The 237,660-nt window shown below is 35.5% G+C and overlaps 21 protein-coding genes, 2 long non-coding RNA genes, 1 other non-coding gene and 3 pseudogenes across 49 annotated transcripts; 9 read left to right on the top strand and 18 right to left on the bottom strand.

Moving 5' to 3' along the window:
* The first annotated feature begins 1,760 nt into the window (after positions 1-1,760).
* Positions 1,761-3,046, top strand: LOC122308825 (protein CASPARIAN STRIP INTEGRITY FACTOR 1-like). Its single transcript, XM_043122075.1, has 3 exons — positions 1,761-1,964; positions 2,361-2,419; positions 2,691-3,046. The coding sequence occupies exons 1-3, from the start codon at positions 1,883-1,885 to the stop codon at positions 2,820-2,822; spliced, it is 273 nt and encodes a 90-aa protein (XP_042978009.1). The 5' UTR covers positions 1,761-1,882; the 3' UTR covers positions 2,823-3,046.
* A 13,351-nt stretch (positions 3,047-16,397) lies between these two features.
* On the bottom strand, positions 16,398-17,705 carry LOC122309675 (embryogenic cell protein 40-like). The gene is made up of 2 exons (XM_043123240.1): positions 17,435-17,705; positions 16,398-16,933 (listed from the first exon to the last, which is right to left on the bottom strand). Exons 1-2 carry the CDS (start codon positions 17,678-17,680, stop codon positions 16,697-16,699), a joined length of 483 nt encoding a protein of 160 aa, XP_042979174.1. The 5' UTR covers positions 17,681-17,705; the 3' UTR covers positions 16,398-16,696.
* Positions 17,706-18,401: 696 nt separating this feature from the next.
* Positions 18,402-24,606, bottom strand: LOC122309674. Its single transcript, XM_043123239.1, has 5 exons — positions 24,453-24,606; positions 23,185-23,598; positions 20,258-20,304; positions 19,147-20,147; positions 18,402-18,862 (listed from the first exon to the last, which is right to left on the bottom strand). Exons 2-4 carry the CDS (start codon positions 23,495-23,497, stop codon positions 19,170-19,172), a joined length of 1,338 nt encoding a protein of 445 aa, XP_042979173.1. The 5' UTR covers positions 23,498-23,598; positions 24,453-24,606; the 3' UTR covers positions 18,402-18,862; positions 19,147-19,169.
* Positions 24,607-26,400: 1,794 nt separating this feature from the next.
* On the bottom strand, positions 26,401-33,314 carry LOC122311172 (26S proteasome regulatory subunit S10B homolog B-like). 2 transcript variants are annotated; one of them, XM_043125608.1, is made up of 10 exons: positions 33,078-33,313; positions 32,034-32,153; positions 30,368-30,504; positions 30,064-30,225; positions 29,894-29,980; positions 29,662-29,748; positions 29,384-29,521; positions 29,019-29,210; positions 28,841-28,939; positions 26,401-26,797 (listed from the first exon to the last, which is right to left on the bottom strand). In XM_043125608.1, exons 1-10 carry the CDS (start codon positions 33,178-33,180, stop codon positions 26,723-26,725), a joined length of 1,200 nt encoding a protein of 399 aa, XP_042981542.1. In that variant the 5' UTR covers positions 33,181-33,313; the 3' UTR covers positions 26,401-26,722. The 2 variants fall into 2 exon arrangements, with proteins under 2 accessions (XP_042981542.1, XP_042981543.1); XM_043125609.1 differs by lacking the exon at positions 29,662-29,748 and having other exon boundaries at positions 33,078-33,314.
* A 10,461-nt stretch (positions 33,315-43,775) lies between these two features.
* Positions 43,776-47,017, top strand: LOC122309712 (probable receptor-like protein kinase At4g39110). The gene has a single exon (XM_043123298.1). The coding sequence runs from the start codon at positions 44,053-44,055 to the stop codon at positions 46,669-46,671; it is 2,619 nt and encodes an 872-aa protein (XP_042979232.1). The 5' UTR covers positions 43,776-44,052; the 3' UTR covers positions 46,672-47,017.
* Positions 47,018-48,019: 1,002 nt separating this feature from the next.
* LOC122309714 lies at positions 48,020-48,802 on the top strand. Of its 2 annotated transcripts, none has more exons than XM_043123305.1 (2): positions 48,020-48,391; positions 48,483-48,802. In XM_043123305.1, the coding sequence occupies exons 1-2, from the start codon at positions 48,210-48,212 to the stop codon at positions 48,682-48,684; spliced, it is 384 nt and encodes a 127-aa protein (XP_042979239.1). In that variant the 5' UTR covers positions 48,020-48,209; the 3' UTR covers positions 48,685-48,802. The 2 variants fall into 2 exon arrangements, with proteins under 2 accessions (XP_042979239.1, XP_042979237.1); XM_043123303.1 differs by having other exon boundaries at positions 48,063-48,391; positions 48,480-48,802.
* A 165-nt stretch (positions 48,803-48,967) lies between these two features.
* On the bottom strand, positions 48,968-55,354 carry LOC122309713 (SUMO-activating enzyme subunit 2-like). Of its 4 annotated transcripts, XM_043123300.1 has the most exons (12): positions 55,011-55,354; positions 54,862-54,928; positions 54,662-54,751; positions 53,876-53,959; positions 53,572-53,790; positions 53,035-53,136; positions 52,013-52,474; positions 51,667-51,896; positions 50,906-50,999; positions 50,604-50,786; positions 50,307-50,404; positions 48,968-49,643 (listed from the first exon to the last, which is right to left on the bottom strand). In XM_043123300.1, exons 2-12 carry the CDS (start codon positions 54,892-54,894, stop codon positions 49,298-49,300), a joined length of 1,941 nt encoding a protein of 646 aa, XP_042979234.1. In that variant the 5' UTR covers positions 54,895-54,928; positions 55,011-55,354; the 3' UTR covers positions 48,968-49,297. The 4 variants fall into 4 exon arrangements, with proteins under 4 accessions (XP_042979234.1, XP_042979233.1, XP_042979236.1 ...); XM_043123299.1 differs by having other exon boundaries at positions 54,862-55,354; XM_043123302.1 differs by lacking the exons at positions 54,862-54,928; positions 55,011-55,354 and adding an exon at positions 54,048-54,100.
* Positions 55,355-58,026: 2,672 nt separating this feature from the next.
* On the top strand, positions 58,027-65,509 carry LOC122310839 (protein CHROMATIN REMODELING 35-like). Of its 6 annotated transcripts, none has more exons than XM_043125029.1 (7): positions 58,027-58,380; positions 58,509-58,582; positions 59,247-59,758; positions 60,975-61,169; positions 62,217-62,375; positions 63,170-64,926; positions 65,015-65,509. In XM_043125029.1, the coding sequence occupies exons 2-7, from the start codon at positions 58,534-58,536 to the stop codon at positions 65,016-65,018; spliced, it is 2,676 nt and encodes an 891-aa protein (XP_042980963.1). In that variant the 5' UTR covers positions 58,027-58,380; positions 58,509-58,533; the 3' UTR covers positions 65,019-65,509. The 6 variants fall into 6 exon arrangements, with proteins under 6 accessions (XP_042980963.1, XP_042980965.1, XP_042980959.1 ...); XM_043125031.1 differs by having other exon boundaries at positions 58,027-58,352; XM_043125025.1 differs by having other exon boundaries at positions 58,028-58,400; positions 59,217-59,758.
* A 1,676-nt stretch (positions 65,510-67,185) lies between these two features.
* On the bottom strand, positions 67,186-74,909 carry LOC122310840 (BEL1-like homeodomain protein 6). 4 transcript variants are annotated; one of them, XM_043125032.1, is made up of 6 exons: positions 74,083-74,909; positions 73,699-73,741; positions 72,243-73,184; positions 68,898-69,277; positions 68,751-68,811; positions 67,186-68,183 (listed from the first exon to the last, which is right to left on the bottom strand). In XM_043125032.1, exons 1-6 carry the CDS (start codon positions 74,229-74,231, stop codon positions 67,500-67,502), a joined length of 2,259 nt encoding a protein of 752 aa, XP_042980966.1. In that variant the 5' UTR covers positions 74,232-74,909; the 3' UTR covers positions 67,186-67,499. The 4 variants fall into 4 exon arrangements, with proteins under 4 accessions (XP_042980966.1, XP_042980968.1, XP_042980969.1 ...); XM_043125034.1 differs by having other exon boundaries at positions 72,243-73,219; positions 74,083-74,908; XM_043125035.1 differs by lacking the exon at positions 73,699-73,741 and having other exon boundaries at positions 74,083-74,908.
* An 11,244-nt stretch (positions 74,910-86,153) lies between these two features.
* Positions 86,154-94,819, top strand: LOC122311577 (beta-galactosidase 3-like). Of its 5 annotated transcripts, XM_043126171.1 has the most exons (21): positions 86,296-86,310; positions 88,259-88,366; positions 88,564-88,819; positions 88,937-89,032; positions 89,149-89,261; positions 89,348-89,414; positions 89,602-89,694; positions 90,112-90,255; positions 90,578-90,666; positions 90,751-90,856; positions 91,020-91,107; positions 91,281-91,399; positions 91,746-91,910; positions 92,305-92,483; positions 92,588-92,697; positions 92,852-92,961; positions 93,248-93,358; positions 93,441-93,554; positions 93,637-93,839; positions 93,935-94,271; positions 94,404-94,819. In XM_043126171.1, exons 3-21 carry the CDS (start codon positions 88,652-88,654, stop codon positions 94,542-94,544), a joined length of 2,553 nt encoding a protein of 850 aa, XP_042982105.1. In that variant the 5' UTR covers positions 86,296-86,310; positions 88,259-88,366; positions 88,564-88,651; the 3' UTR covers positions 94,545-94,819. The 5 variants fall into 5 exon arrangements, with proteins under 5 accessions (XP_042982107.1, XP_042982103.1, XP_042982105.1 ...); XM_043126173.1 differs by having other exon boundaries at positions 86,154-86,310; positions 88,259-88,819; positions 92,600-92,697; XM_043126169.1 differs by having other exon boundaries at positions 86,157-86,310; positions 88,259-88,819.
* A 2,116-nt stretch (positions 94,820-96,935) lies between these two features.
* On the top strand, positions 96,936-101,409 carry LOC122311579 (chromatin remodeling protein SHL-like). 4 transcript variants are annotated; one of them, XM_043126178.1, is made up of 5 exons: positions 96,936-97,148; positions 97,301-97,646; positions 99,107-99,175; positions 100,593-100,701; positions 100,939-101,409. In XM_043126178.1, the coding sequence occupies exons 1-4, from the start codon at positions 97,076-97,078 to the stop codon at positions 100,657-100,659; spliced, it is 555 nt and encodes a 184-aa protein (XP_042982112.1). In that variant the 5' UTR covers positions 96,936-97,075; the 3' UTR covers positions 100,660-100,701; positions 100,939-101,409. The 4 variants fall into 4 exon arrangements, with proteins under 4 accessions (XP_042982112.1, XP_042982110.1, XP_042982108.1 ...); XM_043126176.1 differs by having other exon boundaries at positions 100,593-100,642; XM_043126174.1 differs by having other exon boundaries at positions 96,937-97,148; positions 100,510-100,701.
* Positions 101,410-101,601: 192 nt separating this feature from the next.
* On the bottom strand, positions 101,602-101,674 carry TRNAE-CUC. The gene has a single exon. It is a non-coding gene; the product is annotated as a tRNA-Glu (tRNA).
* Positions 101,675-102,102: 428 nt separating this feature from the next.
* Positions 102,103-108,044, bottom strand: LOC122311580 (WD repeat-containing protein 13-like). 2 transcript variants are annotated; one of them, XM_043126180.1, is made up of 12 exons: positions 107,590-108,044; positions 107,088-107,194; positions 106,746-106,815; positions 105,951-106,098; positions 105,713-105,850; positions 104,954-105,093; positions 104,509-104,556; positions 104,028-104,138; positions 103,756-103,937; positions 103,397-103,416; positions 102,596-102,672; positions 102,103-102,508 (listed from the first exon to the last, which is right to left on the bottom strand). In XM_043126180.1, exons 1-12 carry the CDS (start codon positions 107,755-107,757, stop codon positions 102,398-102,400), a joined length of 1,320 nt encoding a protein of 439 aa, XP_042982114.1. In that variant the 5' UTR covers positions 107,758-108,044; the 3' UTR covers positions 102,103-102,397. The 2 variants fall into 2 exon arrangements, with proteins under 2 accessions (XP_042982114.1, XP_042982113.1); XM_043126179.1 differs by having other exon boundaries at positions 103,295-103,416; positions 107,590-108,042.
* Positions 108,045-109,556: 1,512 nt separating this feature from the next.
* On the bottom strand, positions 109,557-113,244 carry LOC122310526 (purple acid phosphatase-like). The gene is made up of 8 exons (XM_043124477.1): positions 112,853-113,244; positions 112,387-112,587; positions 112,075-112,186; positions 111,348-111,577; positions 110,959-111,097; positions 110,440-110,660; positions 110,003-110,124; positions 109,557-109,906 (listed from the first exon to the last, which is right to left on the bottom strand). The coding sequence occupies exons 1-8, from the start codon at positions 113,033-113,035 to the stop codon at positions 109,708-109,710; spliced, it is 1,407 nt and encodes a 468-aa protein (XP_042980411.1). The 5' UTR covers positions 113,036-113,244; the 3' UTR covers positions 109,557-109,707.
* Positions 113,245-114,153: 909 nt separating this feature from the next.
* Positions 114,154-115,386, bottom strand: LOC122310051 (zinc finger BED domain-containing protein RICESLEEPER 1-like). Its single transcript, XM_043123940.1, has 3 exons — positions 114,757-115,386; positions 114,328-114,652; positions 114,154-114,254 (listed from the first exon to the last, which is right to left on the bottom strand). Exons 1-3 carry the CDS (start codon positions 115,384-115,386, stop codon positions 114,154-114,156), a joined length of 1,056 nt encoding a protein of 351 aa, XP_042979874.1.
* Positions 115,387-125,198: 9,812 nt separating this feature from the next.
* Positions 125,199-127,398, top strand: LOC122310052 (annotated as a pseudogene).
* Positions 127,399-127,698: 300 nt separating this feature from the next.
* LOC122310527 (purple acid phosphatase-like) lies at positions 127,699-131,257 on the bottom strand. Its single transcript, XM_043124478.1, has 8 exons — positions 130,902-131,257; positions 130,440-130,640; positions 130,168-130,279; positions 129,557-129,786; positions 129,192-129,330; positions 128,624-128,844; positions 128,141-128,262; positions 127,699-128,043 (listed from the first exon to the last, which is right to left on the bottom strand). The coding sequence occupies exons 1-8, from the start codon at positions 131,085-131,087 to the stop codon at positions 127,845-127,847; spliced, it is 1,410 nt and encodes a 469-aa protein (XP_042980412.1). The 5' UTR covers positions 131,088-131,257; the 3' UTR covers positions 127,699-127,844.
* Positions 131,258-145,235: 13,978 nt separating this feature from the next.
* On the bottom strand, positions 145,236-146,951 carry LOC122311491. The gene is made up of 2 exons (XR_006242801.1): positions 145,837-146,951; positions 145,236-145,656 (listed from the first exon to the last, which is right to left on the bottom strand). It is a non-coding gene; the product is annotated as an uncharacterized LOC122311491 (long non-coding RNA).
* Positions 146,952-148,802: 1,851 nt separating this feature from the next.
* LOC122309723 (cysteine protease RD19A-like) lies at positions 148,803-151,426 on the top strand. Its single transcript, XM_043123319.1, has 4 exons — positions 148,803-149,498; positions 149,769-149,888; positions 150,569-150,815; positions 150,943-151,426. The coding sequence occupies exons 1-4, from the start codon at positions 148,965-148,967 to the stop codon at positions 151,239-151,241; spliced, it is 1,200 nt and encodes a 399-aa protein (XP_042979253.1). The 5' UTR covers positions 148,803-148,964; the 3' UTR covers positions 151,242-151,426.
* Positions 151,427-151,603: 177 nt separating this feature from the next.
* Positions 151,604-163,241, bottom strand: LOC122309722 (V-type proton ATPase subunit a3-like). 2 transcript variants are annotated; one of them, XM_043123317.1, is made up of 18 exons: positions 162,821-163,240; positions 161,688-161,732; positions 160,642-160,761; positions 160,451-160,558; positions 159,688-159,798; positions 159,409-159,582; positions 158,528-158,665; positions 157,408-157,515; positions 157,196-157,303; positions 156,910-157,058; positions 156,094-156,247; positions 155,000-155,160; positions 154,701-154,907; positions 154,123-154,306; positions 153,931-154,014; positions 153,625-153,821; positions 152,373-152,432; positions 151,604-152,058 (listed from the first exon to the last, which is right to left on the bottom strand). In XM_043123317.1, exons 1-18 carry the CDS (start codon positions 162,965-162,967, stop codon positions 151,854-151,856), a joined length of 2,460 nt encoding a protein of 819 aa, XP_042979251.1. In that variant the 5' UTR covers positions 162,968-163,240; the 3' UTR covers positions 151,604-151,853. The 2 variants fall into 2 exon arrangements, with proteins under 2 accessions (XP_042979251.1, XP_042979252.1); XM_043123318.1 differs by lacking the exons at positions 151,604-152,058; positions 152,373-152,432 and adding an exon at positions 152,492-153,459 and having other exon boundaries at positions 162,821-163,241.
* An 814-nt stretch (positions 163,242-164,055) lies between these two features.
* LOC122311725 lies at positions 164,056-165,273 on the bottom strand. The gene is made up of 2 exons (XR_006242851.1): positions 165,140-165,273; positions 164,056-165,006 (listed from the first exon to the last, which is right to left on the bottom strand). It is a non-coding gene; the product is annotated as an uncharacterized LOC122311725 (long non-coding RNA).
* Positions 165,274-170,351: 5,078 nt separating this feature from the next.
* LOC122311173 (protein SHI RELATED SEQUENCE 1-like) lies at positions 170,352-172,216 on the bottom strand. Its single transcript, XM_043125611.1, has 2 exons — positions 171,364-172,216; positions 170,352-171,012 (listed from the first exon to the last, which is right to left on the bottom strand). Exons 1-2 carry the CDS (start codon positions 171,623-171,625, stop codon positions 170,666-170,668), a joined length of 609 nt encoding a protein of 202 aa, XP_042981545.1. The 5' UTR covers positions 171,626-172,216; the 3' UTR covers positions 170,352-170,665.
* Positions 172,217-178,923: 6,707 nt separating this feature from the next.
* On the bottom strand, positions 178,924-179,818 carry LOC122309319 (annotated as a pseudogene).
* Positions 179,819-181,336: 1,518 nt separating this feature from the next.
* LOC122308919 (coatomer subunit alpha-1) lies at positions 181,337-188,876 on the bottom strand. Its single transcript, XM_043122199.1, has 5 exons — positions 188,668-188,876; positions 188,094-188,378; positions 185,459-185,953; positions 182,025-185,078; positions 181,337-181,572 (listed from the first exon to the last, which is right to left on the bottom strand). Exons 2-4 carry the CDS (start codon positions 188,299-188,301, stop codon positions 182,125-182,127), a joined length of 3,657 nt encoding a protein of 1,218 aa, XP_042978133.1. The 5' UTR covers positions 188,302-188,378; positions 188,668-188,876; the 3' UTR covers positions 181,337-181,572; positions 182,025-182,124.
* Positions 188,877-190,899: 2,023 nt separating this feature from the next.
* LOC122310053 lies at positions 190,900-191,483 on the bottom strand (annotated as a pseudogene).
* Positions 191,484-206,132: 14,649 nt separating this feature from the next.
* Positions 206,133-208,960, top strand: LOC122310924 (B-box zinc finger protein 20-like). 3 transcript variants are annotated; one of them, XM_043125190.1, is made up of 4 exons: positions 206,133-206,592; positions 206,795-207,229; positions 207,345-207,563; positions 208,745-208,960. In XM_043125190.1, exons 1-4 carry the CDS (start codon positions 206,407-206,409, stop codon positions 208,769-208,771), a joined length of 867 nt encoding a protein of 288 aa, XP_042981124.1. In that variant the 5' UTR covers positions 206,133-206,406; the 3' UTR covers positions 208,772-208,960. The 3 variants fall into 3 exon arrangements, with proteins under 3 accessions (XP_042981124.1, XP_042981125.1, XP_042981123.1); XM_043125191.1 differs by lacking the exon at positions 208,745-208,960 and having other exon boundaries at positions 206,795-207,224; positions 207,345-207,485; XM_043125189.1 differs by lacking the exon at positions 208,745-208,960 and having other exon boundaries at positions 206,134-206,592; positions 207,345-207,790.
* A 35-nt stretch (positions 208,961-208,995) lies between these two features.
* LOC122310923 (kinesin-like protein KIN-7D, mitochondrial) lies at positions 208,996-220,740 on the bottom strand. Of its 2 annotated transcripts, none has more exons than XM_043125187.1 (25): positions 220,099-220,740; positions 219,880-219,977; positions 219,637-219,726; positions 219,059-219,111; positions 217,946-218,011; positions 217,579-217,632; positions 217,067-217,126; positions 216,896-216,974; positions 216,674-216,741; positions 215,699-215,755; positions 215,507-215,611; positions 215,049-215,153; positions 214,665-214,772; positions 214,432-214,563; positions 214,139-214,321; positions 213,381-213,596; positions 212,791-212,931; positions 212,218-212,337; positions 212,040-212,090; positions 211,798-211,845; positions 211,463-211,609; positions 210,267-211,007; positions 209,746-209,875; positions 209,541-209,654; positions 208,996-209,301 (listed from the first exon to the last, which is right to left on the bottom strand). In XM_043125187.1, the coding sequence occupies exons 1-24, from the start codon at positions 220,437-220,439 to the stop codon at positions 209,569-209,571; spliced, it is 3,279 nt and encodes a 1,092-aa protein (XP_042981121.1). In that variant the 5' UTR covers positions 220,440-220,740; the 3' UTR covers positions 208,996-209,301; positions 209,541-209,568. The 2 variants fall into 2 exon arrangements, with proteins under 2 accessions (XP_042981121.1, XP_042981122.1); XM_043125188.1 differs by having other exon boundaries at positions 219,637-219,775; positions 220,099-220,150.
* Between the last annotated feature and the right edge of the window lie 16,920 nt (positions 220,741-237,660).

Raw genomic sequence — 237,660 nt, forward strand, 5'->3', positions numbered from 1 at the left:
TGCGTATCATGTATCAGGAGTATTAATAACTAAAACTGGCCGGGACTATCAACATTCAATTTATAATGTCGAACAACTGATGTTTGATTTTGTAGCACCCCCCATATGGGCCTCGAATCCATAGGCATGACCAATTCATATTAACCCATTATTATTATTGTTATTGTTATTGTTATTATTATTATTATTATATTGTTGTTATCATCTTTTTCTGTCATTCTCTTACTTTTAGGTTTAGAGATTTTGACCAAATAGTTAATTTTTTTTTTTTTTAACGAAAAAGGATGACAAAAAGAATACGGATGAGGGATGGACAATATTGTCCGTTATCTTCATGAAAAGGATGCCAAAGCAAGAAGTTTCGCTTTACTGCATCCAGAGGCTATGTAACAAAATCAAGAAAGTTAGCATTAGTGCTTGGAGATGCTTGTTAATTAAAGTTATCAAAATTAGGTTAATGGTTAATGGCATGATCAGCTCATGAAGTATATATTTAGGCACGTTCCAATGTCATGATCTTTCAATTAGTGGGAGATCATCAACTGATGAAAAGTGGGATCGAACAAATTACTACGTACATGATCCTTTGCCTGATCTGCAGGCATGCTTGAAATTAAAGACAAAATATCACAATGATGGATCGATCTTACACTCGGATTTCCATCATAATTGAGTACATACTATTATATATATATATATATATAAGTATGAGGATTTAGTTGATTAATTAAGCTGGGGACCTGCCCGCCCTAGCATGAACGCACCACTTGGTTAGAAAAGTAAGCAAAGACATGATTATTATAATAAACCTCCACGTACAGTGCTTCTCTTTATTCTCTCCACCACAGTCATGTATGTCCTTTTAATCAGTGGAATTTGGTGCGTTGTCTTTGTCGTTACCGATAATTTAGAGCACTGGTCATCTGTAAAAGCTATAATATTATGCCAACCTAGCTAGCTAATATATATGTTTTTTTAAAAAGATAGGATGGAAAATTAATCCACTAATCACGAGCAATATGCATGCTTTCCAAGTTTGCACCCACCCCTTTCCAACAGCTCATTCTTAAGCAACTGAAACCTGAAAATACAATTCTAGGCTCTAGCTCCATAATACATGATATTTTGCATAATTTTGAGGAAAATAAATAAGATTCTATGAACGTTTTAGCTTTTTAGGCTCGACTAATATTAAGTCAAACAAACCGATGGAGTTAGCTAACATGTTAATAACATGCATGCTCCTCTGATTGAGCCGAAAGCCTATACATGATGAGGCAACCCCAGTACCCCAAGTACATTAATTCTATATATATGCACGACTCAGATACTTTTCAATTGAGGTGCATGGAAAATCATAATTTTCTCCTGGTCTTAATTAGCATGATATCGATTTAGTTCCAGCTTTCATCTGGATGCCATACATTGCATTAATGCTAGCTAGCTGGGCGCTTTTCATAGAATTCGAAGAAGTTGAAATTATTAATTATTAGCATATATGCAATTAGTTTTGTTTTATATATATAATTGAGGGGGCATTCTGGTAGTTTTCACTAGCTAGGCGTCATCTCATGAGGATTATCATCTTAAATTAACATATCAACTCAGTGATTCCACTAACTAATTCTTAGACTTAGTGCCCCAACAACAGAAAGTGGTCTCCTTCCTCTTTTTGTTTGATTGTTAAATTTAAAAGGGAATGAAACTACCATTAATCTTTTTTAATCAACGACTATCAATTTCCAGCTTCTCTCTATGCATGGCTCCCACTCTGAGTAATATATTTCATGTTCCATATAATGTATCGAGGAAGCATCATTAATTGGACCTTCTCTTGCATGAGAAAAAGAGCTTAATTACAGAACACAAATCGCGTCCTAAAATGGGTCTGATCATTCTTCTCAAGAAATTCAGTCTCCTCTTCCTCATTTTGGCATCAGTACTCTTATCAACTTGTCTCGCAGGTGGGTCTTTAATTTGAGTTTCAGCGCCCTAATTTGTTGCTAATCGTACTCACTCTCAGAGCTTTTATTAAGTGCTAATTATATTTATGTATACTGCTGGATAAGATAAAAATTATCCGTTTCTGACACCCCAACATGTCAGGGTTTTATTAAGTTGCTCATGGCCAGAAAGTTTCCATTGGCTTGATCTATATATATCTTCTTTTCCTGACGCTAAAATTAGTAGTGCAAGGCATGTGAACAAAATTATAAGCTGTTTTTCCCCTTTCTACGAGCATTACTTCCATCTGAAGCACGCATATACTCTATAGTAAGCATATAAATTGTTTAAAATATGCAACATAAGAGTAGAAGTTTACACCATTAATTCTATATTTGAATTGCCTTAATTTGCAGTCCGACAGTTCATGCCCGTCAGTGAGTTGGCTAAAGAAGCGGATGCACTACTTAATGAGGTTTGTGAAATGAGTATCGCTATTTTCTTACTTCCTTTCATTCTTTGTGTTGGGTGGGGTTGTTGTCTCTTTCTGTAGCCATTTCATATGATGCGTGCACGATCAAAAGCACCAGATGATGAATTACTGTAATAATAATCAAATTTGAGAAGCACTAAATTACTTTAACATTCTAGGTACATTAATCTTGTATAATTACAGTGATGAATATCGTTTAACATGCACAAGAACCTCAGATTTGCTGATTCAATGTCTGGTTTTTACTGGCTAGGGAATACCGCATGAAGATCTGGACATAATTTCTGTCCACGAAAGGCTTCTTGGGGCCAACACCAAGGACTATGGAAAATACGATCGAGCACCAGCTCTTGTTAAGCCTCCTTTCAAACTCATACCCAACTGATGTTTTAGTCATTAAGATTGGCAGTCATGTGCAGGAGTGACAATAGTATCTAAATAAATGAAGTACTAGATCATGATCCAGTGTATTATATGGCATATAAAAACCATATATACTAAGTTTTGAACCCTCATATATAATGGGTTATATATATATATATAGCTTGTTTAGATAAAGTACTGCGTTAAGTTTCCAATCTATATGCAATATATAACGAGGTTGAGTCGGGTTGACATTATATATCCGAGCGCGTCTGCTCATGCATTTGTGCATTTGCTTGTATTGCGCGCGCGCGTGTAATTTCTCAATTCAAGGTCAGCTTGAATCGCTTGATCAATTGCAGATGTGAAGATCATAAACAAATTTTTATTTTATTTGATCTGATCAACATTGTTTTGGCCGTAGTAATTAACTAGCTACTAGCCTACTACAAGAAATTAGCCCTTTTGCAGCATTTAAAATCGTTGCAAATATATTCAAAAAATGCTGTAATTGATCAATTGCAGCGTTATTACTCTCTTTGCATGTTCGACTATATAAAAGTGATATTTTTGATCAATAGCAACGTTATTGAAAAAATGCTGCAAAAGACTTCATTTGCAGCGTTTTTAAACCGCTGCAAACTCACTAATTTCACGCTGCAAAAGGCCACCCCATGTGACTGTCATGGCGCTGCATTTGATCAATTGCAGCGAAATTTATCCTTGCTATATCATTAAATTTTGCTGCAATAGCCTCCCAACAACAGCAGCGCTACATTTGGTTCATTGCTTTTTCCATTTTTTGCAACACTTAAAATCGCTGCAATTGATTTATAAGCGCTGCAATTTGTGTACGTCAAAAGCAACATACCATTCTAGCGCTGCTTTTGATACTTTTTGCAATGACTAAATTCGCTGCAAAAAATCAAAAAGCGCTGCAAATGCGTAAAAGCAACGCTTGCTTCCTTTGTTGCATTTTGCATACTTTTCAAGGACTAAAATCGCTGAAACTGATGATTTGCAACGAATTTTGGCCTATTTGCATCGACTAAAAATCGCTACAAATACTTAATTACAAAATTAAAAAAAAAAATTACTATTGAAACATACAGTTTCAATAATTTTTTTCACTTGTATTAGAAGCAAAGTTAGTAGATCAGCTAGGATTTGATTCCCTTTACTTAATAATACAAAGGGTACATAGAAAATAACAACAAAGTACATTCAGTATACAACAAGTAGAAATATGTTCAGTACATAGCCAAGCAGAAACTTCAAGTCGATCCTAAGTGCACTTCATCACTTTCAACTAAAAGTAATTGCTCCCATATTCAAAGGCATACCTGTATATGAGTTTTCTGGAAAGACACAATACCAACTGATTAGTAGAACAAAAAACCTGGAAAGTGGAGCATGAAGTCATACAAACAGGAGAAAGCCTTATTATAGGTAAAGAATGCATGAAAACCTACTTTTCATAGTAGTTGTAACACATCAGCATCAATCTAATTTACTAATCTCAAAGTAGAACTTCATTCAAGTAAAGTACAACTTTAGAATCAAACCTCTTTTTATTAAAATTCTGGAAAAATGTGTATTGTTAACACTAGAAGCTCATCAATAATTGTCCAAATCAAAACTCCTATACAAATTTATAAACAATTTGTTAATTTACATTATATGGCCACAGTTACATTATACATACACAAACACATGCATAGGCAATTTATAAAAAAGTAGTGACTGCTGTCCAAGAAGGGCCTAATCAGTTAGAGTATATATATATATATATATGTACTCCTATCTCTCGTGTGCATTAGCTATTGCTTATAACACCAACATATACAATGTTCTAAACCAACTCTCTAAAGAGATGTATATATTACAAATTCAAATGTGTATATATACACTTTTTTTATATAAGTTGTATATATACACACACACACACAAACACACACACACCCAATGACATATATATATATATATATAGCTCCAAATTATAGGAAAAAAATTACAAACTCCAAAGAAATAACAGTATAGGTTGAATTTGTAAAGTCTGGCAGAAATATTATTATTTTTTACAGTTTTATCATTTCCAACCATGATATTAATGTGACAGATTTTAGGTGAACTTGCTATTTAAATGGAAGACATGATGAATATATATCATGTATGAATAACCTATGTCCAAAAATTGAAAGGTGTTAGAGGCAGTCTTTATCAGAGGAGCAAAATGGGGAGCAGTGGATGAAGAGACCTCACATATTAACTACACCCATCAATTGCAGAGTAGGTGCCACATACCTGCATGTTGCAAAAAATGAAATATATGAGAAATAAAGAGATAAAGCAATAAAATCAAAGCAATAAACACAAACTCCCAATTTGGAATAAAACTACTAGTAAGACTGTTTAGCTGTCATACCCTATAACACAAATGATATGAACAATATATTACAAATACACTAAGCTCATATATTAAAAAATACACTAATCTGATTTTCATTTCCTCTGCAACAGATCATATAAAGTACCAGAACACAATCATTTCAAGCAAACCCGATTTGTTACCTACTCCACATGGCATTCCTGCAAAAGAAATTACTTCCATTCCAATTAATTAATGCAGCATTTAATTAATGCTCTCAATGCATTTATCCAGCAAAACAAAATTTTCAAAAGTATCGCCATGTTAGCTAAAGCATCAACTAGAGAATAATTAAAAAGTAAGACCGTGAGCCATCAAAACTGAAAAATTTATCAAGATGCAGGGTGTCCCAGTTTGGCTATCAGATCGACATACAGAGGCATATAGCATATACGTATGTTATATTAAGTTTTCCAACACAGAAAACATTGTTGGTTTTCATGCCTTTGTATATGTGTGGTGATTTGATTAATACTATTGTCTTTGAAGTAAATAAAAAACTGGAAAGAAAATGATAGTGAACCAACTTCTCATAGAGATCCTATAAAATTAAGAGATAGCTCTTTTTTACTTAAATTGATAGTTCTTAACTATCAAGAAACAAAGAAAGGAGGACAGGAAGAAAAATAAAAACACAAGTATACTCTTTTAGGTAAGTTATTAAGATCCTTCTAGTCTCCAAAAAGTCAACAATCTATCAAAGATATGATGTAAATAGTCATGGACTCAATAAATAGAATGCAGTATGACAATGAATATTCTCGACATCACTTGGCCAAACAAGCAAACACATGTGATTCCTCTTAAAATAATAGGTGGAAGACTTGAACAGAGCAACAGCACCAACTAGAATTGAAGATACTAAAACAACCTTAAAAGAACTTAGTGAATTGAGATATAACCTCCCTAAAGCAAAAATTGTTTTCCATTTACAGAACACGACAGACAATTAGAGCACCAATGTCACGCCCAACAACTGCAATTTTTGGCTTTCTAGTTTTCAGGCACTTGTATAATTTCTCTAACCCAAAACCAATGTTGGATCCATTTTCTCTTGTTTGTGAACCGCAGTGGTTCTTTTTGATGTCATCTATTATACTAATCCGAAGGAATGGAGGAGAACTCTCGGCTGGAAGAAAAATCAAATTTTTAGAGCAACCCTAGGTTTCCATTTCGTGTAGAATCAAAATCCCCAAAAATGGAAATCAAAATTTGAAAGCTTACTATGTTTATCCCTCTCCTTGAGGAGATTTAGGCTAGGGTTCCACGCTTTGTACTGAAGAGACGAGCTGGAGAGGAGGCCAAGGGAGAAACGCATTAAGGAAATCGAAAACAAGTGATGATTGACATACCTTTTCTTCTCAGAGCCTCGTTTGGTGGTAGATGAGCAAGGTTTGTTTGAGGTTGCAACCCTAGATCTTCTCCTAGTCCGGTCCCAACAGCTGATGAACCCTGCATTGAACCACAAGATAAAAAATAAGACAAGCTAGAGAGAGGAGCAGAGTGCGAGAGAGAGAAGAGCAGAGCACGAGAGAGAGAGAGGAGCAGAGCGAGAGAGAGAGAGAGAGAGAGAGAGAGAGAGAGAGAGAGAGAGAGAGAGATTACGCCATTCTCGTATCTGCGGTTTAGCAACTGCCGTATATGATGTCCTGTTGCTGAACATTTCTTTTCGGCAAGACCAACTCGGCGCAAATGGTAACTTTTGACAGCGCTTCAATTAGTCCCCGATAAGCATCTAGTTGCCAAGCGAATTCTTCTAACTCTTGCCACAGTTTCTATTTCTCCAGAATCAAAAGCGCGGCAAATGGCCATATATGTTGTAGTGGGAGCCCCTAGCGACGGCGATACAGAGAGAGAGAGAGAGAGAGAGAGAGAGAGAGAGAGAGAGAGAGAGAGAGAGAGTGAGGCCAGATTTGGGGAAAAGGAAATTTTCGGCATGGGGTTTGGGGGAGAAGGAGGGGGCAGACATCGAGGTGAGGTGGCAGTTACGTGGCGGGGTCGCTGGCGATGGGCTGTGCGCGGCGGCATGGGTCGATGGAGGATCGCTGGGGGAACGAGAGCGGGGAGAGAGTGAGGGGGGGTCTGCTGGAGGGAAAACAAAACATAAATTGGGGGGAAAAAATTGAAACTTGGCGCCCATATCAATTTCGACTATATTTAGGCGCTGCAAACATAATTTTACACATACAGCGACTTAAATCGTTGTAAATATTAGATATTTTGCTGTAAACAAGTAAATCATGCATTGTTTCATCTTTTAAGACCAAAAAAAGCGGCGATTTAAAAAATGCTGTAATAGATAATCTTTTGCAGCGATTTGTTTTGCAACAATATAAAAATCGCTGCAATAGGCCTATTTTCTTGTAGTGTAGAAATTTAAAAAAAAAATGAGGCAAGAAAGCCAATAAAAAAACTGATGAAAGAAGCAGACCAGAGAAAGTAGTACTAACAAAAGTTTTACGGTATGAAGGATAATAAAAAATATCACTAAAAGATTTGAAAGGGAGAAGACGACCGAAATTTATAGCTTAATTTTCATGTAAGTGTGTATATATATATAAGCTCTAATATATTTTCATCAAAACCTACGTACATACATAGTAAAATATTCAATCGAGTGTTCTGGGTACGTTAAAAAAAAAAAAAAAAAAAAAAGGTTGACATGTAATATCTATTAAACATGTATCAAAATTACATGTCTAATAGATACATAACGAGGTTGAGTCGGGTTGACATGATATATCCTAGTAATATCTATTAGTTGTATCAAAATTACATGCCTAATATATATATAACGAGGTTTGAGTCGGGTTGACATGATATATCCTAGTAATATCTATTAGTTGTATCAAAATTACATGCCTAATAGATATATAACGAGGTTGAGTCGGGTTGACATGATATATCCTAGTAATATTTATTAGTTCATGTGATGTACTAGAACTGCAATATTTTTTTTTTATACGAAATGATAATTTCATTAATCAACGGAAAAACAATTACAGACAATTATCAAACCATAAGACTTGAGAAATACAATTTGGAATACAATTCCACCATAAACTAATACTATCCACCATAAAAGCATTCCTAGCCAACTCGTGAGTTACCATGTTACCTTCTCTGTATACATGTGAAAAGTTACAAATACCAAAACAAGATGATAAGGTTTTTACTTCCTAATACAACATGTCAAGCATAGAGTTACTCATAATATCATCTTGTAAAACTTCAACAATGAGCAAACTATCACTTTCCGCCACAAGCTTTGAAATTCCAATTGTAGCACACAATTGCATACCTCGAAAAATGGCTAACAGTTCAATAGCTTCTATATCATCAACTGCCCACTCAGATTTACTAGCAGCCATAATAACTGTACCGGATGCATCCCTTAGGACAGCACCAATACCGGTCTTTCCCAACTCAACAAAAACTACACCATCTACATTTAATTTCAGCCACTCTACAGGAGGATGTTGCCATCTATAATGGTTCCTAAGCTGAATCCGAGTTTTCTGTTTCACCTTCTCAAAATTGTGCAGTGTAGTCAATGCATTTTCAGCCACCTGCTTGGGACATAGCAACACTTTCTCATGCACATACTTATTCCTACAAAACCAGAAGCTCCACATCAACATAAAGAAAATGGCCAATTGAACATATACTTTTCTGAAACAAAATTGCAAGGCCACCTCCATAACTAACATATTATTAGCAATGGAAACAACAGGCAAATACATTGCCCACAAATTATGAATAGCATTACAACTCATCATTGCATGTGCAAGAGTTTCAAATTCTCAAAGACATATACTGTAAATGCCATCAGATAGAACATGTTTCTCGAGTAATTGTTGACCAGTGGGTAATCCATCTTTACATGCACGCCAAGCAAAAATTTTGACCTTGTTAAGTATTTCATCTTCCATAAATACTTCCAAAGGATGTGCTGGGTCTGAACTATTGATGCCTCTATAAACTGGGTACCAATCTAAGCAAGTATGTACCTATAACAGCTATGAACACTGAACTGGCGATTTCTCTCATGAGGCCAAATCATTCTATCTTCCATTTCAGTTGGGCACAAAAAAATCTTAAAAATGGTAGCCACTATAGTTGGATTGAAGAGAGATCTAAGTTTGTTAATATCCCACATCTTCTCATGAGCAACAAAGAGGGAATCTACTGTGTTAGGCCCTGAATCAGCCATGATCTGAGGCCCTTCTATCAGTAGAGAAAGGTGACTAGGTATCCATTGATCTTTCCAAATATTAACAGACCTGCCATCACCATCTGCCACTTACACCCAGCTACTAACCATTTCTGAGCCTCCCAAATTCCCCTCCATGTATAAGAAGGGTTACAACCCAGTTCAGGTTGCATAAAACATTAGAATTAAACATTTGTCTTCACACATAAGAGTTTCCGCCAACTTCTCAGGCCTCGCAACCACCATCTCATTTGCTTGTTCGGTCAATGAGAGGCGTTGGTAGAGATCATTAAGGGAATCCTCCATGATCACAAGAGGAAAGAAATAGAACTGCACCAAGGCAATAAGATCGCCTCTACATAGGAAACCCTAGAGAGGAATTTTGCAACTTTGGTAGTAATTTCTAGAACTGCAATATTTAAGTTGACAGTTAAAATACTAAATTATGCTCATAATTGTATAGCTACTAAATTATGCTCATAATTGTATAGCTAAAGCTAGCATTTATCTTTCTAAAAATAGACTTCCTCATGTTTTGATTTTGAACATAGTTGATCAATGTGATAAGTTATGAAAATTATGAACAAAGGTTTGGGGAGTGAGATCATATGAGAATTTTGTAAATAGTAGCAAGATAGTTTGTGAATAGTAGTAAGATAGTTTGATAAGTTGGGTATTTTTTGGGTTTTGAAAAATGAGATAAAAAAAGTTGAATAAAAAATATTATAAAGTTAAAATAATGTAATAATATAGTTTTATAATATTATTTTTGTTTGGAGATTGGAAAAAGTTGAATTTTTTTTTATTTTTTATTTGAAAGTTTGAAAAAGTTATAATGATTAGTTTGAAAAAGTTATAATGATTAGTTTGAAAATTTTATATTTGAATTATATTTGGAAATAAGATGGAATGAGATGAAATGAGATCTCATCTGAGGCTCCAAACCTATCCTAAGTTTTGATTAGTTTCAAAATACTTTTGGTTAAAATATTATTATCCGAATAGAAAAATAATATTTGTCGTCTTGAAATGCACAAGTGTCACGTAATCTTTTAAAAAAATGAATAAATACGGAACTTACTTGAAAATTTTTTAATTTTTTAATAACAAATCTCACTCTTTTCAAAAGAATTGCACAACACTTACTCACTTTATAACTTTATTTAGCATTATTCATAATAATAACCCATAAATATAAAGGAGAAATGGATGGATCTCTGCCGAACCTATGGATCGGTCACTCAGTAAAGCTGTTTATGCCGATCACCAGTCTATAAGGCTAGCTTAAAGCTTAAAGCTTAAAATAATATCTTGATTTTATTTTAACTCTAACTCATTATTAATCTAATTTTACCTCTAATACTTGGATTTAAGAATTATACTACCACATGAGCACAAATTGTAAGCCTTTCATCATTCAGACGTACATGTTTCAAGATATCCATGGCAGTACTGCTTTTCATTAGCTTGAATCGTCCTCAAAAAACGCATAAATAAACATACATCATGTACACCTTCAACTTACAAAGTAACTACAGGGTAATTACTGAATTTCTAGAAAGCCAACAAAATTAAAGTGGGAGGAGGTGTCAATGGATAGCTTTACTGTACAAAATCATCTTTCCTTAATTTACGTAATCTCCATGGTCAACTTTATAGGCTTGTACAATTAGCTAGAATGGACAGCTTTGATGTACTCATCTTTCCTTAATTTACGTAATCTCCATGGTCAACTTTGTAGGCTTCTACAGTTAGCTAGACTACAGAAATCACTAGGCAATTAAAGTTTATATATAATACAGAGATCACTAAAAGGCGATGTTCAGCCATTCAAACTTATTCTGACATGGTATCAAAGCTGCTTGAATTTTTTTCCTCTCGGTTTTGGTTGTCGCTCGTGTCATTTTTTTTTTATCCTCCCGGTTTCATGTGTCAGCGTCTTCTAGGTGACCCAACATGATCTCATTGCTATTTCGTGTGAAACCTTTCTTGTTTTTCGGTCTCATTTTACTGGGTTGGAGTTATCAGCGCCGTCTATTCTAGATTTAATTTAGGTCTCGGTAGGAGTTCTCTTCTAAGTGCCTGCCGGCAATTTCTGAGTCTGTCGGTGACTTTTCTGGGTGGTGGTGTGGCTGTCGGCACCCTCTGTGAACTTCAACAATGGTTGTGCTATCGTCAGTTCTCTCTATTTCTCTCGGAGTTCCTAGTTGCAGTCGGGTCTCTCTCTCTCGGTACCGTCAAAGCTTGGCTCTCCAGTAGCTTGGCCATTTTATTTTAGGCACTTTTGGCACTTCTATGTGGGTATCTCTCTATTTATCTTTAATTTGTCTTGTGTCAGAATTTATTTCTTTGTGATGGATTCTGCCCCTTTGTGTGTCAAGTTTACAGGCACAAACTACTCTACTTGGGCTTTTCAATTTGAACTTTTCTTCAAGGGAAAAGATCTTTGGGGTCGATGGCACAGATGTCGATCCAAAATCCACAACTGACAAATCCAAAGATCTCGGGCCTTCTTCTTCATGGGTTGTACTAGATGCTCAGATTATGTCTTGGTTTCTTGGTTTGGTGGATGCACATATTATTACAAACTTGCGGGCTCATCGTTCCGCTCAATCCATGTGGAATTACTTGAAGAAGGTTTATCATCAAGTTAATGATGCTCGTCGCTTTTAGTTAGAACATGCAATTGCCATGTTTCAACATGGCAGTTTTTTCATCCAAGACTACTACTCGGCCTTTCTGACTATTTGGCATGACTATACTGATTTGGTAACAACGGATGTTCATATTGCCGCTCTTTCGACTATTCAAACTCTTCATGAGACTAGCAAGCATGATCAATTACTTATGAAACTACGCCCGGAATATGAATCTATTCGCTCCTCTCTATTAAACATATCTCGTATTCCTTCTCTTGGTATTTGTTTTGGTGAGTTATTTCGCGAAAAATAACGTCTTAGTACTCAAGCTATTCTAGAGCAATCTCATAGCAGTTCTGGGACCGCGACTGTGGCTTATGTTGCCTAAGGACGAGGATCACCTATGACTTCTAAAAATTTACAATGTTTCTGCTGCAAGGAATATGGGCATATTAATGCTAATTGTCCTAAGAAATTTAGTTTTTATTGCAAGAAAAAGAGTCACATTATCAAAGAATGTAGTATCTGCCCCCAAAATCGTCAAGCCCAAGCATTTCAAACTTCTGTTACTGTTCCTTCAGCAACGACTTCTATAGCATATGGCCTTCCTCATGTGCTTCCTTTGATCTTGCACCTCCTGCAACAAATTACTGCGCACCAGAAATGGTGCAACAGATGCTCGTTTTGGCATTATCTGCAATGGGGTTTCAAGGTAAAAATTCTACTAAACTTTGGTACATAGACTCGGGAGCTTCTAATCACATGACGAATGCTCCCACTGCTCTATGTCATGTTCGACCCTATGCTAATCGATCTACCAGTCAGACTGCGAATGGAAATTCTTTGCCAATAGCTGCTGTCGGAGATGCCTTTTCTAAATTCACTGATGTGTTTCTTGCTCCTCAACTTTTCATGAATCTTATTTCTGTTGGTCAATTACTTGATAACAATTGTGCTGTTAATACAAAAGCTTAATAACTTTTGTATTAAGCTTAATACAAAAGCTTGGTATCGTTTGATTAAAATTTCCATTTTATAAAGGAATTAGCATATTTTCTTTTTTATGTCTTGGGCAAGGAATAATTGCAGGAAAAAGAAAAGTGATAATGAAATCGACGAAGCAAAGCAAAATTCATGACTGTAAACCGAAGGGCTATGAAAGGGCCAACTCCCTTAAAAAAAAATATCAGGGAGAAATATCAATCATTTACATTGAATGAGAAGGAAAACTCTCAAGTATAACTGAAACCATAGATTCCTCTGCTGCTTGATCAGCAATTCTTACAGGGCCTGCAGAATAACAAGTAAAATATGACAAACCATCAGACATGGACCAAATATGACAACTTACTACCAATAAACTAACCACCATTACTCTTGAACATGCATGGGCGTTTCAGAAAGTAGCGAGAGAAATTTAAATTGCCGTTATCTAGAATGCTAGAAGTACCAAACTAAGCAGTATTAAGGAAATTAAAATAGCGAGTACGTCCTGTATAAGGAAATGAAAATTATTCGATATTTTTTTTTTTTTTTTTTTTTTACCTTCCTCAGTTTTTGCAGGCACCAAGTGAAAGTTTAGATGTAGTTTAGATAGTGAGATGAGATAAAATAATTTTATATCAAAATTATAAAATATTATTTTTTAATATTATTATTATTTTAAGATTTGAAAATATTGAATTATTTATTATATTTTATATAAAAATTTAAAAATTTTATAATAATGAGATGAAATGAAACACTTTCACCATCAAAGACTAAACATTTTCTTCCTTATTCCGCAACTTGCCCCCGTCAATACTCATAGTACACACGATGTGAGTGATTAAATTTAGCCCAATCAATGCATAATAATCCACATTTACCTAATGTATAAGAGGCTGTTTGGAATTGAGTTTGAAAGTTTAAAAAATACTTTTAGTTGTTTAAAAACTCTTTTTTTAAAAAAATGATATATTTGATAAATTTATAAAAAATGTTTTAATCACTTAAAAATGTTGAAAATCTATTTTTTTTTTTTTTTTAAAAGTATCAAATTGAAGCTTTTATCGAAAAACTCCTGCAGATAATTGTATATTTTTAAAAAATTAATATAACTAATTTTAAAAATACTTTGAAGACATAATTACTAAACAATAAATAATTTTTTAATAATAAAACTTATTATTTAAGTTATAAGTTATAAACTCTAAAATTATAAGTTATATTTCTCGTTACAATCTCAAATATGCACTAAGCAAATAGATTTAAGCTTTTCTTCCTTTTAAATTATTTTTTAAAGAAAAAAATATATATTCACAATTTTATTTAACACTGTTCGCAACTCACCTACTCTATGATGCCAATTCTGTGCATATGATAATAGATCAGCAACAAATTAAATATGAAGGAAAAATTTTCTTTCATTTATCTACTCTTCCATTTTATTGCCCACCATCTGAAGCGAAACTTTACTATTCATCATTCTCTTCTCGAGTAATACTACATACAGTTGTGAAATTACAAACGTCACACAATCGCTTTAAAAAAAAGTGGAGTCCACGATTAAAAAGTTAATTTTTTTTTCATGTGAATCCCATATTAATTCATTTTTTTCAAAACGACTGCACGCCGCTTGCACAACCACGACTGTAAATATCATTTCTCTTCTCATATACTACACATCATATTTTTTATTTTTTTTAAGTTTATTCTTTTTAAATTGATTGAATTATTTTACTCATTATCCATATACCAAATATTTGGTAAATAAAAAAATAAAAGTGTGATATGTGGTGTATAGAGTTATGTTTAGAATTTTTCTTTGAAACGAAATAATGCTATATTCCATACTCTTATCCTATTCTCTTCTCATTATATAAGATGTAACATATTTATTATCATTAAATGATAAAAAGTTATTTAATAAATAATCATCTAATGATGATAAATGTATCACATCTATATAATAAAATAAAAGTGAGATAGTAGTATGGTGTATAGAATTTTTTTTAGAAGAATAATTTTTTATTTTTTATTTTTTTTATTTAAATCTTCAACATGATGAAACTTTCCCAAGTTGCCAACTTTTTCGCCAAAATGTAGCGGATTCAATTGCTACTTGTATAATTGAAGTAAACTTTGAAGTTTTATCTCGCAGTTTTATTTTTACTTTTCAATGCAATAACAACAGTCGAAAAATCACTATCCTTTTGCTTTCCTCAAATTTTGTCAGTAACCAAACAGAGCAAATACCGACCAAAAGTCAAAACCCCCTATGTCCCACTCTGAGAGTGAGAGCTTACTTAGATCCTCCTTGTCGACAGTCTCGAAATTCTTACGGAAGTACTTCCGAATGACTTCTCCAGCGGCGTCGGCGACCTTGTTCGCGACCTCGGAAAAGCGATCGAGCTCGGAACCTTGAAAGTCTAGTAGTTGAACGGCGCAGGCGACGCCATTGGAGAGGCTGGAGTTGGAGGCCATTGCGGCGAGTGCGAGAGAGAGAGAGAGAGAGAGAGAGAGAGAGAGAGAGAGAGAGGAAGATTGGGGGGTTTGGTGAATGAGAGAGGTGGTGGGAATGGGAATGGAACTGGGGAGTGGTAATGGAAGTGTTGGGAAAGAAGAGAGGAATAAAGGGGTTTGGGAGACAAGGCGGGACTGTAGGATCATCACCACAGAGACCGGGAGAGGCAAAACAAGCCTTTTATATGCACAGAGGGGGAATACGGTAAAGATTATTAAAACAAGCCCAACAAATCCGTTTAGGACAGAAAGATTTGATTCTAATTGCCTCAACAAATCAGAATATGTTTAGGGTGACATTACTTTCGTCTATTACTCTATGAAGGCGGCATTCCTTGCCAATGTCAATACAATAGTCATCTTCGTTACTTGGGTCTTTCCGTTTACATCGTGGACTACCGATCGACATCAGCACAAACCCTGCAGCCACAACGCAATCAGGAACACTGGCAACAGCGTGGAAAAGTTCTATGCCGATTTAGGTGCATTTCTCTGTCATACCCAACTCTCACATAAAGGCTATTGTCACCTTTCCACACGTTCGCCCTCTCAGATTGGATGCACTTCCCCTTTGCTTACTTGCACCCGTGTATCTCATAAAAGATTTACGATACCTTTTCCAAAAGGTCATGACCATGCATCCCACCCAGAAACAGAGGTAGCAGAGGGTGGAATAGTTACCTCATTAGAACCAGATACTACCTTCTTTCATGTCAGGTATCTAACTTTCAGGGATATTGGTGTAGTTTTTGGGGACTCAAAATTGATATTAATGTTCAATTTCAATATTCTCACGTATAGGCAGGTAACAGGTTGATAAATGGATAGTGGCCAAGTAATTATCATTATTTCCTATTTTTACAGAGTCGACTGAGTATTTGAGGTGCACAAAAGCAGAACATTTAAAACAGAAATTTTAACAAAATCTATTACATGTCGATGCACGCAGTTTATATGTCCCCGTATTAATTAGTGACACAAATCCACGGCTCAAACTCTTTTGCACAAAAGAAATCTAAAACACGATGCACACCACGACAAGAAACAAAGTTATAGACAGAATCTAGATGGTCATTTACATATATATATATATATATATATATCAAGAGTTTCTAACTAGTGCCATGATGGCCGGGCAATTTTTCCTTTATTTTCTCCATCATGCTTTTCTTCTCATGCTCCTGGTGTTCATGAGTACCAGGACTGCTGGATATAGTGGTGGTGGCTGTGCTAGTAACACTAGTGGTGTGTGAGTGCTCATCCTTGTGCTTTCCACCAGTCAACTTCTCCTTTATTTTCTCCTTTATTCCCTTCTTCCTCCTAACACGTTGTCCTTGATCATCATCGGACTGCAATATTGCACCAAACAGGCATGGATGTTGAAAAAATATCATGATTATTTAATAATTTATATATATTTCATTGCGACTTCTGAAAATGCAAAAAGTACAGAGATTCTCGTTTTAACAGCCAAAAGCTGAACTTCCATTACCTGCTATTAGTATCATTTCAATGTTTCATCTCAGGCTGATTTCAACAAAAGAGTTTTCTTTTAAATACTGAATTCGCATATACATACATTAATAAATGGAAATTTTTGTGATAAGGTAGCATTGCTATCTAAATTTTTTAATTATTTTTAAAAAATTAAGAGATCGAGTGTAATTTTAATATACTGATTGCATTTACTAATGCTTGATATAAGTCTACGATATTACAAGCTCTTCGAAAAAAAAAAAAATCTAACAAAGAAATAAATAAATTTTTCTGAATGGATATATTTTTTTAAAAAAAAAAATTGTACGTCCTAAATTTTGTAGGAGTCATTTTTTATTTAGAAAATAGCTCACCGAGCAGGAGCTGCTGGATCGAAAAATGGCCTCCTCATGCTGCTGCCCCTGCTGGCCATGCTCTCCTGCACCAGTCCCAGCGGTAGATTCAGCTTCAGTTGCAGGGTGCGTTTTGGCCTCGACAGTCGTGACAGCCACACCTTTAAGTTGCATGGGTTGCCCACGTTCATCGGTTAACTCGACCGGGTTTCCGTGTTCATCAGTGAGCTGAATCGGGTTGTCACACTCATCTCGTATTTCAGCCATTTTTTAAATAGTACGGAACCAAGGCTTTGAGCTGCTGCTTTTTAAATGCATGGTATATGAAAGACGGTGGAGAAGATCAAGTTTGTATTTTTTTTTTTTGCATGTAACAGGGATTTGACCAGTGTCATTAATGGTTGCAAAAGAGACGAAGAAACACTGCCACGCTAGCCACGAGAGAGGCACGTGTGACGTGTTCCTCTCTGGTGCGACAAATGTTTACGGCTCTGTCTTTTGCGAGGAGAAATATCTAGTAACGTTTGCATGACTGGATTATGCAACTCGGATAAGATCATTCACAAGAAAGCATAAGCTTCAAGAGGTTTTTACCATGAATGGACGCGTGTTATTTTTTGGAAACTTTTCGATGCAATCAGAGCGACAGAGTACTTTTTAACTTTTATTTCCAATTTTCACATGTGAGCTGACCTGATAGAGAAGTTATTGACACTGTCACTGCATTGAAATAAGGCATAGAGAAGATATTTATACGTTTCCTTTTAGATTGAAAGAATGCTTTCAAAACGGATGCCATTATAGGAGAGCTCGTCTAAAGGTGGTAAGAAAGAAAAGGAAAATGATAACCACATAACTGCTCACCTGTTTAAAACTTTCTTCAACTACTCTTACCTAAACTCAGAGCTCTACGTTTTATCATTAAACACAAGAATAAATTTATTATAAGGCTTCTATACCACAGATCATCCTAAGTTAGCCAGTAGGGTTTGATAAATCATCAAGAAGTCTGATATAAGTAGTGTAGTACATCGACAGGGAAACGTATCATATAAGTCTACTGCCTAGAAAATACCACACCATCTTCCATTAATGCACACGGGTAAGTGGGCATGATATTGTTTTTGGCAGATCCATAAAGAAGCTCATCTGGATCAATTCATTTATGTATCCATGCAAGAAACAAATTGATCTGTACAAAATAAGAATGAGGCCACCAGTCCAATGGTGCAGTTTCATTCTACTAATATTTTTCTTTTTATATTGAATTGTTCCTTCTATAGATTTCCTTTGCTCTTCTTTACAGCCTAACTCCACAAGCTAATGCTGTTGAAATTTCAGAGTGCATGCAGAAGCAGATGTTTCACAACAAAATCTTGATATGTCGGGCATCTTGCATTCTTCATAATTCCTTCTCCAACTGAGAATGTAGAGATCTAAAACTGGAATCTGCATGCATAAAAAATACTGAGCCCACCAAAAACCGCAAATTTTCAATTATGAGATTGTATATGTATATTTATGCATATATGTCTGTTTTCACGTACACCCGAGGTCAGGCATTTGAAGGGTTTGTACTTGATAATTCCAATTCCACGCAGAAACCCTAACTTTTTTCGAGACACACATTGGCATAAAGTACAAAAGATACAGGACCTACTAGTTATCCCCAAGCAAGACACGAGACAATTTTCAATGATGTGTATTGAGCAACATGAGATGGAGAGGCTCACCTACTAACGGCTTAAGATTTTGCTCACTCTTTGCTTGATTTCGCCCAGAAGAAACCCTTCTTTCTGGTAGAGTGATTCTCTGACATGGATTTAGAACCCTTTGAGCCAAAGGAAAAGTGCCGCCTTGAGAAAGGCTTCCCCAGGGTGCTTTTCATGCTGGAACTGAGAGCCATCACAGGTCCCTTCCCCTGGCGTCCACTATTTTTCAAGCGATCAAGCACAAAAGAATCACCATCAAGATCACTATCAACAACCCGATTCCTCAATCTCTTATTTCTAGCCCTCAAATCCATTTCAGCTTTCAGTGCTTTTTCAGACAGCTTCAGGGTCTGCTTCTCCCCAAAAGTACAGACGGGGCAAGATGGGTCATACTTGTTAATTTCAGGAGTAAAATTCTCCAAACATTCAGCATGATAAACATGCCCACAAGTTAGCACAGCAACTACAGAAAGCTCAATATTGGCAATGATCTTTTGGCTGCTCCATGAGGACTTCTCAGTCAAAAGCTTTAAGCAAACACCACATGTTTGCAGATCAACAGAGGGAGAAGTTGAAAGTCGGCTGTTGGATCTGGTTAACTTTTCGCGATTAAAGCCAAAGGACTCACTATCGAAAGACCACCTTTCTCTACGAGAAGTGGCCATGAGTCCATTGAAGGCATGCATAGACCAACCGTCTGAAGAGCCCCCACGGGAGCCCCTAGCTGATTCATTGCTCCACGAAGGGAGCACTCGCCTTTCTTCAGAAACTGAGTGGTTGTCGGGCCTTTCTTCAGAAACTGAGTAGCTGTCTGGTGACTTGAATCCAGGGATTTGGCTATCAGATACTTGCCTTGAAAGCTGGTGTCCTGGAGACCGTCGAGGCCACCTTGATGGGGTTGAACTGTTAGGAGGCAGCTGACCTTGGGACGACAAAGGGGACTCCAACAAGGACGAAGTAGAAGGCATTGAAAGCGATGGTATCATAGGAGATGGAAATGAAACAGTTGGAGATTCCTTCACCTGCATTATGATCCAGAAATGATGGGGGACAAGTCATATTAAGTGTACAAGGAGAATGAAAGGGAATCATAAAGCAGGCAAGAGGGGGCACTTCACTAGATAAGCTATACCTGCTCCAAACTAGCATCCATAGAAACATTCCTTGAAAAAGATTGATCTGATGACAGACACAAATAAAAAAAATCAGATACATCACATCATAATTATTGAAGGCCAATATCTGAAACCCAAAACCACTGTGTGTGTGTAGAGAGAGAGAGAGAGAGAGAGAGAGAGAAGGTGAGGAGGTATTGGAGAAGCAATCATTTTGCCAGGTAGCAGATATTATTATCCTAATTGCTTACTGCACAGTTTTAACAAACTGTTTTAATGAGGTACTAGGAAACAGCCTACATGGAAATCCAAAAGGAACTTCGATCTCTTATAACTCCGCAATGACCAACTGCTGACCAAAAGAAAAATGAAATCCAATACTTCCCTATAGAGCTAAAGAATTCAATACCATCTCTACATTTGATATGCTGTTAAATGTCTCTATAAAACGTGACATAGGATAAATTTGAAGAAAAAAGTAACCAAAAACCAACTATGTCATTCATCCCTGGTTATATTAAAGCCTAGAGCCAAAAACCTGTCTTCTCTGAGTTCATCTAAGAAAAATCGAGGGGGGAAATGAAAACACCAACCAATTAAAAAAGGTGATTCCAAATTTTTGTGCTCTCTGATTTTGAAGAACTACAGAGTAAAATATTTTAACAAATCTGTGGTTTTAGAGCCTTATTAACATGTGAGTCTACGACACAACAGAGATACAATTATACAACCCCTAGGGGTTGGCTCAAGTGGTAAAGGCCTTGGTCTTGATGGTATGCTCTCTCCAAGTAAGGTTCGAATCTTCTTGGGTGCAAACAATTCCTAGGTGCCATCAAACGGGGATTTTCCCCTTGAATTACCCAAGGTGAACTTGCAGAAAACTCCTTACCGAAGGCCTGTGCACCCCCTGGGATTAGTCAGGACGCTGTTGCCGAACACCCGGTGCCAATCAGATAAAATAAAATAAAAATAAAAATAAACCACAATTATGCAGTCCTTACTTGAAACTCCCTGCTAAAAATACAACCCATATAGACCATATGCTAAGGGTAAAAGACAGCAAAAGCTTATACTGAAGTTATACAGCAAAACCACCAAAATACAGCAAGGTAGATACATCAGTATCATCCATCGGATGGCAAGACCTTTTTCTGGGTGGGTTTGGAGAGAGGAGAATAAAACAAATCCCATTTAACTATTTGCTGAAAAATTCAAACAAATTGCCTTATCATCTCTCCTTGGTGCAAAATAAATCACTCAGCTGCCACTAGTCTTGACCATATCATCTAACATATTTATAAGCAAAGATTACTACATCATGGCATGGACGTAAATCTGGCAATAAAATATCCAAAGGCGCAACTCAAAGATTGAATATCACTCCAAATAAAGCAATTGCCTTCAAAACCGATCAAACCATCCTCTATGCATATCCCACAAAATATCAGTGCTACTGAGTCAAGTAACTTTTAGGGCTCTTTTTAGAGCATTAATACCCTGCAACATGAGGTAAATAAAAGTAATTATAGCCGGCATCATGAAGAAGAAACCTCGTCTCATGTAGTTCCAAATTTTCACAGGAGTACATTAGTTGGCTTTGATCTTCATCCTTTGTTTCCATATAATACGGGAGGGATTAACCCCTTAAATGTCATTTTTTCAGAGTATAACCACCCTATTCCTAGTCCTAACACACTCATTTATCTCTTTAGCTCTTTCACTGCAAACTATTTAGTCATTCCTCTTCCTCACAGCACTACAATTTGTAATGCAACAAGCACATTTGCCAAAATTGTCTAACTCTGCTCTCTTACATCATGATAGAATGAGCCTAGGCCAGTTTAATACTTGCAACTATTTTGGGAGGAACCTCTTTTTTTTTTGGTGTGTTGGGGGGGGGGGGGGGGGGGAGGAATGTGTAATATTCATTTTGCAAATGTTTCTACCATCGTAAGCGAGCCATGAAGCACTTAACCATTACTTTCCTGCTGTCCCAAGCTTTATTCATCACATATGGAACTATGTCTCTGGCAAGGTCATCCACAACCAAAGAAAAGGACATATTTAGTCAGGATAGCTCAAAAGGGGAGACAAAGGAAAAATAAAGAAAGAGAGAGAACTTTTATAAAACCTTCTCAACTTGTTGGCTCCAATCTTTCGAGACAGAAGGAAAAATGGGGGAGTTTTACACTCCTACTACAGCCTAAAAGCCTTCCGGCATCCAGTTTTCTGCCACAAAGCTACAATGCCCTAACCCCAAGGGGTTAGCCCAAGTGGTGAAGGCCTTGATCTTAGGGAATCACTCTCTTCAAGGTCTAAGGTTCAACCACCTCATGGGTGCAAACAATCCTTTGGGGCCACACCCCCTGGTAAAAAACCAGCGATTTTACCAATTCCATGTAGAAAAACTTCCAATGGTGCGGTGCATGGAATCGGGGTTTACTCTACAATGGTGGGTCCAAAGGGCCCTACCTTGGAGACCTTCCCGGACATCAAAAGGAGGGAAAAAAGGCCCGGGAGAAAGAAGAGGGGGGGGGGGGGTGTTTACAATGACCTCATAACATAAAAATTGAATGAAAGGTTGTTCTCTTTACTTCCACTGCAGTAACCCATAAATATGTTACTCCAAAAACAACAGTGTAATAAAATGCATAAGGAAATAAATTTTCATAAGGAACTGATAAGAAACCAATTGAATCTTTTAAAAAGCATATCTAACCAAACATTAAAAGACATTAAAATTTCTACTTGACCAAGGGATTTATTTAAATTATTTAATCATAAGCATTACTCTAAGCATTGCACAATGTAGGGAAAAAAACAATTGGTTTTCTTCCTCACATCTATAGCAAAGAACAGACAATTTTATTCACAGATATCTGAGAATTTCAATAGCACATCATAGGAAATACATTACAGCTAAGAGTAGCTAGTTTGAAGGTACCTGACGCAGGAGTTCTCACATGACCACCAGTTCCTTCAGAAGTCAAGGACTTCTGCCATGCATGTCTTCGAAAATTTTCCAATGGACTTCCATCCTCAGCATATGACGGCTCATATTTAATTTCCGATTGATCATTTCGGCTTAACCCATCTGAGGACCAACCCATAGAAGTCTCTTCACCAGCTACTCGCCCTCGGTTATCCCATCGAAAGCTCCATGACGGTGAATACCGAATGTTTCGATGCAAAATTTCACCACTTGATCCATTTGGTATAGTCTTATCTCTAGCAGCAACACAACAAGCAGACCCCATATTCAAAGACACCACAACTTTTAAGTTCAAGCAGCAATCCCGAGACTATCACTCACATACTCCAAAGTGAAAACTCAGCTAATGATTCGGATAGCATTAGTCTACAAGGAAATCCAAATCAAAATAAATAAATAACCCATGAACACAACGATTAATAATGCAATAAGAAGTATGTGAAATGAACAATTACAAAAGGGATAATCTTCCTCGATGATCTCTTTTATCCAGAGAAAAAACAAAAATACTGAAACTTGACAATTAAATTCAATTGCTATACAAAAGGGATAATCGCCCTCTACGATTCAGTTTGAGTGGGTCTTCTATGGTTTCAGAGCATCCCCCATTTCAACTTGAATCCAAAGCAAACAAAATAGCTTTCCTAAGTCAATAAAAACATCGACTTTTCAAAAGAAACTACTGTTCAATACTTATTGATTTGAGAAATTAGACGAGTTTTCTATTTTAAAAACACTCGCCGTCCACACCAACCACCGTGCACAACCAGTGAGAGAAAGAATAATCAGAAGCACCACAGAAACTAAAAGAAAAACAACGGAAACGGCAAAGATAAGCAACAGTATCTCTACAGGGATAGAAAGGGGCCCCGAAATCGAATCAACCTGCTACTAGTAAGGGAGCTTAGAGTGAGTCCAAATCAGAAACCCTAAATATAGAAATAGAATGAAAGAAAATAAAATCCAAAGTCTGCACAGGTCAGAGAGATCCAAAATTACTGCTTAAAAAACGGAATTCACAGTCGAAACGGGAAAGGTATTGAAAAAAAACATAGAAAGCAAATTTAAAATTAAAAATAAAAAGGAGAGACTGCTTTTTTTTTTTACCTAATATTCTGGAATTCGCTAATCGATATAAAAACTATATCTATCGTCATAGGAGAGAAGAAAGCTCAGTATAAGGACACGCAAAACCCGAACCTGAATTAATCGAAACGTACCTCTATTCTCAGAGCCCTAGTGCCACAGCTTAGAGAGACAAAGTTTTAGAGAGAGAGACAGGCGGACCGCTCTTCGTTCGTTGCTGTAGAAGAAAGGAAAGGTCAGGGGGAACAAAGGGGAGGAGTGAAGTCGTTTTAGACGGCTGTTTATAACGACGTTAGAATGTGGTGCGGGCCGCGATCTGTCGGGAGCCGTTAGTTTTGACGGCATTTTCTAACACAAACGGCAAATGTAAGGGAATGTATGCACGCACTTTCTTTTTTTTTTTTTAATTTCCGGAAAATATCTACTCCGGGAAAGAAAAACAAGAGTTGACTCGGAAAATTTCTCAATTTAGCTTGACTTTATTACAAAAATATATATATTTTTGAATAAAAATGATTAATAATTTTTATAAAATTGTATTTTATATTTTTAATCCTTTTTTTATATTTTCAAAAAATATCTGCACCAAGAAAAAGAGGAAAAAATCAATTTAATTTGAAAATTATAATTTTAGTTCGAATAAGATGGACGTGATGAAAATCTTGAAGGTTCTTGCAAATTTGTTTTACATGAATAAATTTATATTATTTATTATTATAATTGCAATTTTTTTTATTTATTTTCTTAATCCATGTTATGAAGTATACAGACAATGCTCGTCTTATGCTAATTGAAAATTACTTAATTGATGCGAGATGAGATAAAATAAAAATTAAAAATTAAAAAATATATATTATTAAAATATAATTTTTTAATCTTATAATTAAATAATTAAATGAAATGATTTGTGAAAGAAAACTTGTAAGCAACTGTATGTATGTATGATGTATGTATTGGTGACTTCTGCGGGAAGCAAAGTGCTCAGTACGCACTACATGCTTTTCACCTTACAGGAGAGTGTATGGAAGAAAAATAAAAAAAATTCAGAGAAAGATGCTCAAAAGCTGTTGCCGTCACTTAATTCCTTTCCTTTGATATTCTGCCAAAATTAAGATTCTGTTCACTCGCATTCTTATTTTTGGTTATTTTATTCCTAAAAGTATCTTCTTTTTGCTTTTGTGAATAATAAGCAGTGTATGTGTATGTGGCATTGGCTGCTTTGCTCAACTTGTTATGGGAGCCTTATCACTGATCCTCCTCTTATTCCTATTCACCCCTTTTCTCAACTTGTTATGGACTTATCCTCCACATATATATTCTAAATATTTAAAAGAAAAAATAAAAAAAATAAAACAATGAGCCATGTCACGCTTTTCTCTCGTTCTTCCTTTTCTTGGAGGGGAGGCTCAAACTTTTTTCTTTGAAATTAAATAATAATTAAGGAACTTTCAAGTTTCAAGTTCATACGCCTCTGATTTGCATGTGGAACAAACGTGAATCAAGCAATTTCTTGTCTATTGCTAATTTAATGCACAAATTGCTGATAACTTATGACGCTAATCATCTTAATTTTTTTAACTTGTGTAGTTAAAGAGGGCAATTTCTTTGGTTAGGTGTTGAGAGTTGGGAGGGTGGGAAGACAGACTGAGCTGAGTCCGTAAATGGAATGATGAAGTGCTTAAACAATGTGGGTGATGATGTATTTGAACTTAAAAAGATTGGAGTCAAAAAGGATGGCTGGTTTGTCGGATAAAAAGCCTTTCTATTCCCATTTTCCAACACCAGTCTGGGTGTCTGTCTTGTCAACAAGCTCTGTTCATGGAGACACATGGGCCTCGGGACTGGGTTGGAGCTCAAAGACGTACGAGTGGCGAAGACTTTTTTGTCCGTTTTCAGAGGTGGCAACTCCAGTTTTGATTTTGGGCTGTCACTGTCTGAGAAATGGCGTGTCAATCAAGCCGACGTTTAGTCGAATAAACATCCAAATCAGTAGAGATTAGGTGCATCAATGCCCTACCTACTAGTGCCAAACACCCAAGGAACATCCACCCTCGAATCTTTACACCATTGAAGCACGTACTCTATCATCGTTTAAAACTATTTTTTGATCTGAGAAAAATTATAATTCAGATGCTTCCCGTTAGATGGGAAACAATCATGCAATACCAAGAAAAATAAAAGGAAGAGTGGAGTTGATGTATCATCAAGGGAATGTCCGGAACCATAGATAATAGTCCTAAAATAATTGAAGGGAAAAGCAGATTCCAATCCTCGTAAGGAAAGCAAACATTTCTCAATCCCTTGGCGTGCTTTGCCCAAGCGAATTTCGAAGAAAGATGTAAAATTTCAACCAAACAAAGCACACGATTGCCATAAAAAGGGGGGGCCGAGAAGCTGAATATCATCAGTCCTTCCCAAAATCAGCACTGTAGTGAGCGCTTGATTCGAGTTTCTTTGCTTCGTTCAGCTTCCGGACAGCCTGAAACAACAATACCGTATAAGCTAAAAAAAAAAAACATCTCTGTTTTCATATATATATATATAGGTACAGAAAAACATCTTTCCAAAGCTTGAACCTTCGGGACCAATTATTCAAAACAGTGTGGAAAGAAGCAGACAAGATTGAGACATGTTTTGATTAACACCAATCCATAGGGATCACACAAGTGCACCGTGCAAATGCCCAGATGTCCCACCCAAAACAAAACAAACGGAGAGAAAGCAGCACTTCAGTTTGACTGTATTTGCCAGCACGGAAGCCAAATAAAATATAACTTCACCAAACTTCCAAATAAAATACAAAAAATAATACTAATTTTTTCAAATTTTAAAATAAAAGTTATATTCAAAACAATTTTTTAATTTTATAATACTCTAGTTTCTGGAATGAGGTCAGATTAGTTCTTCCAGATGTAATCCGTGGCACTGGTTGGCTAGTGAAGTAAGACATCTTTCCTTCTGGTTTTGATAATTGGTCTCAACTGGATTTGCTGGCAGATAATGTGGAGCAGTTTTCTCAACCTCAGTTACTGGTTAAAGAGGAAGGGGGGACTGATGGGTGGAATAGACATAAGATGGAAGAACTACTAGGGGAGAGTTTAATAAACCAAATAGTGACAAAGAAATTATGGATCAGAGAAGGGAATGACTGACTGTCCGACTGTCCAATATGGAAAGCTTCTAGCACAGGAATTTTCACAACTAGATCTGCATCGTCTTACACCCGAACATATGGAGAGAGTCACTTGGGCAAAGTGGGTTTGGCACAAAACCACTATCAAAAATTTCTATTTTTGTGGAAGAGGGGGTAGTCTGCCTTTTGACATTAAAATTCAAAAGTCGAATATTTCATTATCCTCCAAGTGTTACTGTTGTGAAAAAACAGATATAGACTCATTAGATCAAGTGTTTTGTTTTAAGTTCGTTTGCTTCTGAGATATGGGACTATTTTGCAAGTTTACTGGGCATCAAAATAGAAGGAAGGAGCTGGCAACAGATGACAGAAACCTGGTTTTGGAAGGCTGATGTTGTCTCCCAACTAGGTATTATTTTGGGTTTGCTACCATCTATTATCAGCTGGTGTCTTTGGCTTCGTAGGTCTACAGCTTGCATGGAAGATAAAAAAGAGTCGACAACCACAATATGTTTTAAGATTAAACTTCTGCTTTCTGAACAGATCAGGAAATTATCTCCTTGCAAGAAAGTTTGTAATTTTGATCTTGCCATTATGCATCAAGTCGACATTAACTTCTTAGGTATCAAAATACCAAAAGTTTTGGTTTTGCAATGGACCCCTCCAGCCTCTGGTTTTGTCAAGCTGAATGTTAATGGGTGTAGTTTGGGCAACCTAGGTGTTTGTGGTGGGGAGGAGTAATCTGAAGTTCAAGAGGGGATCAAGGGGATTTGATCGTAGCTTTTTCTGCCTGCTATGGATGGGGAACGAACACAATGGCTGAGGCACGTGCTCTACTAGATGGTCTTAAAGTTTGCATTAGGTGAATCCTAGGTGGAGTTGAGGTTGAGACATGCACAGATTCTTGTAAATTGGGGGAATGGATATAGCCTTAACCGGGATGTAAGAGAGTATTGTGAGAGAATATTATGCCTAAACACATTTTCAGAGAAGTAAACCAAGTTGCAGATATATTGGCTAAACAGGGTGCAAAAGGGCCTACAAGAGAGATCTCATCAGGCACAAGAGACATAGGAACTCTTAGAATAGAGAGAGCTGGATTGTCTGTGCTACGGCGTAAATGATGAGGTTGAATATAAACAGTCCACATACACTTTTTTTTTTTTTTAATTTTCTCTAGTTTTCTTTAATTTGGGCAGTTTTTGCAGGCTTGTGTTGGCTTATTATCATGGTATTCCTTCGCCATAAGTGAGGGTATATCAATAAACTCGGGGCATTGTCCTCTTTCTTAAAAAAAATGCATCAAAAAATAAAATATGAAAATCACTGAAGGATTCTTTGTTAAGAAAATAACTTAGCTAATATGATTTTATAAAAGCAACACCTTACCTTCATGAAATCTTCATGGATGACATAATCGCGTTCTGCCCGGATAGCAGACATCCCAGCCTCAGTGCAAACATTACGAAGATCAGCACCATTGAACCCCTGAAGCAAAAGCAGGAAATCAAACATTAGGGGGCAAAGGATCTGAAAAAAACTGTACCGGACAATATCACAAGCTTACCTCAGCAAGCTTTACAACTGCTTCATAGTCAATGTCACCATGTTTGGCAATTCCAGCAGCATGGATTTTGAGGATTTCCATTCTGGACTGTTCGTTAGGTAAAGGAATTTCAATTTTCCGGTCCAGTCGTCCGGGACGAAGAAGTGCAGGGTCCAGCACATCTGGTCTGTTTGTGGCCATGATCATTTTAACCTAGGCAATCCAGACCACACACAGTCACCTTTCCATAACAAACATAGCAATGCATTCAAAAACTTGTAGATTGTAGCAATGTAAAGTTGTGTCAACAAGTGTATATCGGTTATACACAAGAAAATCGACAATTGCAGAGAGTTCAACTGAAACAAAAGGTGTTCTGCAATCACCTTCCCAAGCTGGTCGAAACCATCTAGCTGATTAAGCAACTCCATGAGTGTCCTCTGAATTTCACGATCAGCACTTGTTCCCTCGCTGAAACGACGTCCACCAATGGCATCTATCTCATCCATAAATATGATGCATGGCTTTACCACAGAAATCAACAGTAAGAAGTAACTCTATTTGACATTTAAAGAAAACTAGATCATTTGCAAAAAATATTACATTTGATGTTCATTTTTTCTTAAAAAAAATGGCAACTGTTTCATGCAATATGAACACTTACTTGGTGATCACGTGCATAACCAAACATTTCCCGTATCAATCTTGCACTCTCACCTATGTATTTATCAATTATTGCACTTGATACTATCTATATCCGCAACAAAAGGTTAACATCAAGATTCAATGTAACGAACAAATTAAACAATTCTTTTTGTATTTTGGTAAGTAACATTAAATGGGAACACGATATCAATAAATCCAGACTAGGATATGCATCAGAAGCAAACACAAACCTTCAAGAAATTGGCATCAATGTTGCTTGCAATTGCTCTGGCTAATAATGTCTTTCCCGTACCAGGAGGTCCGTAGAGAAGAACACCCTGAAACATTTGATATTACTTCCCCATTGATTCTTTCTTACCAAGACCGCTAATTAACACAAGATTGGTTTAAATGCAATTACCTTGGGAGGTTTGATTCCCACCCTAATAAAGAGCTCAGGATTCATTAGAGGCAGTTCTATGGATTCCCTAAGTTCTCGAATCTGATCTGACAGCCCTCCCACTGCTGAGTAGCTAACATTGCCTGGGTCTTCATGAAGCATATTATATACAACGGGATCAACCTGTAGAACAACATTATATCATAATAGAAAAGACAAACATCTCAACAATTTGAAGATTCGATGACCTTAATCTGATCAATTAAATAATGATCAGCACAGCCATCTACTAAAATATCCAATTGAACACAATCTGGATACTTACTTCACGAGGAAGTGCTCGCATGATTGTCAAAGTAGTCATATCAAGCACCACTCGAGTTCCTGAAGTTAGTTTTTCCTTGTCGACCTTGCTACGACAGCCAACAACATACCTTGGTCCACTGCTTGCTTTTACTATCACTGAAACAGCAGAGATGATATTTCATTAGTTCCACAAAGGTCAAAAACCAACCAGCAGAACAAGGAAATGCATGAAACAGAGTACACAAACTCGCAATAACTGCACAAGCAGCTTATTAATAACATCAATAGTGACAACAAAAAGGCTGAAGAATGGAGAGGATTTTCTGGAATTTCTCTTGGGAAATGGCGTCGGGTGGAATAAGGAGATGAAAGAATAGAAAGGACTTTCCGGAATTTCTTGTGGGATGGTAATGGGGAGGAAAGAAAGTTTCACTTGGTGAGTTGGAATAAGGTTTTCTTCTGGTTTCTAGTGGAGGATTGGGAGTACAGAATTTAAAGCTTTCCAACAAAGCTCTACTTGGGAAATGGCTTTGGAGGTATATTAATGAGAGGAATGCATGATGGAGACATATTGTGGACATTAAATATGGGAGGATGTGGGGGAGTTCACGTACAAATGAAGTAAGACAGGTATATGGGGTGGGTTTGTGGAAGTCCATTCGGTTGGGATGGGGGGATTTTGTCAAAAACATTAAATTCAAAGTGGGGGATGGGACAGAGATTTATTTTTGGCATGATACTTGGTGTGGGGATTCAGCTCTTAAGTATGTTCATCCTAATCTTTGTAGGGTTGCTACAGAGAAAGGGGCTGCAGCGGCTGATTCTAATCATTTTCTAAAAATATGTTCCATTGGATTGTGGAATTCACCAAAGATGTGCAGGATTGGAAAGTAAGTGAAATATCTGATTTCTTTAGAAGATTATATGATATGAAGTTTGATCAGAACAAGGAGGATAGTCGATGTGGGTGCATGCAGTAAATTCCAGATTTTAAGTGAGTTCTCTTTACAAGGTGTTAACCAGTCATGGCGTTAAAGACCATCCCTAGAAATCTATTTGGAGAGCTAAGGTGCCTAGTAGGGTTGGCATTTTTCTGTTGGCTGGTGTCTGTAGGGAAAGTATTAACCACAGATAATTTGAGGAAGAGAGGTGTTATATGTGTAAGAAGGATGGTAAATCTGTTAACCATCCTTTTTTTCATTGTGAGGTGGCGACGATGTTTGTGGAATGAGATTTTTGCTAGGGTGGGCATTGCTTGGGGGATGCCTATGCATATGGTGGACTTCTTTGCTTGCTAGCAAGGTCTTGGGAGGAGAAGAAGCAGTGCAGCAGTGTGGAGGATGATCCCCTTGTGCTTGATTTGGTCCTTACCATTGAAGAGGAACGGGAGGTGCTTTGAAGATAGTGAACGTTCTATGGGGGAACTTAGGGAGTTTTTCTTTAGTACTTTTAAGTTTTTGGGGGAAGAATCTCATAGGGAATGGGAATAATTGTATTTTTTTTTTCTTTAATTGTGTTCTGTTTTAGCTTGTATTTAGGTGTACTAATTTGTATACATCCTGTGTACTTGAGCTATACATATTTACTTGGAATAAAATTCTCTTATTAAATTATCACAAAAAAGAAATGCTAAAGCATAAAACTTCAGATCAACTATTGAAAATGAGAAATAAAGTTTCTATTACAGCGTTCATTGTCAAGAGGCCTGAGAACTTCGCCTATGATCTGGCCAACACTTTGAAGGGACTTGAGATCGTCTTCAGTTTTACCGAATTCCTTTTTTGCAGCCCTCAAGTTCTCTCTCACTGCATAAAGCCAAATCTCAAAATTGTTACTTACACCAAGCGTAAGAACAAAATTACAGGACAACGCCAATGCTTCAGAAAATGTAAGCCATAGATACAAGACGATCAAATCTGGTACAGATCTGTCTCGAATACCAGGAAAAAAAATTATAGAAGACTTCAAAAGTGTGTGACACTCCAAGAATTCATTTTTATTTTTATAGGCAGTGCAATTTCTATTCATCAAAGCATATCAAATTTGCTGTAAACTTTTGGGTTAAGGCTGTGCCCAACACCTCATATCAGTTTCGTTCCAACAAGTTCAGATCTTTTGACTAAATTAACCCCAGCATGCACTTACCAAGGTGGCAATCAATGTTAAACAAACCACCATCCTTGCATAGACGAGCAAATAATTTCACACTTAATAGCCTATAAAACTAGCAAATATACAATACATAAAGTATGCGCTAACAATACTCGCATCGAAGCTCCCCATTCAAAACTGTGTCCCTTGTAGAACTCCACTAAATTGATTCCAGTTCAATCACCACAGTTCAAAAAAGGGGGAAAAAAGTTATCCCTATCTCAAATACTAAGTTAAAGCAACACACAGCCTAATTGGCAAAGCCATTCAAAATGTCTAGCGTGGCTCCAAGCAAAACTTGACATTTTTTTGGCTCCTCCATGACATACTAAGGCCAAAGCGAATTTCATAACTTAAAAGTAATATCTTATGCAAAAAATATAAAACACTCGCGCAACAAACAAACAAATAAAGTAAATCGAACTAAAAAACTAAAATAACAAATCAACCGGAAATGAAACATAATGAAACCCTAGAAATGGATCGGAATTTGGGAAAGTTTTCTTTCAAAAGAAAACAGACAAAAGCAATAAAAAAATCTTTTTATGGTTTTGATGCAAGGGATTGGTGAAGCGGACCTAAGCGGACTCTGGATTCGAGCTCCTTATGGGAGAGGAGTTTTTTACGGTGATCGGCGAGCGCTGTACGACGTCGCACGGTTTCCTCTGACTCGCTAGACATCTTGACTGTTCACTGGCAATCTGAATGTCAGCGATTCACAGTTTTCGTTGGAGCTCAGAAGGAATGAAACTGGAAGGAATTGGGTTTCGCCTTGCCGATAAAGAAAAGGAGAGTCTGTGGGAAAACTTCGCAAGTTAAATGAGGAAAAAAAAAAAAAAACTGGATAATTATGTTCTTTGTACCGTTTTACCCTCCAAACAAATATCTGGATTAGGGTGTAACCGATATCATCCGATTCGGTTTTAGATCAAATTTAAGATTGAATTGGTACGTAATGAGTCTGATGACTTTATAATTTTAAAATTTGATTACATATTAATTATTCTTTTAAATCGGTACGTCTGGTTTTATCGATTCCGATCAAATTTAGTCTGATTTTTTAATTTTAATAAAAGATAAATTTGTAAACAAAAAATACAATATATTTATGATATTTATATTAATATAATATACTTTATATATATTATATTAACATATATAAATATTAGTAATACTAATAAGTTATTAATACTTAATACTAACATATAAATTACCATTATGGAATATCACTTATATGATTACTGATTATATTACTATAGTATTAATATAACTACTAATGCTATTAAATTACTAATACTTAATACTAACATATTATGATAGTTAACTATACTAACATCATCCTCACTATATATTATATTATTATAGTGATATCACTTACTATAGTATAGCATTAATATAACTACTAAAACTATAATATATAGACTTAAAGTGGATTAGCATATCACTACTCCTATTATGTATTTATCAATGACTTAAAAGAATATGTTGAAAATTTATTATACCATAAAATGTAATTAATATACAAATTACAAATATTCATATTTAAGGTTAAGATCTTATGTTATAAATTATAATATAAAATTATTTCATATATGATATATAATTATAAATATTATATATCAAAATTTCATATATAATTATATATAAAAATTGTATATACATAAAATATTTTATATGATTTTAAAATTATATAAAATTCATTTTTATATATTAATTTTTTCATAACCGGTCCGATCTGATCCTGAAAAGTGAAAAATCGAAATGGGATATATTCCAGCCGACTTACACAACATAAGAATCAATTCCAGATTCGGACCGATTATATTCACCGGTTTGTCGGTCTAAAATTGCACCCCTAATCTGGATCTAAAATTGCACTCCTAATCTAGATCTATAATTTTCTAGCATTATTAATTATAGAATAAAGATTTTTATAAATTTTAAATATATAATTTTTGTGTATTGGTTTTATTAAAAAAAAAAAAGACTTCTATCATAAAAAAAATATTTAAAAAAACTAAATTTTTAATAATACTTACTTTTTTATAATTTCGTACACTTTAAATTTAAAATTACTCAAAAAAAAAATTAGATGCAGTTCCGTGTATTAAAGCATTCGCAATGGTTTAACGACTATAATTATTGTCAAGTTTAAAATTTGATTAAAAGATTAAATTTTGATTAAAGTCAAAACTATTAAAGATATTAATCAATGTTGGACTATTTATCATAAAATTAAAATAATAATATAATATTATATATTTTAATAAAAAAAAAAATTTGGGTTATTGCATAATCATAGCTGCTAGTGTCTTACCAATAACAAAATAAAGAAATTCTTCTGTCTTATCCCCTCCCTCCACCAGTTCCTTTTGATGTGAAGAATAATATTTCTACAGTCTAAATAAATAGATAAATAAAAATAAAATATTATAAATGTGAAGTGAAAATACTGTTGGTTACGTGGAGATAATTTGGTTATATTTTGATCTCACATATGATATTTGATAATTTTTTTTTTTTTTTTTTTTTTAACGAGGGTTGATAATTGTTTTTCATCATTTTACCAAGAGTACTTACGTGGAGAATTGATGAAAACTCATAAACTGATTTCAAAGAACGACTAAAAACTAAACACATCTTTACGTGTATATTAGAGTGATTTATTTATTCTTTATTTATTTATTTTTTATTTTAATCAAATGGAACTGATTCGAGTTTCTTAAAACTAGGGAGGTGATGATAAAAAATTGCAAGCCCAAAAAACTTTAAACAAAACTATTAAAAAAATATAGATATATTTTATTTATAAATGAATCTAGAAAGACATTACGTAATAAGAACACTCTCACCGGATTATCTATATGTAAAAAAATTATATTTTTTAGCTATTAAGGATGAAAATGGGCTCACTATGGATTATACAAACTCAAATAATTTGATTTTGACTTATAATATTTGTAAACCAAAATCTAAATTTGATGGTTACTATTGAATGAGCAAATATATATTTTATTTTTTTAATAACACTCTCTCCCTTCTCTTCATCTACATGCACAAACATCTAAATAATTTAATTAGAATATGATTATTAATTAATATATAATAGGTGGAATAGTAAAATATAATAAAATAAAATAAATTAATAATTAAAAAAATTAAATATTCTTGTAATTATTAATTACTCATCACTATATAATGAATAAATGGATAATTCAATGTGTAAATTTGATGTGAATAATTAAAGTCAAATTCATCTCATATTATTTTATTGTTAAATAATGAAAAAAGTTTTTCTGATGTAAAAATTTATATGAATAGAATAATCAAAATCCTAAGTCATCTTACATTCATCAAAAGTGTCATTTACATATACATAATCCATCAACAATGCTCTAAGTCATATTAATTTAGGTCTGTTCATCCGAGCCGACTTTTACACGACCTAGCCCGAAACCTAGATAACCGGGTTCCTGTCGCGGTTTTCATCTTGGGTCAAATATGGGCCGGTTCCAGCATTCTAATAACCAGTTTTATCCGGTCTGGACCCAGGTATGAAACTCAAGTTCCGTATTAACACCCGGTACGGCCCCAGGTTGGTATAAATTGAACAAGGCCAAGACGTAACCCTAAAACGATTGCCTAGCCGCTTCATCTCTCTCACATCCATGAACCATCTCTCTCTCTCTCTCTCTCTCTCTCTCTCTCTCTCTCTCTCTCTCTCTCTCTCTCTCTCTCACACACACACACAGAGACAATCGAAACCCTAGTCACCGTTGTCTCTCTTTTGTGACCACAATGTCTCGTCATCGACCTTTCAGCTAAGTTTGTGTATACTTTTTCTTTTTCCAGCTCTGCAAGAGGGTGTTAGAAAAGTTGATGTATATCATCTTCATCCTCATGCCGTCGACTTCATCCTTGGATATGTTTTATTTTCTATTTATTTTTTTCTCTATTTGTTGATTTTGAATTTGTTTTAATTAGTGTATTGCGGTAAAATATTTGAGGAGTATTTTAGTCTTGTGGATCTGGGGACTACTTCTTTTTGTTTATGGGTTAGATTTGTCGTCTTCATTCATGGGTAAGTTTTCTTCTCTCTGTTTCTTTTATTCTCTATTTTTTTAAATATTTATTCTCTACATGTTGATTTTGTTTGTTCTTTGTTTGTTTGAAATATCTTGTATTATCGAGGAGTAAGTGGTGCTTTATGGTAAGATATTGTCAAGAGTAATGCTATATACCTTACTCCATCTTATTTTTATCATATTAAGTAAGATACGGCTCATTTATCACAATTGGATAAAAAGAAACATGCAATAAATGATCATTCAGTACTGATAAATGTGCCACATCATATTTAATGTGATGAAACTGAAATGATAGTATGATGTATATAATTTTCCTTTTTTCAAACATGGTTTGTGTTTGTTTTTTTTCTTTTAAAAAAAAAGTATTTGAGGGTTTAGGTTGGTAGCATTTTTCTTTTCAAAAGTTTTGGATTTGGCATCTTTATTCTATTATACAGTGTTGATAAATTATTATTTTAAAGATAGAAATAGATATTGTAAGTGGTTAATTATGTTTGCCTCTTGGAGATTGCTAGTACCATGAGAGAAGATTATATTGTAACACATTTGATTTGGGTTGTCCTTTGAATTGACCGCTTCAGCTTCCAAGAAGCTCAATATTGAGAACGTAGAGAATCCCAATTATTTAAACTTGATCTTTTTTCCAACAGATGCGTTGAACCAGGTCATATTCAATTTAATTTGGAATGGGATTATGGGAGTACTAATCATATTAATGTTATATGAGTTTCTGGTTTTTGTGTTATTTTAGCTATTGCAGTGGTTATGTTCTTACTCTTTGTTATCTTTGCAGTACGTGCTCTTGCTTTTGCTCTTACTCTTGCTTTTATTTAGATCGAAAGGAGGGTATATTTTTTTACCTTTCTTTTTATTCAAATATTCTCTCATACTTGGATTTGCTCATATAAGTTTGAAAATTAATAGAGATCATTCTGGCCTCTCTCCATTGCTTGCTACTCCATTGCTTCCTTAGCAATGGAATAGGGAAATGTGGGACATGTTTGGTTTGACTAGTTGGATTAGAATTCATGTTTCAGATTTATATCAACTTTAAGTATTTTTCTTTGCCTTTTTGTAGATTAACATCTGCAATAGCAATCATTAACAGCAAACCTATTGAAGATGATAACTTTTTTTATGTCTAGTTGATGGGTCCATTATGATAACATGTAGATTAAACATTATTAATAAAAAAGATTAAACTGTTATAAACTATCTTGAATTGTATGACCACATTTATCTAGTCATCAAATGCATAGTGCATAGTGCTAGCATAGTACTAGCATAGTGAGTTGGTCGACATATGCATAGTGCATAGTGCTAGTATAGTACTAGCATAGTGAGTTGGCCGACATATGCATAGTGCATAGTGCTAGCATAGTACTAGTATAGTGAGTTGGCATAGTCCCCTTTGTAGGCCTATATATATCGTTGAATTTTTTAAGAAATTCATAAGTTTCATAACCTTTCTGAGCTCTATCTCTTTCTCTCTCCTTTTAAAAGTTTTATAATACGTTATGGCTCTCTCTTTTCTATGATTTCATAACACGTTATCAGCACGAAAGTTCTGACGATTTTAAAGCTAGTAGTCCTCTACTTCAAGTAAGTTTTTCAATATATTTTTATATTCCTGATTTATATATGTAAAAAATGTCAAATCTTACAAAATTGGAATTCGTTGCTCTTGACATTTCTGGAAAAAATTATTTATCTTGGATCATTGATGCTGAGATCCATCTGAATGCAATGAACCTGAGAGATACAATTAAAGAAGGAAATCAAAGGTCCCTGCAGGACTGTGCTAAGGCAATGATTTTCCTTCGGCACCATCTTCATGAAGAATTAAAAACTGAGTATTTAACGGTGAAAGATCCACTTATTTTGTGGAATGATTTAAGGGAGAGATATGAACACCAGAAAACTGTAATCCTCCCAAAAGCTCGTCATGATTGGATGCACCTGAGGTTGCAAGACTTCAAGAGTGTTAGTGAGTATAACTCTGCACTCTTTAAAATTAGCTCGCTATTGAAATTATGTGGTGAAAAAGTCACTGATGATGACTTATTAGAGAAGACATATACTACTTTTCATGCCTCGAATGTGCTCCTGCAGCAGCAGTATCGAGAGTGAAAGTTCAAAAAATATTCTAAACTTATATCTTGTCTTCTATTAGCTGAGCAAAATAATGAGTTTTTGTTAAGAAATCACCAGTCACATCTTACTGGTTCTATATCATTCCCTGAAGTGAATGGTACTAGATTTACATCATTCTCAGAAGCGAATTGTGCATCTTTTCAAAGAAAACGAGGGCGTGGACGTGGTAGGAAAAACTATGGAAGTGGAGGTCCTAGAAGTGACCACACTAAAAGGAATAATAATAGATATACACCGTACCACCAGAAGTGGTTCAACTCAGAGAAGGGCAAACGTCCTCAAAATAAATTTTTAAAGAAATATGAAGATGGATGCCATAGATGTGGTATGACTAGACATTGGGCTCGTATCTGTCGTACAGATAAGCACTTGGTTGACTTATACCAATCTTCTATAGAAGAAAAAATAAAGAAATTTGAAACAAATTTTGCTGAACCATCATATTCTTTAGATTCTATAGATGGAGAAGATATTACAAGCCTTGATGTTTTTGATTTCTTTGAGGTATGAAACTCAAGTTCCATATTAACACCCGGTACCGCCTCAGGTTGGTATAAATTGAACAAGGCCAAGACGTAACCCTAAAACGATTGCCTAGCCGCTTCATCTCTCTCACATCCATGAACCATCTCTCTCTCTCTCTCTCTCTCTCTCTCTCTCTCTCTCTCTCTCTCACACACACACACACACACACAGAGAAAGCCGAAACCCTAGTCACCGTTGTCTCTCTTTTGTGACCACGATGTCTCGTCATCGACCTTTCAGCTAAGTTTGTGTATACTTTTTCTTTTTCCAGCTCTGCAAGAGGGTGTTAGAAAAGTTGATGTATATTCATCTTCATCCTCATGCCGTCGACTTCATCCTTGGATATGTTTTATTTTTTATTTATTTTTTTCTCTATTTGTTGATTTTGGATTTGTTTTAATTAGTGTATTGCGGTAAAATATTTGAGGAGTATTTTAGTATTGTGGATATGGGGACTACTTCTTTTTGTTTGTGGGTTAGATTTGTCGTCTTCATTGATGGGTAAGTTTTCTTCTCTCTGATTCTTTTATTCTCTATTTTTTTAAATATTTATTCTCTACATGTTGATTTTGTTTGTTCTTTGTTTGTTTGAAATATCTTGTATTATCGAGGAGTAAGTGGTGCTTTATGGTAAGATATTGTCAAGAGTAATGCTATATACCCTACTCGCATCTTATTTTTATCATATTAAATAAGATGTGGCTCATTTATCACAATTGGATAAAAAGAAACATGCAATAAATAATCATTCAGTACTGATAAATGTGTCACATCATATTTAATGGGATGAAAGTAGAATGGTAGTATGATGTATATAATTTTACTTTTTTTAAACATGGCTTGTGTGTGTTTTTTTTCTTTTAAAAAAAAAGTATTTGAGGGTTTAGGTTGGTAGCATTTTTCTTTTCAAAAGTTTTGGATTTGACATCTTTATTCTATTATACAGTGTTGATAAATTATTATTTTAATGATAGAAATAGATATTGTAAGTGGTTAATTATGTTTGCCTCTTGGACATTGCTAGTACCATGAGAGAAGATTATATTGTAACACATTTGATTTGGGTTGTCCTTTGAATTGACCGCTTCAGCTTCCAAGAAGCTCACCATTGAGAACGTAGAGAATCCCAATTATTTAAACTTGATCTTTTTTCCAACAGATGCGTTGAACCAGGTCATATTCAATTTAATTTGGAATGGGATTATGGGAGTACTAATCATATTAATGTTATATGAGTTTCTGGTTTTTGTGTTATTTTAGCTATTGCAGTGGTGATGTTCTTACTCTGTTATCTTTGCAGTACGTGCTCTTGCTTTTGCTCTTACTCTTGCTTTTATTTAGATCGAAATGAGGGTATATTTTTTTACCTTTCTTTTTATTCAAATATTCTCTCATACTTGGATTTGCTCATATAAGTTTGAAAAATAATAGTGATGATTCTGGCCTCTCTCCATTGCTTGCTACTCCATTGCTTCCTTAGCAATGGAATAGGGAAATGTGGGACATGTCTGGTTTGACTAGTTGGATTAGAACTCATGTTTCCGATTTATATCAACTTTTTAAGTATTTTTCTTTGCCTTTTTGTAGATTATCATCTACACCAGCAATGATTAACAGCAACCTTATTGAAGATTATAACTTTTTTTTTATGTCTAGTTGATGGGTTCATTTTGATAACATGTAGATTAAACATTATTAATAAAAAAAGATTAAACATGTTATTACTCTTGTATAATGTTCATTACGTTATTTTGGGTCTGTTGTAAACCATGTTACTTTATGATCAAAAGACAAACCCAAATAGAAATAGGGTTACTGTGGTGGCTCTGTTCTCTATAGTGGCTCATCTACAAGAGTGTTTGTCAAGGTTCAAGTTCAAATTTGAAGCAATTTTTTAAGGTATTTTTTCTTTTATTACTTTGTTGATTTGGATATGTTTTATTGAGACGGATATTGAGGGGTCCAAGAAGCTATTGGATAGACTTGGTCGTAGTAAGATTTTGGGTGTTTTCTCCAGACCTTTGCATGTATAGATATTTGATCTATGTCCTTTGGTTGAATTGCAGGCTTGATGACACTCCATGGGATCGAGGTAAAGTAAAGCTAAGAACTGTACTGAATGACTCATCAGCTAGTCAACGCCCTTATATAGCCCTTTTCTTTAGATTCCAATTAGGCTTTTAATACTTAATGTATTAGTGGCAATGTTTCTGCCATTAATGCAGAGAGAAGAACCCTCTTGACTTCAATAAGCTGGAAAACTATATGCATCAATTCAAGGGGAGTAGCACCAGTAGATATAATTGGACCAATAATGGCTGAGGAGGAATGCATTGATTGCATAAAACAGACATATTATGTATTGGTGGCTCTATATAATCTATTTTTTATATGTAATTTCATATATTATAATTTGTGTTTTGTAATGTAATATGGTTCCAGATCAAATGGATCTTGAGAATCCATCCAATGTGGTGGATAATTTTGAGAAGGAGATGTCTGTTGAGAAGAAGAGGCCTAATTAATTAGTGATAAAACTGTTGTTTGTTGTAATAGAGATAATCTATCATGTTGTTAAGGATTTTCTTCATCATCACTGTCTAAGACCTGTGACATTGATTCAGCCAATTTTTTCAAATCTGTTTTGCTGGTAATTTATGCTAATTGAGCCTGAAATCTACATCTATGGACTATTGAGTTTTGCATAATGTTTTGCATGGATTTACATAATAAATATTGAATTTCTTTTTTTTATTGATGCATTTACTTAAAAAGGTAATTAGTTTTATATATAAAAGAATATGCTTTGCAACATTTTTTCTTCAAAAATTTGTAATAGAATATAGGATTTTAGATTAAAAAAAATTGCTTATTCAAACAAATTTAATTATATAGGTTTTTGTTTTATATATATATATATAAATAATAAAATTAAAAAAAAAACCCAATTATAACCTGAAATTCAGATTTCTAGGTTTCAATAAACCCAGATTCATCTGGGTTCTAGATCAAATCTATACCTGGACCGAAACCCGGCACAAGTTTGAAACTCAGGTTCCGAGTCGGACATATCCGAATATCTTGTCCGAAACCTAGATGAACAATCCTACATAGTATAAATTATATTTTAGTGTAAAATAAATTCAATGCACTATAGTAAACCACCTTACCATTAATCGGCTTATAAAAGATTTATTAGTAGACATAACACTTCTCTTAACAAAATAGGAAAAGAGGACTAACTTGTAGTCTTGCACCATTAAAGCTAAGAGTTTGATAGCTTGATGACACATAACTTGATTATCCAAATATAAAATCTTGGTTCACAACCTCTCATCCATTGTAAAAATTTTAAAAAGAAAAAAAAATTGCACCATTATGACACGAAATCATTCTAATAATTTTTTTTAAAAGAAAATGATTTTTACTGATGTAAAAATGCAGAGACAGAAAATTCTGTCAGCATGATATAAATTGTTCGATCAAAACAGTAAATATAATCTGCATTGGGCCATCCCCAAGCCGAATTTGCTCACTTTCAAATACTATAGCAAGTTTTGCTAGCCGATGAGCAGCACAATTAGCTTCACAATGAACAAAAACAACTTGCCTGCCTGGTCTTTCCAATAACATAACTCTAGCATCATGAATTAATATCCCATAGTCGGTTCTTGGATCTTCATCACCGCTAGCAGCCTTAACAGTAATCGGTGAATCACCTTCAAACACTACCCTTGCAAACCTCAAGTCTGCACAAACTTCCATTACCCTTCTCAGAGCCATACCTTCTGCAATCACAACCTTGACACAAGATTTCATATGTGCACAAGCACATGCCATAATTTCCCCTTGTTCATCCCTGATAATAATGTCAGGGCCTACTTTATTCTATTTTGTATAAACTGAGGCATCCCAGTTAGCTTTTAGCCATCTGTAACTTAGTTTCTTCCAGCTTACCTTATTCTGCTAAAATTAGAATTTAGTCAAGCATTAGATTAACTCAATAATGCTAGGGTCAAAGTATAAATACAGGGAAGAATACAGAGCCAAGGCAGGAAAACAGTACAGTGAAAAAGTTGCAGATCATATAGCGGCAAACCACGATCATGTTGTAGGCAGCCGTGGGTTCGAGGATGGACAAAGTTGGAGGATTCAACATTGTATGGAACCCGAGCTGGGTTGGATTGTGGTAGCAGAGTTGTTTTATGATCCTCAACAAGAGTTTCTTTCTTCCATCCTCGTAACTTTCTAACTCGATCTCATTTGATTCCCTCATTTCTTTGTCCTGTATAGAACACGTTGAGTTCTTAGCTATCAGTCCTCAAGACCATACTCAGAGGAATTAACCCCTTTGGCTGCAACTTTCAAACTGAGAGAGAGAGAGAGAGAGAGAGAGAGAGAGGGGGGGGGGGGGGGGGGGGGGGGGGGGGGGGGGGGGGGGGGGGGGGGGGGGGGGGGGGGGGACGGGACGTACAGGAATGGTGTTTGACCATTTCAAATCATTAGAAGCGTTTATGACCGTTAATTTGTTGGAACCGCCAAGAAAAGGAGCCAAACCCAACAGAAAATGTCCACAGTAAAAATCTATCTCCACAAACATTGCCTTATTATTAGGAAATGCAAACTCCATTCAGGCTGTCAATGCCTTCTCTCCAGCTATTCCCAGGAAAACAGCAACAAACCAATAAAGATTTACCCATTATAGACAAACAAGAGAGGCTCATTTTTTCCGAGACCATTCGTTAGTCTCTCTCCTCCATTCTACCCACCTCCTCGCCCAGGAGGGATGGAGATAGGAAAGAAACCAAGAAAGTTTCCCTTAGCCAATCTCTTTCTATCCTCCTTGCCATCACCTTCTTCATCATCGATGGCTGTCCTCCTGGTCCTTATCTACGCCTTCTTTTCCTCCTCCACCACAGCCTTTTCGGCCTTCGCTCCTTTCGTTCCCCACGACAACTTCCTCATTGACTCTGGCGCCGATAAATTAGCCACTCTTCCTGACGGAAGAGTTTTCAAAACAGAAGAGCAATCCAAGCAATTCTTACTAGCCAAGGATGACATCAAGGTTTCAGTAGAAAAGGCCGATGTTCCTTCGCCTATTTACTTGTCTGCGAGGATCTTTGTCCAGGAAGCCACGTACTCCTTCCCCTTGACCCGGCCCGGCTGGCATTGGGTTCGCCTCCATTTCTACCCCCTTAACAATGACCAATTCGACCTCATGAAGGCCACTTTCTCTGTCAATACCGATAAGTATGTGCTTCTACATAGCTTCAACATGAATAACAGCTCAAAATACGTCCTCAAGGAGTATCTTTTTAACGTGACCGAACCACTATTCTCGATCAAGTTCGTGCCCATGAAGAATTCCGCTGCTTTCATAAATGCCATTGAGGTGGTTTCGGCTCCCGACGACTTGATCACCGACGTTGCCAACGAGCTTTCGCCTGTAGGAGATTTTTCGGGGCTTTCTACATACGCTTACCAAACCGCGTATCGGCTTAATATGGGAGGACCCCCCATCACCTCCGGAAACGATACGCTCGGAAGGACTTGGCTGCCCGACGAGTCGTACCTCAAGTCCACAAACTTGGCGAAAAGCGTCTCCGTTGCGACCACCATAGTCAAGTACCCCGAGGGAATAACGCCCCAGATCGCCCCACAAGCGGTGTATGCTTCTGCTGTTGAAATGGCCGATGCGCAGGTAAGCCAGCCTAATTTCAATGTGACATGGAATTTTGAGGCAGACTCGGCTTTTGGATACCTCATTAGGCTTCATTTCTGTGATATTGTGAGCAAAGCACTCAATAACCTCTACTTCAACGTCTACATTAATGGAAAAATGGCGATATCTGATTTGGATTTGTCTCACACCCTGAATGGTTTGGCGATGGCTTACTACAAGGATATTGTGGTTAACGCTTCCTTGATGTCTAATGGACTAAGTGTCCAGATTGGTCCATCTAAATTGGGTTCCGGTGACTCGAACGCCATCTTGAACGGTCTAGAGGTCCTGAAACTAAGCAATTCGGTGAATAGTCTTGACGGAGAATTCGGGGTCAATGGAGACAGGGTAGCTAACGGGAGCACCCGCCATACCGTGGCTGCAGTAGGGTTTGCGATGATGTTTGGAGCCTTTATTGGTCTTGGTGCAATGGTGATCAAGTGGCACAAGCGGCCTCAAGACTGGCAGAAGAGGAACAGCTTCTCTTCGTGGTTGCTTCCTCTTCATGCCGGTGACACGAGCTTCATGACAAGCAAGAACTCTTTGGGATCTCAGAAGAGCAACTTTTACTCCTCAACTTTGGGATTGGGCCGCTACTTCTCATTCGCGGAGTTGCAGGAGGCAACCAAGAATTTTGATTCCAATGCAGTGATTGGCGTTGGTGGCTTTGGAAATGTGTATCTCGGGGAGATCGATGATGGGACTCAAGTCGCAGTCAAGCGAGGGAACCCGCAATCTGAACAAGGCATTACAGAGTTCCAGACCGAGATTCAGATGTTGTCGAAGCTACGGCACAGGCATTTGGTGTCCCTGATTGGATACTGCGATGAAAACTCAGAGATGATATTAGTTTACGAGTACATGTCCAATGGTCCTTTCAGGGACCATTTGTATGGCAAGGACTTGCCCCCATTGTCATGGAAGCAGAGGCTGGAAATCTGCATAGGCGCGGCTCGAGGGCTTCACTACCTTCACACTGGCACTGCACAGGGTATCATCCATCGTGACGTTAAGACCACCAACATTTTGCTTGATGAAAACTTCACTGCCAAGGTTGCTGATTTCGGGCTCTCAAAGGATGCTCCCATGGGGCAAGGCCATGTAAGTACTGCAGTGAAGGGAAGCTTCGGGTACTTGGACCCTGAGTATTTCAGGAGGCAGCAATTGACAGATAAGTCGGACGTGTACTCGTTTGGGGTGGTTCTGCTTGAGGCACTCTGTGCAAGGCCTGCCATTAACCCGGCGCTCCCTCGGGAACAAGTTAACTTGGCTGACTGGGGAATGCAATGGAAGAGGAAGGGCTTGCTTGATAAAATCATTGACCCTCTACTTGTTGGCTCCATAAATCCTGAATCAATGAAAAAGTTTGCTGAGGCTTCTGAGAAGTGCTTGGCCGAACATGGGGTCGACCGGCCAACAATGGGAGATGTGCTGTGGAATTTGGAGTATGCTCTTCAGCTTCAAGAGGCTTTCTCACAAGGAAAGGAAGAGGATGAAACCAAATCCTCTGCCACTGTTCCTGCCTCTCCTGCTGTTGTGGATACCCCACCTACTCCCACCTCTGACAGCCGTCCTGTCTCTAATCCAGAACAGAATAACAGTACTCCAGCTCAAGTTCAGGCCATTGATGAGCATTCAGGAACAGCAATGTTTGCCCAGTTTGCTAATCTCAATGGCAGGTAATTGACTGACACATGGAATGGGGGTCTATATCAGTACGAGTTTAAGCATCAGCTGGAAGTTCACAATATATCATTGGGAATGATGGTGGTGATGGTTTTACTGCTTTATCATGAGTGAAACATATTAGCAATTCCAAGCTTTGTGCGCTTCCTTTTCTCATATAATGGTGTGCAATGCTCTATCAAAATGATAGTTCATCTGCACTAGCTCTCCTCTCTGGACTGGATTATTAGGTTCCCATGGTCATGGCCATATTCTGTATTGTCTGTATCGTATGATTATTATACTGGTATATGAAAGGATGTATGCCCTGCACTACTAGTAATACTATACAATATTACTATTATATTAGAGCATCATGTTTTGTACTTGTACTCAGGGTAGACTATGCAACTTAAGAGTGATTTTTTCAGCAAGTTAAGGATAATGATTTTATATGCGTGCGAATCGGTCTTATTTATGTGCCCAAGAACATGGGTAAAGCACTTAATTCTTCAATAATCATTACTTCTTTACCCTGTTTAGAAGGAGGGGAAAAAAAACACTTAAATTATATACGAGTATCTAAAGAGAAACACCCTCCACACTTAAAAGACCGTTCCACTCTTTCCCCCACCCCGGAAATTTGCATCTGCCTATGACCGAACCGCCTTAATATATATTCATAAACACTTGCATTCTGCTCAACCTATAGCGTTCATATATAGTTGTGAAAACAGAAATCATGACTGGGAATCACAACTAGAAATATATATATATATATATATATATATATATATTTCTATATATGGAGATACCGTCATATTCCAGTGTACAAGCAGTCAGATGGTCCAAACTCCAAACCTCTGGACTTCTGCATGCAAACAAGTAGAAAATTTCTTTAGACCGAAAAATCTATGTAGTATTTATTTGACTATAATGACTTTTAATGACCAAAAAATATGTATTCTCAGCACGATCAGTGATCAAACAAGTGCAGGTTGTCCATATGAAACAGCAGCAAAAATAACCAAGTTTGGGCCGAACTAACACATGGGTTTGGTCTGGCACATCAAAAGGATAAATCAGGCTGGTAGAAGGCAAAATTTCTCACCCAAATTGGAGCATTTAAACATAGGAGGGACCATAGGGATTGGAATAAAGGAACGCGATGGTCAGCATATGTGCTAGATTGTGTGCGGCATGTGTATCCAAGTGGGTGCACGCAAGTGATTGCACTTTATTTACCCAAAGTAAACGGTCTAAATTATCTTTAATTCTCCACCGCGATTGAATGTGAAAGGTTGCGAGACATTAATTGGGATGTAGGGCGATTAGGAGCATAGAGCAGAGATGCCTCAGAAAAAAGGTAGGTCTGTTGAACGAACCAGAGGGAGTGTAGATAAGGATGTGGTCACGTCTCTGTCTGAGAACCAAAAACCAAAAGCTGTGGGTGCAGTTTTTAGAGGCTCCAAACAAACAAGCCCATGTTTATCGGTACCCCAAATGAAAATTCCTACCCATTACGTGTGAGGTCTTACTCTTATCCCCAATAATACATGTCTCAAACGATACATCCACCAACTTTCTCTCGTGTGAATATTGTGTATATAAAGCCTTCGCAATCAACACCTTCTTCCTCATCTCTCTTTTCTTCTCTCTTTAAAGCCAACATGGAGAGCGATATTGTCAACATGAGGACCTTTGACATGGATGCACTTAAGACAAATCTTCCACAGAAGTAAGCCGGCTTCGTTGTTGTTTTCTTTTCCAACTGAAGCTGATTTGGTTCATATGGCTCAAAATAATAGATGTTTTTCGTTTTTCAGCAGGAGAGGACTGTCAAGGTATTACTCGGGAAAATCGAGAACATTTACTTGCATGGCTGATGTTCGTTGCCTTGAGGATTTGAAGAAACCAGAACATCCAGAAGCTAAGAAGAGGAAGAAATATTCGGAGAGGAAGGACATTCATCTTTCGCCATGTAGAAGAGTTTCCAGTAGCACTCAATGTGCCACTCCTTGCGTTAATTGAGAGTTTTTTCTCCACATTGTCTATATAAGTTCAAATTTCAACAATACACGCAAAATATTTCATTTTCTGTAGTTGTATTTCAAACCCTCTTTAATGCAATGAACTATGCCTTTGCAAATGACGCAAGAAGCAATGCCCAAGTTTGCATTTTCATATCATGGATGAGCATCTTCTCCACTAGCTGGACGAGAATTGAATGCTACTTTTAGTGCCTCTTGATGCCACAAAAGGTTTCTACCTTGCATCTTATGATTTAAAAAGAAATATTACATGCACTCAAAGATTGCTGTCCCAAAAATAAAGTCTCAAATTGCTCCTGAGAAAGTTGTAACATTATGGTCATTAAGTCAATCACCGAGTTCGTTTGGGTCAATCTCCATCAATGCTACAGTCCAACTAACCTTTAGTTAATTTAGCTAGGAAAATACACGTTGCTACCATATAAACCATACAAGGGAATGGAGAGACCAACTAATTGTGTCTAACTCAAGCAAAAGACTAAATATTGAGACCTAAAACAACCATTATGATCACCAAAAGAATCACCATATCTCCCTAATCGTACAAAATTAGGATGTAAGATGCACCCCTGAGAATTAAGCCCAAGCAAGGACTATTGCAACCTTTTCTTCTTGTTAATGCCTGGATCAGCGTCAAGCATGAGAAGGTCATCATCGTCATCAACCACTTCTAATTTCTTGTGATTTCTACTTCCATCAGTAACACTTGAAAAATCTTGAGCAGCAGCATCAGGAACCTCAGACAGTTTCCTTTTCTTCCCCGAAGGAACACTACCCATCTCATCATTCTTTTCAGAATCATCTGGCACAGTTTGTGCTGCATTTGATGTGCTCCCACCATTGCCAATAGACTTGTTATCATCATTCTCCACCGAAGAAGATTGAGTCCATCCAGAGAGAAGCATTCCATCGGGTTCCTTTTCTTCATCAAATTCCTCTCTGCCAGAATATATATGCATACAGAATTTTTTTGATAAGTAAATATGTATACAGAAAGAATTTAGTAAGTAGATCACTCATATGGACCACAAACTTGATAACGCCCCCCCCCCCCCCCCCCAAAACAAAAAAAAAGTACCAATTACGCCAATTTACTATCATAGTTTACAAGTTGAAGTTTGATTACACAACCCACCCACACATCTTACATGTTAAAGGCAAAGTTCCAAGCAATGCCTGGTAAAAAGTGACTTCTAGAACAAAGTAAAATCATTCTGTTTGTCACTTCAAAACTGAGACTAATTTAAGCCACAAATCTATTTTCATAACATAACTTACTCACAAAAATACCATTTCACAGAATTTATTCAAAAAGGTTCTGGTGCAGAGTCCCTGTATCCACAAACTAAATTCAAATTCTATATGCACATATTTAGTATCTATCTATAAAAAAAAATAAATCAGAACAGCTATGCATATAAAAGTAAACTAAATCATCAGAAAGTATAAATATTTGACAAATAACATCTGAAAACAAATGCCAAAAGTTGAAATGTCAATTGAAGCCATCCCCATAGTTGGGAAAATTGTGAATCCGAACAAGGACTTCACACATTCGATAGGAAGCTTATACTCGAACATATACATGAGGTAAAGAAAAACCTGTGCTTGATATTAATATTGCAAGTAAGTTCCTGTTTTAGATCCTCAACTGTGATGGTAATCCCACTAGTAATTGGAGAAGGGAGCTCACACAGCACCTGAATGTGAATTTTTTTTTTTTATCAGTAAACAAGAGTTTTATTGGTGATATAGAGTAGGGATAGCCCAGCACCTGAATTTAAATTAGAGAGAGAGAGAGAGAGAGAGAGAGAGAGAGAGAGAGAGAGAGAGAGAGAGAGAACAAAGACGTTCAGAACGAACGACAAGTGAATATTAATCAGAAAGAAAGAAATATACCTTCTCGAGATTGGCTGCATAATTTGCTACCATGTCTTCATCAAGATCGTCACCAACTTCATAAAGAAGTGCCGGCCCATGCATAATAAGTGGAAAGTACATCCCAAGCTTGGCCTTAACGATCTTTTCAACAAAGTCTCGCAATTTTGCACGGTGAGTATTGATCTCGAGCGTTAGTGGTGTCTATTTTCAAGTCATATCGAATATGAGCACATCGCAATTGAGAATAACATGGCAATTAAAAATAAATAACAAAGTTAAATGTGGGAGTGGAGGGGAAGAGGAATACAGATCTAACATACCTCTGAACAAACATAGCAAGATTTGTTAGGTTCAAATGGTTCCACTGGCATCAGCAGCATCTTCCTTGTTGGATGCTCTAGACAATATGTCATCCTATATAACATCCCAGTCAGATCAGAGGCAAGCAGCCACGAGAATAAATTGAGGGGAAAAATGCTACTCAGCTCATACTATAAATTGGTCTCCAGAAACAGTACCTCATCAGCATTTAACATGGTAAACAGGCAATCAAAATTTCCATATTGATCGGTGCCCTTCATAAGTTCTTAATCTAAAAATTATTAACAGTAGTATTTACATTATCCTGGGATTGAAACTATTTTACACACTTGAACGAAACAAAATATGCCAATGGGCTTTGCAAGTAGAACCTTCCCCTTAAACCCTAAACTCAAGCCAACCAAAGACAAATCACTTGAATGGATGACCATGAATTTACTTGCATCATTATGTATACAGCATCTTCTTTTCCATTTTTTACAAGCTGGGGATCAGCAAAAGTAACATTTTCTTTAATGAAACATATGCGTGTGGGTATGTGACCGTGAATTCAGATCCTAAAGGCTCATTAACAAATAAGGCAAGGCAGCCACAAATAACTGCAACTCAATGAACATGAATCCACACGAAACAAAAACTGCAAGACCATTGCTTTCACCATCACAGCAATAGGGAGAATACATTCATACAAAAATCTAAAGGAAAAAACATATTTCAATAGAACCACAAACAAATAGAGAAGAACAAAAACTGTGCACACCTATAGTTGTTTGTATCATTTTGCAGCACCTTGATTGCCTCTATTACAATCAACCCAGCAATAATAGCATTTGTTGTTGCAACAGCATGGACAATATTACCAGCAATACCTTTAGCTTCAAAAAGGCTATGCAAAGGGATTCCAAAAGAAGAAGCCCTTATATTTGCAGCAGTGGTAACAAATTCCACGGCTAACTGATCATCTTTGTCAAAAGTCAGGTTCCCAATCTCCTGCTTGCCCACAGAGAAGAATAAGAAATAAAAATACAAAGAATGTAATTCGCATGAGAAAGATTAAAAATGATTTAAGAGCTTCATACGAATACAGCCAATTGTTCAAGCCAAACCTTCTCCCTCTTCACAAAAAATAGTTTGAAAGCCTCCAAAAAGATTCTAGAATTTTCCATGAGGCTCCATATATCTTGTGGGTTCTTCATTCCCAGAGATGCCATAGCAGATACTGATGACGGGTCATCCATTGCACAGTTTTTATCAGAAATATTTCCATTCTGTTGAGCCAGTCCATTGAGCATAACATCCCTACTATATACAGGTCTTGGCCTATTACGGTTTTTCCATGTCTCTTCATTGGATAAAGCTACTTCAATGTTATAACCAAACACATGGTCATATATTCTCCTTCCATATTGTTCAATATCTTCATCTTTCCTACGTTCAAATGCATCTTCTGCCTGTTCTGATGAGCTAGCAGCATCAGTAGAATGCACATTTAAATCATTCTCCTGATTCTTGTCTCCAAATAACTTTGCAAAAAGAAGGTCCTTTGCCCAAACAATACAGTGAACAAACTGCAAAAATTAAAGGAAGATGTCATAGACCTGGACTTATCTGGAGAATGATCAGGATGATGAGCCATTTAACCCTTCTGACATCATTTACCAAACAAAAAATTTAATTACTCTAAGCTTGTAGAAATGGTTCAAGATTATGCATTTTTTGAGTTAATTGTTCAATTAGAATGGAAACTGCATTTGCAGACAAAAATCTATTTAAAGTCCAAAGAAACTGTGGTCAAAATAAATTAGAAGTTGCCAGTTAAAGCTTTCATGTCTCTTGTTCTTGGTTCCTCAGATGCCTCTCAAATGCAGCTTTGCCTCCCACCCCCTATGTCATATGTTCATTATTATAGGAATTCTCATTTAAGAATTCACAAATCAAAAAATATTTCAGCAGTAAGTACTACTTCTATAAGAACTCAACTATGCATTAATGCACTGTCTAGCAAAAAAGTATTAGTTCTAGTTCACGGCTAACTACTGCCAACTAAAGGCTCCTATTTTCTAATACAAACATAAAGAAACAGTTACTGAAAAACCAGACAATGACAACCAATAAAAATGTGAAATACCTTTGATGGAGTACTGGTAATGGTACAGACAGGATATGTTTTTGGGGCGGGTTTTGGCTGACACTCATAGCATTCTGTTCTTCCCTTCACATGTACAGTTACCTGCTTCCACAAATTAATAAAAAGAAGAAAAATTAACCATAGTCAGTGAAGGAACAGCAATCTAGTATGCTACAAGTTGACTGCACAGAATAATTACCACACAATTGTTCGATCAAAAAAATTACCATACAGTTGTCATAAGCAAACCATCCATTTGAACACTACAGATGCTATAAATGTGGCCAGAATGTAATTTTCCTTGATCGAAACATCTCTGGCAACATAAATTAGAGTTGTGATTTGCATGGATTGTGTGAGCTAAGAAATGCACTTTTTGAATTTTTTGTGTGCACGTATAAATATAGGGCCAATACAATGATGGAAGAAGGAAAGATATCAGACAAAAAAACATAATTGAATAAATTCCATATCATAGAGCTGTTTTAGTATAACATTAGATAACATAATTCAGACATCTATAAGATAGTAGATCACCTGTCCAAGGAAGCCAGTTGTTCCACTTTCAACCAAAGGGACTTCAGCTGCCAAGGATAGTCGATTCACATGTCGCCTCGCATCTAAGTTGTCAAGTCCATTCAGAACAACATTAAATTGCTTGAAGAAGTCCACGTTAAAGTCAGGATCCTTGACATTTCCATGGTATGGTGTAATTTTTATGTGAGGCCTAAATTTTAAGACAGCTTCCCGAGCAACCTGGTGGAATATTCTATGAGAAGAATGTACAAATGAAGTGCCAGCATGATAAAAAATTACTGCAGGATTTTGAAGATGTACTTACTTTGGCCTTGGATTGCCCGACATGTGATTGCCGGAATAGAAATTGTCTGTTGAGGTTGCTCACTTCTATGGTGTCCATGTCAATCTGCAAATTAGCATTAACAAATGCACAAGAAAAATGACGCAGGAGACAAAGAAGACAGAATAACAGTAAGTGATGAAGGATTTCCCACCATGTCAAGCTTGACAATCCTGTGCTGAACTGGGGAGTCAGGGCTCAAACTAACTAGTTGAATACCATATATGAACAACAACACATAAATGAGTCGGTTCAACTGCTAATGAAGTTAATAATCACGAGCCTTAGGCTCATTTGTCTGTAACTACCACACGCGAACTACTAATAAATAAAATTTTGTATACACAGAACCAAGTGGGAAATCCAAGCTTACAAAATTCATGATCATATACAGCATAGCATGCATGGGGAAAAGATTAAAGAGACCATGAGAACTTTTCTTCCCTCCTTGCCATTGATTTCAATAGGAAAATAAGAACAAACTAGAAAATCAAATTTCCCAAACCTCAAGTTACAATTTTCAATAACCACCGTCAGAGAAACCCCAAGCAACCACTAAACCCTCCGAAGAAGATCACATCAACTTCAATCAACTGGAAAATGAGACGTGGAACACACGAATTACACCGTATAAACCCTAGAACCCCCTCAAATAACAAAACCCTAGTACAAGCAACAGAAAGCAAAGTACAAAGAAACCCATCCATAAGAGTCCATAAAAATGTAAGAAATAAGAAGATAAAAATAGCAAAAGTCAAATATACTCACAATATGAATATCTTGGAAACCAGAGAGAGCAAGAGTCTTAAGCAGCTCGCAGCCGATACCGCCTGCCCCGACCATAAGCACTCTCGAGCCCTACAAAGCCCCAAAAAAACCCACAAAACTTACTTCAATCAGAGTTCGGAGAGAAATTTAAAATCAAACCACATAGGGTTTTGCCCCCCCGGGGGTATTTTCTGGTGTACCTTTATGGCAGATAACTGCTGCTGGGAAGCCATGGTAGGAGGAGAAGACAGAGACGAAGAATAGTGACTGCGAAATTGGAATACGAAACGTTGATATTATGTAGCATAAGAAAGAGAAGGAGAGAGAGAAGGGTTGTGGGGAACCGAACGCGGGACGTGAATGGAAGATGGTGATGGTCGGCAGAATCTAAGAGGTCATCACCGTAGCCTTCGTGGAAAGAGGGCAGCAGCAAAGCCGAGGCGCCAAATAAAAAGGGAAAAAAGATAAATAGTAGGGGTGAGCAAAAAGTGATTCAAGTTTACAAGACGCTCTTCCTATCTCTCAGTCTCTCTCTCTCTCTCTCACTCTCTCTCTCTCTCTGTCTCAAACGGAGGCGTGGATTTCACTGTCGATGGTCTGAGTTGAGGTGGTGTTTGGGAGTTGGCATTTTTATTTTCCCGAGTCTCCACTCCGTAGTCTGTACTCTTACCTCCTGTCTCGCTCGCTCGGATGGATAATCGTTCGGACCTTGGAGGCAGCCTTCGTGTTTTTTAAGATTGTTTTTTTTTTTTTTTAATTTAAATTCTCGCGAAATAAATTAATTAGATAAAAGTTTAAATTTACTTTTCAAAGATGAGAAAATTGGGAGTTGATGATGTGTGCGTTACTTTTTACTTGTGTTATTGTTGAAATGACCGATGAGATGAAAATCCATACATTTTTAAAAGCATTTATTTTATCAATAAATTATCCATTGTTACAGGTGAAACATTTATCACATGTTCTCTCTTTTTTCGACACGTATAATAGACGGCTTCGTTATCTTCTCTTTTTTCCATAAGAGATAAAATCAATTATCTACTCTTTGTACTAATAATTTATTTTAATTATTAAAGTAAGTTCTGATTTGAATTTAGATAAAAGACAAGATAATTTTAAATAAAAAATTAAAATTAAATAAAATTTTATTAAAATATTATTTTTTAATATTATTATTTTAAAATTTTAAAAAATTAAATTTATCGATAATGTATTTCAATAAAAGCTACGGATTCTTATTTTATTTTATTTTATTATTAAGAAAGTATTTTTAATTAATTTTATAAATTTTTTGCTCAATAATAATTATCGAAAACCACTATCGGTGGCCTAATAGATCCTTTTTTTTTTAGCAATGCTACGTACAATCTTCAAATGGGAATTGCAATGCAGGTATAGATAATTTTATTTTTAAAATTTTTTAAAATTATTAAAACATCTCTCTTAAAATGATATTTTTTCTCTTTTAATAAAAGGTCTGCACATATAAATCCTAAGTGAGGGACTGTAAATAAAATTTCTCTTCTTTTTTAAATATAATTGGTTATGGAATCCCACTACTTTTTTTTTTTGTTTTGCACACACACCTTACTTTACTTTTATTATTGAAAATATGGAAGCATTTGCACCTAAACATATAACCCACATGTTGACTAAGATTTCCTAATCCATATTAGAATATGATTGCTCATCAATAAGTGCCATCCTAAACTATCTTCTATATTAAATAATATTTTATTCACTTACCTAATTGGTTAGTTTAATGCACAAATAATTGAAAAATATTACCTATCTTTTTTTCACTTTTGTTGCATATTCAAACAAATACTCATGCTTTTTATTATATTCCACAACTAATTACCTTTAAAACTTCCTGTATTGGCAAGTTGTGGGCTAAAAGGAGAGAATTGCTTTTACAAGTCTTGATGTAGATATTTGTCTTAGACTTTAAGAACCTTGCTGGTTTTAGTTGTCAAATTGAGCTTGTTTTCTACATGTCAAATTATTGCTAGAACAAGGCCTAAGAATACATAAAATAGTTATTTGGATAATGAGACGAGACGAGACGAGATGAAATAATTTTAAAAAATAATTAAAAGTTAAATACAATATTATTTTTTAATATTATTATTGTTTTGAGATTTAAAAAAATTGAATTGTTTATTATATTTTGTATAAGAATTTGATAAAGTTATAATGATGAGATGAGATGAAATATTTTCACTATCTAAATAGACTCAAAATAAATAAATTAATCTAAAACATGATAAATTGAAATTCAAAGAAACGAAAACGTTAAATGAGCAATATTTAAGATATCTGTTCGTTGATTTTGAGTTATTATATTATCAAATTGGTATATAAGATACATCATTCACATCACTTAAATGATAATATTTAATTTATATGATTTAAAATTTAAAATTTATCTTTTTAATTAAAATATATTAAATACTTATAAAGTTCAACGAATTATGATATCAATGTATTGTCTTGGCACGTCTAACCATACAATTGGTAGATCTCTAGCAGGAGCAAATACTTGGTATCCATAAAGGACACATGGCTTGTCTGGAAGTCATCCCATAGTTTCTCCTGACCTCTCGTGTTTTAATTTTTATATTTTCGTAATAGTTACAAAATGTTTTTTAAATATTTAAATACGTTTAAAAAATATTAGAAATACACTAGGGGCGCCCTACATTGTCCTTTGGCACTTCGCAGTTCGCATACTGTCCATACGTTTATTCCGTTATCTTTGGTCAAATTAAGACTTATGTTTCAGATATTCTCGTATGTCTTGATTCGTTGAACACTTGTTATCGGATTGTTTCGTTAGTTTTTTTATTGTCGAAAAAATTTATTTTATTATTATTTTAATCATTTTTATGCTATAATATTAGATAATAAATTTATAAATAAAATATAATAAATAATTATTAATCATTTAATCATATATTATAAAATAATAAATAACATTACTTAATATATTTATATATTTATGGATGAAGTAAAAAGAAGGGAAGATAATTTATTGTGGTAGGTGTAAATTGCAAGGAAAATAATTACTGAAAGGTGGAATAAAAAAAGAGAGAATAAATAAATAAATACCGAAAGGTCAAAAAATAAAAATTTATAGGTTGCCAAAGAAGTCAGTCAGAAGGGTAGCTTTGTCCGGGGACCGGAGTACACTGCTCCGAACAGCCAAACACGACGGAAGAGTCGTGGGCCCCAATAAGCGAGCACCTAATTCCTCGCGTTTACGGTTTAAGCAGTACTCGCCATTCGATGGCGCCAACGACTTTTCCTTCTCCACTTGGTCAATCTCCATTTGCTCAGCACAAAACCCCCAATCAACCAATCAAATTCCGTCACTAACTGACTCTAAAATCATAAAACGTCCGAGCGAGATACACAAAATTTTATCCCTTTCTCGTCTCTTCGTTGCCTTCTACAGTGAGTTTGCAGCCTCTCCCTGTTCGAGAGGAGGAGAAGAAGAAGAAGAAAACGCTCTTCCTGAAAGTTGAAACCTCGCCAGGACACCAACAAAGGAGTGAGTAGTTATAGGATTTCCATCCGGAGCCGTTTACCGTTTACCCTCCCACTCTCTCTGTCTCTGTCTCTATCTCTCTCTCCCTCCCTCCGACTGTGTTGCGAGGAAGAAAGAGACCCTTCTCGGACTGAAGCATATGTGAGTCAAATAATCGCTCCAAATTCAGGTTTCGATTACAAAATTCAGGTTATTTTTCTGTTTCGAATTGTGGGCTTTCTTATTTTATTTTCCTTTTGTTAAAAGAATTGTTTCTGGTTAACAAAAATAAGCAATGCACTATTTTGCTCTCCTCAGCGTTTTCTCGAACTCGGGGGTCTTCATGGAGCCAATGGTTGAAGTGTTTCCGAATAATCACACCACTATGACTGGTACTGTCTCTGCATGTCCTTATTTAATCACTTGTATTTTACATAATTTGGACCCGGTATCACCATTTCTTGTAACTTTTCTGTTATACTTGGAAATAAGGGGAAACCCATTTTTGGATTAAAATGAAAATGAGGTTAATTTTGCGAACTACAGAACATATATTATTTTTCTCCTAAAAAATATCCAATAACAGACGTTTTGTGCCAAAATGATTCGAAACAGTGCTTTCCCATTTCATTGAAACCTATTTTTATTCGACTGTGTGCAAACAATCTCTAGGGCCATAGACTGGTGGATTTTTTTTTTTTTTGAATTATCCTACGTGCACTTGTGAGAAATTTCTTGTTGAGGGAAATTTCTTGCCAAGGTCCTCTACACCTCTGGATTAGTCGGGACGTTCCAGACACCCGGTGCCAATAAAAAAAATTGTAACCTTCCACATTATTTCCTGTTTTCCATAAAATTTATCAGACTAACTAATTTATCATTATTTGGATATCGTGCTTGTTTAGAAAAGATGGGCCGATAGTCTTTTTCACATCACACTCTCTCTGTTTGTAGTTTTCTTAATAATAAGCTTTGTTATTGTATGTTATCATTCATTTTGCTTTGTTATGCTTGTGCATGTGATAGCTCATGCATCGCAACGTGTTTCAAGATCAGGGTTTAGCCAAACGGGATATAAAAGACTGAAGTTTTCGGGTAGTGTAAATGAGTGTGGAAACATGGCCATCTCTGCAAGCATGCCTAATGATATTGAACAGAAGAAACCAAAGACTTCCCCAGAAGTTATTGATTACTGCGAGCCTTTTGCTATCCCTAACTTGCTGGAAAGCTTAGACTCGGGTAAATATGGAAGTGTTACAAAAGATATAGAAGCCCTCATTGCTCGAAAGATGCAGATGCTGCACCCTTACTATGCAAAGTATCCCACACTTTCAAATACATTCTTGGAAGCAAAAGAGAAACCTAGTAATGGGGCTACTCACTTGTCAGATAATAATGTCATTGATTTGGAGGATGACAATATGGCAAATTATGTTAAAGCTGTAGCACCGCCTGTTGTAGTTATTGACTCAGACGAGGAAGATGATGTACATCAGAAGACTTTTGTTCCTGTTCAGGAGATTGTCTTGCCAAGACCAGCTGGACAATTTCTCATGAAGGACTTTTTGGTAAGCCAGACCTGCATTTGTAATCCTGGAGTTGCATGTTTTAGGATGCAGACATGAATGAAATAATCAAAACATGCTTGACACGCAAAGACACTAAACAAACTACAAGAACTGATTTAAATTTGGACAAATCACCGTTTGATAACAATAAGTAAACCTTTTTCCTATCCAATTTTTGAAATATTTTTATATTCTTTTACTAGAATTTCTTTAATTGGTTCTTATTGAAGTTTGATATATATACGTACTTTTAAATTAAAAAAAGTTGATTGGAGTGAGCCTATTTCCACCAAGTCTTAGGCTTACCGTATTCCATGTATTTTCTAGAAAGCTAAAACAAAATATAAATAATTATAGGCCCATATGTGTAGGTAAGTCAACGGTTTTGCAAGTTATGCCCTGTTCACCACGTTTCTTTGTCTTGTGGTGTAAAAGTTGGATGTATTTAAATTTGATTTGCAACATACCTTGAATAAACGAGTTTTGTAATGTATTGTAGCAATTTTTGTTTTAATTTAAATACTCATAACCGTAAGCTGATGGAGTTCATTCAAAATAATGTGGGTGATATACTGTAAAGTATGTCCAAAACCACTTTATCCCCTTTATTAGTGGTATCAATTGATTATATTCTGTTATTTTTTATGTTTATTTTTACCATGCATGCTTACTCTGAAAAACGAGTAAGTAATATGCCTCTCGTGAGTAACATTTTTGGTGTTTAGAAGTTTGTTGTTTTAGTGAAGTGTGTACATACAGTACGCACTGCAATTATGTTTCTACGCTTTGTTTTCCATTGAGGTTACAAGTTGCTCATCTGGAATCTTCAAAAGTATCATCTTTGATAGCGTGGCATTCATTATGGTTTGTTTTGACTTGGGTTAGTGCACATATCTGCGCAAGCCTGATCACCAGGACCAGTAGCAGCACCTTTGAAACTTAGAGCCAGATTCAATTAAACTGCAGTTGTCTTTCAGCCTGATTGTAGCTTTTACACAGGCTATTTCCCATGAAGAAAAATTACATGTGATTTAGTGTTGTAATGTGAATTTGATGTATTACTGATTTTGTTTTTTTTTTTTTTCCTAGTTTTTTTCTTGGTGGGTCCTTTCCCTTGAAAAGTTTTTCCTATGAAATGACACAATGTTTGCACTTTCTGGATATTGTTATTTATTGTTTCGATAACATTTTAATCCTTCCCCACAATTATTTGTAGGATTTCCGTGTTCCTCTTGGTCATGCCAGAAAGGGTGGAGCTCAGCAAGAAGAAGCAATTGCTGAACTTGAAATCAAGAAAGATAAGGGTGTTTATGTTGGTGTAGAAGATGAAGACAATCATCAGACTGATTCTGAAGATGATGGTCTGGAAGATATGTGGAAGGAGATGACGATGGCACTAGAATGTTCAAAGGTATTAAAAGTTTAGCCATCATCAATAAAATACATGGTTGTTTCATTATTAGTTTATTCATTCAAATTTATTTTTCTCTGAAATGAGATAGACCTGTCTTTTTTCTCCCACCCTTTTCTTTTGATTTTGTCATAATTCTTCACTTCAGTGCCTTGATTAATATTGTTGCTAATATTTTTGAAATTAAGTTATTTTTTATAATGTTAATTATTTTTAGGATTGTTAAGTCATACATACCTGTGGATAAGAAAGGTTTTACAAACCAAATAGCAAATCACATGCAAATCCATTTAGGCACCACTAACAATCATCAATACTATTGATGCTTGTTTTTTTTTTTTACTTATCAAAGACAAGCATCAATACTAAATTTAAGGGAAAGTGGTAGATTAGAGATCAAGGACAAGATTTTTCACGTTGAATTTAGTTAAAAGGTTGTGGCGACTTCCATCTTTGTAGACTAAAGAAGATGATTTCTCCCAACATATCTTGCAAAATATCTTTCTGCGAAGAAGTCATTGCCAGGTGGTTCTGCTGGATGGAATCTCCTTAGTGTAGCTGAACTGTATGTTTATTTCTGCTATTTTAAATATAATTCCAAAATATTTCCTATGCTGAAACCTTTCTTCCTGTACTTGTTCTTAGTTATCTTTGCATTTCATAGGCTCTTTTCTTGTTTTTCATGTTGTATGTTTATCTTCTGGTTCTTAAAACTAGAAATTTTCTGGGGCACCCGATGCCAATAAAAAAAACTATAATTTTTATGTATTTTTAGAACAAGCTTAGTAAAAATGTTCTGCTTATTGTTATGCTTCAAGAATCAAAATTGCTGTGTAAGCTTTGTTAATATGAATAATAACTCAATCCTAAAAATCTAGCTTTTGATTTGTGGTGTATGTTTTGCGTTACAAAAAGACTAGAAATTGGTTGCACGGTCATCCAACCTTGTTAGAAACTAGGCATCCTTTTTTATAAATGTGGAATTGGTATGAACCACTTCATATTATTTACCATAATATTGAACTAATTTGTTACTGCTTTCACTAGGATGTTGCTTTAGATCCTTCATCGGATGAACAATTGAAGGAAGGAGGGGAATACTGTGATCATTCTTTTGTCTTAAAGGATGATCTTGGCTATGTTTGCCGCATTTGTGGTGTTATAGACAGAGAAATTGAGACTATATTTGAGTTCCAGTACAATAAGGTGAGGACTTTCAGTGCATTTATTCAATTTTTGTATAACTATACTCCTTTAATTTGCTAATTTGTTCAACAGAAATAAATCACAATCGGGTGTATTAACTGGTGGTCCTTTTTTATATTTAAATAATTGTGTGATAATTTGTGACGCCTCAATGGAAAGCCCAAACTGCATATCCTATTTTCCAAAAAGACTAGTCATTGATACAATTGGAGCCTCACTGGAACATTATAAAGAGCAAGAACTTTTCTATCTCAAGTGATGTGGGATCCCATGCACCACCCACCTTATCCTATTATCATATGGGGTATCACAATCTTCCTCCCTTGAATTCCCGACAGCCTCATCGGGCCCATATGTCGTAGGTGGCACAGCTCAAGTCCCACATTTCTGGTTGGGATAGGCTCTAATACCATTTGTAATGCCTCAATGGAAAGCTCAGACCACATGTCTTATGGCTATACTCCAAAAGGACTAGTCAATGACACAATTGGAGCCCCACTGGAACATTATAAAGAGCAAGAACTTCTCCTTACCAAGTAATGTGGGATTTCATGCACCACCAACCTTTCCTCTTATCATATGGGGTATCACATAATTATTGTTCTGTTTTGACGTAAGTTGATTAGTTCATTGATGTTAAATAACAAGTTTAAGTTCTGTTAACTTGTGCATATTTGTTCTGAAATTAGAGCCTTAAATGGATTTGCTTGAACCCATATCGAGGTTATGTTACCTAATTGTCTTCTTTTGGGAATTCAATATACTTTTGGTAAGTATTTTTCTTTTCATTTCAGGTCAAAAGGAGTACCCGAACTTACATGCCCGATTCTCAGAATGCCAAAGACAAAGACTCAACTGAGATATTCAGAGTTAAACTTTCTGAAGATGATCAGATGGTAACTGAAATATTTGCGCATCCAAGGCATACGAAGCAAATGAAACCTCATCAAGTAGAGGGTTTCAATTTTCTTGTCAGCAACTTGGTGGGTGATAGTCCTCAAGGCTGCATCTTGGCCCATGCTCCCGGATCTGGGAAGACATTTATGATAATCAGTTTTATGCAAAGTTTCCTGGGAAAGTATCCACATGCTAGACCACTGGTTGTTCTCCCTAAAGGAATCTTGGCTACGTGGAAAAAGGAGTTCCAGACATGGCAAGTAGAGGATATTCCACTGTATGATTTTTACACTGTCAAGGCTGATAATCGGTCTCAGCAACTTGAGGTGCTGAAACAGTGGGTAGAGCATAAGAGTATCCTTTTCTTGGGTTATAAACAATTCTCGGCAATTGTTTGTGACAATGTAACGAGCAAGATCTCTGCCTCATGTCAAGAGATACTTCTTAAGGCTCCTTCAATTCTTGTTCTGGACGAAGGGCACACTCCACGAAACGAGAACACTGACGTGTTACAGTCCCTTGCAAAGGTGCAGACACCCAGAAAAGTTGTACTTTCAGGAACCCTCTACCAAAATCATGTCAAAGAGGTGTTCAATATTTTGAATCTTGTCCAACCAAAGTTTTTGCGGTTGGAAACCTCTCGAGCTGTTGTCAAGCGCATCATGAGTAGAGTAGATATACCAGGTATCAGAAGACCGTTCAAAGCAGGTGCTGATGCAGCTTTCTATGACTTGGTTGAACACACTTTACAGAAGGACAAAGATTTTAGGCGGAAAGTGGCCGTCATACGAGATTTGCGCGAGATGACCAGCACAGTCCTTCACTATTATAAAGGGGACTTCTTGGACGAGCTTCCAGGTCTTGTTGATTTCACTGTGGTACTGAATTTAAGCTCCAGACAGAAGCATGAAGTTTCAAATAATGTAAAAAAGTTGGCGATGAAGTTCAAGATAAGTTCTGTTGGGAGTGCCATCTATCTTCACCCAAAGCTGAATTCTTTCTCTGATAATCATGCTACTGCTGATCATCTGGTGGATGAGATGTTAGAGAAAATAGATGTAAAAGATGGAGTGAAGGCAAAATTCTTTCTCGATATGCTTAGCTTATGTGAGTCAGCTGGAGAGAAGCTGCTGGTTTTCAGTCAGTACCTTCTACCCTTGAAATTTCTAGAGAGATTAGCAGTGAAGATGAAGGGATGGAGTCCTGGAAGAGAAATCTTTATGATTTCAGGCGAATCAAGCTCTGACCAACGTGAATGGTCCATGGAGCGCTTCAACAATTCTTCTGATGCCAAAGTCTTCTTTGGCTCCATCAAGGCATGTGGGGAGGGTATATCTTTGGTTGGGGCATCCCGCATAATAATTCTGGACGTTCATCTGAATCCATCGGTGACCCGCCAAGCAATAGGTCGTGCATTTCGACCAGGTCAAAAGAAGAGAGTTTATGCATATCGATTGGTAGCTGCTGACTCACCCGAAGAGGAAGATCACAGCACTTGCTTCAAGAAGGAATTAATTTCGAAGATGTGGTTTGAATGGAATGAGTATTGTGGTTATCGTGATTTTGAAATGGAGACAGTTGACGTGAAAGAGTGTGATGATATCTTCTTGGAAAGTTCACTGTTAGGAGAAGATGTAAGGGTTCTGTACAGAAGGTTAGTTTGCACTTTCAACCTTTTCCACTGTCATGAGCCATGTACGAATATTAAATTGTTTCTAAGTTTTGTTCTGTACATATTTCAGGTAGATCCTAGTATCGTGCTAGGTCTGAACTGGAGTAGGCTGAATTATACCTTACTTCTATCTGGCTGAGTCAGAATCTTCATCTGTTCATACTTCAGTATTTTGGTAGATGCTTGGTTGAAAGCAACACCAATTTTGAAATCCATTTGGGAGCCTGGAATTAAGATGGAGAAGATGCTTAATGGTGTGTGACAATTTCCTGTTGCTTGGCTGGTTTTTAACTTACCATTAAGACCATTCTACTGATAAATACACTAATTCCTGTACATGAACAATGGGGCATTCTTTTTCTTTTTTCCAATTGTTTGAAGCATGTTACTTGTTTTTATTTAGAGCCTCCATAACAAGGAAAATTTTTTCAACCTGCAGCTGTACCATACCTAATCTGTTATCATTTTCACTGAGAAGAGAGTACCCTGAATCAATGGGTACAAGAAATAGTATTGTATATATTTATCCAATGATATTAATAAGATGAATTGATGCGTGTCTCTATCCTAAGTTTTAGTAGGAAGATTAACTTGTGTATTTTTTCCCATACCAGTCGTCTTCCCTTTTGCCCTTTTATACCGGGGGGAAATATCTGCCCGAATATTGGTTTAGGTTCCGAGAGATATATAAGAGATTTATATCTTTTTTCCCCCTTTTAATGGTCTTCATGTATTCAACTTTTCATAAAAATTGTTGTGAAGGTAGCCTTTTTTTTTTTTTTACTTACAAATAAAAGAAGAAAAAAACCCTCCTAGTCCTTTACTACTACCCGAAATTTCCTGGTTGAGCTTCCTGGACACATTGATTTAACTGTAGTACTTAATCTCGGGTGCAAAATAAAATAAAAATAAATTTAGAGGTGGTTTGGATAGTGAGATGAGATAAGATAGTTTTAGATGAAAGTTAAAAGTTGAATAAAATCTCATTAGAATATTATTTTTTAATATTGTTATTATTTTGAGATTTGAAAAAATTGAACTGCTTATTATATTTTATGTAGAAATTTTAAAAAATTGTAATAATAAGATGAGATTAATTGAGAGTATTTTTCAATCCAAACGGTCTCTTAATATTGAAAAGCAAAGAAAGTTGTATAGTTCAAGAGAAGTTTTGTGGGGAGTCTTGTATTTATGCATCCACAATTTTCATTTTATGGAGAAATATCCAGCAACTGGAGACAAGCTCTTTTGTTGATGATAAGAAGATAGACGAAAGAGAGATGCGAATTGGATGGCGAGAAGCTGCTGGTTTTTAGCCAATAGATGCTGCCCCTGAAACTCCTGGAGATATTATCAATGGGAGTACTTAAAAAAATGTTGGAGCCCTGAAAAATAGAAAAAAGAAAAAGAAAACTCTTACGTCAAATGGTGAATTAAATCCTGAGCACAGAGAGTGGTCCATGGAACGCTATTAAGAGTTCTGCCGATGCTAAAGTCTTGTTTGGATAACATTTAAGCATGTGGGGGAAGGAATCTCTATATGATGGGAGCATCTTCCATTCTAATTCACCTCATCCCATCAGCAACGCCCAGCAAATGGCCCTTCATTCCAACCAGGTCAAAAGAGAGAGTGTATACTTACAGATCGGTTGCTGCTGATTCACCCGAAGGGGAAGAACACCTTTCATGCTTCAGAAAGAGTTGACATCGAAGGTTTAATTTGAGTGAGATGCAAAACTGTGGGGATGGCGACTTTGAAACGAAGACTGTTAATGTGAATAATTGTCATTGCAAAAAGTTAAGAAGCTTTAGTCAAATGTTAAATGGCTCTGGTTTTATGAAGAAACTTATTTCCCCATATTGCATATGTCAATAGTCCTGACAAGTCCAAAGTTTTGTGGCCATGTACAAGAGCATTTTTCAGCTTAAAAGTTTTAAGCATCAACCTCATCCTTCGGGCCGATCGGGAGAGAGAGCAAAGGTTTGCAGGATGAAAGCACATCCAACTATTGACGAAATTACGACTTTGAAATGATCACGTAGCACAAATGTATACTGTTAAGTTCCATTTATACCAACACATGAGAAGCCAAAGCCACACATAAAAACTTTTAAAACCTCACATCCAGCCTCTTTCTTTCCTCCTTTGCTGCTTGCTGTTGCCGTTAAGAGACTCAGCAACGACTATTGCCAACCCCAGCAGAATCAAAAACATCTTCATAGGTCATTATCCGCAACAAATTAACAATCACCCAAAATCTGCTAATCTTTTATTTCGGATTATAACATCTTTCTTCTTCAAACTGAAAAAAGGCACAGATTGTACAATTTTCCTTCCACGTGTCAAACAAATAATATGTATCTTTACAATATGCTAATCTTCTGCCAATTTGTTGATATATTACAACCGTGTTATATGCTTTCCATACTCTCAGACTGCAATGTTTCCATTTACCAGCTCTCGGAAGAACAGTCTATAGCCAGGCAATTACTGTTCCTCTTGCAAGCATTAATAGTTCAAAAACCACCACTGTATGGATCCAAAATCAACATTCTCACACTACGAAATCATGTAATAGATGGGAAGAACTGAACCTGCGTTGCTGGTTACCAGGATTCATGCACTCAAAATCAGCCGTCTCAGTCCCTACGGATGATGGTGGAGCATTATAAATTTGGTCCCCGCCCATAGTAATGAAATTGTGATGGGCCACACCAGATATGGGTAGGCTACCATCCTCGCAGTGCTGCAACCCCAATGTGAGAGACACTCCACTTCCACCTCCGAACCTCTCCAACTCTGACATGTGATATGCAGCAGCAGCAGCTGCCATGAACCTTTCACTGGCTGCATCAGGGAAGAGATTACAGCCATCCATACTAGGCCTTTGTTCCTCCCTTCGCTTCACCAACCCATATTCGTTTTCAGCTTCTTCACGGGTCCTGTTTTGATAATTGACTAATCTGGGAGATCCTGCCATTTGTACATCAGGAACACCATCTGGTTTGGAGTCCACGAGTTGACTAGTGCTGCATCTCTCGGTGGCTGTTGAACTCATACTTTGTTGGAAATCTTCCCCTCTATCCTCAAAGGTCCCATCATTCCCTTTTGTTGCCTTGACCACATTGTCAGACGAAGAATTAGAGTCCATCTCAGCATCTCCAATCTCTTCTTTGTACATCTCCTCAACCATGGGCTTCCAGAGACGCACTCGTGCATTTATAAACCAATTTGAGACCTGACAGTTCCGAATTTTTTTTATTAAAACTAAGGACCAGACCAAAGAGAAAAGAAGCCAAGGAGCACATGGCATTGCTCCAGTTACTTATAATCCCCAGTGCTATTGAAACAACTCTAATGGATTATTTAAAACTTTATCAGCACCAACAGTATTTAAAACAAAAAACAAAACAAAATACCACAAAACTTTTCCATATTATGCAGTATTCAGGGCAATATCCCTGGTAAAAGAATTGCTTTCATCTTGACCACAAAAACCTAATGCATTGGTTACCAATAAAAGCAGAAGAGTGAAAACAAATGTACTTTTCCACCCTAACAAAGCTCTATCCTGAATGAGTCTTTTCTGCGGTATTCCTATTGTCCTTGACTACCCTACTACTGACTTCTCAACTTTTTCTGCTGTAATCCTTAACCGACTGAAATTATTTCCTGTCAACAGGCCACAATTTTCAAGCGATACACAAACCCAGACTTTAAAAGTACTCCTGATTTTCATTAAGAAAACAAATCACCTCATATTCCAGCCACAAACAGAAAGATCACAAAATTAGATGGGTTTTACCTGACTTCTAGTCAAGCCTGTCTGTCTCGCTAGCATGATCTTATCAGAATCCTTTGGATATCTGGCAAATGAGAAATTATTTTAAAAGATATATTGCAAGAAAAGTTGGAACTCATTGGGTAAAAAGAGTAATTTCAGAGGGATTACGGATGAAGGAAATGCTCAAACAGCCAAGCACGAAGAATCGAAACAGAGCTTTCAGGGAGCCCACGTTGTGGCCTCCATGCATGTTGCTGCATCATACCGAGCTGCTGAAGAGTCCTCTGTTGCCTGAGCTGCTGATCCACATATCGGAGGCGAGTTATTCCAACTCCTTTACTGCTCCCTGAAGAATCTTGCTCCCCAAGGCTTTTTCGAGCTACTTGAATCTGGCCAGTGATTGCATCACGCAAGCACCGAAAGTGGCGGGAAATAGTCTGGAGGGCAAGCGCTGTATATGGTTTAGCTGCCCCACATCCTGCAATCACATCAAATGATGACACCACAATCTGCATCTGATGGTAATATTGTTTGTACCTTCTATCAACCTGTGCAATAAAGTTATCAAAATTAAACTTTGTGGGGGAAAATATGTTCTCCTCCTTCAAATATTACAGATATAAGGAATTCTAACCTACACGTTACTTGTATATACTGCAAAAGCACTTGACACAGGAATTATACCAGTCTGAGAAAATTGTTAAATTTTAACTCTGTTTATAACCAAATTTATGGAGTTTTCTGAATGTTGTGTTCTTCAATTATTAACAACAGAAAATTAAATACTGAAGAAAGAATAGGAAGTGTTATAGAGGAATGAATTACAATTTCAAGATTTTAAAATCCCAAATTGTCTAATATTTATTTATTTTTGATCGATATACAAAAAATTTATTGATCATGAAATAAACAAAAGCCCGAGTATTCGGGACCCATACAAGATCATTGCCTATGCATGCAAATTGTCTAATATTTATTCACAAGATCTTTCGATCAAATTGATGATCATTTAATGCAGGATTGGATGATGTGGCTCAATGGGAGTACACTCCTACTCCTACTTCGAAATTATATATGTCATAGATAATTAATAGACTGCAAAATACAAAGAGCAGCCAAATAATATTTACTGCATAGTATTTATTGGGAGTGGACTGAAGGACTCTGCAGTGCATAACTTTCATGTATCCAGTGCAACATCTTTCAGGAGGTGCCTTTATTTTATGAAGTGTATGTGGAAGGCTAAAGTAAATTGGGACAGTTTAAAAATGAGACGGTTGGCTAATGCCACCGAAAATGATCCTCCCAAAAAGTGGGAGTACACAATTAAGTGTGGTCTACGAAATAGAAACAGAAACAAAAAACTAAGCTCTTTTACTCAATTAGCTTAGAATGAGAAATAATCACTTTTCTGAGCAGATAAATAATCACTTGCTTCCGTCAGAAACAACTAAAAGAAACAATCCCATCAACTTATAAAAGATCAGGAAACCTGAAACATTTGATAGGTAAATTAGGAATATGGTATCTTATCAATCAGCACACCCCACAGCAAAATTGAAGAATGGAAGTTAATAAATTGGCAGTTGGCACCATTTGCTCAGCAACAAAATGCATTAAATGCATAGTAACTCGTACTATGTTCCTACAAAAGTTTCAAGCGGCACTAACTAATTTTCCATGTTAACATATCCTTCACATCATAGTCAACTAAGATAAGTGCAAACCTGTCAATATACTAAATTAGTGTGAGCCACAGATGAAAATGGTTCTTAATTTTTACTAGTCTTTTGTTGATCTCATTAGACACCTCAGTATGTAGAATTCATGCTTCCAGTGGGTAATAAAAATATGAAATAGCAGGAAATAAGATTGAAGATAAAATGAAAGGCTCCATGCAGTCCTGGAAAATGCTGCACTAGGAATTATAGTGGACGATTTACAAGCCTGCAGTTGGGGATGCAGAAAGTTGACAGTAGTGGCTAACTTGTAACTTAAACACCTTATTAACACAGCATTAAACAATGTCCAATGTGGCACACTGCGCATAACTCTCAAGTAACTACAGAAATTATGCATTTCAATAGTTTCAATTCTAGGAAGAAATTGAAGTAATAACAACAGCATTAATAACATAAAAGATGAGCAAGTTATAGCAAGTTATAGCAAGATGAGCAACTATAGGTTGATTGACATTGTCACCTAACCCAATTTACATATTTGTAAATCTTAAACGAAATTCAAACAGCAATAACATAAAAGAAGAGTTAGGGGCTGTTTGGGAAGTTAGATGAGATGAGATTAGATGAGATGTTTCTCAAAACTTATCATAATTTCCTTTCCAAACATCACTCAAAACACAAAACATTTTTCAATTCCAAATTTTCAACTTTTTCATCTAATCATTTACCTAATAATGATAACTTTTACAATTCTCTAAACAAAACACAAAAAATAATACAACTTTTTCAAATTTCAAAACGAAAAATAATATTCAAACAATTTTTTAATTTTATAATATTTTTATTCAACTTTTTCTCTCATTTTCCAAAATCCAATAAAGCATCTTAACTCAAATTATTTCACTGCTATTTACAAACCATTTCACTACTATCCACAAATTTATCATCTCATCTCATTACCCAAACATGCCCTTAAGTTAGTTGACATTGCCAATGTTATAGTTAATAACATATGTGCTGTACAATGGTAAGTTGTCACAACATAAAAGTTGGACATTTACATATCAACAAAAGTTTGGTAACTTCTACTTGCTGAAAACTTCATCCTCCAATTATCCATGGAAGGTTACTGAACTCTACATCCTCCTGGACAATTTCATTTCCAACCTGCCTAGAAAGTCCTTCAGAATCAAACAGTTCGGAATACCAACAAAAATTAGGTTAGATAGCAAGTTGGAAAATGGTTATCCATGCAACACCAACACATCCCCCATACTCATTTCAGCTAAATACACCTCGTGACAAAAATGGTAGAAAATAAACAAGAATACCAACCATCTTCTAGCCAAATCATCATGTAATACTGAAAATGAGATCATCCGCTTAGCTAAGTCTCAAATATAAATTTCTTTTCCTGGATTTACAATATCCATAGTTCTTTGGATATCCTCAATTCGGAAAACAAGCGTCACCAAACAATTTTTTTTTTTTTATGAATAACGTCACCAAACATACCAAAATTTTCAACATTGAACATACTTCATGGTACCATCTATCTTCATTAATTTTTACATATATGCACAGTAGCTACCTTCCACTTATACAGTCCATGCCCAGTGAAGAAAATTTTGATCTGAAGTTTTTCACATTCACGCATGCATATGCGATCTTAAATCATAAATTTTTAGGAGGTACACAGTGATCCAATAGAGTAAATTCACAATGAGCTTTTGCATCACAAAAAATAATCCACTTCAGGGCCAAATGACCACATAAGAAACAAATTGCATAATTATCTAAGAAAGAGAGAACAAAAAATTATCGGTATTACCTCATCCAACATGGACAATAGCTTTGTCAATTTGTTTTGTAGATCTTGTTTTTCGGCATGAGAAAGCTCATGTGGAGAATTACCGGCTGACTCTTGAGGGTATGGAGGCACTCCACCCGTGGGTGGCATTGTAGTTTCATTCTTTGTTCCTCCATCAGTCTCCATCGGATGCTCCTGGGTGCCATCGTTTTTTGCAACATCAGGCTGCTTTAGAGCTTTTCGTACATTAACCACTTCATCTAGCAGTTGTTGTGCTGCCTTAAGATATTTGGAATTGGGAATGGTTCTCACAATGTTTGACATTCCAAACGGAGATAAATCCCCTTTATTTAAATCTTGATTGCCTCCAGTAAAACTAGGCGGCAAGTAATCAGCATTTCTCAGCAGTTCATCTCTAGAAGAGCCATTCCTATCCCCTCGATCACCTGTAACTGATGAATTAGGACTCAATAATGAAGCAAATCCTGAATTAGGATTTTGATATGGCATAGATGGCATGTGGAACTCTGATGGAATTTGTGTGCTGAGGCTGAGGGACAATCCCTGGCCCTGCAAGTTTTGTCCACTGTGAAGAATACTGGCAGAGCTACCCATTGGGTGCGTAACTAGCATCTCATTTCTACCTTCCCTCCATGCATTGAAATCATGCTCCACAAGCCGTGATCCACCGAGATTTGACAAGATTTCCTGCTGCTGTGGGGAAGAATTTGAAGCACCCAACGATGGGTCCATGCAGTTGTTTTGCTGCTGAGAATTCTCAGCTAAAGAATTTGAGTATGGACCAGAGTTCATATACATCATCATATTACCAGAAAGAACCGGAGCTTCTGCAAACGAACTAGGCAAATGTTCCCTTACGTAGAGTATTGGTGCAGTATCTCTTTGATTACTTGAACTAGTGTAAAAAGTTGCCATATTTCTCAAATCTCGAAATTTCCCCACCTGGGTATTCGATTTAGATTAGAGTCACCCCAGAACTGAAAATTGCCAATCAAAACAGCTTGGTGTCATTAAAAAATTCTCTTCTTTATATATATAAAGAACAATGGATCTGGCAAGTTTGATTTAAATAATTAGTAATCAAATTTTAGTCTTACAGCAAACAGACATAAGCTTGCCTACTTAAAAAAATACCAGTATTACAGATGTCTCATGCATATAGTTTTCCTCATATTAAATCTCATACAATCTACATATAAAAGGATGAATTCACCAGAAAAATATACCACGAGCAGATATAGAATACGATTGTCACAAACCGAAGTTATAATGGGTAGAATAACGAGATCATAGTCACAGCACTCGACAGCAAATAAAGCAATAAATTTAAGGGTCGGACGTCAAAGGACCAATTATCAAAAGAGAAATCTCCATTTGCATGCGGTTATATTACGATATATATAGGGGATTTTTCATTGAAATATAATTATTACACGAGCATCAACGTGAGCAGTACCATCTGCGTAGAAAGTGATGCTCCAAAAATCTCATCTCTCCACCTAGAAAGCAAATTTAAGCATTACAACTTCCAGAAACGAGAACTATGACCCAAAGAATAAGGGAGACGTAAATTAAGAGAAACAATTACAGAAACCAGCAAACAAAAATTAAAAGAACTGGAAAAAGGGAAGAAGAAGCAAGCAAATACGAAACACCCAGTATATGTTGAAAAACCAAAACCGGATGAACTTCATTTTCTTATCATCACTGTCGTCATCCAAGCCAACGCTAGCGAGTGCGAGGGACAGATTACAAATAATTTATAGCTCAGCAGCTAAGACGAAGGGGGGAGGGGGAAGAAAGAAAAATGTCAGAGAAATGAGTTTAAAAAAAAAATTACCTGGAAACCCGTAGCAGTTGTGGGTGTTGTGGGGAACAGCAAAGCTTGGAAACACCAACCGATCTGCAGGAAAACGATCCTCTCCAAACTAAATACTTTCCGATCCCGAGACCCCCCCACATATTACAACACAAAGCCTCACTTTTCATTGAAAATTTTGCACAAACATACGCATCATTACCAAACCCCGTTTGTAAAATAGAAAAAAGATGACCCAGAGAAGAAAAAACTACTGTTTTTGCAGGAAAATAAAAGGGCGATAATTCAAAGAGCTATGAATTCTCACTTTCGCTCTTTTTTATAATCATATAATCTCCTTCTATGATTCCCATCAATCCTCACGTGAGAATCATACACAAACACTTCTCTCTCTTTAAAAGCTTCTGTGAGAAACTCGAAAGAATGATAACTTTCTCTTTCTATCTCTATCTCCTTTTGTAGTTCTTCTTTCTGGGCTTTTTTTCCCCGATTCTTATGGGTTTTGCTTGAGCCCGGGTTCGGGGAGTTTGGTGTGGTACTTGACTTGATATTTGCTGCCGCTGCTGCTTCTTTTTCGTGAGCTTGTTCTTGCGGGTGATAGAAGAGTTTGGTTAAGGAGTTCAATCTCTAACTACCAGTTGGTAGACGTAAACCCTTTCTTAAACCCAAACACCATCTCTCTCTCTCTCAACCTCGGGCTGTCTCTCTCATCTTTGAGCATGGAAGGTCTGGCCTTGCTGTAATATCCACCATACACAGCATATTCTAATCTCTTCCGTTGTTTCTCTCTCTTCTTTCAAGCTTCCACACGATTTTAATGTTTTATTTATTTTTCTGTTAGTTTGTGTGATGTATATGATTATTTCTATATTCGTTTGGAACTTCAAAATGAAAGAGGTGCCCATGTCACTCGCTGTATGCGTCTTTTTTTATTCTAACTAAAATTGTGATTTGCAATGGGGGTCCTCTCATTTGATGTTATTCTTTTTGTTTCCCTATAGTTCTGGTATTGTAAACAAGTACACGATTAGATTTTAAGCCAATTTAAATATTTTAAAATATTTTAAAATCTTAGTTAAATATTACATGAATAATAATAAAATAATCTAAAAATATTTGAAAATAATTATATTCTTAAATATATTCAACAGCATCTTTTGAAAGGGAATAGGCTATATCATTCATGCACTCGATCTATAGACAATTAACGAGCATTGAGGTCATGAATCAATGATGACCATCGCTCAAGTACATTTCTTGTAATTGTATTTAACGTTCCAAATACAATAGATGAAAGGATTCGAGTCAAGAAAAAATAATATTTATGATGAGTTATTTATGATACAGATAATTAGCATTTACTTATTTTAATAAAAAAATAATTATTTTCATAGTAAATGATCAGTCACATGAGTATTTTTCTTGTAGTAGATTATAAAAATTGTGTTTTTAAAATAAATAATTATATATATAACTGTGAAGTACGTAAATATCGTAGAATCGTTTTGAAAAAGAGTTAGGTCTATTATTAAAAATTAATTTTTTTCATGTGAATTATATGTTTTATTCTTTTTTTTCAAAGTGGTTATACAATTTATGGTTATAAATATATTTACTCTTTGGAAAAATCTTCTTGTCATCCTCACACTTCACACACCACACTTATTTTAATTTTTTTTTTCATTTTTTCTATAATAAATATGTAGTGTGTGGATGATAAATAGAATAATTTAATTAGTTTAATAAGAATAAAATAAAATAAAAAATAAAAAAAATAAAAAATAATATTTTAATATATAAAGTGTGTGGTGTGGGATGATATGTAGCATTCCTCTTACTCTTTTACAATTCCACTAAAGTATTGAGTATATAATTTTTGTAAAATTGGCAAAAAAATAGAAAGCTCTAAAAGTACAAAAGCTTGTGTTGGTGAAATTCTTAGCAATATGCTCACTCTTTTTGATACGTTACTATCACATGCTAGAAATAGAAAAGGGAATATCAGGTCGAGAATTTATCATCACAGCGATGAGGATATTCTATCAAAAACAAACTGCTGTAAATGCCTATCCCACTAATGCACTGGGCACTACTCATCTTTACATATTCTTCCCTCTTTCTCTCTTTTGGCATCTTATAGATTTTGCCCAATGAAAGAGGCATGTTGGGTAGGGAATGAAAGGCAGCTAAAGAGTATCAGTACTCTTTATATGTGCTGCATAATTTTAAAGTTTCTTTTGGGCTTTTGAAATAACATCTTTTTTCTTTGTTATTCAAGATATTTGAAACAACATTCCTTATTTTTTTTAGAGTTCTATTACGTATAAGCAAAGTTGCATATTAATTTACGTATCAATACTGATTCATTTATATTTAAAATTTAAATTAACACTGTTTTTAATAAAATTTACTTTTGACCAATTACAATAAATTAATACATAATTAATACACATTTATACTTACAATTATATTTTTTTCTATTTTTTAAGGATGTTCTTTTACATGCGATCTAAAGTACAATTCTTTGACAAAAATAAAAAAAATGTATCGCCAAAATTAAAAGAAAGGAACGAAAGACAGATTGAAGAATGACGCAAGCTGCAAGAAATAAAAAATAAAGCTTACCTGTCTGCATTTTTTTAAGGCTGCGTGTGCGAATATTTATTTGTTTTTTTATTTTTATTTTATGATAAATGTATTTTCTTTTGATTTTTTTAAGTAGAAGATTAGGAAGAACATTATGTGTTGGACAAGTACACCTACTCGAGAGGTGGGTATGTTAGTTAGAGAAATATTTAGTTATAAATTAATTATATAAAAATAATTTTATAAATTTATTTTATTGCAATTTGTTAAATTAAAAAATTATTTTTATTATAAAATATATTTAACATATTATAAGAACTCATGTCAGTTTATTATATAATTTTTTTTTTTCTAAGCAAGTAAGCATTCATAAATAAACTTAAAGATTACAATATACAAATTTTGATGGGACGAGAGTTTTTATAGTCTTTCTAAAATTAACAAATACAACACAAGAAAGATAACAAAAAAATGGATTTGAAGTCAAAAGTTGGCTCCCACCAATTTATTACGAGTGGAAGCCGCTTTGAAGCAGTTTTAATATAATATGATAAACAAATTATAGGATTATAGCTATAAGTTGCACTGGAGATTTGTATGCTGAATTTTGTTAGATTGGATTGGCTAAAAAAGGCTTTTATAACTACATTAACTTAATATTTAATTAGAAAAAGTAGGAATATAGGATAAGAGTAATCAGAAATTATGTCAAATTGTCGTCAAAGACCGCTACTGAGAGTGAAAGAGCAGTTCGGATTTAGAAGATCTAATGCCGTTGGTTCCAATGGTGCTGTGTGTGATAGCATCAGGCTCTCTAAGGCGCAGCAGCACGTGAATGTCAAGCTGCGGCATGAGCCGCACCGCATTTTTAAATATTTTATTATTCATTTGGTAAATCAATATATTTTTATAAAGAATAATATTATATATAATTATAGAATGTATAAACGTCATGTAATTATTTTGAAAAAGAATAAAATTTATGATTAAAAAATTAATTTTTTTATATAAATTTCGTATTAATTTATTTTTTTAAAAAAATTATATAGTATTTATATAATTACAATTATAAATATTATTTATCTTTTATATATAATATTTGTGTTAGGTTATGATTTTAGCTTTCACTTCTAAAAATAATATATAATAAATGTAACATAAAAGAGTTAATTGAGAAAAAGTTAAAGAAAAGTTCTGTAGTGCATTTAATGGACAAACACATATTTAAATTTTCTAAACCATTGTGGAACATCACATCTCTACAAGTACTGGTCCTAAAATCAACGCGTCGATTTGCGTACATCGTCTAAAATCGCACAACAGTCTTCATCTGTGGACCCCATTAAAGCGTTGTGAAGCATTATGGATCATGGATGTAATGATTTGTGTGTCTTTTTGTTTTTACCAAAGGCATCCAAAAGTTCTTACGGTCTTCCGTCCTACCTAGTTTTTTTCACTTGTTTTTAAAAGAAATGTTTAATTTTCCTTAAGATTATAAACCATAGTTAGCAATATAAATTTACATTTCCAATTCCATATATTTTTATTTTTTATTTTTTATTTTTTATCGAGTTGTCTTAGAAATGTAAATTATTTTTCAGTCAAAACTAAAAATAAATAAGAGAGACAAAATGGCCATTCAATTCAAGTAATTCGCTGCGTTTTATACATCTTCGAGCCATTTTGATAATAAACACAAAACTCGAATGCCGAAACAAAAAGTCAGAAAAGCTGCATAGGACCAGGAAGAACAGAACCCTGAACTTGTAGGGAGGAGGGGGGGCTGACGTGTAGAGGGCCTAATCAATACGGGGGAAAGTGAGGTAGGGGGCAGACATGACCACCTTGGGATTCGCGAAATGCATATCCCTAATCTAATCTAATCTAATGTCATATATACAGCCAAGGGATCCGATTGGCCAAAGCGCAAGCTCTCTGAAAAAGCCCGAGAAATAGAAATTGCTCGCCCGCTGTTTTGCCTCCCCCTACCTACGTTCAGTCCGACGTAGGATTCCGAAGTTGGGGTTCGCTTTTCTGACATCATAAAATCCTCGCTCCGATCCAACCATGTCAAGTAATTGTCACTGTACTTCGCTTAAAACCATCATTATTAGAAATTCAACTTGGACCGGACCAGGCAGATACTTTTGTTCTTGGAGTTCCAACCTTTAATAATTGTATAATAAGGGAAAGGAAGTGGTCTCTTTCCATTAAGGTACAGCTAAAAATCCCTAACGTTATTACCCTTCATTATCTCCCTAACAATTTTAAGTTTGTTTAGCGATCAAACAACCAAAAACTCTTCTATCATTTTCTTAATCAAACGAATCAAAATGAATCCTCTGTGCACCTAATCAAGTCTACACATCAATCATGTGAGAAGCGAGAGTATCATTTCATTATTTATTTTTTTGAAATCTTCCGTTTCTTGATATTTAGTTGAGTCTTGTACGCTAAAAAGTCTTGATTAAAAATCAAATGGGGCCAAAAAAAAGCAACCCTCCGCCTGCACCAACACCTGCATGAAACCAAACTACAATCTACCAACAGTCCAAAAAGTTGATATCATATGAATTTAGACATTTATTCAAATTATTTTTCAATAATATATATATATTTTTTCTAATAATAATTAAAAAATAAGCCAACTTTAATATAAGATATTCGGGGATAGTCGGTAATCAATATAGTAATATATTTATAGTTGATTAGGCATAAACTTTGGTTGGTTCTTTGACAAGTAGGGCAACAAGGTGGGCCAGCGTTGAAACCTACTCGACACGTGGGCGGTCATGATTACATGATTAGTGATTTGTCTTCGGTAAATCAACTTCTAGGTATGAGAAGTGGGTCCCCATTTTAACTTTAGAATCAAACTAATGAACAATTTAGAACTATTCCCAATGGAGTGCGAGCGAGCGCTCGCGCGCGTGGGGATCCGTTCCCGAGTGTGGCTTTATGACGTCATTTATGACATGGATGGGATCCACTAAAAATAATTGATATCTCGTGGGTCCCATGCCGGAAGCAAAGTCTAGGAGGCTTTTTTGTCTTTCCTCTGTCACTTTGGTCTGGTTTTACGATGAGAACGCACACACTGGTACGGTGTCTTTTAACCTAACCTAACCTGACTTTTTCTTTTTCTTTTTCTTTTTATCTTTCTTACGCACCCCCATTTTTTTCACCTCTGCTGGACGTAGGCTATGCTTTTCATTCATTAAAGCCGGAAAGATCCAATGGCACTTGCCCTCGCGTCCCACCGGCTCTCAAATTCCAGTTGCTTTTGATCAGGGAAATAAATGAGGACGCCGTGGCAAATAAGTCGCACAGTATATATCAATGGTGTTATAAATTTTATTACACAAGTTTTACAGATTGATTTTTGTAAAATTGATAAACATATTTAAAATGTTCTATCAATGATGCCACTTTAAGGCTTATGCACCATGTTTTTTTAATATCTTCAGTAGAATTATCATTTATTTTAAAAATTTAAAAGGATAAAAAATATATAAATATTTATATTATATTCTTAATTCATTTTTCTGTATCTGCCAAAAGTACCAGCAGCTTCCAATAGACAATTCCCACATTTGAAGGCATCAAGGTTTAGAAACATGAACAAATAACGTTAATTTAGATAACTGTATTATGACATACACGTTTATTTTGTAGGTTTGGTGGTATTCAAACCTAAGATAACTGCGAACTTGTTAGCTAGTGATCTGCATGGCAACCTTGGCACGGTAGCAGTTCAAGGACACGGCGAAACCTAGTTTTGAAACTAGATCGCTAAAACAAAATTGAAACTCTTCTTCAGTATAAATCCACGGTGACTACAAACAAGATGGGGTTACAAGAATAATGCCCGTGAGCTCAAAAACAGGAGGAATGGGTCATCACGCAAAGATCTAAACCATTGATAGATAAAAAATTTTTCTACGCTGCTAAACAATGGTACCCAGAAAATGGCGGGTTTTTCTACTCTTTTCTGGTTCGTGCAGATCAATGCTGAAACCAACAGATTTACGACTAGCTAGTAACCGAGTTCGGTCCCTTTTCTGAATGTTTCATAAATAATATTTTGTTGCCAGCAACGTACTATTAATGCTGTTTTGGTTTTGTTAACCCGCAATTGAGAAATGTAGATCACCCAGGTGCGTTTTCTGAATATTTTGGATCGAAGTCAATAGGTTTTAATGCGGGGGAGCCTGATTACATGCATTGGTATGTATGGGACCACCCCAACGTTATATGCCTGGCCCTAAGAGGCAAAGGTACCATGCAACTTGCACTTAAGTCATGCCCCATAACGAATGCCTGGTCAAGAACACACTGATTATAAAGAGCACGAATGCAAAATTGGTGATCGATTCTTGGAATTTAGGGTAGAAGTTTAATATTTATACGTTAAAAGAACAACAGCACAAAATGGGGAATAATTCATGTTTGTGCAAAACACGTTTCCGTTTCAAATGGCGCAGTCGAGAGCTAGAGTGAAAAAAAAAAAGGGTTATTTTGGCCAAGAAAATTGACATAAATGCCTGAAATATTCATTAATATAATGCAATATATCATGAATATATATCATGTACGCGCACGCATGGATGATACTTGTCTAATATTATATCCGCTACAAGAAAAACGGGCAATTGTGAGCAATTAATAGTAACGAAAAGACTATTAATTAATCGCAATTATCCATTTTTCTTGTAGTACCCGTTGACTGCAGCGCTAAAATATTATTAGCTTAAAAGAAATAAATGCATGTTCAAAATGGCAAGGACATTTTGGCAGTGTTAGGGAAGTACTCTTGATTCTCTAAACCCATGTAAGGGGCCAAATTTAAATTATTGAGAGGATGGAGGTAGCTAACTGGGATGGAGAGATCGATCGATGCGTATGGGGGATGAACCGACCGGAGGACAACTTGAGGCCCCATATATAAGAAAGTCACTCATGCTCGATGCGGCAATATCATGATTATAATCATTTTCATGACCCAAGTGGTTAATCCCAAACTCCAATATTGGGGTTGGGGGACCAATGCACAGGAAAGCCATGGCATTATAAGGATAAGAAGCTGTTGGGGGGGGGGGGGTTCCTTGCATGTCATTTCTTCTCCGATAAGTGCATCTTTGATCTTGTTCATCGTTACGTACGCGGTAGCTAGCTAGCCCTCTATGTTTAATGTCAATGTCACTTGTGGTTTCCTCCTCCTCTTCTGCACTCTCTCGAGTGTATATAAACATTCTCATATTATATATAATCGTCATCTTCAGAGATGGATTTTTCAATACCGATGAATTTGTTCTTTTTCTTGGAAAGTTCATCAACATTCTCGACTTGGGAATTATTAGGCTCCAATCAAGCTAGAAGTTGCTCTTCTTTGGGAAGCCCTTTTCATATATATAGTGCACTAATTAATTCAACAAGCAAAAATGAGTTGTATTATTGGTCAAGTAGAGCGACAACCAAATAAGAAAAGGCCTAAAAAAACACTTACAAAAAGACGTGTTCGAATACTTTTTGTGGGTTAGCTAGAAGAAAGACGTCTCATGGTTTCAGCCTACGTTTTCCAAGTTGGCCCAAAAAACTACGAACTGAACAACTAGCAGGACATTTAAGAAGCCTAACAAAAGAAACGGCCCGATCCTACGGCCCAAATATACAGCTCAATTTACAAACTATATGCAGTAAAGTAACGGTAGATATAACCGTGGATTGCACACGTTGCATAATCTATTTTAAAAAGAGTAATTTACTAATTAAAAATAAAAAATATTATAATTATAAAGAAATTATATAAAAATAATCTCATAAATTGATGTAGTTTAATGTAATTTTTCGTATTATAAAATTATTTTTATTATAAAATAAATCTAATATATAGATAAAACCACATCAATTTGTAAGATTATTTTTATGTAATTTATTTATAAATTTAATAATAATTATTAAAAATTAATTTTTTTCATATGTATTTCTTATTTATTTACTTTTTTTTTTAAAAAAATTATATCATACTTGCGTATTTTACAACTTCAAATATAATTTCTGGAGTATATCTTTCCGGGAAAAAAATTAATTATTATTTCATATTATTATCGATCACAGTGTCATGTGTTAAAAATGAATTGGTATTTCTCGCGCTCACGTAATGAGATGATGTTCAACGACGGAAAACGGAGGGTTTTCGTTTCGAAATATTTGCCGAGTTCGCATTTCGCACTTCGCAGTCTCAGTTGGCCAAACAAGGAGATGGAAAGAGGAAGTAAACGTAAGAGGGAGGCGAAAACAGAGCTGAAACCGAACACTCCCCTTCCACACTGCTTGTCACCAATCTGCCATACTCTTTCACTAATTCTCAGGTACTCGCTCATATCTCTCGCTTCGTTTGGTTGCCATTTGCCAAGAATTGAAAGAATAGGAAAACGGACAGTTCAAACCGAGAGAATTCGGGCTATTTTCAGCATAGTAGCATCAACCAAAGACTCCTTGATCTTAGCAGAACGCTCGGTCGCTAGATTGTTGTAACCTTAAACAACTGGTGCAACCAAACAGTGTCGGACATATCGGGCGGTTTTTCATGGTTATGCGGAAGGGTAAGAAAGAATTCTCTCCTTAAAATTTGAAATGTCGCTAGGCATTAGCATGTGGAATGAAATATATGGCTGGAAAGAAAGATGTTATTTAGAAAAATAGATATGGACATTGGCATCTGATTGATTGCTTCTCATTTAAATAGATATTATCAAACACTAAAAAATAAAGATATTATCAAAACATCGATATTGTATCAGACAACAGAGAGGCTTTGATATCAGCTAGAATAATAAGTTTGACACCACCTACGGTGATCATACTGGTAGCTTGTAGTTTAGCTACAACAATTTGTTGCCGGAACATTGCCAAACAAGTGAGAAGTGCCTTGGTGGCTTATTGTTGAGATTTATCTGCCATAGGCTTCAGCTTGTGGTTTACTATTTGCATACTGGTAATTTGTTGGTTGGATTTAAAATTTTAATCAAGCACTGGTTAATATATGCCAAACATTTTTTTAAATGTTTGCAGGGTTAACTGAGCACTGTGGTTTTGGTTTTGTTCAATTGTAAGTCAATTGCATTGCCCCCACCCAAATTAAGTTTAAGTTTTACCTCCTTTTTATTAGTTAGACTGGTTGTGTTACTAGACATATTTAAAACTCAATAATTAGTGATTAATCGGTGCCTTTCTTCCCCTACTGAAAAGCAAGTCATGACAAGCTTATATTCAGACTACAGGTTTTACAATGGCCTATTGTGTTGTGATGCGGAAATTTGAAAAATATTTTCATTTTGCCTACATTTTTTTTTTTTTGTTAATTTTTAGCCCCTTTTTTGGTAGTTAAAAGATACTCATTATTTGCATTGTTTGAAGCCTTGCACCTGTAGCACGTATTATGATTCATTTGCAGTGCTGTTACAGAAGATGCAGCCCGTACTATTGAGCTGAAGAACGGCTCATCAGCTGGAAGTCAGAAAAATGCTATCAAGCATGCCACGTAGAGCTACCCTTCAACAGAGAAGATCAAAGGCAGATCAAGGTTGATGTGCCTCCCTTTAGTTATGGGTTTTAAACCTATCGTGCTCTTGTTACATAATCTGATTAACTCAAATCAATGCAAAACCTTCTCATCATTGCTCAAGTTTTTCTTCTATATTTTGATATCTTAAATCAGTGGTGCGTTCTGATGAAATTGCCAATCAAAGAATGACAAGGATGGTAGTGCCTCTTGGGCAGAAAAGCCTTCTTCAAACATGGATGAAACAGGTTTTCGATCCCTTATTTACTGATGGATTACATCCTTGGTGTCATTTTTTTTTCCAAAATATTTGAGAAGGTAATTATGGCATTTTATTTTCAGTTATCATTTTAGTCTTTTTATTATTTGATTTTTCACTAAATTTTGATATCTATCATCGATTCTCTCGAACAAAGTCCAGAGGAACCCAAGAAAAGCAATTGCACTTTCGAATGCTCTGTCCGTTTAAGGGGTTAGTGCAGAAAAACAGAGGTATTCAGACCTTCTCCCATATCTTGTCTAGTTTTTTTCCCTCGTTCAAATTTTTTTTCCATGATTTACTATTTTTATTGTATTGTGAAGGGTGCTAGGACTGTCATATTGGAAGGTCTTCTTGATGCTGATATGGCAGAAGATATTCATAGATGAGCCAAAGAGATTGGCCCTGTTTTTTCTGTAACTTATCCTCTTCCAAAAAAGAGCTTGATGTATGGGGTTTCTAATAAGTAAAGATACCATGAATTTAATAAAGGAAAATTCTATACACCATAACTATCATCTCACTTGTATCACATCAAGTAAGATATGACACATTTATTATAATTGAATGATCATTTATTGCATGCTTCTTTATCATCAACTAGTGATAAATATGTCACATCATATATAGTAGGATACAAGTAAGATATAGTGTGTTGTATAGTATTACTCTTTTATAAAAAGAGAACCAAGGGTGTAACCCAAGAATGCCAAAGGTATGGAAAGGAGGACACCTAGTTAAGGTGGGCACACTGAGTGTGGGAAATTTTTCCCAGACTATTTTTTTTTTTAGGGGGGTTGGGGGGTTGTTTATTAATTCAGTTAGATATTCAGTTCTTCGTCAGAATGCTCTTTTTATGACCGAGTTGCGGGAACATAATCGGCCCACTTCAAATTCCTTTTAATTTACTGTGTACGCATTTACACCTCATGTATGTGCTGTGCAAATTGAGAAATGATAGTTGGAGTGTGTAAATATCGTGCAATCAGTTTGAAAAAAGTGAATAAATACGAGACTCATATGACATTTATTTTAATAGTTGATTTGACTAGTTTTTAAAATTACTGCACGGCACTTGCACACTTCATGACTATATGTAGTATTATTCATGCAAATTTCATTCCAATTTAAATGAAATGTGACTGCTTTCAATGAGAGCAAACTCGAATTGCACTTTTCACCGAAAGCATATTGACTGATATGCGTGCACCAATTGCATTTGTTTTTGTCATTTTATTTTATTTTCTGACTTGGTTCTTGTCCGCTGGTTCTGTTGATTACCCATTTTCACTTTTTCCAAATTCTATTCAGTTGCTGTATTTAATCTTTTCTGATAGTTTTAAGTTTATACGTGTTTGAGTGACTTCATAGGTCTTATTTGCAAGGCCAAACAAATTTCTTTTCCAGCTGAAGTTTCCAAAGAAAAAAAGGACCCATGTAAAATTGGACATTGAATTAGTTCTGTTTAGGATGTTGAATTGGCCAAAACATGTTACATTTCTCCAGGTCTTGATCAAGATGGATGTAAAATGGATGCTTCAGCTGTCCTTTATACCGGTGTTAAGTCAGCACTTGCACAGGAAAGAGATAAAGGGGCGAATTGTCTGGGCACGCCAGCTGGGTGGGGGAGGTTAGTATATGCAAGATAGCTTGCTATAGTTTCGAAGTTGTTCGGATAATCCAAATGCAAGATAGCTGTGTTATGATGACAAACAGCTTGCAAGTTAAAAGGAATAGAGAAACCAAGGGAGGGATCCTAGGTCAGGAAAAACAATCATTCAGAGCGTGTTGGTTGAAATCAAAAGCTACATGCCACCTCCATCATTTCCCGTCGGATCAAGTAATAACTCCTCTCTTCTCTTTCCCTTGACCTGATGTTGACCGTTTTCTTTTCTATCTTGGTATCCCATGCAATTGATCACGTTAGAATATGGAAAATATTAAATAATAAGAAAATCACAAGTTGGGGTTCTACTGTAGTGCCAATCTATCCCAATTCCTTGCATTAAAAGTTTTCTCCATTGAATAATGCGTGTGATAATTTATTATAATATACGCTCAACTATTCAAGCAGAGATTAGCAACTTCAGAACCATTTCTAGTCCAATGGCATGTTTAAGTGTGCCACGACTATATATTTTTAGTAATATCAATTTGTTTAATATTTTTTAGTGTAGAATTACTACATCTACAAAGAAATTTTACAAAAATAAATTTACAATATAATTTTTCATTTCTTTTATTAACTGATTTATGTATAGAATTCCATTCGCCCGGTTGAACAATAAATGAAGAAGTATTTTTTTTTTTTTATTGGAATTGGATTTGGATCCATTAAGGCTGAAATGGCTCGAACCCACTTCCGGGTTTGATACGATGGTGCTCTGACCAATTGAACTACAATCTCAAATGAGTTCTATTAAATTTAGTTTATAATAAAAATATTTTTATTATTTAAGATATCGTATTAAGAAACATTAATTTATAAATTTAATTTTATAAAATTCTTTTATAGCTGGACTATTTTTCATTTTAGAAATCCGGCGACGGGAGACAATCCATGCGGTTTGATTTCTTTTCCATTTTACTTTCGTTTTCCTTCATTTTTTGTTGCCCTGTACCGTTTTGGCTGTTCTCGATGATTTTGAAGACCCTACCCCATCCTTTTGCTCTGTAGTAACGCTGACCCTAAGCCATCACTTTTTCTATAATTGATCTCTTCGTTTAAGATTCGTTACACATACGTGAAGTAATTTATTTCTCATGAATGGGACGAATTACTATATAAAGAAGAGTTGTAAAACTTGTAATTCTTTAGTTTTATATTTAGCTGACATATTTTAATAAACATGTGATTTATAACTTACGTTTCAAATTGAGTTAAAACGATAAAAATTTCTTCATTTTTTTTATACATTATGAGTCTTGGGACGAATTTATGATCTCTATTTTGGAGAAGTAGATCTTGTGCCATCAGGTCAAAAAGCCGTTGGCAATAATCTCTTCAATGAGTTCAAAAGATAGTGATAATTCATTCTAAAGATAGTGTAATTTCCTAAAATAAATTAGGTATAAAGAAACCCTTGCATGTGGGCATGGCTTCCCATATGGCATGATAGAGAGAGGGTCAAATAAAAAAGGTTGGTGTTCTCGTAAAAAGACACTTTTTTTTCGAAAAAGCAGCCAATTGGGGCAACCTATGTGCCATGATTTTCCATTAGCCACAGAATCAATCATTTTGACTTCGTTTGTATAGAGCTGACCGATACTTCTCACTATCAAACATAGTAATTTCGAGATTGATACCACGAGAAAATATTTAAATCTCTCGTCTGTTTCCGGTAACGGTAAGTTCAAAAAAATTAAATAATAAGGAACCATTTTCTTCTCCGGCTCTTTTTCAGAAAAATGGTGGCAGGCTCTAAAATTGATACAGTTCTAATCCAAATAGAATTGAAATAAAAATCAAATTATTTTTACTCTGATGTTCTAAATAGAATTAATATCTAGTTTGTCTAAATTTATTTTAGCGTTTATTTTTATATTATTTTTAGTTCCTTCTCCAGTTTTAATACATTGATCGGTAGACAAATAGAAACATAAATTGAATTTTATAATATTTATGAAGTATTAATTTTTTGAATAACTACTGTTCATGAACCAAAAGATATGTTCTTTATTTGCGCAAAGTAGCTTTATCAACACTACTTTTTTGGATATGATATTTGCTTATGCGCTATCTATACTCTTCCAGTTTACTCTGTGATGTCTTGATGTATCCGTTGCAGTTGTGTCACGCGCATTACCTTCATCGACATTGTCACTGTCACTATGCTGATGTAGTGAAACAGATCAGCGATAGTGTGGTTGTGAATGGTTTCGACACAAATAGACTGGTTTGTTGCAGAGTGGTGACCAGATTATAATCTCTTCTTCCCACATTGCATACCGACAAGAATCTCTTCTTCCCACGTTGCATATCGCTCTCTCTCTCTCTCTCTTCACACACACACAGAGCACTCATTCCGGATGCCACATTTCTTACGTAAGACAGCAAAATGATTCGGAGGATTGGACTCTTTGTTTGTTGCAGAGAGGTGACCGAATAGCAACCCCTTCTTCCCACATTTCATTCTGCTCATTACTTGGTGCGTGTGTGTGTGTGAGCGTCTGGAGAGAAAATGGAAGCTTGCTCAGCTCCCAAGTGGTTTTTGTTCCGTATAGTTCTGTTTCTGAGTCTTCAGCTGGCACAGAGCAGTGTCACCTATGATAGAAAGTCACTGGTCATTAATGGGCAGAGGAGAATTCTTTTTTCCGGTTCTATACACTACCCCAGAAGCTCCCCTCAGGTTAAGTTATTCAACAATACTTTCTCCATTCCATCCCACATTTATCGAAGAAAATGAGGATGATATGTGAAGTTTTGGTTGCACTTCTCAATTACGAAAAATATGCATATAATGCAGATGTGGGGAAGTCTAATACAGAAAGCCAAAGATGGTGGTTTGGATGCTATAGATACCTATGTGTTCTGGAATGTTCACGAACCTTCTCCTGGCATGGTACTTCGATTTACTCATTTTCTTTACTTGTACTCTCTTGTGTTATTTTTCATACACTTTCTCGTCAATATTGACTGATCAGTTGTGATTTTTTGTTTCCTATTTTTGGGGTTTAGTATAATTTTGAGGGGAGATATGATTTGGTTCGGTTCATCAAGATGATCCAGAAAGCTGGGCTATATGTGCATCTTCGCATTGGGCCTTATGTTTGTGCAGAGTGGAATTTTGGGTAATCAGAATCTCGCTTTTCGGGTGATTAGTGGTTTCTGCTCTTCAAATTCAGTTCTTTTTACTGTTTTTTTTTTTTTTTCTCAGGGGGTTTCCTGTTTGGTTGAAGTATGTTCCAGGCATTAGTTTTAGAACAGATAACAAGCCTTTCATGGTCTCTCTCTCTCTCTCTCTCTCTCTCTCTCTCTCTCTCTCTCTGTGAATTTAGAATAAAAAACAGGTGATTGATGAAACTGCACAGGTGAAAGTCTGTTCCAAATATGTTGGCGTCTATAACTAGTCAACCATCATCTAAATTCTAAGCTTTGTTACGGAGTACCTTACATTTCTCAGTATTGCAGTTGGCATCCCAAAAATTTACCCAGAAAATTGTTAAAATGATGAAGGATGAAAATCTGTTCGAGTCTCAAGGTGGTCCCATCATCCTCTCTCAGGTATAGTTTTGGGAAAATTGACTCCTATACCCCGCAGTTTGCACTATATTATCTGTAAAAATCTAGTTACAAGCGCAACTGCACACTAATATGTATGCTAATTTAATGTGATTGGTTAAAAAGTAAATTTTATTAAAAACAGTACTAATTTAAATTTTGAATATAAACGAATCAGTATTAGTACACAAATTAGTAAGCGATTGTACGTAGCAAAACTTATATTATCTATAAGTCTTTTCTCTTTTGACATACAAATATTTGTGGTCTCTTACGCTTTAGCAACTTTTTTTGGTTGTGTTACAAAGCAAAATAAAATATTCAGCGCTAAAAGGAAGTAACGAACTGCAAATATTGTGCAACTTCATTATGTCCACTTTATTGATTATTTATACATCATTGCATATTTTCTGTGTGCAGATTGAGAATGAATATGAACGTGTAAGCAAAGCATTCGGAGCTGCCGGTCATGAATATGTGACTTGGGCTGCAAAGATGGCTGTTGGAATGGATACTGGGGTCCCGTGGGTAATGTGCAAGGAAGCTGATGCCCCGGATCCAGTGGTACTGACAATTATACTTCTTAAACATGATTCATAAATGAGCTCTATGTGTCTTCTTATAAGCTAAAATGGTCTCTATTGTCTCTTACAATCTATCAAAGTACTTTTCTGTAAGGATTCAAGAATCCCATTAATTGTTCCGCTTTTACTATTGGTATATTCTAACTAGTTTGGGCACCTGCAAAGAAGATTTGTTCTTACCTGTAACTCAGTTAGTGAGAGATGATGAAAATATATGGCATACCGCAAAAAACTGATGCAAATGTATTTTTTGCTCTAGAAGTAAAAGATTGAAAATCTGTCTCTCTAATTCTTGATAACAGATAAACACGTGCAATGGTTTCTATTGTGACTACTTTTCTCCAAACAAACCTTACAAACCCACAATATGGACTGAGACCTGGAGTGGCTGGTAAGCTTCACATCCACCATCACTTTAAAAGCAATGGTCGAAGATATATTAATTAATGTCCTTTCCTTCTGTCTCCTTTTGAAGGTTTACAAAATTTGGTGGCCCAATTCACCATCGACCAGTCCAAGATTTGGCATTTGCTGTTGCTCGGTTCATTCAGAAGGGGGGCTCCTTTGTAAATTATTACATGGTGGGTCACTAGTAATACTCACTCTGCATTCGGCACCTTTTGAAAGTAGTACGCAGCAAAATTTATGCTTGCTAGGACCTGATTCATTCCATTTATGCATTACTTCTAATAAATAATGACAATATGGAAAAGATTTACCTAATATTCTTATTGTTTTCTGCAGTACCATGGAGGAACAAACTTTGGAAGAACTGCTGGAGGCCCTTTCATTACTACCAGCTATGACTATGATGCTCCGATTGATGAATATGGTGAGAAGTTTGAGCTCTTATCCTTAATATCACTAGAAACCCAATTTATAAACAGTCAGAATTTTTCCTAGTGTTAGACATAATTTATTAAGTAATTAATCATTATTAGTAAAAAAATAATTAGTCAGTTTGTCGGACTTGTAACTCATATTTTCACTATGCTGATGTGATAGGCTTGATCAGGCAGCCCAAGTATGGCCATCTGAAGGAACTCCATAAGGCTATTAAGTTATGTGAGCGAGCTTTGCTAACTGCTGATCCTACTATCACACCCTTGGGAAATTATGAAAAGGTTTGTCGTACTCTGTGTCCTATGGGGGAGTGGAGAGCAACTTCAAGGATGAATGCCTAAGATTCTATAGTGGATTTTAGTGCAATCTTGGAGCAATAACTCAATGCTGCTTCATAATTTCTGTTGAAGTCATGCTTTGCTACACCTTTTATCCACTTTATAAAGAAACATTAGAGATAGGTAGAAGAACCCCTTTCATTGACCATCCAAAGCAATGGTCAAAGTATCTCTGGACTCTCACTTCACCTTAGCATTCCCTTTACTGCTTCTGGTTATAGGATAGTTATCAAATTGATGCCCCTTTCCCTCTCTCGAAATTGGATTGACTTTGTTTGACATTACCCAGGCACATGTATTCTCTTCCAAGTCAGGAGACTGTGCAGCTTTTCTCTCAAATTATAATCCAAAGTCAGCTGCAAGGGTGACTTTCAATAGCAAGCATTACAAGCTGCCACCCTGGTCCATTAGCATCCTTCCTGATTGCAAAAATTCTGTCTTCAACACTGCCAAAGTAAGTGAATTGCCTGTTGGAACTACTGAATCCATCTTGGTCTGTTGCTAGATTTCATTGATGTTCTACTTATAAAAAAAAGAAAAAGAAAAAGAAAAAAAGATTTCATTGCTGTTCTGTGTGAAGCCCAGTGAATTTGGCTATGCATACATAATTACGTGTCTATATATACAATAGTCAACAGTTACTTTAAAATATGCGGATCATTACCGCCACGATGAAACGTGACTTGTCCAACAGCCTTAATACACACTTGCTGACATGAATTATTGATGCAAACAAGTCAGGCCCTTTCTATATAGCTTGAAATTTTTTTTATCAGTTTGCATATTTCCATTCAATCAAAGCTTATAACACGGGGAGATGCATAACCTTTCTGCCATCATAATTTCAGGTTAGAGTTCAGACATCCCAAATGCAAATGTTGCCCACTAATGTTGAGTTTCTTTCATGGGATACATTTAATGAAGACATATCTTCAGCTGATGATGGTTCAACAATCAGTGTGTTTGGTCTCTTGGAGCAGTTGAACCTCACCAGAGATACCAGCGACTATCTCTGGTACACAACCAGGTGAAATTGAATTCTTCTAATATTTTATCTTTATTCTAACATTAAGCACATACATGCAGTGATAACAATCTTACGATTCTTACAAGTAAACATTATGCTTCTAGTGTTGATATCAGTTCATCAGAATCGTTTCTGCGTCAAGGCCAACTTCCAACTCTTACTGTGCAGTCAACTGGCCATGCTATACATGTATTCATTAATGGGCATCTTGCAGGTACCTTGTTCAATTCAATCTCTTGATTTCACATAAAGCCAGCAAATACAACTGGACTGAACTTTGTTAATCAGTTGGCTTAAAAAATAAAAAGAGAGGTTCAAGTTTTATTACATGTTAAACAGTTGCTGATTTTTATGTAATGTGATGATAGGCTCGGCCTTTGGGACTCCGGAGAGATTGAGATTTTCTTTTACAGGGAATGTTGATCTGAAACCTGGAAGTAACGAAATTTCACTACTCAGTATAGCTGTTGGACTGCCGGTTAATACTTCAATCCCCACTTCTTTTATAACTGATTATCGGTATTACATAATACTTCAACAGGTTACTATATTGCTTGGCCAAGTATGTCCTAGCAGCTTGACATAAGTCAAGCAAACATGTTAAAAGAAAAACTTGAGATTATAATTTCGGTAGCATTTGTAACTTCCAATGCTCGGTATTTGACCTATTTGGATTCTGTAAACAAATTAATTGCTCTTTGACATGGAATATTCTTCATAATTAATTCAACTGATAATTTATTTCGGTACTGTTGGTGTTGAAGAACAATGGTCCACATTTTGAGATGAGGAAAACAGGAATCCTTGGACCAGTTGTCATACATGGGTTAGACCTGGGAAAAAGGGACTTGTCCCAACATAAATGGTCATACAAGGTCTAAAAATCTCGCTTCTGCATATTTTGAGGACTTCCAATCGTTTGATGAACTTATACCTAACAAGTGCATCTTTATACAGGTTGGGCTTAAGGGAGAAGCCATGAATTTAGGTTCTCCCAACTCAATCTCATCAGTTGATTGGATGCAAGGGTTCTTAGCAACAGAGAAACAAAAGCCTCTGACATGGTATAAGGTATGGGAAAATGAAATGAGTCCTTGACACAATCCTTTTTGTTTCCTCTTTATTCTGTTTGACATTTTACTTGAACCTGTAGACCCATTTTGACACACCGGAAGGAGAGGAGGCCTTGGCTTTGGACATGAGTAGCATGGGGAAGGGTCAAGTGTGGATCAATGGGGAGAGCATTGGGAGATATTGGAATGTCTATGCTAATGGTAATTGCAATGGATGCAGTTATTCTGGCACATTCCGGCCTAAAAAGTGCCAATTCGGTTGTGGCAATCCAACTCAAAAGTGGTAAGGAATTTCTAAAAACTCCATGATTGAGATAAAACTGAAGATTAAATAATGGTATATATATATATGCTCACCATCTAATATTATGATGTTAGGTACCATGTTCCTCGGTCATGGTTGAAGCCAACTAAAAATCTTTTGGTAGTTTTTGAGGAAATCAGTGGGGATGCTTCCAGAATTGCACTTGTAAAAAGATCTGTTAAAAGTATCTGTGCTGAAGTATCTGATTATCACCCAAACATTGAGACTTGGCATACCGAGAGAGATGGAAAATCAGAGGTTCTAGACATTCCAAAGGTTAGCCTACATTGTGGACGTGGGCAGTCCATTTCTGCAATTAAATTTGCAAGTTTTGGAACTCCATCTGGGACTTGTGGGAGTTTTGAGCATGGGAACTGTCACGCCCCAAGCTCTCTGGCTATCTTTGAGAAGGTACTCAGACTGCTCTTTAATTTCTTCAAACCCCATTCATTAAACATTCATATTTCAAATTCACATCATCTTAGTTCCAATCAAGATCTATGTTCAATCCTAAATTCACATTTATTGTGTCCTTATTTCCAGAAATGCGTAGGTCAGCAGGAATGCTTGGTGACTGTATCAAACAGTAACTTTGGTGCAGACCCATGTCCAAACATATCAAAAACATTATTGGTGGAAGCTGTTTGTGCCCCTGCGGATGCTACAACTGCCAGACCCAATTAGAGGGTTTGAGAACAAGAAAAGAAATTGTAACTCCATACCTAAATTGGAACCATTTAATTCATTTCAAAGTGCATTGGCGGGCTGACAGCATTTGAAGTATTGGAAATGGAATCTAACGAACAAGTATGGGGAACTGAGTTCTAGTTAGGATTGTGATAGTGTCACATTTATATGTATTGCAAATTCAAGTAAGGTGTAGGTTAGGTTTCTGAAGCTGGAGCTGCTTCCAGTTCCATACAATTTTAATCCAAAACAAATAAGCTTCTCAATCATAATGCATGCCTAAAGAACCCGACCCTTCATGACGTTGTCACAGATTCCTCCCCCTTGTGATCAACAAGGAACTTCATAGAAGTAGCACAATGCTCTTTTTAAGGCTATTGAGAAGGTACCTTACTAGTGTACCAAAGTCAAAAAATGTGGCTGAAATGTCAGATAATAGACCTGATGGGCTGTCCTTTTATATGATGTTAAATAATGGACTTTAATGGCTCTTTCATTACTTCGAGAATTCCAGTTGGTAAAGATAAAATGAGAGAAATTAATATAAATTATTTAATAGAAGATAAATAGTAACACTACAATCATAGAGAATTAGGTTTGGCTTGGCCATAAAATTTTTTTTATTTTAAATTTAAAAATTTTATCTAATCATCATAATTTTTTTAAATTTTTATATAAAATATAATAAATAAATAATTTTTTTTTAAATCTCAAAATAATAAAAATATTTATATTACCTTACCTTATTGTATCTTACAAGTAAAATATTTGTCTCTTGCCTCTTTCAATGTAAATCATTTTAGTTTACATTTACATTTAGCTAAGAGAATGCTGCATAGAATGTAAATGGGGTTGGAATTCAAGCACAAAGCAAGCAATTACTCAAGAAGCATAGGCCAAGCTTGTAAGAAACAACTATGAGGACTAATGCAGCAGGAGATAGGGTTGAAAGCTCTGTTCTTTCAAACACCAGCTTCAATTAATAATTTAATATAGAAGTTCTTATATAATAATACAAATTAATAAATGTTTCACTCCAAGGTTTTAAGGAAAAAAAACAATCACAATACCAAATAAAAATGGATAGGCTCTGCCATCCGGAAATCATTACCTGGTATGTGCCTATGCCAGATTTGATGGCTCACCCACTCAAATTATACATCACCATTGTCACAGTTACTGTTATTATTTTTTTAAAGCATTTCTCAAGAAAATTTCCTTACAAATCTGTGCATTCCAGTTAAGGCCCCATTTATATGTTTGAAGGTATTGAGATCAATTTAATTCAATTTAATTTTAAATTGAGTCTAAAATTTAAATAGTTATTTTTAAATTATTAAATATCACTTAATTTAAAATTTTTTTACATGTAGGATTCATAATTTTTTTTTAACACGACACATTTTTACACGCGGGAGTCATAATCTTTTTTAACTTTTCATAAATATATCTAAATTTATTTTAATATTTAAATATATTTAAATTTATTTTACATAGATTCTATAAAACTTATTATATCATCTCAATTCGCTATTATTTATAAAAAAATTCAATTCAATTCATCATCCAAACGAAGCTTAAATCTCAGACACATAAATTTAGTCATACTCAAGAGAAATGTTATTTACAAGATTTTAATCATTATGATATTATTGATTTTAAAATTATTTATTGAAAAATGATTGATGGGTAATGATAAAAAAAAAAAAAAGATTTACGAATATTATTTTAAGTTTAAGATAAATAATGCAATCAATGTTCCAACTTAAATAATAATATTAATTAACTTTTATTTAAAAATCTTATAGGATAAGATAAAATAAATAAGTTGAATTATTTAATTAAGAGCGATGTTATATGTCAAGCTCTTCCTTTTTTATTTTTAAATAATAAATTAAAAAGTTGATAGACAATTTATCTCATTAAAGAATCAAAGATGAGAGTCTAACCAGGATTTATAACATCAGTTATAAAAATCGAAAACTTCATATTTTTTTTTTATTTTTATGAAAAATATTAGCTAAAAAGATTAATCAATTTCGTAATTATTTATTTCACACAATTTAGAAGGATCAACGGTATACGTTCAGACAGCACATTTAAACCGACCACATCGGATTCGAGTCCGGCACTGCGCATTTGGTACATTGCCAAGATCCTACGCTAAACAAAGTCTACAACATTCTACTATTAGAAAGAAACACGATGGATAAACCCAAATCCACATCGATGCTGACGTGTCTTCGCATCGATCCGTATTCCCTCCTCCAAAGAGCTACAAAACAGCCCTGATATTCCCATTATTTGCGAACCTACCCCTCCTCTTAAATCGGAAGCTCAATCGTTAGTCCTTACCCAAAACAAACGCTGATAAAAGCCGCGGGGCCACCGCCTAATCAATGAACCGCGAAGCACCAAATCGGAACTTCCTGGAAAAAGAGTAGGACGAATATTAATTTTTATTTCCTGGTTTTGCTGTGTCTGTCGCTAGTCCTTGTGCATGTCTTTGTTTTCTTCTCAGCGCTCCCATGGCCAAACCCAAGGCTCCAAGACGAACCCTTGACTCTTATACGGTCAAACACATCAACAAAACCATCCGAGGTAAGCACTATCTCTATCTCTATCACTCGCTTGTGCCACTTTCCCCTTGTAATTTTGCCTAGAAACTAACAACTCCTCAATCCCCTCTCTCCATACTAAAAAAAACAAAGAGTGAGAAAACTATCTGACTTGACTTCACCAAATGTTCTCAGCCGGGGACTGTGTCCTCATGCGGCCGTCGGACCAATCGAAGCCGTCTTACGTGGCGAAGATCGATCGGATTGAAGCGGACGGCCGTGGGGCCAACGTGAAGGTCCACGTCAGATGGTACTACCGGCCCGAGGAGTCGATCGGCGGCAGAAGGCAATTCCACGGCTCCAAGGAGGTTTTCCTCTCCGATCACTTCGACGTCCAGAGTGCCGATACCATCGAGGGCAAGTGTACGGTCCATACATTCAAGAGCTATACCAAGCTCGATGCCGTCGGGAACGAAGACTTCTTCTGCCGTTTCGAGTACAATTCCTCTACTGGAGCTTTCGATCCCGATAGAGTCGCCGTGTATGTAAGCGAATCATTCGGTTGAGTCCGGTTTCTCTTTTAAGTTTATAGTTATTGACATTTTATTTTTGTTGCTTGTGAAAATGATGAGTAAGCAGGGATTTCTTTTATCTATATTATATATATATATATATATATCTTTCTTCGTGTGAACCATTCTATTCACTATCCGGCGTGGAGAACATCCACAACATTGATGTGAAATTATTTAATTTATAAGGTTCAGATTATAAAATTTTCTTACATATTAAATCATATCACATCAGAGGTATGCAGTGTGTACTCCCACGAGTTTATGAATAGATTTTTTTTCTTGTTAGTATACAAGAATTATTGCCGAAAACTTATGGGATAGCTGTTTCGAATCTCGGTAGCTTTTTATAGAAAGGTTTCTTTCAGCTTAATGGATAGAAGGAATTACATACTAAGATTCGGGCAGAAGAAATAGATTACTTCTAATCAATGTATATACTACAATTATTGTTATTTTAATTTTTTTTATCTCTCACGCTCTGTTTGTAGCCAATTCAACTCAAGTCCTTAATTTAGAATGTATTTAGGTGTTCTTTTGTATACTTCTTGTGTACATGGGCTATGCCTATTTCATTCATATCAATATAATTTACTTCTTACGTAAAAAAAAAAAAAAAGAAAAGAAAAAAAAAAGCCAATTCAACTCATATTGTACATAAGCATAAATATAATATGGAATCGGGAGTATTAGTTGGGGCATTTTTTAGGTAGTTCAGAAAAGGCCTCAGAATGATAATGAGAATATTTTCATCGTCCATTTAGTTGCTTCATTTGTGCTCTTGTTAGTAATATATGGCAAGAAATATGAACACAATTTGGTATTTTGCTTACTTTCATTAATGATTCACAGGCAAGTTCTTCTCCTTCTTAGTGCTATATCAAATAAACTTCTTTTTCAAGATTTCATTTGCTTTCACTATTTGAACTTTGTAGTACTCTTTTTATATCTATGTCTACTTGCTGGCTGAGTTTGATATGGTGTATAGACCTGCACTCTTTTTAGGGTATATATCAAGATTTCGTGCGAACCACTCTTTTTGTAACATGCATGACATGACATGGGAAAGGTATGGGTACCAGATGGAATTAAACAAAATGATGAGCTTGACACTTGGACTTGTACCTGCAGTCCCTATGCTCTTACCCGAAGTCGTGTGACACTATATTTTATCTCCAGCATAAGCGACCATTTATATATTAGTTGGGTTTGTTTTTCTACTCTTGGGACTGTCATTCTTTGATTAACATAATGATTTTATTTTATCTTCACCATGGCAGACTTGAATTTATTTTGTTGCACGTGTTTTGGACTAAAAGCTTCACTTTTGCAACATGGGGTCACCAGATTTCAGAGCTGATCCAGTATTTCTTATTTTATTTCAGTTTGCTTGAGCTCATATGGCTTATTGCTTGTTATATTGTTGCAGGTATTGCAAGTGCGAGATGCCTTACAACCCTGATGATCTAATGGTTCAGTGTGAAGGGTGCAGTGACTGGTAAGTTGAATGCTGTCGATGTTGTACCATTGAAGATTTTGACATCTTAATAGTGTGTTTGGGTGTTAAGATACTCTCAACACTTCTCAACATACTCCACTGCTATTCATTATTTTATTATTACTTTTCACTTACTTTTTTACTACTATTCACAACATAGCTCAACACTTTTCAACACCCAAACCCGATTAAATTTCTATATGATTGAAGCTTCTTTTCATGAGTAATTAAAAAAGTATTAGTTATGTCGAAAATTTATTTACTCGGGAAGTTCCTTAAAAAAATCATGGATTTATGTTGAAGAAATCTAACAACTGTACAACTGAGTAAAAGGTATGTCATTAATATGAATTGTCTAGGAAAAGATATTTTATTAATAATATGAATTCTTCGGTAACAGTTTAAAATTTCATTTAAAAAAAAAAAAGTCCTTGGCTTATGGGCCATGATCACTCATTTGCATGTTATCAGCAACATGAAACCAGTTTAAGTGTGTGACAGCTTGCCATGGGAATGTGATGAAAATTAGTTCTTGGAATTCATTGTTGAATATAAATTACCGTCGAACAGCGTTTTATACATTTCTTTTGAAGATTATACTAATTTCAACTTAGATGCATGTGTCTCTGATGCAGCCTTTCAAAGGGTATCCATTTGCTTCGTTCATGTAATTCTCAATTGTTGCTGATTTAGAGTTTATATGTGAGTTACATGTAATCTCAGATGGAGTCAATGGTTCACAATTCTGAAAGATGTTTTAGGAAGATTACAAAGTGTTGGTAATCACTTGGCATGTTGCTATGCTTTAGCAAAGATGACCATAAACATAAATCAATGCATATGATCTGTAGTGAAGTACCATCGAAATGTTTCAATTATCCTGTTGACGTTTATCCTTTAACATTGAATGGAGTGTCTGATAAATTCTTCAAAAGAAAAAAAATAAAAGAAAAAAGTGGAGGGCTATTAATCCCCTATTGAGCCCCAGTAAGTTGGCCTCCTAAATAAAAAAATATCAGAAATATAACAGTGAATTGAGCATGAGAGGCATGTCTTAAGAAATAAGTTATTTATTTATTTCTTTCTTTTTATACATTTACTTTAAAGAGCCTCTTAAGTTTGAGGTTTTGAGCTATTTGCTTGAGCCTGGTTGCAAGGCTAGAAGGTATGAAATTCACCTGCCTCATAACATAGATTTTACCTTTATGTCTATTTCTGACTCTGTGTGTGTGTGTGTATGAGGGGTGAAGAAGAGAGGTCGGTGGTTGCTTTCTGCAAATAGAATTTTGAGATTTTAAATGCATACAATCTCCAGCATGTTACTTTTAATTCAGGTTTCATCCTGCTTGTATTAACATGACTGTGGAGGAAGCTAGAAGACTAGATCATTTCTTTTGTGAAAATTGTTCCTCTGAAGGTCAGAAGAAGTTGCAGGGTTCTCATGCTTCCAGACACTCGGATATGAAGGTATTTGCATCCATTGAAGTTCCCTCCGTTTGACAGCATTTCGTTCCATCCTGTGTTAGGTATATGTAGACTCAAAATGTGCTTTACAAATTGAGATGTTGGATATGTTTATGCATCGATCTTTCAATTGTCATCGGGCAGTATAAAGGTCATTTTTCTCATAAGGGTAATTATTTCCCCAGTAAAAAAAAAAAAAATCAGGCCTTATTATTTGTCTTTTTATTTTGGGTTATGCTACACTGTTTAGGAACTCGTTGCTCTATAATCAATGTTCTTGTGCAATTATGATGTTTCAGGTGGAGACAAAACGACGTCGGAGGTGACGATACATAAACATAAGTTAGAGTTATAACAAGAGGAACTGGATCTTCTTTATCTTCTAGTGTTGGGTAGGGTTCAAGCGAACACGGAGGCTCTATCACTCACAGGCTCTGGTATTCGGGAGTTGATTGGTAGAGGGAAAATGGTTTAAAAACGTCTGTCTTGTCTGGTTGTTTGAAGGGGGTAATCACCCTTTTACCTTAGAGGTCAAGGATGTGTTTGGTTGTCAGTAATCATGTAATATAATCTCTCTTTCTTCAGTTTCTTGTTCATGAATCAGGAATGTGTCTGCTAATTACCTCAAGAATTAGAAATGTGTATAGACGAGGGTGTTCTCAACTTAAGAGCAATAGATACGGGTTTTTTTAATGTATCTACTGTGCTATAACTATAAACTGTCTTGGACCTTGCTACTCCCAACTGCAAAATGTATGACATTGTGATAACTCCACTTGTCTCTCTCCCTCTATCTAGTAATAATCAATTGTCTCTCTTTTCTTATGAATAGATAAAAACATGTTCAATCTTTTTATTGTAGATACGGACAATCATCACGATCTCTATTTTTATTCGTAAGCCACATCCGCTAAGCAAGGGGTCTATAATATATACAATTTGAAGAACAAAAAAGATAGAATTTCCGTTGCCGGGACTCGAACCCGGGTCTCTCGGGTGAGAGCCGAGTATCCTAACCAACTAGACTACAACGGATTGCTGGTCGTAAGTGGAATAACTAAAATATAAACAAAAATACCATGCAGTTATTTTCCCTACACCATAATTTATTATTAAAAAATTAATTTTTTTTATATAAATTTCGTATTTATTTATTTTTTTTTCAAAATGATTGTGTAATACTTATATATTCACAACTACAAATATCATCTCTTTTTATAATAGAAACGATAAGCAGAATCCCGTGTGCATAAATAGAAAAATGAACAGTAGACTCACTATATGATTTCTTATGCGCGGTAGTTTGACCGGCGATAACCGACAATATAACGAATTGCATCCAGTTTATGCGAAATTTTCAGCTTTGATAAGCACGTAAATGATACGTAATATCAATGAAAACTAGATATTATAAAGGGTTTCCCTATATATTTTAGCTTCAAATCAGAGGACACTATATAATATTTGCTGAAGTATTTTGATCTGAAAAAAATACTATCAAATTATAATCAATGGGCAAAATGAAGAATACATCATCGACTGAGTTGACTGATTCGGCTTATACAATTAAGATTACAATACAATACAATATTGCTTGGTAAGTGATCAACACCAAATGGTCAAAAAGTTTCATAAAAGAATTTTAAAAAAAAAATAATAATAATAAAACAAAGCAAATGTTCAGCTACAGCCTGCCTTTTTGAGTATTTGTGTTTGAAACTCCTATCCTTTGTATAATAATGGGTGTACGCGTTTATTTTAACTTGTCTTTGATCTCTTCCATACAATAACTGTGCCATAAAAATCAGATGAAGCCAACAAGTTCTCTCCATGGTTCCAAGCAACACCCATAACCGGAAAACGATGACCCTGCAGTCACAATAGCTTGGGTCAGCTTGAAAGCTGATTGATAACTATAGTTAAACCATTAAAACCTAATTGGCATATAAAATGGACCTGTAGCTTGTTTACACATGTATGCCTCGGCCGAGTTAAATCATAGAAGTATACATTTGAATCCTCACTTCCAGCAACTGCATGTTGCAACAAAATCATAATATCAGCAAAGACTAAAAACATCTCCATAATCAAGAGCAAGATTTTGCATTTCATGTGATTGAAGTGAAGCATCTAAATCTGGGGGAAAAAATCTTTTTTTTTTTTCTTGATTCCATATCATCTTCACATAGGTTTGGAGTTTCATATTATGATATCAACATATTTACTTCAGTAAAATCACATTTGACATTTCTGGATCTCCCTTCAGTTTCCTATACAAAAATGTAGCCAGAAGTTCAAACTAAAATAAGTTTGCAAGTAAAAAGGATGCAATTTGACATTGTGTTTCAGAACTATTTCGCATTTGACTCTGGTATAAGATTAGAAGCTCTTATCAAATATAGCTATTCTCAAAATTCAGTAATACTCTTTATCAATAACCCGAGAGTAGTTTCTATCAGGTAGTGTGCGTTGTGGTCAAACCACCAAAAAGAAGAGTAGGAAGTGAAACTGTATTTGAGATATCTAAACATGTTTCTTCTTTAGTGTGGTCACACATTTTTAGGGAAAATTGAGTACATGTGCATTTTTGAAAGGCCAAGTCATACAGCAAATATAGTAGTGGAGAATATGGTATGTTGATTGTCACATACTAACCTATATACTCCCCTTTTTCAAGGGAAAGCAGAGGACAGAAGGAAGCTTGAATTTTATGTATTCGAGGAGTTAACTTAAGCAAGCAACGAAGAGTCAAGTAACCTTGTATTTCCAAAGCGACGCTACAACATGCCAACATCACTATCAGTGCTTCAGGATAAAGACACAAGGCCCACTTGGTCGATGGAAATGAAATCCGGGAATGAGATACCTATTTCTCCATTTATTCCAACAAATTCATTCTAAAATCATTTGGGTACTTAGACTTGGTATTCTGATACCTTTGTTAGGGTGCATTTATTTGAGAGAGAGTATCAAACTTTTATATCCAGGGGTAGTGGAATCAGAATACCATGTCGACCCCTTGATATGATATTAGGAATCCCATTCCCATTCCTTCATTGCCGCACCTGACAACCAAACATGGCCTTGAAAGTAAAAGGCATGTTCAGCTGATCAACCTGAAAAAAGATAAACTTCCATCTTGAGTACATGACAGCAGCACAGGGCCGTGTGCAAGCAGGGAGAAACTTCTGTACTGCACAGTTGTGACTGCAGATTTGTGCCTGCTGGTACTTCGGCGGCGATGAGAATGAGATAATGCTCCTGTGTGAGAGTTCATACTAATAGAGTAGATACATCCCTGCACGTATTGTTCCAGTAACAATGTCAAAAGCAGAACATGTGAGTACAGAAGAACATAAAGATATATGATGCATGCAGAAGATCACACCTGTACGTCCCCACAGAAGATGAGCTGACCCGTGTGATCATGGTCCATGGAGGTAACCTCACTGTCAAAGAGTGTTTTATTAATAATTCTTCCGGTGCTGAAATTAATTACCTGGTATACCAGTGTAGAAGTGGTAGCGATTAGACTGGATCTATGAAACATGACAGGGTATATAGGAGAACATTGACATAAAAACACTTATTAGTTTTATGTCAAGCATATGTTATGTGGTTACGAATCCGATATATGTAACTCAGTAGTATAATCCCACAAGCAAACCTAATTTCTAAATTAGTCAATATATGTATTTCTTCACATCCAACATATTCCAATGTTTAGATGTAATACACTATTTTTCTCCTAGAAAAAAGGGGCGAAAAGAAGAGGCAAGATCTCAATCCAGAAGCTATCATACTAGTGCAGGATGTGAATTTTTTCCTTCTTTTCTTAAGAAGCAAAAGAATAGGTATCCAGTAATTACAGTGATTTCTTTGTTTGCATTGCCAACTGAAAGGAAGTTGTTGTTTACCTGCATCAAAAGAAAGAGAGAGAAAACAGGCTTTTAATGAAAAATAAAGTACAGGAAGAAATATAAAAAAAGGCCACAATGCCTTTTTGTTATGATATGTACAAAAGCTTCTCCACACCAAGATGAGATAACAAAAAGTCTCTAAAGCTGATATAAGAAAAAAACCAAAAAAATTGTAGAAAGGAATCCAAGTTCATAATAACTTAATGCAAAATTTGAGAGATGGAACCAAAATAACTCAAATCTTAGTTATTTTGAGAGAAATGGAACCAAAATAACTCAAAATTTGAGAGAAATGCACCCAGGCTTGCTTATGCCACTAAGAACATGCTAAACATTTAGATCTAATGAGGAGGATTCTGAACATCCAAAAACATTGAAATTAGTGTATACTTACAGGGTGAAAACGAATACATGATTGGGAAGAAACTCCATATATCACTCGAATGCACAGACCTTTTGATATCTCCCATACTCTCACAGTTTTATCCATTGACGATGATGCAATGTACTGATTATTTGAAGAGAAATCAAAGTCTGAGAAAATATTAGTATTTTAGAAGCAAGTGGTGCCAACAATAAACGCAATGCATGGCTCCAATTCTAGAACAGTGTACGTAAAGCTCCATAAATAATACTACATCAGCAGCAGAATTTATTTGCGCCCAAAAGATACTGCACAATTTATTAGCTTTTGGATGGTCACAAAAGATTTGAAAATCCCACACTTCATATTACTGTCATCAAGATGTAATTAATATCATGTCACGACTCACACATAATTACAGACTTGAACCCCTGACACACCCACCATCCCATTCTTATTAGTGACGAAAGTGCCCTTTAGTCCAACAAATTTTGAAACTGCCCATAGCCCATAATTTCAACTTCAATTATTTTAAGATTGCCATGGCAAGTTTTGGGGCCTGCAATATAGTACCCTGGTACCCCAAGTGTTACTTGGTGATGAAAGGAAAATGCTCAAGCCTAGCACTTCCGCTCATTTTACCAATATCCTAGAATTATGTCAGATCTCATGTCTTTGTCTATCACAAACTACATTGTATATTTGACCAACCTGCAGATAAGCATTATCACAACTGTGCCACTATAAGATTTAAGAAAAGACCACAGAAATAGTACCAGGCAATCCAACCTGTGACATCTTTGGAGTGGCCTTTCAATTCCTTGATGACTGAAGGTGGTCCTAACACAGTGCATACCGTCAAGGTTCCATCTGATGCCCCGTATGCAAGTAGATCAGAACTCATGTGCCCAAACTTCAAAACCGTGACTGCACATTAAGCTAATAAGGTATTCTTCAACCCAAGTCAAATTTATGATGACAAGCAGCAATATAACATGTCTCAGTTGGCACTTGAAAAAGAAATTACCAGAAGCTTTGCACTGATCAAAGATGCAATGCATTCCCACAAAAGAATATGCAAGTTCAGCCCCTCGTTTACGTGGGCGATCATTGTCACTTGCATTTGAACTAAAACTCGTTCTGCGGCTTAAATCTGGTTTGCCACTTTGCAAGTCCTGTAAAGGGAAAATTCGCATAAAACCTTTTAGAATGACATGAAATAAAGAACAACATTGTTCAGCCCTTGCATTGTCTCAAGTGCTGCTCAAAGAAACTCCTACAACTTAACAAAAGACCAGTCTACAAATCAATATAAGTCTCATAGATGATGACAGCGACACACGCTCGAGGTCTCATAAACTACACAGTGACAGTCTGTTTCAACAAGGTAAAAGATGTGCAGAATTCTCTCATGAACCAGAGATGCATGAAATTATTTTCTTAAGTAAAGTTGAGCTCCCTCTGTCACTCATTGTGACCTTCTAGTGAAGAAAATATATACAAGTTTCAAGGAATGTGTGAGAAACCTACGTGTAAAAAAGTATTGCTGCATCTCCTACAGTTCAGTAGAAAAGTAAGATGACCAATCAGGAATTATTAGTTTCAAATATGTGAAGATGCACACTCAGGATGTGGAGGAGGCAATCCATTGTGGACTGGCCACAATTCTTAAAATACCATGATGTATCACACCAACTAAATTCTACGACACAGTTACTGGTTTTTACCATCAGCATGGTGCAACCAAAGGAAAATGAAAGAATTAATGAGAAAAAATAAGTTTAGATTAAAAAAACAAGAGTCCATAAAGATTCAAGCATACCCTGCTAGAACTCCAGCTGTCCACCTCAGACAAAAGGGAATATGGACTTGGAGGCGGAACCCATCGGCCACTGATGCATCAACCAGTAAATCATCCTGACGTCAGAATTGTGTGAATCATAAATTTAAAATAGCACTTATAACTAAAAATTCTCCTAGACATACAAGTCTCAGGTTTATAATAAAATATTATGTTGCAAAATAAATATATGTAAAGCTTCCTCAAAAGTTGGTCAAAAAGGTAAAATAAAATACAACTAGGTTTTATGGCATAATATAGTCCAGTATGTATTGATTGATCCAGTCACAATGCTTGAACTGATCAAGAAGAATTTTTAGTAACCTGTTTCCTGGAGTGCCTTGGAGTGGTGACTGCAAACTTTCCCAATTCCTTGGCCTGCTGATGTAATTACGGTAGGCCACATAACCTTTTCCATTGTATCTCCAATCCTTCATGGAACAAAATACCACATAAATTTGAAAAGAAAAGAAAAAGACAACAAACGAATCCACAAGGTAAATCTACTGCTAAAATAGAAGCGAAATTTATACTAAAAGAAAAATTTTCGACGTCCACGTAACCTGGATTTTGCGATCAATAAGAATGCAACTGGACAAACGCGTTAGACATGGAATTATTTCCCAGATCCAATCACAAATAATTCTTTTGGGAAAAAAAAAAAAAAAAAAGAGATCAAACGACGCCCTACACTTTCACAAATATCCAAATTTTAAACATGGATCCAATTAATAAACCCTAATTACACATATATCCAAATACTAACTCACGCATATACATATACGTGCCAGATAAGCACAAAAATGGCAAAGATGAAAGGGCGTACTCGGCGGCGAAAAACCCCGGACTCGGCCTTGCGGTAAAGAAGGAGACGACGAATGCCGAAGTATACGGGATCGGAATCGGCGGTTACAGGCTGAAGCAAGCAGCTGAAGAGCTCTGGATCTACATGCTCATTCTTCCTCTTCTCCTCCTGGCTCGTCTGCTCCGCCATTCTATGAAGCTTCCTGCGGACCCTTCATCGGTGAGTGTTCGCTACAAGGATTTTTCTTTCTCTTTCTCCGCAAATCGGAGGGTCATCAATTTATGTCTTCGTGCGGTCCTGAGAGAGAGAGAGAGAGAGAGAGAGAACGCGCGCGGAGTTGAAGTGAAAAATTGCGACGACTTTTGCTAGAACGAACGGTACGCAATTTAAAGACTGCTCGGATCTGAAGGACAGCGCCAGATCGTAGGCCGCCAGTCCCTAATGCCTTTTAACGGCCAACCGGCAACAGTTTAATATGTCTCGGATCCGTACGAAATACCGACTTATGGGCGATGAAAATTTTTATATACCACGTTATTAATCTCAGGAAGATGGATTATAATTTATTTATGTCTAATGGCATCACGAATGCAACCACTAAGCAAATAAATGATTTTACGTCGTAGCATGGCATCGCTAATTTCAATTTTACTGCGCCACGGTCAATTTCCTATATTAGTATAAAAATTTAACGTGTAATTATTTTTATATACTCTTTCGAATATTTTATTAATATAATTGATTAAATATTTTAAATGAAGAGAATCTATGATAAAAGGCCATAAGTTAAAAGAAAAATTAATATAATCAATCACTTTAATAAAATACGTAAAAGTAATTATATATAATATTACTCATTTTAATAATTTTCACTCCAATAAATTAGCCTCCTAGACTCATTGTTTTATATGAACCTTAATTAGTACGTACGGTACACCACTCACGTGCCAAATAATGACTATATTAATAAGATAATTCAATAATGAATTAATTCATTATTTATATACATCTTGATCGACGAAAAATAAATTCACCAAGCAAGCTGCCAGTCGAAGCCAAGTACAACGTACAAGATGAGGATTAGTTATTAATTGTGGAGTGCGTAACTATTACGTAGCTATTTTAAAAGAAAAAAAAATTTATTATTAAAAATTTAATTTATTTTTATGTAAATTCTGTATTTAATCATTTTATTCAAAATGATTATATAATATTTATACACTCACGAGTGTAAATATCATTTTTTAATAAAAATTAATAGCGACCAGATGCCAAAACCTAAGAATATATATATTAAACAAATCCTTTGATGATATATATAAACATTCACGAGCAATATTTTATTTATAATTCAAGAGATACAATATATATACAAATCAAATGTCATATATATAGAGATATATGTACGTAGTTGAATGTTAAGGGGATTCATTTTAATAGGCTTGATCAAACTGATTACTTTATGGAAGGACATGCATATTCAGCTTTTGAATCAAGTTACGGTCATGGCATTTGGATATCAAGAACCGAACCCACGCCTACTTTGCTTGGCACCGCAATCAAGATGGATATGCAGTGACAGCAGATTCTGTATGGCTTACCAATAGATAATGGTATCCAACTGATGATTCCAATTGATGATCATATCAATTGCACGATCATGAGCACAAACAAATCATCTTACTGTGGTTTTTGGTTATTTGATACTTTCATTGAATTGCCAATGCCAAGATTGTTGTGCATCTTTCTGGACAATGGACATGACATTTGAAAGAATCTCAGAAATAATGAATGATATTTTTTTTATTTATCATCTTCGAGGGGAAAATTAATGATACTTTGTTTCTACAAAGTACAAGTTATCACTCCTTCCATATCTCCAACAACGTATAAATTTAGATGCTAAGCCCTTAACTCGAAGTAATTTTAAGTGGGTGTTTATTCATTCTGTTTATTTCCAGCGTAAATTAGGCAGAAAAGATCTCATATGCGTAGTAGGAAATGTCAAGCTGCATATATAAGCACATGTTTTTTATGCGATGATCTACAACAAAATGTTGATGAAGCTCGGCAGTCCAATCCCAACATTCCAAATATGAGAGGTCATTTATTCCAAAGAGCATACAAATGATTATTATATCATGATTGGGCATATGTGGAATCATCAACTGGATTCCAGTGTCTGTTGAAAAACCACATTGAATCTGCTTCCACCGCATATCCATCTTGATTACGGTGCCAACCGTAGTAAGCATGGGTTCGGTTCTTGATATCAAAGGTGGCATGACCAAAACTGGCCTCACGATAAGCTGAATATGCAGGCTGTGGTTCTGTCATGCTGCACCAGAGAACACAGACATTTATATTAACAAGCAATATACTAATGTATCAGTCAAGATCAACACTCTAGTATTCCATAATTTTTTTGTCTTACTTGGTTGCCAAGCCTTCAAGATTTCCTCCATCGCCAATGGTTATGTATACAGGAGCTGATTGATCCTTTACAGGAGTGCAAATACCATTTACAACTTTGTATGCAACGTTGGATACACGCTCCTGTGATATATATCAGATCATAAGAAAATGGAAATCTACATATGTACATGTGTAGACACGTCTCTGTTTGCGGTGAGTCATTAAGAAAAAATGATTGCAGATCGATCATTCATGCATATTTTATTTCTATCCTCAAAACGATTTCTAGAATTGCAACCAAATTTTTTGAACATTGAGAGGCAGGGTGTAGCTGTATTTTAAATCTGTCATACGCAGATTTCAAAGCTTGTACTTATTCAAAACAAACTACCATAACTAAACACTCAAAACTCATACTTCAATGACTAAATAATGGAAGGTAAAAGGACAACTTACGGATCGTTCATAGGCATGAACATGACCTGCAAATACCACATCAACTTTGTACTTCACAAACCATTCCTCATACATTACTCTCATGGTTTCCCCCTCCATATAATGATAGTTGTAGCTATTATACCAGGGGGAATGCATAAGAACAATCAACCAAGGTGTCTCAGTCCTGTTAACTTTTGGCAATTCCTGTTCAAGCCATTGGTATTGAGGGGTGTATTTACCTGAAAAGGAAATGTTTGCAATGAGTGATTTTTTTTCATTTGCTAGGAAAAATCCCTAATTCAATTGGGACTAAGGGATAATACAATTGAGTTGAGTTATGAAAAATGATGATAAACATGTGCCATCATCACAGCACCATACTAGCTAAACATGAAATTGTAGTAGCAACCATGCTGTTCAATTTAACTACTTAAATTAGGAATTGGTTAGTACATCCCATGTAAAAAAGTATTGTGCCATTCTCTTCATGACCATCATTCATATCAATGTCACATGTAAAGACAAATACATGCTTACCATATGCTGAATATGAAGCCAAGACTATGATGTAAGCTGAAGCTCTCTTGATTGAATACCAAAAGGGAGCAGTACTGTTTGAAGCTTTGTAAGGCACATGGTAACGTTTAGTGTAAGGCTTAAAAGGTTTGGTTTCCCCCTGCAACACAAATACACATTTACAAATACAATAATGGAAAACTCTGCTCACTTTTACCTAAAAAGAGAGGAGAAAAAAATAAAAAGGAAAAATACCTTACTAAAATTTAAAACCACAAGACAGAAAGTAGTCAAACATTCGCAAACAGAAGTTACTACCGAAAATTACAGAGCACGTGATCCCGTTTTTTTTTTTTAAACTATAGACATTACTTTCTTCCATAAAAAGAAATGTTTCATGAGATTCTTACGATTTCCGGGAAAAAATCTAACTCATGATTCCCTGCAGTCCATATCCATGGTTGATAAGCAACACTTCTCTCAACAAACCTTCCCCATGTATCCCATCTAACATTGTCATGATTTGTATAGCGGTCTGCATAAGAGAGGTCACCAACAAACAACACCGTTTTCCCTTTCTGCGGGTTTAATTCATAATGAGTAAGAGTCCTGTTTGAATCAAAACTCTGACCAAGATCCCCTGCAAACCATACCCATTAGTTTGAACAAAGAAAAAAAAAATGTTACAAATATCTCAACACAGATATAAGAAAGAATGAACACATATGTAGTCCTAATATAAGAACATCACTGTATCCCTTAGACCCATGAAAGAGATGTAAGGGTCAATAACCAGCCGAAAATGAGAAAAAAAGGTTAATAAAAGCAAATGATAATTATCGGTTAGAACATAAAATATCAGATTCGTATATTCTAAAGGAGATTTTTTTCTCCTCTGCTTTTTTTCCCCCCACTTTTTTACCAGGTGATTTCTATGCTAGTTCCGGCATGGGTTGCCAATAGCCTAATAGCTTGATGGCATATGGCCCAGCTCTTCCAATAAAAAACTTGAGTTCGAAACACCCCACCCCTGTATCTTAAAAAAATAAAGAAGTCCCGGCATAGGTCTGCTTTAAACTACGATGCGGACTAAAACTCTAATCTGAGAGAAAGCATTTGGTCATACAGAATACATACCTATGAGACCAAATGTATAAGGCACATCAGGGCCAACTTCAGGGGGAGTTATAAACCAGAACTGTCGTGGAGTGTGCCCAATCCCAACCACGTAGTAGTATTTGGTGTTGAACTGCCCAGATAATAATTAAGCAAAATATGTTAAAAAAAAAAAAAAAGTGTGCACATACATACATGCATACGGATTATCACTCAACTTTCATCTTGAATTCCTGTGTACTCTTATATAGAGGTAGAACAGGAACAGGACAAAAACAGGGGAATTATGTGAGAGCAATCTAATAAAGGAATTGTATGAAAATTTTAAGCTACCTTCAAGTTTCTGATGGTCGTATGATGAATGAAGCCAGAAGTGTAATTGTAGAACTTGTAGGTAGTAATTTTGCCTTCAGCCTGTTTCTTTTCCTTGCTATTTTCACTCCAATAAATCACGGTATTCGAACCCGGTTCATTCACAGTCACCCATGACACGATCACTGCCTTGCCCTCGTGGTCTCCTTGTGTTATGTGGACCTTCATTCAGAACACCCACTTATCATCAACAAAATTAATATGAAAACTATAAATCTCAAAACTTACCCTATTACACATTAATCCTGTGATTCCCATCAAACACACACACCCCCCCAACATCCCAACGCAAAAACGCTTACATACCGAATACCATCTCATGACTTGCACAATATATTAAAAAAAAAACCACCAAGAAAAATCTATAAACACTGGTTCGATTTGTAAGGAAAAAAGGGGAAAATAACAAAATGGCGGAGATAAGTACCTGTTGAGGCGCATTATAGCCGGGAGGGATTCGAAAGACATCGCTATCCAGAGGCATATCCAGAGCCTTCTCAACTTTTCTCACAAAAGTGCTCGTCTTCCCTCCATTACAGCTCACCACCACATTCAAAACCAAAATAATTGCTACCAAAGAAGAAGAAGAAGAAAAACCCAGCAGACCCATCTTGATCTTCTCCTGCACACAATATCCCCGAACCTTAAGTGCACCCCTTCCAGCTCGGGAGTCAAGTCTTCATCCTCATTTATAAAACCGTTCAATTAATACTTGACTTGCAAGAAAATGCGCGGAATATTCAGAGCTCCATACGAAGATATTTGCGTGTGACTGAGTTTGAATGCGCAAAAAGGGGGGTCCCGGGGGGCGGCTGACTCTGACGGACTCGACGACTCGTGGGAAGTTATGAGCGTGAGCTCACGTCCAGTACTGTCGACCAAGTTGCATTTCTTCGATTTTATTTTTTATTTTTTTAAAAATAAGAAAGATAATGTGTATGGTTAATAGAAAGAGAAATATATGGGAGGGTAGATTTTCAATAAAACATCTCAATAAAATAGACAATTTCTAAAAAAAAAAAAGACACTTTAAGTGTTTTTTTCCCCAATCCACATTTGGACTAGTCCGCTGTAGTTTAGCCGTGGGACTCATGCATGCCAACAGGCAACAGAGGCGTGTATGGTGGTGAAGTGTTACACTGTTATGTATAGTGGAATCGAAGAAGAACTAGGGGTATCAAATCGTGTTAACGGGTCGTGTTCGTGTCGTGTCGAGACATATGTATTATAGCTAATGGGTCAACCCGAACACAACCCGTTAAGGGTTTCGTGTCAAAATTCTAAACCCTAACACGACCCATTAAGATAACGGATTGACACGACACGACACGACCCGCTATGACCCGTTAATGAATTTTAAGAAAAGGTTAACACGACACGACACGACACGTTATGACCCGTTTAACCCGTATAGACACGAACATGACCCATTAATCTGTTTAACCTGATTAATTTTATATAAATATTAAAATCACAATGTCTCTAAAAAAATATAAAACTAACTACAACTACAAATTACAATCCAAATAATAAATATATCAAAATTAAAGTCCCAACAAAATAACAAACTAATAGTGTTGCAGTGCATAATTAGAACACCTACGGTCCTACACAAGTCCAACTATTCTTGTTACATTACATCCAAGGGTACCAAATATGTCAAACACACATTGCAAATGTTAATATTACAATTTCAAATAAGATGATACACACACCAATCTAAATAAATTATGAACCCACAGAAGGGACTGAAGGAAATGTGGTGTCCTCAGTGGTATTTTTCTCCAACTCCATTATATCTGCAGTTGACTCGTTCATTTCTTGTGTTCCTATGAAACAAAAAAAATGACATTAGTAAAAGAATTAAGATAGAATTTAATAAATTAATAATAATAATGTTACCCTCGACTTCGTCTTCCTCGCCGTATAACCAATCTCTTGTGCAGACTAATGCTTCAACAATATCTGGTTTCAATGCACTCCTGTACTGATCAATAATACGCCTACCAACACTAAAAGTAGATTCAGATGCAACTGTGGAAACTGGAACACTCAAAATATCACGAGCCATACAAGCAAGATCAGGATAACGAAATTCATTTCCTTTCCAAAAGGAAAGAATATCAATTTTCGCATTTCTATCTGTCCTAGGTTCATCCAAATACAGCTCCAACTGACTTTTTTGCATATGGGCAGCGAAATCATTACCTCCAAATGAATCAAATTCCTATACCAAATAAAAATAAAAAAGTCCTATTGAGAATATGTTATATAAAATAATAAAACAATATAATATAAATCATTAAACAAAAAAATATTATTTGAATTTACCTGAAATACTTGTGTATTGACTCTATTCCATCTACAAGAAGAAGATTCACTTTCCGTTCTACTAGAACTTCTTTCAAAAGTCGTGGTAGAACTTGTGGGAGCACTAGAAGAACTATATTCCATAAAAAGAGATGCCATTTTGGTACGAACATTTAAAAACTCCAAGGAACCATTTCCATAAAGCTTCGTATAAGAAAAGTCAACAAAATGAAGCTTGTATCGAGGATCCAATATAACTGCTATCGCCAATAGCACATTGAATTCAGACCAATATTTCTCAAACTTCGCAAGCATTTGACAAGCCATATTCCTCATGTAGTCATCTTCACTTTCAGAGTGTTTTTTTAATGTCAAATAAATCATAAACACTGTTGGAAAGTACAAATTGGCTGTAGGGTATTTGGTTCCAGAAAACTCACAAGTGGAATCATAAAAAGCTCCCAAGAAAGTGTTAATCTTCTCCACTTTTTCCCACTCAGATATTGATAGACAGTGTTTAAAATTGGAATCAGTTAATTCCAAATGACAAAAGGCACGACGATAAAAAATAGCACTCTCAAGCATCAAAAAAGTTGAATTCCATCTAGTAGGGACATCCTGTCTCAACCCCTTCTTACCATCCAAAGACATCTGTTTTATTGAATCTAAAAATTTTTGTTTCCTTGATTGTGATCCCTTGACATACTTAATACTGTCACGAACTTTTTGAATAGCACAATCAATTGCTTTCAACCCATCTTGTACAACCAAATTGAGAATATGACAACAACAACGAAGATGAAAAAATTCACCATCACAAACAAGGGCTCTCTTAATATTCAGCTGAGTTCTTAACAAATCTACTGACACATCATTTGAAGAAGCATTGTCTCAAGTTAATGCAAAAATCTTGTCTTGAATTCCCCACTCACATAGCAAATTATAAATTTTCTCAGACAAAGATATGCCATTATGTGATGGTGGCATAAAAGAAAAATTTAAAACCCTTTTCTTTAAATCCCATTTCTTATCCAGAAAATGTGCTGTAACGTACATATAACCATCAGTGCTCAGAGAGGTCCACAGGTCAGATGTCAGACAAATTCTACCAGGAGCATCACTCAACATGTATTTAATCCTTTTTTTTTCCCGATGATACATCTTAATCAAATCAGCCTTAGCAGTATTTCTAGAAATAATTGGAATATCTGGACGCACATATTGCATAAAAGTTCTCACTCCCGAATATTCAACAAATCAGAAAGGCAAATCATGCTTCACAATAGCTTCTACCAAAAGTTGTCTATATTGCACAGGATCAAATTTAGAAGTGCTTACTGAAATTCCTCCACTATTTTGCCCCAACATCAACTGACCAATATCTCTTGTATTTCTTCTAGGGCATGTATCAATGTGACGCTTCAAATTTCCAGTTCCATATTTGCTCGCTGCCAAGTAAGTAGCTCCACACATCTTGCACTTAGCTCGTGCCTTACAATCACCAACTTTATCAGAATCGGGAACCATCTCAAAGAAACTCCACACATTTGACCTTTTCCTTCGTTTTGTTTTAGCATCTTCATTTGCGAAACTTTCCGAGTCCATCCATTCCAAGTCAATCAAATCATCATTTCCCCCTGCTGTCTCACTCATCTGACATTTTAAAAAATACAACAATAAAATCAATATCAAAAAGAGCAGCTGTTATATATAATTTATTATTAGATCAATATCAAAAAGAGCAGCTGTTAGTATTTACTATTTAGTATTTACTCAAAACTTAAAGAAGGAAAAAAAATAATAAAATAAAAAAAATCCCAAAAAATGATTGCAAGAGGATGGCATTGGCCTCTCTTGAATTTGGAGTTTGGGAAAGACACATGTGACATTATTTGAGTTATTGAGATAAGTATCCCTTTAGGTTTTATTAAGTTTTTATTTTTCAGTACTAGTGTACTCTGAATCTCTGATTAGCAATAGAACAAAAGGGCCAAAGGCCAAGCCGTAGTAATGAGGGTACTCTTACAAAAGTTGAAAGACAAAGCTTAGTGATGGGTGTCAACTCATAAAGCTCAAAAGTGAGAGAGAAATAAATCACTTTAAAACTAAGCCGCAGGAGAGAACCACGGTTGTTTATTTGAAATAAATCACTTCAAATAAATCATTTCAAATAAACCATTTGAAGAAGCATATAGATCTAGCTATATCGCAACACTCTCATGGGAATATTTATTTATTTATTTGTTTATAGAACTAACTAACTAACTGATTATATATGGATGAGCATACTTATCAAAAATATATATATATATATATATATATATGGATGAGCGTGTTTATGGTTGTAATCGTATATGTTTCAGAATGTAATGGAATTGCTACAGAATGTAATAGAGTGCTACAGAATGTAATAGAGACCTTGTAATTCAATGTAATGGATTGCTACAAAACGTAATAGAGTGCTTGCGGAAGAATTAAAAAACGCACGGTAGGTGTTTGATAAAAACTGTCATAGACTCGTGCAAACTCCAGGAAAACGTCGAGGGTTTCCAACATCCATACACAGATCAATTCTTCACAAGGTTCCAGAATGGATCTCCCTCCCCACAATCCCTAACTAACTATTACACATGGCCGAACTACAATAATAAACTGTGAGATCTAAAACAGAGCCGAAGAGGGAAGAGGGAAGAGGAAAATCATAAAACCGTTTACCTTGAGGGAGATTCCGAGTGAATCTGAGCGTGTGAGCCGTGCGGACCTTGAGACCGTGAGATCGTGAGAGGCTGAGAGCAGAGAGCCGAGGGGTGAGAGTTGAGAGTCCAGACCTCAGACCGTGCCGTCTGCCGTGAGGCCGTGAGAGGATGAGAGCCAAGAGCCGAGCTGCCGAGGGGTGAGAGTAGACAGTAGACTGTAGAGACCGTGCCGTGAGAGGCTGAGAGCCGAGAGCCTAGCAGCTGTGTGTGTCCGGGCAGTGCGGCGCAGGAGTGAAACACTGAAAGTGAAAGCGCAGGAGATTTTTGAAATGTGAATCCGAGTGATTCACTGATTCGACTTAGGGTTTCTCTCTTCTTTTTTTTTTTTTTCCCCTTTTTAAGATAGCAGAACTTAAGGGCAGAAATGTAAATTCATTTTTTTAACGGGTCAAAACGGGTTGACCCGTTAGTGACCCGTTAAGCATTCGTGTCTTAACGGGTTGACCCATTTTGACCCGAACCCGATAAGACCAAACTGAAACCCGCTTTTATCGTGTCGTGTTCGTATTGGGTTAACGAGTCGTGTCACAAATTGCCACCCCTAAGAAGAACCAGCCTTTTTTTCAGTGATACTGAATTCAACAGAGATATACATGTTCACAATGATGCCTTTTACGTTCCTCCCAGATTTAATTAATACATAACCTCAACTGGTATGCATATATATGTTTCTGATCACTGATATCTGGCGTGTCTGTAATCTGTTATATTAGAAATATAACTACTGTTAGCTATTAGTTACAAATTAGTTAGAAGTGGTTAGTTTGTTAACAGAGGATTTAAACTCAAGTGTTGTATATAAATACCTCCCATGTGTAGGAATTAGATACATTACAATAATATCTTTCATTTTTACCCTATCGTCTCTTCTCTCGAAAGTTCTCTCTTCTTTTCCCCAACTCCATGCTTGACATGTTGCAACAAAGTCCAAGGATGATGTTGCTTTATGTTCATATGACACAAGGAGACCATGTGGGGACGGCGGTGATTGGAGTCGTTGATCACTCCTGCCCATTGCTCCGGGCCCAAATACAGTGCCGTCAGTGCTTTATCGGAGTAAGGGAAAAGCTCCTTGCCGCTAAAAAAGATATATACACATATTTTATTTAATTATTAAGAAAATAATTTTAAGTATATTAATATATTATTTTTTTACTTAATAATTAAAAAACGATTAAAAAATTGTAAAAAAAAAAAAATTTAAAAAGATTACTAGACAGTACACTCAACGGTACGAATGAGGCAACATAGTAGCCGGACCCATGGGAGTAATGATCAGAATAGCACGAAAATTCAAAGGGCAGAGGCCATAATTGTAACCTACACCTACCACAATTACACTTCTGGTACCTCCATTCACCATCCCAACGTGAGCAACTTGAGGTGAAAGTTGAAACTGATTTATATTTATCTACACATGAAGATTTGCGCAAGGATCATAGCTATATCTATTAATTAATTGTAAGTATTAATGTTAAATGATGAACTGTTTGATCTGCCGATATGTGTGTGTATATATATATATATATGACAATTCATCATGAACAACAAAGATAAAAAAATATATATCACATTCAACTCATTCACACGAAGATATCAAGTATCCTGTGAGGGGGGGGGGGGTTATACTTGAAGCAGGGCAAGTCCAATGGGCTTGGCCCATAGAGCCCAAGAAAGCCCTGGGCTTAAGGGCGAGGAGTACACCTGGCCAGATTGTCCTAGGAGTGTCTGCAATAGCAATGACTGAAAAGCATGTGTCAATTGGAAATCACTTGACATCCCTACTAGTCGATAGGCCCCTGCAACCGAAGATAAGAACAATCCTTACCCTAGGGCTGCCACTTGGCAGCTAAACATGTCCAAGAATGGGGAGTGCCTGTCTGAGAACTCGCCACATTAAATGAAACACAGAGGAGAACACTCCACAGCCACAAACCATGCCGCATTCAATGCTCACCAGGGGCGGGCATGCAACAACATGCTTTTCGGGATGTTAGTGGTTGGCATGACCATGTCCTAACACAATGTGTCCTGGCAAGGAGGCTAGCAACAGGTCTGACCCAAGTACGGATTGATACCCCACAATATATCTCGTTGGTCTAGCCTGAGCCAGGTATAAATACCCACTCCTATCCTCACGGAGGGGAGGGACTTCTACCTCTTTTTCCTATTTCTCCTTCTAGATACTTAGCTTTCTCACTCACCATAGCAACTCTAAGAATCATCCACTAACTTTAACATCAAAGGTGTTTCACACCACCCGAAGCCCTCATTTCTTTTTGGTTGCAGGTTACGGTGTTGGGCTTCTGTAGAACTACTCAGGCTACGAAACATGATCTCAACATACTTATTCATGAACTAGTTCTTAGTAAAATTCTTAGATAGTGGCATAAATATGAACACATGATATTCTCATATATTTGATTTGATTCAATGTAAAGCAAGTAAAATATTTAATTTTTACTTTTCTTCGTTATCAGATTTCTTCTCTATCTAGCTTATCCATGATGCCATGCCTAGACTCAAGAGCCACTCATGAACTACTAATTTTTCAGATTTAAACATAAAATTTCAAGTTGGAAATTGATCGTAAAACTAAGTAATTCCAACATGTACATTTGTGTATGTTGCAGATCATTATTTCTGATTTTCTAAGAGAAAATGTTGTGATTGGATTGAATTAAGAGTCGTAATTTGCATTTAATCTATCCTTCTTAGGTGAATAGTAATTAAATGCATGGGTGGAGATTTTCAAATGTATTTGTTGGTGAGTCGTGATCTAGGACCCGAAACTTTGACGTCATGCTAATTTTTAAGATAGAATATGCAGTAATTTTCTCCCCATCAGTCTCGTTTAGTTACACAAAATTTTTTCATATTATTTCATTTAATTATTATAATTTTTTTAAACTTACATATAAAATATAAATAATTCAATATTTTTAAATATTAAATAAAAATTATATTATAATAATATTTTATATAATTTTTAATTTTTATCCCATCAATTTTCATATAACGTAATGAGATGTGTTGCTTACATTTAATCTCTCTACTTGCATCATTCAAAGCAAATCCGCATTATGGGGAGGGCATTTTGTTGTGAAAAAACGATGACAATAAAGTAAAAGTAAATATGGAACGAGAAAAAAATCACACACGACACAAGATTTACGTGGTTTGGCAAATTGCCTATGTCCACGGGAGCTACAGAGGATTTTATTATTGAGGAATATCACACTACAATGATGGATCAATCATTATACGTCCACATTGTTTCTACAGTATGACCATATGATATAATAATCATATATATAGTCAAACGGCAGAAAAAATCCTAAATTGGTGTAAAATGCATGTTTGCTCGAGCAGCGTGTCGAGCGTGCGTCGAGTGAACTTCATTCCCGCATCCACTTGAGCTCATTGTCGAGCTGACATCGAGTATTCAACTCTGTCTGACTTCGCTCAAGCGGCCAATGCCTCCACTCGAGCGGTGTGGACCAGACTCCACAGTATTAAAAAATTCTCTCACTTAGAGACTGGTACACTCGCTGTATCGCCGTCTTCCTCAAACATGATATCCTCCACCTCTACAACTCAATGCCCCTGTCTTCATGCTAGAAGACCAACTGAAATTACGTATAACTTCAGTTTCTCAAGTGTAACACTCATTGTCAACATATCAGCAGATTTCTTGCTTCCACAAATCTTCTTAAGTAACAATTGTTTGTCATCTAACAATGATCGTATGAAGTGATACCTGATCTGAATGTGTTTGGTTCTGGAATGAAATACTGGATTCTTGGCAAGGAATATAGCACTCTGACTATTACTGTAGAGAGTGCATTTCTGATTCTTTTTACCCAATTCCTCCAAGAAGCCCTGTAGCCATATCATCTCCTTTGCAGCCTCTGATACTGCAATATACTCAGCTTCTATAGTAGATAAAGAAACTGTTTTCTGTAGATTAGAACCCCATGACACTGCAGTATCACCAAGTATATAAACAAAGCCCGTAGTGCTCTTTCTGCTATCAATATCTCTAGCTAGATCAGCATCAATATAGCCCTGCACCTCCAAGCTATCTCCAGAGAAACACAAACAGGTTTCTGAGGAGCCCTTTAGGTACCTCAAAATCCATTTCATTGCTTCCCAATGTTACTTTCTGGGTTACTCATGTATTTACTCACAACTCCCACTGCACGGGCAATATTCGATCTTGTGCAAACCATAGCATACATAAGTGAACCAATAGCTGAGGCATAAGGAACCTTATTCATGTAATCTTGTTCCTCCTCTGACTCAGGTGACTGATTCTTGCTAAGTTTGAAGTGATTGCCCAAGGGTATGCCAACTGGTTTGGTCTTGTCTATATTCAACCTACTGAGTACCTTTTTCACATACTCAGCCTGTGAGAGTCTCAACGTACCTCTGACTCTATCTTTGACAATTCTCATGCCAAGGATTTGCTTTGCATCTCCCAAATCCTTCATTACAAAGTGCTCTGACATCTGCTTCTTCAGATTATTGATCTCATCAATACTAGCATCTGCAATAAGCATGTCATCCACATACAACAACAGAATAATGTAAGAATTATCAAAATGCCTAACATAGCAACAGTGATCTGCCTGACATCTAATGTACCCTGCACTGTGCATGAAGTTATCAAATTTCTTGTACCACTATCTAAGAGCTTGCTTTAGGCCATACAAGCTCTTCTTCAATTTACAAACTGAACCTTCCTTTCCCTGTACCACAAACCTCTCAGGCTGGTGCATGTAGATGTCTTCTTCAAGGTCTCCATGAAGAAAAGCTGTCTTCACATCTAACTGCTCAAGAAATAAATCTTCAGTAGCAACCATAGCCAGTACCATCCTGATGGTTATGATCTTCACTACAAGAGAAAAGATCTCAGAGTAATCAATACCCTACTTCTGCCGAAAGCCTTTTACAACAAGTCTGGCCTTGTATCTCTTACTGTCATCATGCTCAGTTTTCACCCGGTACACCCACTTGTTGTGTAATGCCTTCTTCCCTGATGGAAGTTCTGTCAACTCCCATGTCTGATTCCCTAACAGAGAATCTATCTCATCTTTCATGGCCAGCTCCTACTTGCTAGAATTTTTATCTTGCAAGGTTTCTTCGTAACTCTGCTGTTCTCCACGATTTATCAACAGAATGTAATTTAAAGTAGGTGAGAAACACTGTGGAGGACGTATAGTCCTAACTAACCTGCGAACTACAACTGTAAGAGTGGACGATTCTGAAACTGCCTGCGGAATAATAGGAATGGGTGCACTGGACCCACTCTCCCTGTCACTCACATCTCTACACTGCACTGTAACTTCTGGTAGGTCATCCAATCTTACAAATTCGGATTCCTAAGGAGCTACTACAGAAGCTATACTAGACTTATCCTTGTACATAATTTTCTCATTGAAAATCGCATTCCTGCTTCTTATGATCTTCCGACCCTGATCATTCCAGAAACGATAGCCAAATGCCTCATTTCCATAGCCAATGAAATAACATTTCTTTGACTTAGTCTCAAGTTTACTACGAGCATCAGAATCAATAAGCATATAAGAAAGACATCCAAAAGTTTTAAGGTGAGAGAATTTGACCTCTTTCCCGCTCTAGACCTCATCCGGCAGTCCACAATCCAATGGAACTGATGGCCCCTCTATTTATTAAGTAAATGGAAGTGCTGACTGCATCTGCCTAGAAAGTGGGTGGTAGTCCAGCGTACAACCTCATGCTTCTAGCACGCTCATCAATGGTTCTGTTCATATGCTCAACAACTCCATTTTGCTGTGGTGTCTCAGGAATGATCTTCTCCATTCTGATACCCAGATCTGCACAATACTCCTTGAACCCACCATCGACATACTCACCACCATTGTTAGACCTCAAATATTTTAGTTTCAAGCCTGTCTTTGTCTCAACCATGACTTTCCAAGTTTTGAACACATTAAATACGTCAGATTTATGCTTCAAAAAATAAACTCATACCTTCCTACTATGGTCATCAATGAACATGACATAGTAGCGAGAACCTCCAAAAGATGCCACTGGGGAAGGACTCCACACATCAGTGTACACTAGATCCAGTCTTCCTGTCTTTGGCGTTCTACCACTTTTCAAGAAACTGACCTTCTTTTGTTTCCCCATAACACAACTCTCACACATACTGAGATTAACTTACTTCAGTTCTGGTAGCTTGCCTCTGAACAAAAGTTCTTTCATACTCTTTTGACTCATATGGCCAAACCTGCAATACCACAAATCTGCTGTGCTCTCTGCAACGGTAGTAGCAATACTGTTAATCAAACCAATAGTCATATATAGTGTACCAGTTTTCTTACCCCGAACCAGTACCAATGCCCATTTGTGACCTTCCAGGTGCTATCTGAGAACACCACTAAATGACCATATTCATCGAGCTGCCCAACAGAAATGAGGTTTTTCTTCAACTTAGGAATGTGTCTGACCTTTTGCAAGGTCCATTTGTTCTTGCCAGAGAGTGCAATATCAATGTCTCACATCCCCACTACGTTCAAAGCCTCTCCATCAGCCAAATACACATTCCCAAAATCACCTGCAACTTAGTTCCGCATTAGCTCCCGGTGGGAAGATGTATGGAAGGAAGCCTCTAAATCCAGTATCCAATCATCAACTGGACTATGAACTGCAAGCAATAGTGCATCATACACTTCTTCAGTTACCACATTAGCACTATCATTCTCGGTCTTCTTAGGATTTATGCAGTTCTTCTTTATGTGGCCAGTTTTGCCACAATTCCAACAAGTTGCCTGTTGACCAGGCCTCGACTTGCTCTTGCCCCTGTACTTTGATTTTGATCTTCTTCTGTTTGAGTTCCTGTCTTGTGATCTCTCTCGATAATCAACATTTAGAGCTAAACTCAAACCCGAGATCTCGCCTGAATCTTTCTTGCGCACCTCCTCAACCAATATCAAATCACGAATATTATCATATTTCAATTTAGATTTACCAGCAAAATTACTGACAGTCATTCTCATGGCTTCCCAACTATTTGGCAGTGAAGCCAATAGTATCAATGCATGTATCTCATCATCAAATTCAATTTCAATAGACGACAATTGATTTGTGATAGTATTAAAATCATTCAGATGTTATGCAATAGACGTACCATCTGCCATCTTCAAATTGAATAACTTTTTCATCAAATGTACCTTGTTATTCACTGACGGCTTTTCATACATACCTGACAAAGCCGCCATAAGATCTGCAGTTGTCTTCTCCTTGATGACATTGTGTGCAACAGATCTCGACAGGGTTAATCGAATAACCCCCAGAACCTGTCAATCCAACAGGTTCTAATTAGCATCATCCATCTTTTCTAGTTGTTTTCCCAATAGTGGAAGATGAAGTTTCTTCCCATAGAGGTAGTCCTCTATTTGCATCCTCCAGTATCTAAAATCTGTGCCATCAAATTTCTCGATCCTCGATGCCTTCAATTCATCTTCAGCCATCATTTTTTCTCAGACCCGAACTTTGGCTCTTAATACCAATTGTTGTGAAAAAATGATGACAATAAAGTAAAAATAAATATGGAATGAGAAAACAATCACACACGACATAAGATTTACGTGGTTTGGCAAATTGCTTACGTCCACGGGAGCTGCAGAGGCTTTTATTATTGAGGAATATCACACTACAATGATGGATCAATCACTAAACGTCCACAGTATTTCTACAGTATGGCCATATAATATAATAATCATATATATAGTCAAACGGCGGAAAAAACCCTAGATCGGTGTAAAATGTATTTTCGCTTGAGCTACGTGTCGAGCGCGCGTCAAACGAACTTCCTTCCCGCATCCGCTTGAGCTCACTGTCGAGCTGGTATCGAGCGTTCAACTTTGTTTGACTTCGCTCGAGCGGTGTGGACCAGACTCCATAGTACTCAACATATTTCCACACCGGCCGACACCGGCCTTTACCATCTTCGAGTTTCAGAGATGTGTTAAGCATTCTGTTATAATAATTATCTCCTCTGATCCGTCTATCTAGCTATATGTCTCGCCCAGTAATACTATATAGTATATATCCTTTACATGAACATGATCAATTAGAAAATGAAATCCCAAACTAATTAGAAAATGACTCCCACATCTTGGCGTTGAATATATCATTCTTTCTCTCATTTTAAATATACTTAATTCCAATTAGTTTTGTATTTCAAATATAGTACTTTGAACCAACAGTACTAGCACTGGAATCACTGGATGCCCTCGATCCGTCAGAACGAACCTCGCGTGCTATGTCGTCATGCGCAAAGATAGGCTCAGCTTAGGCGTCGCTGCCCCGATGCAAAGACTCGTGACCAACATCTATATATACAAGATGAAAGGAGAGTACTTGAGCTCAGCACAGTCTGCATATATAGAAAACCAAGATGGGTCATATGGGTGCTTCTTCTTTCTTCTTCTTGGGTTGCTATTTCGGTTGTTTTGGGTTTGGTTTTCAATGTTGCAGTGCTGTGTAGTGGAGGAAGAACCAGCACTTTTGTAAAGGATACTGAATTCAACAGAGATGTATCTGTTGATAATGATGCCTTTTACGTTCCTCCTTGATTTAATTAATACACCTCAGCAGGTATGTATATGTTTTTCTGATCACTGATCTCCAGCCGGTTATTTGTTACAACAATGATGATGTTGCTTTAGGTTCATACAACACAAGAAGACCACTTGCAAAAGGAAAATATACGAGGACATTCTGGTTTGTAACTCCTCCACCAGGTCCTGATCATGTTCCCTATACATTTGGTCTCATAGGTACGTATTCGATCTACTTGCCAATCTTTTATTGTTTTTTGCTCAGTACAAACTTATTCGAGATATTATGTACATATAGATTTATACCTCAGCTAGCGCTGAACTTGAACAAATTATTACTTAATTCGCAGGGGATCTTGGTCAGACTTAAGATTCAAACAGGCTAATAGCACAGTTTCTCATTACCAGAACGACCCTCTAGAGTCTAAATGGGCAAGCGCTATTGTACCTCGGAGACCTCTCCTACGCAGATACTTATCCACATCATGATAATATTAGGTGGGATACATGGGGAAGGCTTATGGAGAGAAATGCTGCTTATCAACCTTGGATATGGACGGTGGGGAATCATGAAGTTGATTGGGCCCCGGAGTTGGTGAGTATTTCATAATTATAATTATCATTAGAATATAATCAAGATTGTTGTGCATCTTTCTGGACAATGTACATGAGATTTGAAATATTGTCAGAAATCATGAATGATATATATATAAATATTTATATATATATATATATATATATATATATTTTATCCTATTGTTAACTTCTCCAGTGTAAGGAGCTAATCTTGTAGCACTGGGCACGGATTTCTCATTTGACAGCAAGACTGGGAATTTCACAAAATGCAATGCTGGATTGAGCTTCTCCATTGCGGACGTAATTGCTTCGCTGACCCTGAATGACAAGGTGATTCCCTGAGTGCCTCCTATTATCATTCAGTGAACCTCCTAACCAACACAGCTGTGGTGGTGAGGTTACCCATAGCTTTTCAACCAATGAGAATACCATTACCGTTGGTACCCAGCTTGCATTAGACCCATTAACCACAGTGAAGGCGCGGGTGAACAATTTTGGCAAGGCCAGTGCTCTTATTCAGCACAAGTGGCGTCCTAAGTCGCTTTTCACCATTTCTGGAGAGGTAGACACCAAGGCCATTGAGAAGAGTGCCAAGGTTGGACTAGCTTTGGCGCTTAAGCCATGAGTATACTCCGCTCTTTTATGGTTTGGAGCTTTCAGGTAGGTTTGAGGAACTTAGTTTAGTTTTCTTTTTGGACTCAGTGTGTTTATGGTTATGACTTCTAATTTCTCTTTCCGTGGCCTTGAATTGTAAAATAAATATTAGATGGTGTCACGAACCAATGTAACAATTTCCTTGAGTTTTTAAAATTTCATCACCTCTTCGTCTAAATGTGGGATTTATTCCTCAACAAGGGGAAAATTAATAACACTTTGTTTCTACAAAGTACAGATTATCACTCCTTACATATCTCCAACAACGTATAAGTTTAGATGCTAAGCCCTTAACTCGAAGTAATTTCATGTGCGTGTTTATTCATTCTGTTTATTTCAAGCGTAAATTAGGCAGAAAAGATCTAATATGCGTAGTAAGAAATGCCAAGCTGCATAAGCTCATGTTTTCGATGCGATGATCTACAAGCAAACGTGGATGAAGCTCGGGAGTCCAATCCCAACATTCCAAATATAAGAAATCATTATTCCAAAGAGCATACAAATGATTATTACATCATGATTGGGCATTTGTGGAATCATCAACTGAATTCCAGTATCTGTTGAAAAACCACATTGAATCTGCTTCCACCGCATATCCATCTTGATTACGGTGCCAACTGTAGTAAGCATGGGTTCGGTTCTTGATATCAAAGGTGGCATGACCAAAACTGGCCTCACGATAAGCTGAATATGCAGGCTGTGGTTCTGTCATGCTGCACCAGAGAACACAGACAATTTATATTAACAAGCCGTATACTAATGTATCAGTCAAGATCAACACTCTAGTATTCCATCATTTTTTTGTCTTACTTGGTTGCCAAGCCTTCAAGATTCCCTCCATCGCCAATGGTTATGTATACAGGAGCTGACTGATCCTTTACAGGAGTGCAAATACCATTTACAACATTGTATGCAACGTTGGATACACGCTCCTGTGATATATATCAGATCATAAGAAAATGGAAATCCACATATGTACACATATTGAAGTCAAATAATCTGGATTGTCTGTTGTGTAGACACGTCTCTGTTTATGGTGAGTCATTAAAAAAAAATGATTGCAGATTGAATCATGCATGCATATGTTATTTCTACCCTCCAAACAATTTCTAGACTCGCAACCAAATTTTTTGGACTTTGAGAAGCAGGGTCTAGCTGTATTTAAACCCTGTATTTTAAACCTGTCATACACAGATTTCAAAACTTGTGCTTATTCAAAACAAACTACCATAACTAAAAACTCAAAACTCATACTTCAATGACTAAACAATGGAAGGTAAAAGGACAACTTACGGATCGTTCATAGGCGTGAACATGACCTGCAAATACCACATCAACTTTGTACTTCACAAACCATCCTTCATACATTACTCTCATGGTTTCCCCCTCCATATAATGATAGTTGTAGCTATTATACCAGGGGGAATGCATAAGAACAATCAACCAAGGTGTCTCAGTCCTGTTAACTTTTGGCAATTCCTGTTCAAGCCATTTGTATTGAGGGGTGTATTTACCTGAAAAAGAAATGTTAGCAAAAAGTGATTTTTTTTCATTTGCTAGGAGAAATCCCTAATTCAATTGGGACTAAGGGATAATACAATTGAGTTGAGTTATGAAAAATGATGATAAACATGTGCCATCATCACAGCACCAGTTGAGTTATGAAAAATGATGATAACCATGTGCCATCATCACAGCACCATACTAGCTAAACATGAAATTGTAGAAGCAACCATGCTGTTCAATTTAACTACTTAAATTAGGAATTGGTTAGTACATCCCATGTAAAAAAGCATTGTGCCATTCTCTTCATGACCGTCATTCATATCAATGTCACATGCAAAGACAAATACATGCTTACCATATGCTGAATATGAAGCCAAGACTATGATGTAAGCTGAAGCTCTCTTGATTGAATACCAAAATGGAGCAGTACTGTTTGAAGCTTTGTAAGGCACATGATAACGTTTAGTGTAAGGCTTAAAAGGTTTGGTTTCCCCCTGCAACACAAATACACATTTACAAATACAATAATGGAAAACTATGCTCACTTTTACCTAAAAAGAGAGGAAAAAAACCTTACTAAAATTTAAAACCACAAGACAGAAAGTAGTCAAACATTCACAAACAGAAGTTACTACCAAAAATTACAGAGCACGCGATCCTTATTTTTAACTAAAGACATTACTTTCTACCATAAAAAGAAATGTTCCATGAGATTCTTACAATTTCCGGGGCAAAATCTAACTCGTGATTCCCTGCAGTCCATATCCATGGTTGATAAGCAACACTTCTCTCAACAAACCTTCCCCATGTATCCCATCTAACATTGTCATGATTTGGATAGTTGTCTGCATAAGAGAGGTCCCCAACAAACAACACCGTTTTCCCTTTCTGCGGGTTTAATTCATAATGAGTAAGAGTCCTGTTTGAATCAAAACTCTGACCAAGATCCCCTGCAAACCACACCCATTAGTTTCAACAAAGTAAGAAAGTATTTTACAAATATCTCAACACAGATATAGGAATGAACACATATGTAGTCCTAATATAAGAACATCACTGTATCCCCTAGACACATGCAAGAGATGTAGGGGTCAATAACCAGCCGAAAATGAGAAAAAAAGAGGTGAATAAAAACAAATGATAATTATCGGTTAGAACATACAATATCAGATTCGTACATTCTAAAGGAGATTTTTTTCTCTGCTTTTTTTTTTCCCCCACTTTTTTACCAGGTGATTTCTATGCTAGTCCCGGGCATGGGTCTGCTTGAACTACAATGCGGACTAAAACTTTAATCTGAGAGAAAGCATTTGGTCATACAGAATACATACCTATGAGACCAAATGTATAAGGCACATCAGGGCCAACTTCAGGGGGAGTTATAAACCAGAACTGCCGTGGAGTGTGCCCAATCCCAACCACGTAGTAGTATTTGGTGTTGAACTGCCCAGATAATAATTAAGCAAAATATAAAAAAAAAAAAAAAAAATGTGTACACATACATACATACGGATTATATAGAGGCAGCACATGAACAGGACAAAAACAGGGGAATTATGTGAGAGCAATCTAATGAAGGAATTGTATGAAAAATTTCAGTTACCCTCAAGTTTCTGATGGTCGTGTGATGAATGAAACCAGAAGTGTAATTGTAGAACTTATAGGTAGTAACTTTGCCTTCAGCCTGTTTCTTTTCCTTGCCATTTTCACTCCAATAAATCACGGTATTCGAACCCAGTTCATTCACAGTCACCCATGACACAATCACTGCCTTCCCCACGTGGTCTCCTTGTGTTATGTGGACCTTCATTCAGAACACCGACGTATCGATCAACAAAATTAATATGAAAACTATAAATCTCAAAACTTACCCAATTACACATTAATCCTATGATTCCCATCAACCCCCCCGCCCCATCCCAACGCAAAAACGGTTACATAGCGAATACCATCTCAAGACTTGCACAATATATTAAAAAAAAAAAAACCAGCAAGAAAAATCTATAAACACTGGTTCGATTTGTAAGAAAAAAGGAGAAAATAACAAAATGGAGGAGATCAGTACCTGTTGAGGCGCATTATAGCCGGGAGGGATTCGAAAGACATCGCTATCCAGAGGCATATCCGGAGTCTTCTCAACTTTTCTCACAAAAGTGCTCGTCTTCCCTCCATTACACACCACCACCACATTCAAAACCAAAATAATTGCTACCAAAGAAGAAGAAGAAGAAGAAGAACCCAGCAGACCCATCTTGATCTTCTCCTGAACACAATACTCCCGAACCTTAAGTGCACCCCTTTCAGCTCGGGAGACAAGTTTTCATCCTCATTTATAAAACCGTTCAATTAGTGTTTGACTTACAAGGAATATTCAGAGCTCCATACGAATATATTTGCATGTGACTGAGTTTGAATGCGAAAAAAGGGCGGTCCCGGAGGGCAAATGATGATTGTATTAAATCTGACTTTGGACTTGCGACTCGACCACTCGTGGGAAGTTGTGGGCGTAACGTCCGTCGTCCGGTACTGTCGACCAAATTGCATTTCTTCGATTTTATTTTTTATTTTTTTAAAAAAAGAAAGAAAGATAATGTGTATGGTTAATAGAAATATATGGGAGGTTAGATTTTCAATAAAATAGACAATTTCTCAACAAAAATAAAAATAAAAAAGACAAGAATTAAAATAAAGTTGACCATCTTAAAGATAAGCATGAATAATCCTTGATAAGGTTGTGTGAATCTAAAAAATTAATGTTACGTATAGTTATTTTTATGTATTTTTTATGTATTTTATTAATATGATTACAACTAATCACATTAATAAAATGTATAAAAAAGTACGTAAAAGTGACTATACATAAAATTTTTAACCATTAAAAAGGTAATAAATAGACACTAAAAACTTCTAATGTGAGTTAGCCATAATGAGTGCTCACATAACAATAAACTTATCTGAAGAGCTACCGTAGAAAATAAATTAGGACCCTTTTGTTAAAAGCTTAAAACCAAAGTTCATTCTTTATAATGGGCAGCCGAACGTGGGATGCTTTGGTGGAAAAGTTTGAATTTTTTTTCTCAAATTTCGGCCAAGGAGCCTTATAGTCAACCGGGTGTGAATGCTTAGTCACATCCGTACATTCCAAAGTTAAAATGGCCGAATAGAAAAGCTTGACGACGTAGAAATTAGATGCTATAGAATTGGAGTGACCTGATAGCGGATAAAGGTTAAGATGGCAATCCGTCACTCTTCCCAAAGAGAGCAACGTTTTATCCTGATTGGACCATTTAGAGATCAGTATGTGATTCATGAGCAAATGGTTACCATGTCATGATCTGGCTTTTGTGGAATCATCAACTGGATTCTAGCATCTGTTGAAAAACCACATAGAATGTGCTTCCACCGCATATCCATCTTGATTACTGTTCCAATTAACTGTAGAAGGCATGGACTCGGTTCTTGATATCAACTGGCGTCACGATAGGCTGGATATGCAGGCTGTGGTTTTGTCATGCTGCACCACAGAACAAAGACGTTTGTACTAACAAACAGGAAACCAATGTATCAGCCAAGGTCAACAGTACCCTATTATTCCATAATCGTTGGTCTCACTTCAAAATAGTTTAGACAATTGTGATGAGATTTAAAACTATGAATACAGAAAGTTTTAAATTCTATTGAGTGAAAAACACCACACACATTGCTATTGATTTCATCAAAAATATATACAAGTGTCTATGTTCTAGTTTAAGAAAGAAGGCTAAATTTAAGCCTACAATTTACAGAACATTTACTCAAGATTTTTCTAGCTATTACAGAATATTTCCTTGCACAGTTTCAGCCTATGATTCGGGTCTTGTGATCTTGATCTTGGTTTGCTTGATTTGAGGAGTCTTCCCTTATACGCCCCCTCAAGATGGGTGTGCCATCGGCTAAGCCAATCTTGATTTTGAGGAAGTCCATGCGTTGTCTTGAGAGTGGCTTTGTCAATAAATCCGCGAGTTGATCTTGAGTATTGACATGCTGGACATGCAGAATTTTCTTTTGAACCATATCACGAACAAAATGGAGATCAATCTGAATATGCTTCATCTGGGAGTGCTGAATAGGATTAAAGCTGAGTTGTGTAGCACCCAAATTATCGCATAACAATTTTGGTGAAGTTTTGACAGGTAGGCCAAGTTCCTTGAATAATGATAGCAACCATACTGTTTCAGAAGCAGCATTTGCAAGAGATCTATATTCAGCCTCAGTGGACGATCTGGCAACAACTCTTTGTTTTTTTGAACTCCAAGAAATGGGATTTGAGCTAAGGAAGCTGATGTATGCTGAGGTGGATGTACGATCATCAAAATTACCCGCCCAATCAGCATCGGAGTATGTAGTAAGAGTAAAGCTGGAATGTTTTTTAATGTGAATACCATGGAAAATGGTCTGTTTCAAGTACCGGAGGAGTCTTTTAGCAGCTGCCCAATGAGTGACAGTTGGTTTATGCATAAACTGAGACAATTTATTGACTGAAAAAGAAATGTCTAGGCGTGTGAGAGACAAGTATTGAAGCCCTCCAAGAACACTTCTAAATTCAGTGCTGTCAAAGGATGTGGTTCCATCAACCAGTTTTAGAGCCATGCTAGTAGACAGTGGAGTAGAGACTTCCTTTGCACCCATCATATTTGTTTTTGAAAGAAGGTCCCGAATATATTTATGTTGGGATAGAAAGAGACCTGATGTTGTAGGAATGACTTCCATACCCAAGAAGTAGTGAAGCTGCCCCATGTCTTTTAAGGAGAATTGAACTCCAAGTTTAGCAATGATATTTGATAAAAAATGCAGATCATTACCAGTGATAACCAGATCATCCACATAAACCAATAGATAACACAAGATAGAATTGTGCTGATATATAAACAGAGACAAGTCTGCCTTGGAATTTTGAAAACCGAGACTCAATATGGCCTGTTTTAGTGCTGAGTACCAGGCTCTAGGAGCCTGTTTTAAACCATAAATTGCCTTATTTAACCTACAAACATGAGTAGGTTTTGAGGCATCTTTGAAGCCCGGGGGTTGTGACATATAAACTGTTTCAGTCAACTTTCCATGCAAAAATGCATTGTTGACATCAAGTTGTAACAGCCCGCTAGAAATTCAATTGTGAAATTTCTATTAACTTTAGGAACCTCGTGAAAACCCCATAAGTTTTCACGAATCCATTAATCATATAGGTTTTTGTCTAACTACATAGTTAGTGTTATTATTTACTATGGTATCAGAAGTATGTTTTTGATTATTGGAGATAGTTAGAAGTGTGACGCCCCCAAATTCCGTTTGGGATCGGACGGACATTTGAAGCGTCGAGACATGCAACACAAGGTTACCTGCCCCCGTTCATGACATATAAGATGCAATATTCGCAGCGGATAATTTTTTTCTTTAGCAATACTATGCACCAAACTGAAAATATCCCAATACTTGAAACATACTTCATACATAAAGATCCATTGAATAACTAAGATCACAGCACTATTCCAAAATAGTTATGATCCAATAGTACTGGAGATGCAACTCCATCGTACAAGTAGTAATTTAACTACTATATTAACATTAATGACGCACCGTCGTTCAGTCGACTGTGTCTAGTTAGTCAGCTCCTGATCCTCCTTCAGGTCCTGTAACAAGATCTACCATTCGGGGGGAATGGTAGTTGGGACTACCACAGTGAGATTTGATTACAAATCTCAGCAAGTTAACAAAAAACTTCCATACAGACTAATGATGCATGTATGACAGTAAAAGCATAAATGCATAATCAAATTCATAAGTAATTAAAGCATAACTTAGCGTACAACATAGCATAATTGACATAGCTTAAATTGAATCATGAACTGAACTTGACTTAGCATGAACTTGCTCTGAAACTTGAATTAACATGAGAAATACATACTCCACAGTTGTTGTGGTCCCATGTATTCTACGTGTAAATACATACTTCACAGTTGTTGTGGCCCCATGTATTCTACACAAACTTGACTTAACATTAAAAATACATACTCCACAGTTGTTGTGGCCCCATGTATTCTACACAAACTTGACTTAACATGAAAAATACATACTCCACAGTTGTTGTGGCCCCATGTATTTTACGCATCACAATTGTAGTTAAATACATACTCCACAGTTGTTGTGGCCCCATGTATTCTACACAAACTTGACTTAACATTAAAAATACATACTCCACAGTTGTTGTGGCCCCATGTATTCTACAAAAACTTGACTTAACATGAAAAATACATACTCCACAGTTGTTGTGGCCCCATGTATTTTACGCATCACAATTGTAGTTAAATACATACTCCACAGTTGTTGTGGCCCCATGTATTCTACACATCATAATGTACTCAAGATGAAATGTGACTGGAATACGAAAGGACTGAAGTCCTGACGTAACATAACGTGACTTGAACATAACTTAGAATACATGACCAACTTGAGATAGAAACATTTCGTAACATGGCATAACATATAATAGACAACATATTTAACATGACATACTTGCAACAGTGAATATTACATGACTTGACTTACATGTAATAGATGAAATACTTAGCATGACGTACTTGTAATGTACAGTAATACATAACAGAATATATTATGTAACAGATAAAAATTGATGACAGAATAAATTCTGTATAATAGACAATTACATGATAACTTGGCATGGCATGACATATATGATAACATACATACATACACTGTAATTCTTTTACTTAGCACACATACACAGTAGACTGCTAGTAAGTTAAAAGCTAACTTACCTCGATCTCCGCGTTTTTTATAAAACTTCAAGTGCGATCACGAGAAACTGTAATTAGTGATTCTAAAAGTTAGAACTAAATCACTAAAAATTTGAAATATGAAAAATACTAACTTAAAGAGTAAAATTTTTATTTTACTCTCTACATGTGGGAAAATGACCGTTTTACCCATAACTTAAGGATTTTGCATACTAACTCCAAAAGTTTCCAAAATTTACATTTCTCATGTAAATTTTGTTCTAAATTTAAATATCAACTCAGAAAAATTTAAAACAAAACACAACTATGAAGAACACACTATGGTCGAAACATCCATAGGCCATTTCCCTTTATTTTTGTTGCAATTCCTTCCAACTTCAAAACTCATGCTTAAACCAAAATTTTGCAACAAACATCTTCCAATCTTAAGTTCAAAACCATACTTAAAACATCCATTTAGAAAAAGCTAATAATCAACACCAAACTTTTTTTGTAAAAAGATCCAAGCACTTGAATCACAAGTTTTGACCTTAAATCAAAACATCTCCAAGAATTTCAAAAATCAAATCTTACTTCTAACATATTCATAATATCATCCTAACATCAACCATGCTTTAAATCATCAAACTAAAGTCACCAAAATCACAAAATAAAATTTGGAGTTTTTGGTTTTACACTTAGTCCAAAAACAGAAACTTTTTCCTCAACTAGTTTTGATAAATCTCTTGATCTATGACTTATAAATATATGATCTTCAAACCAAACCATTACATGGTTTAAAAAGATGTCCTAAAACATATACAAGCTTCTAATTCAAGATCACATGGTTAGAAATTAATCAAAACATAAATTTAGCCAAGAATATCCACACTTTGGCTTATCTGAATATCTCTTTGCATAAAATTTCATATCTTTGAAACTAACATCAAATATCTTCAAAATAATAATATAACATGTATATAAGATGTTTAGGATCCTCCAATAAAATTATCAAAGTCATTAGAATAGGTTTAGACCACCAAAGAGTTAAACTTTCTCAAAACAGAAACTGTTTTTCCTCTTCCAGTTTCTAAGTTTCTAAATCTAAGAAAATCTTTCATCAAAACCTTTAATCATGCAAAAATCCTCAACCAATAGTCATATATACATGTTAACAATACTCCATAAAAATTTCGGACCAATATCTATCCATTAGCTTGGTCAAAAACTCCAAACTATAACATATTCTCCAGTTTACCTCCCAGAATGACCTTTCTATAGTTTATACAATATTTGACTGACCAAATGATCTTCAAATGGGGAAAATAAGATATCCATGTAAACTAGACTAAAAAAGGAACAACTTATATGAAGGAGACTTTATGATAAAACACTTACAACAGCTTCGAAATTGGTGTGCAAAATACCTCCTAAAAGCTGTCTGAGAGAGAGTGTTTGATATTCTTTCAATAGAAAGTGTAAATGAAGATAATTTCGTGGGGAGAGGTGGCTGGAGATAATTATGGATGAGATATGGAAGAGATGAGGCTGGAGTTGAGAGTTGAGTGTAGTTTTCTCCTACCCAAAAAAAATCTATAAATGATTATCTTATAATATTCTATCCAATAATATCTAAAAAAAAATTCAACTTAAGATATTTTTATCTAATAATATCTATCAACTCAAAATATTTTTACCCAATAATATTCACGAAAATTACCTCAAGATATTTCTTTTTATTCAATAATATCTACAGTTTTGAACAGACGTTTTGTCCGAAAATATGAAAAAATGTTATTGCGCCATAAGACTTTAAATAACCCTCCGAGTCTAATGGCACAAACCATAATACATTTTGACACTCCTAACTATCTCCAATAATCAAAAACACACTTCTAATACCATAGTAAATAATAACACTAACTATGTAGTTAGACAAAAACCTATACGATTAATGGATTCGTGAAAACTTATGGGGTTTTCACGAGTTCCTAAGTTAATAGAAATTTCACAATTGAATTTTTAGCGGGCTGTTACATAGAAGTGTCAAAATGTATTATGGTTTGTGCCATTAGACTCGGAGGGTTATTTAAAGTCTTATGGTGCAATAACATTTTTTCATATTTTCGGACAAAACGTCTATTCAAAACTGTAGATATTGTTGGATAAAAAGAAATATCTTGAGGTAATTTTCATGAATATTATTGGGTAAAAATATTTTGAGTTGATTTTTATATATATTATTAGATAAAAATATCTTAAGTTGATTTTTTATAGATACTATTGGATAGAATATTATGAGATAATCTTTTATAGATATTTTGGGTAGGAGAAAACTACACTCAACTCTCAACTCTAGCCTCATCTCTTCCATATCTCATCCATAAGTATCTCCAGCCACCTCTCCCCACGAAATTATCTTCATTTACACTTTCCATTGAAAGAATATCAAACACTCTCTCTCGGACAACTTTTAGGAGGTCTTTTGCACACCCATTTCGAAGTTTTTGTAAGTGTTTTATCATAAAGTCTCATTCATATAAGTTGTTCCTTTTTTAGTCTAGTTTATATGGATATCTTATTTGCCCCATTTGAAGATCATTTGGTCAGTCAAATATTGTGTAAACTATAGAAAGGTCATTCTGGGAGATAAACTGGAGAATATGTTATAGTTTGGAGTTTTTGACCAAGCTAATGGATAGATATTGGTCCGAAATTTTTATGGAGTATTGTTAACATGTATATGTGACTATTGGTTGAGGAGTTTTGCATGATTAAAGGTTTTGATGAAATATTTTCTTAGATTTAGAAACTTAGAAACTGGAAGAAGAAAAACAGTTTCTGTTTTGAGAAAGTTTAACTCTTTGGTGGTCTAAACCTATTCTAATGACTTTAATAATTTTATTGGATGATCCTAAGTATCTTATATACATGTTATATTATTATTTTGAAGATATTTGATGTTAGTTTCAAAGATATGAAATTTTATGCAAAGAGATATTCAAATAAGCTAAAGTGTAGATATTCTTGGCTAAATTTATGTTTTGGTTAATTTCTAACCATGTGATCTTGAATTAGAAGCTTATATATGTTTTAGGACATCTTTTTAAACCATGTGATGGTTTGGTTCGAAGATCATATATTTATAAGTCATAGATCAAGAGATTTATCAAAACTAGTTGAGGAAAAAGTTTCTGTTTTTGGACTAAGTGTAAAACCAAAAACTCCAAATGTTATTTTGTGATTTTGGTGACTTTAGTTTGATGATTTAAAGCATGGTTGATGTTAGGATGATATTATGAATATGTTAGAAGTAAGATTTGATTTTTGAAATTCTTGGAGATGTTTTGATCTAAGGTCAAAACTTGTGATTCAAGTGCTTGGATTTTTTTTACAAAAAGTTTGGTGTTCATTATTAGCTTTTTCTAAATGGATGTTTTAAGTATGGTTTTGAGTTTAGGATTGGAAGATGTTTGTTGCAAAATTTTGGTTTAAGCATGAGTTTTGAAGTTGGAAGGAATTACAATAAAAATCAAGGGAAATGGCCTATGGATGTTTCGGCCATAGTGTGTTCTTCATAGTTGTGTTTTATTTTAAATTTTTGTGAGTTGATATTTAAGTTTAGGACAAAATTTACATGAGGAATGTAAATTTTGAAAACTTTTGGAATTAGTATGCAAAATCCTTAAGTTATGGGTAAAACAGTCATTTTCCCACATGTAGAGAGTAAAATGAAAATTTTACTCTTTAAGTTAGTATTTTCCATATTTCAAATTATTAGTGATTTAGTTCTAACTTTTAGAATCACTAATTACAGTTCCTCGTGGTCGCACTTGAAGTTTTATGAGAAACGCGGAGATCGAGGTAAGTTAGCTTTTAACTTACTAGCAGTCTACTATGTATGTGTGCTAAGTAAAGGAACTACAGTGTATGTATGTATGTTATCATATATGTCATGCCATGCCAAGTTATCACGTAATTGTCTATTATACAGAATTTATTCTGTCGTCAATTTTTATCTGTTACATAATATATTCTGTCATGTATTACTGTACCTTACAAGTACGTCATGCTAAATATGCCATCTATTACATGTATGTCAAGTCATGTAATATTCACTGTTGCAAATATGTCATGTTAAATATGTTGTCTATTATATGTTATGCAATGTTACGAAATATTTATATCTCAAGTTGGTCATGTATTTCAAGTTATATTCAAGTCACGTTATGTTACGTCAGGGCTTCAGTCATTTCGTATTCCATTCACGTTTCATCTTGATTACTTATGTATAGGGTCACAGCAATTGTGACGCATACACTACGTGAGACACAGAAATTATGTCAAGTAGAATATATGGGGCCACAACAACTGTGGAGTATGTATTTAAGCAGTTAAAGAATAAGTTTCCATAGAATACATGGGGCCACAACAACTGTGGAGTATGTATTTTTCATGTTAAGTCAAGTTTGTGTAGAATATATGGGGCCACAACAACTGTGGAGTATGTATTTACACGTAGAATACATGGGGTCACAACAACTGTGGAGTATGTATTTTTCATGTTAAGTCAAGTTTGTGTAGAATACATGGGGCCACAACAACTGTGGAGTATGTATTTACACGTAGAATACATGGGGCCACAACAACTGTGGAGTATGTATTTTTCATATTAAGTCAAGTTTCAGATCAAGTTCATGTCAAGTCAAGTTCAGTTCATGTTTCAATTTAAGTTATGTCAATTATGCTATGTTGTACTCCAAGTTATGCTTTAATTACTTATGAATTTGATTATACATTTATGTTTTTACTGTCATGCATGCATCATTAGCTTGTGTGGAAGTTTTTTGTTAACTTACTGAGATTTGTAATCAAATCTCACTTTGGTAGTCTCAACTACCATTCCCCCCGAATGGTAGATCTTGTTACAGGACCTGAAGGAGAATCAGGAGCTGATCAACTAGACACAGTTGACTAAGCGATGGTGCGACGTCAATGTTAATATAGTAGTTAACGTAAATTACTACTTGTACAATGGAGTTGCATCTTTAGTATTTTTTGGATCATAACCATTTTGGACTAGTGTTGTGATCTACTCAATGGGTCTTTATGTATGAAGTATGTTTTAAGCATTTGGGATATTTTCAATTTGGTGCATAGTATTGCTAAAGAAAAAAATTATCCGCTGCGAATATTGCATAATGTTAGATGCATATTAGGAACATTGCATCTTATATGTCATGAACGGGGGCACGTAACCTTGTGTTGCATGTCTCGACGCTTCAAATGTCCGTCCGATCCCAAACGAAATTTGGGGGCGTCACAAAGTTGTTTCAAAGACCATCCCTGCATCACAGCAACTGTTAGGACAGTTCGAATGGTAGCGGGCTTCACAACGGGGCTAAATGTTTCTTTATAATCCAAACCAGGACGTTGATTGTATCCCTTTGCGACAAGTCTCACTTTAAAGCGATCAACAGACCCATCAGACTTTCTCTTTACCCGAAAGACCCATTTACACCCCACGGGTGTACAGTTATCCGGGGGAGGGACCAGTTCCCATGTGTTGTGTCGCATGAGAGCAGTTAGCTCTTCTGACATGGTTGTTCGCCAGTGTGGCTCACGAAGAGCCTGTCCCACACAGGTTGGTTCAATGGTGCTGGGAAGGAGGTGTTTGGTGGTTAAATGGAATTGTTTGGGTTTATGAATGTTATTCATGGACCGAGTGGTCATGGAGTGGATTCGAGTGGGCTGTTGTGCAGGTGAGGCAGAGGGATCGGGTTCGGTGCCAATCAAGGAATCAGTGTGGTGGGTGGGAGAAATTTCATGCGAATTAGATGATGATGATGGAATATCGTGCGATGCAGAGTGATTAGGGCATGAAGATACAGAATTGAAATTTTCGGAATTAAAAGGAGAGGAGAAAGGGGCGTTACCTGAAGGTGATGCGAATGGGTTCTCCCCTGCCGAAATCACTGGTGGAGGCTGCGGAACGCATGAAGGCACAACGTGAATGGATGGAGCACTTGCTGAGGAGGTCGACGAGGGTGTATGTGCAGAGAGGCCATTTCGGTTTTCATCAAACAGAACATGCCGAGAGTGATAGGTTTTGTTAGTTAATGGATCAAGGCACTTATAAGCATTTTGGGCCAAGGAATAGCCCACGAAGAGACAAGGCACAGATTTGGGCTGCATTTTATGGGTGTTATACGGTCGAGTGAGTGGAAAGCATAAACAACCAAATTTTTTTAGTTTCAAATAATTTGGTGGTTGTTTAAATAATGCTTCAAAGGGAGAAATATTTTGAAGAAGAGGGGTTGGTTGACGGTTTATAAGATATGCCGCAGTGGAAAAAGCATGGGGCCAATATTTCAAGGGTAGGGAAGCATCATGTAATAGAGTGAGGCCCGTTTCTACTAGATGACGGTGACGACGCTCAGAAACACCATTTTGTTGAGGTGTATGAGGAGCGGTTGTGAGGTGGCTTATGCCATGAATAGAAAAATATTTTTTTAAAGCCACAAATTCACCACCGTTATCCGAATAAATGGTTTTTATTTTGGATTGAAATCTGGTTTCAACAAGATGTTTAAATTGAGGAAATATTGTGCTAACACCAGATTTTGTTTCCATAGGATAGAACCAAATGTATTTTGTAAAATGATCAACCAAAATGAGATAATAGCGTGATCCATCAAGGCCAATAGAATTGGAGGGTCCCCAAACATCAGTATAGATTAAGTCAAGAGGAGCATGACTTTGAAGACTATTTTTCCGAAATGGAAGTTTGTGGGCTTTATTAATGGAACAAGAATTACAAAGATGAGAAACATGATCCTCGGTTTTTATTGGAAGAGAAAAAGAGTTGACAAGCTGTTGGACAATTTTATTAGATGGATGTCCAAGACGTTTGTGCCACCCATCAACGGAGGTCCTTTCATGCACGTTGGCAACCATTTTTTGAGAAGATTTCACCATTGACTCCGGAAGGGTGTAAACACCGTTTTCACACGCACCTTTGAGTAGAACCGCCCCCGTGGTCTGATCCTTAACAAGAAAAAAAAGAGGATGAAACTCCACAAAAACATTATTGTGAGTGGTAAAATTATGGACGGAAATAAGATTTTTTTGTATATTTGGAACACAAAGGGTATCATTTAAATGAAAAGTTCGTGTGGGTGTGTGGAGAACCAATGAACCAATGTGAGAGACATGCAAACCTGAACCATCACCAATGACAACCTCGTCCGTGCCATCATATTCAGAATGAACGGATAATTTAGCCAAATCTCCAGTGATATTGTGAGAGGCTGCCGAATCTATAAGCCAATTTGTTTCTTGGGCTGGTGAAGTTGAAACACAGTTTGCCGTTGCTCCAGGAAATTGAACACGAGGGCAATATTTGGCCGTGTGACCCAACTGGTCACAAAGTTGGCACTTTGGTGTGTAACGCCGCTGGCCATTGGGCTTGGTCTTCCAATTGTCACGTGGGCCATTGCTGTTTCGGTACTGGGCTGAGGAGTTGGCATGTTGTGAGGCACCATTATTGCGATCAGACCCGTTCGGTTTGGAGAAGCCCTTAGATTGATGATTTCCAGAGAAGGAACCAGAACCCGATCGGCGATTAGAGTAGTTGGCCGATGCTACTAGCTGCTGAGAGGAGACTTCAAGACGGCGTAGATATGCATCATGACCCACGAGAAGATCATGTAACTCCTCAAAGGTGAGTGGACATTCCCGAGCACGAATAGGGGCAGCAATCTCACGGAAATCAGCACCCAGGCCATTGAGGATGTAAAGCGTTAAATCATCTGCAGAGATGGGATGATCGATGAGGGAGATTTCATCTGCGAGGGATTTAACGGTGTGCAGGTACTCTTGAACCGTTTGGCTTCCCTTCTTGATCAGAGTAAGTTCCTCTTTAAGTTGCATGGCACGAGTCCGAGATCTGCTAGCGTACATTGTGTGCAATTTTTGCCATGCTTCTTGGGAGGTTTTGGCAATGAAAATGAATGGGGTTATGGTGGTGGTTGTGGAGGCCAGAATGGCACTTAGGATAAGTTTATCTTGTCTTATCCAGTGAGTTCTGTGGTGAGCGGAAGTGGTGGAGTCATGAAGGTTAGGGCAGAGCTTATCACCGGTAACATAATCAATGAGATTATAGCCGATGAGTAGAGCTTTGAATTGGGCACGCCATTGAGGAAAGGTGGAGGGTGTGAGTTTTTCATTGATTTGGGAAGAAATATTGAGAGCAATGAGAGGGATTTCTGTTGGAGAGATTGGGTGGGTGATCAGGTTATGGGTATTTTCAGATTGGGGGATCGAATTCTCGGTGGAGGATGGCTCTCCTGATACCATGATGAGATTTAAAACTATGAATATAGAAAGTTTTAAATTCTATTGAGTGAAAAACACCACACACATTGCTATTGATTTCATCAAAAATATATACAAGTGTCTATGTTCTAGTTTAAGAAAGAAGGCTAAATTTAAGCCTACAATTTACAGAACATTTACTCAAGATTTTTCTAGCTATTACAGAATATTTTCTTGCATACTTTCAGCCTATGATTCGGGTCTTGTGATCTTGATCTTGGTTTGCTTGATTTGAGGAGTCTTCCCTTATAAATTGAACCTATTTTCAAATGTTGGGATGAGTTGGTCTCACTTTAAAATAGTTTAGACAATTGAACCTATTTTCAAATGTTGGGATGACTATGTATGCTATCAATATTGACTGCCTTCTTAGATATGTTAGAGGATATACCTTCTTGGAAATACTGATATCCGAAGTAAATCATGAGCAGGAAGGTCAGACTGTTGCTTGCCTTGTGAATGGTGGCAATCAGGATAGTCCGTCCATTCATTGAGTGGGAAGGAATGTGATTTCTTCAACACCCACGCAACATTCATGGACTTGGGGCACTGCTTTCTGTGCGCCACCCGTTTTATTATTCTCTATAGTCTCTAGTCAACGCTTTCTTTCTATGGGCCATCCTCACTGCTTTCCCTCTCACAATTCACACTCTAGTTCCTGCAAGTAGGCATCTCTCTCTTCGTATTCCGTGTACACTGTCGTCAATCTTACCCATTTTACTTTACGCGAAAGAAATGAGTGAGTTTTGCTGTATGCTAACAAAGTTACGTATAAACTTACGTACTAATATTGATTATTTTATATTTAAAATTTAAATTAATATTATTTTTAATAAAATTTACTTTTTAACCAATTATAATAAATTAATGCATATATTAATATATAAATGTACTTACAACTAGGGCTGTTCATCCGGGTTTCGGACCGGGTATCCGGATATACCCGGCCCGGAATCCGGAGTCCAAATCCGGACCGGGTTCCGGCCCGGATATATCCGGGTCATGACCCGGTCCGAAACCCGGATGAATCCGGATTTTTATAACCCAGAAATCCGGGTACCGGGCTGTACCCGGATTTTTTTTTTTTTTTTTTTAAGGCTATATACTACTAAATTTTGTTCCAAAAAAGATGTTGTAAAGCAATTTTTTTAAAAAAGATCTAAAGCCTATATTCCATTACATTTGAAAAACTATTTTTTTTTAATACAGAAAACTTATTATCTTTTTAAATAAATGCATCTAAAAAATAGAAATTCCAAAAGCTTCACACTGATATATACAATGAAGATAGGAACTACAGACCATCATCCTTCCAAGCTAAAACAGCAACTTGGGGTTTGTTAACAAGTTAATAGCAAAGCTTAGCAAGATTGTAGTTTGTTCTTATCAAAACAACTTCAATGATGCATTACTGTATTTTAGTTTCTGTTTTTCATGTTTAACAAAAGAAAAACTCTCCTAACACTGTCAATATTACCTAGCACTTGATCACCAGTTATGTCTCTGATAGTGGTCAATACAACATTTCAATATCAAAAATGAGAATTGAATTGGGAGAAATCAGGGGTGGAGAGCCGAGTTCCCCATAGGCTAAGTTTGGTGGTATTGTGAAGATTGCTCTCTCACCCTTCTTCATGGTCGCGACCCCTTCATCCCATCCTTTTATAACTTCATCTGAAATTGAAATGTTAAAGAAGCATATTAGCAACACCTAATAAATGCAAACGAGATCTAATCAACTATTGTCTGATCTCCAAATAAAAAGAAATGATAAATCTATTAGTTTTCTTTTTCAATACTACACATAAAAACTAGAGAACGAGAGCAAGATAACAAGCCATGCAAATCATTGACCTCTCAAATCGTCGATGCTGAGAGCTTAAAGTACGTGGAGGAAAGCCATACTGTAGTGACACTTGAAGGAGAAAGAATGAGCCGTCGCCACTCTTACTCAATGACAATGATCATCAAAGGCATGGATACACTATATGATAGAGTCCCTGATTTCTTAGTAGTTATTGATCTCTCGAACAACAGATTTGATGGAGAAATTCCAGAAGTGGGGGGGAATCTGAAAGGACTTAATTTGCTCAACCTTTCCTGAGAATCTGTTTTCCTTTCCTAAAACATCTCCACGATTCAAAAAACAACCCAAAAAAAAAAAAACCCCACTCTCTTTATACCCATGTTTAACAGAAAAAAAAAAAAAAAAAAAAAAAAACCCAGATCAATCAAAATAACAGCTTATACTTTATACGTGTTTAACAAAATCACAAGAAACCCAGATCTACCAAAGATTCTTCCCCTTTTCATTTTCTACACAAATGTTATACTTTCAACAATATACTCCCATTACTTCTATACTAACAAAACAATCCAGTTCAACAAAGAATCATATGATATTCAGCATGTTTCGTAGGTTCAAGGGCATTACCCTCAATATTACAGCAAATAAGCATCATTCAGTGAAGACCCAAGTAATAGAAGATCCTAAGGCATCTACCAACAAGAGGATCAACACAAAAAAATATTGACTAACAAAAAATACGTATGCTAGCACAGATCTGACCCACAAAGAATAAAATTGATAAGCAGAAGAGAACATAAAGAATAAAATAGCGTAGCCATAGCTCAAACCCATCTATATGTTTGACAGAAATCGGGTGCTCCAAACGGCCCTCCTTTTCTTATAAATCCACAAAAATATTCTCTAAGATTCTAGAAATCCAGATCTAACATTTAGATCTCCATTTAGAGGTGGAGATTGAACAACACTTGAAGTAAACAAAAAAAAAGATAAAAAAACAAAAAAAAAAAAAAAGATAAATCCACAACCCTCGAGCTTAAGCCATCGGTTTGATAACTCACAACCCTCGAGCTTAAGCCGTAGGACCACCCTCGAGCTTAAGCCGTCATCAACTGAGACGAAACCCACAACCAATTGGAACCAATCGAACAACAGAACAACAGAGAGAGAGAGAGAGAGAGAGAGAGAGAGAGAGAGAGAGAGAGAGGAAACTGGGGGAGGGAGGCGAAGCACTCGCAGAGCAGAGAAGAGAGAGAGAGAGAGTGAGAGAGAGAGGGATCGATCTGAAATGGGTCTCGGGGGGGGGGGGGGGGGGCGGCGGGTAGAATTAGGGTTTTTTTCGTTTATAAAATCCGGTACCCGAACCGGATTAATCCGGTATTTTAAATCCGGGTTCCGGCCCGGATTTAACCCGGGCCGAAAACCGGAACCGGAATCCGGTATAATCCGGCCCGGATGAACAGCCCTACTTACAACTAGACTTTTCTAAAAAATATATATACGAAATTCTCATGCAAATACTAATCACAATGTCAGATTTACTGCGTACCATGATTGTTTTGGGTGTCATGAAAGGCCCATCGTCAGTTAGCGGCTTCTAGAAGGGCTTCAGTTCAGGACCCAAACCAATCTGATTCAACTGAGGCCCAATTCTACCAAGTTGAGTAAGGCACTATCTCCATATCAGGAATGATTTGTAAACTCTACTACATAAGTTTTTTATAAAATACAAAATTTAACTATAAAAAAATTTTTAAAAAAAAATCTTACTTTTTGAGTGGGTTTCACATTTTTATAAAAGTCATTTGCTTATTTGGAATTTATTCCTAGCATTATTCTATTTATATTGGATGGAGTTTCAATGTTATTATTAAGAATTAATTTAAAGGGGCATAAGTTAATGAAAAAATGATCTTAGCCAAATATACCAAGTTTAGTCATCTTTTTATTTTCTAGATATCAATTTGCAACCGAACTTATTAATAGAAAACATGTATACTTTGCAATTTCTGCCTCGTGTATACACACGGTATACTATCATAGGATTTACATCTTACGTCTTTGACTTAAGGTACACGAAACTTAACCAAATATTATTATTCTTGTTGGAGTAATGATACACGCATAAACTTTTTTACAACTATATTTTAAAATGATATTATTTTTATAAACTATTTTATAAAATTAAAAAAAAAACAAACTCTTCATTTAAAATATAGTCATATAAAGAATTATAAAAATTCTTTTTATGTATAGAATTTTCCTTCTTGTTGCGGCACTTCTCCATTGTTGACTTTATAACTTTTTGTAGAGAGGCGTGAAGTTCAATGTTGTTGCATTGAATGATAATATCAATCCCAGCATTTTACTCTATGGCATATTATACGTTACAATCTATGGGTCCAATCTAGTGATTACAGGATCAATTTAACACGAATGGTTAACTCGCACATTATGGATTCAATTCTGTATTAAAAGCTTTCATAAATTATGACAAAAAACAAAAAAAAAAAAAAAGAAAAATAAATTAAAAATTTTGTTATATATAAATAAAATCGTATACTTATTTACGTATTAATATTAATTTTTTTATATTTAAAATTTAAATTAATATTATTTTTAATAAAATATATTTTTTAACTAAACATATTAAACTGATGGATATATTACTAACTAGATTTTTTCATGAATAAATGGACGTAAAACAGACAAATCCGTCAAAACAACTTGGTTCCTTAAATCCAACCCGACACTCACACTCGGATGTATCGCTCAGCAAAATCGTCACAGAAGCCAAGTGTTTCCTTATTTCCCAGCTACGACTAGGAGAAACCTAACAACAACAACACTCCTTACACGACACGTGTCATCTTTATGTGGACTCCCCCGTCATTACCTCCTGCGTAAGCAAACCACATCCCTCGTCAAACGCCACCTCGGGTGTATCGTCTACGACTCGTCTTGCATAATAACTTAGGAGATCTTATCCGTTACCCAATGTGGGTCCCTATATTCAGCGGTCGATATGGATTGGGTTTTTCGGAAGACACAACATTAGATCCCCCCCTTCCGAGGACCCTGATTATAAAAGAGTACCGACCAAACTTCCCCCAATAGCCCAATACCAACTCGGCAACTCCGCCTGTCTGTCCGTCTGTCCCTGAAGTCTGAACCAATGGATCGTCGTTTCTCTCTCTTCTCTCTCCTTTGCTTATTTTTCGTCGTCGCCATTGCGGCGACGTCGCATGTGGTGGAGGATCCTGTTCAAGTCTTGATGACGTCGGATAAGGTGTTGGAAAATGTTATCTCTGAAGAATCCGAAGATCCCGAACACCTAATACGGCAGGTTGTTGATGGCACCGAGAACCTGAACGACCCCCGGCTGGGCGCGGAGCACCACTTCGAACTCTTCAAGCGGAGGTTCGGTAAGTCGTACAAGTCGAAGGAGGAACATGACCATAGGTTCAACGTGTTCAAGGCTAACTTGCGCCGAGCTCGTCGCCACCAGAGTCTGGACCCGTCGGCCACTCACGGCGTGACTCAGTTTTCCGATTTGACCCCGTACGAGTTCCGAAGGGATTTCTTGGGTCTCAGGAGTCGCCTCAGGCTGCCCTCCGATGCCAACAAGGCCCCGATTTTGCCGACCGATGAGCTTCCCACCGATTTTGACTGGAGAGATCATGGAGCTGTTGCCCCCGTAAAAAATCAGGTATAATATTTTATTAATATTTTTAAAATTCTTTTTAGTTATCAGATTATTCAAGATTAGTTTTGATGAAACGAGTTTTATATTTTAATTATATATATTTTTTAAAATGCTATCTTTTAAATTTCAAAGTTAGCAATAATCATATACCTGATTTTATATTCTTTGAAGTTTATACATGGGAAGTTGGTATCATTAGTGTTGAATTTGGTTGTAAATGAATTGATGGTAATTTTTATCGATTTGTTAATTTTGATGGTTGTGAGGGAACAGGGTTCGTGCGGATCATGCTGGAGTTTCAGCTCGACTGGTGCCTTGGAAGGTGCTAACTTCCTTGCCACGGGGAAGCTTGTTAGTCTCAGCGAGCAACAGCTTGTGGATTGCGATCATGAGGTTTGGCTCTCTCTCTCTCTCTCTCTCTCTCTCTCTCTCTCTCTCTCTCTCTCTCTCTCTCTCTCTCTCTCTCTCCCTTCATTAGAAAAAAATTAGCATGAGAAGTCGGTCATTGGCATAATCTAGTGTTATGTCAACTGGATTTACTGGATTGTTGACGCTGAAGTGATGTGTTCAGGAGTGATGCTGAAGTACAGTGATGTGTTCACGAGTGACTGGAAAATGTTCATGTTCTGTTAATAACTTAATGGTGACAATTTAGAAAACTTGATCGCATTCAAAATTAGTTAGTTCAGAAAATTTCACGATTCATGTTGCTCAATGCATGCATGAATGGAGGAATGTTTTTCTGAATTTGGCATGCTACTGTTGATACCAATATTTTGTCAGGTAAACATGATACTACATTCTCGTAACAAGAGTTGCTTGTATATATGTAAGGCCACTTAAAAAAAGAACTTGATGTTTATCATCAACACAATCCCTCTTGGATGTTTATGCTTGCGTATGCATATTTTCGATTGAATTTGGCAGAGAGAGATTTCATCAACATTCCACCCCCCCCCCCCCCCCCCCCCCCCCCCGGTGTATCTTATTTTCAAACTTACACCGACTCTTCTGCAACTATGGATAAAACTCTTTTATGCTTATTTTCTAATTTGAGCTGTGTCACTCTGCAGTGTGATCCAGAGGAACCACGTTCATGCGATTCTGGGTGTAATGGTGGGTTGATGAATAGTGCCTTTGAGTACACACTTAAAGCTGGTGGACTTATGCGAGAGGAGGACTATCCTTACAAAGGTACCGATCGTGGGACCTGCAAATTTGACAAGAGCAGGATTGCAGCATCAGTTGCCAACTTCAGTGTCGTTTCCCTCGATGAAGATCAAATCGCTGCCAATCTTGTGAAAAATGGCCCTCTTGCAGGTGATTGACTTCTGTCATCATATTTTTTTGGTGTTTAGATGGGCATCGAACATTTTATTACCAGCATTCATATATCATTTATGAGAATGGGCTCTAATCGTTGAATCCCTGATTTACTTCAATGCAGTGGCTATCAATGCGGTGTTCATGCAGACATATGTAGGGGGCGTTTCGTGCCCGTACATATGCTCAAAGAGGCAGGATCATGGGGTGTTACTGGTGGGGTATGGGGCAGCTGGGTATGCTCCTATCCGAATGAAAGAGAAGCCATACTGGATCATCAAGAACTCATGGGGTGAAAACTGGGGAGAGAATGGGTTCTATAAAATCTGCAGGGGTCGCAATATCTGTGGAGTGGACTCCATGGTCTCGACAGTTGCTGCAGTGCAAACTTCTTCACAGTTGTCAGTAGAGAGTGAATTCTAGTCATGTTCATCGCCCCATATGTCTGTATATAAAAGGGATGTGGCACTCATATGTTAACTTATGTCCTTGACAATTTACTCGAATTCTCCAAAAAACTTCAGTTACATCATACTGAAGTATGTCATCGGGTGTATTAAGGCAATTGTTAAATGTTTTAATGCAAGTTCTTCAGACTCTCTCTATCATGAAGTTCCCAGTCCTATATTCAGAAGCGCCTACAGCTCCATACTGTCTAGGCCTTCCTATTTGATTCCCCAGGAGTTTGTCATCACATCTAGTAGGGAGGTCACCGCCGTTTTACAGCAGGAAAAAAGAAAGTATAGACTCTACAATGTTAACTGATAAATAATCACTTTTAAAAATAAAAATAAAAATTATCATATATAAATAGAAGCTTGTTTGAATATTCTTATTTCAAGGTCACTAAGAATAAGCTATTTATTCCTTCAGTGACAAATAAACAACCAGACTGGGAGGTGCTCTCTGCAAAAGACTTCCAAACCCTATTTTAGATGCACCCCATCCTGTCGTGTCCCAAATGAAAGAATCAACGGAGAATCATACCTACGATTTCCATTCTTTTCAACAGAGTATAAGAATTGATCCAATGCCTTATTCATCTTCATCATCAAACAATGTGAATGAGAATGGATAGAACTTGTAACCGTCTCCCTCGTAGAATTTGTTTTGGAACTCTACCCAGTGAAGTCGCAGTGCGTGTAGGAAAGCACTGAGAGTTTCCATCACAAGCAGCACCCCAACAGTGGCGCAAATAAAGATGAGGATGCCCACTACAAGGATTATTATATTGTTGTACCTGTAACACATACAAAGTAATGCAAGGTATTATAATTTCATTCAACCCCTTCATTATCAATAATATAGCAAGACTGCCAAGGGACTCCTGATCCTATGCAGTCCAACAACTTGTTAAGTGCAGGGAATAATCCACCGAGTGATCAGAACAAAGGAAATGGAATGAACCCGGATAGGGCATGACTTCAATCATTAATGTCGGTGGGCTACTCTCTACATTCCAAGAGTTAAAATAAAGAAAGTGTGGACTCTGCAAGACCTTTGACATTTGACTAGTTAATAGCAAGAGATCATTATTAAATGAATTTAACATACCCCCAAGCAAGTAGGAGAAGTTTATCATAGAATACACTTGACAACTCCGAGTGCGCAAGACTGTTCAAATTGAAGCAACAAGACCAAATGCACAATTAGTTTCCAGATAAAAAAAAAAAATATACAAGTGCAAATATAATAAATTGGCTACTACGAATCACATCTGCGAGCATATGTGAAGAACACATATAGCACAGCAAAAGTTCTATTTGTTTGTAGAGTTTATAAATCGAACTGGATGGGCAAAACCAGCCTATGAATTTAAAATTCATGCAATTATCACATTGTTTTAATTGTGAATTTATTTAGACCTGGTTTAAAACCTTCTAAGTATAAACTTGACCACTACCACATAGATCTATGGAAAAAGCTATCCAGGCAGGCCCCCTTTTTAGGCCAACGATAATTTGAGAATGAGAGGAAGGTAGGCCAGGCCCTCTTCAGAGTTGTGATGCACTCTTCGAGATTCAAGGAGATATGGCACAGTCCAGGATATGCACATTGTGCCTCATCATTTAACAATTGTTTTATTTACATGTCCCTGTGCAAAAACTTTGTGTAAAATTAGTCACATGCGTAGTCCAAGGTACGATGTTCTATTTCTTCAAACTATACTTGACCAAGAATTCCTGTCAAATTTGACCAACATATTCCTTCAAAATGGCCTGAAGGTGGTTCACATGGTTGTTTAAACAAATAGCTCTGCCTTGACAGGTCTGTCTCACCTCCATATTGGATCCCCATTTGTGTCAATGGAACATCAAGATCCCCTTCATTCACGATTGACAACACACAAGTAAGGATGCAATGGGAAGGTAGCAACCTAGCTTTGTGGGACATGACCAAATATTCATGAGGCAGAAGATCTCCGTCTAAGTGAGGTCAGGCTAGTTTTGGTTTTTGGTACAGGCTCCCAATATGTCATCCTATACAAGGGAAGAAGCCAAACTTGACTCCAATAGATCAATAAAAAAAGTTTCATGGCTTGATATGTCAATAAGTATGACCTCTCAAAAGGTTCCCATTTCTTTTGAAACAACTTTAGCCCGGTGGATCACCATGATGTGGAAGATGAGATGGCATGTCGCTGTTATAAACAGGAGTCTTAAATTGGTCAAAAGAGGAGAAAGCTCATAATAAGGATAATGAGGTCACCATTATCATAGCCTGATTATATGTACTAACGGAAAAACAGAGATAGATTTCAATGAGTGGTGAGATTGATGCAAGAATTCAAGTTTGTAGAGCATACCTCAGGGCCCATAGACGAAGGTAAGAAGCTGTATTCGAAACTGATCCAAGCACAAATTCTATAGTATGTATGAGTTGGTGTACAAAAACTTCACCAAACTCAAACTCCTCATGACCATGTGAGTCATGGTTTGACCCCAACTGAAAGGTGTCATCCTCTGTGTCCTGGAGCAGTGTGTATGAGTGGCCTCGGAGCCGCTGAAGTAACAGAACTATCAGAACCAGAGTAAATATAAACAAATATAATGATGCATTATAATTGGGCAAGAGAATTAATAACAGGAATGTAGGAAATTTACAAGCATACATCTTGGTGTTGCTTCTTCAAAAGAAAAGGCTTTGGGAGTAGCATCCAGGGTACAGCAACAAGGGCCAGTAATAGTAATACAAGCTGGTAATGGAACGAATGAAAAAAAATGAAAGGAATGACCAGTGTTATTTTTAAAGAAATTAAAATTAGAAGTTAAGAAAAAAATATAAATATTAGAAGGGGAGATACCTGCACTGTCTTCTGGCCAGCAAAAAGCTGGTTTTCACCCAGATCATCGGTGGGACTGAGGAACATGTATATCATTATGTGGTATAGATCAGCTTGTGAACCAGTGCACCACTTTGCAAGGATGAGAATGGACAGGTAGCCAAACAAACTGTTTAAAAAAATCATCTGGGGAACGAATTGGAACCTGGAATGATGCATAATGCAGCTAAATGTAAGTTAAAATTAACAGCAGAGATTTATTCAATAACGCTCAGGTATATTTTTTTTTTTTAACAGTAAACAAGAATTTTATCGATGAGAGAAATAGGCATGGGCCAAGTACACAACAGATATACAGGAGCAACACCTACCAAAATGTCTAGGGGTACAATAAAGTCATGAATATTACCCCAGTAAAATCTATTCCAATTGAACAATGGAATAAAGCATTAAAGAAAAACATTATTTTTTTATAAGAATGAGTACACCTAGTAACATGGAGTACACCTAGTAACAACTAGGAACTCAAAATGGATGCAAGCAAATTATGGAAACTAGCACAGGCTCAGTCTATGAAATCATATAGAGCAGAATGTTACCAGACATTCAGTCTATTCCGAAAGAATTTGGCATTACAATAGCTTAATATGATTCCCAGGTTCATCTGAGCTACCCCAAGAAGGATTGACATCTTCATCTTCAAAGAGTTCAGGAATGGTAGCTCACTACGGCTACCGTGCCATGCAGGATCTACACCCAATGGGTAAGTGGGGAGCACCTTAATCAAGCCCACTGTTGTGGCATCTCTGCCAAAAAAAAAAAGGGCTTTAGACTATCAAATATAACTTAAAGAGCTGACAACATACAGTACAATGCACTCTGAGAGTTTGAAATTTACATGCAGGAAAGGTCACGGCAAGCATAGGCCGAAGGGCCAAAAAGCTTAAATGGGACAGAGAAGAATTCGTTATAGATCAAGCCTGTGTAGATTGAGAAGAGTGCCATCATCAAAATACAGTAACGACCACTGAACATCATTTCCATAATGTCTCCAAGCTTCTGCAAATTAGCAGAATACTGATTTACTAGATATTAACAAAAAGATATTTTTTTACAAGCAAATTTACCAGAAAGGAATTTGAGCAAAAGATGACTACAGACTGGGCTTTGTGGAAGTTTGCACATCAAACATATCCAAATGAAAAAGATGGCAAGATGATGTCGTTTATCAAACACGAAATCAATACTCTGCCATGTATGGGTATATTCATATATCGTACACATGTATATATTTATTATGCCTGACACAGCTCCACAACTAATTAAATATTTTTTTTATATATTTAAGAAATATTTATTACAAAGTGCAAAAAGGTGCAACCTAACTACATATTCAATCGGACTAACCCATGCCAAAACATTGACTGACACACAAGCTAGCATGTAGAAGGGTATAATATGCCTACAAGATGTCAAAGACACCTAGTATAAGCATAAATGTGACAGTGAAAAAAAAAAAAAAAAAAAAGCATGATATAAGAAGAATTTCTTCTCCAGGAACCAGGCTATTCCATAGTAAATCTGTATACAAAGGTTAGGGGAGAGGGTGTGAATGTTGATTACAGCAATATGGCAAAATTAGTCATGTAACCGAGACAAAACTTCAGCATATTGCCAAAAATCCCATCCCAATATCTGTTCCCAGTGCAACGGTAATTACCAGACCCAGGGCAAAAACAGAATAACGCATTGAATGACACAGTGACTTTCAAATTGATTTGAAAATGTTCCTGGGTTAAAGCACATAATAAAAGAAGGATAGACATAATACAGGTACACAGACCCTAATGAAAAAGATTAATATCCGTTTGTTATCCCTTTGCTGAGCAGAATATGATTTTATACCAGAAATGGAGATCCGTAATACAAGGTTATACAGGCCTGTTTGGTTTCTATTTTAAAAGTCTATCTTGATAAAATTCTAAAGATTACCTGACTAGAATATCTCCTCTCCCTCGCTATTAGAAATAATGTTGCAAATAACAAGCATAGTCCATGCCCCCAATCACCAAACATGACAGCAAAAAGAAATGGAAATGTTACGATAGTGTATACAGTAGGGTTTGCTTCTTGATATTTAGCCACCCTGCATTTAAATGGAATAACAAAATTTAGCACAATTTATATCTCCATCAAAATGAGTTGCATTAACTAAAATCTAACAGACTAATTAAATACAAGCATACATAGACCTATTTTTTTTTATCGTCTTTTTCCATTTAATAATAAATGCGATTCATTAATTCTACAAATGCCCTCCATAAATGGTTAACACGTCATTGAGTAAAATGCTTTATATGAAAGGGAGGGGGAAGATGTCAAAAGAGGACAGGAAACAGTCTTTTCCATATTATTCAGTTACCTACAACAGGGCTATTTTATGATGTACTTTGAATATCAGTAAAGGAGACATGGATATGGTGTCTAAAAATTAAAATGTTCCAACACAGGACACGAATGACAATTTTGGCTGAGCTTCATTAAGCAGAAAAGTAAGCATAGCCCTCATAGACAAGACATATACAAGAGCAACACCTACGCATACCTGTCTAAAGATAACCCCAGATGGAAATTCTAAACAGATGTAACAAAAAATCAATAGTTTGAATTCGGTTGACTTCATGGTAGTAAGCTGCTATACGCATTTCTGTGAGCAGGCACTCAGCATCCACCCCACATCTTTCAATCATCAACAGTTTTCAGCTATTAATACAGAATAAGTGAACATATTTTCAAAAAGGAACTCACCCGTATGCATCAACAATTTCTTGGAAAGGAGAAGTAAACTTGTTTGTCCGAAAATAGGTAGGCGGTAACTCCTTTGTTTGCAAAACCTGGAAAATTGCTCCAACTTGGGAGTTAGAGTCAAACGCTGCCCTCTGCAATGCATCCTGGATCTGCAATAGGCAACACCAGATATTGTTTTGAGCAGCTAGATATAAGATTTCATCCATACATCATGGCAGCAAATTCCAATGGATGTTGGTCCAAATAATAGTAAATACAACCATAAAAGTAGGAGGGGAAAGAATACCTGTTTTGTTGCAAAAACAGGACTCCAACCCTCACCAACAAGACACTTCTTTGTCACATCAAGACTAAGCATATTCAGGGTGTGATATATAGATTTTTCCTTTCTCGCCTTCATAAGTTAAAGGAATATTGTTAAAAAACCAAAACTGCCCACATCAAATTAATTCTACATTATCAATAAACTTCACTGAGCATAAGAAGATCCGAACAGACCAAGGTGTCCCACTGCTCAAAATGATCTCCAATTGTCTGCAACAAATTGTTTCGTTGCAGCAGCCCAATATCTATAGTAGCCTTCAGCTCTGAGAGTCTTCCTGAAACCTAAAGTTAAAATAGTTACATGCATAAGATAATATCAAGGAAGTGTGACTGAGCAAGTCTTGTAGACCCATTCGTTACTTAACGGATGCAAATGCTTCATTCCAATACTCAATCATCCCACAATCATCCCCTAAAAAGGTGTAATTTTCTTGGAATATTGTTTTCAGGATATAAATCCCACAATCATCCCCTAAAAAGATTGGGCAAGAGTAAAGCATAGAAAATGATTTTTCTCATATCCAATAACTGTAGTACCAGAATATTAGCCATAATGTTTATACTTATACACAATAGTGTTCTAGGCCAAAAACACTGGGGCCAACTTCTATGACAGAAGATCTGTGATTTTGGCGTGGGTGATAGCAAAGGTGGACCAACAACCATGACAAGGATCGTGCAAACTTTTGGGAAGGGAGAAGATCAAAGGATGATACCTTTGATCCAAATGGCAAGGACACGTCATGCCATGTCTCCCTCAAGATAACCATTCAGACAAGCATGCCAAATATTTAAGTAGGAACCTAGACAGATGTAAGAACTATTTATTAGATACAAGTTCTAATCAAGCTCAACACTAAAAATCCAGATTCTCTGTTCACCAACTTTATGTTATACTATTTAAAAACCTAAATTAACTTTCTTCTTTTAAAGCACTTGTGACTAAAGTAGAAAGGCTATATCAGTGAAAATGATCACATGCCAGCAAAATGGTGAAAGCTCCTCTAAACCAGATTATGTAGCCAACCTCCAAAGCTTAATGATCTTAGATAGTTGCGGGGAAGAACCATCCTATTTTACTACTATCTGATAACAACCACAATTGTGAGCTTGGTACTTCAATCTAAGATTAACCAGTTGCATGCAATCAGGGTATCTTATGAACATCTGGGTCTTATGACCCAGATGTCCATATAGGTCTAACAAAAAAAGGTTTACAGTGTGACCAAGGTTGGGAAAAAAATACTCTCTCCCAGATATGATGTCAAATCATCCAAGCAAAAAATAGGCATACCTCGGTGATCATTTGAGCTTGTTTACCCAAGTCCTCGCCAAAAGGATAACGATTTGCTCCAAAAGCTTCACATATTTTAAGAATCTTGTTCTTTGCTCTTTCTCCGGAGTAGAAAACCACAAATACATTCTTCTCAATCTACACATAAAAACTCCAAGTTAGAGATAAATCCAACTGTATTACAGAAAACTGAAGTGATGGGAAAACAAATTTTGAGTTAAAAGTTCACAGCTCACTGATGCTCATCTACAAAATAATGATCTCAGGTATAACGCTAGTGCATTATATGATAAGCCATATAGAAGAAGGAAGAGTAACCCTCACTTTTGAAACTTACATGTGTGCATGTGGGTGTATGGGTGCCTGTAAGTTGGGCTATACTGTCATTGAGCATCAAGAGTCTGCTAGTGCAGTACCCAAACAGATTGTAATAGACAAAAAAGTATGAAATCAGAGGACACATATTACAAGATAAGTGCACACTTTTGTTCTGGTGTTCCACAGAAACACTCATGGATCATATTAGAAGAATAAAAATAATTTTTCATCTACTTCAGGGGAAAATCAATTGCATATTTCCATACAAGCGGGATATAAGGGCATTTGTCTGAACGTGTCATGTGTAGCTGAAGATAGTGTCTGCCTCTACACATAAACTGCTAATAAGATCGGTCAAGGGCGCAAACACTATCTCGTAAATTAAGATAGAATACAACAGGTACTAAGAAAATATACCAAAAAAAAAAAAGAAAACGACTTTTTTGGATCCATCCAAGACAGCAAACTTGAAGAGAGGTTTTAACTGTCATAAACTAAATTTAATAATTATCATTTGCCTTCAATCTTTACTAAAATAGGAAAATTAAGAAAAAAATCATTACCTTCTCTCCAGTGACTGGATCTGTCACAGGGTCCTCAACTACAACTTGCCTTATAAACACATTACCCCTGGTAGCACGAAAAATAATCCTCTCAAATGCCATAGACTTTTCCTGAGGAACAAGGCCTGTGATGAAGCCCAACTTAACTTGCTTGGATGAGTCAGTTGACATTTCCTTCACAATAGTCGAGCAAGCTTAATCTCATCTAGTAAAATAATAGGTAATAGTAGTGCTAAGAAAATAAACCAGTAGTTAAAGCTTGTAAGTTTAAGCCTGTACTTGATCCAATAATAAAGGTGTATCCAAGGATTCTTCATGAGTCCGGCTGGATTCATACTCCCTTTGTTGTTCTGTGGCACTGCTGAGAGCTGTGTGAAAAAACTCGCCAGCCTGGAAGAAAATAATATTTGATTTTTTTATTATCATCTGTTACAACTTTACATCACAATGACAAACATCCTTTTAAAAAACACAATAGAAAGAGAAAAAAATGAATACTGCGTGCTGCTTAATTGGAATATAGAACTAATTGAACATGATATTCTTAAATATTGAGTAATAATACTGGGGACATCTACAAATTTAAGACTCGGCATCAAACACCTTGATCAAATGTACATGGCAACATGGGTGGTCACTAGACCTATGTGATTACAATAATCTACAATCTGAGGAATATATATGTGCCCCTTTGCAACTTTTCTTAGCTGCAATCCATGAACAGGTGGGAACTGTGCACAGTGCATGTCTCATGTAATGGGTCAATCAATGATAATTAAAGGCCTCAGTTATGCTTCTTGAATACTCTGCACCCCCCCCCCCCCCCCAACACCTAAAAAACCACCAGCTCTCCCGCCCTCCCTCCCTTCTTTTCCTCCTCCATATCTAATACACCAGTCATTTGGCTCAAAGGCCATTGGCCCATGTTGCTAGACAAGCAACTTTTACAGATCACACTGTTTGAGCCATTTCCATTACCATAAAAGGGAATACAATTGCCATCTTAATATACTGATTAACGAAGCAAAAAAAAACAATGTACCTTCTCCAAAACAAGCTTATATTCCACTAGTTCATTATAAGCGCGTTGCAACTTCTCACCATTTGCATTTATTTCCACCAGCTCTGCCTCAAGTTCACCTAGTTTTACCTGGCGCGCACACAGAGAGGGGTTAAAACTTAAGGCACAGTTATAAAACCATTTTTAGCCAGCTATTGAGAATACCAATGTACCTCTAAATCATCCAAATTGATATCAACTTGTGCTGTAGACTTTTTTGAGCAAAAGCCTGCCTTCAGCATTTGTTCCTTGAAAAAGCGTAATTTACGTGCCATCTCCCCACATTTTTTAATCTTCAAACAAAAAATGAATCGGTAAATATACCACAAAATAAATTTGACGGCACAATGTCAACATGTATAAAAATTTAAAACTATAAAAAAAATTAAAATCATATGAATTTTGTATATAGCTACAGGGTATTTTGTACATCTTGCAAGATGCGCTTTATTATTTTTTGCCAAAGAGGGTACTGTCAGATGAAACCTTTTTTTTAATAGGTAAACAAAATAAGATACAGCTAACATCATCTTCATCTAACTAAGATACATTATGTTAGATGTATTTTATTAAACGGTTCACTATCAACTATAAAGCCACAGATTTTACAAAATCAAATGATTAATGATTTGATTAATCAATCTCTTTTAGTGTCACAGGAAATACACACATGTATGAGCTTCACTAGGACTCAGATCAGCAGAGTCAGATCAACTATCTATTTCGTCCTATGTCATATCCTCTAACCCACAATAATACACCAAATCCTCAAGCCCACAAAAAATTACCCAAACCATTGCAAACCAGCAAGACCATCAACCATAGTACCTCGGGTTACCACAAAATAGAGAAAAAGATGAATGAAGGGCCGACCGCTCAATCCACGTCTCCCTGATAGGATTTGACCAAATTAAATGGTAGCAGCCTAGTAGGGTGACACTAACATGACCAAGGATGATAATAACCTTTACAGCACACAGTAGCAGATAGAACTTTACGTTGTTCTAGGCTGTAGTAGCCCCGTTCAAATTTTCTTCTTTCTTTTCTATATCAGTGTAAGCAACCGTTATAGGGAAATTATAGCAACATACTCCAAGACAATAGAACCCACATGCATTTTAACTTAATGTGAAAGTGATATGCACAGAAACAAACTATACGAGGATGATTTCCATAGTGCAAGTATATACTGCAGTTGTATATTGTAGAAGATGTATACCTGAGCAGCATAAGTCCGCTGAAATGGACTCTTCTCCACATTCAGCTGAAAGATTGATATGCAAGAAACGTTAGGTAGGGAATGCATATTAAGCTGGAGAATATCAAATCAATATGCTAATAAACACAATTACATTATGCACCTACACAGATGCATGGTTATACAAAGAAAGAAATTGCTCCATCTTTCTCTAACATAGAAAGAAATTGCTCCATCTTTCTCTAACATCTTTATCTCCTGTTTGAACTTCTTCCATGACTTCCTTAATAGGCTTAACAATATGGAGTCTCTATTTTCTCGAGTGATTGCTAAATTTGTATTTCTCAAAACTCAAATCCTATAAATGGAAATGTACAGCCTACTGACTACCAAGCACTTGAGATAATGGATATTCCTGAAGCTAATTAAAGAAATCACAGATTCTTTTTGCTACCAAACGAACTATAATACCTGGAAACAGCGTCATCGGCATTTTCAAGGATAAACAGTTACTTAGATTGATGTACTTATTAAAAAAACAGTTACTTAAATGGTCTCAGCTTCCATGATTTCCTTGTAACAATTTCTAGTTCCCATATAGGTGTGATCACATGTATACCTCCTGTCTACTTGGGTTATGCCTATCTTTATATCAATAAAATATCTTCTTACTTATTTAAAAATTAAAAAGGAAAAAGAAAAAAGAAAAAGAAAAAAGAAAAAAAAGAGCTACTTAGATTGATGTTGTATCACACTACATGTGCTATGTACATAATTGATCATATTAGTATTGAATCAATAAAAATGAAGGGGGAACAAAAACAACGGACAATTGCACACTAATTCACACAAACTTAAATCGAACAATGGATACAGTGAATTTCACTCTAAACTGCGCTGATTAACTAATCATTTCCTACAGTATTCCGCAATCAACCTCACTCCTTGATCATTTAAAAACCACGAATACTCACAAGAATTCAAAATCATATAAAACTTCAGCAGAACCCCGAAAGAAAAATGCCACCACTAATCCGAAGTCAATTGTAGATACCCCGGATATACAGAACAAAGCTAGTGTTTGTCCGAACCGAAATCAACATGAAAAATGAAAAAGAAGTGGCGAGAGAAAGAAAGAGAGGGAGAGTACGGACGTCTTTGAATTGGAGGAGACCAACGTCGCCGAGGTAGGAAGCGGTGAGGTGAGCGGACTCAATGGGGACGATGAGCTGGACCAGCTGCATCGGCTCCGACCTGAACAGATACATCGGCGGGCAACACCCACCTCGGGCCTCTCCCATTTCTCACTTAACAGTTAGATGGCCTCTCTCTCTCTCTCTCTCTCTCTCTCTCTCAGCGAGAGCCACAGAGAAGGAAGTAGTGATAGATCGATCTGAGTGTCAAGAGTCTCGAAACCCACACGAGGTGTAGAGATGTCCTTTGTTTGCTTCTGAGCCTGCGCTTCTGAGCCTGCGCCTCTGACTGTGTCTCGAATTTTCACGTATTCATTCTATTGATATTGATAATTGTACAACCGCTACAAAAAGGGTATAGTGGTCGGACCCGGTGTCGAGCAATTTCCTTTTGCCCTTTGCCTTGGACAATATGATTCAATTCATCACCGGTTTTCTTAAAAAGGAAAATTAGTGACTAAAAATAGGATATTAGCTGTAAGAGTAACGGCAGTTACAATTCTTTTTATAACTATTTTATAATTTATTTTCAAAACAATCAATAAAATCATATTATTCTATTAAAAAAATTAATATTACAAAATTACTCTCAATTTAATGTAAAGTTGCCAATTGTAAAAGAATTGTAAGATTACGAATCTTTTTTCATATAATAAATAAACGAATAATGTAATACATCACATTCTCACCTTATTTTCATCTTATTAAATAAGATATGATATATTTATCATCATTAAATAATAAAAAATGATGTAATAAATAAATTATTTAATGCTGATAAATGTATTGTATCTTACTTAATGGGATGAAAGTGAAATAATAATATAGTATATAAAATTTTTCTAAATAAAGACGCATTTTCTTTTTGATTTTGTTGGGAAAAAAAAAAAACTAATATTTTTTCAACGAACCCCCGCGAGTAATTTCGTCAGTGTCTTTTGTGCACCGCCTAATGCGAAGTGAAGGCACTAGACAGGATGAAACTTCGCAGAAGATGAGCCTTACCAAAAGGAGTCCAAAAAACGAGACAAGTTGTGGCAACAATTATTTTTTGTAGACAATATTGTACACGTGGTGCCAGGTTCGGTATCTGACTTGTTGATGCATGATATATCATGCTCCACTGGGCTCGGGGGGTAGAGGCTGTAGAGCACCGAATTTAGTAATTTCAAGTGCAGGTACTGTAACACCGGATATAGCTTCAAATGTTAAAAATGGAGTCTGCTTTCAGATAGTGAAACAATAAGTACTGCACTGTTACATCCATAATTTCATATCAAGGAACACAGTACTTGTACCGTCAGCTATATTAATAAAGACGGAAGGAACTACGTACTACTTGAAAGCATTTAAAAGGACCACACTGGTATCCAATCCGACAGAAGTACTTTATCTCTCCCACACTCCATGCTTTAATTAGCCAAATATGTGGGATTGGGATATCTTTAGGTGAATAAAACCGCAAAGCCATGTCGGTAGCATTTCCGGAGCGGTTTCAGTAAGCAGGTCAGTTTTTTACTAGACCTCGATAATGGACTACATTTCTTCCAATTGTCTTTCCCCTCAAATCATATTCTTTTCACAGTCACCGTACGTCAATGCATGTCAACAAATCCCTCGCTTGCAACTGCACTACCAGAGATCTTCTTCTTCAACTCGTCCAGCAACTACAGAACATTACTTGCATCCAGGTGTTCGGTTATCATGCGAAGAAATATAACACAACAGATAATAATCCTTTCTATGTCACAACTAAAACCAATAAACGAGTATCCAATCCATTAACCATGTTGAACATGTACTCCGAGTTTGAATGTGCTTCTCGACGAGGAGTTGATTCGGCCCACCGTATTCATCAAAACAATTCGAAAATCGCAAGAAGCTCAAGCGATTACCCGACCATCTTGGTGTACAAATCGGGATCGTGGTCGAACTATAACAGATCGTCTGCATCGACATCAAGTGAATCCGCCTTGAATTTGATAACTCTTTTGATGGCTATCTAGGATTGGTGCGGCGGAAGTGGCGGGGTGGTGATTGCCGAGGTGTAAAGGATCGACAGCACCTCCGCTTCATGGAGTCACCGATGAGGGAGGAGAACGCGTTGGCACTCGGCCTAGAGTACGATTCATTGGGAGATTATGTTCCTGCGAAGATTAGGGCAAAATATTTCTCATCAAAGAAGATCAAACAAGATACACACTGACACACATACATATTGGTATATTATATATGTATATATCGATACAAATGTAAATATGCAATGAAAGAGAGAGTGACCATTGTTGAAGTTGGCGGGAGATCACGAATCGGAACCCATGGCCAGAGAAAGAGATATCGTTGTGGGAATTGGAGATGACTCAGTTGAGGACCAGAAAGTGATGGCGGGAAGATGCAATGATAAAAGTGATGGGCTTTCTTTTTGGGTAAGGATTGGTTGGGCATTTATTTTATATCAATTATAATAGGCGAAAACGGAAACGTTGGGCTATAAAAGGCTAAAAGCCCAACCAAATTGCTGGGAAAGGCTCTTATGGCTCAATCAAGCCCAACTCAGTAGGCTAATTGTTTTGATATTTGGCTCAGCAATTTGGTTATTCTCGTGTAAACACATCATTTACGTACAATGGACCTGTTTTAATCCATGAAAAGCTTCGGCATGATCAGTAGTTAGCCAAGCGTATCAATAAACAGACACACAAATAGATTTTAATTGTCGTTGAGAGCTAATGATGTTATGGTCTCGCCAACATGTGCCTACAATCGTCCTAATGAAATAAAGTTATCAACAGTACTACTTTCTGCCAACCTAATCTTGTTTGCTGGCTCGCCTTCAAAACCTATCAATTAAAAGCAAAGCCATTGATCATGGGTGCGACACGAACATTATTGCATAGAAAACATGATGTAAATTAGTCAACAGCTTTTTGCTCAAATTGTCGTGGAGTCAAGGCCAGGGGAATAATAACATGGTATCAAGAGGTTTCCATGTAAAGGACGAGCTAGAGAGAGCATAAATACCCATCCCTTAGATCTTATCAGAGGCAACATATATAGAAAAATCAGGAGCATTATCACGTTACATTAATGTTATAGCTTTTACATGATTAAGTACTCGATCCACGAAGCTGCAAGCAGATGTCGGGGCCCTAAAACTTGTACCGACACATATCGCTTTTCCACGATCAATCATTGTAGCTAAGGATAAGATAAACTGGCTAGATGCCAATGATGGTACGATAAAAGAAAAGGTGGCTCAGTAAAGTTACACACTCGCTCCTAGCAGCTAGCTCAGAGATCTTCATGAGCAATGAATGAAGACTGTGATCCAAATTTCCTCCATGTTTTTTATGGGGAAAAAAATAAAAGTGGTTCTGAGATGATCAAAAAGATCCAAAAGAGGAAGACTATTGGTGTTTTCTCAAGACTGCAGGCCATGACATGAGAAATTCTTTCAATATGTCATGTGTCGTGTGTCCTGTGTGTGTATAATTGTTGACCATCTCCCTGTAGACAAACATGATAATGATCTCCCCGTAAGGCATGCTTGCCATTGGCACAATCTTAATTCTGTAAGATTATGGTTGTAATCTAGCCAAGTCGAGCCAAGCCAATTTTTAGCTTGTCGAGCTCAGCTCGATTTAAAATACACGAGTCTAAATTTAAAACTTTTTTTTAATTCTTTGTCTAACCTCGACTCAATAAGTTAAAATCGCATAAACGAGTTCGAATCGAGTCAAGCTCGAGCTCAAATTATTATTTTTATTTATAATAAGATTTAATAATTAATAAATTAAATAAATAAATAAAAGAACTAATATTAAATTTATACAACTAACAAGTAGAACCTCTATTAAATTATAAAATTTTATACATTTTATAAATAATTAATATCTAACTCGTTGGTATTTATCCTAAATAACAATATATTATATGCTTACATATATATTATTAATACATACAGTAATTAATATGATAACATATATCTATTTCATATATGGTTTCCACATATTAATATATGGAATTATTAAATTGTATCGACTAATTATTATACAAATTATAAAATATAATAATTTAATTAGAAATATATTTACTATATAGACATAAGTAATTAGAATACATATTATATATTTAATTATAAAAATGATATTCTTATATTATTAACTAATATATATGCATGCAATAGGTATATGTATATATTTATCAATATATAAATGAATTTTAATCGAGTCGAGTTAACAAGTCGACTCGAGCATAAACAAGCGAACCTAAACGAGGCTTAATCGAGTCGAGTCGAGTTTTATCAGGTATGTGTCATTTACAAATTGAGCGAATATCTGCTTTCACGAACGAATTTTTTTTTTTACGAGTCGAGTTCGATTCGAGTTTAACCGAGCGAGTACTGAGCGGGCTATCGAACAAACTGGTTTATTTACAATCCCATGCGAGACAAACAATTTTCTCATATTCTACCCAAAAATGAGAAGCGCGCATGATTATTATTTAATTAATCCACCTTAGCGCTAGAAACTGCGTTTGCACTTTTAATTTATTCATGCTGATACATATATACATACTAGCTATATATATATATAGTAAGTATATATGTAATAATGCAGGACCTTAACACGAAAAGAGATTGAGTTAAACATAAGTCGTATATAGTAGTAGTACCACTACCACTAGATGCTAGGTTGACAGGAATTAGTACTTTTCCTCACCTGGAAATCTTGCAATCTTCAAACTGAGAAAATGAACATATTACGTACACGTTTAAAAGACAAGACGGCATTCACAACTTTCTTTTTCTTTTTCCCTTTCTTTTTCTTTTTCTTTTCTTTTTGGCTAGGGTTTTAAACCTTTAATGACATGATTCTTTCTGCAAGCACCGCATTCACGCGTTCGATTATTAAAACAAATCTGCAAACTTCATCTGCGATCGATCGAGAAGATTAACAAGGAAACTAACATAAGTCCTAACCATATTAATTATTATGTTAAAATCATCACTCCGGAAGTGTTGAAGACTCGGTGAAATATACGATGATAAGCACATATTATATATATGACTTTCGTGGATTTTGTGAAAGACCATTTTGCTGCATCCTGTGTCTTATAATACGTACCAAAAAATATATATATATCCTCGGATGATGAATGGGGTTATCTCCAGCAACTTGATTAAAATGTCATGGCGTACCTAATTTAAATCTCCAGTAATAAATACGAAATAACAAGGTCAAAAAATTAATGAATTAAGTTAAAACTGTAAGCAGTACCCCATGAAACGATGCACGTACGTCCGTACCTGCATCGATCTCAGATAAAACTACTAGCATCATGAGTAGGTTTTCCAGCTTTCTCGTAAAGCCCAGAAACATGTAGCTAAGTATACTAAATTGATTAGATGAGCAGCAGCAGCACATGCATTGCGCGACTGATTAACTGTTTCATTGATCTATCATATATATATCCGTAAATATTTATCGATCCATAATAGCTAGTAGCTGCTAGACGGTCACTCGTGCAATGTTATACATACGTTCTTGAAGATTGACCCACTAATATTGTAGTTCATGAAGTGCCAAAGCATCCTTTTGGACCACTTTAAAACCAGTAACTACAAAAGGGAAAAGATCGAGAAGTAGAAGGTAATTCTCTTATATAAATACACACACACACACACACACAGAGTTATGAAATTAATCGATCAAAGATTAATTTTCAAGTTCAAACTGTATTTGTTGGTGGATCAGATGAAGTTCCAATTTATGATGAGTGCTCCATATCACTACAAGAATTACTAGCAAAAAAATAAAATCAAATAAACTCTTTCTGTATTATATGCTTCCTTTTGGCCAAAATTCTGTGTCTATCTAATGAAATAGATGAGCCATAAGTTTAAAGCATTTATATATAACCAGCTGGGCTAGGACAGGCTTTGTAAAACTGACATCTGAAAAGCAAAAATTAAGTTTATGGCTGAGCAATTGCCACAAACAACCATAAAGATCGAAGGGATTGGAGGGGAGGACGGATTTGAAAAAATATGACTTGAGATGAAAGCTGAGAGAAGCACCCCCATTTCAACTTCAAGATTTCAATTTCAAACTATTGAAAATTGAAATCAAAGTAAAAGAAAAATATATGTACTAAAAGTGTTGATCTTTCTTTTCTAGCCTTTGCCCTTTAATGAAGCACCGTCTATTCACCACCTTTTTAGGACAGTGTACAATGTATATATGCAGCATTTCAATGTAAGCTATGCTTTCTGGACAAAGTTTACTAGCTAGTATATTAATTTAACCCAAAAACTTCACAACCCACATGCTGATCTAAAGAAAATATTATTGAGTGCCCCACTCATATATATATCTGATCCTTTTTCGCATCCAGTTTGCTCATGACTATATGTTATTCCTATGGAAATCTATTCTCTGGCCTACTTTCAAATAAAGAATTATTTATATGACTAAAGTCGATCTGTAGGTGGCCGGCAAGTCTCCTGGAACCTCACAGCTTACAGTGATATTCTATTTTAGCTGGGCTTCTTAGGGAGGTCGATTGTAGATGCAACAACGCTCATCATGATGATCAACAGAATCACTACATAATGACTTTTGTACCAAGCTCTATCTTTCAAGTACAAAGGATATATTCCAGAGTTAGTGTTGTTGTGGGTATCAATCTTTTCCTAGACCTAAGTGTCAATGTCTCTTTAGCATAAAAAACTAACAGTGAGATTTATATAGTGCTCTCCTCTATACATGATCTAAACTCATAAGATGCGATCTAGTAGTCTGGCCTGTTTGCATAATTCCTAAAAATATTCAACTTGAAGCGTTAGCTTCTGCTTTATAAATACATACATGCATACATATATATATACACACTTATATATACAGATTAATTCCCCTCAACTTCTTAGCCTTATATATAAATAATCAAGGTGTGCGTTTCAAGCGCGAATTAAGCAAGAAAATATGATAATGCATAGTGAAATTTCCCATCTGCTGAAGTTTTTGGTGATCTACAGAACTTCCCTTCGAGATTTTTTATATGTGCTAGTTTGTAATGACAAACATTAATTAGGGAAGTCCGTGATGAAGAGAAAAATGAAGTAAATCAGTCTGAAGATAATGACCTAAAGCTCTCTGAACATATCTCCACTTAATGTATTTGACAACTGAAATGAGTAAAGAGTAGCCGTATAATCACGATCTACTCACATCCATGCGTTCGGTTCATCTCTATGTAATAATTAGGTGTTTTATGTGTGAGTTTAATCGTACGTATGGATTTCTCTGAACATTGCTTCAAGTCGGCTAAGAATTTTAAGCAGGTTATAAAAAGGGGAAAAGATTGGTTAATTCAAAGTTCATAAACAACAACTAGTTAATTAGTAAAACTTGACTGAACTTCAAAGAGGAGAAGGGAATTCCCTATTGGAAGCCTGCCTGCAGGATGGAAACAGTATGATGTATACCATGTATTGAAATAATAATATTAAGCTCCCTTGCAGCTTTCCTTTATATTTATTACTAGTTCCACATATGCGCGCAGTACTGCTACATATATATACTAGCTAGCCAGAACAAGCTGGTCACAATATGCAAACTTGTGGAGAGGAGGGATAGAAAGAGCTAGGGATAGAAGTAATGGGTGTTCGATGATTTCATCCCCTCCACTTAATTTGGTTTTCAGTTCTAATATATAATATTTAATGGCTAAAAAAGGAAGCTATTTTACAGCTTTTCCTCTCATTTTTCTTCTTCTTTCCCAAGAAGCAAAAATAGAGTGATTGATCTAAGATGTTGGGCGCTGAAGAAATTGCGTACCGGGCATGAAATTAGCAGTAAAGGGAAAGGGACATATTGGAAGATGTAATGGTTCTGCAGTAGCTGAATTAATGGTAGTGACAGGCGCTAGGGCAGCAGCATTTACAGGCTGAAGTGAAAGGGAGGAGCTCTCTCCTGCAGCGTAACGACTTTCAGGGCCTTGATCATAGAGCATGCCCTTAAATACATGCCCTCCAATTTCCACACTAGTCTGATATGCATATTCAGCAACTGCATCGTCCACAGAACTCACCCGGATGCAAGAGAATGTAGCCACGGTGTGCACTTCGGCTGGAAAATTTGCTTCATCTGACCCTGAATAAATAAAACCCCGACAATATGAAGTGCAAAACCAAAATTAAACACCAAAAATTTGAATTATAAAAGAGGAAAGATATAAAAGAGAGAAGAAAGAAAGAACCAGAGAATGAAATATTACCAAACAAGAAAGAAGATATATATAAAAGGCAGTCTCCCCACATCAATATATATGTGTTGTCAGAATTAGATTCTAACAGTAGAGTGTAGGAAAAGAAAATGTTAGGGTTATCATTCAAGTCATATTCATCGCAAAGCAAGCAAACGATACCGATCTCTTTCTCACTCTCAAGTCTCTTTCTCAAGTATAAATCTATATGGATCTCTTTTGTTGTGTGTAAACAGTACCTGAAGATGTGATTTGTCTGTGCCTTTTAGGGTTATGTCCTCGAAGGTGCTGTGGAAGAACAGCTGCAAGCTGTTGCTGCCTCTGGTGCCTCCTATACAGAGGGACCCAAGTACTCTTAACGTGGGTTTGGCACTGAAACCCTTTGTTCCTACAGCAAGTCCTGCACCTCATATACTCACACTCCTTCTTGGCTTGGTTCCCGCAGTCTTGGCACCTTGAACCCCCTATTCCTCCTCCTCCTCCCCCTTGCCTCATCATCATCCTTTTTCGCTAACTCCGCCCTTTTACATCCCCTTCTTTTTTGGCTTCTCCTGATTCTTCTCTCCTCGCCTCTCCTCCTCCTTTTCTAAAAGTAAGCTAGGCAGCTCTAAAGGGTATTTCTATCGTGCGCTAATATATTTTTGAGGGACAAGATTATCGTAGCTGGTGGTGTCGGCGGCGGCGTTGCTGTGGTGGTGGAAGCGACGGTATCAGTGTTATTTTTCAGTCTTGTCGTTGGATTTGTGGCTCATTTCGACCACTTTTGCGCTCGTGATGCAGCTTTTGCAGACACTTCTAAGTGAATTATGAATTATTGTTCAAAAGAATATATGTTCAGGAGTTAAAAAAGAAGAATTACACCATTGCAACGCCGCCAAACCAATTCTATCTAGCTAGTATCAAGTAAAAATCCCCACCCCGGACGATACTCTTTGTACTCTTACCCAGCATAAAAAACCAAGAAAGAAGAACAAGAAAGAAGAAGAAGAAGGAAAAAGTAAATGAAAAATTTATCAAGACCATAATGATGATAATAGTCCAATGGATTGTGGGGTGTGTGTGTGTGTTTGTTGGGGTGTAAGTGTAAGAAAATTGTACCTAAGCATCACACCAACTTCTGTTTGGGGCGTAGTGGATCTTAATTTATCTAAACAGGTTCGTAGTGGATCTCAGTTCATCTAGACAGGTTTTTTTAATTCTCTCTCTCTGTGAGCAGTTCATCTGAATATTTTCCTTCCTCCTCTCCTGATCTGGGCAATCCATCCCAACAGTCCGATGAGTCAAAATTATATCACAAAAGTGGTACAAAGTACACAGTAACATGTCTAGAACTCTAGTCAAAATGTAGTACAGTCTATGCTGATCGGGTACTCTGTAAATAACCGAGCCTTGCGACTGTGACCCTGTGAGTCTAAGTGACAGCTTTCATATTCGTCCTTCCACCTGAAGACATCCCGCCTTTGGGGTGAGTTTTTGGGGTTTCAGATGCCCTTCTCCAACCCCATCTCTTCCGTGCGCATGAATATAAATTCAACTTTTTCGAGCTTCAAACATTTATTGTCGCAACGTGGCACGCGACATCATTAGTAAAGATACTAATAATAAACATTAAATCTTTTCTGCTGTTTGCTTTCGGTTGTTGCTTGTCCCGACGGAAATTAGCAAGTTTTTCGGAAATTCAACTGTGTACAGATCAGTGGTAGATCACGCAATATTGATCGATGAACCTAATCAATGCGAATAACCTGGCAAAATTCAAGCCTCAAGGTGCGTAAAAAACCCACTTTCATTTTGCCGTCTCTTCACTAGTTACAAGGCGGAAAGTGATCAAGGTGGTCATGTACATGTACTGTTAATTGCGACTTAAATGCATGCGCGGCCACTATAGCTAGCTTGTGGCATTGATCGATCGATCTTTTGATAGCTCAATATCATTTTGCCTACACTACATAATGTAATTAACTTCGGCCTACTGATTGAGACAATATAAGATCGATGGTTCTAATTACCTTAGCATGACCAACGTATTCTTCATAATCATGTGAACAGAAGTCCGGTGCAAAGCTTCATTCGACAATATTCAAAAGCGGCTTTAGAATATGATCACGAGAATAATGTGCAAGATTTGTCTTAACCGGTGTAAACAAATTACACGTTAATTGGATGTTATATTCCCTATTTCCTTGGGAACTTTCTACGTACATGTGTTACATGGTTCAGATCATTAGTACGATTATTAGCTAGAAAGAAGCTAAGAGAAGATACAGAAAAATGGCAAAGGTACTATATATTATATATATTTTTTATACTGATATGACATCCTATATGAATATTATATATATATATATATATACCTCTCGACAATTTAAGACTCCTAGCTCTATGTCATCGTCAGTTTTTTGTTAAAAAACCAAGACAAAGCACAGAGTGAGTGAATATTTATTATAATATTGTTTGAAATGAAGGTTTTTTTTTTTTTTTTTAAATGTTTGAACATGCGTTGAAATCAGTCTATGATTGACATGGAATATGCCATTTAGAGTATCTAAGTTTATTTATAAGAAGATGTAACCTGACGACACTCTTCGAAGTTCAAACATCATGGAAATTTTTATCAAATAAAAAAAACATCATAGAAATCCTGCGCTAATTATTGCAAAGTTTTTAATCCGTCAACTTGTAATATGAGTACTTGATTTTTATGTTTTTATAATACGAGCTTTGAAATTTAAGAAACTCATAATTTAGTATCTTTATTAATCTTACTGTTAAAAAGTTAACGTCGTGATTAATAAGCAGCATCCGTACATTGTTGTCACGCATTTATAATTAACCAATCAAAGCCTGGCACATAATCTATCGTTAATTCTCTAATGAAAATTTGATTGACATGTCTACTTAAGGATTCATCGAAATCCGAGTATCAGTTTTATAAAAATGTGAAACCACATATTCTAATTTAACCATTAATATTCCTAGTAGAGATATCCTAAACCCAAACACTCGCGTGCTGAAATTAAAATCTATATCTTTTTATCGCTTTAAATTTTTAAGATAAGTGATAAATTTATATGATATTATAACATAAGTCTTGAGTTCAGAATTTGACCCTACATTTTATCTTATTTAATTAAATATTTTAAGTTTTGAACTATCCGTTAAAAAGGAGTCTGACCCACACGTAAATATAAGTATTAAGATATAAAATAAATAATAATAAAAAAATCATATTAAATTTTTAAAATAAGTGTGATTTCACAATTCATAATGACACAAACTGAGACAATGCACTTCTTTTGCAAATATTTGGGCTTAAGCACTGCTCCAATGCCTTTGTTGTTAAAGCAAAAAGAATATCAAGAGCATAGATAAGTACGTACGTAGTAGCCGATTTTACTTTAACAAAATAACTCTAAAACATGCGTTGAGAATATGTTTCACACCACTAACCAGTGGCAAACCTATTAAAGTCCTTGGGGGTGCCATGACCCCTCCTTAAAGTTTGAAAAAATATATATATATATTAATATTTTTTTATTTAATAATATAATATTAATTTTATCTTGTGTTGATTCTCTCTCTAAAAAATTAATTTGGCCCACATTTACAAAATTATTTAGATCTAATAAATTATTTATTTATATTTTGTTGTTATTTCAATAATATATTATTCTTAACACATGATATATTTTTTTAATATATAGATTGTATTAAGCGTATTTGAATTTTATTTTAGATCTTACTATTTGATAGTTTTATACCAAAAAAAAAAACTTGTGGAGAAATAAAATAAAAGACATCTTCTTATACTTTTAGCTTCATTTGTCTTTCCCTAAAACAAATTTCTGGTTCCGGCACTACCACCAACCATACGTATAATATACAACGAACAAATGAGCGGCATTGGTTATCCTGGGGATACTCTAATGCCAAGGTCAGTATAGCAATATGAGAGTAAATGTATAAAGTAGCCAATAAATCAAGTCTCATATTTGTTATCTTCTGTAGGTTATTTATAGAGATTATTTCATTTAAGTGATTGAGTCTAACTTGACTTGTGAAACATTTTTTTTAAGAGTGTAAGTTCATCTCCTATTAAAAGTGTGAGCCATCTTTCTCTTAGGAGTTCGAATCCCTTATTGACTTTATTTCTTACATAAAATTGTATGAGCTCAAATATCACTTCCACCATGCATCCAACTTGATTAACTTAACTAAATTAAATTGGAAACACGTGCTTGCAACCTTTTTCACCTTTGAGAACTTTTAACAGATCTAATAACGATATTTCAAATATGAGAAATGATATTTGTAATTGTGATTGTGCAAGCAGCGTGCAGTCACTTTGAAAAAAATGAATTAATATGGGACACACATAAAAAAAAATTAACTTTTTAATCGTGGACCCCACTCTTTTTCAAAATATTTACGCGGCATTTGTAATTTCACGACTGTATGTAACATTGCTATTCAAACATAATGAACAAAAAAAGGAGAATGTTTTCTAATAATTTTTGGGTAATGTAAGGGATACAACTTGCTCTTTCCGTTTTGAAGTCCACTTAACGTAGACACACCACTTGACTTTTTTCTCTTTTGGTTTTTTTTCCCCCAATGCCTACTGGTCTTCCACCCCGACAGATGCCCATTTCATCTTCCCTCCAAAATCACCCCCAACAGAGACCCATTTCAAGGACGATGGAGGGGAGGATGTGGTTGAACTGGTAGCCAACTTTGCACGCAAGTGGTGCCCAGCAGACTCTTACTATGGTGTAGGTGGTATCCAAAGTCTTCTCAAACCAAGTTATGATGTTTTAAAAAAAAAGTAAGCATTACGTATAATTTTATAATTTTTTTTGGATTACCTGTATGCAGAGTATGCATTACCTAGAATGAAATCTGACTTGTAATTAGCCAAGACTTGTAGTTTGGAGGACGATGGAGGGGAGCATGTCGAGGGTTTCGAGGTTCAGATCTAGGAAAATGCTAGTCCCACCGTGAAGGAGACGAAATGCAAACGACCATGATAGAGCGGGGTTGCCATAACGTAGCGGCATGGCTAGGAACAATGGCGACGGATCATTGGTGGCTAGGCTAGTCAACGGTGGCGATGGAGGACAACTTAGCGTGAGGGAAACCGATACGGCATGGCTGGATGTAGGTGACAGTAGAGGAGCTGCTTTGCTTTGGGTGAGCTAAAACAGAGTTGGTTTCATGCAGGTGGCGGCTGAAGGTGGGGCTGGACAGTGGTGAAGCTTGGTGGTTAACTAGGTGGAGGAGATGCAACTGAGAACCACAGCAAATAGAGTACCACTTGCTGGCTACGGAAGCTTGAAATGAAGGAGGCACGCGATGCTGTGACTCATCCGAAGGGGTAACTCAGAGACGAGCTGAAGAGGTTTCTCGAAAGTTCATCAGTTGGATTAGGTGGAACTAGTACTCTGGTTTAGGCAAATGTGAGGAAAAAAGAAAAAAGCCAGATGCCAAGTGGCCTTTATACGTCAAACAAGAACACTAAACGGGAACCCCAAAACGGGCTCCCTGGTATTTTCATAATTTTTTCGCTATGCTATACATTATTAACATAAATGCTAAATCCATCGAAGTTGGATCCCGATACAATTTTCTTTTTTTTTACATAGTGGTTAAGAAAATATTTTTAAATTATGTTATGATTTTTTTTAAAAAAATATTTAACAATGTTAAATATATATATAAATAAAATAAATAAAAAAGATAAAATACACTTATCGAGACTTAAATTTGGATCCCGACTCGATGACCGTAACTTTACTCTATTATTAATTATATTAGTCTACGATTTCATGATTCTCTCGTCATATTGTGTTGTCTGATCAATTATTATTTTTTGGAAAAAAATCAAGAATTTATGAATAGTTCTAAAATAACAAAATAAGACGAGTTGATTAGTATATAATAGTTTTCACAGTGATTGCGTAAAATCATCAGCTAAAGAAGGTTATAACCATTTTGTCAGCGTAATTTATTAAGCAATATTTTTCTTGATTTGATGAGTTTGGATCGATAAAGACAAAATGCTTTTTCTGCATACCATGAATTATTTCACCAAACATGAGTTGTGTGGAATTATGGTGATAACTAACTTACCAAGTCATATATGCTAATGGCAGGGGAAGGGATCCACTTAAATGAATGAAATTGATTTTACAACGACAGACCAACCGATGAATGACAGTGAATTCCACCATTTGAGCAAAAGCTCGAACAGGTAGGTGGCATTTTGACCGAACAATACCGAAGTATCTCCTCCCACCCGAGATGATGTCTCTTCGTCTCCTAACTGTACTCTGAGTCCCGACAGTCATGACATCGACAATAAACCAAACAACAAAGCAGCCCAATGGCTCCTTCAAACATGTTACGCGTATAGAATGAATATAAATATTTACTGTTGTTTTTGTCAGAATTAGAAACATGAACAACTTCAACTGGAACATATCCTAGAACTAGAAGGTCCACCATGGCCTGGAGCCTCGAACTCAATGGTAGATATACAAGTGACACAATTTTGGCTGATTCACTGTCTGAACAGTGTCAGAGCTTTCTTTCAATGCAGGTCCGGTGGTGGAGGCAGCATGAATACGGAATTAGACACTATGGATGTCTTTCATAGTACAGTCGTCAAGGTTTTAAGGGCGGGGGATGCTGAGCAATCGTGGAAGTGGTAGTGGCAGCACGAATCATGATGTCAGTGGTGGTAATGCCAAAGGAGATAGCATTACCGTTGAAATGCATTGTGGTGCAGGTTGTGGCAGATTTGAAGAAGCGTGGTGGGGGTTTTCCAGCAGAGTCTTGAGTCCAGGACCACGTGTAATCACCAACTTGATTACTTGGTAAAAAAGTCTGTCAAACATTGCCTTTGTAAATTATCACATGGTTCAAAATGGTTTTTAAGGATGAGCTAATTAAAAGATAATTATTAAAGAATAAAAAAAAAAAGAGAAAGATAAAGGGTAAAGAAGGAAAGTTAAGATGTGTGGTGTCAAAATATTAGAAGTAAAAATATGATAGAAGATATAAAAGATGAGTGAGGTGAGAGCATAAAATTTAGAGACTTTTTGGCTAGGCTTATGAAGAAGGAAAAATATAGTTACAAGTATAATTATGTATTAATCTGTGTATTAATGTGATGTGATTGGTCAAAAAGTAGATTTTTATTAAAAACAGTGTTAATTTAAATTTTAAGTATGAATAAATCAGTATTGGTACACAGATTAGTACGCGGTTGTATTTGTATATAACAAAACTGAAAAAAGCCTGTTTCAACCTCCTGACATGAGTTCTAACAATGAAGTCAGGGGTAGGAAGAGAAACAATCTATTATACAGTAAGGATTAGAAAATATGAGTGATTGTAAAATAAGTTTATTATACTATATTCTTTCCTTCCCAAATTCTTATAGACGTAGGTCTAACGTCGAATCACCTAAATTTAAGTGTTCATCTCTTTTTGTTATACCTACATCTATTTACTGTTTACGCGGGGTCAAAGATGGCGCCTTCTCCGCTTCTAATCGTTGTGCTATTTGAATACACTGTATCCAGAATTTAGAAGCTTCAGCGATTCAGAAATAAAGAAGAAAAATGATGATTTCGTGTCTACTAGTTATTTGAGAGGATAAAAAAAAATAAAAAATAAAACCTCCAAATTTCAAAAATCCCAACTTGGCAATCTCCCATTTCTCCAAAAATGTCTCAAATCTTGCAAAAAATTCCAAAAACTCAACAGCAGAAACAACAATTTCCAACATATATACATAGATACAACCAATCAAGTTTTCCATTAAAAGTTAATGATCTTCATCAACAATGAAAGATAACAAGTGAATTACACAGCAACCAGATTAACTAAGTACACTATCAAGTATCCTACCCTAAAATCAATCTAATTAACCCAGAACATAGTTACACCTTAAACCAAATCTAGGAGATCCCACCAAACTCCTGAGATCACTATCTTTTGCATTCAGTTTTCCAATTCACTAGAAATTGTGCTTCAAACCCAGACCATGCTTTCCACGCACACAACCAGGCCTCACAAACAGATAAGGAGACCTCTTGGAGTTGTGCATCTTCGGAAATGCCCTCTTCCCCAACTTCTCATCCTCTGCCTCCCGACCTTATCGCTCACATTCCACGGCATGAGCTCGTCGTCCAAGTCATACCCGTCATTTCCATCATCGTCGTTGTCGCCCTCATCGTCAAATTGTTCCTTACTACGCCCGCCATCATCATACCCACAACCAAAACCGCAATACCCAGCCTCGTATTTCACACCCGCATCCACATCATGATGATGAGGATTATGATGATCTACATCACGGTTTTCCATTTGATTATTCTTTAAACAAATGGGCATGGAGATATCAGTATCCAACGAGCCAATTCCATTTCCAATGCAATCTTCTTTGTCTTCGTCTATTTCATCTCCTTGTTCTTCTTTTTCCGAGTCAACATCGGAGGAGTCGACGAACTCCCAGTGGGACAGGCCCTGTTCTTCGACTTGGACGAAATCGAGGTCTTTAATCAAGAGGAATTCCATGGACGATGAGGATAATAATGCCCTGGAGCTCTTTGTCATTGTCCACTCTTTTTCAACTTTTTATTTATTTTCTTCTTTATCTTCCTTGTTTGCGTGAAATGAGTATTTTGCCTGGCTGTGCAAGTAACTGATCTAAATGTCCTTCGCCAATGGGGAGTTGCCACGAGTATTTCATCAATGTCCGTACAGGTTTCATCTTTTTTCGCATAATTTACCCTCATAGGCATGCTTGTATTAAAACTCGGGATTTCTCGTATAGCATTATGTCCAAATTTTCAGGGATGATAGTCATGATTTACATGTAATTAAAGCCTTCTGTATTCGTCACTTTAAAGAGCGTATCGAGACATCTAATGACCTTATTCTCTATTAAATGGTTGAATTTTAATTCCTCAATCGTTGAATATTATGTCAGGAGATGGGCACGAAATAAATTTTGGCCCCTTGACCTTTTTGTGAGTTTTTGTTTTCTTGGGCTCCCTAACTCATGTCTCGAATGTTCACTCCAAGAGAAGTAAAATGATCCACATATTTAAAATGTTGCCATCGATTGATTCTTTGTACCATTTATTTTGAGAAATTCTAAGGGGAATTCTAAGATTATATACCTCTGCTTAATCAACACATGATTTATCATTTTTATACTTCTATTTTAATATTTAAATATGTGCGCGTTTAAATATAAAGACAAAAATGACAAATTACATATTGATCAGGTGAATATGTGTGATGTAAGACTTTTTTAATACATTTATCATTTAATTATCTTATTATCATTTTAGAATCTAGAGCTCGATGATCATGTTTCAGCCATATAATTAGTTAGAGTAATGCTACTCAACATCCCATGATGTGACAGTAAATGATTAAAGACTATTTATTATATTTCACTTGTGAGTCTATCATTTAATGTTATATCATAAGATAATGAGAGGATGACGAGAAAATAGATGATGAATATGTCTTTTCAATTAACTGACCACATGTACTAAAAGAAAAATGCCTTAGTCACGGAGGGATGTTTTAAAAATAAACTCATGTAATACGTCAAATTATAAAATTATTTTTATTGTAAAGTGTATCTAACATATCATATAAAATCATATTAATTTATAAATCTCCTTTATTAAATATTTTTGTAGCTGTAACAATATCTCAATACCAAAAAGTAGTGGGGCTTGCAAAAATACTTGGTGACGTACTGGCGAAGAAGAAAAACTCGATGAGTTTGTAGGCTAATCAATTTCTTTGATTAGATATATACATATCTAATCAAAGAAATGGAGATAATGCCCTTCCATTAGGTCATTTGAAGCGGTTTGCTCAAAACTTGGCCCTTTCATTTGAAGCTTTTAAATAAAGGAGATAAGCGATCTATTTGGGCAAAATGGAAGGGAGAAGTTTTGAGCAAACCGCTTCAAATGACCTAATGGGTTTCACGTACGATCGATCTCAAACAGATTCACATTACATATTGCAAAAGTATGGAATGGATTGGGGTCGATTTAAAAGCTTAAAATAAGTGTGGAGAGAATTACAAGATCAATATATTTTCTGTGTAATTTAATGGGATAAAAATAAGACAAAGAATGTTGTGGTAAACAGTGGACTAAGCAAAAGGAGCAGGCATTTGAGAGAGAAAAAAAGGCATTCCATTCTTAATACAAAATCATCAATTGCTTACAGTACTCTTACAATCGTTCCACTAGATTTCTTCAAAATTAGAGAAAACAAATCCAGAAATAGATGACCTAATAAATGATTACACCGTAAGGATGAACTTTATTTCATACTCCAAACTTTTCTTTTTGCCAGCAGATGCGTGATCCCATGCCTCGTGGACAATTAAATCAGCTAAACAAGAACTGCACCAAAGACCAACAAAATGAGGCTAATGGGTAATAATGGGAAGAAAATGAAACGCAGCAATCAACAAGAATTAATTCTGTCAACCACAACTAATACTTTCACTGCTATCCAATAATACTTAAACCAGCAAAATAATAAATTTACTGCTATCCAATTAAATGCCCAATCCATCACAGAAGGAAACAAATTTGCCAAAGGGCACCAGCATAACATGTAAGCCATCCTGCCTATGACCACCATCATCGGATTTAACAACGGTCCATGACTATTCTTATCCATGAACGACCAACATGACTAGCCCAAGTCAAAAATCAAATCCTAAAGCTTTTTCATCAAATTGAAAATCATAACCAAATAAATAAAGGGGGAAAAAGAAGAAGAAAGAGACGGTAAGGGGAGAGCAGAAACAATTCGTTAATAACTAAACTCTTTCTTAAAAAGTTCTTACCTTTTAATTGCAGATATGAATCAACTGCCATGGTCGCTTCTGCTGCAAAAGGATGGTAAAAAAAACAGATGGAAAAATGTTCCTGGTCTAAGCATCTTGATCATCGTATCTGAGAGGGAGAACAAAGCAACCCAGAAGCATCTGCTCCAACAACTGCAAGGTCACAAACGGTACAAAGCTGCCCTTCCTGGCTTGGCACAAACCGTGAACTACAGAATGGGCAAGAAACATCCTTTTGTCCTCGGTAAATTGGGACATACGTAGCTCCACATATCACAAACGGGTTTCTGAAATCATAGTTCAACTGGGAAACATCTTTCATATTCCTCTCAGCAGCCTGCAGCACTTGCCTGGCTGTCTTTGCTTGGCTCTCAACGGTGGGATTGGTCTCTAGAAGCCGTCTGGCAAAGTTAGCTGCTGTGGCAAGATTCTTTGTCTTGTAGCAAACAGTCATTGCGTTAAGCAAGGCAAGCCTTAAGTGAGGCAGTTGAAGGTTGCAGTGAGTGAAATAGGCAGCAAGCTCTTGCTGGCGTACTGGATTGTCTTTGATTTCCCTCCTCTTAAGCTCCATTTGCAAACCCAAAACATACTCTTTCACTATAATGACCAACTCCTTGACCTCATCGACTTCCCTCCTTGACTCAACAACAACAAGAGGAATGGTATGAAGAATGCTAACAAAAAGCCGAAGAGCCTCAGTGAACTTTCCAGCCGTCGTGGCCTTGTAACCCGCCTTGAGCTTCTCTTCCAACTGGGAGAAATTGAACACAAGTGCAGGTGGACCCCTGACATTTGGGCTAGCAGATTCATTCCATCCTCTTTCAACTGCCAGAGATATCACCGGAGCAGACGAAAATGCACGCAAATAGGTATGACTGCCAGTGTGAAGATCAAGAAACATGGGTCTCAATGGAGCAAAGTTTTTTATTCCAAGTTGCCTGCTCAGCAACCGCATTGCTGTATCAAAATTGCCAGCAGCTGCATGTTCAGCAGCAAGTGACGACCTCTGGGTCCAAATCTGGCTTACAGGCATGCCAGGAGTTGGGGCCACAAAAACTGAAGAGCGAGCATTGGCAGATGCCTTTGGAGTGTCTGCTTCAGGGGGGAGTTCCAAATCTTCTAGGTCCCATCCTCCCTCTTCCTCATTCTCTTCAGCCACCTCTCCATCCTCCAAAATTGCAGTGACATCCCCATTCTGCAAGCCATCAACATCAACCACGTCCAGCTCCTCACCCCAATCACCATCAGCAGCCTCTTCATCTTCATCAGCAGCTCCCCTACCAACATTATCCAACCCCCCTTCAAATATGCCTTTCATTACTCTCAGAAGGGGCCAATCGCCACTGCAGATAACAGGTGGGGGAGGCATCAGGAGGGAGGCTGTTTTTCCCTCCGGCAAAGCAGGAGCATTATCTCCCAACTCAGCTGCTAGACGTTCAGCAACATCCTGTAGTCCATGGACCGAAGCTGTGATGTAAGCAAGCGGCAAGTGACCAACATTCTCCAAGATTTTAACACGTTCTCGGACATCACCTAGATATAGAGCATTATGAAATTGACCCATGACATCATTCTTAACTTCAGCAATTTTCAGCATCTTAGACAGCTTTTCATTATTACCAGTAATGAGATAAAGAAAAGATAGTCTTTCAAAATTCTTGGTCCTCTGGTAGGCATATTCCACAATACCAGCATTTCCCTGGCGGAGAGCCTCCACTCCCAATCTATACCAGTAGTCTTTCTCATCAATTGCTGTAGCTGACGCAACTGCAATTTGGATGTTCCCACTCTCTAAAGCCAAATTGAACCTTGTTCTCTCATCTTTCACAAAATGGAGAGCCACATCGGGGAAACCCTTCTGCTGCAGATAAGCAATCATAGCCTCCCCACAAAGCTGCGAGTTCCTTATCATGCTCATAACATGGTCATATCTCTTTTTCAAAAGGGACAGCTTGAAAATATATTCCGTCGCATCAATGACTATAGACCTGCTTTTTCCATCACGGTCCAAGCAAAAGATAGTATTCCCAGAAACCTTTGTGATGTATATTGGGACATCAAGAGTTCTGATTATCCCACTATCTCCATTTGGCAGACAGTATTTTATGTGATTTAGAGTCGTGTAGATGAAAACACCATTATCATCCCAGGCACCACTCTTTACGCGGATTGTTTCGTGAAGAGTGCACTGGTGGACAAGCTTCTTGTTAGCAATGATAATGGCATGCTTGCTGAGTAGAGCAACACTCTCCATGTCATGAGACCAAACGACATACTTGATGAAAGGGGTTTGAAGATCACCAAGAACAATCCTCTGCTGAAGATCAAATATAATGACTCTATCCTCAGCCCTACACAGCAAGTTACCTGTTCCAGCATAAAAAACTGCATCCGCAGCTATGGGGAGGCCACTCTTTTTCACAATCTCATTTTTCAGATTCTTGACTAAGACTTGATTACTGCTCTTGTCAAGCACAGTAAACCTATTCCGAGCCACAAATACGGCTGAACCTCCAGCACCTTTCTTTGCATCTTGCAGACTGTCACCCCTAGCAATGCTATCTTTGGGTATGACATACAACTCATAAGATCCACCATCAACATCCGAGCATATAAGAACAGCATTTTCAGTTGGACTGTAAGAAAGAGTTCTGGGACTCTGGTTCAGGCTAGTAGAACCAGGCCTTCGAATTGGAATCACTTGCGTGTCACGCTGAGTTGAAAACTCATAGAATCGTAAAAAGCGATCTTTGGTGTAGAACAGAGAATCGCCACTCACTGCAAAGGCGGGTCGTTCTCTCTCCAACTTGAAGACAATCATACCACTGTCATGACCTGCAGCCAACAGATTCATCTCAGGGTGAGATGCAAGAATCCAAAATCGATCATGCTCCCGACGGAATGTCTGAACCCCAGTTCTCTTTGTTACATCCCACACGCGTATGCTTTTGTCCTCTGAGTTGGATACAATTATGTCCTGTTTGGCATGAAACATAACACATGAAACGTTATTCATGTGCCCTCTCAGTGTGTCCACTTCCCAAGCCTTCGTATCTGAACACAAAATCAACAGTTACCTAACCAAGTTTATACAAAGTAATAATACCATATCACAGATAAAGGATATTGCAAGAATTTCCTTTTATTTTCTTGGACACAAGAAGATCCACATTTAAGTCACATAAATGGAGCAGAAACAAGGTTATCCCAATTTCAGACAACCTGACATACAATTTAAACTCAAGGGAAACAAAAAGTACTGAATACTTCTTCAAAACTCATAAAAACACTGCTGTATTCACAGCAAATCTAACTCATTTTTTTTTTTTACAAATTTAATCAAGTGTGGTTCGAATAACTTGGTAAATTCCCAAGAAAAAAAATCATGAAGCTACTGTATAAATAGTATATGTAAAGCAAATGAAGGGGACTACCATTCATCCGCCATAGTTTCACTTGGCGATCATCAGCTCCTGACACAATCAGAGGCAGGGTGGGATGAAATGCAGCCCAGTTGACCCCACGGTCATGGCCTTCCAAGACATACTTAACAACTGCATCAACACCACCAAAAAGATCAGTGTTCATCTGACTCAACCGCAATATGTCATCTGCAGGGGATACTGTCTTCTTTCTGAGGGCACCAATATCCCAGACTCGAACAGTCTGATCAAGGGAGGCTGACACAACAAGGTCTTCTTTAAGGTGGAATGAGGCACACATAACATAGTGATTGTGGCCCGTCAAAACAGATATACAAGTGCGTGACTGCCAATTCCAAATACGAATAGTCTGATCATCACTGGCACTCACGATCCATGGATATTCATGGTGAAACTGCACTGTGCGAATATAATCTAGATGTCCAAGAAGAGTGAAAAGACACCTGTGCAACTTGTAGTTCCAAACTTTAATCTTGTAGTCATCCCCTGGAAGAAAGAGAAGGGGGGGGGGGGGGGGGGGGGGGGGACCAACAGCTTCATTAGCATAACTACTGCCTCAGAACCCCTCAGAAGTAAATTTACTACCATATTGCACTGTAAGCCCATTTACTAGAACTAACTGCAACTATGTATGTGGAGCCCCTCTCCAGTAGTAACACGAGCATAAACTAACTACCACTGTTTGTGATTCTTTTTTGAGCCATAAAATTGTTTATAAAGCCAACCAAGGACTCAAATCAACATTAAATCAAAAATGTTATTCAGACCTGAAGGGTCATTAACTACAATGTTAGCGCAAGGTAAGCTCAAACTTTCAGGCAATAAGACATTGGATTGATAAAAAAAAAAACAACATATCGACCAATATAAGTCATCAGAAAATTGCATGAACCAAGATTGGCTGCAAGGAAAATCTAGGAAATTTCAATTTAAATATGCCAACTATGCTACAACATTTTTCATCAATTTGGACTTGGGAAAAATTCCGTAATCAACTGATTCCAATACCCCAAAACAATCAGATGGATCAATTTGAAGTAAATGTGGTGTATGATAGTGATATTTGAAGAGAACATAAAATAAGTTGCATTTGGATACAAGAGCTAGAGGGAGGAGATTTTAATCTAAATGATTATCAAAACACATCCATATTAGTTACTAATTCCCTCTCAATTTAAAACCTCTATTATGATGGGAGACTAATCCAGTTACAAAACCACTAACAACTCACACTCACACATACTACCTTGTTACAGTTCGGCCGTATTGTTGTTTCAAAATAGTGATGACTGCACATAAATTACGAGAATAAGCACTTGAGAAGGGTTAGTAATTACAATTTTCACATAAATTCTTTTTTGAAATTTATATTTGTCATCTTTTCTTTCTTGCTTTTGCAATTTAAAAATTCTGTAATCTATTTTTATTTTCAAATCTCTTTCTTTCCCATTGATTTGCATTTGCATTTGGAAAGTTGACTTCTCTCATTGACTTGAGCCACAAACTAAATACAAATCGGAATATTTTGACTGAAAAATAGGCAAGTCATACTGAGATGCAATTGCATAGTTAAAAGGCAAGTAATTGATCAGGCTGGCTTGAAAGGACTTTGATCATACAATGTTAAGAATGTTCAATAACAGATAATCAGGTTACGAATCTTAAGATGGCAGAGATTTTCAGTAAGAGTATTACTGCAAGAAGAAATTCATGGAGGGACAGGGCTCTAACTGTATTGTTAAAAGCAAACCAGCTTTTCATACAATAAAAAAATAAAAAGCAAACCAACTTAAACAAAAAAATTAAAAATATTCATCAATTTTCTCATTGATTGGATAAGCATGCACTGGCAGGGTCTCAACCCAGGACTTCACCTTCCATCCCATAAGAGAATGAGAGGAAATATCGTTTGAGTTGGAGATCATTGGTGAAACCTGGTCATCCCATACAATGTAGCAAACGAGTAAAATTTTTTTTACCCCTTGTTGTCATGGAATTAACAGAAATTTAAAATTAGTTCTTTAATAAATAAATATTGAAAAAACTTGTCGCAGCTTTATAACCTTTGTGCTACATTATGGGTTCCACACCTTTTATAGTATGGTATTGAGAAGTAGGAATTTTAAAAATGAATTTCCGATATCAGCAGGTAAAAAGATGCCCATCGAGCACACATGGAAAGCATTGATTGATGGAATTTTCCATTGAGCCCACATGGAAGGCAGAAAGTCTTAATTCAAATTCACTCTTTGATTAATTTGATTGAAGCAGGATTTTTTATCCTTCACTTATCACTCTTCTTGTCTACAACATACATTTTATGACTCTAAAACCTAATCTAATTGATTTAAACTATCCCTTCATTCGAAAATTTTTGTTATGCAATTTTCTTGACCCCCCCACCCAAAAAAAAAAAAAAAAAAGAACCCCAAACTGGCCTAGATCCAACATAATTCAACATTACCAAACCAAGCAAAACGCAACTTCATAATCTCAATTAGATGCTTACAACTTACACTTAATTAATAACAATCGTAATCTACCAATCGATCAAGAATTACTGGAAAGGCAATAAGAGTCGTAATTCCATTTCAAATCTAAACCAAAGGCGGCTAAAATTCGGTACCTCCAGACACGAATAGGGGCTGAGATTTGTGGAAATGAACGCCCCGAACAGGCCCATCATGCTCGTCGAACCTGTCGATCAGAGTCCCCATCCGGTAGTCCCATAGCTGGATCACGCCGCTGTGGAGACTCGCGAGGATCCAAGGCCTTTTGCTGTGGAAACTTAGTCCCTTCACTCTATTACTCTTCGTCTCGAACTTCGTCAGCATCTTTCTCAATCACCGTTCACAACCGAATCGCATCAAACCTTTACAGAGTTCCCAAGGAAACGACACACTCCCCAGCGCTAAATGTCGACACCAGATCAAATCGAATAAGAATTTATTTTGATAGTTTATAGTCTCTTTTGATAGAAATCGTATAAGAATTTCAAAATCAAAAATACATTTCCACAATCATATCAGAGTCTATGGTTGCCACAAAAACCGTAGGAAAAGAATGAAATCTTAGAAAATGTAATTTAAGCCGTAAGATTCAAAATCTTCCTGGCCAGTCCTACAATTTTAAAAACAAGATAGCTAATTCATCATTTTCAATTTGCGAAACGAGATTCAAACAAACATACGAAAGTTCACCTCAGATCTGATGACTAGGGAAAAGGATCAAGCAGAGCGGCATTCACAGTCACCAACGCTACCGGATGCGTTTATAAGTATACGCATATGCAGAGAGAAATTCGATTAATAAAACTTTTGATGGAGGAAGAGAGAGGCAGATCCGGAGGTCAGAGAGAGAGAGAAGGTTTTTGTTTTCAGTTCTCCCTTCGATGAGTGCGTTTGTGTGTGTGAACTTTACATCGAGGCAAAAGGGCCGAGGGGGCAGACAAGGAATTTAAGAATTTCAAGTGGGGTACGAATGGAAATAAGCATACAATACAAGATTGTTTTTATTATGGCTTAACTATGGCCGTTGGATTGGGGATTCCGATGGTTGTGATGCATGCCAGTCGGTGCCGGACTTGAGTCTTATGCAAGATTATTAAAAAAAGTCAATTAAGTTATTAACAGTAATGAGTACATAATAATTTATTTTTTCCCTCAATAACAATTACCATAAAAACGACCTATTAACTATTTATTAAGGCGCTGTCAGAAAATTTGACCTTAATTTTTGTTTTCTATATCCTTAGTGTGCGAGCTAACTTACGTGCATTTCGATTAATTTAACGAAATTTTAAAATTAACAAATCAAGTAAATCTCTAATGATCATAAAGAGACTCGAACAATACCTTCAAATTTGACCAAAAATTAAAAGGTATACAGCTCTATGTATACGTGCGAGTGTATGTATATTATATATGGACTGACCAATTTAAATTTGAGTACAAGCTTTGATGACAACATTTGGGATCTTTACGTAAGAATTAATTTCGATACAAAGAGCTTTCAAAAAATAAATTACAATACAAAGTGGTAGTATCTTTGGTCAAAATTCTAATTTCTCCAGTTTAGGTGGTGGAATATTTTTAGTATACTACACTACTATTCATTACTATTTATTACTATTAAATATTTTATTATTATTTTTTCACTATTTTTTTATATTATTTACAGAATATCTGATATCACCTTATTATCTAAATGTAACGGGCTACCGGCTTTAAATTTTAAATGTATTTATAATTATCTTATGAAAAATAATATATTCAAATATAAGTTTTTGTTAAAATATATGAAACAATATCAATTAAATATTTTTTATAGAGGTAATTGGGAACACGAGGATTGGATCTCCAAACATTAATCTTCAAGCAATATTGGGCGAATGACAAAATGACCTAATGACAATAAAATTAAGGTTGTTACAAAAACATGACCCAAGATCGTATAAAGAAAAGCTTAGGGGCGCGCATGTTGTTGTTTGCATGCATGCAATTAAAAAAGGTTGCTACATTGTGATATTGCATAGATTATTATTATTATTGACCACCGTAAACTCCTAAAACAAGAAAATCAATTGTGACTACTCTAACTTGTGGCTGAACCAAATAATAAGAGGAATGACACGCTATATCATGACATAATAAAAAGAAATACTTAAGATACTAAATCATGTGTATTAAATTCATAAAACAACTAATTAACATACAGGTAAACCAAATAATAAGATAAGTGATGTAGTTAATCACGTTATGAGAATGTATAAAAAAATGCACAAAAGTGACTGTATAGAAAATTTTGATCCACTAAACTGATTACAATATGAGAAATAATATTTGCAGTTGTGAGTATTTAAGCACCACGCAATAATTTTGAAAAAAATGAATAAAATTTAAATACAGAGCTTACGTGAAAAAAAAAATTAATTTTTTAATAGTGAACTCTATACTTTTTTAAAACAACTGCACGACGTTTGCATATTTCACGGCCTTATATAGAAATACTTGAATACTTTATCTGCATATATCACATTATGTAATTTAGATGGATGATAAATGAGTTTTGGGTACCACAAAAGTACGTTCTATGTATATAATATAAGAGCATATATCAACATTCAATACCTAAAGCTTATAGCTATTAGCTACTAGACAAGCACCGAGAAAAAGTAATGCATATAAATATATACAGGTAGGCATATTAATATTAACTCGAGTTCTTGGTCAACAAATGAAAAATGACAAAATCTGGGGTTAATACAAAATCTGTCATACATGTGTGTGTGTATATATAGTCCTCGGATATTCTTCCCCTAATACTACAAGAAGTGCGCTCATGATGCTCGTTCGTATCACAGGGACCCAAATATATATTGTCTAACTAATACCGTATTACAGGCATATAGAAAAGTATTTGGCTCATAATTATTAATCTTGGACCGTCTGGACGACGTTTCTCCGAGACGACGAGAGCACAGGATATATGTTCTTAAAGGCCTCGTACGTATCCTCTCTCTTCTTGGACCCGGTGATCACAATCTTCCCGGGAGCAAAGATGAGTAGCATGACTTTTGGCTGCTTCATGCGATAAACCAAACCCGGAAAAAGTTCTGGTTCATACAATGAAAACTCACCGTCGAACTGCACAATCTTTTCAAGTTTGATCGGAAACTTAAAAGTTACATGAGGCAACGATGTTATGAATCGTGTACGTAGTCCCTGAACGTGGCTGGATGCCCGAGCTTTTGAATGATCCGAGCGTACTTCCTTGTGGCCACTGTGGCCTGCTCTTCTGTCCTGGAACCAGTGATCACCGCCTCGCCGAAATTGAAGATCAAGGCCGTGGTCTTCGGCTCCTTTATCCTCATTATCGCCGTATCGAATCGTTTAGGGTAGTACTCCGCGTTGCGAGCCTTCATCGCGATCTTCACGGGGTCTGACTTGCAACCCAAGTCCACTGCTGCTACGACGTTTTGGATAGTGGGAACTATGCCATCTTCTCCGGCTGCCATTTCCAGGGTTCTTTAGACTTCTACGTAAGTAATCGATCACCGATGATGATTTTCTGTGCTGCTTTTTGAATCGTAGCAGTTGTTGACGATGTTTTCGTTTTTAACAAGAATGCGAGCGTTGGGGATGTTAATTAACGAGGCCTGCAGAATTTGATCAAAGTGTTGTGAGATAGAATAATTCCATATTATATAAGATCTTAAACATATTTATAAATAATGAGTAAATCTCATTTATTAAACTGATTTTAAGAAATGAGTTTATAAATTTTTTTATGATATTAAAGTTTGCCACAAGATAAATAGGATCTACATTACTTATCTTAAAATAAAGATCAGAAAAATATGACAGGTACATAAAGAAAAAAGTTAAAAAATAAATACTATGGGTAAGGTCTTGGATATTCGGTGATCGAGTAATTATAAGCGGAAGAGAGTCGTATTGCAGATGGGTCTTTACGCACATGCTTAGGATGTATATACGTACTGAAGTACACCGACTGGCGGACCTTGCCTTTGCCATTTTTTATTTTTTTTAGTTGCCGTTTACAGAGGAAAAGTGCTTCCCATTTATTTAAATTCTGACTAGATGGATGAAGGCTTATGAGCACAAAAGAAGGTATGGCTGCTAGTCTGCTAGAGACCTGCGGCTTACGAATTACGAAATGCGAACAATTAGTCATTGAGTAATGCTACATACAATCATTTTTGCGTACTCTCTACACACTCCACTAATATGATTGATTGGATTAATTTTTTTTTAATACACAACCAATCATATCACTGAAATACATAAAGGAATTCTCAAAAATGACTGCATATAACATTTTTATTAGTCATTAGATCAAGAGCGCGTTGTCTTATTCAAATTGGGTTAATAATGGGCTTAATCTGTGCAGAGATCAATGGGCTTGACCTCAATTTTACCAAACTTCCAAGCCTCATCTGAGTTGTTCTATAGTAAAATGGGCAACGTCACTCTCGGTTCAGTGCTCTTTATAATCGTGCTACTTGCTTGCATCTTCCACTGTGGTTGTCAGGTTAATTGCCTGACCTTTTTTTATTGCAAATAATTAATTATAATTAAGAACCCAGACAGTGGGAGAAGAAAATTCAACGACACCCTCAAAGCAGAAATAATATCGAACATAAATCAAGAAATAGTTCTGGATAGATTGAGTAGATTCCATCTTAATTTCTTGACATGATGCCAATGTGTCACCACAGGTGTTTTTTTCCCAATCCAGAGTTGACCTAGAATCTGAATGAGGATAGTTGTTGAAAAACCAATCAAGTGTAGCCACTTGGTGTTAAAAACGATAAGAGAAAAAGTAAAATAAAAACAAAATAAATCACACACAATCACAAGATTTATTTAGTTCGGTAACATGTCTAACGCCTATGTGCACGGAGCTACATAAAATTTTATTTAAGATGATAGTCGAATATACAGTACGGCTATATAAGAATAGTGCATATATATATATATATGAATAATACTATATACCACACTCACGTTCTATTTTCATTTTAATATATATATATATATATATATATGAAAAACTCTAATTGCCTAGGCTGTTCTTGATTTCGCCTGATTCATTTGCAAGCAACGGGTCTCATCTCTGTAATAAAACGAAAATGACCGAGTTAATGCGTACGTAGTGCTTGTATACAATTTTAACACAGTTGTTATTTATCAAATAAATGTTTTTTTTTTTCAATATTCTTTAGGTGCTAACTTTCCATCATGTCTTCCAATTAAAATAAATAAATAGAAAATCACTTTTAACATTCATGTTAAATTTATATAATTTTAAATGTTTAACAGATATTATGGAACTTAAGGTCTGTAGACCAATGAAATCAATTAAAAACTCCACTTAGCTAGGATTTTGTTTTTCAGGTTGGAATATACACGCATTGACCCAACCAAAAACGTGCAACATTTGTTATACACGAGTTTATGGTCACAAAGTTCCATGTTTTACTTGCCATGAACTTTGGAGCAATGACTTCTGTGCCACCGAGCTATGGAAAATTTGTTCAGAGAAAAATACCAAAAAAAAAAAAAAAACGCCTACCATGCATTTGAAATGTAAAAATTCATCAGTTTTTTCTGTGCTCTCTGTTAAATTTTCTCAGCGACCAAACGTGGCAAAGAAAAAAGGGGAGCCATTAGGATTTGGATTTTGAATTTAGCGAATAAAAAACTTCAAGAATTACAACGTACATGAAAGAGGTTTTTTTGTGGGGTGGGGAGAAGAAAACAACTCATTTCGGTTTTGAATTTTAGTGAGGACTTGGGCCAGAAGTCCAAACAAAACTTACTTAGGCCGATACAAAAGGCCCAAACAAAAGCTTATTGGGCAACTCACAAGACCAAGGGCGAGTAGGACTGTTACAAAGAAAAAGTACGCTTTTACACCGACGAGTTTGGAAGGCCCAAGTCGGGTTTGTGGACTTGTATCACATATATGTTTGATAAATGATAATTGCATTGATACAACTTTATTTTAAAAAAGTAACTAAATACAAGACTGAAAAAATTAATTTTTTTTAAGATGGACTTTACTTTCTTTTAAGAGAAGTGCACAACATTTATACAACTCATGACTATATATAATATTATTATATATCTTTACTCATAAGATACCAATACTTTCTTCTTTTCCTTTTTGGATAATGTTTGTTAGCCACTCAGCTCTTACAGCTGGTGCAACGACTAGTTCATTTCTTTTATTTTTTAAATATTTTAAATATTTAAAAAAATATACAAATTCACTAGTAGTAATTTTTTTAAACATTAAAAAAAATTAAGATGTATTAGCAATCAAACCTTGGGTTAACTAGCATTTTCCTTCCTTTAATTTTTCTTAACTTAATTTCAAATACAAGAGTTAATTTCTGAATTTAATCAGAAGATTCGGATCTTGACCATCAATCCATATATGATTTACTAGTGAAATATATGTGTAATTGTTTAAAAGGTATCATTAATTTGATTTATTTTCTACTGAAACAGGGCTCTTTGAGTGCACATTCATATTGATCCACCCCTTTATCCAAGGGGACGTATAAAATCAAACAAACCCACCCACTTGAGTTTTGAATAAGTCGTAGCCGCCATCCATGATTCTAAACATAATGCAAGTCGTCTTCATCAATACTCTGCTCGAAAAAGCCGTCCATGTGAGAGGTATTGGAGTTGCAACTATACAAAAACACACAATAATTAAAAAGTGAAAGGTTCCTTCCTTATTTCCTTGTCTGCTTACCTCTTTCGTGCTGACAACTTGCATATCTTTATATATTTTTTTGGGGCTCTAAGATTCCCTAAAAGATCGTCCATATCCACCATGACTCGGGAAAAAAGTGTTATTTGTCATCTAGCGTTGCCCGATTTCCATGGACCAGTTCTCCTCTAACATTTTCCAGTCTGTAGTATGTACGTGCTTTATAGTCTCGGTTGTTTTCAGAAATTGAACGGGAGGAGGTGAAATGAAATAGGTTAATATTAAAATTAAAAATTAAACAAAATATTATTAAAATATATTATTTTTATATTAAAATTTAAAAAAAAATTAAATTATTTGTTTTATTTTATATGAAATTTAAAAAAATTATAATAATTAAATAATATAAAATGAGATAAAATGAGAGCTTTTTATAAAATAGAAGTCAACGTATGGAACAATGACAACCACATTCCTTGCGAATTCAAAATAATTAAAAAACCATTTTGATGGCGTGAAACATCGTGTTGTACGATCCAAGGAATAAAGCACCTCCCCTGTGCCAAAGAAAATTATAAAAAATATATATAAAAACAATTTCACGGCATTTCCCTTTCATTCGCAAGTCGGCATTCGTATTGATCAGTCCCAACACATGTTTCATACGTAACTTTTTTTATGTAGAAATATAAAAGTAATCAAACAAAAATAAACTTATATTTTAATATAGTTTGATGAGGTGTATCAAACTATATGTGATCAAAATCTATAGACCTGGATTACAACATTAAAATTTATTAAAAATAAATAGTGATATGTACAGATCTCAAGTGTAAAAATCTTGCATATTTTATATATATAAAATAGATCATACTAAGTAACACTTGTTCTCAGCGGAACTAATTTTTTCACTAAATATTTGTACAAAAAACGTATATTTAAGGTTTATCCCTAATATTATTATTTTTAAGCTACGTTTAGATGTTGAAGTGATATCAGATTATATAAATAGATTTGTAAATAATAATATTTTATGAGTTCTATTAATATGTGTTTGAATGTATTAAATATGTGAGATAAATTTAACTTTTTTTTTTATTTTTATAAAAAATTACAAAAATAATATATCCCATCAATAATTAATTTTGAATGAATTGAAGTCATTCTAACGACCAAATACAATCTTAAATTTATGTTTTGACCGAAAACTTCTGTTCTTTTAATAATGTTAAATTTATTTATTTAAGTTATGAGATTGATCTATATTATGAAATGTTTTGATAACATAAACATGTTTTGTAGAAGCTAATTAGATTGGCGAGGTTTGAATAGTGTGATGAAATTATATATTTTTAGATAAAAATTAAAAATTGAATAAAATATTATTAAAATATTAATTTTTAATATTATTATTATTTAAAAATTTAAAAATTTTGAGTTATTTATTATATTTTGTGTGATAATTTTAAAAAAATTAATGATAAAATAAAATAAATTGAGATGAGTTAAAATCATCTTACATCCAAATATAGCTAAGAGAGAATTTTGAGAAGGAAAATAATTTACACATAATATTTTTTTAATAATATATTTTATAGCAATGTGTTAAATGAAAAATATTTTTATAAAATACCTCATAAAAATTTCATTATTTTATAAAAATAACCTCATCTTATAATATTATTATGAGATATATTATAAAAATGTGTTACACGTGTATCATTAATATTTTGAAAAAAGAGTCGAAGTTCTTTTAATTCTGAAAGAAACGGGGTTAAACTAAAATTGTCCAATCACCATACTCTATGACAGCTAATAATAAGATCGCCAGATCGACATAATGCAACTACCACGTTGCCTGCCATTCTCGAGTTTCGAGAGTTGGAACCGGAAATTTGACTAATATGCTGTATTTTTAGGCATAGTTATTCACACTAAGAACTTTTCCCATTGCTTCATAATTGATGATTTGAAACCTACAAGTTCTTTACAGTATTTATATTTAACCGAAGTTTATTTAATGGAATTGATTTCTTCAAAATCATCTCTAAAATTTAGTTAAAAATATATATTTTATATAAAATTAAAATCATTCAAGATATAATCTCATATTTAATTAGTCAAAATAATAATAAATTATTTTTTAATAATATATTTTTTTTTCATATTTTGCAACTACACTAATCATATAATATTTTAGAGAAAATCTTATAACCAGCCCACCTAGTTATCTCAGAAAATCAGCCCTCTAATCCAAACGCGACACGTCATCATATTTGCATAATAACCATGCATCTCACTACACCTGAACACAACACCTTTCTTCATATTCAAACACATACCTCATTCTATTCAAACCTACACCCAATGGCTTGCATTCAACTCAACTGAAAGTCAACGGCACCCTACTCCAAATAATGTGGGAACCTTGCACAGGTTTGATCGAGATTTCTCTAATACTTTCTCCAGTAGAATTTTCACCCACTTGCAACTATGTGAATGAAAGAGGCAACAAGCAGGGAAAAAAATCAAATTCAAAAGTGAAAATAATCAAACCATTGGGCAACAACGGCAACCGTAGTGGGTTTGCTTGCTGGTTTCGGAGTGATTTCTCTAATACTTCCACTTGTTGGCTGGTTTCAGCGTGATGGTTTCAGAGTGCAGCTTTGACTTGAAGCTCCTTTGGTTTCAGTGTGAAGCACTCGGATTGAAGGGCATGATTTCTCCTCTTTTTTATTTTCTATCTCTTGTGTTTTGGTCTATAGTGTTAATTTCACAATTACTTACGTGTCGAACTTGAATTGGAGGGTTGGTTTTCCTATAAAATCATATAGGTTGTTTAGAAGCGTTCCCCAATATTTTATCCATCATTCTAACGTGAAAGGCCCAATCAAGTAGCAAGAAAATGAACAATATCCCAATGTGCCGTTGGTATATATTTTTAGAATAAAATAATTATTTTGAAAATGAATAATATATCTCTAAATTTAAAAGAAACCTTGGTAGTACTTTAACTCATATGTGAAGGTTTTTCATTTTGACTACTTCAATACAGACCATTTTATTGATATTTAACCAAACTTTAGAGATGCATTCAACAACCTACTATATAATATATATTTTAAAATAAATATATTTTTATAAAATGATATTATTTTTGTAATATATTTTATAAAAATATTCTTATTTTAAAACATAATTATATAGAATATTATAAAAAATAATATGTATTTATTTATTTTTTCAACAAAAACTAATTTCCACACTCAGGAATAAACGAATAATAACTATGAAGTAAGACACGTGAAAATAACTTACACATTCGATCAATTGTCGATCAGATAAATACAGGTCAGTAATGTCCTTAGTCAAACGTTAGGTGTTTTTAAGAATAAAGAAAAAAGACATTCATATTCGCTGCAACATATAATGCTCATGAACCTTTTTTTTTTATTATTATTATTATAGAATGTATTATTGTACATTGATTGACCTCGTTGTCAATCCAAAAACACTCAATTATTATTATTATTATATTTGCTGTTGCTCGCTGGCCGCTGTCAAGTTTAACACGCCAAAGGTCAGACTCAGCGGAAGAGTATGACAAACGGCGGGGAGACTTTTCTACACTATAGGCGTAGGTTAGATTTGAAAGTTTTTTTAAATATAAAATTATAATCTGATCTTATTTTCGTTACTATAATTTTTTAAAAATTTTTATATAAAATATAATAAATAATTTAATTTTTTCAAATTACAATTCAATTTTTTAAAATTTTAAAATAATAATAATATTATAATATAATATTTTTTTTAATTTTTAATTTTCATCTCAAACTAAAATTTTTTATCACAAAATCCAAATGCAACAATCAAATTGGCTAATCTAAAATGGGAAATAATACAATTACAACTCTATAACAATTTATTTATTATTATATAATAAAATAATATTATTTTAATTTTTACTTATATTATTATATTTAAAATTGTATATAAATTGTGAATAAGTTGTAAATTTATCTCTGGTCATCTAGAATATACAGAGGACAGTGTATCTAAAGAAAAGGCTACTATATTCGAAATAATACCTATAAATATATCCTTTTATCATAGATTTCTTAGCGGGATATTAAATAATTAATAAATAAGTAATTAAAAATAACAATAAATAACTATTGTAATGTCATCTCATAAATAGCAGTGCCATTACCCTTTGATTGACTTTGAAAGCAGATGATGGCGATATAAACCCAAAAAAAAAAATGTAGATGGTGGCATTATATGTATGTAGAAGGATTAGAAGTACGACTGCAAAATGTCAACCACTGTTTTTCATAAGTATAAGCTTGACTCGAGCTACCTTTTAATTAGCTCCAGTCACGACTCATGACTATGTCTCTGTAGATAAAAAATCACTGAGAATTAAAAATTATTTCAAATATTGATGTGTGTTATGAAATTATAGAAAAGAGAGAGCCATAACGTATTATAAAACTTTTAAAATGAGAGAGAAAGAGATAGAGCTCAGAAAGGTTATGAAACTTATGAATTTCTTAAAAAATTCAACGATATATATAGGCGTACAAAAGAAACTATGCTAACTTACTATGCTACACTATGCACTATGCATATGTCGGCCAACTCACTATGCCAGTTACTATGCAGTACTATGCTGGCACTATACACTATGCATATGTCGCCAACTCACTATGCCAGTTACTATGCTGGCACTATGCACTGTGCATATGCCAGCCATTCACTATGCTAGTTACTATGCAGTACTATGCTGACACTATGCACTGACGACTAGATAAATGTGGTCATACAATTCAAGATAGTTTATAACACTTCCCCTTTAGATGACCATATTTAAAGAATATGCCTCGTTAAAACCTTACCAAAGAAAAACCTTGTGGGAAAAAACCAATGGCGAAGGAAAAAGAGTACAGTATTCATGTGTATCGCCGAGTACTTTAGGATTGCCTCATTAAAACCTTGCAAAGGAAAACCCAGTGGGATAAAACCTTAGCGAAGGAAAAAGAGTACAATCAGCACAAGTCTTCAAGACATTACTTCCCCTGAAAAGTGCATGATAACAGGTCTTCAAATCTCCGCATTCCAATGTTCTGCATAATCTTCTTAAATGTTACAGTTGGTAGTGCACGATAACAGGTCTTCAAACCTCCGCATTCCAATGTTCTGCATAATCTTCTTAAATGTTGCAGTTGGTAATGTTTTAGTGAATAAATCTGCCAGATTTTTACTTGACCGTACCTTCTTGATATCAATTTCAACTTTCTTCTTATGAATTGCAATGATCTTCTTGTGTGTATCTGAAAGATAACTCGCATCTGTACATCCAACTAACTGTGGACTTGATCCATGTTGATAAAATAATCACAATTGGATCTTTATGCTCATCACTACTCTTCTGGAGTTGTACTCTTCTGGAGTTCTTGTAAATAACACAGTTAATGGAGAATTCATCAACATTAAACCGCTAACCTCATTTTTTAATAAAAATGGTAGCCAGCCTTTTAAGATCAGACAAACACCGCGGATTTTCAACTCCTCTGTAGGTGTCAGGCGGGCTGTCGGCACTGCAGCTGTTAGGCGCCGCAGAGCTATGAAGTTATATTTCGTCTCTTTTCTCTTGCTTCACGAGAGATGCTGTATCATAATTTTCTCTATAAAAGAGATATTCAGCTCATCTTCATTCGCATCTCATCTTCTTCACTTTTTTGTAATCATACTGCATTTTTACTCTGCAGTCTCTTTCTGCATTCTTATCCTGCAATCTCTCTCAGCAATCTTCTCAGGGTCAATATATCAGGTATTCTGCACCTCGTTCATCAGTTGTTCCTGCTTCTACCACAGGTGCTATCATGCAATATAATGATCTGACTCGTAGGTCAGATAATGAAGCTATCTACGAGCTCGTTAGTCTCGGTACCCGATACTCATCATCCATTGTCGCATTTTCTCAGCGACTGCAATCCAGAACTTGTGGAGTTGACAATCTCCACGAGAATATTAGTATATTTCAGCGACTTCTTCTGGAGTCCAACATGAAGATAGAATCAATAAAGAAAGAGAATAGGAATTTAAAATCCTTGCTTAAATCTTTTTTTCGATTGCCCACCCCTTTAGATAGGGATGCTATGCAGATTCTTGAAGAACAAGAGCGTTTGAAGAATGAGGCAAAGTGTCTCAAATTTTTGTAATTCTTACTTCAAGATAATAAAATAATATTTCACAAATATTCATATTTGTATTTCTATCTTTTGGTAGATGTTCTGTGTGCTCCCTTTTATTTCTTCTCTAATAATGCACACTTCATATCAAACCCATAATATGAATCTGAAATACTAATTGTATTAAAAGATGGTATTTCATGACTAATAACATCATCCATCTTCCCCTTGAAGCTGCAAGGGTTTCAGATTTATATTTCAAATATGTGCAGTTTTTATGAGCTCTTCTGGAGCCTCAATGACATTTAAATCATATATATAAACTGCAATAATAGCTTGTTTTCATTTGCGTTTGGATTGCTTTAAATCATATAAGGATCTTTGAAACTTGATAGAATACATATTTCTAGATGTATTCATATTAGAAGCTTCAGACATTTTCTATCCTTCAGGGATTTTCATATATATATCATGATCCAATGATCCATATAAATATGTAGTTAATCATGCATATCCAAACTCTCGGTAACTTTCAAGCTAATAAAAATCTCAATATGATTTCAACCACTTTAAAATCATATCAATATTGTTTCTTCGAGAAACTAACTTGTGATTTCTATATCACATTTTCATATTAAAAGTTTCAGGCTTTTTATATCATGTATATAAATATCCACTGATATTTAACAAAAAAATCATCTCTTTAGGTGTTTGGACTTCAAGTACATATTTTACTTAGTGATATCAATTCTGCAGGAATTGAGAAACTGACTCGTAATTTATATATCACATTTTTATTTCATTTCCATAAATACTCACTGACATTCAACAAGCATCACCTCTTTAGGTGTTTGGACTATAAGTCCCGATGCATCATATTTTACTAGTGAATCAATTCTGCAGGAATTGTTTCTTTCAAATTTGGCCAATATTTTACGTCATATTCTTCAACGATTCTTGATTCACTTTCATCATTACTTTTAGTAATGTCAATTGCCATCTCATATGAAAATACATTGTCGACAACAATTTTATTTCTATCCATAATTTCTCCATTATTCATAAAATGTAACGAGATCTCGTTATTTTCAGGTACCTGTCCCTCTTCAAGGGAAGACATTTTCATGAAAAACCTCTTCAGGAAGTACTCTTCAAGAGTTTATATAGGAGAATTTTATACAGAGAATTTGGATGGACTTTATTGCTTGTTTTGTGGGTATGGCCTCTTCAGGAGCACCAAATTATTTGTGCCTTTCTCTTTTGAGATACTCTATCTTTTGTATCGATAAGTCTCACATGCCTTTATACATGTCTTTAGACTGCTGAATTTCTTAATTGTCCTACAGGGATTTCAATCCTCGCTGGGATTTTAGCAGCTAGAATATGAGACATTTTTATCTTATTGTATCCAAAATTTAATTATCATCTAAACTTCTGGTTCACATATGATAATCAAGATAACGTCGAATAATTTCATTTTATTTATTTCAAGCAAATTTTTCTTTTCATTTCTGGTGGTAAAACTTTATAGTAGAAAAATCTTCTGGTTCTTTTATGGACGTCCATATGAAAATCATTCGACTTATCGTAATTGATTTTGGATGATCAAGATAACCATAAAAAGATACAAATATTTTGAATTATATCACCTTTTGATGCATCATAATATTTGATTCAATAATTTGTATAATATCATCTCAAAAAGAAAGCTTACAGCTTTTCCAATACGAGCTTCTGGCCCAAAAAGATATTTATTATCACATCCAATCTCTTAGTTTCTTTGAATGAAACGCATCATTCTTTTCACTTCAAAGAATAGAATGATATAAATTCATTATCATTCAATTCAGGGAATGATGTAGATCTAGTAAGACGTGAATAATGATTCTTATTAAAAGCTCATTATTTTGCTCAGTCACTGATACAGATTTAGAATATATTGTGAACGTTTGCATTTCATATTGCTACTTCAGGAGCACATTCAAGATGTTCATTCAAATATATATTCTTTCCACAATTTTAATTATGCAACTTTAGGTGCATAAATCATAATGAGTTTTTGGTACAAGTATCACTCATATGAGATACTCAATAAAATTATTGATTTATGGTGATCCTTCAGGGATGCTCCATTTCCATTCTCAGATAAATCATATCATCAATAATTTATAATAAGTATAAAAGAATAAATAAAACTTTCATTACTACAAAATATTGCAGAATATAAAAATATTTTATAATAAGATAAAGGAAATACATTAATTAAAAAGGAACACTTTCATGATCAACTCTACCACTAGAATCCTCAAAGAAATCAGAAACATCAAGACTTGTAATATCTTCTCCATCTATAGAATCTAAAGCATATGATGGTTCAGTAAAATTTGTTTCAAATTTCTTTGTTTTTTCTTTTATAGAAGATTGATATAAGTCAACCAAGTGCTTATCTGTACGACAGATACGAGCCCAATGTCCAGTCATACCACATCTATGACATCCATATTCATTTTTCTTTAAAAATTTGTTTTGGGAACCTTTGCCCTTCTCTGAGTTGAACCACTTCTGATGGTACGGTGTATATCTATTATTGTCCCTTTTAGTATGGTCACTTCTAGGACCTCCACTTCCATAGTTTTTCCTACCACGTCGACGACCTCGTTTTCTTTGAAAAGATGCACTATTCGCTTCTGGAAATGATGTAAATCTAGTACTATTCACTTCAGGGAATGATATAGAACCAATAGGACGTGACTGGTGATTTCTTAACAAAAGCTCATTATTTTGCTCAGCTAATAGAAGACAAGATATAAGTTCAGAATATTTTTTGAACTTTCGCTCTCGATACTGCTGCTGCAGGAGCACATTCGAGGCATGAAAAATAGTATATGTCTTCTCTAACAAGTCATCATCAGTGACTTTTTCACCACATAATTTCAATAGCGAGCTAATTTTAAAGAGTGCAGAGTTATACTCACTAACACTCTTGAAGTCTTGCAACCTCAGGTGCATCCAATCATGACGAGCTTTTGGGAGGATTACAGTTTTCTGGTGTTCATATCTCTCCCTTAAATCATTCCACAAAATAAGTGGATCTTTCACCATTAGATACTCAGTTTTTAATTCTTCATGAAGATGGTGCCGAAGGAAAATCATTGCCTTAGCACGGTCCTGCAGGGACCCTTGATTTCCTTCTTTAATTGTATCTCTCAGGTTCATCGCATCCAGATGGATCTCAGCATCAAAGATCCAAGATAAATAATTTTTTCCAGAAATGTCAAGAGCAACGAATTTCAATTTTGTAAGATTTGACATTTTTTTACATATATAAATCAGGAATATAAAAATATATTGAAAAACTTACTTGAAGTTGAGAACTACTAGCTTCAAAATCGTCAGAGCTTTCGTGCTGATAACGTGTTATGAAATTATAGAAAAGAGAGAGCCATAACGTATTATAAAACTTTTAAAAGGAGAGAGAAAGAGATATAGCTCAGAAAGGTTATGAAACTTATGAATTTCTTAAAGAATTCAGCGATATATATAGGCGTACAAAGGGAACTATGCTAACTTACTATGCTGCACTATGCTGGTACTATGCACTATGCATATGTCGGCCAACTCACTATGCCAGTTACTATGCAGTACTATGCTGACACTATATACTATGTATATGTCGGTCAACTCACTGTGCCAGTTACTATGCAGTACTATGCTGGCACTATGCACTGTGCATATGTCAGCTATTCACTATGCTAGTTACTATGCAGTACTATGCTGGTACTATGCACTGACGATTAGATAAATGTGGTCATACAATTCAAGATAGTTTATAACAATATGCAAGTTTTTATATATTATAAATAATGTTAAATACAGCCGTGTAAAAAAATAATTTTTTTCATGTATGTAAGTCTCAAATTTATATATATTTTTTAAAAGAACGTATAATACTTATACACTCTAAAACTGTAAATATTATTTTTTATATATTATTAGTTATTTCATTAATCAATATTTACCACCACATTATAATTAGATATTAACTACAAAGTTTTATATAATGATTATAGAGCAAATATCATATATATATATATATATAGAAAATGCTAGAAATGTTAATTGAACTGCCAGATTTGAGGTCGGTGAGAAATGAGACCAGTTTAGTGAAAGGCGGCTCATCCAAGAAAGTGTTGTTGCATGCGGAAATAAAAAACCAGCAACCCTTGATGGCTGGCAGTGGTCTCCTCGCCAGCGGGGCGTCTAATTTAGATTATGTTAAATTCAATTGGGGAGGCCACTGTCCCGGGCGGTCATCCGCGGGTAATTCAGAGCATTTCCAGTTTGTTACTATTCTATTTTTAGCTTCTTCTAATCCAAAATCGTGTAAAAGAGACCGTGAAAGTCTCCTATAACTAGTCCAGACTAGTAAAATGTAACACACATTATTTCAATGTGACTTCCAATGACAGCCTTACAATTTGTTTTCGATCTGTATCAAAATTACTTCAAGTAGTTTGCTCTTGTAGAAAATAGATAAGAGTCAAGTCATTGATACTGGAAATTTCTTTTCTTGTATACTGGTTTGGGATGAATGTTGAGTCCTCTCACCATGTTAACTATTTCAACAATACTATATATAGTCGTGAAATTATAAACACCGTGCAATCGCTTTGAAAAAGAATAGGATCCACGATTAAAAAGTTAATTTTTTTTTATGTGGGTTTCATATTAATTCATTTTTTTCAAAGCGACTGCACGTCGCTTGCATAACCACGACTGTAAATATCATTTCTCTAACTATTTTATTCAGTAACCATTAAATATATCTATAATATACTTGGTAAGTAAAAAAAGAATATATATTGAATGGGGAGGGAGAAGTTGGGACATACAAATGCTTGTCATGCCTCCTTCAGACATGCTCACAAGCTGTATCAAGACTGATAGCCTTTAGTCACGGAATTATATAAACATAAGTGTTAAAGCTCCCGAATTCGGGAGTCAAAAAGATGTACCGAATCCTTTTATTTGTTTTTTATTATTATTATTTTTTAATTTAGTGGTGAAGTCAAATTTGTTATGTGATGTTGTGATTTTTTTAAAAAAAATATTTAAAATATAAAAAAAAAATGAATGAAAAAAAAATGCTGCATTTGATAGGAATTCGGGCTACATCATTCGGTGGATCTAACATCACTTCTATAAATAGCCGAGAAGCCTAGTTGCTGACCCTCTTTACTCAGAGAAAGGGATATAGAAACTTGGGGGGAGAGAGAGAGAGAGAGGGCTCTGGTTGGAATATCTCCAGAGCTTTCTTAAGGTCGTAAGAGTTGAGACCTATAAACGTCCCCTGCTATATGTGGCATCTCATGATCCTAAATTGCCCATAATTTCTCTCTTCCTTTCCCATAAAAGATTTTCCTTTTCACCCAAGAGTTGTGTAGAGAATTATTAGAGGTTAAAATTTGATAGAAGTTAAGAAATAATTAGAGAATGAAGATTCAGTGCGACGTATGTCACAAAGGGGAGGCCTCTGTATTCTGCCCAGCGGATGAAGCCGCTCTTTGTGATGGCTGCGATAACAGCATCCACCACGCAAACAAACTTGCCGGTAAACACGCTCGCTTCTCTTTGATCCACCCATCCCTCAAGGAAGTCCCTATCTGCGATATTTGTCAGGTACTCATTCCTCATCTCTTTCTTATTTAATAAGAACAAAGGAATTTATGACTTTCTATAACGAATAAAGTTGCTTTAGCCAAATTGCAGGTTTTGTTCCACCCAAGCTGGGTGTAAGGGTCACATCTCCGGAGTTTTTTTTTTCGGGAGATCTTTTGAGAGATTAAGGGCCGTTTAGTGATGTTATTCGTTGTTTCTGCAGGAAAGGCGCGCCTTTCTTTTCTGCAAAGAAGATAGAGCAATTCTGTGCAGAGAATGTGACGTCCCAATTCACAAAGCCAATGAACATACCCAAAAACACGATAGGTTTCTTCTTGCAGGTGTAAAGCTCCACGCCTCTTCTTCTTTATACCCAACCTCAACATCCTCTAATGGCTCTGAAGCAAGCATCGATACTGGGATCAGAAGCCCACAGCCTTCATCAAGAAAGAGACCAGACTCGTTTTCTAATGAATTGTTCCTCAGTTCTCCAAGTGGGAATGCAATTCCAACAACGAGCAAGGTTGAAGAAAATCAGATTAACGACACGGTTTCTATTTCAACCAGCAGCATATCAGAGTATTTGATGGAAACTTTGCCGGGTTGGCGAGTTGAAGATCTTCTTGACCTTGCCTATCCTGCCGATGGTTTCTGTAAGGTTTGCAGTACTACCTACGTATAAAATGAGAATATTTCGTTCTTTTCCGAGTAGTTTCTATTTTAGAAAGCGTTAAAAGTTTATTTGCTGATATTAATAGTGACAAATAATACAGAACTTTGATCAATCTCTCCCGTTAGGGGATCAAGATCTTGAGAGAAATATGGGTTCTTTTCCATCTGAAGATTTGGCCATCTGGATTCCTCAAGCACTGCCTCAATTTCATCTCTTTCCCGAGACTGATTTTCTGAAGGGATTCAAGGAATCGGCAAAGACTAATGACGTAAAAGTGAGCAGCCGGAAATGGACTGACGATGGTTTTACAGTACCTCAAGTGAGTCCTCCATCTCTGAAGAAATCAAGACGCTTTAGATAAAAAGCTTAAGCTTTTTAAAATTTCTATTTGCCAATTCGTGTTCAACCTGTTCGTAATCTGTAGATCATCGTCTCTATGTGGTTAATTCTCAGTTTTTATCAGTGGCTTTGCTAACTGTTGTTCACTCGAATTGTTTGTCCTAAAATAATATTAATAATAAGATAAAAAATTATTATATTCTCAAATCAATCTCAAGTACACTATTTATATTATTTTAATAAATCATTCACTTAAGGTGTATTCATGTTTATCTTTTTATTCATTGTTTTTATTTTTTTTCATTCATTTATTTATATTCTTGAATATTTATTTTTTTAAAAAATTTAAAGTATCATTAAAAAATATTTTTTAATCACTAAATATTATTAAAAAAAAAAAAAAAACTTTTGGGACACACTTTGGATTCCGAATTAACTAACCCTTAGGGTTGATATTTTATTGGAAGTTGCAATCTAAATTATACAATTTAGAGCTCATTTAGTTACACAATTTAAATAAGAAGAAATAAAATATTTTGTTAAAAATAGAATATAATATTATTATAATATATTAATATTACTTTTATTTTAAAATATAAAAAGTTAAATTATTTATTATATTTTGTATTATAGTTTTAAAAAATTGTAATAATTATAATTATATGAAATAAAATAAAATAATTTAATTTTATGTAACCAAACTAACCTTTAGTCATGGTCTGTCTGGTCTAGGTTCAATTTAGCTAATAAAAATTCTTCTCTAAAATTTAAAATTCTCATCTTATCATTATAACTTTATCAAATTCATATATAAAATATAATAAATAATTTAATTTTTTTAAAATTTAAAATAATAATAATATTTAAAAATAATATTTTAATATTTCATCTTAAAATTCAAAATTTTCATCCCAAACCAATTGCATATCCCGACCACATTGGACAACAAGTATTGCTTGGGTTCGAATTTGTTCCTCTTTTTTTTAATTACAAAACTTTTTATTGTTTTCAAAAGTTTTTTGGCTTTTATTTTTTAGTTTGTTAGCTTTTATTTTTAATTTAATTCTCAAAACATTATTTACTTTAAATGATTCTACAAATTTTATTTTTTAGACACTGGTCTAAAACTCATGATAAATTTGATAAAATTAAAAATTCAAGGGACCGACAAAAAAGAGAGGCAGATGATATCTTCTTGAGGCTGGATTCAAGGAGCAACAGCTCATGACAATAATGATGATAATAATGCGGATTCAGACAGCATCCATCATTCATGAATCACGACCGAGATTTTCTGATGATATACCATTCGGTACCGAGAGCAACGCCGCCAGGGTTAAAGTGGCAGGAAAGATGCGAAACCCTTTTCTGATTTGCATAAAAATCAATTCCTATTTATTTGTGGAGTAAAATTGTGGTAAAGAAAGATAAGCAAATATTGAACAGTTCGGCATTACAAAAGTGTTAAAAAGAACCTTACATCGCTTTTATATACACGGTCATGAATTTAGCGTCACAGCTAACACCATTCCGCTGCTTGCTAAAAATCAAAGCAAAAGCAAGATTCTGCACCTGAAAACTTCAAATTTACTTGAGTTCTTTTTCATGATTTTAAATATGAATTTACCTTTTGGATAGTTACAAACAGGCAAACTAATAAAAGAATTCGCTCCCCGCTGTTGCACGGAGAAATCACAAACATTTAAATGATGACAAACCTGCAAGTAAACAATAGAATATTGTGTGATCGAAACATACAAATGTTAAAAAAAACGGTTTGCTATTTTAAGAACCTATTGTGACAGAAGTCATTTATCCCCAGTTTGTGAAACTAATTTCTGAATTTCTTTAAGCTAATCAATGAAATGAACAGCTTCTGCGAAAGATATATCTAGTTCAATGGGTCCACTTATCAGATTAAAAAGGTGAACAGAAAATATTTGAGTAACTGAGTTACCTTCGTTTGGTGGGTTGGAAAAGCAATGTCAAGAAGTAAATGCAAAAAGCCTATCTGAAATTTTTGTGCGACAAAGTGGACACTCGGAACAGGCTAGCGAACAAGATTTACACACTGCAAAAAGGTAAAGTAGAGGTTAATATGAATAATGACAAGCACTTAGGAGGGAGAGTGGGGGGGACTTGGAAAGGTACAAATCACTTACAACAAAAGTGCCGACAGGGGAGAAGAATTGCTGCAGTTGGTGATTCAAAACATACTTTACACGTATGGGAATTGGCATCGCCACTTCCCAGGTACTTGAGCTCCTTTTCCTTGATTTCTTGCATTCGCGCCTGAAAGCATAAAAAAGGGTCCATAACATAACTACCCCAAGAAGGCCATAGATAGTAAGAAAAAGTATCATTCAAAGCAACTTGTTTCTGGACAACCCAACATCTTTGAACTCAAGTACATTCCACTTTGTCAGGCTTCTCTAGAAACACCGTCAGAAAGTTTCATCAGCTTCTGATTTGAACACATTAGACAGCATAACATATGAGGGGATGCCGTGACTTTGCATGACATAAGCATTTCAGGGGGCACGGTATCATGTGAAATGAAATAACTTTTCCTTGATCTTGGTTTAGATAAATAATTATACTTTCAAAGCATATTTTTCAAGAAAAAAATTTAGGGGAATGAAGTAGCACCGTAATGTCAGTAGATCAATGTAGAATACGGTACCTTTAGGCGAACAACTAGAGGTTCTTCCATGGGAATTTCATCAGCTGGATTTGAAACGCCCAATACTCCTCTCTCATCAAGAACAGGATTACTTTCAATTTCATTTGGTTTTACATCACTAACATATTCCGTTCCCTCACCATTCTTCTCATTGGCGTTCAACTCAGGAATAACTCCCCCCTCTTTCTTCAACTTAGCAACAAGCACCCACATGTTTGCCAAATCATTTTCTAAAGCCTCCTCCCTTTTCTTTGCCTCTCCAATCTTTTTCCGACACTCATCTTCAATGAATTCCTTTTCAGCTAAGGCAGCCTCAAGCACTGCCTCCCTTTGTTTCCTTGCCTGCAGTTCCATCTTTAGATCATCATGATCAAGATTCCATGACTCAAAGTCATCACAGACCACTCCAGAAATTTCGTTAGCACGGCCAGCTAGCCTCCCTTTCCTTCCGGTTCTTATTCCATCATTGAACTTGCGGTTGACACCATTCACAGTTTGCATAGCAGCACTTCTAGAATGGGCCAACTCTCGGGCAGCCAACAACTCTTTTTCAAGTTTTGCATTCTGCAATGAGAGCTTTGTCACTTCACCAGCCAAATTCTTCAGCTCTACAGCAGCAGCAGAGGCCAATTCTTTGGCATAAGAAGCTTCCTCAGCCAATTTCTGGTTCTGAACACGTAAACCACTGTTGTCCTCTGAAAGCTGAACATGTTCCAGCTTAAGCTTCTCATTCTCACTTTCCTGTCCAAACAAACATAGGCAAGAATGAGTTCCAAAAGTGCAAGCCCTTGCCAAAATGCAGATTGAAAAGATAAGGAAAGTGCTTTAATAGACGACGTCATTTTCAATCAAATAATTGCACAGATTTTTTTTTTCCAATGCAGTAAGTGGGCATAAAACCATTAATCCATCAAAAGTGGCATAAACTATGGAAGTACTGAAATTTCAAGTCCAAAGAATAATCATATTGATTTTATAAATTAGTCAAAAAAAGAGAAAAAGAAACATACAAACTAAGGAATTTATCATACTACCATATGAGAAGTTATGCATGTGTGCAAGCAAAGGAAAATAAACTAATACAATGAGTGTGATTTCAATTATAGCAGAATACTTGATAGGTGCTAACCCATCAACACCCAAAACCACCCAATCCATCTAGCTATTATGATCCAAAAGAAGTGCCAAGTAATCACCTGAGACTGAATTTTCTTTCTCAGCTCATCAATATATACATCAGATACACACTGTTCTGAAGACATTGATGATTTACCACTAGTGAATGAGACCCAACGCTGCTCAAGGATATTCACTTTTTCTTGCAATTCCTTGTTCTCCAACGACTGAAAATAACAAGATAAATAACTTTAATAACTTGAACTATGTACAAAGGAAAAAAAAAAAAAGAGTCAATGTGGTCAACATCTCTATTGACTAAAGGGCTAGCAGCATCCCCAAGCAGCCAAAGATAAGCACGAAGTGAAAATAAATCAATAAAAAATAACTAAACAAGACAGAAAGATGTTCAGACCTTATTCTGCAGCTGTTCCTGGAGGATACGGTTGTCTGCTGATTTTATCTGTAGTATCAATAAAAAATCATCTTAATTACAAGATAAGAAGAATATTTAATGATAACACATTCATACCGTAGATCTGATGAACTAAAAACTGAAACTCTATACAATCATAAAAGAGTTGTAAACAAGTTTTGGGAAATAAAGAGCAGTACTCAATGTCCTCGCACCCCCTCTACAGTGGCACAAATACTAACCTCCAATTCAAAGCCTTTCTCATTACACTGGGTCATCAATCTCATAACAGTCTGTCACAACACGAGGAAATATATATAAATTACTATAAGTTAGCAATAATAAATAACTGACAAATAATCAGGTAGAATAGAATAGTATTAGAGAATAACCACAGGGATGAAGAGACTTGAGACTTACCTGCTGCATTTCAACTAATGATGAATTAACAATTGAAGCTTCACCACTCTCAATAATACGCTGCTCTAAGACCCTCATTTGCCTCCTCTTTTCTTGGATCTCACGTTCCAAGTTTTGAATCTATATGAAAGAAAGCACAAGATTTTATTAGGGTCTTTGGGGGAAGAAAGATGCACTACGATGCCTGAATACATCAAATTTGGTTATATTGTTTTCATTAATTTACTTTTCATAGTCGCACACAGCTTTCTAACCATTAAATAACACCCAAAAAATAAACAGAAATCATGAACCAGACAGATTTAAATATTACTAATTTTTTTAATTGGTGATATTACTAAATTTTTCATGACAATATCAAGGTAGCTAGCATTGGAGAACTTAGTGTTCATTGCCAACAGCAATATTTTCTCTATATTATCAATAGATCCATAATGCCAAAACAGAAATAACAAACATCCTACTTAGTTTTTGGTTGAAAGAAAATTTTCAAAATAGTCAGCAGCACTTTTAACCAACTTAATTGCACCAATATGCAGTGTGGCTCTAAAACAGAATAAAAGAAGGATATACCTGAGTTTTTGAGCTATCAGGGTCATTTGCAGACTGTTCTACCAGGCGCTTAAGGGTGCTGGTGCCAAATGCAATTTCTCCAGCAAGCATTTTAACTTGCTCAACAAGAAGGTCCATCTGATCTGACATTGTCATCCCTCCCTGTAATTCCATATGGTAAGCATCCATATTCATACATTATCTTCACATAATAAAATAAACGTATTTAACATAAACCCAATAAATTATACATAGAAAAATTGATGTCATTTAGAGAGATTACTTTTTGCATCAGGAAATAGAATCCCTGGCAAAATGCATTTACTATACACTTCGGAATAATTTCTGAAAGTGACCCAAGATTCTTGGTAGGATAATTGAAAGTGAAAAATGTAACGGGAGAAGCAAAATGCCTTAATTCTGGAAACTATGTGCATAAGAGAGAGTTAAGATCTTTTATAGGGTGATAGCAGGCTTGCGTGGTCTTCCATTAGCATAGGAAAGGAGAAAACTACATGCACATAGTGAAGTAATTCTTAAACAAGATTGTATCCTATATGTAGTAGATAGATAACAAAATTAACATATAAACAAAGCAAAACAGAACATACCGTTACCAATTTTGAACCACTGATAATTTCACCAGCTTGAGTTGATTCAGTAATTGCACTGCCAGAAGGTGACAGTTCTTCACTCCACTTGCTGGAAGATCTTCTGTGTTTAAAATCAAAAGAATCATCTGCTGGAGCTGCTGAGGCAGATGACATAGAATCTTTCTGATTCTCACCATCTAAAAGCAAAGGACCCTCTCGCAACACATCAAATTTCTGATGAAAAAAAAGTCATTGAAGAGCACTGGGTCCACATTTCAAAACTGGAGAGCAAGAATTACAAAGTCTATGGTGAAAGAAAGAAAGAAAAAAAACAAAAACAAAACAAAATGGTTCCTTGAAAAGGCGGGTGGGGACTATTCTGGAAAGAACACAACCACACATTTAAATTTAAAAATAAAAATAAAAATAAAAAAAAATAAAAAAATAAAAAAAAGAAGAAGAAGAAGAAGAAGAAGATATCTCTACTTAAGATAAGTTGAGCAATCAAGCACTTGCTATCATGAACTTGATTTATCATATAAAAAATTGTTCGAATAACTTGATTTAACTTGCCAAAATTTCACCAAAAAGGTCATATTTGGTCTCCGTTTTATAAACTAAACACCATTCAGATCAAATAGAAATACTTTTCTCACAACTTTGGAGTGGAAACATGAAAGCACCAAACGCACAAGCAGAAATCTTGTCTTTATTTACATGACTAAGTATTGAGAGAGAGAGAGAGAGAGAGAGAGAGAGAGAGAGAGAGAACTCACATCATCCTCACCAACAGAGTAACTCCTTTGATGACTGGGAATATCTCCTAAATATCCAGGAATTGTATTCTTTGAAGAGACAAGTATGAGCTTCGTTAGTCTTTGAATTCTACTCATAAGAGCAGCCTTGGCTTCCTCTTCTTCCTCCAATCTCGATTGCATTTTCACTTGACCTTCTTCCAACTACTCAATCAACAAAAGATGATGGCCAGTAAATATTTTCATATATCGTAATTAGAAAAGCTACATCATATAAATTTGATAAGATTAAGGAAGAGGGGTCTCAAGGAAACCTTCTGTTTTAAGGTCATAATCTCCTCATGATTGATACCGACAAGCATCCCCCTTTTTAGCTGATCAAGTTCTTGCTTGAGGATTGAAATTTCTCTTTGATACTTCTTAATCAAAGATTTTTCATCGATAATCTGAAACATCATTTTTCAAAAAACAATTTAACGCAAGCTTGACTTGCTTATAACTGGACATTGCCAATTAGAGCTTTTTATGTTAAGATAAAGTTGCACACCTTATTACGTGAGGCAAAGATTTCCACTCGCTTCGCCCTGCTTGCAAACTTCAGTGTATTATGAGTTTCCTCCATGTTGCTTGATGCAGGAGTAACCGTACATATAAGCTGGGAATATACAAACAACATTTGCAGAAGGACAAATTAGCACCATTACATAATGATTCAGATTGACAAGTGTATTCCATGGCAACAAAAACCATTAAATAAGAAAAACAATCACATAATTCATCCTACATTATGGTGCAAAACACCATGTTTAAAGACTTGAATGTATAAGTTTCAAGCAAAAAGTACCAATCAAAACAAAGTTTCCAGCAAAAAAGTAAAATTTTCAAAAGGCATTTTTTTTATAACATAACCTATGTCGCATCTGAAACTCACCGAGACATGCCCATGCCCACTCAATGAAGATTGCAAAAGGCGAGTAAGCTTAGAATCTCTGTAAGGAACATGAGATGCCTTCCCCTCACTAAGTTTTCCAATTACCTTCACATTGCAACCATGCAAGAGCATTAAGAACTTTAGAGTAGTGATGCATATACATAGGATATTGACCATGGAAGTGCAAACTTTGCTCAGCAAAAGGTCAAAATAGGAAAATTACTTTCTGCAGTCACACCTAGAAGTATATCTAATAGTATTGTTGATAAGCTAGAAAGCATAAACTCCTCGTCAACCAGTACCCTTGAATGGTTAAGGGGATGTGCCTCAAGGATTGGCATTATCTTACAAAAGAGGAAGTAGAGATTGCAATTTATGCAGTTTATGGAGCAAACAGAAGGCTACACTAAAAAACAATTTTAGTTGGTATTTTACATCTAAAACTGTACAACACCTACCGTTCCAAGAGTTAGAAGGCTTTTGTTTATGTAAGATCCTTCCTTTCTCCGTAGTCCAGTTGTTTCAGTTTTGGAGCTCTCAGATCCAGCTAGATCAATCAAATTCTGAAAAACAAACCAACAAATGAGCAAAACCATGCACTTCAGAAATACATTCTATTTCTCTTGAATTACAAATGATTTTAATCATACGAGTTGAGAAAAGATCACTCCATCATATTCATCACCATGGTCACTACTTTCAATCATCTGCAAATGCATGCATCAAAGAGTTAGAGACAGAAAGCAACAAAGAATTGAATCTTGTGACAAAAATATTTTTGATAAGTAAACAAATTGGAGGGGCATTCAATCTTCTGACAACAAATATAGCACCAATGATGTCTTTTACTAGTACAAGTAAATTGAAGCAACTACTTGCATGCAGTAACTACAATCTAAATTCTCTTTTACAAGTCATCTATATAAGAACTCCCCTACGTTGTCCTTTCAAAAGAGAAGAAAACAGAATTATTATTATTAAAAATATAAAATTACAAGCACAGCATACCTGAATTAAGTCTTTTTTTTTTAAATGCTAAACTATTACCCTCCAAGTTTTCAAACCAAAAGTTGAAAAAAGATCATTTTTTTCAAGTATAAGGACCTATAGCCACCTCAAGATTTTAACACTACTAGCACTCTTTTTCTATGATCTAACCTTCCTTATGGGTGGAAATCCAATTCTGTTTTTTTATTTTTTTAATCAAAACATGATGTAGGTAGATCTGTTTCTGAAGTACAAAGCCCCTTTGGCATCTCAAATGGATCACACTTCAGATGCTTACACCGTATTTTCTAAGGTGAATATCTGAGCAACATGTGTTTGTGCACTCACAAGTGAGAGAAGATAGTTTAGTCTTTTAACATCTCAAAATAATTATATGAAATACCATATCCTTCCACAATCTTTAGCTCAATTAACACCCTCTTCCATCATAAGAATGAAATGGATGCGAAGGTCACAAGTCCAAGACCCACTAGATGTACTGTAACTTACCAACAAGATACTGAAATACTAGACTCAAAACAGTAAACAGATGATAAAGGTAGCAAATTTTTCCTGCTAAGTTGGCATAAATACTTATAAGGCAACAGAGGTTATTCAATTACATTCAGAATGTTTACCAGTGTAAATATGGTGTGGCTTCGGCTACTCAACAGATTGAAATTATTTGATCCAACATGACGGTGCTCTGCCATTATTGTGTTCAAATTAAAAACTCAGTAAAGAAAAACTTAATCAGCAACTCATGTTAAAAGAAAAGGACAAAAAAAAAAAAAAAATTGATAGGTAAAAGAAACGGACAAAATATAATGTAGATGGGCAGGAATAATTGGTATAATTACCTTCCCCAGCAGCAATAAAAGAAAGTGCATGCCCAGGAGATAAAACAACTTCTTCCTTTATACCCTCAACATAGGTTCCCTGATAAATAACTTCTAGATGAGAACAACATATGAAATTCAGCAAGTCATGAATAAGAAATATAAATTTTTGGGAAAACATGAGTGGGAAACCTGTGCATCTTCTCTAACGCGCAAATTCTGACCGGTTGGATCAAGCAAGTCGTTTATCACCTGATATCAGAAGTAAAAATGGCACCATAAATCACATAACTTTCACTTAAAAATTGCGTTTCTAAACAGTCACTCCAATGATGCATTTTGATTCCAAGTAAAAATAAAAATAAAAAGGAGGGATCCCAAACTAAAAAGTAAATAAAGAATCATGATTATAGAAGAAAATCATAACTGTAACACTTACAAGGGAGATTGAACAAACATAAGACGAAATAAATTCAAACCTAAAATTTTTTTTGATGTCACTCCAATGATGTGGATTGATTCCAAGTGAAAAAATAAAAAGGATCCCAAACTCGAAATTAAATAAAGAATCGTGATTATAGAAGAAAATCATAACTGTAACACTTACAAGGGAGATTAAACAAACATAAGACAAAATAATTTCATTTAAAAATAAAATGGTAGACCACATCTCAAACTGGGAAACTCATCTTAGTGCTACTGACCTCGTTGTAGATTTCAAGATATGACACACGAAGTAAGAACTCTCTTCCTGGAGTCTGAAAAGAGAATGCAGTTAGCCGTCCATGCATAAATTATCAGTTAGAAAAGTGTAAAATAATCAATGACATGAAGGAGAAATCAAATTAGCAAATAATGAATGTCAACTACTAATAAAGAATAATGCTTCCATGGCCCTACAGAGATGTCAAGTAACTATGAAGAACAAACATAAGTATATCCAATTTTAAAAGATAGAAATCTCACAAGGGCAGAGGGAAGTGCAGCTATTTAATTAAAGCAGTAAGAGGATAACTGGAGAACACCGTCACTCAATTAGTTATCTGATTATATGAACAGTTTAACACTTACATCTTGGATAATGCTGAAAACATCCTTTATTGCCAGTGGTATAACACCCGGAGAATTGTGATCTCCCTGTACAAGTCATATAAGATAAATGTCAAAGGCAACAGTTGAAAATTAGCATATATCGCATGGTACTGTTTGGTAATGGGTACTGTGAACATAGTAAGAGTGAAAATATAAGTTGCAAACTACTGAAATAAAAAAAGTAACTTCACCACCATGTCATGTGGCAGGAGCATACAGCTACATCACTAGATAAAATCTAATCATGACATTTGCACACATACTTTAAAGCATAGCATACACAGATGTACATATTAAAGAAGATCTTCCAATTCCATTTTTCTTTTAAACATTGCTCAGGCAAGATCCTATCCCACATTCCTCCTCCTTTTTTATTAACACCGGGTGTCTAGGAACAACATCCCGACTCATCCCAAGCAATCCCGAGACTGCACAGACCCTCAGCAAAGAGTTTCCAACAAGTGTCTATCGGATAATTCAAGGAGAAAATCCCCTAGTCCGGCCCTTAAAATTTGTTTACACTTTAGGGAATTTGAACCTTAGAGATGGGGGGTGCATACTCTCAAGTCCAAGGCCTTTACCACTTGAGCCAACTCCTAGGGGTTCCTATCCCGCATCTTCTTATGACTTCTAATATTCCATCCAAGGGATCCTGGCAAGAGTAATATTAACTTTCTTCATAATGAGCAGCAGACCAGCAAAAGAACTGTGGCAGTTAACATCTGTATGCAGTAAACTCAAGTGAATTGAACCATTGACGCATTGCAGTGCTTCGAGTAAATGAGTAAATTCATTATGTTGAAAGAAAAACATATTAGCATCAAAATTTCTTTCCCAGATTTCCCAATCAAGCAATTTTAAATTTAATAATAAAGTTGCCCATGAAAAATTGATTAACATGGTCAATATAACCCATGGCTACAAGCAAGGTTTTACTCAATAATATTGGGCAACAATTGGAGTTGAAGCACAGCTATAAATTAACATAGTTCATTACGTTAAACCTTGAAACTTGCATGCATAGTGCCTGTCTTGACACTACATGTAAAACCATGGGCAAAAACAGTTCATTCGTTAAACTGTGATACTCACATGCATTGTGTGCGTCTTCCCACTACTTGTAACGCCATAGGCAAAAACAGTTCCTGCATCATCAAAGCGCAACAATTAAGGCACGCAATTTTCTGTATCCAGTTAGTACCCCAAAGTCTTGCCAAGTAAAATTACCACTTATCTCAAAAAATTAAACTAATAGAAAAACTTAGATTTTATTATTTATTTTATATCTTAACACTCCTTACATATAGGCCAAACTTCCCCTCAATGGATGGCCTACCACATTAAATATTTAATTAAAATAAAGTGTAGAGTCGGAATTTAAACTCAGAATATCTGCATTTATGTAAAATCATCATTTGACCCAAAAACTTAAGTTAATGAGAAAATGTAGATTTTATTATTTATTTTATATTTTAACATCTTGTAGACTAATTTGATCGATAAGTAACGCCGACTTCAATTAAGTTAACTTTAATATTTTGACTGGCACTAAATCACCACTTATTTAAGGCAGCTCTTCACTAAAATCGTTACAATGTTTCAATACCAAATATCATTTTGCTTATAGTAAAACGGTGTCTGATTTTCATACTCCAAAAAATATTCCATACCATTAACACCTTCCATTGCAGCCTTGACAACAGGCTTAGCCGCTACTTCATATACTTCTTGTGAAGCCGTATGCGGTCCAAAAACCCTATCTGCCACAATTAACCATCCCCAAAATCCAAAGTCAAAATCCACAAATTCCTACATCAAACGCAAATTCAATTTAAGACCAACAGTCCGCATTTGTAATTGCACTAATTAGCGTAAAGTTCAAATTCTAAATTGCCAAAACCGAAAATCAATACCAAATGCATAAGCTGTAGCTGGATTATACTCGTTCCTCACAAGTTTATCCCCGTCCGCGTACCACGCGATCTCGTCCCCTCTCTGGTACTCCCTCTCACTGCAACCACAGGTATCAAGACAGGAAACTATAGCGACCGCATTACAAAAATAATCACAACTCTGAAGCAAATGATTTCGTTTCTTTGGATCTGATGCAATTCGTTCGGATCCATGATTACCTCAATGGCCTGAACCGAATCGTCACCGAAATGCTATCTCCGGAGCTCGGCGAATCGACCGACTCTGCAATTAACTCGTCCGAAGCGAACCCAACCGGAGACCGATTAGTGTAGGCATGCGACCCATAATACATTGAATCTGAGCGACTGCGACTCGGGGTCAGGGATCGGGAGCCAAGCCCACTGCCCGAATTGAAAAACGAAGCAGCAGAGGAAGAGCACGAGCGAGGCACGATACGGCTGTTCATGAAAGAAGAGGTAGATGAGGCGGACGAGTATGGTGTCGAGGGCTTGCGGTGTGAGAATGGCGACCGGCTCCGTGCTCGGGAGGACGAGGCCATAGAGTCGAATCACTAAACCGGTGACTCGAACAAAGAATTACAAAAGCAAAAGAAGCAGAAGCGGAAGTAGTAGCAGTAGTATAAGAAGAATAAGACTAGAAAGAGCATAGGTAGAGTGTGTCAGAGCGCTCACATGCTTTGGGAATCAAAAGCAAACAGCCTTATTTTTTTTTTCTTTCTTTTGACACTTCAGCTATTTCTCACTGTGTGTGTGTGGCAAACAGACCCACAGAGAGAGAGAGAGAGAGAGAGAGAGAGACAGGAGGGTGGGAGGGGGGAGTATCGTCTTCTTTAAGACGAGAGTTGCAGAGAGAGAGAGAGAGAGAGATGGAAGGTTTTATTTACGATGATTAAGCTTAAAACTTGGTTTTGGTTTAGTTGACTGTTAAAATTTTGAATATTGGTTTTACTGCGGGGGAATGACGTGGATGAGTTGGGGGTTTAAATTTGGTGGAACCGCCACCGCGCACGAGATAGTGGCAAGTGCGCCGTCTTTGGAGAAACAATAAACAAAAACAAAAACAAAAAATTAGAAATTGAGCGGGAATAACCGGTGTCCGCCGAGCCAGACAAATTGAAAAATGACAAACGATGATAAAATTTTTAGATTATTATTAAAAGAGTGTGTTTTTTAAATAAATTATTCTTTATATTTTAATTTTAAATTTTGTACTTTTTGTATTTTCAATTTTGATTGAATCAGTTCGTTCATCAATTAAAAATTATTAAATTGAGTCTTAGATCTACAAATCTTTTGAAAATATGTGAGTCGTATTAATAAAAATCCCTTTTTTCCCAATGAGTCCCTTCTCTTTAAAAATTTTTGCACATTAATAACATGTTAAAATGACGTATTAGTACAAACATATATGTATCTAATTACTTAGTAACGACAAAAGTATCTAGACGTTAGTGATGATTAATTTATTTTTTGATTTTTTTAAATGATACGTGGTATTAGTTGTTACTATTGACTTGTCATTTTAGAGCCTGTTTGGAGTTGTGGTAAGAGTCTTAAAAAGTGTTTTAATATTCTTAAAAAATTTTTAATGAAAAAATTAAATCGTTTAGATGTTATGTATTAAAACATTTTTAATCTCAAATAAGTTAAAAAGTATGTTTGAGAAAAAATATATTTTTTATGATTTTTCTCAAACGTACTTTTTCCAATAATAAGGAACGTAATTAAAATTTTAAAAAAACTGTCAATGGACACAAATATCCATATAATTTTAAGATAATTACAATTTTTAAACTTTTAAAAATATGATCATAATCTTTAAAAATTTAAATAATAGTCATTTCTACCTCGTAAAGTACTTTTTTAATTTGTTTCCAAACAAACATAACATGTTTGAAAGTATTTTAAACATATGGTTACCAAACAGTAAATAACTTTTTAATAATAAAACTTACTACTTAAGTTATAAGTTATAAGTCCTAAAGTTATAAACTATATTTCTTACTGCAATCTCAAACATGCACTTAAGGTTGTGTTTGATAAGTGAACTAGTCTTACTAGTATTTATTACTATTCACAAATAAGAAACTATTATTTGTAAATTATTTATTATTTATTATTATTATTCACTATTTGTTTATTAATATTCACAAATCATCTAAGATCAACTAAACATCTAAACATAATTTAAGATGCGATTTAAATAACGAGTTGAGATGATATAAGTTTAGATAAATATTGAAAGTTGAAAAAATATTATTATTATTTAAAAATTTAAAAAATTGAATTATTTATTATATTTTATCTAAAAATTTAAAATATATATATAATAATGAGATGATATTAATTGAGATCATTTCTCAATTCAAATAAGACCTTAAGAGATTTTTTATAAAATTAAAGTGTTATTAGTTCATACCAACAAAACAACTAATTCAATCAAAATTAAAAGTACTAAAATGTAAAATGCTTAAAATTAGAGAACAGGATAATTTATTAAAAAAAATATGAGAATTGTTTTAATATTGAATAAACTTATCTCTAATACCCGAAATTTTTGAAATAAAAAAATAAAAAGAAAATCTGAAACTGTGTGGACGTCGTGACGAGGAGCGCCATGTGGGAAAAGTAGTGTTGTCTGTACTCGTTGAACCGGAGGATGGCACGTTGCGAAATACCCGATTACCTCGCCGCAAAGAAAAGTGATGACATTCAAAAATTAAATAAAATATTATCAAAATATTTAAAAATTATTTATTATATTTTATATAAATTTTAAAAAATTATAATAATTATAAAAAAAATTTATATAACCAAATAAGGGCTAAAACTTTTACTTTCAATAATGTCATTGTCCTTTCACCTCGTACTTTGGATCACATGTAATACTGTATACTGTATTAACAGTCTCTAAGGGTTGCTTGGAAAAAAAATGAGACCATTATTAAATTTTGATAGGAGAATTTTATGAATATTAATAATATAATTTATGAATAGTGATAAAATAGTTTAAGATAAGTATTTATTAGATTTTGAAAAATAAACGAAATAAAAAATTGAATAAAATTATTATAAAATTATAATATTATTATAATATTATTTTTATTTTAATATTTGAAAAAAATGAAATTTTTTTTTTGTTTTTTGTTTAAAAATTTAAGAAAATTGTAATGATTAATTTGAAAAAATTATTCTACTTGAATGATGTTTAGAAAATAAACAAAATGGGATGAGATATGTCTTCAAATAAAAATTTTATACAAAAAAATATTTTTTATTAGTAATTTTATTTTATTTTTTAAAAATAAGCAAAACTTACTTATCTCACAACTATATTTAATATTATTCAAATAATAAATCGTTGGAAGCTTTTGAACGATATCAACGTATTAAGGTGTGGTTTGGATTCAAATGAGATTTGAAAAAAATAAATTATTTATTATATTTTATGTGTAAATTTTAAAAAATTATAATAATAAGATAAATTGAAAACGTTTCAAATCCAAATGATATAAAAATGGGAAAGGCAGCTCAATATTGATCTCCATGCATTGCAGCTCAAACTCGTGTTTTATTGGGTCAAATTATGAAAGTAGTACTTTGCTTTCAATATGTATATATATAGATGTGAGGTTTGATTCCTGTTCATTGGGGCCGATCACAAAGACATTTTACACCGCGGATTAATTCAATCGGTGAGTATACAAATGTTATATCATTATTTTTTTTAAAAATAAATAAATACGAAATTTACATAAAAATTAATTAATTTTTTAATAGTAAACTTCATTCTTTTTTAAAATGCTTACATAATGTTTACGCATTCTATAACTATATATAAAAGGTTCAACTACTCACGTATTAAAGACTCGAGTCAATGTCTAAGGTCTTAATATATATACACTTTCATGTGCAACTCTTAGATCACTATGGCCTACTTTGATTTTTGTTCGACTAGTCAGTAGTCAGTCTCATAGTTAAGTAGGTTTATATCATTACACTCACCAGCAAAATCAAAACTTCATCCTAAGTTTGCACATCTTTGTTACTCTTTACGAGTCATCATCAATATTCATTATGAAATCTATAGTATTTAATATTGTCAGTAGACAATTTTTTTGTTTTTTGGTTTTTTAGAATAGTCAGTAGACAACTTTTAAACGATGAAATCCTTACACAAATATTTAATAATATATATCCATCGTTCACTTTCATCAAGCAAGTAATCAGAATGTAAATTTGTTTATGCTTTTACCAGTTAGGCAATTTCTTGCTTTTGAAGAATAAAAATACTCTAACTATAAATAGATTATACAAAATTAATCTTATAAATTGATCTGATTTAATGTAATTTAGCTGATTATAAAATTACTTTTATTTTAAATTATATCTAATGGATAAGAAGAAATCACGTCAGTTTATGATATTATTGTATAATTCTTTTATAGATATAGCACTCATATTTGAAGAAAGATAAATTATATTTGCAGTTATAAAATGTCCACTCATTTTGAAAAAATAAATAAATATGAGATATATATGTAAAAATTAATGATATATATTTTTTAAATGTGATGCTTGCACACGTGGTAACCATGTATAACATTACACACAAATAAATAGTAGATTTAGCTCACTTGTGACGATTTCTGGGCAATATAAAGTGTGAAACATGCACAGGGTTGAGATTCGTGTTTGTTCGGTCAGTATACAGTGGCGATGGAGTCGCCGATTGAAAAAATATGAGGAGTAGTCACTGTTTGCAGCATTCAGTTCAGACATTAGCAAAATGACTAATTTATCTTTACAACAAAAGGCACGTCCCCCTTTCAAATTCCACTCATTTGAAAATGTGGAAGCAAAGCTCCCCCCATCCCCACCTCGCGTTGCCATCCTCTCCCCTACCTGCAACCCGCATTGCCATCTTCTCCCCCACCCATATCTCTCGTCGCGCATCTAGGCTAAATGAGAGGCATGACTGAGCATGGAGGGCTAAGGAAGGTGCAGTGGAACTGGTGGTGGCGTACGACGAGCTAAGGTGGAGAACCCATGTAACAGCCCGCTAGAAATTTAATTGTGAAATTTCTATTAACTTTAAGAACCTCGTGAAAACCCCATAAGTTTTCACGAATCCATTAATCATATAGGTTTTTGTCTAATTACATAGTTAGTGTTATTATTTACTATGGTATCAGAAGTGTGTTTTTGATTATTGGAGATAGTTAGAAGTGTCAAAATGTATTATGGTTTGTGCCATTAGACTCGGAGGGTTATTTAAAGTCTTATGGCGCAATAACATTTTTTCATATTTTCGGACAAAACGTCTGTTCAAAACTGTAGATATTATTGGATAAAAAGAAATATCTTGAGGTAAATTTCGTGAATATTATTGGGTAAAAATATTTTGAGTTGATAGATATTATTAAATAAAAATATCTTAAGTTGATTTTTTTTAGATATTATTGGATAGAATATTATAAGATAATCATTTATAGATTTTTTTTGGGTAGGAGAAAACTACACTCAACTCTCAAGTCCAGCCTCATCTCTTCCATATCTTATCCACAAATATCTCCAGCCATCCCTCCCCACGAAATTACTTCATTTATGCTTTCCATTGAAAGAATACCAAACACTCTCTCTCGGACAGCTTTTAGGAGTTCTTTTGCACACCCATTTCGAAGCTTTTGTAAGTGTTTTATCATAAAGTCTCCTTCATATAAGTTGTTCCTCTTTGAGTCTAGTTTCCGTAGATATATTTTTCGTATTATTCCATAGTCATTTGGTCGGTCAAAAGTATTTTTAACCATAAAAAGGTCATTCTGGGCGTGAATCTGGAGAGTATGTTATAGTTTGGAGTTTTTGACCAAGCTAATGGATAGATATTGGTCCGAAATTTTTATGGAGTATTGTTAACATGTATATATGACTATTGGTTGAGGATTTTTGCATGATTAAAGGTTTTGATGAAAGATTTTCTTAGATTTAGAAACTTAGAAACTGGAAGAGGAAAAACAGTTTCTGTTTTGAGAAAGTTTAACTCTTTGGTGGTCTAAACCTATTCTAATGACTTTGATAATTTTATTGGAGGATCCTAAACATCTTATATACATGTTATATTATTATTTTGAAGATATTTGATGTTAGTTTTAAAGATATGAAATTTTATGTAAAGAGATATTCAGATAAGCCAAAGTGTGGATATTCTTGGCTAAATTTATGTTTTGGTTAATTTCTAACCATGTGATCTTGAATTAGAAGCTTGTATATGTTTTAGTACATCTTTTTAAACCATGTAATGGTTTGGTTTGAAGATCATATATTTATAAGTCATAGATCAAGAGATTTATCAAAACTAGTTGAGGAAAAAGTTTCTGTTATTGGACTAAGTGTAAAACCAAAAAACTCCAAATATTATTTTGTGATTTTGGTGACTTTAGTTTGATGATTTAAAAGCATAGTTGATGTTAGGATGATATTATGAATATGTTAGAAGTAAGATTTGATTTTTGAAATTCTTGGAGATGTTTTGATTTAAGGTCAAAACTTGTGATTCAAGTGCTTGGATCTTTTTACAAAAAAGTTTGGTGTTGATTATTAGCTTTTTCTAAATGGATGTTTTAAGTATGATTTTGAACTAAGGATTGGAAGATGTTTGTTGCAAAATTTTGGTTTAAGCATGAGTTTTGAAGTTGGAAGGAATTGCAACAAAAATAAAGGGAAATGACCTATGGATGTTTCAACCATAGTGTGTTCTTCATAGTTGTGTTTTGTTTTAAATTTTTCTGAGTTGATATTTAAGTTTAGGATAAAATTTACATGAGGAATGTAAATTTTAGAAACTTTTAGAGTTAGTATGCAAAATCCTTAAGTTATGGGTAAAACGGTCATTTTCCCACATGTAGAGAGTAAAATGAAAATTTTACTCTTTAAGTTAGTATTTTCCATATTTCAAATTATTAGTGATTTAGTTCTAACTTTTAGAATCACTAATTACAGTTCCTCGTGATCGCATTTGAAGTTTTATAAGAAACGCGGAGATCGAGGTAAGTTAGCTTTTAACTTACTAGCAGTCTACTGTGTATGTGTGCTAAGTAAAAGAACTACAGTGTATGTATGTATGTTATCATATGTGTCATGCCATGTCAAGTTATCATGTAATTGTCTATTATACAGAATTTATTCTGTCATCAATTTTTATCTGTTACATAATATATTCTGTTATATATTACTGTACATTACAAGTACGTCATGCTAAGTATGTCATCCCTTACATGTAAGTCAAGTCATGTAATATTCACTGTTGCAAGTATGTCATGTTAAATATGTTGTCTATTATATGTTATGCCATGTTACGAAATGTTTCTATCTCAAGTTGGTCATGTATTCTAAGTTATGTTCAAGTCACGTTATGTTACGTCAGGACTTCAGTCCTTTCGTATTCCAGTCACATTTCATCTTGAGTACATTATGATGTGTAGAATACATGGGGCCACAACAACTGTGGAGTATGTATTTACACATAGAATACATGGGGCCACAACAACTGTGGAGTATGTATTTTTAATGTTAAGTCAAGTTTATGTAGAATACATGGGGCCACAACAACTGTGGAGTATGTATTTAACTGCATTGTGATGTGTAGAATGCATGGGGCCACAACAACTGTGGAGTATGTATTTACACATAGAATACATGGGGCCACAACAACTGTGGAGTATGTATTTTTCATGTTAAGTCAAGTTTGTATAGAATACATGGGGCCACAACAACTGTGGAGTATGTATTTTTCATGTTAAGTCAAGTTTGTGTAGAATACATGGGGCCACAACAACTGTGGAGTATGTATTTTCATGTTAATTCAAGTTTCAGAGCAAGTTCATGTTAAGTCAAGTTGCAAGTCAAGTTCAGTTCATGTTTTAATTTAAGTTATGTCAATTATGCTATGTTGTACTCCAAGTTATGCTTTAATTTCTTATGAATTTGATTATACATTTATGCTTTTACTGACATCCATGCATCATTAGCTTGTGTGGAAGTTTTTTGTTAACTTACTGAGATTTGTAATCAAATCTCACTTTGGTAGTCCCAACTACCATTCCCCCCGAATGGTAGATCTTGTTACAGGACCTGAAGGAGAATCAGGAGCTGATCAACTAGACACAGTTGACTAAGTGACGGTGCGACATAAATGTTGATATAGTAATTAACGTAAATTACTACTTGTACGATTGAGTTGCATCTCTACTACTTTTTGGATCATAACCATTTTGGACTAGTGTTGTGATCTTAGTTATTCAATGTATCTTTATATATGAAGTATGTTTTAAGTATTTGGGATATTTTAATTTGGTGCATAGTATTGCTAAAGAAAAAAAATTATCCGCTGCGAATATTGCATAATGTTAGATGCATGTTAGGATTATTGCATCTTATATGTCATGAACGGGGGCAGGTAACCTTGTGTTGCATGTCTCGACGCTTCAAATGTCCGTCCAATCCCAAACGGAATTTGGGGGCGTCACAGGGTGGTATCAGAGCAATACGTCTCTGGGCAGTAAATCCACATGTCCTTAGGAAATGCACCAAACATTAGGCTTGAAATTTTAGTCGTCAGTAGGCTTGAATTTCTTAAGGTACGAAGGGTAGTATGTGGTTTTAATATATATGCTCGTGTGTTTCAAGAAGGGACACATGACTCGTGATAGAATACCTCGGAATCCTAAGGGAGATAACAATCAAGAGGATCAGAATTTTCCCGATGGATGAAGAATTAGTTGAGGTAAACATAGTTAACGTTGATCTGATTGCAATTGATGGTAGTATTGCATTATTGTTATTTTGGAGTAGGTCAAGTCATTGGAGTTGGTAAATTGTACATTGTTTGATTCAAACGAGTCATTGTTTCTATTAATTGTGGTGCTTGAGAATTCAGCTTGGAAGTTAAATTGTTACCCTAGTGGTAAGAGTAACAATTGTCATTAGAAGTATTATTGTTCATACCAATGTAGATATAGAATACATTTTAGTAATATTAGAAAGGATATGTAGGATTGATGAATGGTATTCCACATATTTGGAGAATTATTTTGATTCTAAAAATACGATAGAAATTGTGTTTGGAAGAGTAATTTGATTAGGAGAAGCTTTAGCCTTAGTAGGATTCATTTATGATAATAGTATTACCACACCGCCAGTAAATGATTTCTGGCAAAGCACTATCTTTATGGATACATAGATCGATCTTCTTTTGAAGACTATTATATGGAGAGTAAAATATTGGTCTTGAGGATTTATGTGAACATTAGGAACAAATTATTTAGAGTTAGAATAATTGATAACTTATGATGGATAGAAGAGTAGAGTTAGAATAATTGATAACTTATGATGGATAGAAGAGTTATGACAATCATAAGAGAGAAAGTTTCAAGTTTAAGTTATTAACTGGTCAGTTATCAAAGTACCACCTAGGAAGATGACTGATTGTTGCGATTATAAAGAAGTAAGTTAGTCCTAGACCAGTAGAACTCCTTGAGGTTTTTATTAACTTGAAGATTACTGAGAGTTTGGATATGCATGATTAAATGCATATTTATATGAGTCATTGGATCATGTCATATATATGAAAATCCCTGAAAGAAATAAAATGGAGTACATAAAACATATACCAGAAGATAGAAACACAAATATGAATATTTGTGAAGTATTATTTTATTATCATAAAGCAAAATTACAGAAATTTGAGGCTCTTTGCCTCAATCTTTAAACGTTCTTGCTCTTCAAAAATCTGCATGCCTCTCTTATCTAAAGGAGCAGCCACTCGAAAAGAAGAGTTAAGCAAAGATTTTAAATCTCTGTTCTCTCGCTTTACTGCTTCTATCTTCATGTTGGATTCCATAAGAAGCCTCTGAAGCAGAGAAATACTCTCGTGGAGTTTGTCAACCCCACCAGTCCTGGATTGCAGTCTCTGAGAATATGCGACAATGGCTGATGAGTATCGAGTACCGAGACTCACAAGCTCGTAGATAAGTTCATTTTCTGACTTATTAGTCAGATCATTATTTGATTGCATAATAGCACCTATGGAAGAAGCAGAAACAACTGAGGAACGAGGTGCAGAATACCTCATGTTTTGGCAATGAGAAGATTGCTGAGCCATTGCAAAGTGAGTAAACAGAAAGAGATTGCAGAGTAAGAATGCAGATTAATTTCAGAAAAGTGAAGAAGATGAGATGAGAAAGAAAATGAACTGAATAATTCTTTTATAGAGAAAATTATGACGAATTATCTCTCGTGAATCATTTCTCTACAAAAGACAAGGGCAATGTAGTATCATAGCTGCGGTGCCTGACAATTACAGAAGAACAAAGTAGTGTCATAGCTATGCGGCGCCTGACAACTACAGAAGACCTATAAAAATCACGCGGATCAGAGTTGTCTGGTCTAAAACAGAGTGCCACCGATTTTGTTAAAAAGAGAGAGAGAGAGAGAGAGAGAGAGAGAGAGAGAGAGGTTAACGGTTTAATTTTGATGAATTCTTTACTAATTATGGTATTTACAAGAACATTTAAAGTATATCACCTATGTTTTTTTAAAGAAGAGTTTCGGAAGATTATTTACTTAAAGTTTTAGGTTTGGAGAGTATGTCGTTACAACTTGGCCAACCTTGTGCAAAGAAGTATAATCTAATTGTTGATTTAAGTAAGAGAGTTAAGGAATGACATAATCTCGAAGGCATATATATACGGGATAGACAATAGGTTGGTAAGCAACACCTCTTCATTAAATTGCTATTTCTTACTTACTTCGATTTCGAGGACGAAATCTTTTTTTTTAGGAGGGGAGATTGTAACAGCCCGCTAGAAATTTAATTGTGAAATTTCTATTAACTTTAAGAACCTCGTGAAAACCCCATAAGTTTTCACGAATCCATTAATCATATAGGTTTTTGTCTAATTACATAGTTAGTGTTATTATTTACTATGGTATCAGAAGTGTGTTTTTGATTATTGGAGATAGTTAGAAGTGTCAAAATGTATTATGGTTTGTGCCATTAGACTCGGAGGGTTATTTAAAGTCTTATGGCGCAATAACATTTTTTCATATTTTCGGACAAAACGTCTGTTCAAAACTGTAGATATTATTGGATAAAAAGAAATATCTTGAGGTAAATTTCGTGAATATTATTGGGTAAAAATATTTTGAGTTGATAGATATTATTAAATAAAAATATCTTAAGTTGATTTTTTTTAGATATTATTGGATAGAATATTATAAGATAATCATTTATAGATTTTTTTTGGGTAGGAGAAAACTACACTCAACTCTCAAGTCCAGCCTCATCTCTTCCATATCTTATCCACAAATATCTCCAGCCATCCCTCCCCACGAAATTACTTCATTTATGCTTTCCATTGAAAGAATACCAAACACTCTCTCTCGGACAGCTTTTAGGAGTTCTTTTGCACACCCATTTCGAAGCTTTTGTAAGTGTTTTATCATAAAGTCTCCTTCATATAAGTTGTTCCTCTTTGAGTCTAGTTTCCGTAGATATATTTTTCGTATTATTCCATAGTCATTTGGTCGGTCAAAAGTATTTTTAACCATAAAAAGGTCATTCTGGGCGTGAATCTGGAGAGTATGTTATAGTTTGGAGTTTTTGACCAAGCTAATGGATAGATATTGGTCCGAAATTTTTATGGAGTATTGTTAACATGTATATATGACTATTGGTTGAGGATTTTTGCATGATTAAAGGTTTTGATGAAAGATTTTCTTAGATTTAGAAACTTAGAAACTGGAAGAGGAAAAACAGTTTCTGTTTTGAGAAAGTTTAACTCTTTGGTGGTCTAAACCTATTCTAATGACTTTGATAATTTTATTGGAGGATCCTAAACATCTTATATACATGTTATATTATTATTTTGAAGATATTTGATGTTAGTTTTAAAGATATGAAATTTTATGTAAAGAGATATTCAGATAAGCCAAAGTGTGGATATTCTTGGCTAAATTTATGTTTTGGTTAATTTCTAACCATGTGATCTTGAATTAGAAGCTTGTATATGTTTTAGTACATCTTTTTAAACCATGTAATGGTTTGGTTTGAAGATCATATATTTATAAGTCATAGATCAAGAGATTTATCAAAACTAGTTGAGGAAAAAGTTTCTGTTATTGGACTAAGTGTAAAACCAAAAAACTCCAAATATTATTTTGTGATTTTGGTGACTTTAGTTTGATGATTTAAAAGCATAGTTGATGTTAGGATGATATTATGAATATGTTAGAAGTAAGATTTGATTTTTGAAATTCTTGGAGATGTTTTGATTTAAGGTCAAAACTTGTGATTCAAGTGCTTGGATCTTTTTACAAAAAAGTTTGGTGTTGATTATTAGCTTTTTCTAAATGGATGTTTTAAGTATGATTTTGAACTAAGGATTGGAAGATGTTTGTTGCAAAATTTTGGTTTAAGCATGAGTTTTGAAGTTGGAAGGAATTGCAACAAAAATAAAGGGAAATGACCTATGGATGTTTCAACCATAGTGTGTTCTTCATAGTTGTGTTTTGTTTTAAATTTTTCTGAGTTGATATTTAAGTTTAGGATAAAATTTACATGAGGAATGTAAATTTTAGAAACTTTTAGAGTTAGTATGCAAAATCCTTAAGTTATGGGTAAAACGGTCATTTTCCCACATGTAGAGAGTAAAATGAAAATTTTACTCTTTAAGTTAGTATTTTCCATATTTCAAATTATTAGTGATTTAGTTCTAACTTTTAGAATCACTAATTACAGTTCCTCGTGATCGCATTTGAAGTTTTATAAGAAACGCGGAGATCGAGGTAAGTTAGCTTTTAACTTACTAGCAGTCTACTGTGTATGTGTGCTAAGTAAAAGAACTACAGTGTATGTATGTATGTTATCATATGTGTCATGCCATGTCAAGTTATCATGTAATTGTCTATTATACAGAATTTATTCTGTCATCAATTTTTATCTGTTACATAATATATTCTGTTATATATTACTGTACATTACAAGTACGTCATGCTAAGTATGTCATCCCTTACATGTAAGTCAAGTCATGTAATATTCACTGTTGCAAGTATGTCATGTTAAATATGTTGTCTATTATATGTTATGCCATGTTACGAAATGTTTCTATCTCAAGTTGGTCATGTATTCTAAGTTATGTTCAAGTCACGTTATGTTACGTCAGGACTTCAGTCCTTTCGTATTCCAGTCACATTTCATCTTGAGTACATTATGATGTGTAGAATACATGGGGCCACAACAACTGTGGAGTATGTATTTACACATAGAATACATGGGGCCACAACAACTGTGGAGTATGTATTTTTAATGTTAAGTCAAGTTTATGTAGAATACATGGGGCCACAACAACTGTGGAGTATGTATTTAACTGCATTGTGATGTGTAGAATGCATGGGGCCACAACAACTGTGGAGTATGTATTTACACATAGAATACATGGGGCCACAACAACTGTGGAGTATGTATTTTTCATGTTAAGTCAAGTTTGTATAGAATACATGGGGCCACAACAACTGTGGAGTATGTATTTTTCATGTTAAGTCAAGTTTGTGTAGAATACATGGGGCCACAACAACTGTGGAGTATGTATTTTCATGTTAATTCAAGTTTCAGAGCAAGTTCATGTTAAGTCAAGTTGCAAGTCAAGTTCAGTTCATGTTTTAATTTAAGTTATGTCAATTATGCTATGTTGTACTCCAAGTTATGCTTTAATTTCTTATGAATTTGATTATACATTTATGCTTTTACTGACATCCATGCATCATTAGCTTGTGTGGAAGTTTTTTGTTAACTTACTGAGATTTGTAATCAAATCTCACTTTGGTAGTCCCAACTACCATTCCCCCCGAATGGTAGATCTTGTTACAGGACCTGAAGGAGAATCAGGAGCTGATCAACTAGACACAGTTGACTAAGTGACGGTGCGACATAAATGTTGATATAGTAATTAACGTAAATTACTACTTGTACGATTGAGTTGCATCTCTACTACTTTTTGGATCATAACCATTTTGGACTAGTGTTGTGATCTTAGTTATTCAATGTATCTTTATATATGAAGTATGTTTTAAGTATTTGGGATATTTTAATTTGGTGCATAGTATTGCTAAAGAAAAAAAATTATCCGCTGCGAATATTGCATAATGTTAGATGCATGTTAGGATTATTGCATCTTATATGTCATGAACGGGGGCAGGTAACCTTGTGTTGCATGTCTCGACGCTTCAAATGTCCGTCCAATCCCAAACGGAATTTGGGGGCGTCACAACCCATGTATGGGTAATACCCATTTTGGAAAAGAGAGGGAGAGGGCTACTGTGCTATGGAAGCTTGATGGTGGCTAGGTGGGAGGTCAAGGGTTCGATGGTGCTCAACGATGGGGTTGAAGGCTGACGATGGCGGCAGTAGCAGTTGCAAACCACATATGTTTGAGAGAAGGAATTGTGCGTGGGGGCTTCCGTGGAGGTTTAAAAGTGGCTGGAGGTGGCCAGCATATGAGGGAGCCAATGGTGGTGGCTAATGGCACTGCAGGTAGCGCAGAGGCAGTAGCAGCAACGAGAGGGAGAAGCTATATATGAGAAACCCATTTCAAATTATTAGATGGGGCTACCATGAAGGCTTAAAGTTGTCTGGAAGTAGCCGGCGTGAAGAGGAGCCGATGGTGGTGACCAATGGTATTGTAGGTGGCACACAATGGGATTGGATAAGCTGAGAGAGGGAATCGTGTAAGGGGAGGCAGTGCTGCCGTGTGAATGTGAGCAGGTTTTGTTTTAAAAAAAAAAAAAAAAAAAGAACAAGAAATATTTTATACAAAAGCAATCACGTAATGTATATGATGGGTATACTGCTACAATGATTGCTCTGTAGTTAAACTCCTGATCGGGTCATGCAGTTTGCACACAGGCATCGATGGGCGCTGCTAGCCGGCTAATGTCGACGATGTCGTAGAACTTGTTCAACTCCATTTGGGCCTTGTCTTCGAGAATTCTCCATGGGTAATGCACAGGTAGACACGCGACCACAAGACGCGCGTGGGAATTGATCGACCAACTACCATTTTCTACCACTCATGAACTTTAGTATTGCCCATGCATGTGATTGCGTGGCTCAGATGCGAAACAATTTATAATGTTCACCTTTTTATGATTGGATCGCGTTAAAGATATGGCACAAAAACGAAAGATAATAATTTCCGTACTTCTTTTAAATATGAGTGGTTCTAAAGCAACGTATGGAATCTCGACAGTGTAAATATTTTTTTAACTAATATTATATTACAATTATTTTTGTATATTTTTTATATATTTTATTAATCTGATTAATTATATTATTTTTTTAATATACAATAAATCATATTAATAGAATATATAAAAATAACTGTATATATAATTATTTTTTTGCATTTTTCTTATATCTTTTTAATGCTTTTAAATGTTTTTTTTTAATTATAATATCATTAAAAACACTTTTTTAATCATTAAATTGAAAAAAATATTATGTCAATATCTCCATGTATAGTTTAGCATTTGTTGAAATATTTTGTTCTTAGTTACTTATTTTCCATCAATATATACTTGAGAAAGTCAAGTGCTTATCTCTGATTGATTTAGGCCACGCATGAACAAGTGGCACCGGCTCCTCTAAAAAAAGGAGTGGGTGGGGCAATGCCCCGTCTAGATTTATTTATATTTATTTTTACCTACTCTTTTTTGCCTCATTCTCTATTGTCGTTGCCGCCGCTCGGTCTCTTGACTCCCTCTCTCTCTCATCGTCGCCTCTAGCTATCTTGGGCTCATTTTCTCCCGTAATGGGATACTAATGACCATGGATTGGAAGACAAATTGTAGGCCGATTCTCTTAACCAGCATCCAAGCAAGGTCACCAGCTTGTGCAGGATGGGATTGATACCCAGGGATCAAACTCCCCCCCAACCCAAAAAAAATGCATGATGCAGTTAGTAAGCATAAGATAAACTAGAGAGAACAGAGAATAAGAATATTAAAGAATTTTAAAGGATGAGTAATTATGGATTTGAGCTTCTCGACATCTAATCACATATATATATATAAGACGACACAGAAGATTGACCAAAATCCATCGTCTTTTAGTCATGATAAGTTAGGTGCTTTTTTTATAGTGAGTTGAGATAAAAGTTAAAAATTAAATAAAATATTATTAGAATATTATTTTTAAGATTATTATTATTTTTAGATTTAAAAAAATTAAATTATAATGATAAAATGAAATGAGATTAGATAAAATATTTTTACTATCTAAACGGAGCTTTAATCATCATTTTAAATGTCTAGAGTCACTCAAGCTGAATCAAATTGACTATTGTTTTAGGATTTTATTTTAAATATGAAATTTATATTCTTATTTTCGTAGTTGTTGTTCCCTCTCTTTCATGGTCCATCTTGATGTATTATTCATGTGAGGTCAATCGGCCAAAGGTCTTTCAAGGGATATGATTTGTCTAATATGTAGTGTGTGCAAATTTTGCATATATATTTTGAAAAATATTAGATAAGTTTAAGACTTACACAAAAAAAGCTCTTTAAAATAGTGAATTTCACTTTAAAAAAAATGAGTGTGCAAAATTTGCACACCTATATATAACATTCCTCTTTTCTCAATACTTCATTTGAGTACTCTTAAGATTTTATTTTACCTTTTTTATAATGTTAAATATTGTTCATGTTGTGCATGCAGTTGGTTAGATATGCTGTTATTACCCGAAATGAACATAGTTTTTCAAATGCCTTAATTTGTTGACTAAGCTATTGATGGGTTTGTGGAGCCTAGCTTTATAAATTGAGAAGCGCTAAATAGATTGTTAGCTCGATTGTTACTCGAGCAAAATTAAAACAGATTGATTGTTCGAGGCACATGCAATCGCGCTCGAGCAAGGCACAACCCTAGTATCTACTCAATGTGTGCTAAATGATTGGCTTGAGCGCATGTTTGACAAATTGTTCGCTCAAGGCACACTCAAGTTCTCAATACTCTGCTCGAGCAAATAACATTGTTCTGCCAAGTTGGCATTTTTGATGTCATTTCCTATTAAACATGCAATATTTTATTAGTAAAAAATGATAGAGAGAGGAAAATGTGTCTTGTGAGCTTTCTTTAAGGGAAAGAAACCCTATAAAGAGAGTTTAGATTGTGAGTAGATAGAAACTCTTATAACTCAATGTATATTTATTATCTCTTATGAATAAGATTTCCTACAGCTCTACATATATATGCATATTGCCAAACTACATAAATTTCATGTTGTATCATGTACATGCTTGATTCCTACGTTTTTGCATTATTGTTTTCACTTTCTACTTCAATATCATTGTGTGTGAGTGTGTTTTTCACAACAACCATATTTATTTTGTGCAGTAATTCTTGATCATTCAAATTGTTATTTATCTACCCTTTTGTTCCGATCTTATTTACCGCCGTGATCATTAGTTGGCTTTTTCTCTATTTATAAGATTCGTATGAATGCGAAACAAAAGAATTACATTAAGCAACAAAATCAAGCATAAGTAGATGATAATTTAAACTTACGGCCGTCAAATTAAAAGCGATTTAATCTTCACAGGTTTATAGAATTTGTGATTCAAAAACCAAAATAAAAATAGTGCCTCAATTTTAAAATGGAAAATAGTAATTTTTTAATGGGTAGATCTGTGTAGATTAGCCTATCTCCA

The sequence above is a fragment of the Carya illinoinensis genome, chromosome 5, assembly GCF_018687715.1.
Source record: "Carya illinoinensis cultivar Pawnee chromosome 5, C.illinoinensisPawnee_v1, whole genome shotgun sequence".
Classification (NCBI taxonomy): domain Eukaryota; kingdom Viridiplantae; phylum Streptophyta; class Magnoliopsida; order Fagales; family Juglandaceae; genus Carya; species Carya illinoinensis.

What these genes read in the sequence shown, in the direction of transcription:
- LOC122308825 (XM_043122075.1), top strand. Translation starts at nt 1,883, where the DNA reads ATGGGTCTGATCATTCTTCTCAAGAAATTCAGTCTCCTCTTCCTCATT. An exon ending in CTTATCAACTTGTCTCGCAG is followed by an intron (nt 1,965 to 2,360) that starts GTGGGTCTTTAA and finishes CTTAATTTGCAG; the next exon opens with TCCGACAGTTCATGCCCGTC. An exon ending in CGGATGCACTACTTAATGAG is followed by an intron (nt 2,420 to 2,690) that starts GTTTGTGAAATG and finishes TTTACTGGCTAG; the next exon opens with GGAATACCGCATGAAGATCT.
- LOC122309675 (XM_043123240.1), bottom strand. Translation starts at nt 17,680, where the DNA reads ATGGCTGAAATACGAGATGAGTGTGACAACCCGATTCAGCTCACTGAT. An exon ending in GATCCAGCAGCTCCTGCTCG is followed by an intron (nt 16,934 to 17,434) that starts GTGAGCTATTTT and finishes GCAATATTGCAG; the next exon opens with TCCGATGATGATCAAGGACA.
- LOC122309674 (XM_043123239.1), bottom strand. Translation starts at nt 23,497, where the DNA reads ATGGGGTCTGCTTGTTGTGTTGCTGCTAGAGATAAGACTATACCAAAT. An exon ending in TGTGAGAACTCCTGCGTCAG is followed by an intron (nt 20,305 to 23,184) that starts GTACCTTCAAAC and finishes GTCTGTCATCAG; the next exon opens with ATCAATCTTTTTCAAGGAAT. An exon ending in TGGATGCTAGTTTGGAGCAG is followed by an intron (nt 20,148 to 20,257) that starts GTATAGCTTATC and finishes ATCATAATGCAG; the next exon opens with GTGAAGGAATCTCCAACTGT.
- LOC122311172 (XM_043125608.1), bottom strand. Translation starts at nt 33,180, where the DNA reads ATGTCTAGCGAGTCAGAGGAAACCGTGCGACGTCGTACAGCGCTCGCC. An exon ending in GCCTCTTGACAATGAACGCT is followed by an intron (nt 30,505 to 32,033) that starts GTAATAGAAACT and finishes CTGCTGTTTCAG; the next exon opens with TGATAGTAAAAGCAAGCAGT. An exon ending in TGGGAATCAAACCTCCCAAG is followed by an intron (nt 29,981 to 30,063) that starts GTAATTGCATTT and finishes CAAATGTTTCAG; the next exon opens with GGTGTTCTTCTCTACGGACC.
- LOC122309712 (XM_043123298.1), top strand. Translation starts at nt 44,053, where the DNA reads ATGGAGATAGGAAAGAAACCAAGAAAGTTTCCCTTAGCCAATCTCTTT.
- LOC122309714 (XM_043123303.1), top strand. Translation starts at nt 48,210, where the DNA reads ATGTCTCAAACGATACATCCACCAACTTTCTCTCGTGTGAATATTGTG. An exon ending in AAGACAAATCTTCCACAGAA is followed by an intron (nt 48,392 to 48,479) that starts GTAAGCCGGCTT and finishes TTCGTTTTTCAG; the next exon opens with CAGGAGAGGACTGTCAAGGT.
- LOC122309713 (XM_043123300.1), bottom strand. Translation starts at nt 54,894, where the DNA reads ATGGCTTCCCAGCAGCAGTTATCTGCCATAAAG. An exon ending in AGCAGTTATCTGCCATAAAG is followed by an intron (nt 54,752 to 54,861) that starts GTACACCAGAAA and finishes GGGGCTTTGTAG; the next exon opens with GGCTCGAGAGTGCTTATGGT. An exon ending in AATGATACAAACAACTATAG is followed by an intron (nt 51,000 to 51,666) that starts GTGTGCACAGTT and finishes GATGTTATATAG; the next exon opens with GATGACATATTGTCTAGAGC.
- LOC122310839 (XM_043125025.1), top strand. Translation starts at nt 58,534, where the DNA reads ATGGAGCCAATGGTTGAAGTGTTTCCGAATAATCACACCACTATGACT. An exon ending in TGGCACTAGAATGTTCAAAG is followed by an intron (nt 61,170 to 62,216) that starts GTATTAAAAGTT and finishes TGCTTTCACTAG; the next exon opens with GATGTTGCTTTAGATCCTTC. An exon ending in TTGAGTTCCAGTACAATAAG is followed by an intron (nt 62,376 to 63,169) that starts GTGAGGACTTTC and finishes TTTTCATTTCAG; the next exon opens with GTCAAAAGGAGTACCCGAAC.
- LOC122310840 (XM_043125032.1), bottom strand. Translation starts at nt 74,231, where the DNA reads ATGAAAAGTGAGGCTTTGTGTTGTAATATGTGGGGGGGTCTCGGGATC. An exon ending in CAACTGCTACGGGTTTCCAG is followed by an intron (nt 73,742 to 74,082) that starts GTAATTTTTTTT and finishes TTTGCTTTCTAG; the next exon opens with GTGGAGAGATGAGATTTTTG. An exon ending in TTTGAGCATTTCCTTCATCC is followed by an intron (nt 68,812 to 68,897) that starts GTAATCCCTCTG and finishes CTCATTTGCCAG; the next exon opens with ATATCCAAAGGATTCTGATA.
- LOC122311577 (XM_043126169.1), top strand. Translation starts at nt 88,652, where the DNA reads ATGGAAGCTTGCTCAGCTCCCAAGTGGTTTTTGTTCCGTATAGTTCTG. An exon ending in GTATAGCTGTTGGACTGCCG is followed by an intron (nt 92,962 to 93,247) that starts GTTAATACTTCA and finishes TTGGTGTTGAAG; the next exon opens with AACAATGGTCCACATTTTGA. An exon ending in AGCCTCTGACATGGTATAAG is followed by an intron (nt 93,555 to 93,636) that starts GTATGGGAAAAT and finishes TTGAACCTGTAG; the next exon opens with ACCCATTTTGACACACCGGA.
- LOC122311579 (XM_043126174.1), top strand. Translation starts at nt 97,076, where the DNA reads ATGGCCAAACCCAAGGCTCCAAGACGAACCCTTGACTCTTATACGGTC. An exon ending in CATCAACAAAACCATCCGAG is followed by an intron (nt 97,149 to 97,300) that starts GTAAGCACTATC and finishes AAATGTTCTCAG; the next exon opens with CCGGGGACTGTGTCCTCATG. An exon ending in TGTGAAGGGTGCAGTGACTG is followed by an intron (nt 99,176 to 100,509) that starts GTAAGTTGAATG and finishes CTTTTAATTCAG; the next exon opens with GTTTCATCCTGCTTGTATTA.
- LOC122311580 (XM_043126179.1), bottom strand. Translation starts at nt 107,757, where the DNA reads ATGGCGGAGCAGACGAGCCAGGAGGAGAAGAGGAAGAATGAGCATGTA. An exon ending in CATGTATTCGTTTTCACCCT is followed by an intron (nt 104,557 to 104,953) that starts GTAAGTATACAC and finishes CTTTTGATGCAG; the next exon opens with GTAAACAACAACTTCCTTTC. An exon ending in GGAAGTTTATCTTTTTTCAG is followed by an intron (nt 103,417 to 103,755) that starts GTTGATCAGCTG and finishes GGCATGTTGTAG; the next exon opens with CGTCGCTTTGGAAATACAAG.
- LOC122310526 (XM_043124477.1), bottom strand. Translation starts at nt 113,035, where the DNA reads ATGGGTCTGCTGGGTTTTTCTTCTTCTTCTTCTTTGGTAGCAATTATT. An exon ending in TTATACATTTGGTCTCATAG is followed by an intron (nt 111,578 to 112,074) that starts GTATGTATTCTG and finishes TATGGTTTGCAG; the next exon opens with GGGATCTTGGTCAGAGTTTT. An exon ending in CTTGAAGGCTTGGCAACCAA is followed by an intron (nt 109,907 to 110,002) that starts GTAAGACAAAAA and finishes TCTCTGGTGCAG; the next exon opens with CATGACAGAACCACAGCCTG.
- LOC122310051 (XM_043123940.1), bottom strand. Translation starts at nt 115,386, where the DNA reads ATGTCTTTGGATGGTAAGAAGGGGTTGAGACAGGATGTCCCTACTAGA. An exon ending in TCAATACACAAGTATTTCAG is followed by an intron (nt 114,653 to 114,756) that starts GTAAATTCAAAT and finishes TATTTGGTATAG; the next exon opens with GAATTTGATTCATTTGGAGG. An exon ending in CGAGGAAGACGAAGTCGAGG is followed by an intron (nt 114,255 to 114,327) that starts GTAACATTATTA and finishes TTTGTTTCATAG; the next exon opens with GAACACAAGAAATGAACGAG.
- LOC122310527 (XM_043124478.1), bottom strand. Translation starts at nt 131,087, where the DNA reads ATGGGTCTGCTGGGTTCTTCTTCTTCTTCTTCTTCTTTGGTAGCAATT. An exon ending in GGCTTCATATTCAGCATATG is followed by an intron (nt 128,845 to 129,191) that starts GTAAGCATGTAT and finishes TTTCTTTTTCAG; the next exon opens with GTAAATACACCCCTCAATAC. An exon ending in CTTGAAGGCTTGGCAACCAA is followed by an intron (nt 128,044 to 128,140) that starts GTAAGACAAAAA and finishes TCTCTGGTGCAG; the next exon opens with CATGACAGAACCACAGCCTG.
- LOC122309723 (XM_043123319.1), top strand. Translation starts at nt 148,965, where the DNA reads ATGGATCGTCGTTTCTCTCTCTTCTCTCTCCTTTGCTTATTTTTCGTC. An exon ending in TTGTGGATTGCGATCATGAG is followed by an intron (nt 149,889 to 150,568) that starts GTTTGGCTCTCT and finishes GTCACTCTGCAG; the next exon opens with TGTGATCCAGAGGAACCACG. An exon ending in GAAAAATGGCCCTCTTGCAG is followed by an intron (nt 150,816 to 150,942) that starts GTGATTGACTTC and finishes ACTTCAATGCAG; the next exon opens with TGGCTATCAATGCGGTGTTC.
- LOC122309722 (XM_043123317.1), bottom strand. Translation starts at nt 162,967, where the DNA reads ATGGGAGAGGCCCGAGGTGGGTGTTGCCCGCCGATGTATCTGTTCAGG. An exon ending in ATAAGCTTGTTTTGGAGAAG is followed by an intron (nt 159,799 to 160,450) that starts GTACATTGTTTT and finishes ATTTTCTTCCAG; the next exon opens with GCTGGCGAGTTTTTTCACAC. An exon ending in AAGCTCAAATGATCACCGAG is followed by an intron (nt 157,516 to 158,527) that starts GTATGCCTATTT and finishes TTTTAACTTTAG; the next exon opens with GTTTCAGGAAGACTCTCAGA.
- LOC122311173 (XM_043125611.1), bottom strand. Translation starts at nt 171,625, where the DNA reads ATGATGATGAGGCAAGGGGGAGGAGGAGGAGGAATAGGGGGTTCAAGG. An exon ending in CAGACAAATCACATCTTCAG is followed by an intron (nt 171,013 to 171,363) that starts GTACTGTTTACA and finishes TTATTTATTCAG; the next exon opens with GGTCAGATGAAGCAAATTTT.
- LOC122308919 (XM_043122199.1), bottom strand. Translation starts at nt 188,301, where the DNA reads ATGCTGACGAAGTTCGAGACGAAGAGTAATAGAGTGAAGGGACTAAGT. An exon ending in GCCCCTATTCGTGTCTGGAG is followed by an intron (nt 185,954 to 188,093) that starts GTACCGAATTTT and finishes TCTTTCTTCCAG; the next exon opens with GGGATGACTACAAGATTAAA. An exon ending in GAAACTATGGCGGATGAATG is followed by an intron (nt 185,079 to 185,458) that starts GTAGTCCCCTTC and finishes TTTTGTGTTCAG; the next exon opens with ATACGAAGGCTTGGGAAGTG.
- LOC122310924 (XM_043125189.1), top strand. Translation starts at nt 206,407, where the DNA reads ATGAAGATTCAGTGCGACGTATGTCACAAAGGGGAGGCCTCTGTATTC. An exon ending in CTATCTGCGATATTTGTCAG is followed by an intron (nt 206,593 to 206,794) that starts GTACTCATTCCT and finishes TTGTTTCTGCAG; the next exon opens with GAAAGGCGCGCCTTTCTTTT. An exon ending in CTGCCGATGGTTTCTGTAAG is followed by an intron (nt 207,230 to 207,344) that starts GTTTGCAGTACT and finishes CAAATAATACAG; the next exon opens with AACTTTGATCAATCTCTCCC.
- LOC122310923 (XM_043125187.1), bottom strand. Translation starts at nt 220,439, where the DNA reads ATGGCCTCGTCCTCCCGAGCACGGAGCCGGTCGCCATTCTCACACCGC. An exon ending in ATTCGGTTCAGGCCATTGAG is followed by an intron (nt 219,978 to 220,098) that starts GTAATCATGGAT and finishes CTGTGGTTGCAG; the next exon opens with TGAGAGGGAGTACCAGAGAG. An exon ending in CTCTAGTTGTTCGCCTAAAG is followed by an intron (nt 209,876 to 210,266) that starts GTACCGTATTCT and finishes TTATGCTTTCAG; the next exon opens with GCGCGAATGCAAGAAATCAA.